At 42.0% G+C, this 288,358-nt stretch overlaps 7 protein-coding genes and 2 long non-coding RNA genes across 28 annotated transcripts in view; 5 read left to right on the forward strand and 4 right to left on the reverse strand.

Annotated features, from left to right (window-relative positions):
* The first annotated feature begins 11,366 nt into the window (after window positions 1-11,366).
* nadka (NAD kinase a) lies at window positions 11,367-44,622 on the forward strand. Of its 3 annotated transcripts, none has more exons than XM_055931743.1 (12): window positions 11,367-11,632; window positions 16,783-16,944; window positions 22,495-22,578; window positions 36,001-36,130; window positions 36,422-36,527; window positions 37,070-37,155; window positions 37,324-37,426; window positions 37,714-37,835; window positions 38,443-38,542; window positions 39,039-39,196; window positions 41,464-41,546; window positions 41,888-44,622. In XM_055931743.1, the coding sequence occupies exons 2-12, from the start codon at window positions 16,796-16,798 to the stop codon at window positions 42,033-42,035; spliced, it is 1,269 nt and encodes a 422-aa protein (XP_055787718.1). In that variant the 5' UTR covers window positions 11,367-11,632; window positions 16,783-16,795; the 3' UTR covers window positions 42,036-44,622. The 3 variants fall into 3 exon arrangements, with proteins under 3 accessions (XP_055787718.1, XP_055787717.1, XP_055787719.1); XM_055931742.1 differs by having other exon boundaries at window positions 11,368-11,632; window positions 36,419-36,527; XM_055931744.1 differs by lacking the exons at window positions 11,367-11,632; window positions 16,783-16,944; window positions 22,495-22,578 and adding an exon at window positions 32,350-34,041 and having other exon boundaries at window positions 36,419-36,527.
* Window positions 44,623-52,574: 7,952 nt separating this feature from the next.
* LOC129860878 (solute carrier family 35 member E2A-like) lies at window positions 52,575-90,572 on the forward strand. 3 transcript variants are annotated; one of them, XM_055931748.1, is made up of 10 exons: window positions 52,575-52,875; window positions 66,711-66,796; window positions 67,950-68,394; window positions 68,583-68,718; window positions 69,123-69,250; window positions 73,608-73,728; window positions 74,404-74,457; window positions 74,701-74,773; window positions 84,685-84,830; window positions 85,134-90,572. In XM_055931748.1, exons 3-10 carry the CDS (start codon window positions 68,115-68,117, stop codon window positions 85,369-85,371), a joined length of 1,176 nt encoding a protein of 391 aa, XP_055787723.1. In that variant the 5' UTR covers window positions 52,575-52,875; window positions 66,711-66,796; window positions 67,950-68,114; the 3' UTR covers window positions 85,372-90,572. The 3 variants fall into 3 exon arrangements, with proteins under 3 accessions (XP_055787723.1, XP_055787720.1, XP_055787721.1); XM_055931745.1 differs by lacking the exon at window positions 66,711-66,796; XM_055931746.1 differs by lacking the exons at window positions 52,575-52,875; window positions 66,711-66,796 and adding an exon at window positions 61,632-62,770.
* LOC129860879 (uncharacterized) lies at window positions 58,952-60,623 on the reverse strand. Its single transcript, XR_008760472.1, has 3 exons — window positions 60,207-60,623; window positions 59,982-60,088; window positions 58,952-59,534 (listed from the first exon to the last, which is right to left on the reverse strand). It is a non-coding gene; the product is annotated as an uncharacterized LOC129860879 (long non-coding RNA).
* A 139-nt stretch (window positions 90,573-90,711) lies between the features above and the next one.
* On the forward strand, window positions 90,712-107,895 carry cdk11b (cyclin dependent kinase 11B). 13 transcript variants are annotated; one of them, XM_055931750.1, is made up of 21 exons: window positions 90,729-90,793; window positions 91,450-91,486; window positions 91,870-92,003; window positions 92,409-92,548; window positions 92,704-92,882; window positions 93,011-93,155; window positions 93,652-93,830; window positions 94,003-94,128; window positions 94,242-94,340; window positions 94,551-94,649; window positions 94,780-94,854; window positions 95,054-95,265; window positions 95,494-95,584; window positions 97,144-97,265; window positions 97,495-97,600; window positions 97,892-98,013; window positions 98,231-98,338; window positions 99,180-99,296; window positions 102,709-102,857; window positions 106,855-107,044; window positions 107,262-107,895. In XM_055931750.1, exons 3-21 carry the CDS (start codon window positions 91,893-91,895, stop codon window positions 107,352-107,354), a joined length of 2,463 nt encoding a protein of 820 aa, XP_055787725.1. In that variant the 5' UTR covers window positions 90,729-90,793; window positions 91,450-91,486; window positions 91,870-91,892; the 3' UTR covers window positions 107,355-107,895. The 13 variants fall into 13 exon arrangements, with proteins under 13 accessions (XP_055787724.1, XP_055787736.1, XP_055787725.1 ...); XM_055931754.1 differs by having other exon boundaries at window positions 93,691-93,830; XM_055931753.1 differs by having other exon boundaries at window positions 93,014-93,155.
* A 1,587-nt stretch (window positions 107,896-109,482) lies between these two features.
* mmp23ba (matrix metallopeptidase 23ba) lies at window positions 109,483-118,493 on the reverse strand. Of its 2 annotated transcripts, none has more exons than XM_055931763.1 (8): window positions 118,142-118,493; window positions 113,614-113,753; window positions 113,267-113,406; window positions 112,655-112,822; window positions 112,029-112,193; window positions 111,538-111,648; window positions 110,400-110,526; window positions 109,483-110,304 (listed from the first exon to the last, which is right to left on the reverse strand). In XM_055931763.1, exons 1-8 carry the CDS (start codon window positions 118,265-118,267, stop codon window positions 110,130-110,132), a joined length of 1,152 nt encoding a protein of 383 aa, XP_055787738.1. In that variant the 5' UTR covers window positions 118,268-118,493; the 3' UTR covers window positions 109,483-110,129. The 2 variants fall into 2 exon arrangements, with proteins under 2 accessions (XP_055787738.1, XP_055787739.1); XM_055931764.1 differs by having other exon boundaries at window positions 113,614-113,749; window positions 118,142-118,231.
* A 910-nt stretch (window positions 118,494-119,403) lies between these two features.
* On the forward strand, window positions 119,404-123,731 carry LOC129860883 (ubiA prenyltransferase domain-containing protein 1-like). 2 transcript variants are annotated; one of them, XR_008760473.1, is made up of 4 exons: window positions 119,404-119,625; window positions 120,124-120,723; window positions 120,857-123,037; window positions 123,417-123,731. XR_008760473.1 is itself a non-coding variant. In XM_055931765.1 (3 exons), the coding sequence occupies exons 2-3, from the start codon at window positions 120,165-120,167 to the stop codon at window positions 121,342-121,344; spliced, it is 1,047 nt and encodes a 348-aa protein (XP_055787740.1). In that variant the 5' UTR covers window positions 119,404-119,625; window positions 120,124-120,164; the 3' UTR covers window positions 121,345-123,731. The 2 variants fall into 2 exon arrangements, 1 of the variants encoding a protein (XP_055787740.1); XM_055931765.1 differs by having other exon boundaries at window positions 120,857-123,731.
* Window positions 123,732-133,458: 9,727 nt separating this feature from the next.
* LOC129860884 (E3 ubiquitin-protein ligase MIB2-like) lies at window positions 133,459-197,218 on the reverse strand. The gene is given in 21 exon segments (XM_055931766.1): window positions 133,459-136,290; window positions 136,475-136,540; window positions 138,469-138,662; window positions 138,887-139,065; window positions 141,815-142,090; window positions 143,471-143,597; window positions 150,324-150,478; window positions 156,253-156,409; window positions 157,036-157,184; window positions 157,266-157,399; window positions 158,284-158,446; window positions 159,698-159,802; window positions 160,495-160,602; window positions 160,965-161,107; window positions 162,547-162,741; window positions 164,818-164,924; window positions 176,783-176,954; window positions 184,232-184,480; window positions 184,483-184,614; window positions 195,563-195,797; window positions 196,494-197,218. Coding segments are annotated over 20 exon segments (3,120 nt in total). The 5' UTR covers window positions 195,630-195,797; window positions 196,494-197,218; the 3' UTR covers window positions 133,459-136,048.
* Window positions 197,219-208,003: 10,785 nt separating this feature from the next.
* On the reverse strand, window positions 208,004-211,703 carry LOC129860885 (uncharacterized). Of its 2 annotated transcripts, XR_008760475.1 has the most exons (4): window positions 211,158-211,703; window positions 210,859-210,917; window positions 210,530-210,663; window positions 208,004-209,555 (listed from the first exon to the last, which is right to left on the reverse strand). It is a non-coding gene; the product is annotated as an uncharacterized LOC129860885 (long non-coding RNA). The 2 variants fall into 2 exon arrangements; XR_008760474.1 differs by having other exon boundaries at window positions 210,859-211,697.
* A 74,545-nt stretch (window positions 211,704-286,248) lies between these two features.
* ttll10 (tubulin tyrosine ligase-like family, member 10) overlaps window positions 286,249-288,358 on the forward strand; it is an 8,416-nt gene continuing 6,306 nt past the window's right edge. The window contains exons 1-5 of the mRNA XM_055932820.1: window positions 286,249-286,543; window positions 286,975-287,161; window positions 287,276-287,394; window positions 287,610-287,730; window positions 288,030-288,115. Of these exons, the coding sequence (XP_055788795.1) occupies window positions 286,249-286,543; window positions 286,975-287,161; window positions 287,276-287,394; window positions 287,610-287,730; window positions 288,030-288,115 (808 nt within the window). The remainder of the gene's footprint in view (window positions 286,544-286,974; window positions 287,162-287,275; window positions 287,395-287,609; window positions 287,731-288,029; window positions 288,116-288,358) is intronic.

Here is a 288,358-nt window from a genome sequence, read left to right on the forward strand (position 1 = left end):
ATCTGCTGCACAGGGCAATACAACCTAACATGACTGTGACTTCACGAATGATCAGAGGAGTGCAACTACACAGCACTACTGAGCAGCACCATCATCCTCACACAACTGCATGAACTTGAATGTATAATGCATCCACAAGGCTCATTGCTAAAAAAAATAATACCCACATAATCTATACAGTATACATCCATATAACCACAGGGAATATAAGACTAGACACTGAAATGCTAAACGTCTGAAATGAGTTGACAGAAACAACAGGGTTAGCAAGCTTAGTTGCTAGCTCGCGGTAAAAACGCTAATTAGCCTAATAAGGAAGTGCGTTCACAACACATGAATTGTAAGAAATATGACCTCACATTTCTGAAGGATGCACACTGGCCTTGGCTAAAGCAAAGAATGCTAACAAGAGGTAATCACAGGAGAGATGGCTAGATCTTATCATGACTTGTGTACTTTCTCTAGTTATTTCCTTTTCTCAGTTAGAGATCGCCCAGCATGCTCTGCTCCACATCACCGGTGGGCGGAGCTACAGCTCTCCTATGATTAACTAATATTTACTCTCAATAGTCTTTCGTACAGCCGTCCCCAAATTGCGTCGTCAATTTGCTCCTGAGAAAGGCTAACAGCTTTTGAGAGGGGTTACTGTAGGCATACTGTCATCGTCTTTTCTGTCCGGGAGAGCTGGGAGGACTACCAGCCGTACAACAGGACGGGTGTATGTTCTGTCCTTGCTCTTGACCTCGGCAGACCTCACATGACCATCTGCGCTTGGGTGAACTTGAATGATATGTCCGATAGGCCAGAGGGCTCTCAGAAGCTGGGGGTCCAACAACATAACCACCACATCCCTTTTGAGGTCGGCAGGGATGGCATGCCACTTCTGGCGGGCTTGCAGGCTGGGTAGGTAGTGCCTGATGTAGCTGGCCCAGAAGTGATCCATCAGGATCTGGCAGTGTCTCCATTGACGTCTGCTGAGGAGCTCAGTCTCCGGGTACACCACTTACGGCAGGGATTCGTCTGGCTGCACAATCAACAGGAGGTTAGTAGTCCCGGGGTACAGGTCTGCGATACTGCAGTACACGTAACCCAAGGGCTTCGAATTCAGGATACCCTTCACTTCAATGAGGACAGTTCTGAGCACTTCTTAGGTCACTGACTAGGCACCCACTGTAGTTATGAGGGCAGTGGTAACGGAGCCAATCTCTCTCTCCAAAACTCCTCCTAAGTGCAGACTGCAGGGGGGTTAAAGCGAAAGTTTTGAGAATGACACAAATATTAATTTCCACAAAGTTTGCTGCTTCAGTGTCATTAGATATTTTTGTCAGATATTACTGTGGAATACTGAAGTATAGTTACAAGCATTTCATAAGTGTCAAAGGCTTTTATTGACAATTACATGAAGTTGATGCAAAGAGTCAATATTTGCAGTGTTGACCCTTCTTTTTCAAGACCTCTGCAATCTGCCCTGGCATGCTGTCAATTAACTTCTGGGTGTGTCAATTAACTATTCATGGCTGTGTTCTTAGGCAAAATTGTGAGTGAGCCCACTCCCTTGGCTGAGAAGCAACCCCACACATGAATGGTCTCAGGATGCTTTACTGTTGGCATGACACAGGACTGATGGTAGCACTCACCTTGTCTTCTCAGGACAAGCTTTTTTCCGGATGCCCCAAACAATCGGAAAGGGGATTCATCAGAGAAAATGACTTTACCCCAGTCCTCAGCAGTCCAATCCCTGTACCTTTTGCAGAATATCAGTCTGTCCCTGATGTTTTTCCTGGAGAGAAGTGGCTTCTTTGTTGCCCTTCTTGACACCAGGCCATCCTCCAAAAGTCTTCTCCTCACTGTGCGTGCAGATGCACTCACACCTGCCTGCTGCCATTCCTGAGCAAGCTCTGTACTGGTGGTGCCCCGATCCCGCAGCTAAATCAACTTTAGGAGACGGTCCTGGCGCTTGCTGGACTTTCTTGGGCGCACTGAAGCCTTCTTCACAACAATTGAACCGCTCTCCTTGAATTTCTTGATGATCTGATGAATTATTGATTTAAGTGCAATCTTACTGGCAGCAATATCCTTGCCTGTGAAGCCCTTTTTGTGCAAAGCAATGATGACGGCATGTGTTTCCTTTCAGATAACCATGGTTGGCAGAGGAAGAACAATGATTCCAAGCACCACCCTCCTTTTGAAGCTTCCAGTCTGTTATTCGAACTCAATCAGCATGACAGTGTGATCTCCAGCCTTGTCCTTGTCAACACTCACACCTGTGTTAACGAGAGAATCACTGACATGATTCAGCTGGTCCTTTTTGTGGCAGGGCTGAAATGCAGTGGAAATGTTTTGGGGGGGATTCAGTTCATTTGCATGACAAAGAGGGACTTTGCAATTAATTGCAATTCATCTGATCACTCTTCATAACATTCTGGAGTATATGCACATTGCCATCATGCAAACTGAGGCAGCAGACTTTGTGAAAATTAATATTTGTGTCATTCTCAAAACTTTTGCCCACGACTGTACACCCCTCATGGTGAGACACTTGAAGATTATCCCCGATCTTTTCTCGACGCACGATGTGGTATACTGGCTCACATCTGGGTCTTGGGGTCCAGCAACTGCAGTGACACGACAGAAGGTGGGCTTCTGGGAGTTCAGACGTGTTCTTTTCACGATGAACGTTTGGCTTAGCTGGCCACTCGTCTGGACTTTGAATGAGAAACGGGGGTCCTTGGCTTCATCTGTTGGGCTCCGCAAGGTCTTTCATAGTCTTGCCTCTTGTGATGTCATCTGCGGGATTCCTCGCCAAATCCACATAGCACCATGCACGGAGGTCTGTAAGTTTTTGAATCTCAGCCACCTAGGTGCCTACAAAAACTTTAAAGTGGCAGGATTTCCACTGCAGCCACATCAGCAATGTTGTGGAATATGTCAACAGCGTGGTCTGGTCTATCTTCTAGGTAAGCTCTTTCTCTAGCAGTGACGGCTGCACAGAGCTCCAGTCTTGGCAAGGAATGTAGTCGCTAAGGAGAAACTCTGGACCTGGCCATCAGGAATGACAGGTAGGTCTTGTTTTGACTATCTTCTGTTCTCAGGTACGCCACAGACCCGTAGGCCTTCTCTGAAGCGTCACAGAACACATGGACCTCTCTGGTGACACTCGACTGGTAGACATCTGCAGGTACGAAGCGCCTAGGCAGGATGATGTGTGGCAGTATCTGTAGCTCTCCTTCCCAATTGTTCCAAGCTTGGAGAAGATCTTGAATGAGAAGAGGGTCATCCCAATCACGATGTTTATGCCATAGGTGCTGGACCAACACTTTGGCTCAGGTGGTGTACACCCGGAGGACCCAACCTCACTGGTTCGATGGGGGTGATCAAATGAGGATGATCTGCACCAATGAGGACTAGAGGCTTGGCTTTGATGAACAACTGTAGGGGGAGACCAACCAAGTGTTTGTACCACTTCTGAAGTTTGGTCACTGGATAGGAATGGTCTGCTAGTCCAAGGCGGGTTGTAGTGAAGGCTCTTTGATTTGGAAACTGGTCTTGGATTGCGAGGCATTAGAGTTGCGAAAGGTCACTGATGCACCACAGAGGGTCTGGATGTCCAGGCGAATGGTTCTGAGGGCTAGTTATTCTGTGTTCCCCTGTAACCCAAGCTTCTGTGCAACATCTGGAAGGAGCATGGTATGCTCGGACCCGTCGTCCAGAATAGCGTAGGTGTCTAGGGTACCGTTTCCATGGTGTAGGCGCACCCCGATCACCTTCAGTAGGACGCGATTACAATCAGCTGGTCTGTCCAAGTAGAGCACCTCTGTGACTGTGCTTACCAGGCACTCTCCGGGTGGTCTTTAGCTCCTTGAAGGATGGATGTTGCACGTTTCGCCCTTCTGACTTCTGCCCAAGTCTGTCCTTAAGCACTTTTCTTGATGACTGGCCATCATATTCTTGACACCAGGACATACTGTAACCACTCTGAGAACTCAAGTAAGGTGTATGTAGTACCTGGCTGACGAAACATGTGGAAGTCTGACCTCATCTCGGATGGTAGGCATGCCACATGAGACTCACACATCAGCTCTATGTTGACATCTGGACCCAGTGTCCGGAGCATGCCCACTGAGGATTAGACCTGTAGTTCAAACTTCTCGAAGGCAGCTGTATCTCCAAGGCGTACATCGGGATAGTCCATGACACTGGCTATCTTCTTCAGAGTGACATGGTGTGGCTGTCCAAACTTCTCGTTCACGGCTGCCATGGTGTCTGAGTAAGGCATGGGGGAGTTGAGATATGAATCTACCACTAGGCAGGCTTCTTCTAGCTTTAGGTGATCCACTAGGATCTGATACGTGAAGAGCTTGTTCCCGTCAGAGTTGATGGCCTAGGCCCTCTGTATGTCTGCACTGCTGCTGCGGCACTGGAGCCTCTAGAGGGCTGCGGATGGGGTTGAGGTTATGACCCAGCTATCCATGGAACTTGACCTGTTCAGTGACCTGGTGGGTGCTCTGGTTGCCTTTGGCTGGCATCTCTTCATGGCTCATAGGCTGCTGCATGAAGGTGAGCCCTTGGAGGAAAAAACTGCCGGGTCACTGCACCGACGTAACGCTGTGAAGGTGCAACACTGGCCTGGTGAGGAGGTTGGCTATAGTCCACATCAGGGTGGTAGCTTGACTCTGTGGGACACGGCGAAGGTGTAGCCGCTCTTGGATGGTGGCCTGGAGTCTTGACTACTGATGGTGCTCTGCTTAGCAGCAGCGGAAGTAGCCTGATCCCTCATGACTTTGAGCTCACTCATCATCTTATTCCCTCGTCTACCAGCAAGCTCCTCGTGCAGTGGCAAGGGCCGAACCTAATCGGGAGGAAGATGTGCCCGGTGACCTACGAGGTGCTCCCCCCGGACAAGGGTAAGGAGAAGCAAACCTACCATGTGAACCTCCTCAAGGCCTGGGAGGAGAGAGAGCAACTGTCCAAGGGGATGTCCTTCCTGGTCCACAGAGTAGAAGAAGAGGACGTGTCGTACGGGGTCCCAGAGGCATGGAAGGGACGAGTAGAGGTCATACACTTTAAAGCAAGATGAGCTGAAGCAGCTGTTTGGCAAGTATCCGGCCCTCTTCAGTTAGAGGCCAAGAGGAACAAAGGTTGTGGAACACATCATCCGTTTGAAGCCTGACCAGAACCCTGTGCTTCAGCATCCTTACCCTGTGCCTGAGAAGCTGGTGGTAGCCCTCAAGGAAGAGGTCCACACCATGATAGAAATAGATGTTGTCGAGCCATCGTCAAGTGAATGGAGCAGCCCCATTGTCATTGTCCCAAGGAAGGATGGCTCTTTGCGCGTCTGCGTGGACTTCTGTAAGGTGAATGCCCTCTCCCAGTTTGATGCCTACCCCATGCCCCGCATTGACGACTTACTGGAGAGAATAGGTAGAGCTCATTACATCACCACATTTGGATCTCTACAAAGGGTATTGGCAGGTGCCCCTGGACGAACACTGCCTTCCGGATGCCGATGGGCCTGTTCCAGTTTAAAGTTATGCCGTTTGGCCTTCATGTGGCCCCTGCGACTTTCCAGAGGCTGATGGACAAGATCCTCCAGGACTGTGATGATTGCTGTGCTGGCCACTTGGACAACATGGTGATCTACAGCCATTCCTGGGAGGAGCACATACAGCATCTTAGCAGAGGCCTGGGGAAGATCCATGATGCAGGCCTCACGCTTAACCTCCTGAAGTGTCAGTGGGCAAACCAGGTATTCGAAAATCAAGAAGGAGTGCCTGGCTATAAAGTGGGCACTAGATAGCCTCCGGTTCTACCTTCTTGGGATATAATTTGACCTGCACACGGACCACAGAGCCCTGACCTGGATCCAGACCATGAAGGACCCGGAATTCTCGCGTGACCAGGTGGTATCTGGAGCTCTGACCCTTCCGGTTCTGTGTCCATCACAAGGGAGGAAAATAAAATGTCACGGTTGACTATCTATCCCGGCTCCCGAACTTGGTCGCTTCAAGAGTGGAGGAAGGTAATGTGACGGAGAAGTCCGTCACTGGCCGTGAGCAGCATTTGATAAGCTAACACAGCCACACACACTCATCTCCCCGTCCTTGCTCCGTTTTCAGCTACATTAGCAATGTGGGTCGACACACAAGTTAACTTAGCGATCTTAGTTCATACATTACACACATTATTCTTACCTCCCTTCAGTAACAGTTTGGAATAGTATAAGGAATATGCAGACAAGCTTTCATTTTTAATTTAAGTGCCGTTAATTGTACTTATCAATGTTATGGATGAGCGAGCTGTTTGTTTGTATCTGTCCCTCTGTCTTTGTAGCTTCCGGGTATGTTGAAATAAGGATTTGAGCTATCGGCAATCGGGCTGGCTTTGTAGTGCCTGTCCCGAATGCCATTCATGTGAATGGGCGTATTGGAAGACACCATGTCAGTAGTGATGGGATTCTGTAAATGTGTTATTGTGCTATATTGTATTATGATAAACTGATTACAACGGTTCAATTAAGATAATTCATGATATGTTTAGCTGAGTGGAAAATGTAGGCTTGGAATCATGTGGTGGATGCATTATACACTCAAGTTCATGCAGTTGTGTGAGGATGATGGTGCTGCTCAGTAGTGCTGTGTAGTTGCACTCCTGTTCATTTATTAGTGAAGTCACGGCCATGTTGTTAGGTTGTATTGCCCTGTGCAGCAGAACCTATTGTAGCCATATTATTTATATCTTATTTATCTACAAGATTACGAGGTAGGCTATGTGAGCCATAGACGGCACTCTTCACCACACCACACCTTAGCACAGCATGGTATGATGTACAATATTACTAAGACATCAAAACTATGAAATAACACATATGGAATCATCTAGTAACCAAAAAAGTGTTAAACAAATCAAAATATATTATAGATTCTTCAAAGTAGTCACCCTTCGCCTTGACAGCTTTGCAAACTGTTGGCATTCTCTCAACCAGCATCACCTGGAATGCTTTTCCAACAGTCTTGAAGGAGTTCCCACATATGCTGAGCACTTGTTGGCTGCTTTTCCTTCACTCTGCGGTCCAACTCATCCCAAACCATCTCAATTGGGTTGAGGTCGGGTGATTGTGGAGGCCACGTAATCTGATGTAGCACTCCATCTCTTTCCTTCTTGGTCAAATAGCCCTTACACAGCCTAGAGGTGTGTTGGGTCATTGTCCTATTGAAAAACAAATTCTAGTCCCACTAAGCGCAAAACAGATGGGATGGCGTATCGCTGCAGAATGCTGTGGTAGCCATGCTAGTTAAGTGTTTCTTGAATTCTAAATAAATCACTGACAATGTCACCAGCAAAGCACCATCACACCCCCTCCTCCGTGCTTCACAGTGGGAACCACACGTGCGTGCGGAGGTCATTCGTTCACCACCTCTGTGTCTCACAAAGACATGGCGGTTGAAACCAAAAACTCAAATTTGCACTCATCAGACCAAAGGACAGATTTCCACCGGTCTAATGTTCACTGCTCATGTTTCTTGGCCCAAGCAAGTTTCTTCTTATTGGTGTCCTTTAGTAGTGGCTTCTTTGCAGCAATTCGACCATGAAGGCCTGATTCACGCAGTCTCCTCTGAACAGTTGATGTTGAGATGTGTCTGTTACTTGAACTCTGTGAAGCATTTATTTGGACTGCAATTTCTGAGGCTCGTAACACTAATGAACTTATTCTCTGCAGCAGAGGTAACTCTGAGTCTTCCTTTCCTGTGGCGGTCCTCATGAGAGCCAGTTTCATTATGGTGCTTGATGGTTTTTGCGACTGCACTTGAAGAAACTTTCAAAGTTCTTGAAATGTTCCATATGACTGACCTTCATGTCTTAAAGTAATGATGGACTGTTGATTCTCTGCTTATTTGAGCTGTTCTTGCCATAATATGGACTTGGTCTTTTGCCAAATAGGGCTGTCTTCTCTATACCACCCCTACCTTGTCACAACACAACTGATTGGCTCAATAAGAAGGAAAGAAATTCCATAAATTAACTTTTAACACGGCACCTGTTAATTGAAATACATTCCAGGTGATTAGCTCATGAAGCTGGTTGAGAGAATGGCAAGAGTGTGCAAAGCTGTCATCAAGGCAAAGGGTGGCTACTTTGAAAATGTTTAAATAATTATAGGGTATGGGAGCGGGCACCAAGGGCAACTCACAAATCAACTGCCCCAGTTGTTCACTCACCCAAATATATAATATCAATTCATGAGGTAGTCTTCCACAAAGGACGTTAGGCACAACCGTTCATAGATATGTGGGGCCAACTCATAAAAGATATGCAAAATCTGATATGGACATTGTTCTTGTATAACAGTCTAAATTTGGCTTATTGGAACATGAAATATAATAATTAATTTTAAACCATGTGGAGATACAGAATTACATTCGTATATCCACTTCTCTTTGGAGTCATTTGTTGTCATAGTCAACCCTACGTGGTGGATGAACTTTTTCAATTCTGATGCAACGCAATTCATTAATAGAAAGATTTTGTTCTATAAAGTGTCTCGCAACTTGCGAGGTGGATTTATGTTCTCCAAGGCGTACTTTCAAGGCACGGGATGTTTTTCCAATATAAATCTTATTACAAGAACACTAACATATAAATAACTAATTTCGTAGTGCAATTTACACATTACTTTATCTCATAGGTCCTAGAAGTCTTGAGTGCATACCAAGTTAGAACATTTCCTTATGGGGCTACAAGAGGTACAAGATCTACAAGGGAAGCATCCTTTTCTGAATGCCTCTTTTCTCTCTTTGCCCACATCGGATTTAACCAATATATTTGATATATTTCTTGATACTTTATAGGTGAGTAAAGGTGGATTCTGGAAGGCAGAATTTAAAGAGGAGTCTGATGATAATATGTGCCAATATTTATTGATAATAGACAATGTCATGACGGCGATCATTGAAAGTAAGTATACAGTTTATAGAAAAAAGTGTATGTTTTTGTTGGGATTTATTAAGTAACTGGCTTCTGTTCAAGCTTAAGTTGTTTTTGAGCTTTATCAAGCCAGGTATCGGGTATCCTCTCAAGCCAAAACGCTCAAGGAGAGAATTTGATTGTCTATCATATTCTTCCTCTGTGTCACAGATGCAATGCAGTCTATGAAGTTGGTTTACTAGTAAACCTATTTTTAGGGGAGAGGGTGATAAGTATCAGCTGTCAATATAGTGTTTTCTATCTGTAGGTTTTCTGTAAACTCTAGTACTTAGATATTGTCTCTTCTTTGTAACAAATCTAAGAAATGTATAGTTATTTTCCATAGTTAAGGAAATTGATTGTACTCTAGAGTTAATGTAATTAAGAAATTCATTTAATTTAGGAACCCGTCCAGATCATAAAGCAGTCGTCTATATAGCGGGTCCAATATTCAACATGATCTTTAACATCGAATAATGAAGTAAGCTTTATGTGACATCTTTTAGAGTGTGAACCCATTACACCTTTTTGTTTGTGTATATACTTCCCTGCCCCCACCTTATCACTGCATGGATCCTTTGAACCATCTGCATATAAAAACAAATAAAACCGATTATCTATACACAGTACCACTCGAAAATTTGGACACACCTCCTCATTCAAGGGTTTTCTTTATTTGACTATTTTCTACATTGTAGAATAATAGTGAAGACATCAAAACTATGAAATAACACATATGGAATCATGTAGTAACCAAACAAGCATTAAACAAATCTAAATATATTTATTTCTTTGTTACTAATTTGTCTACAGGTAGACCAGAAAAGCCATATCCCTGATTGGCAGATGAGTGGCAACAAGGATTAAAAGCACCTGCTGCTCATCTGTTTTCTACAAATACTGTTTTGAATTAAAATAAAATTTTACCTACACTGAAGAAGGCTGTAAAGCCGAAACGTCTGTGTATGCTATCCCCGATGCAGTGAAAATAATAAAAAACATTGAATAATGAAGTAAGCTTAGTGACATCTTTTTGAGTGCGAACCCAGTATGCCTTTTTGTTTGTCTGAATTTGCAGGTTTTACGTACCAGCCAAGGTTCTTGGGGAGCGCGATGGTTCTCTTTTGATTAGGCAGGGGTGTATATCCCAGATTTCAATGTTAGATTATATGTCAGTGTATGCGGCTGAGTTGATGGTTGTGATTATAGGTCTGAGATGGGTGGAGGAGGTGAAACCACTCAGTGGTGATCTTCTCTGATTCGGCTGCAGTGTTGAGTAGTGTGAAGACGGGCAGGTCGGATAGGGGAGACTTGTTTGTGGAGATGATGGTGCTGTTAATGGGATTGGAGAGGATGGTAGTGGTGGGAAGCTTTTGCTGGGTTCCCGCCCATATGGGTGTGGAGGTAAAGGAGAAGGACCATGTGGTGGCTAAGAGTGCTGTGAGGAGAGAGAGGGTAGATATTCAGGTCCCACTGGGCCGCACGGAAGTCAAGTCCTTGATCTAGGCAGAAGCGTTCGATCTTTGACCAACGGACTGGTACGTTAGTTGTAAGGCGAGGCAATTTTATCAGGTACACAGGTCAGTAAAGGATGGGATGTAGGAGAGAGGAACTGACTTGCCTAGTTAAATAAAGGTTAAAAAAATAAATGTTTTACCTTATCTGGCAAAGGTAAGTTATCCCGTGAGAGCGTTTGTTCCTAAAATACTTTGGTGTTTTAGGTGTCAGATTTATGGACATGTTGCAGCACTATGTAGGAGGGAGAATCCTTGATGTGAGAAGTGTGCAGGAGGGCATGAAACAAAGAAATGTGTAGTGTCGGTGGAGAAAGTTGTGGGGGTGCCTATGGGGCTTGAGATGGGAGGTGTCCGGTGAGAGAAAGGCAGGTTGAGGTTGCTAGGGTCAGAGTAGCAGGGAAGAGAGTGTTAAAAGAAGATGGGTACAGGGTGAGGGATCCTGAGAGGATTCCTGTGAGTAGGCAGAGAGTTATGGGAAGAATATGTTTTTCAGTAAGGTAGGTTTATTGGCATTCATAGCTATGGTTGTCAATTGCATTGCAGAAGTGGATCGAAAGTCACAGAAAATAGAGGTTGTGGTGGCCGTGGCAGAGAAATGCTTGGGATTGCGAGGTTTTACTTCAGAACAGTTGCAGGGGGTGTCGAGTGGTCTGGAGTAGGATTAGATAAGGTAAAAAGTGGAATGAGGTGTTTTTGTATATTATTTTTTAGAAAGGGCTAATAGTTGGCAGGGTAACTTTTCCTTTTCCCCAATTGTATAGTACCGTATCACAAATAATTTAATATAGGTAGGCCGTGAATGGCCTCACACTCCAGTACAGTAGGTGGCGGTGTATGCAACTTAAATTTGATGCGATCAGCCAACACTATCCCGAAGAAGAAGTCACAGGCTGCTGCGGGGATACAGCTGGAAACTATTGAACGTCAGACAGTTTTCTGCCAGGAAGCAGAAGACCGTATATGTAGCCAGGCAAGTCAAAGACCGTATAAGTGAAGAAGAGGCAGTTCGAGGGAACAGTAATGGAGAAGCTTTGATCCAACGTTTTTCATGCCACTTCGATACAAAGTGATTTTCATAGCAGGTTAAGCGAGCCTTTTCGGCAGTGTGGCCCCAATTCTTCGTGTCAAATCATAACGGCGTGTTACCTCAAACGGTGAGCTACCTTGAAGGCGTTGATGTAAAGTAGCTAGCTAGCCGAGTTTGCTTGCTAGCCATCAGACACGCTAGCTAGCGTTTAAAAGTTAGCTTGGACAGCTAGTACGGATTTCTCTGTTGAAGCTGGTTAGTTAGCTACCTTTTTAGCCTGACAGATTTGCTATCAGATAGCTCACTAGATAGTTAGCTTGATAACTAGTTAGGTAGCATGCTTAGCTAGGTACTTGTTGTGTTGCTGTTAATTGAACTAACGTTTAGGTAAATACAGTAGGTTGAAAGCCGACGCCGAAAACAGTGGTTGCTCGACCTACGTCGAGGAAGGAGAGCATTGTTTTGTAATCGACAATGAAATATTCTTATGGTTACTGTTGAATTTGTTGGCACCTTAATTCATGCACATTTTCTCAGAAAAAGTAACTGTGTCAACACTGTCTGCTCAGTCAAAAACGTGTAAACTTGGAACCAATCAGTACTCCTGTACGCACCTCTCATGATGAAGGCAGCCAATGGCCTGCTTCTACTCAACTAAAATGTAAATACAGCCTCACATTCGGATCACTATTTCATGTCTGTGTTTTGGGTCAGAGAGACTAACTAACTTTAGCTCCCAAAGACTGAATGACGTAAGATAAATATTAGTTTGGGTGCACTTGAAATATGCAGTATGCTATACGAATGGTCTTGATGTGCCTGCTTAGGATGCTAGTGTTTCATGAGCTATTTCTCAGTGAATTCAATTTAAATTAACTAGTTGCAGACTTAAACATTCAATCATAATTTTCATATAAATCCAACCAAAATAATGTAGATAGAAAGATTGTATGTTAGAATGGAGGTTTAAAAACGACAGCTGCATATGTATATTAGCCAATACATATGGCATAACATACGCGTACCTTGCAATGCGAACTAATCTAAAAACAGTTGTACAATGCGCTCTGCAATTAAATGACCAGAGTTTGATTTCTAAACCAGATTATTTCTCAAATAGAAACTGCCCAATACTAGGGCTGGGAATTGCCAAGTTAGCTCACGATATAAACTCAGCAAAAAAATAAAGAACCGTCCTCCCACTGTCAACTGCGTTTAATTTCAGCAAACTTAACATGTGTAAATATTTGTATGAACATGATTCAACAACTGAGACATAAACTGAACAAGTTCCACAGACATGTGACTAACAGAAATGGAATGTGTCCCTGAACAAAGGGGAGCGGGGGTCAAAATCAAAAGTAAGTCAGAATCTGGTGTGGCCACCAGCTGCATTAAGTACTGCAGTGCATCTCCTCCTCATGGACTGCACCTTATTTGCCAGTTCTTGCTGTGAGATGCTACCCCATTCTTCCATCAAGGCACCTGCAAGTTCCAGACATTTCTTGGGGGGAATGGCCCTAGCCCTCACCCTCCGATTGAACAGGTCCCAGAGGTGCTCAATGGGATTGAGATCCGGGCTTGTCGCTGGCCATGGCAGAACACTGACATTCCTGTCTTGCAGGAAATCACACACAGAATGAGCAGTATGGCTGGTGGCATTGTCATGCTGGAGGGTCATGTCAGGATGAGCCTGCAGGATGGGTACCACATGAGTGAGGAGGATGTCTTCCCTGTAACACACAGCGTTGAGATTATTCAGTGACACACCGCTCCAGACCATGATGGACCCTCCACTTCCAAATCGATCCCGCTACAGAGTACAGGCCTCTGTGTAATGCTAATTTCTTCAACGATAAACGCGAATCCGACCATCACCCCTGGTGAGACAAAACCGTGACTCGTCAGTGAAGAGCACTTTTTGCCAGTCCTGTCTGGTCCAGCGATGGTGGGTGTGTGCCCATAGGCGACGTTGTTGCCGGTGATGTCTGAGGACCTGCCTTACAACAGGCCTACAAGCCCTGAGTCCAGCCTATCGCGGACAGTCTGAGCACTGATTGAGGGATTGTGCATTCCTGGTCTAACTCGGGCAGTGTGATATTTGGATGTACCGATCCTGTGCAGGTGTTGTTACACGTGGTCTGCCACTGCGAGGAGGATCAGCTCTCCGTCCTGTTTCCCTGTAGCGCTGTCTTAGGCGTCTCACAGTACGGACATGGCAATTTATTGCCCTGTCCACATCTGCAGTCCTCATGCCTCCTTGCAGCATGCCTAAGGCACGTTCACGCAGATAAGCAGGGCATCTTTTTCTTTTTGGTGTTTTTCAGAGTCTGTAGAAAGGCCTCTTTAGTGTCCTAAATCTTCATAACTGTAACCTTAATTGCCTACCGTCCGTAAGCTGTTAGTGTCTTAACGACCGTTCCACAGTTGCTTGTTCATTAATTGTTTATGGTTCATTGACCAAGCATGGGAAACAGTATTTTAACCCTTTACAATGAAGATCTGTGAAGTTATTTGGAATTTTACGAATTATCTTTAAAAGACAGGGTCCTGACAAAGGTCTGTTTCCTTTTTCCTGAGTTTATTATCAAGATACTTAGTTGAAGTTGGAAGTTTACATACACCTTAGCCAAATACATTTAATCTCAGTTTTTCACAATTCCTGACATTTAATCTGACAAAAATTCCCTGTTTTAGGTCAGTTATGATCACCACTTTATTTTAAGAATGTGAAATGTCAGAATAAGAGTGATTTTATTTAAGCTTTTATTTCTTTCATCACATTCCCAGTGGGTCAGAAGTTTACATACTAATTGAGTGTATCTGGTAGCATTGCCTTTACATTGTTTAACTTGGGTCAAGGTTTTTCAGGTAGCCTTCCAGAAGCTTCCCACAATAAGTTGGGTGAATTTTGGCCCATTCCTCCTGACAGAGACATGTTTTTCATAATGTACGTTTTATGCATATACATTCGAACAAAGAACACAACCACAAATAGTGTTTCACCATTTATTTAATATGTAGACATAGCAAAGGTGTCTCAGGCAGCATTTGAAATATCTAAATATAGTGTAATATACCAATCAATGTATATCAAGTGCGGTGGAGGGCACAATCTTAGATGGTAATGCTCTCATTTCTGGATTGCAACACTATGTCAAAAGCCTGGGTCTCTGATGGAGGCTGTAGAACTGTCATCAATGCGTGCTTCAGTATTACCCACTTATCTCTAGGAGAATTTGTGTGCCCAGGCCCCATAGGCATATTGAAATGATCCCAACCTGGTCACTGATGTAGAGAGAGACAAGTGCCTTAGCAGAATGCAATCTAAAGCTTGTGTGGTCCAAAGACGACAACTCTACCATCTATGGCAAAAGCCTGGAGGGACAATAGAATTCTTACCACTGCATGTAACAATAGTAGAATCTGTTTGTCACGTGTCAGACTGATTCTATATTGAATTTGAGGTGCTCAAAAACAAGCTTGTGTATCTTTAGTTGGTGTTCTTCAACTTCAAAATGCACTATGCTGTGTAAGACAAAACCCACAAAGAAAGACAACAGGAAAATACATACGTGGTCCCAATATCTAAAGAGGGAGGGCAGTGCTAGTTCAAACTGCAGTAGGATGGTTCTCCTCACAGGTGAATGAATCAGCCCATGCTTGGTGAATAGCACTTGGTTGATCTCTGGGAGCAGGACACAGGACACAGGAGAGCTGGATAGATCATGTGAGACAAGAATAATTCAAATAAATCACCACAGCAAAGGAATGTAGTTAGTGAGCTTAAATGTACATCCTGACAGTCTGAGGCAGGGTGCTCTGCAATCATCCTCCAACTATTGACTGGGATCATGTGGCATATCTTGTCATTATGAATTTAATTAGTGTGTCCTGACTTGATGACTGTATTAGCTTTACAATACTTGTCCTATAGATTTTTGTAGTCTTAAATTATTACTTGGAATAAACTGATAGCTAAAATGCTCCTTGTCCCGGAATGACATACTAGCTAGTGATAAAGCTATTTTCTCCTGCTAGTTAGCAACAGATCTACTTGTTGTAATTAGCTAGCTAACTAGCAAGATAGCTACTTTACTAAGGTTGTTTGGAGTCATTTTACAGCTTGCATTGATGGTATAATGATTCTGTTACTACAACTAAATAAAATACTTTACCTGATAGAGCAGTTTGTCGAACGGAGATCTCGAGCTGTCACCAACTGTCTACTGCCTTTGGTATGGATCATATCATTGGCAGACGTATTTAGCAACAATAGTACCATGGATAGTACAGGTGTTGTGATTGGTTTACAGTGTAGTACTCGGCAGTGTTTGCCTGTCCAGCTAGCAAACATAAAATGTAGGTATTTAGGAAAAATTTGGAAGAATTGACATTGCCAACCAACAAATGTGTTCAGAAGAAATAAATATACACTATGTATAAACCAGCTCCATCGACAGTGATCATCTCAAAAACTAAAGCCAATGGCTTGTACGGCCCACCACCTAAACATTGGCTAGATTAATTGCCATACAAGCGGGGTTTAATAACCTTGCCGTAGTAGGCTCCATGACAAGAGATGCACTAGTACTAACCACGTTACTTGTCATACCAGCAGTGGTTAGACTATTTTGGAAAAGCAAGCTAGCTAACTTAGCTGTAACAGGTAGCTAGCAAGGTAGCTATATCTCGCTATTAGTACTGCAGTAGCTAGCTAGCAAGAAAACAATGTGTTGACTGGCTTGCAATCACATTTCACTTTATATGTAACTAGCTAGCTATTTAGCTAACGTAATGCTGAAAGAATGATCAACGCAATATGATATGTAGCTAGTAATACTTCATGGGTAATGTAATCTGCACAGTCGGTGTTCCTATGCAATTTCTTGAGCCTCCATACATACATACATACAGATACAAGTCCAAGGTGTTTTCAAAGTTTGTCATATCCCACTGACTAGCTAGATACTTTGTATGCTAAATGTTGCACATACATGCTATAACGTTACCAAAAAGACAACATGCTTAAGTTTATCTTGCATGAGTACTAGGTACGCTGACCTTGCGTTCTAAGCTAGCGCCTGTATCATTTGGCGTTTGTCAACAGTAGCCCAAAGCTGAAGCTTAGACTCATATCATATAAGGTTAAACTCTGGGCTATGTAAACCGTAAAAGAGTCACACTTTTGAAGGCAACCTGTTACCCTGCCTTGTTGACTGTGTAGACCTGACGCCTCCATTTTTGTCCCCTCTTGGCCTGTGTGTTTCCTATCAGACTGTGATTTGAGATGGAAACTGGAGAGCAGGTTGGAGTGGAGGCTGTCCCCTACTGCTGTTCTGACTTCGATAGTGGGGAGACCCCCGCCCGTGGCCTGGCCATCCGCACCAGAAAGACCCGCAGCTTGAGCACCTCATCTGCCACTGCTTGCGACTACAGGTACCGTATTATCACCCCGTTTTCACTTCACCGTGTGGAATACTGAAATAAACGATGGAACAATCAAATTTAAAGTCACTCTTGGTTTTCTCACTACCCTATTTTTTTGTTATTCACATTGCCTTTTTCATTTTCAATGTGTATGCGCAAATTGTATATGCACACTTCTGGGATTGCCAGGTTTCTCCCCAAAGAATGTAACTGTGGCACTGCGCCACCCTGTGGATTGGCTGCGCCACTATGTAATTAAGAAAATATATATATATAAAAATGCAACATGTAAATTGTTGGTCCCGTGTTTAATAAGATGAAATTAATGACCCCAGAAGTGTTCCATACGCACAAAAAGCTTATTTCTCCAAATTTGTGCACATTTGTTTACATCCCTGTTAGTAAAAATGTTTCCTTTGCCAAGGTAATCCATCCACCTGGCAGGTGAAGAAGCTGATTAAACAGCATGGTCATTACACAGGTGCACCTTGTGCTGGGGACAATAAAAGGCCATTCTAAAATGTGCAGTTATGTTACACAACACGATGCCACAGATATTTCAACTTGAGGGAGCGTGTAATTGGCATTCTGACAGCAGGAACGTCCACCAGAGCTGTTGCCAGAGAATTTGTTACTTTCTCTACCCTAAGCTGCCTCGAACGTTGTTTTAAAGAATTTGACAGTACGTCCAACCGGCCTCACAACCGTAGACCACGCCACCCCAGGACCTCCACATCCGGCTGCTTCACCTGTGGGATCGTCTGAGACCAGCCACTCGGACAGCTGATGAAACTGAGGAGTGTTTCTGTCTGTTGTAAAGCCCTTTTGTGGGGGAAAAACTCATTCGGATTGGCTGGGCCTTGCTCCCCAGTGGGTGGGCCTATGCCCACCCATGGCTGCACTGCTGCCTAGTCATGTGATATCCATATATTAGGGCCTAATGAATTTTAAATTGACTGATTTCCTTATATAAACTGTAACTCTGTGAAATTGTTGCGTTTAAATTTTTGGGGTTTTGTGCACAATTTTGTACTTTTCATTTTAGGCCAGGCACCACATCCAAATAGGGTAAAAAATAAATGCTCTAGAATGCACAAAATAGCAGATACAGGCAGTTAATAACTTTTAGCCCCCCCCTGTGCCGTACTCAGCAGCATCACTATCTTGTTGGAGAATCCTGCATGCTACAACCATGATTATGAACATCTGGTGTTGGCAAAACTGTGTTTTAGCAACTGAGAATGAGGCATCTGTCATATGGTAGTGAGTATGACAGTTGAATCAACATAAGAGATTTTCTGGTGCGCAATGCTTTTCAGATAACACACAGACTCATAAATTGTCACTTTCACACTTAATTTATTCCGTCTTGGTAGGCCTAAATGTGCTAGCCTCTCTTTTGCAGTGTGGTTTGAGGTTGACAGAGAGCACATATACGCAGCCCATTACGACATGTCCGTGGTTTGAAATTGCACCATCTCAAATGTGAAATACTGTACAGTCCCTCAGATAACCAGAGCAGAGGTTTCCAGGAAACGACACATCAAGTGTATTTCCCCACGGTGGACGATGCAGGGAGTGGAGGGAGTGTGTGTGATGGCAACTACCAGCTGAGCCCTCCGTGAATTATCATCGTCTTAAGCATCACACACACAAACACCGTGTGTTTGTCTGCAGCCTGTAGTGTAGTAACAGATAGCGAACCTTCAGAACCAGACAGCTAATAGGATTTGCTAACCTGAGTCACGTGACCTGACTGACCAGAGGGCCTTCAGAGGGGAAGAGAGGCAGTCCTCTTATCCAGCGCCATCAGAGCAGGTGAACTCATTTAGCCCAATTGGAAATGGCCATTCACCCCTAATACAATTTAAGTACTGGCATTTTAATGAATTTGAGAAAATATGAGTTCAGGATTTTTCCACTGCTGCACTCTTGAGGCTGGCTTACTATCTATATTTGAGAACTTAGAAGATAAAAGGTCACTGTGTGTGAAACGGAATGTTTCTTTGGTTGCAGCCTAATGTATTATGTTCCTGTTTCATTATTCGCTGTTGCAGTATTTCCAAAGCTGAGGTTGGACATTAAAGTTTTAATCAGTGTTTGAGATGAATAGTATTTCTCAATTGGTTAAGCTTAGACATTTCAGATGGGTGATGAGGGTGTTGCATAATATCATATTTAATTTGACTTCCTTCCAAAATAATGTGTATTACCAGTCCTAGAAATTAATCATACCTGTATCTGAAGACATGTTCCAACGTCTCCAGAAAATTGCCCCCCCTTTAACAACACAACATGGCAGTAGAATTGTCAAAATACAATAGAGCGGCAATTATTTTGCAACCTCTCATTGTAAATGAGAGGATGTTGGAAATGTAGGCATAGCCTATGCAGCATGGGTACATTATTGTTTCATAACAAACTAACAGACCCAGGTCTTAGTATGCATTCTTCTCATGGTTTGAGGTTTCATAAATTATTTTGAAAGGGTATCCTGAGGTGTCTCGACACATTTACACTACCGTTCAAAAGTTAACACCTACTCATTCAAGAGTTTTTCTTTTCTACATTGCAGAATAATAGTGAGGACATCAAAACTTTGACGTAACACACGGAATCATGTAGTAACCAAAAAAGTGTTCAACAAATCAAAATATATTTGAGGTTCTTCAAATAGCCACCCTTTGTCTAAATGACAGCTTTGCTCACTCTTGGCATTCTCTCAACCAGCTTCATGGGGTAGTCACCTGGAATGCTTTTCAATTGACAGGTGTGCCTTAAGTTAATTTGTGGAATGCCTTAATGCGTTTGATCCAGTCAGTTGTTGTGACAAGGTAAGGTGGGGGGGGGGGGTATTTGGTAAAAGAACAAGTCCATATTATGGCAAGAACAGTTCAAATAAGCAAAGAGAAACGACAGTCCATCATTACTTTAAGACAAGAAGGTCAGTCATACGGAACATTTCAAGAACTTTGAAAGTTTCAAGTGCTGTTGCAAAAACCATGAAGCGCTATGATGAAACTGGATTTCATGAGGACCGCCATAGGAAAGGAAGACCCAGAGTTAACTCTGCTGCAGAGGATAAGTTAGTTACCAACCTCAGAAATTTCAGCCCAAATAAATGCTTCAGAGTTCAAGTAACGGACACATCTCAACATCAACTGTTCAGAGGAGACTGCATGAATCAGGCCTTCATGGTCGAATTGATGCGATGAAACCACTACAAAAGGACACTAAAAAGAAGACTTTGCTTTGGCCAAGAAACACAAGCAATGGACATTAGACCGGAATAAATTTTTCAAAATTTTAGATTTTTGTTTTCAACCGCTATGTCTTTGTGAGACGCGAGAGGTGTTTGTGTCTGAACGGATGATCTCCTCATGTGTATTTCCCACCGTAAAGCATGGAGGAGGTGTTATGGTGTGGGGGTGCTTTGCTGGTGACACTGATTTATCTGTGATTTATTTAGAATTCAAGGCACGCAACCAGCATGGCTACCACAGCATTCTGCAGCGATACGCCATCCCGTCTGGTTTGCGCTTAATGGGACTATCATTTATTTTCCAGGCTTTGTAAGGGCTATTTGACCAAGAAGGAGAGTGATGAGTGCTGCATCATATGACCTGGCCTCCACAATCACCAGACCTCAACCCAATTTAGATGTTTTGGGATGAGTTGGACCACAGAGTGAAGGAAAAGCAGCCAAGAAGTGCTCAGCGTATGTGGGAACTCCTTCAAGAATTTTTAAATATAAAAGCTTCACATATTCAAAAGTTTTACTTGAACCCTAAATGGTTCTCAAGTAGATTACTAAGAAAAGCTCATCCATTGTTTAAAAATTGCCTTTTTGCCTTTGTACAGATTACCATGTCTCATTTTCGATTAATTGAAAATTATATACTTTGAAAAAAGTCTCTTTTTCAAACAAGCTTTGCAGACCTGGCTATAATTTCAATTTCATCCCCCTGAAAAGATAGAACAAACCCAGCAAAAAAAGAAACGTTCCTTTGTCAGGACCCTGTCTTTCAAAGATAATTCGTAAAAATCCAAATAACTTCACAGATCTTCATTGTAAAGGGTTTAAACACTGTTTCCCATGCTTGTTCAATGAACCATAAACAATTAATTAACATGCACCTGTCGAACTAACATGCACCTGTCGAACAGCTTACAGACGGTAGGCAATTAAGGTTAGTTATGAAAACTTAGGACACTAAAGAGGTCTTTCTACGGACTCTGGAAAAACACCAAGAAAGATGCCCAGGGTCCCTGCTGATCTGCGTGAACGTGCCTTAGGCATCCTGCATGGAGGCGTGAGGAGATGTGGCCTGTGCAATAAATTGCAATGTCCGTACTGTGAGACGCCTAAGACAGCGCTACAGGGAGACAGGACGGACAGCTGATCGTCCTCGCAGTGGCAGACCACGTGTACCAACACCTGCACAGGATCGGTACATCCAAATATCACACCTGCGGTACAGGATGGCAACAACTGCCGAGTTACACCAGGAATGCACAATCCCTCCATCAGTGCTCTGACTGTCGGCAATAGACTGAGAGAGGCTGGACTGAGGGCTTGTAGGCCTGTTGTAAGGCAGGTCCTCAGACATCACCGACAACAACGTTCTCTATGGGCACACATCCACCATTGCTGGACCAGACAGGACTGGAAAAAAGTGCTCTTCAACTGTCAAGTTGTCCTTGATGTCCTTTGTTTTAAATGTATTATATATAAATTTTCTTTGCATTGTTTGCTGTTTTCTTCTGTCTCTTCCTATTTTCTCTGTAGTTAATTCTCTTGGTTGTTGGTGCATTGGGGGGTTCTTGTGGGTGGGGAAGGTATTTTTTTAATTCTTCTTCTTGGTGGGGGGGCTGTGGGAGGGGTCTTGAATGGTTGAGGGACAGCTATTGGGGAACTGTGGGGGGATCTTGGAGGGTTAGGGTTCAAGTTTTTTGGCCTGGTGGGAGATCTGTCAACGTGCCCTTGAGCAGGGCATTGACCCTGGATGCTTCTGTGTATCGCTCTGAATGGGAGTCTGTTGGATGACTGGTATGGTGTAGTTGTTGAGCAGCTTCACTGTAAGTATATTGTATGTTTCGGATAATCATTATATACAAAAAAAATTTAACTCCCAAGACTGTTGGAAACGCATTCCAGGTGAAGCTGGTTTAGAGAATGCCACGAGTGTGCAAAGCTGTCATCAAGGCAAAGGGTGGTTATTTTGAAGAATATATTTTTGTTTGGCACTTTTTTGGGACTACATGATTCCATATGTGCTATTTCATAGTTTTGATGGATTCACTATTCTACAATGTAAAAAATAAAGACAACCTTGAATGGGTAGGTGTTCTAAAACTTTTGACTGGTAGTGTATAGCTATTACTTTCTGACATTTAAAAAAAAAAAAAAAAAAAAAATTGCTATTTTCACCTAAACACAGGGGAGGAACCAGAAGGGTTTGATTTGAGAAAGACCAGACTACTGGAATTATTTTCATTTTGGTTATCAGTATAAGAATAATCACTTGCCTGTTTCTCTTTGTCATTCAAATGTTTCAGGAGAAATCAGTCTCTACATGGACCAAGTCCCGTGACCACTTTTGGACCGAAAGCATGTATGCTGCAGAATCCACACGCAGTCATGTAAGTCCCTAACAACAACTGAAGTTTTTAAATTACACATGGTGCTTGTGATTCTTACCAACTGTGGGGTGGGAAGAGTCACTTATTTTCCACACAGTTAATTAGAATGTATTGAGTATGTATAACATAATTGAATCCAAACCATAACTCAATATACATTTCCTGAGGTAAGAAACTTGGATCACTTTCACTGAGGGCCAAAATAGTGTGAATCTCCCCATTGTAGGGAATGACTCCTAAATGATATTTGGACTCAAGTGGAAACCTTTTTCATTTGTAATTACACTGAACCAGTCAGTCAACATGGACTGTTCACCTGCATCCAATAAGTAAAGTCTTCTCCATTCCATTGGGGTCAAGCTAGGCTTTGTTTGCCTGGTTAAGGTTATACTCTGCCGCTTTCCCATGCTGAAGATGGATCTATGACAGAACAGAGAGCCGGTGAAGTGATTAGCCCGCTTCTGTATACACCTGGCCCTTCTTTGGACACTGTTAACAAACCTCCAAACGAGCTTCAATGCCATGCAACACTCCTTCCGTGGTCTCCAACTGCTCTTAAATGCTAGTAAAACTAAATGCATGCTCTTCAAAAGATCGCTGCCCGCACCTGCTCGCCCGACTAGTATCACTACCCTGGACGGTTCTGACCTAGAATATGTGTACAACTATAAATACCTAGGTGTCTGGCTAGACTGTAACTCTCCTTCCAGACTCACATTAAGCATCTGCAATCCAAAATTAAATCTAGAATCGGCTTCCTACTTCGCAACAAAGCTTCCTTAATTCATGCTGCCAAACATACCCTCGTAAAACTGACTATCCTACCGATCCTTGACTTCGGCGATGTCATTTACAAAATAGCCTCTAACACTCTACTCAGCATATTGGATGTAGTCTATCACGGTGCCATCTGTTCTGTCACCAAAGCCCCATATACTACCCACCACTGTGACCTGTATGCTCTCGTTGGCTGGTCTTCGCTACATATTCGTCGCCAAACCCACTGGCTCCAGGTCATCTAAGTCTTTGCTAGGTAAAGCTCCGCCTTATCTCAGCTCACTGGTCACCATAGCAACACCCACCCATGCACATGCTCCAGCAGGTATATTGAACTGGTCATCCTCAAAGCCAACATGTCCTTTGGCTGCCTTTCCTTCCAGTTCTCTGCTGCCAATGATTGGAACGAGTTGCAAAATCACTGCAGTTGGAGACTTATATCTCCCTCTCTAACTTTAAGCATCAGCTGTCAGAGCAGCTTACCGATCACTGTACCTGTACACAGCCTATCTGTAAATAGCCCATCCAACCAACTACCTACCTCATCCCCATATTTGTTTTTCTGCTCTTTTGCACACCAGTATTTCTACTTGCACATCCTCATCTGCACATATCACTCCAGTGTAATTCGCTAAATTGTAATTACTTCGCCACTATTGGCCTATTTATTGCCTTACCTCCTTACTTCATTTGCACACACTGTATACAGATTTTTCTATTGGGTTATTGACTGTACGTTTGTTTACCCCATGTGTAACTCTGTTTTTGTCGCACTGCTTTGCTTTATCTTGGCTAGGTCACAGTTGTAAATGAGAACTTGTTCTCAACTGGCCTACCTGTTTAAATAAAGGTGAAATAAAAAAAAATCTGCGGCCGTATCCATTAAGCGTCTCAAAAGCTCCTATGAATCCTGCTAAAACCTGTTAGAAGACAAAAAAACTGCGAGCTCAGTCGGTTTTAGGATGATGTTAAAGGTTCAATGCAGCTGTTTTTATTTCAATATTACATATTTTCTGGGTAACAATTAAGTACCTTACTGTGATTAATTGAAAACAATGTTCAAAAGAAGCAAAAATAGCTTCTTAGGAAAGAGCAATTTCTCAAGCAAGGATTTGTCTAGGACTGTTTGGGAGTGGTCTGAGTGGGGAGGGCAAACTGAAAACTAGGTCTTACTGGCAGAGATGTGTAGAAGTCTCTTATTGGTCTATTACCTAATTTATCGCCTGGTGATGTCACCAGACAGGAAAACTCCTTCCCACCACAACAGGCTGAAATGTGTTATTTTTTTATTTATTTTATTTAACCAGGTAGGCTAGTTGAGAACAAGTTCTCATTTACAACTGCGACCTGGCCAAGAATAAAGCAAAGCAGTGCGACAAACAACAACACAGAGTTGCACATGGAATAGACAAGCGTACAGTCAACACAGAGAGAAAAAAAGACTATATACAGTGTGTGCAAATGGCGTTAGGAGGTAGGCAATAAATGGCCATAGTAGCGAAGTAATTACATTTTAGCAGATTAATACGAGTGATAAATGAGCAGATGATGATGTGCAAGTAGAGATACTGGTGTGCAAAAGAGCAGAAAAGTAAATAAAAACAATATGGGGATGAGGTAGGTAGATTGGGTGGGCTATTTACAGATGCACTATGTACAGCTGCAGCGATTGGTTAGCTGCCCAGATAGCTGATGTTTAAAGTTAGTGAGGGAAATGTACGTCTCCAGCTTCAGCAATTTTTGCAATTCGTTCCAGTCACTGGCAGCAGTGAACTGAAAGGAAAGGCAGCCAAAGGAGGTGTTGGTTTTGGGGATGACCAGTGAGATATACCTGCTGGAGCGCGTGCTACGGGTGGGTGTTATCGTGACCAGTGAGCTGAGATGAGGCGGAGCTTTACCTAGGAAAGGCTTTTTGATGACCTGGAGCCAGTGGGTCTGGTGACGAATATGTAGCGAGGGCAAGCCGACTAGAGCATACAGGTCGCAGTGGTGGGTGGTATAAGGGGTTTGGTAACAAAACAGATGGCACTGTGATAGACTACATCCAGTTTGCTGAGTAGAGTATTGGAGGCTATTTTGTAGATGACATCGCCGAAGTCGAGGATCCGTAGGATAGTCAGTTTTACGAGGGTAAGTTTGGCGGCGTGAGTGAAGGAGGCTTCGTTGTGAAGTAGAAAGCCGATTCTAGATTTTAATTTTGGATTTGAGATGTTTAATATGAGTCTGGAAGGAGAGTTTACAGTCTAGCCAGACACCTAGGTATTTGCGGTTGTCCACATACTCTAGGTCAGAACCGTCCAGGGTAGTGATGCTAGTCGGGCGGGCGGGTGCCGGCAGCGAACGGTTGAAAAGCATGCATTTGGTTTTACTAGCGTTTAAGAACAGTTGGAGGCCACGGAAGGAGTGTTGTATGGCATTGAAGCTCTTTTGGAGGTTAGGGCCAGATGTATATTCAAACAGCTCTTAAACAAAGGGCATATATCATTGTTTTCACAGTATTATTTCAACCTCATAGTGTGGAAATATACACTGAACAAAAAATATAAACACAACATTTAAAGTGTCGGTCCCATGTTTCATGAGCTGAAATAAAACAACCCAGAAATGTTCCATACGCACAAAGCCTTTTTCTCTCCAATTTTGTGCACAAATTTGTTTGCATCCCTGTTAGTGAGCTTTCCTCCTTTGCCAAGAGATTCCATCCACCTGACAGGTGTGGCTTATCAATAAGCTGATTAAACGGCATGATCATTACACTGGTGCAATGATCAGGACACAATAAAAGGCCACTAAAATGTACTGTTTTTTTTCACACAACACAATGCCACAGGTGTCTCAAGCTTTGAGGGAGCGTGCAGTTGGCATACTGACTGTTGGATTGTCCACCAAAACTGTTGCCGGATTGAATGTTAATTTCTCTACCATTAGCTGCCACCAATGTTTTAGAGAATTTGGCAGTATCTTCAACAGGCCTCACACAGACCACGTGTATGGTGTCGTCTGAGCCAATGGTTTGCTCATGTCAACATTGTGAACAGAGTGCCTCATGGTGGGGTTATGGGCAGGCATAAGCTACGGACACAATTGCATTTTATTGATGGCAATTTGAATGCACAGAGATATACTGTGACGAGGTCCTGATACCCTTTTTTAAAATTTAGTTTTCTGTTACCAAAAGACATGTGTTCCAAGTCATGTGAAATCCATAGATTAGGGCCTAATGAATTTATTTAAATTGACTGATTTCCCGGTAAGAACTTTAACTCAGTAAAATCTTTAAAACGGTTGTTTATTTTTGGTGTGTGTGTGTACAGTTGAAGTCGGAAGTTGACATGCACTTAGATTGGAGTCATTAAAAATCATTTTTCAACCACTCCACAAATTTCTTGTTAACTATAGTTCTGGCAAGTCGGTTAGGACATCTACTTTGCATGACACAAGTCATTATTCCAACAATTGTTTACAGACAGATTATTTAACTTATAATTCACTGTATCACAATTCCAGTGGGTCAGAAGTTCACATACACTAAGTTGACTGTGCCTTTAAACAACTTGGAAAATTCCAGCAAATGATGTTATTGCTTTAGAACAGGGGTGTCAAACTCATTCCACGGAGGGCCTAGTGTCTGCAGGTTTTTGGTTTTTCCTTTCAATAAAGCCCTAGACAACCAGGTGTGGGGAGTTCCTAACTAATTAGTGATGTTAATTCATCAATCAAGTACAAGGGTGGAGCGAAAACCCGCAGACACTCGGCCCTCCGTGGAATGAGTTTGACACCTGTGCTTTAGAAGCTTCTGATTGGCTAATTTACATAATTTGAGTCAATTGGAGGTGAAACTGTGGATGTATTTCAAGGCCTACCTTCAAACTCAGTGCCTCTTTGCTTGATATCATGGGAAAATCAAAAATCAGCCAAGACATCAGAAAAAACAATTGTAGACCTCCACAAGTCTGGTTCATCCTTGGGAACAATTTCCAAACACCTGAAGGTACCACGTTCATCTGTACAAACAATAGCCGTCATACCGCTCAGGAAGGAGACGCGTTCTGTCTCCTGGTGCGAAAAGTGCAAATCAATCCCAGAACAACAGCAAAGGACCTTGTGAAGATGCTGGAGGAAATGGGTACAAAAGTATCTATATCCACAGTAAAACAAGTCCTATATCGACATAACCTGAAAGGCCGCTCAGCAAGGAAGAAGCCACTGCTCAAAAAAAAAAGCCAGACTACGGTTTGAAACTGCACATGGGGACAAAGATTGTACTTTTTGCACAATGGTCTGATGAAACTTAAACAGAACCGTTTGTCCATAATGACCGTCGTTCTGTTTGGAGGAAAAAGAGGGAAGTTAAAGCTTGGTCGCAAATGGGTCTTCCAAATGGACAATGACCCCAAACATACTTCCAAAATTGTGGCAAAATGGCTTAAGGAGAACAAAGTCAAGGTATTGGAGTGGCCATCACAAAGCCCTGACCTCAATCCTATAGAAAGTTTGTGGGCAGAACTGAAAAAGCTTGTGCGAGCAAAGAGGCCTACAAACCTGACTCAATTACACCAGCTCTTGTCAGGAGGAATGGGCCAAAATTCACCCAACTTATTGTTGGAGGCTTGTGGAAGGCTACCCAAAACGTTTGACCCAAGTTAAACAATTTAAAGGCATTGCTACCAAATAATAATGGAGTTTATGTAAACTTCTGACCCACTGGGAATGTGATGAAATAAATATATAAAAGCTGAAATCAGTCTCTATTATTCTGACATTTCACGTTCTTAAAATTAAGTGGTGATCCTAACTGACTTAATACAGGACATTTTTACTTGGATTAAATGTGAGGAATTGTGAAACTGAGTTTAACAGTGCCTTCATAAAGTATTCAGACCCCTTGACTTTTCCCACATTTTGTTAGGTTACAGCCTTATTCTAAAATGGATGAAATTATTTTTTCCCTTAAGCGACACACAATACCACATAATGACAAAGCAAAAGGTTTTTTGAAATGTTTGCTATTTTTTACAAAATAGTAAACTGAAATTACGTTTACATAGGTATTCAGATCCCTTACTCAGTACTTTGTTGAAGCGTATTTGGCAGTGATTACACCCTCGACTCTTCCTTGGTTATAACACCACAAGCTTGGCACTCCTGTATTTGGGGAGTTTCTCCCGTTCTTCACTGCAGATCCTCTCAAGCTCTGTCAGGTTGGATGGGGAGCGTCGCTATTCAGCTATTTTCTGGTCTCAGATGTTCGATCGGGTTCAAGTCCGTCCCCTGGCTGGGTCACTCAAGGATATTCAGAGACTTGTCCCGAAGCCACTCCTGCGTTGTCTTGGCTGTGTGCTTAGGGTTGTTCTCTTGTTGGAAGGTGAACCTTCGCCCCAGTCTGAGGTCCTGAGAGCTCTGTAGTAGGTTTTCAACAAGGATCTCTCTGTACTTTGTTCCGTTCATCTTTCCCTCGATCCTGACCAGTCTCCTAGTCCCTGCCGCTGAAAAACATCCCCACAGCATGATTCTGCCACCACCATGCTTCACCATAGGGATGGTTTAAGGTTCCCTCCAGACGTGACGCTTGGCATTCAAGCCAAAGAGTTCAATCTTGGTTTCATCAGACCAGAGAATCTTGTTTCTCATGGTAAGTCTTTAGGTGCCTTTTGGCAAACTCTAAGCGGGCTGTCATGTGTTTTTTTTTTTTACTGAGGAGTGGCTTCCGTCTAGCCACTACCATAAAGGCCTGATTGTGCTGCAGAGTGTGTCAAGAGCTGCAGAGATGGCTGTCATTCTGGAAGGTTCTCCCATCTCCACAGAGGAGCTCTGTCGGTGTGACCATCGGGTTCTTTGTCACCTCCCTGACCAAGGCCCTTCTCCCACAATTGCTAAGTTTGGCCGGGCGGCCAGCTCTAGGAAGAGTCTTGGTGGTTCAAAACGTATTCCATTTAAGAATGATGGAGGCCACTGTGTTCTTGGGGACCTTCAATGCTGCGGAAACGTTTTGAATACCCTTCCCCAGATCTATGCCTCGACACAATCCTGTCTCGGCGCTCTACGGACAGTTCCTTCGACCTCATGGCTTGGTTTTTGCTCTGACATGCACTGTCAACTGATCTTATATAGACAGGTGTGTGTGTGCCTTTCCAAATCATGTCCAATCAGTTGAATTTACCACAAGTGGACTCCTATCAAGTTGTAATAACATCTCAAGGATGATCAATGGAAACAGGATACACTTGAGCTTAATTTCGAGTCTCATAGCAAAGGGTCAGTTTTTTTTTTTTTACATTTGCAAAAATTTCTAAACCTGTTTTTGCTTTGTCATTATTGGGTATTGTGTGTAGATTGCTGAGGATTAAAAAAACAAAACAAACATTTTAGAATAATGCTGTAACGTAGCAATGTGGAAAAAGTCAAGGGGTCGGAATACTTTCCGAAGGCACTGTATACCGAAGTATGTGGAAAACCCTTCAAATTAGCGGATTCGGCCACACCCGTTGCTGACAAGTTTTTAGAATCGATTACACAGCCATAAAATCTCCATTGGCAGTAGAATAGCCTTACTGAAGAGCTCAGTGACTTTCAACGTGGCATCCTATACCATTCCAACAAGTCAGTTCATCAAATTTCTGCCCTGTTAGAGCTTCCCCGTTCAACTGTAAGTGCTGTTATTGTGAATTGGAAATGTTGTTGCCCCTAGACATCTCAGCTGCAACGTGGCTGGCCACACAGGCTCGAAGAATGGGACCACAGTGCTGAAGCAGTGCTAAAAATCCTCTGTCCTCGGTTGCAACACTCACTACCAAGTTCCATGCAAGGTTCATACAGAAATGTTTTGTCAAGATCGGTGTAGAAGATCTTGACTGGCCTGCACAGAGCCCTGACCTCAACAGAGCCCTGACCTCAACTCCATCGAACACATTTGGGATGAACTGGAAGGTCGACTGCAAGCCAGGCTGAATCGTCCCGACCTCACTAATGCTCTTGTGGCTGCTGTGGGGACTTGCCTCCATTCAGTGTTCCAACATCTAGTGGGAAAGCCTTATCAGAGGAGTGGAGGCTGTTATAGCAGCAAAGGGGGGTGTAACTCCATATTAATGTCTGTGATTTTGTAATGAAATGTTCGACGAGCAAGTGTCCACTTACTTTTGGTTATGTAGTGTAAAACACAGGACAATAACTTTTTTTTGACTACACTGGGGCCTTTAAGACACTGGTCAGACACTCTGAGCCAGGAGTAAAAATCTATTCATAAAAGTTTCTCAGCTGGTGAACAAGACAGTTTGAGATTGTGGAAAATGTGATTATGCTCTGACATTGTTGCAAATTATGGGGAATAACCAATCGCGGGGAGGCATCGCCGACTGTAGATTTTTTTGTTTGTGATTTTGCATTCCAAAGGGACAACTTGAAATAGTGATACATGGTGTAGTTTAATTAAATTGAAACAAGTGTGATGTGACGGTATATCATGTGAAATAGGCCTTCAAATCATTGTCAAATGTGCAGGATATTATGTTGCATGTACACTACCGTTAAAAAGTTTGGGGTCACAGAAATTTCCTTTATGGGTTGATCATACAGAAATATAAAAATATTATTCCAAATCAACTGCCTGTATGGCGTGGGAAACGCTCTTACTGCCTTATCGATAATTAAGAATTCTGCTGGTAACTCTTAATGGACAGCTCATGAGGTCTCCTCAATATCTGCCGAATAGGCTTCAGGTTTAGTTTTTATTTTTACCCATAAGAGTATAAGTAAAATATCTCTATTTTCAGCACTTATGACTGGTTTTCTACCCTGAGGCGCTTTGTGGATACAGTCCGAGATCACACATTGTGGGATAGCCTGCGTACAGCGCATGAAAGACTCTTACCAAAGCAGTTTGGCTGGCCCTTAGATTGGCCAGAGCTTTCCTTGACTCGGGCCATCATGTAACTTGGTTATTATACTGTCTGCTTTCAGCAGCAATAATGGATGAATTGTGACTACGTACGTTCACACACACACACATGCATATTGACTCCACACACTTATATACACTTTCACACTCTTTACATACCATGCTGCTGCTCTGTTTATATAGCCTGATTGCCTAGTCACTTTTACCCCTACCTACATCTACATATTACCTCAACTACCTCGTACCACTTCACATTGACTAGGTACCGGTACTCTTTGTATTTCGTCTCATTGTTATTTTATTGTTACTATTTGTCTAAATGTTCTTAACTCTGTATTGTTTGGAGAAGGCTCGTAAGTAAGCGTTTCAAGATAAAGTCTACACCTGTTGTATTTGTCGCATGTGACAAATAGAATTAGATTGGATCAGCATCCTTGGGTGCAAAGCCTCTGGGCTGGCTATAAGTAGCAGAGAGAGCCTATAAAACTTATACAGCCTGCCTATCAGCAATGTTGGAAAAAGTACTCAATTGTCATACTTGAGTAAAAGTATACTTTTACTTGAGTAACTTTCTATTAAAAAGGTGTCACCCAGTAAAATACTACCTGAGTAAAAGTCTAAAAGGATTTGGTTTTAAATTTACTTAAGTATCAAAAGTATACATTATATACTATATATACAGTATATATATACATATTATATAGACAGTATACACAAGTATACATTTCAAATTCCATATATTAAGCGAACCAGACTTCATCATTTTCTTATTTTTACTTATAGCCAGGGGCACACTCCAACACTCAGACATTATTTACAAAAGATGCATTTGTGTTTAGTTTGTCTGCCAGACCAGAGGCAGTAGGGATGACCACGTGTTCTCTTGAATAGTGCATCAATTTCAGTTTTCCTGTCCTGCTAAGCATTCAAGATGTAACTAGTACTTTGAGTTGTCATGGAAAATGTATGGAGTAAAAAGTACAATATTTTCTTTAGGAATGTAGTGAAGTAAAAGTAGTAAAACATATAAATGAAGTGCAGATACCCCCCCCCCCCCCCCCCAAAAAAAACTACTTAAGTAGTAGTTTTACTTAAGTACTTTACACCACTGCCTACCAGTACTCCTTGATAAATACATAAGTGAGTATCAGTGTAGGTTGATGGTGTGCTTTAGAGGGAAGACATACAAACATGAACATCAACCGTGCACGGGTGGTCATCCTTTCTCCTCTGACCACAGGACATCGGCTTGCATTTTCTATTCATTTCCCGGCGATTCTACATGTTGATTAAACTCAAAATATTCTGTTCTTTTGAAATGGATTATATTAGCATAATAATGTTTCTTACTTTATGATGGTGTAGGCCTATATTTAAATTGAATGATAAGATGCTCCTAGGGTGTGGCTATTAAACTCATTTAGGCCTGGCTATTCTAGTGTTAATTGGTTCTTTAGCCATGACTGGGAATGAAGGGGGAATTTCTCTTGGAGAGGTGAAACACGTGTGTGTGGTCTCTTCATTCACTATTTGACAATTGATTATATTGTCACCCCTCAGACTATTATAAAGGTAATATTGTCTTTAGATAACATCTGTTATTAAATGTGTGAAATTTGTTTAGGTTTAGTTTCTATGGGCCATTATTAGCTGGGCAGGCAACTGACGTCCTCCTAAAAATGCTTAACACATTCTGTTTGTTATCGAAATTTTTTACAATGTCAGTGTGTTAAATATACTTATTTAGGAAAAGTCAAGGACTGGGGGGAGATATGGCTTAAAAAATGGCAGAGATATTACATTTTTAAAATGGCATGAAGTTCAGAAGACGTTGACGGGTCTAGGATGAATTAGTCTGTTCATGACTCAATGCTGTAAGCAATAACACCTTTATAACTTTTTCCTGGTAAGCCATTTCCTTGTCTGGGTTGGTGTGTCCTTTTAAAACTACCCAACCCTAATAGGGAGGGCATTTTTCTTTGTGTGTGTAAGAGAGACCGACAGAGACACTGGGGACTGTGTAGTGATGGACTATAGAGAGAATCCACGCCCAGAGAGATCCACACCCTTAATATATCTGGTATGACAAAGAGCAGTCTTTGACAGGCACTTGTTTTAGGATGGCCCTTTTTTCTTTTTTACAAAATATTTGTTTACAATTTAACTCTTCTAAAATGTGTATTTGAATACAATGCTTAAATTGAGTTTGTTTTCTTCAACATAGCAGTATGTGGTAGTTGAAAGTATTTTGCTCTTACTGTATATGCCCTAGGAAACCTTTTAGGTTGGCCTACCTGGGGAAAATCCACTTGAACATTGTTCTATATCATAACACAGCTAGCCAATGAGAGGGTAGTCTTCCCTTAAAGGGGCAGGTCTGTAGTGGTTGTGGGAGTTACTTGTGGTGATGTCATCTTTCAGGTCTGTCTTTAGATGAGTGAGCGGTTTGGGTGACTGGCAGAATAGAGATTTAACTTTTAGACGTTGTTGTGTGGACAAATATAGACACAGCAATTCAAGAAGAATTAGTGACTAGTGTGGTGTTCCTGGTGTTTTGATGCGGGTGAGAGATTCAAGACAGCTCATGGGAAGACTGTACAGAGCAGAATGAATTGTTTTGCTTTAGATAGTGGAATCGGTAGACTGAAGAGCAAGGCAAAACCTGGCAGTACTATAGTGCCCTCCACTCATCTCTGCTAGAAGAAGCCTCATCACATGCAGGCAGACATGAAATACAACCAGTGTGTGCAACAGCAAGCTCTGGAGAACAGCGACAACAAAGTGTGGAAATGGTAAGAATATTCTCGTTCCTCTCTCTCGGTCTGCTGACAGCGTTTCTCAACAGGAACATGGTGGTGCCAGTAATGTTTGAATACATTTTTAACCTGCATTGTCTTCTATTGCTAGCAGTAAGTTTTGTTTTAACAGATTTTCTGTGAAACATCTATCTCAAAAGAACACTTTGATCTTGCACAAGGTCTACAGACCGCCTAACCACAGAACAATGAGACAGATATTTCACTGGCTGTGTAAATGTGAAGCATCCGCTTGGTGTTTTTTTTCTCGACCAAATATGGTAGTGAGAGGAAGCCCAGTGGCCGGCAGTGGTAGAAGATGGAAGGAGATGGATTTTGGCCGACATTCTGCACGTTTTCCCAGCGACTTAAACATTTGATCTTAATCCAGTTTTCTGTTCCCAAAGCTAGAGTGGACAAAGTTTTGTAGACTTTACCCTTTGCCAAATTTTTCAAATAATTTGTATCTTTTGGAGTGCTAGCTGTTGTATCACACGTGTACATCAGAGTAGTCATTCCCTAACAGAAATATGAAGTTGCATGCTAGAACGGGCCAATAGGATCTCGCTAGCTCGTCCACCTCCTTGTTTGTTCTGCACACGGACTAATTTGTTCCCATAGACCACAGCCTGTCCTTTTCAATCTCGGCTTAGTTATAAAAACATCTTTGGCCTAACTATGGTTCTCCCTAAATTAGGCTACTTTGTGGATTAGTTTGGGTTTTTGTTTGAATTGGTCATTTGAGTTTTCAGTTAAGGTAATGTCTAACCAGCTCAGTCTACAATGACTGTTAAAGCCAATCACAGGGAAGCGTAATGATAAATTACAAGTAGCCTTACTTTGAATTAATGGCAAGTGCAAGTTCTACCGCTTAACAATTGATGAAGTATTTGAGTATCTGTAAACCTTCAAAAATGTCCATGACATTGGAAATGTGAAACAAATACAACAGTGGAAGTTGACAAGAAAAATACTTCCTTATTATGGGGTATTTTGATGGGGGGGAACTCTAATGATGATGGGGGAATCATTTTTGACTATCGCAATATAGGTTTTTAGCTTGTTGGCTGTACCTGCACCAAAACTCCAGTATTTTTCCTTCATAGCTTGTTCTCCAGCTTATTTTTAAATAGGGAGCCAATTTGTTTTCAGCACTTATTTCCATGACTGATCAAAACTCGTTCTCATGGCTCTCTTGTCCCTCTGCAGCAGACATATGGTGAGCAATATGTTTGGACCATCGTATAGCAATACATATTGTATCAGCACCTTAGTATTGTGATAATATTGTATCGTGAGGGCCCTGGCAATTCCCGGCCCTAGTATTATGACACCAAAGCATTTAAAATCTGTACCCTTAATCAGGGTGTTATTCCTGCACCTTGGTTGGAACTCGAGGTCCCTGTGAGTATGTAAATGTACTGGTCCCTGTCTTGCCCCTTTTGAACTCTGATGTTGCTAGACTAAGCCCTGGCCAATAATAGGATAGGTGTTAAGCAGCCCTGCCTCTTATCCAACTGGGCAAACACAAATCGTATGAAGTAACACTGAGCCAACAAGAGCTCAAGCATGGCTATTGAGAGCTCACTGTGCCCAAACCAGAAATGTTCCACAGCCGCAACGCTTACAGGTTACAGTAGTGAGCAACCATGATATAATTACAAATGGTAACTATTTATTTACATACTGTACCTCAAGATGTCAAGGTGAGCAATGACTCGTCAAACTATTTTTCTTAGCTGTATGTTTACAAATGGTGCTCCACCAAAATGGTATAATTTTGGAAAGCCCGATTGGGTCAATGAGTCATGCATGTCTCCATATTAAGGAACAACATTTCAATGTTTCTCTTTATTGCTGCAATCCCTTTGATCAAATGATGAGTGATCAAATTGTCCAGTCAATTATTACCATTTGAAAAGGTATTGATTAAATGTGGTGGTTCTTGCCATCCAGGCACATTCAGGACCCAGCCAGTCAGAGGCTGACGTGGAACAAGCCTCCCAAAAGTGTCCTTGTCATCAAGAAGATCCAGGATGCCAGTCTACTGCAGCCTTTCAAAGAGCTGTGTGTGTTTCTCACAGAGGTAGGACATTTGCACCTTTTTTTGCTGAGTCATCATCTAGTCTCATATTATAGCTTCCTGCACCTTAGCGGCCTGTGTGGTATATGACTTCCGTTTCATGAAAGTCTGCAATGAAGTCCCTGAAAACAGAAGTATTAGTGACTGAGAATTTGTACACTTTTTTTTTACCCCACTAGAAAGGAAAGCTGCTTGTAAAGTCGGAATATTCTTTCGCCCCATTCGTCTTCTAAAGGGTGATTACATGTGCATGTTGCTAATGCATATGTTTATACTTGTGCGTTGTTCTAGCAGAAAAACATGATTGTTTATGTGGAGAGCAAGGTTCTGGCGGACACAGCCATTGCGGGCGATGAGAGCTTTGGGGCCGTCATCCAGAAGTTCTGTACCTTCAGAGAAGGTGAGGAGACCACTAGCCATCAGAGGACTGGGTTGTATTGATTAGTGCACACCGTAGCACTTTTATTTACATCAGAAAACGAGTATGCATTATCTTATGGGAGAGGTTTAGGGGCGGCAAGTAGCCTAGCAGTTAAGAGTGGGCCAGTAACCAAAAGGTCGCTGGTTCGAATCCCTAAGCTGGCAAGGTGGGAAAATCTGCAAGGCTGTTAACCCCCAACAACTGTTCCCTGGGTGCCGAAGACGTGGATGTTGATTTAAGGCAGCCCCCCACCTCTCTGATTCAGAGGGGTTAAATGCGGAAGACACATTTCAGTTGAATGCATTCAGTTGTGCAACTGATTAGGTATCCCCCTTTCCCTAGATCCTCCCTATTTTAGTTAGTTTTCTTCCATTTGGTGCCTAGTGAATACAATCCTGATTGATGATAGATTGATCTGTGTGACTCTAGCTAGTGATTTAGTGTCAGGATTGTCTATGGAACTTTAAGTAGTATAGCTTTCTCTTACGGACATGATCCTAATGTTTGTATGCACTGTTCAGATCTCGATGACATTTCCAATCGAGTGGATTTCATCATCTGTCTTGGTGGAGATGGTACCTTACTTTACGCATCGTCACTCTTCCAGGTATACATTTACAATATTAACATCTTGTGGTATAGTAAACACATTCATTTATACATTTTTGAGTGTACTCTGTGTGAATTGTACTAAAATAATTCAGCAACTTGGTTGTGTATTGATTTGTATCAATTTAGCTTATTCCAATGCGTGCGTATGCTCCTGTGTTTTCAGGAGAGCGTTCCACCTGTTATGGCCTTCCACCTGGGTTCTCTGGGCTTCCTCACACCTTTCAAATTTGACACCTACCAGTCTCAGGTCACCCAAATCATTGAGGGTACGTAGTTTTTTTCTCTTTAGCCTCTGCCTTATCTAATTTCAATAACAGGAGCTGTGCTCTCATTTCTAGCAGCTAGGTTAACCTCTGTTCTACTTTTGGTTTAACGTGTGTGTGTTTCTCTTTTGGGGTGTGTGTGTGTGTGTGTTTCTCTTTTGGGGTGTGTGTGTGTGTGTGTTTCTCTTTTGGGGTGTGTGTGTGTGTTTCTCTTTTGGGGTGTGTGTTTCTCTTTTGGGGTGTGTGTGTGTGTTTCTCTTTCGGGGGGTGTGTGTGTTTCTGCTGAGCAGGTAACACCGCCATCATCCTGCGCAGTCGCCTGCGGGTGAGAGTGGTGAAGGAGAGCCGAGAGAAGGGCATCATCATGACGAACGGTGACAGTGAGGGCAGCCGCAAATCCATGCAGTACCAGGTGAGCTCTACACCTGGCTGGTTATGTCATCCTAGTATTATGGTTCATACCACAATAGGTTCCTAGCATCATGATGACTTGGCACATCTCATGCTTGTCTTTACTGTGTGGTCACTGGGTGTTCACCTATTGTTGCGACGTGTTGAACAAACATGCAGTCATCGGGTGCATGTAGCGGACATGAGGCGTTTCCACTGTAATGTTCCCACTGCCACAGGCCTGACCACAGATCCCAGTGGGATGATAAAACACCAGGAAGGTTGAAATGTACCACCTTTTCTGGGGTGTGTAGGGTGGCAGCAATCCTTCAGGTCTTGTTTCACTTCCTCCTTATTTGTTTGATGTAATCTGTCACAAGGATTGGTTTCCCTATTTTTCTGAAGGTTCTAACAATCCACGCAATTTGCTTCCATTTTGGCCTATGGTGCTATCACATCATGGGGTTGATGTACGTGGGATGTTTGAGTTGTGTCATCGTACTTCCTACTGAGTGGACTTTGACAAGTCATAACATATGACGTGTTCAAATAGGGTTCCCAAAGTGACCAACAACTTGGCTAGTGCAGTATCTCTGGTTAACATGGCTCTGGGTGTCTTGGTCCAACAGGTGCTAAATGAGGTGGTGGTGGACAGAGGCCCGTCGTCCTACCTTTCCAACGTGGACCTCTTCCTAGACGGACACCTCATCACCACGGTACAGGGAGACGGTGAGTAGTAAACTCCTCAACCTGCTGCTACTGGTTTAAAGGATTACACCCCATCTGTTTTGGCTGCTTCACTTTTATTTCCCACTTAGATGTTTCACTAATATAATACACTTTTATTGTTAATGCAGCTCTGATTTTAAGTTGTACTAGAGTTTAGATGCTGTAACTGGTCGTCATACTGTTGTTTGTGCTACTGCTTACTGCCTGTGTACAAGCCCAGAGTGCAAACACGCACCAGTGGTACTGATGGTCTATTTGTGCTGCAGACTTTTGGACTGCAGCTCGCCTTGTTAGTAGAGCATAGGCCAAACTCTACCATCTGTCCTTCACTACTGCCTAGTAACTCCCTCTCTGGGTCTGAAGTCAGAAGTATTTCCCTTGTCTTCGGGAACGGTTTACTGAGTTTTGGAACTGCTTTCAGCTTGTTGGTGTTTTTAGGCATGTGTCACTTTGTTTTTGGGTGTGTGCTCAAAGTAGTGTCTGTGTGTTGTCTCAGGTGTGATAGTGTCCACTCCCACGGGCAGCACAGCGTACGCGGTGGCGGCCGGAGCCTCCATGATCCACCCCAATGTGCCGGCCATCATGATCACCCCCATCTGCCCCCACTCATTGTCCTTCAGACCCATCGTAGTGCCTGCTGGGGTGGAACTCAAGGTAAACACACACGCATACAGAACCAGTCAAAAGTTTATTTTTACTGTTTTCTTTATTGTAAAAAAATTTGTGAAGACATCAACTATTAAATAACACTTATGAAATCATGTAGTGACAGTGTTAAATCAAAATATATTTGAGATTCTTCAAAGTAGCCACCCTTTGCCTTGTTGACAGCTTTGCACACGCTTGGCATTCTCTCAACCAGCTTCACCTGGAATGCTTTTCCAACAGTCTTGAAGGAGTTCTCACATATGCTGAGCACTTGTTGGCTGCTTTTCCTTCACTCTGTGGTCCAACTCATCTCAAACCATCTCAATTGGGTTGAGGTCGGGTAATTTTGGAGGCCAGGTCATCTGATGCAACATTCATCACTCTCCTTCTTGGTCAAATAGCCCTTACACAGCTTGGAGGTGTGTTGGGTCATTGTCCTGTTGAAAATAAATGATAGTCGGGATGGCATATCGCTACAGAATGCTGTGGTAGCCGTGCTGGTTATGTGTGCCTTGAATTTTAAATAGATCAGACTGTCACCAGCAAAGCACCATCACACCACCGCCTCAATGCTTCACAGTGGTAACCACACATGCAGAGATCATCCGTTCACCTACTCTGCATCTCACAAAGACACCACGTTTAGAACCAAAAATCTCAGATTTGGACTCATCAGACCAAAGGACAGATTTCCACCGGTCTAATGTCTGTTGCTCATGCCAAGAAACAAGTCTCCTCCTTATTGGTGTCCTTTAGTTGTGGTTTCTTTGCAGCAATTCGACCATGAAGCCCGTATTCATACAGTCTCCTCTGAACAGTTGATGTTGTTGTGTCTGTTACTTGAACTCTGTGAAGCATTTATTTGGCCTGCAATTTCTGAGGCTGGTAACTCCAATGAAATTATCTTCTGCAGAGGTAACTCTGGGGCTTCCTTTCCTGTGGAGGTCCACATGAGCTGTTTTCATAGCGCTTGATGGTTTTTGCGACTGCACTTGAATAAACTTTTAAAGTTCTTGAAATTTTCTGGATTGACTGACGTTCATTTCTTAAAGTAATGATGGACTGTCGTTTTTCTTTGCTTATTTGAGCTGTTCTTGCCATAATATGGACTTGGTCTTTTTACCAAATAGGGCTGTCTTCTGTATACCACCCCTACCTTGTCACAACAGAACTGATTGGCTCAAATGCATTAAGAAGGAAAGGAATTCCACAAATGAACTTTTAATTGAAATGCATTCCAGGTGACTAGCTCATGAAGCTGGTTGAGAGAATGCCAAGTGTACGACACTGTCATCAAGGCAAAGGGCTACTTTTGAAGAATCTCAAATATAAATCAAATATATATTTTCATTTGTTTAACAATTTTTCGATTACTACATGTGTTATTTAATAGTTTTGATGTCTTCACAATTTTTTATTTTTAAAATGTTACCCCCTTTTCTCCCCAATTTCGTGGTATCCAATTGTTAGTAATTACTATCTTGTCTCATTGCTACAACTCCCGTACGGGCTCGGGAGAGACGAAGGTCGAAAGCCATACGTCCTCCGAAACACAACCCAACCAAGCCGCACTGCTTAACACAGCGCGCCTCCAACCCGGAAGCCAGCCGCACCAATGTGTCGGAGGAAACACCATGGACCTGGCTACCTTGGTTAGCGCGCACTGCGCCCGGCCTGCCACAGGAGTCGCTGGTGAGACAAGGATATCCCTACCGGCCAAACCCTCCCTAACCCGGACGATGCTAGGCCAATTGTGCGTCGCCCCACAGACCTCCCGGTCGCGGCCGGCTGCAACAGAGCCTGGGCGCGAACCCAGAGTCTCTGGTGGCGCAGCTAGCGCTGCGATGCAGTGCCCTAGACCACTGCGCCACCCGGGAGACCGATGTCTTCACTACTATTCTACAATGTAGAAAATGGTAAAAATAAAAACCCTTGAATGAGTAGGTGTCCAAACTTTTGACTGGTACTGTATATTCACAAACTCATATACGCACACATTCAACGTAGACATTATCTTTTTACCGCTCCTCGCTACAAGCCATTAGCATTTACTGCTCCTCTCCAGAACACATTTGCGTAAGACAACACAGGCGATGACCGGTAAGAAATTACCAGTCTGACACACAGCTAGCACAATGCGTACCCTTCAGTTGTCACAGGTGATGGGAATGAGGGAATTGCTTGTAATATACACACACACTTTAATAGAGCATTTTCTGCTGAATACTTTTTGTCTTTGACTGGTCGTTCTTCTGCATCGTTGTCACGCTCAGATCATGCTGTCACGTGACGCCAGAAATACGGCCTGGGTGTCGTTTGACGGGAGGAAGAGACAAGAGATCTGCCATGGAGACAGGTGGGCAACCTTTTGACCCCTCAATCACTGCAACCTCCCCTTTATTAAATCACACTTCCGCAAGTCGCATGAATACACAGTTATGTAATTATATTGACCCGTTTCATGGACTCAAGCCAAGAAGGTCACGTCACACGATGTTCAGTACATGTTTTCCTTTATGTAGGCAGACAATTATTCCTTGTTGCTGAAATTCTCGCAGCCCGTGTCATTGATTTACCAGTAACAGCGTCAGTCTGTCATTTTCAAGTAATTCTTTGGATGATTGTGAATACCTGGCATGCCTCCCACTCAATACTTGACTGTCTTTGCTTTTTATCTCCCTATTGTCTCATCTCCAGCATTACCATCACTACTTCCTGCTTCCCTGTTCCCTCCATCTGTTTCCGGGACCCCGTGAATGACTGGTTTGAGAGCCTGAGCCAATGTTTACACTGGAATGTGAGGAAGAAGCAGAACTACCTCAGCTCAGAGGAGGAAGAGTTCTGAGGCCAATAAACTCGCCTCCCGGTGACGCTATGTTGACCTTTTGGGTGCGTTCCAGATATACAGATTCTGCACAGTTCTTCACGGATGAAATCCGATCTTTATAATACCTGGACAAGTGTTTTAACATACTAGTATACGACATCAAAATATTTTGATATCCTATATCTGGAATGCACCCATTGATTTCAGTTGGATTCCATCAGGTAAATTTGCAACTAATATCCTCCGGAGATGATTTGCATTATTTTGTTTTGGTTCTAGAATGAATCATCCCTTACTGTTAAGAATTTCACGCCCTTTGAAAAAGATTGTCGAAATTGCCTTTTGATGCCAACAACCAGATAGTCTCACGGGTTAACTTAAACCTGGATTGTTTTCAGTCAGACATGAGACAAAGTAATACTGAGCTAGGGATCAAAACCATGATATCAGTCCTCCTGATAATGATTGTTAAAGTTGGCCCATGAGATATAATGTGGTCTGTTTTAGCACTTTGTCTATTGTTTCGTGGCGTCTACAGGCTATCAGGGACAAACCTCGGCTCCTCTTAAACCATGGACGTTGTTTTGTTTAGCTTGAGCGACGTGAATGTTAAGGGGCTGCCAAGCTCCTCAACATATAAAACAGATATCGTGACTGTTGTCAGTGGGGTTGTTCATCAAGAACCAATGTTCTTGGGGACAATGGGGATAAGGAATTAAATGTATTTGTTTTTTATACAATCCCTAACAGAAAAGGAGTTATCATTACTACTTCAGGAATAGCAGAATAATTGCGTCTACTCTGCAATAATGAACTAAATGTGTAGATTGTGCCTTCAACTCGTAACTATTACATAGATAATTGCTTATTAAGGTTTACATAACTTTAATTTTCTTAATCGTATTTACAGCTTCGTGCAAGTGTAGCATAACCATATCTTCAGTATTCCTCTCTGCAGTTTGTCTGCAGTGCAAGCCATTTGAGAAGCTTCAGTACATGTTCATCTTACATTAACTACTGTCTACAACGTTGTAGTGTCTGACCATGTAAAATGCCAGAACAGTATGGAACAAACATTAAGAACTAAAGTCCATTCCAGGTGAGATGAGACCACAACTTGATTGTATTCATTGCCTTTCACTGTAAAGCCATAGATCTACTATGTCATTCATTTCAAGGTAATTCCGTTCACAATGAAGGCAATTGTGATTCTACAGGGTTTTACCACCCAAGGCAGGGGTATGGCAACCTTGTCCCGGAGTGCCGTGGATACCTCAGGTTTTTATAGTTTACGTATTTATTTTTGCTTTAGACTTGGGAGGACAGGTAGATGGAATTTAGCCCATCAATGATATTGAATAATTAGCTCAGTTGGCGAGGTGATGAGTCTGGTGTGGTGCCTGGATGGACCTAAACCCTGCTGTGCCTGTGGCACTCCAGGACCAGGGTTGTCTGCCCCTGACCTATGGTGTCAGACTTATTGCAGTATGATGAGAGATTGAAGGCATTCATATACCAGTTGTAGGTGTTGGCCTACCTTACCAAATGAGACTAATTCTCACCCCCTTTGACTGACCAGCTCTGAAATATCGACTTGATAATATAATAAAATATAAAATGATGGTTTGAGGGTTTTTCTTCTATCCTAATTGACTTTTCGGGGGGTGGTAAAAGATACGATGTGATAAAATTGACATGTTTTTCATATAACATTTTATCAAGGAGTTATAATATCTTTAAATATCAGATGTTCATTTTAGAGAACTAATTATAGTTTATATGAATTTATTACTTTATGAATTTGCGTGTTAAATGTACTTGTTCGATGGGCAAGTGACATTTCCCCCAATGGAAAAAGTGCTTTAAGCCCTGGATACCAGCGCACCACACTCTGCAAGAGGACCAGCTCACTCTAACTAGTCAATCAATCATTCCTTTATTTTCTCATTTATGATGCTTCAATAAGATGTTTTTTTTATATAGCCTTTTTGTTTATTAACCAGTTTGCACTGTATCATTGCTGAAATATAAATCTCTTTGGTACTTTTTCTATATTGATATTATTGTTTTAAGGCTTCAGTGCAGGTTAGTTTCACAATCTATTCTCTTAAAGTAGAAAAATATTGATTTCCTCTAACAATTGAATTTGGGGTGGAGTCTGTTCATCAAGATTGAATAACAGTCCCTTCAGTTAGGGGATATCGTTTTATAAGAGCAAACATTTGAAAGAAATGTGTTGGTCTTTATTTGCTACTATACTTTGTTTTTCAGTGAGTACAGTGTATCCTCTACTGAAGTAATGGCAGTCGTGGACTTTGCCTTACAAACCAGCCGATAGATAACGAAAGAACCAAGATTTTTACACTGAAATCATTTAAGCTTCCCCAATGTGGTACCTTTATGGTTCCTTTTGGATGAAGGACCTTATTCCGATGATGCTTTCTATGTCAAGTCTGATCTTCAAGTGCTTCTCACTTTGTTTTGTAGACTTCTTCATCTCTGTGGTCCTATAACTCTTTTTTTAATGGTACGTTTTGTAAATATTGTTTCTGAAATGAATTATGCTATTTTTCCAGAGCACTTTAATAAACAGAGAGCCAATGAATTGTCCGTAGGTGTGAATTTATTTGTTCGGTATTATTGGTGTGCCTTGTTGAGACATTAGTTTGCTGCATGTTGGTTTCATCCGATGAATTTGAACCCTTTTGTAGGTGTCCAGGAACAAGGAAATAGACAACACAACCTACGATTTATTACCCATTGAATATTTGAGGAAGTAATCTCTTTCCCAACAGTGCACTCCTCTTCCTGTATTTCATTTAAAAATTAAGCAACAAAGGAGTTTACTGCAACGATTTTGTTTTGTAATTTTGAGGACCTGTAGTTTACAAAAACACAATGGGTGGTCAACCAAATTATTATCATAGTGCAGCAAAAAACCTAAATGGATGATCACGTCAACTGGCTATCAACAATGTGAGCAACATTTAATTGATATAAGGATTAATAAACTTCAATTAAGATATTTCCTTTAAGTGTGTAGAAAATTGAAATGTCAAATAGTTAATACATTAATGTATATAAAATAATAGATCTTATTCACAAATGGATACATCTCAAATGCTAATAGAAAGTTGCCAGTATAAAACTTATCAGTCAATTACATAGATGGAGCTGTATTACAATACCACTCTGAATACTTTTGGGATTTATATTACTACAAGCACACTAAGGTAAGTGATCATTTGCTTAAATGATTATGGTAAAAGCAGCAGACCCTAAAAATTTAAGTAATTGTGCTGAATAACTGCATTGATTTAGTATTTCTGTAATTCTTTCAGTGATCAGAAGTTGGATTGTGCATGCTGTGGCCAAGCATCTCACTATGTGTTGTAGGCACACTGAAGGGTAAGCATCAACCACAATCCTCCAGAAGTAGGCAAAATGTGATGAAAAAGTAACTGTGTAGTACACTAGACTCGCGTAATAAATTATAACCAGTGGTGATTCTCATCAGCTATTATAAAATAATCAGTTTATAATGTTTTGCATGACAGATTCTTATGTCTGTCACAGGCAGTGGAATCATCGAGTAAAAACAGACCAGTCAGGTGGCCATTTGAGTGCATTTCTCTCCAGTTCCAACCTTTAAACATTGGTTAGAACCAGAGTTGTTACAAAATGATTGAGAAATTGTTACAAACAGCTAATCCGTCCTGTGTAACCGTAGCCATTTCCTTCCCACAAAAGCAATTTACTGCTTGTCCGTTAACACTGGAGAGAGAGAGAGAGAAACATAAGTACCCTGATTAGTTAGTCACACAAACCATGTTTCAATCCAGTTTTCACCCCCCCCCCCCCCCCCCCCCCCCCCAAAAAAAATAATCACCACAGCTGTGAAGGAAACAGGAAGTGTCGGTACAATTTTCTAAATGTTGACAGAATTTGTTTGTTTGAAATGGTGGCATTTTTGTGTCGGTAAAATGTAATTATACAACAAACTGCGGTGGAAACGATTTATTGCGCAATTGTTCATAGAATAACCATGTCGAGGTCAATTTGCAGTCACGATGCTATGTTGTGGTCCTCCAACTACGACTTGAAAAAGCATACACAGATTATTAGATTAAATAAATTATGAACTTCACCGGGTGATGAAAGTGCAAGGGGATGTGCTTGATGCTACTTTCCAATAAATATTAATACAATTTATAGTTTGAGGTTAATACATAAAAATGTGGAGATATTTACTTTTTTAAATATTGTCCCATGAACATTGTGTAATTTACTGATGGTAACTAGCCCCATAGGGATATCGAATGTCAAACCAAATTGACCATGGCAATTACAATCGGATTGCGTGCAGCTGCACTCCGATTTGATTATTACTTGGGTGCTGTGGGCATGTGGAAAGGTTTGAAAGAAACCCAACCCAAGGAAAACTTACTTTACCCTTCATTCCGTGACCATTGTTTTTCCTATCTCTGTTTTGGACAAGACTGACTTTATGATCCAAATTATCTTATTTACAGTTTGTGGTCAATTTTGACACTTAAATGTTAATGACTCCAATTGATGCCATACAGACCGTTTTCAAAAAGAACTTGCTTTTTAGGGGCAGTCGCTCTAAGCCAGAAGTGTTTATGTGCACTATGTCATCACACACAGCCTTTTATCCACAACAAGTCAGTTTGATGGAAATAAACCTCTAGTGGGAAAATTCACTTTTTTAATGCAGATTTGATACCATGAAATTCTGTCGCAAATTGGATGGAAACCTTCCAACAAAAACAAGTAGTTGGTCTATTTTTCGATTTCAGTGAGAGGTTCTTGGAATGACTGTTTTACTGTGCCCATAACAAAAATGTGTTTCTACAAATGATCCTTAAATGTGTCAAAACATTGTTTGAAGTCATGTTTGTGTGTCATCTATGAGCCTTGTTCTTGTCTAGCCTGAACTTCCAGTGACTCCTCATAAACAAGAAATGGAACAGGTGAAGGAAAAATAAGCTATACTCTACTCACTCCTCTCCAGGCCCTGGCCAGAGCTGCGCGCCAATCGGAAGAGAGCCCAGAAGAGCACGCCCTTGATCAGCACTGAGATCACTGCTCCTGTCACAGCAGCAGTCTCCAGTGTGTACGTCTTGTCCTGCCCCCAATGTGTACTGATCTGAAATCAGAAGACTGGTCATTTGAGGTGGATCTCTGAGCCAACCACCCACCACACTTCCTCCAAAGACCTGATTCGGGATCAGTTCAAACATTGGCTTTCACAGCTCACCATGTACATCAGGTACAGGAAGTAGGCTACCTCTGGCACATTCTGAAGGACGAAGACCCAAACCAACTGCTTGGGTTCTTTTAAAACCTGGAACAAAGGATGGATAAACCTGTTATTGCACCAAACCTGTTTTACATGAAGTATGTGCCTCAAGTGGAACTCCAGTCTCCTTTTAACCTCTTAACACCTGATTTACTTAACAAAAGGCACATCTTAATAGGTGGTCCGGGTAAGTCATGACATTGCACAAGTGTTTGAGGCGGATCTTTCCTCTCTTGTTCTCTATAGTCCTTCTATTGTTCCTCAAGCAAGGGGGGAGGCCGATGACATCACGGATTCCCATCAGACCAACGCCTTGAATGCCCTACTCCTTGAAGTTGTCTAAAAAACACTTGCTCAAAATGTTGTTTTTTTACTCTTTAGTGAGTGTACTTTACTGTATTTATACTTGGAATATCACTGGAGGACATCTTTAAAGGTTAACATTCTTTCCACCACCCTTCTATTGAGTGCACATGCTTTATGCATAGTATTGTGTAATCTTGTATTGTGAGTTATTTCTGAACTATTCTTTACATACTCACTGTTTATGCACTTGTAGCTACTCATAATATTATGTTCAGTGCACACCAATGATTACATTTTTTAAATGTTTATTCTCTTAATACTTGTTACTCACTGCGATAGCCCCCACGACTGCGGTAAGGCAGGCCCAGACCACTCCAAAGCCTAGGATGATGTGGTTTGTGAGGGACATGGTTGTGCCTGACATCATGATCAGGATGCAAAGGCACAGCTGACAGAGAAATGTCAAAACCAGCCAAAGGTTAGACCAACTACCGATCCAGTACACCTCCATCCCAAATACCCTGGTACCCTGAAGTCAATCATATATGTCTGCACCACAGATCAAGGCCACACCTCGTTAGAATGACACCATCTGTCGGAAGACAACAGCTATCGTGTGCCAGACGTGTTATGATTCATGTGGAATGCGGCAGTACCTGAGCCTGTAGTTTAAATGTAACCATGGAGGAGCACAGGATGAGCAGGAATTACTGCTCCTGGATGGTCTCCAGAGCTCCGCCCACCCGGAAGACCATCATGTTTGGCCTCTGGATGAGCAGCATGGCGCACAGGACATGGGCCACCACGACCACACACAGGATGCATACAAACCGCACCTTCCACAAAAGCGCACACAGGCCTTTTCTTAATTGCGTACTCCTTGAGTCATCACTCCTCGTCTCCTCAAAACCTATTGGAGGAGAAGGTAAGAGGGGCGGTACCTCTGGCTTTCTCATCCAATGGGTTTTTCAGAAGGAGATGAGAGGCCATCGAGTCACTACTGCTGCTACCAAAACAGTACCTGTGGCATAAAGACATGCACAGTCAAATATCTGGTTGTAATTGAGCCGTGTTCAGTAGGGAGAAACGTTTTGAAACAAGGAGTTACTACCTGAACTTGTCCAATGAGAGCTCAGATTGTTATTTTACGTTACAAAACGTTTTGCTATGGTGTACTGTACTGAACATGACCCTTTAAAAGAGGTTGGTTTCATTTTGTACGTCCACATGCAACATACCACAACCAAGTTCTTTCTATCCTGGACTGGAAGCACCATGAAGTTGACCAAAGAGCGCATCATGACTGCCTGTTCTCTTGCAGGATGCACCTGGTGATGTAGTATATGCAGAACACTGGAGGAACGGAAAGAAGACTATCACAAAGTCTTTGGTGTAGGCGGCATAATCAGGATTTCACCATAGCACACAATGTTGACATGGGGGATGATCTGAGTCGGGGGTTGCATTTATTTTCTCTGGACTTTTCATCATGTGTTCATGTCTGGACACTTCTCCTTTCAGGAGGGGTGGAGGTGGCTGTTGATTAGGTCATAAGTTTCCAATCTGTTGCTATTGCCACTAATGTAAGTTGCGCCACTTACAAATTCCAACCAGTTGGATGAGGGATACAGTGAAGTCGTCCTCATAGCTGTACTTTTCCTGTAGATGTTTGTCAGTGTGAGGGCCGGAGTGCCATCAAAGAGGCGATGAGGAAGCAGAAGTAAAACTTTGAGCATGAGAGCTCTGACCAAGGCTTTATCTCTAGGGTCAAGAGAAAGCAAAGCATATTGTCTTTGGTCACTAACATGGGCTTGCTCCTACCTATCTTTCCGAGTTGGTCCTGCCGTACATACCTACACGTACGCTACGGTCACAAGACGCAGGCCTCCTAATTGTCCCTAGAATTTCTAAGCAAACAGCTGGAGGCAGGGCTTTCTCCTATAGATCTCAATTTTTATGGAATGGTCTGCCTACCCATGTGAGAGACGCAGACTCGGTCTCAACTTTTAAGTCTTTACTGAAGACTCATTTCTTCAGTGGGTCATATGATTGAGTGTAGTCTGGCCCAGGAGTGTGAAGGTGAACGGAAAGGCTCTGGAGCAATGAACCACCCTTGCTGTCTCTGCCTGGCCGGTTCCCCTCTCTCCACTGGGATTCTCTGCCTCTAACCCTATTACAGGGGCTGAGTCACTGGCTTACTGGTGCTCTTTCATGCCGTCCCTAGGAGGGGTGCGTCACTTGAGTGGGTTGAGTCACTGACGTGATCTTCCTCTCTGGGTTGGCGCCCCCCCTTGGGTTGTGCCGTGGCGGAGATCTTTGTGGGCTATACTCGGCCTTGTCTCAGGATGGTAAATTGGTGGTTGAAGGTATCCCTCTAGTGGTGTGGGGGCTGTGCTTTGGAAAAGTGGGTGGGGTTATATCCTGCCTGTTTGGCCCTGTCCGGTGGTATCATCGGATGGGGCCACAGTGTCTCCTGACCCCTCCTGTCTCAGCCTCCAGTATTTATGCTGCAGTAGTTTGTGTCGGGGGGCTAGGGTCAGTTTGTTATATCTGGAGTACTTCTCCTGTCGTATCCGGTGTCCTGTGTGAATTTAAGTATGCTCTCTCTAATTCTCTTTTTCTCTTTCTTTCTCTCTCTCGGAGGACCTGAGCCCTAGGACCATGCCTCAGGACGACCTGGCATGATGACTCCTTGCTGTCCACCTGGCCGTGCTGCTGCTCCAGTTTCAACTGTTCTGCCTGCGGCTATGGAACCCTGACCTGTTCACCGGACGTGCTACCTGTCCCAGACCTGTTGTTTTCAACTCTCTAGAGACCGCAGGAGCGGTAGAGATACTCTTAATGATCGGCTATGAAAAGCCAACTGACATTTACTCCTGAGGTGCTGACTTGCTGCACCCTCGACAACTACTGTGATTATTATTATTTGACCAAGCTGGTCATTTATGAACATTTGAACATCTTGGCTATATTCTGTTATAATCTCCACCCGGCACAGCCAGAAGAGGACTGGCCACCCCTCATAGCCTGGTTCCTCTCTAGGTTTCTTCCTAGGTTTTGGCCTTTCTAGGGAGTTTTTCCTAGCCACCGTGCTTCTACACCTGCATTGCTAAGTACATAATCAATCATTAGGATGTTTTTAACATATAGCTTCAATAAAGTTCCAACCGGAGTATTCTTTCTTGTCTTCGTGAGCAATGGAACGCAAATGACTACCATGAGGAATAAGCATGATCAGAAAATGGCTGACTGCCAGACACCTGACTGATTCTGCTATCATTAACTCCCACAACACCATAGAAGTCTCATTATAATTTCTATTGATGGTTGACATCTAGTGGAACCCTAGGCAGTGCACAATCATTCATATCTCAAGGGGATTTCATTGGGGACTCTGGTGAATACATACTAGCTCAGATTTCTGACTTCCTGTTTTGATTTCAACTCAGGATTTTGCCTGCCAAGACGAGTTCTGTTAATCTCACAGACATAATTCAAACAGTTTTAGAAACTTTAGAGTGTTTTCTATCCAATACTAATAATAATATGCAAATATTAGCAACTATGACTGAGGAGCAGGCCGTTTGATATGGGCACCTTTCATCCAAGCTACTCAATACTGCCCCTGCAGCCATAAGAAGTTAAATAAAGGTAATAAATAAATAAATCCATTTTAGAATAAAATGTGGAAAAAGTCAAGGAGTCTGAATACTTTCTGAATACACTGTATATATTTGTTGACAGAATGTAACATATCATACGAAATGAATGATGTTGTACCATAGAGAATGATAGAAGCCAAACGGTGGTATTAGTATGGGAGCGCCATTGATGGCTTCCACCACTTTAATGCAGTCAACTGGGTGGGACTTCCAACTTCATTGGCTGATCCCTCCTGGTGACCCTGTTGGAGTCATGTCCAACCTGGTCATCAGGAGGGATCAGACAATTTTGAAGAAGAAAATTGATTACTTAAAAAATGGTTATCGCCATAATGGCGCTGCCTGTGCTGTCACAGACACAAAGATTTGTGTCTGTGACTCTTTGTGTCTCTATCTCTATGTGTTACACACTTTTTGGGGACCAGTTTTGAGTGCTAATTTCAAAACTACTGGCTGAAATTATACAAAACCTTTGTATTGTCTTTGTTTACATTGTCCAACGCACTGATCAGTGGATTGGGGGAGTCATTATGCCCCCTTGTGGTCAAACATTTCCAGTGGAACCTCATCAGAGTTGTGTTCAAGATTAAACCAAAGCTTTATAACTAAACCAAGATAGACCACCGCCGGTGGTTTCTAATGGGCAGAACAAGTCTGTGTTTGCATATTTCATTAGGGAACGTCTACTCTGTGAAGTGCGCGTGTGCAATAACTCAATTCGCCTTTGCACTCCTTCTACACAGCGCATTTTTTTTTACAACTTTTGCAAAGGGTAAAGTCTACAAAACTTAGTCCACTATGTTCATAGTAGATTCGAGTTTTGGGAACAGAGAGCAAATTGAGAGCAAATGTTTCATCGATGAGAAAATGTGCAGAATTTCGGCCAAAATCCATCTCCTTCCATCTTCTCCCACTGCTCGCCAGTGGGCTTCTTTTCACTACCATATTTGGTAGTGAGTGGAAACGCCAAGCGGATGCTTCATATTTATACGTCCAGTGAATTATCTGTCTAATTGTTCGATCTGTGATTAAACGTTTCGAAAGTTGAGATGAATGCAGAGTTAGCAAATGCACGTTATAAACAGACAACTTCCACTATTAACATGCAATTTCGCTCTGGTCCTTGTATTCAAAACGATATTTTAGGGACACCTTTGTTATTTTTAAGGTTGGAAATGCTGCAGCGGAGTTGTGGTCTAGACAGTCGACTCAAACCACCGCTAAACTCCGTGAAAGTAATTGGAAGTCCAACAAGCCGGGGGTGGTGTCGGTTTCCACTAGATACCAGAGCCACAAGTTAGATTCCACAACCAAAAAGTCAAAATTGGCTACAAAAAGTAGTCTTTTAGTCTTCATTTAATGTTAGGAATAAGGTTAGCACTGTGGTTAAGATTGGGGTTAGGTTAAAAGATTAAGAAGATAAATTGTAGAAATGGGCTGGGTTTAGCCATAATTATGACTTTGTCGCTGTGTTAACTAGTGACGACTGGCGGTGTCCTCATGCTAGCGATTGTTTTGAACTTACAGTATCAACTGGAAATCGGAGTTGCATAGGTGTGACCACTTGGTAAGTAATTCCTAATTCCCATATTTACTGCATCTACAAGCTGATTTTTATTTTTAATTATTATTTTACCAATGAAGAGCGCGTTCATTTAATGAATGAGTATGTTCTCGAGCTGGCTATTTGACAGGCACAAGCGCATTCACATTTAAGCTAACGTTAGCTAGCATTAGCCAACTGGTTAATTTTGCTTGTCAACTATACTGAACAAAAATATAAACGCAACAATTATAACGATTTTGCTGAGTGACAGTTCATTTAAGGAAATCAGTCAATTGAAATAAGTAAATTAGGCCTAATCTATAGATTTCACATGACCGGGCAGGGGCGCAGCCATGTGTGCGTGCGTCTACAGTGGCTTGCGAAAGTATTCACCCCCATGGCATTTTTCCTATTTCATTGCCTTTACAACCTGTAATTAAAATTATATATATTTTTTTTTAGGGGGGGGTTGTATAATTTGATTTACACAACATGTCTACAACTTTAAAGATGCAAAATATTTTTAATTGTAATACAAACAAGAAATAAGACAAAAAAAATGAACTTGAGTGTGCATAACTATTCACACCCCCCCAAAGTCAATACTTTGTTAGAGCCACCTTTTGAAAGAATTATAGCTGCAAGTCTCTTGGGGTATGTCTATAAGCTTGGCAGATGCAGCCACTGGGGTTTTTGCCCGTTCTTTAAGGCAAAACTGCTCCAGCTCCTTCAAGTTGGATGGGTTCCACTGGTGTACATCAATCTTTAAGTCATACCACAGATTCTCAATTGGATTGAGGTCTGGGCTTTGACTAGGCTATTCCAATACATTTAAATGTTTCCCCTTAAACCACTCAAGTGTTGCTTTAGCAGTATGCTTAGGGTCATTGTCCTGCTGGAAGGTGAACCTCCGTCCCAGTTTCAAATCTCTGGAAGACTGAAAAAGGTTTTCCTCAAGAATTTCCCTGTATTTAGCGCCATCCATTCTTTAAATTCTGACCAGTTTCCCTGTCCCTGCCGATGGAAAAACACCCCCACAGCATGATGCTGCCACTACCATGCTACACTGTGGGGATGTTGTTCTCGGGGTGATGAGAGGTGTTAGGTTTGCGCCAGATATTCCATTTTCCTTGATGACCAAAAAGCTCAATTTTAGTCTCATCTGACCAGAGTACCTTCTTCCACATGCCTTATGTTTGCTTATTTTTTTCTTTAAGCAATGGCTTTTTTTCTGGCCACTCTTCAGTAAAGCCCAGCCCTGTGGAGTGTACGGCTTAAAGTGGTTCTATGGACAGATACTCCAATCTCTCATGGATTTGATGATGCTCCGTTGGATGTTCAAAGTTTCTGATATTTTTTTTATAACCAAACCCTTATCTGTACTTCTCCACAACTTTGTCCTTGACCTGTTTGGAGAGCTCCTTGGTCTTCATGGTGCTGCTGGCTTGGTGGTGCACCTTGCTTAGTGGTGTTGCAGACTATGGGGCCTTTCAGAACAGGTGTATATATACTGAGATCATGTGACAGATCATTTGACATTTAGATTGCACACAGGTGGACTTTATTTAACTAATTCTGTGACTTCTGAAGGTAATTGGTTGCACCAGATCTTATGTAGGGGCTTCATAGCAAAGTGGGTGAATACATATGCACGCACCACTTAACTTAACTTTTTTTTTTTTTTTTACAAATTTATTTTATTTCACTTCACCAATTTGGACTATTTTGTGTGTGTCCATTACATGAAATCCAAATAGAAATCCATTTAAATTACAAGTTGTAATGCAACAAAATAGGAAAAATGCCAAGGGGGGTGAATACTTTTGCAAGGCACTGTGGGTTTGTGTTGCTTCACAGTCCCCGCTGTTCCTTAATAAGGTGTGTTTTTATCAGGGTTTTTAAAAATCTAATTTTACTGCTTGCATCAGTTACTTGATGTGGAATAGAGTTTGGCTCTATGTAGTACTGTGCACCTCACATAGTCTGTTCTGGATTTGGGGACTGTGAAGAGACCTCTGGTGGCATGTCTTGTGGGGTATGCATGGGTGTCCAAGCTGTGCGGCAGTAGTTCAAACAGACAGCTCGGTCCATTCAACATGTCAATATCTCTCATAAATAGAAATAGTTAAGAAGTCGATCTCTCCTCCACTTTGAGCCAGGAGAGATTGACATGCATATTATTGATGTTAGCTGTCTGTGTACATCAAAGGGCCTGTTGTGCTGCCCTGTTCTGAGCCAATTGCAATTTTCTTAAGTCCCTTTTTGTGGCACCCGACCACACGACTGAACAGTAGTCCAGGTGCGACAAAACTAGGGCCTGTAGGACCTGCCTTGTTGATAGTGCTGTAAAGAAGGTAGAGCAATGCTTTATTATGGACAGACCTCCCCATTTTAGCTATTGTTGTATCAATATGTTTTGACCATGACATTTTACAATCCAGGGTTACTCCCAGAAGTTTAGTCACCTCAACTTGCTCAATTTCCACATTATTTATTACAAGATTCAGTTGAGGTTTGGGGTTTAAGTGAAAGATTTGTCCCAAATACAATGCTTTGAGTTTTAGAAATATTTAGGACCAACTTATTCCTTGCCACCCACTCTGAAACTAACTGCAGCTCTTTGTTAAGTGTTGCAGTCATTTCAGTAACTGTAGTAGCTGACGTGTATTGTGTTTAGTCATTCGCATACATAGACACACTGGCTTTACTCAAAGACAGTGGCATGTCGTCAGTAAAGATTGAAAGAAAAGTAAGGGGCCGAGACAGCTGCCCTGAGGAATTCCTGATTCTACCTGGATTATCTTTGAGTGGCTTCCATTAAAGAACACCTTATGTGTTCAGTTAGACAGGTTATGATCGATAATGGCAAAAGCCGCAATTAAGTCAAACCCCACAATCCTTTTTATAATCAATTTCTCTCTGCCAATCATCAGTCATTTGTGTAAGTGCTTGTTGAATGTCCTTCCCTATAAGCGTGCTGAAAGTCTTTTGTCAATTTGTTTACTGTAAAATAGCATTGTAACTGGTCAAACACAATGTTTTCCAAACGTTTACTATGGGTTGGTAACAGGCTGATTGGTCGACTATTTGAGCCAGTAAAGGGTGCTTTACTATTCTTAGGTAGCGGAAGGACTTTTGCTTCCCTCCAGGCCTGGGGGCACACACTTTCTAGTACAGTGGTTTCTCCTTTAAACGTTGCGAGCTTACATCGCGGGATTTAGAGGTACCCAGCGTCATGACTTCATTGCTCCAGACGACCACAAGGGGGAGTTAGAGCACTCATTATGCACTCACCCCACCTCTTTAAGGAATACCTAGGATAGGATAAAGTAATCCTTCTAACCCCCCCCCCCCCCCCCCCCCCCCTTAAAAGATTTAGATGCACTATTGTAAAGTGGCTGTTCCACTGGATATAAGGTGAATGCACCAATTTGTAAGTCGCTCTGGATAAGAGCGTCTGCTAAATGACTTAAATGTAAATGTAAATTATGCATTTGGGTCCCAAGGTTTTTATATGACCAATCATATCGAGTGGTTCCAATGACGAATTTTGACACGAGCCACCCGTCCCTGGGTGAAGATGGCTGACAAAATGTACAATTGAGAGGAATATGTTAGTTAATGTAGAGACAAACGTTTGTGCATATTTTTTTGTCATAATGTTAATTTACAAAAATCGCTACTTAGCAAGTTCTCTGACTAGCTAACATTAGCCAGCTAGCTAGTGTTGGGAGAATGAATTTGCAATTCATGTTGTTTAATGTTTTCGGGACTCCTGAGAACCAGCAAACCAGGCTGTTGTCTTGTGAATCAGTGGATGTAAAGAATCTAGCTAGCTAAAGCATTTACTGCAAAATGAATGTACAATTGTGTAAGCTTGCCTTGCAATGCAGCTGAAGTAACATAGCTAACTATTTATTTGCTTATTGTGTAGTGGAGGATAAAATAACTGTATGCCTATGGATGTGTAGCTAGCTACAACATGTAGCCGATCTGTGTATGGACTAGAGATCGACCGATTATGATTTTTCAACACCGTTACCGATTATTGGAGGACCAAAAAAAGCCGATAACGATAAATTGGCCGATATAAAATAATAATATATTTGTATTAATAACAATTACAACAATACTGAATGAACACTTTTATTTTAACTTAATATAATACATAAATAAAATCAATTTAGTTTCAAATAAATAATGAAACATGTTCAATTTGGTTTAAATAATGCAAAAACACAGTGTTGGAGAAGAACGTAAAAGTGCAAATGTGCCATGTAAAAAAGCTAACATTTAAGTTCCTTGCTCAGAACATGAGAACATATGAAAGCTGGTGGTTCCTTTTAACATGAGTCTTATTCTCAGTTAAGAAGTTTTAGGTTGTAGTTATTATAGGACTATTTCTCTATATACGATTTGTATTTAATTTACCTTTGACTATTGGATGTTCTTATAGGCACTATAGTATTGCCAGCCTTATCTCGGGAGTTGATAGCCTTGAAGTCATAAACAGCGCTGTGCTTCAAGCATTGCGAAGAGCTGCTGGCAAACGCAGGAAAGTGCTGTTTGAAGGAATGCTTACGAGCCTGCTGCTGCCTACAACTGCTTAGTCAGACTGCTCTATTAAATATCAAATCATAGACTTAATTATAATATAATAAACACACAGAAATACGAGCCTTAGGTCATTAATATGGTCACTTATGTCATAATTATGTAAAATTCAGGCAAATTAATTAGTCTTTGTTAGGAAGAAATGGTCTTCACACAGTTCACAAAGAGCCAGGCGGCCCAAACTGCTGCATATACCCTGACTCTGCTTGCACAGAACACAAGAGAAGTGACACAATTTCCCTAGTTAATATTGCCTGCTAACATGAATTTCTTTTAACTAAATTTGCAGGTTTAAAAAATATATACTTGTGTATTGATTTTAAGAAAGGCATTGATGTTTATGGTTAGGTACATTGGTGCAACGACAGGGCTTTTTTCACGAATGTGCTTGTTAAATCATAACACGTTTGGCGAAGTAGGCTGTGATTCGATGATAAATTAACAGGCACCGCATTGATTATATGCAACGCAGGACAAGCTAGTTAAACTAGTAATATCATCAACCATGTGTAGTTAACTAGTGATTATTTAAGATTGTTTTTTATAAGCTAAGTTTGATGCTAGCTAGCAACTTACCTTGGCTCCTTTCTGCACTCGCCTAACAGGTAGTCACAGCCTGCCACGCAGTCTCCTCGTGGAGTGCAATGAAATCGTCCATAATCGGCGTCCAAAAAGGCCGATTACCGATTGTTATGAAAACTTGAAATCGGCCCTAATTAATCGGCTGACTTCTAGTATGGACACTAAAACGTTAGGTTCTGAACTAATATTCATACCAATCTATGAACCTCAGCTATCATAGTTGTTGTATCAACTTCAAGTCTGAATGGCATTAATGAAACCTATGTGTAACCGGTGTGAAATGGCTAGCTAGTTAGCAGGGTGCGCGCTAATAGCGTTTCAACCGAGGACGTCACTCACTCTGAGTCCTTGAAGTAGTTGTTCACCTTGTTCTGCAAAAGCCGCGGCTTTTGTGGAGTGATGGGTAACGATGCTTCGAGGGTAGCTGTTGTCGATGTGTGCAGAGGGTCCCTGGTTCGATCCCAGGTAGGGGCGAGGAGATGGATTGAGTAGAATATAATAACTTTGTTGTGCCAAGGATGCAAGTCCTATATACATCTACTGTGGTTATTACCACACATGAGATTCCCACATTGTTGCCTGTACAATGAGGCTACAATGATCATGTACTCTTCCTTGGCAAATAAAGGTGCAGTTCAGGTATGAATCTCTGAGACATTATTTTTCAGTCATATCAAACTCCATTATTTGAATGATGCTGTGTCTGCATGTATGTATTACAATTATACACTTCAACAGTGTTTACCGCTCCTGGGATGTCAATGATTACACATTGTAACTATGCAATAGACTAGAAAAATGATTGATTTGTAATTCATATATACAGAAAAAGAACTATGCATATCGAACTCCATCTGCATTAATCTGAGGACACCGGATAGTATTTCAATAAGATACTTAATTTCAACCAGTGGAGACTGTGAAACGCTTTATTGAAAGAAGTTAATTATTCAGGTGTTATAAATACATAATAAATGCATTATAATGATAATTGTAATATTATAAATACAAGTTCTATCTGTACTTCAATGCACATATGGTGTGCATTATAAAACGAGGAAGAAAGACAAGGTGGGGAGAGAGGTGTAGAAGACAGAAAGTAAAAGAGGTAAGAACAGCGGCAGACTACCCTAATGCTACCCTAATATTCTCTGTTCATCACAATTGCGGTGTCTCCTAACCAGCCTTGGGCCCCCAGTTGGCCCGAAGGTTATCTTAAGAGCGGATGAGGTGGCGATGATGGGACTGGCTTTCTCTCTCACATCAAAACATGCCTGCAGACGAGTGACAGATGGATAGAGAGAGAGCATGATTAAGCTTTGTTTTTATATTCTAACACGGTCAGTCACTCTGGGACTACTACATCTCTGTCTGTATTTCAATGTAAAGCATCTCTTTAATAATATTCCTGTTGACCCGACCAAGTGCCCTCTCTGTCAGCCAGTTCAGATGCGGGAGGGGTTCACCAATACAGCTGATATAACCTAGAGGATTTAGGGAGGAGGGGGAGAGGGATGAAGTGAAGAAGAGAGACTGTTATTGTGTGTGTGATCTCACCTGGTGTCCACACTGAGTGGCTACAGAGTACTTTATGCTGAAAAACAGACACATGAGGACAAACAATAGAAGATAATGTCAATAGAAGATACTGTATGTGACGCAGACACCTATCGGCGTGTACCTGAAACATTTAAATATAGAGGGTTATGTGTCTCACCACTTGGTTATTGCAAGCCTAACCCCCAGGGAAATCATGACCTGGCAACAACAGATAGCAACAGATGGTCCAGTGAAAATGGTTGTGTTTATGTGGTGTAAATCTGAAAATTAGCAGCTAACAAGCGGGTTTTTTAATTAATGTATGTGAGACAGGTTACATGTACAACAAGACAGGCAGAGATGGAGAAAAAAACACAGAACAGTTTAATTACCTCTGGTTATGGACACTTTTGCCAGCGATAAAGCTTCCACGCCCTGTTCCTCAGACAGTGAACATCTGGCAATATCTACATTTTCCACCTCTTGATCAGCTCGCTCTCTGAAAGTAAAGAAAACAGCTTATTTTTTATAGATATGAAAACAATATCTGAGATATGACTGTTCAATCTAAAGCAGCAGATTTTTAGAATACGTCAATACAGCCCAGTGCTGCTTACCTGAGATGCCATCTTTGTAGGTGTCCGCTTTGACTTCCTTTGTGTCGGAAAAAAGTTGCTTTCATAACACTTATTTTTGATACAAAAAATATTTTTTTTAAAAAGAGGTTTTGCTCTTGACAAAAATACCCAAATGTACCCATAGCATATAACAATTTGCCTGTGAATAACCACACCTTCATACAAACGTGCTACTGTATGTAGAATTCTTGACGCACAACCGAAAATGCTGCCATATCCTGCCAGCACGCCCACAAGCGAGCCACTCAGGAGCAGAATGATGACGCGTAGAAGAGGGAAAGGAATGAGATGGGAACAACAATTTGTTGCAAATTGGGGAGGGGGGGCTAATAACTGAACAACCTTTACTGAATAATACTCTAATAGCCGAGCTAGGTGTGAACCCCCCCCCCCCCCCCTCTCCCTCCCTATCACAGACCAGATTTGCCCTAACGACCAAGGGGTAGCTTGCAACTCAATGTAATAAAGTAATGACTTTTCAAATAAGTTACCTTACACTTTATGTTGGCTGACAATTTGTTAGCTACGCTGTCCTTACGAACCACATAGCATATCATTACAGCAGTATGTACCAGTATGTTAGCTAGCTACCTAACGTTAGTAGTTATACATCAAACTTGCCACTATATTAACTATAGGCTAACTACCCAACGTTTATTGACTTGATTACGCTCATCATTCTTAGCTAAATGGTATAGTCGTTGTGCTTTTCTCAATGGACATTTGGGTGCTTTCGTAAATTCGCTCTGGCTATCTATAGGCTGGATAATAGAACGAGTCAAAATTCGCCCAAGGCTGAAAAACGGCTTAACCTGTTTGGCGTGCAAGCCCGACCTCGGACCGAAAATGACACCCCTGCAGAGCGCGAAATTCAAAATCTATTTTTTAAAAATATTTAACTTTTACACATTAACAAGTCCAATACAGCATTTGAAAGATAAACATCTTGTCAATCCAGCCAACATGTCCGATTTTTTTAAATGTTTTACAGAGAAAACACCACATATATTTATGTTAGCTCACCACCAAATACAAAAGTGGACAGACACGTATGAATTATGATTATGAAGTATGAATTATGATTGAAGTAGCATGCACAACCAACCGAAATAAACTAAAACCAACCTAAAGAGCCCAGAAAAAACGACCTCAGATGACAGTCATATAACATGTTACACAATAAATCTATGTTTTGTTCATAAAAAGTGCATATTTTAGCTATAAATCTGTTTTACATTGATGCTACCCAAAAATGCTAATACATAGCTACAGTCTGAATCCAGCCGGGAGTAGCCAGAGAAAATACATACACCAACGTCGGCTACTAATTACACCTCATAAAACATTTCAGAAAAACATATGGTGGATAACTAATGAAAGACAGATATCTTGTGAATACAGACAACATTTCCGATTTTTGAAGTGTTTTACAGCGAAAACACAATATATCGTTATATTAGCTAACATCATAAGCTAGCATAAGGCAGCATTGATTCTAGTCAAGCGCTAGCCTAGCATAGTTAGCAGAGTTAGCATTCAACAGTTCGACATATATATGAAAAAGCATCCCAAATTGGGTCTTATCTTTCTTGGTACTCCATCAGAATGTTGTAACGGGGTCCAATGTCCAGTAGAGTCTTTAGTTGGGTTCCAGAACGAATGATTTCCCTCTTTGGTTAGCTAGCACGGTAGCATTGCTGCGCCAGAAAGCGTTTCTTCAAAAAATTCTTCCGTCGTTTCACATCTAAAGTCCAGAATAAATTGCAATAATATAATTAAAGTATATTGAAAAAACCTACTTTAGGATGATTTTGTGACATGTAGCAAATAATATCGTAGTCAGGCATCATATTCAACGTTATCTACCTTGTTCCAGAAGCCGAGATCAAATTATCCTTCGCGCCCGGATTTTTATTTTAACTGCGCAGGTCTCACAAGAAGTTCTGTTATTCAGTCCAGGGACGAGATATTCGACTCCTTTCAATTCTCACTTCCGCATTACAGTCTGACGAACGCCTCTGACGTGTTAATATGGTCCCAAGTCAAATGGCCTTTTATAGAGAAGGTCTTAAAGAGACACATCGCATTTTGGGAAACTCAATTCGGCTGGGAAAATAGCTGTAAAAATATTTCTGTTCGACTTAGAGAAACAATTCAAACCTTTTTAGAAACTACAGACTGTTATCTATCCAACAGTAGTAAATATATGCATATTGGAAAATAAAAAGTTTCTTAGGAGGCCGTTTGAAAATGTGCACACATTTTCCAGTTTTTTCAATATTCAGCGTGCAGCCATAACAGGTTTTAAGAACGTTGGCTAAACTGGAACACTAGCGTGAGCCCATAGCGAATTAATGGGGTCGAACGTTTGCAGAGCCTGTTTTGACTGGAGTGATGCTTAGAATTCTATGAAAAATGTATCCCTTTTTATTTTACCACTACAATCTGTTCGTCGGACGAAACTGGAAGAAAACAACTTGTGTAGAAAGTAAACATCCGCACCTCGATGGTGTCAACTGTGCTTATGTCTGCGTAATGAAAAGGTAGGGAAAAAATAAAAACTTATATTTCTCGTCTAGCGCTCGATGACAAACGAGCTCGCTGCCCAGACTTACATAATTACAAAGAGGAGATTCACCTGATTTTAAAATGGTGCCCGTGTAACAGTTTTGCGTCCGTCCCTCTCCTTGCCCCTACCTGGGTTCGAACCAGGGACCCTCTGTACACATCGACAACAGCCACCCTCGAAGCATCGTTACCCAGGACTCCACAAAAGCTGCAGCCCTTGCAGAGCAAGGGGAACAACTACTTCAAGGTCTCAGTGCGAGTGACGTCACCGATTGAAACGCTATTAGCATGCACCCCGCTAACTAGCTAGCCATTTCACACCGGTTACACCCGACTTGAAGAAAACAAAATATACACAGTGAGATATTTGGGAAAATAGACCGGCATGTCTCTCCATAGGAAAACAATGGGGGAAGCTCAGCATTCCAAGGGCGAAAAGTATTTTGGGGCTAGCATTTGATGACAACCGAGCTAGCTGCACAGGCTTACATAATTAGAAAGACGAGATTCTCATGATTAAAATGGCATCCGACTTGAAAAAAATCTAAATATACACATTGCGAGATATTTGGCAAAATAGACAGACATGCCTATATTTCCCCAATATTTTTGTTGTTTACATTTTAACTATAAAACAACGTGAGCAGGTCTCATTGCCAACAATAGCGAAGCAGGCATTGTGACGTTGAACAATAAGCTGGGAATAGGACGTTCGGAAGGCGAGTTGGTGCCACGGTGCTCAATTGAACTAATAGGAGCTGGCAGGGTGAAAAATGCACTAAAATAAGGCCTGTTTTTTCACGATTACTTCAAAACGACGGCAAGCAGCTGGGAAATATGGTCATATTATGAAACTGGGCTCCACGGTGGATGCAATTAACTCGTTTTTATCAGAAAATAATTTTGTTAAATTTCATGTGTCTAGCCTACTATCTACACGGATTTCAGAGCAATCTTGTCTGAGTGTACCAGAGCAAAGTAGCCTAATAAACAAATAACCACATTTCGTTAATAAAATAAAGATAACAAATACTCTTTCAAAATGCAGATGTTGATTTAGTTATGGATCCATAACAAATTACTATGGGAAATAAAAATCACTGATTTACAGAAATATTGGAACAAAGTTGTCTAATGAAGGCAAACAGTTTAGAATCCTGTAGCCTACTCCCGACCGTCATATTGTACTTCGCCATATTTTCCATTCCATCCTAATGGAAACCCTTAGGGTTCATACTTTGGTCAGATATACTTTGATTTGTAATGTCAGTGTTTGTTGCTGGCATGTCATGCCTATGTTTGCTAATCTTGCCAATGAAAAAATCATTAAAGTAGTTGGCAATATCAGCCGATTTTGTGATGAATGAGCCATCTGATTCAATGAATGATGGAGCTGAGTTTGCTTTTTTCCCCAGAATTTCATTTAAGGTGCTCCGAAGCTTTTTACTATCATTCTTTGTCGTTTATCTTTGTTTCATAGTGTAGTTTCTTCTTTTTATTCAGTTTATTTACATGATTTCTCAATTTGCAATATGTTTGCCAAATGGTTGTGCAGCCAGGCTTATTTGCCATTCCTACTGCCTCATCCCTCTCAACCACACCATTTTTCAATTTCTCATTAATCCACATGGATTTAACAGTCATTTTCTTAATGGTTGCATGCTTATTGCATGCTTATCAGTTTTTCACAATTCCTGACATTTAATCCTAGTAAAAATTCCTTGTCTTAGGTCAGTTAGGATCACCACTTTATTTTAAGAATGTGAAATGTCAGAATAATAGTACAGTGATTTATTTCAGCTTTTATTTCTTTCATCACATTCCCAGTGGGTCAGAAGTGGGTTACATACACTCAATTTGTATTTGGTAGCATTGCCTTTAAAATGTTTAACTTAGGTCAAATGTTTCAGGTAGCCTTCCACTAGCTTCCCACAATATGTTGGGTGATTTTGGCCCATTCCTCCTGACAGAGCTGGTGTAACTGAGTCAGGTTTGTAGGCCTCCTTTTTCTATAGGATGAGGTCAGGGCTTTGTGATGGCCACTCCAATACCTTGACTTTGTTGTCCTTAAGCCATTTTCCACAACTTTGGAAGTATGCTTGGGGTCATTGTCCATTGGGGTCATTGTCCATTTGAAAGAACCATTTGCGACCAAGCTTTAACTTCCTGACTGATGTCTTGAGATGTTGCTTCAATATATCCATATACTTTCCTCCTCATGATGCCATCTATTTTGTGAAGTGCACCAGTCCCTCCTGCAGCAAAGCACCCCCACAACATGATGCTGCCACCCACGTGCTTCACGGTTGGGATGGTGTTCTTCGGCTTGCAAGTCTCCCCATTTTTCCTCCAAACATAACGATGGTCATTATTGCCAAACAGTTCTATTTTTGTATCATCAGACCAGAGGACATTTCTCCAAAAAGTACGATCTTTGTCCCCATGTGCAGTTGCACACCGTAGTCTGGCTTTTTCATGGCGGTTTTTGAGCAGTGCACTTCCTTGCTGAGCGGCCTTTCAGGTTATGTCGATATAGGACTCGTTTTACTGTGGATATAGATACTTTTGTACCTGTTTTCTCCAACATCTTCACAAGGTCCTTTGCTGTTGTTCTGGGATTGATTTGCATTTTTCGCACCAAAGTACGTTCATCTCCAGGAGACAGAATGCATCTCCTTCCTGAGCGGTATGATGGCTGCATGGTCCCATGGTGTTTATACACTGCTCAAAAAAATAAAGGGAACACTTAAACAACACAATGTAACTCCAAGTCAATCACACTTCTATGAAATCAAACTGTCCACTTAGGAAGAAACACTGATTGACAATAAATTTCACATGCTGTTGTGCAAATGGAATAGACAAAAGGTGGAAATTATAGGCAATTAGCAAGACACCCCCAATGAAGGAGTGATTCTGCAGGTGGTGACCACAGACCACTTCTCAGTTCCTATGCTTCCTGGCTGATGTTTTGGTCACTTTTGAATGCTGGCGGTGCTTTCACTCTAGTGGTAGCGTGAGACGGAGTCTACAACCCACACAAGTGGCTCAGGTAGTGCAGCTCATCCAGGATGGCACATCAATGCGAGCTGTGGCAAGAAGGTTTGCTGTGTCTGTCAGCGTAGTGTCCAGAGCATGGAGGCGCTATCAGGAGACAGGCCAGTACATCAGGAGACGTGGAGGAGGCCGTAGGAGGGAAACAACCCAGCAGCAGGACCGCTACCTCAGCCTTTGTGCAAGGAGGAGCACTGCCAGAGCCCTGCAAAATGACCTCCAGCAGGCCACAAATGTGCATACTATTGTTTGTACAGATGAACATGGTACCTTCAGGTGTTTGGAAATTGCTCCCAAGGATGAACCAGACTTGTGGAGGTCTACAATGTCTTTTCTGAGGTCTTGGCTGATTTCTTTTGATTTTCCCATGATGTCAAGCAAAGAGGCAATGAGTTGGAAGGTAGGCCTTGAAATACATCCACAGGTACACCTCCAATTGACTCAAATTATGTCAATTAGCCAATCAGAAGCTTCTAAAGCCATAACGTCATTTTCTGGAATTTTCCAAGCTGTTTAAAGGTTCAGTCAACTTAGTGTATGTAAGCGTCTGACCCACTGGAATTGTGATACAGTGAATGATAAGTGAAATAATCTGTCTGTAATCAATTGTTGGAAAAATTACTTGTCATGCACAAAGTAGATGTCTTAACCGTCTTGCCAAAACTATAGTTTGTTAACAAGACATTTGTGGAGTTGTTGAAAAACGAGTTTTAATGACTTCTACCTAAGTGTATGGGTGGTATGTTGCTGGGCAGCTTCAATGTGGTGCTCTTATTCTTCTCACTTTGCTTGGTAAGGTAGATTGCTGCTATAACTTGATGACCGTTCACATACCTAACCATTTCCTTGGCTCTCTTGTAGAGTGTATCCATTGTTTTCAGTGCCATGATGTCCTTGAGGAGCAGATTCGATGCATGAGCAGCACAGCCAATGGGTGTGATGTGAGGGTAGGACTCCTCCACTTTAGACCAAGCAGCCTTCATGTTCACAGCATTGTCTGTCAACAGTGCAAATACCTTTTGATTCCAGGAGGACCATGAACTGTTGCTATCGATAAGGTGTCTGATTCATAATTTTCACCTCGAATAGATGTAGAGGGACTTTTGTCAGAGGTTGCTTGTTGTGAGCGCTGAGGGAACTTTATGCACTTGGCCTGATGATTCCACGTCTTTGTTGCATTCTTCACATATGATTTGGCCCAGTATCTGCAAATATACACAGCTTTTCCTTCTACATTAGTTGCAGTGAAATGTCACCATACATCAGATAGAGACCCGTGGCGTTTTCCTATGAAGATTGGAAAAGTTAGATTAAACAACTCCTTTGTAAGATAAATGTTTTACAATGAAACATGTATGGAAACAGGTGAATTAACACTCCTCAGTTAGCAGGCTCCAGCATGCTAAAACGCACATGGTAGCAAAAACTAACTAGCAGAAATTGTTAACAAATTAGAAATTATTTAAACACACTTTGCTGTAGGCTACTATTTACTAGTAAACAAAAGATCATGTATGTCATATAAAATATATTCACCCCAGCCAGTATTGTAATCAAAACTAACCAGAAAGCATGTAGTCCTTGTCTCAGACAGTGTAGTAGTGTGGGCTCAATAGCATCTCATTAGTGTGCAAGATCTTGAGAGTGCACTGTACATGTGATTGAAGAGTGCACTGCACATGCAGAGGGTTGCAATTCCACTGAATTGGGGATAGTTTAACCACAATATGCTACAAGACCTAGAATTGCCTTATGTGTATCCCACAAAAAAAGGTTCACTGTTATAAGCTAACGTTTTGATGAATTTAAGTAAAAATTCCCCGGCTTAACTTCCCATGGAAAATTTCCCGGAAAGTTTCCGACCCTTTGCAACCCTACTCACCACTCATGGCTTTTAATAGCCATGTCTTGTGGATCTGACTCTTGGTTTGCGCTGTTAGAAGCTTGTGCCCGGCAGTATTGCCTTTAATGTCTAGTGTATCATTTAGAAAACCAATAAAGACTGCATATGGTTGAAGTAACTTTGATCCCTTTTAGGATGATTTATAAAATGGCATAATGCTATAAGACTGTCAACTATATTCATTCCTTGTGTTTTAGCTGTGTTGCAGAGACCACCAGTTCTACAGTCATGCTGAACACACTGTTGGATAGACACACAGACTGACGATGGACTGACCGGTCCTCTCCACCAGTCCCCTCCCCCTCCTCTCTGTATTTGTGCCTGCTGGATCCTGGTCAGTGGATCCTCGTGCGCTGTGCGTCATGGCGTCCAACGGTTGGGCTGGAAGACATTCCCTGTGGCGGTTCCTTTCGCCGTTTCGAAGCAGGCAGGAGCGTGTGGTGCTGGCACGCAGCGAGAGCATGCCGGGGGAACACGTGCTGAAGATCACCATCACAGAGACCACGATAATCGAGGCAGATTCAGGGGTATGGAACTCCAAGTCGCTGGTCTACCTGGGCCTGTGGTACTTCTTCAGCTTCTGCACACTTTTCCTCAACAAGTACATCCTATCTCTGCTAGAGGGGGAGCCAAGCATGCTGGGTAAGGAACAGGCATACACACACACACACACACACACACACACACACACACAATTTCAAATTGTCAATACTCCAATCAATAGATGATAGTTGGTTGATTCTAATCAGTGTACTAAGGGCCTCAAGGGTAGACGACTCAATTCCTACATGTTGTACCATGGTTTATTGTTTTTGTTTTGTTTTTTGTAGGCGCTGTTCAAATGGTCTCCACCACCATCATAGGCTTTCTGAAGATGTATGTGCCTTGCTGCCTATACCAGCACAAGTCCAGGACTGAGTACCCCCCCAACTTCCTCATGATCATGCTGTTTGTGGGGCTCATGAGGTGGGTCTGCACTCTAATGACTCTACTTTTAGCTGCATTGTTGAAGTTATTTGGTTGGTTTGTTTCCTTTTGTTAAGTTGGACTAATACATAACTAGCTTTTATTTCCGTAATGGCTTATGTTAATTGATCAATGTTTATCTTGTGATCATTTGAGTGTTGTTTCCATAGTAGAAGTATCAGTGCTACCAAAATGGTTGTTGAACTTAAATGGCCACTAAATGGGTATATTTTAGGGAAGTGAGATGCTGCACCTCAATATCAGCTCCTCTATCATTACAGGTAAACAGTTTGACAATCTGGAAAATTGAAACAGACTTTGTGTAGCAGGGGTTCAGGTTCAGAGTGGATGTAGTGTGGGATTGTCTTCTGGTCTGAATGCCACTGACCTGTTCCGTTCTGTAGGTTCACCAGTGTGGTGCTGGGTCTGGTGAGCCTGAAGAATGTGGCCGTTTCCTTTGCAGAGACGGTGAAGAGCTCTGCGCCCATCTTCACTGTCATCATGTCAAGGCTGATCTTGGGGGAATACACAGGTAAAGGACATACACACAGTGAAGTGCCTGGCTGAGTTACAATCCTGAAAACCCTTCACTATCCCCTTATATGCACCCTTCATTATGTTCTTAGGATTCTGTCAGGGTTTCATTCTGTAAACATTCCCGTCTCTAGTATCAAATTGTATTTGTCACATGTTTCGTAAACAATTGGTGTAGACTAACAGTGAAATGCTTACTTACGGGCCCTTCCCAACAATACAGAGAGAAAAATTGAAAAAGACAATAACACAAGGAATAAATACACAATGAGTAACGATAACTTGGCTATATACACGAGGTACCAGTACCGAGTTGATGTTCAGGGGTACGAGGTAATGGAGGTAGATGCAGTGCATTTTACTTTTTCCACATTTTGTTACATTACAGCCTTATTGTAAAATGGATCAAATAAAAAAAAGCCTCATCAATTTACACACAATACCCCATAATGACACAGCAAAAACAGGTTTTTAGAAATGTTAGCAAATGTATTAAAAATAATAAACAGAACCTTATTTGCACAAGTCTTCAGACCCTTTGCTACGAGACTTGAAATTGAGCTCAGGTGCATCCTGTTTCCATTGATCATCTTTGACTTGTTTCTACATCTTGATTGGAGTCCACTTGTGGTAAATTCAATTGATTGGACATGATTTGGAAAGGCACACACCTGTCTATATAAGGTCCCACAGTTGACAGTGCATGTCAGAGGAAAAACCAAGCCATGAGGTCGAAGGAATTATTCGTAGAGATCGGGACATGATTGTGTTGAGGCACAGATCTGGGGAAGGGTACTAAAAAATGCAGCATTGAAGGTGCCCAAGAACACAGTGGCCTCCATCATTCTTAAATGGAAGAAGTTTGGAACCACCAAGACTCTTCCTAGAGCTGGCCACCCAGCCAAACTGAGCAATTGTGGGAGAAGGGCCTAGGTCAGGGAGGTGACCAAGAACCGGATGGTCACTCTGACAGTGCTCCAGAGTTCCTCGGGGGAGATAGGAAAACCTTCTAGAAGGACAACCATCTCTGCAGCACTCCACCAATCAGGCCTTTATGGTAGAGTTGCCAGACAGAAACCACTCCTCAGTAAAAGGCACACGACAGCCCACTTGGAGTTTGCCAAAAGGCACCTAAAGACTCTCAGACCATGAGAAACAAGATTCTCTGGTATGATGAAACCAAGATTGAACTCTTTGGCCTGAATGCCAAGCATTACATCTGTAGGAAACCTGGCACCATCCCTTTGGTGAAACATGGTGGTGGCAGCATCATGCTGTGGGGATGTTTTTCAGCGGCAGGGACTGAGAGACTAGTCAGGATCGAGGGAAAGATGAACGGGGCAACGCACAGAGGTATCCTTGATGAAAACCTGCTCCAGAGCGCTCAGGACCTCAGACTGAGGCAAAGGTTCACCTTCTAACAGGACAATGACCCTAAGAACACAGCCAAGACAACGCAGGAGTGGCTTTGGGTCAAGTCTCTGAAAGTCCTTGAGTGGCCCAGCCAGAGCCTGGACTTGAACCCGATCTAACAATTCTGGAGAGACCTGAAAATAGCTGTGCAGCAACGCTCCCCATCCAACCTGACAGCGCTTGAGAAGATCTGCAAAGAATGGAAGAAACTCCCCAAATACAGGTGTGTCAAGCTTGTAGCGTCATACCCAAGAAGACTCAAGGCTGTAATCGCTGCCAAAGGTCCTTCAACAAAGTACTGAGTAAAGGGTCTGAATACTTATGTAAATGTACTTTTTCTGGCTTTTATTTGTAATAAATTAGCTAATTGTTTAAAAAAGACTTTTTGCTTTGTCATTATGGGTTATTGTGTGTAGATTGAGGAAGGGAAAAATCAATTTAATACATTTTAGAATAAGGCTGTAACGAAACAAATGTGGAAAAAGTCAAGGGGTCTGAATACTTTCCGACACACACACACACACACTACCGTTCAAAGGTTTGGAGTCACTTAGAAATGTCCTTGTTTTTGAAAGAAAAGCAAAAAAATGTGTCCATTTTTAAAATAACATCAAATTGATCAGAAATACAGTGTAGACATTGTTAATGTTGTAAATGACTATTGTAGCTGAAAACGTATGATTTATAATGGAATATCTACATAGGCGTTATCAGGTTCTTATTTTTAGAGTAAATAACTTGACGGACACTAGAAAAGCTTAACCAAGTTTAATTCTTCCCAAAGGGTCGATACAGCTGCATTCAGACATCACGTTTCCACCACTCCAATTTAGACACTCCTTCTCTCCAATCCTTATGTTTTATGGTCTGACAGGAAGACAAAGTAATAGAGTAATAAACCGTTCTGTCTCCCTTATGGTGACCTGACCTCAACCCCCTTGATGTCTAATCCAAAACTCTCCACCCGTATCACCTATAGCACTCCTTCTTCCCGTCCACCCAGCACATTCCTAAGCCATCTGTCTCCTACAGATAACCATTAACTTCTGATGTAACAACCATGTTCTATCACCCCGCAGATACTATAGTATTACTTCTGATCTATCATGTCTCTAGTGTAGTAATGTTCAAAGTTTACCCAGAATCCAACAGCGTACAGAGGCCCATTATCAGCAACCATCACTCCTGTGTTCCAATGGCACGTTGTTAGCTAATCCAAGTTTATCATTTTAAAAGGCTAATTAATCATTAGAAAACCCTTTTGCAATAATGTTAGCACAGCTGAAAACTGCTGTTCTGATTTAAAGAAACAATAAAACTGGCCTTTAGACTATTTGAGTATCTGGAGCGTCAGCATTTGTGGGTTCAATTACAGGCTCAAAATGGCCAGAAACAAAGAACTTTCTTCTGAACCTCGTCAGTCTATTCTTGTTCTGAGAAATTAAGGCTATTCCATGCGAGAAATTGCCAAGCGAGCCATTTAGCTCGTCTGGTCGGCTGCTGGGTTTCCCTTTGTATTCCTTGATAGTTTGCTAGCCCTGCCACATCCGACGAGCGTAAGACTAGCATCACTACTCTGGATGGTTCTGACCTAGAATACGTGGACAACTACAAATACCTAGGTGTCTGGCTAGGCTGTAAACTCTCCTTCCAGACTCATATCAAACATCTCCAATCAAATCTAGAATCGCCTTTCTATTTTGCAACAAAGCCTCCTTCACTCACGCCGCCAAACTTACCCTAGTAAAACTGACTATCCTACCAATCCTCAACTTTGGCGATGTCATCTACAAAATAGCTTCCAATACTCTACTCAGCAAACTAGATGCAGTCTATCACAGTACCATCCGTTTTGTTACCAAATCCCTTATACCACCCACCACTGCGACCTGTATGCTCTAGTCGGCTGGCCCTCGCTACAGGTCATCTACATGTCTATGCTAGATAAAGCTCCGCCTTATCTCGGCTCACTGGTTACGATAACAAAACCCACCCGTAGCACGCGCTCCAGCAGGTATATCTCACTGGTCATCTCCAAAGCCAACAGCTCCTTTGGCCACCTTTCCTTCCAGTTTTCTGCTGCCAGTGACTGGAACGAATTGCAAAAATCGCTGAAGCTGGAGACTTACATTTCCCTCACTAACTTTAAGCATCAGCTATCTGAGCAGCTAACCGATCGCTGCAGCTGTACATAGTCCATCTGTAAATAGCCCACCCAATCTACCTACCTCATCCCCATATTGTTTTTATTTACTTTGCTGCTCTTTTGCACACCAATATCACTACTTACACACCATCATCTGCTCATCTATCACTCCAGTGTTAATCTGCTAAATTGTAATCACTTTGCTACTATGGCCTATTTATTGCCATACCACCTCATGCCATTTGCACACACTGTATATAGACTTTCTTTTTTTCTATTGTGTTATTGACTGTATGCTTGTTTATTCCATGTAACTCTGTTGTTGTTTCTGTCGCACTGCTTTGCTCTATCTTGGCCAGGTTTCAGTTGTAAATGAGAACTTGTTCTCAACTAGCTTACCTGGTTAAATAAAGGTTAAATAAATAAAAAACTTTGTAGCATTCGATCTTAGTCCGTTACTGATACTTTGCCTGTTTGATGGCTCGTCGGAGGTCGTAGCGGGATTTCTTAAAAGCGTCCAGTTTAGTGTCCCACTCCTTGAAAGCGGCAGCTCTAGCCTTTAGTTCAGTGTGAATGCTGCCTGTAATCCATGGCTTCTGATTGGGATATGTATGTTCGGTTAATGTGGGGACGACATCATCGATGCACTTATTAATGAAGTATGACTATGTCCTTAAGTGCTGTGTGTGTGTGTGTGTGTGTGTGTGTGTGTGTGTGTGTGTGTGTGTGTGTGTGTGTGTGTGTGTGTGTGTGTGTGTGTGTGTGTGTGTGTGTACACGTACGTAAACTACTGTAGGTATGTGGGTGAACCTGTCCCTCTTTCCTGTCATGGCTGGTCTGGCCCTCTGCACGGCAACAGAGATCAGTTTCAACATGCTGGGCTTCTCCGCAGCCCTCTCCACCAACATCATGGACTGGTACACACACAGTAACACACACACACACACACACACACACAGGAACACAATAGTACCCGTGTGCAGCCCTCTCCACCAACATCATGGACTGGTACACACACAGTAACACACACACACAGTAGTACCCGCGTGCAGCCCTCCACCAATATTATGGACTGGTAGACACACACACACAGTAACACAGTAACACAGTAGTACCCGCGTGCAGCCCTCCACCAATATTATGGACTGGTAGACACACACACACAGTAACACAGTAGTACCCGCGTGCAGCCCTCCACCAATATTATGGACTGGTAGACACACACACAGTAACACAGTAGTACCCGCGTGCAGCCCTCCACCAATATTGTGGACTGGTAGACACACACACAGTAACACAGTAGTACCCGCGTGCAGCCCTCCACCAATATTATGGACTGGTAGACACACACACACAGTAACACAGTAGTACCCGCGTGCAGCCCTCCACCAATATTGTGGACTGGTAGACACACACACAGTAACACAGTAGTACCCGCGTGCAGCCCTCCACCAATATTGTGGACTGGTAGACACACACACAGTAACACAGTAGTACCAGCGTTGATAACTTTTCTCACATTTCACAGTTTTGTCTTTTCAAGGTAATGTAACACCACATGTTTTCATTGTTCTCTTCGTATTCCCTTTCAGTTTACAGAATGTTTTTTCAAAGAAGCTACTAAGTGGAGACACCTACAAATTCAGGTAAGTTGTTTTTAGTTCTTCCATATTTTAGTAAATGAATGTAGGCCTATTATGCCCAGTTTTATATCCTGTACTAGATTATAATACCTGTTTAATTGTATCATAGGAATACAAAAGCACAATACATCAGTGTATTAACAGATGTGTAAAGAATGTGAGGTGTTGAGGAATTTCATGTTGACTGTAGATTATAGTATGTGAAATCGGTACTGAATAAAATACTTGTTCCTGTGTCCTGTTTAGCCCTCCAGATCTGCAGTTCTACACCAGTGCAGCTGCAGTCATTATGCTCATACCTGCCTGGGTCCTCCTCATGGTCAGTCACATATACAGTACAGTGCCTTCAGAAAGTATTCACATCCCTTGACTTTTGGTTGTTACAGCCGGAATTTAAAATGGATTACATTGAGATGTTGTGTCACTGCCCTACACACAATTACCCCATAATGTCAAAGTGGAATTTTGTTTTTAGAATTGTTTACAAATTAAATGAAAAGCTGAAATGTCTAGAGTGAATAAGCATTCAACCCCTTTGTGATGGCAAGCCTAAATAAATTCAGGAGTAAAAATGTGCTTAACAAGTCACATAAAAAGTTGCATGCATGCACTCTGTGTTGCAATAAGTGTTTAACATGATTTTTGAATGATTACCTCATCTCTGTATGCCACACATACAATTATCTGTAAACGCAGATTCAATCACAAAGACCAAGGAGGTTTTCCAATCCCTCGCAAAGAAAGGCACCTAATTTGTAGATGGGTACAAACATTTTAAAGCAGACATTGAATATCCCTTTGATCATGGTGAAGTTGTTAATTACACTTTTGATGGTGTATAAATACACCCTGTCACTACAAAGACACAAGCGTACTTCCTAACTCAGTTGCCAGAGAGGAAGGAAACCGCTCAGGGATTTCACGATGAGACCAATGGTGACTTTAAAACAGTTACAGAGTTTAATGGCTGTGATAGGAGAACAGTGAGGATAGATCAACAACATTGTAGTTACTCCACAATACTAACCTAAATGACAAAGTGAAAAGGAAGCTTGTACAGAATAAAAATATTACAAAACATGCATCCTGTTTGCAAATAAAGCACTAAAGTAAAACTGAAAAAAAAATTGGCAAAGAAATTAACTTTGTGTAATCGCTGCCAAAGGTGACTCTAACATGTATTGACTCAGGGGTGTGAATACTTCAGTAAATTAGATATTTCATTTTCAATAAATCTGCTAAAATGTGTAAAAACATGTTTTCACTTTGTCATTATGGGTACTGTGTGTAGATGGGTGAGGAAAAATATATTTAATCCATTTTGATTTCAGGCTGTAACACAACAAAATGTAGAATAGGGGGTATGAATTCTTTCTGAAGGCACTGTACTATTGAGTATAGTACATTTGTAAATGGCCTAATACAGAAGCTTGTCTGTTCTACGAAATATATTCCCAAATGTATTCCCAAATATTTTATTTTCTCTGTTACGCTGTGTGCTCTGAACTGATATGCATGATTGTTGCTGACACTCCAATGTTCAGAAGAATAATTAGTCTATAATGCGGATCACTGCGCGGCGCTCAACTCAACAGTGGTGTGTAGCTGCTGGTAAAGCAATTCAAAGCCTTTACTTCATCACTCAGAATACAACTTTCCAGTGCTACTATTTTTCCCATGTAGCCTGTTGTTATTTAAACTAAATCAGACAACTCCATAGTAGAATAGTTGACCTATTTACCTGGTCAGCCTGTGTGTTCTATGTGAGAGAAATACTCCTCAAGGCGCATTCAATTTGTGAGAGCCATACGGAGGAAAACATGTATTTTGACAAGCAATGCACAACAATTCTTAATGCAATCGTGGGAAAACACTTTTGAAGACAGTTTTGGCCATTGTTAAGTTAAGAGCGGATCCCGGTTTTCCATTGCTACTACATTTATTTCTAAACTCCTTCAATTGCACAAGTGGCATTGTTTTTACAAATGCAGTTGCAACCAGTGTTTCAAGCATTGTTAGGTGTAGCTTGTGGTAGAAATTCTATTGGAAGAGAGACTGCAGATTCTTACAAACAACAAATTTATTATAAGATTTGCAAAAAATGAAGCAATCAACCATTACTAAGAATAGTTCAGAGTTGAATACTCAACGATCTGAGTTGTCTCTCTCCTCTTATAGAAATTACATTCTTTAATCTTTATGACAGTTAGCAGATATGCAGAAACAGGCCCTGGGAACAGAGTTTTAAAAAGTAATTTAGCTCTTCTGTGTAGATCAAGATAGCTAATATGGCCACCATTCTCTGTTCCTTCTGCCGATCATAAACACAGGACGTTACATACTGCGGTCGCGTCCAAGTGGCTCATAAATCTTAGATTTATGACTACAGTACCAGTCAAAAGTTTGGACACACCTACTCATTCCAGGGTTTTTCTTTATTTTGAATATGATGTCTGGCAAGTTTCTTCGTCTTTTTACACCAATAACAAATTAACTATATACTGTACAACACAAAACCCTCAACACAGTTTTAGCGATTGCTTCATGATACAAAGTTGTACTATTTGTAAACATAAAACACAATATACTAACAATTTTAATATGTTACCTATTAGAATACACTGTCTTTGAATCTCGCAATGATTATCCAACCCCAATATCAGCTCCAATTCTGTTGCCATGTAACATTATCCGGGTATTGTTACTGGTCCTATGGGTAGTAGTCTTATTGCTTTCGATTCTGTCCGTTTCCTCACTAAATATAATACTTTTCCTGTCGTAAATTTAGCCAATTTCAACTCTATTGCCTCTACACTCACTTTTCCAATGACCAACGGCCCCACACCTAAAACAGGGTGACTTTCACTGTGACTGTATCAACCACACACACGGCTGCCAAGTGAGCGGAATTGGATTCTACTCAAAACCTCCTTTACTATTTCATTCCAATGAAAAATGTTTCAAACCTCCTGTCAAAGCATACGTACACATTTTATTAACATACTCACATACCGAAGCTGTGTTCGAATACAATTACATACCGGCCATGTTCAACGGGTGTTGAGCATTAGTAAATTCAACAGTTAATCTGTGCTCTGGCACATTCAGACTAGAATGCTCTGAAATCGGAGCAGATAGCCAGAGCGAATTTACATAGCAACCGATTTTACAATGTTCATTGAGAACGCACAATGACTATACCATTTAGCTAAGCTAAGAATTACATAAATAATAAACGTTGGGTAGTTAGCATATAGGTAATATATCAATTTAACACTCAGAGTGCAAAATTGGGGCCCACTATACATGTTACTGCACAGTAGGCTGTCTTTGGGTATGGTCCCTGTCAGCCAATTCTGTTCATAATATAAATCTCTTGTCAATGGTGAGAAATTTGCAGTGCAATGTAAGCCAGTCTGTGACATAACTGCCTTTCTGTTTCCAACAACTGCCAGCAGTTGAGAACATTTTGTCAATAGGGTCATAATGTGACCACTCAATATCCTGTATGTCCCATGCATCGTACCAATCACATGTTGAGACCGTGTCGAACAGCATCATGAGATGACATGGTCTCATGAGGCTGTACAACACTGAGGCCTTTTCCTTTACAAAGAATATTAATCCCCAATTTACAGAAAGGGCTCTTCCTGCCAAATTTATAGGACAACATGCAGAGTAAATTAATTTAAGTATGTGTTATCAACTTTAACAGGTAGAGGCATCGTGAGCAACTCTTTCATAGTCACTCCTGAGGCTCCCACAGTGCTGACTGATTCATTTGACATGGGACGTTCGGACATAGATTTAGAATTTATGACGGACATTGCAGTGCCAGTATCTACTAGAAAATTGATTAACTCACCATTGATGAAAAAACAAACCATCAGCTCCTCACAGGGTTTTAAAAAATCTTGAAATGCTGTCCAAGGGTGTCAACCTTGTCTCTACCTTGTGTCAGTCCATATGTGGGTTGTAAAGGGTTGTTATCGGTGGAGGTCCGGTTTTCCAACATTCCCCTGCTGCCCCCTGTTTGTTTCAACATGTTCTGGCGAAATGTGCCTCCTTTCCACAGTTGTAACAAGCAAAGTTCCTACCCAGTAGTGGTTGTCGTCCAGCCCGTCTGTCAGCACTGTCTCCCCTTTCCTCTACCCCTTCCTCTTCCCTTCTGTCCATCGTCCAAGCCAGAGTCGATGTGTACGGAACGGATTTCCACTGCTCATGGGCCACCTCCTAGGGGTTTGCGGGTCCCGCAGTTGTATCAGGTCTTGTTGGGGGTAGAGCTGCGGCTGGGGTGACAGCTTAGCGAGCTGCTGTCGGACAACCAGGGCTGGTGCACTGGATACGGGTATAATAGGGGGGTGGAAAGTCATTATCATCAACATCCCTGTTTCTTCTTCTTACTTTCTTTCACCAATATTCCAATATTCCTGTCTGTGTTTCGGCTTCCCTCTCCCACTTTCTAAACTTGCCCTAATCTATTTGACATTTCTTGCCTTTCTTGGTTTCCTCAAACTTCTCTAACTTCTTTCTACATTCTGCTAATAAAACTTCACTCAATGTGCCTTTTAATGGAAAATATGCTACTTTGTGCCAGAGCGGTACCTGTGTCCCTGCCCCATTTAGCTGCCAGTACCTTCACCGGTCAAATCAACGGATCGGGCAGACAAGGTTCTCCCTTACTGCTTTTGGCTTCCATTGTGTCCAAACAAAACCCTGTCCAAACACACACACTCAGACACACACACACACACAAAGCGATAGTGTTTAATTAGGAACGCCTCCCTTTCTTATAATTCAAATGATATACTACCGTTCAACAGTATGGGGTCACTTAGAAATGTCCTTGTTTCCCATTGAAACACACATGAAATGAGTTGCAAAATGAATAGGAAATATAGGCAAGAAGTTGACAAGGTTATAAATAATAATTTAATTAAAATAATAATTGTGTCCTTCAAACTTTGCTTTCGTCAAAGAATCCTCCATTTGCAGCAATTACAGCCTTGCAGACCTTTGGCATTCTAGTTGTAAATTTGTTGAGGTAATCTGAAGGGATTTCACCCCATTCTTCCTGAAGCACTTCCCACAAATTGGATTGGCTTGATGGCACTTCTTACGTACCATACGCTCAAGCTGCTCCCACAACAGCTCAATAGGGTTGAGATCCGATGACTGTGCTGGCCACTCCATTATAGACAGAATACCAGCTGACTGCTTCTTCCCTAAATAGTTATTGCATAGTTTGGAGTTGTGCTTTGGGTCATTGTTCTGTTGTAGGAGGGAATTGGCTCCAATTAAGCGCCGTCCACAGGGTATGGCATGGCGTTGCAAAATGGAGTGATAGCCTTCCTTCAAGATTCCTTATACCCTGTACGAATCTCCCACTTTACCACCACCAAAGCACGCCCAGTCCATCACATTGCCTCCACCATGCTTGACAGATGGCGTCAAGCACTCCTACAGCATTGTTTTAAGAAGGTAATACCAAGGATAATTTAGCTATTTGATTTAGAATTTTAAGACCCCTTGAAGTATTAAAAAAAAAATGAAAAGGTGATTTGAGGATAAATACATTTAGGCTTTACTGCTATTAGCCCATACACACGCTTTGAATAACAGATGGACCCCCCCAACAATCTAAAGAAAGTTTGTTCTGAAGTGTCTGTCCTATATCTGAGAGATGTAAAGAAGATCAGGATACATTTTTTATTTAACCCCTTATTTTTGGCACGAAAGAGTATACTTCCATTAAAGAAAAATCAACTGGTGCTGGGGTACCTTCAGATGAGTCTTGTGAGGCCCGTGGGCATCCTAGAGCAAAACAAGTGATATGTTCTTGAGAGTCTCACAATCATATTAGTGTGTAGCCCAAACTGTTCGTACGCTAGATAGATCGGCTGTACCCACTTTAGAGCAAAACTGAGAACAACCATTGTGTTTGAGAGAGTCTAATTTTCCCATAGAGGGGTCATAATAGTTTGTAGGCCAAACCGATCGGATGCTACAGACGATTTTGTGAGGAGGCCGATTTTTGGGAAGTCTCATCTAGCTCTTGTCACCTTTCACCGCAGATGCTGAAGTGCAAAAAAACATATCTCTATCTTAAACTGACAGATTTTATGGTTCTTTTTTTCATTTGTATTATTATGCTAATTCATTTTTAGCGGGAGCGTGGACATCGACTAGGGGTTAAATGGGCAATGGTGTCTTAAATGGCCAATGACAGGCCTACTTTATAATAAAAACCAAACAAATATAGTGAATAATTAATTCAGAATTATATTATAACAATTATTAATAATAACAATCAGGATATCCAATTTTATTGGTCACATACACATGTTCAGCAGATGTTATTGCGGGTGTAGCGAAATGCTTGCGTTTCTAGTTCCAACAGTGCAGTAATATCTAACAATTTCACAACAATACACACAAATCTAAAGTAAAGGAATGGAATTAAGAATATATAAATATTTGAATGAGCAATGTCAGAGCAGCATAGACTAAGATACAGTAGAATATAATACAGTGTATAAACGTGTGAGTTGAGTAATGCAAAATATGTAACCATTATTAAAGTGACTAGTGTTCCATTATAAAAGTGGCCAGTGACTTCAAGTCTATGTATATAGGGCAGCAGCCTCTAAGGTGCTAGTGATGGCTATTTAACAGTCTGATGGCCTTGAGATAGAAGCTGTTTCTCAAAAAACAAAATACTGCATATTTGCCTAGAAGCACGGCTGCCCTACATTTTCATGTGAACTTGTGTCCAATGGAGTAAATGCAGATGGACAAACCCCATGCTTCAGCCTATGTACATGTTTTATAGCCACTATGCTGCATCAGTTGGGCTACAGGTGATAATTGGTGACGGGGGGGAAAAATGGATAGTTACATATTGCAATATTTTAAGTGTGCTGTACCTGCGCCATCTTCTTTTGAAATGGTGAACCAACATGTTTTCAGCGCTTTTACTTCCCTGACTATTGCTCTCATTTATCTCTCTGCAGCAGACATATATTGAGCAATATGTTTGGAACATCAAATCATAATAAAATTGCAGTATCGAACCGCAATACATATAGAATCGTGAGAATCGCAATATATATAGTGCCTTGCAAAAAAATTCAAACCCCTTGTTTTTTTTCACACTTTGTGTTACAAAGTAGTATTAAATGGATTTTGTAATTTTTAGTCAACAATATTCACAATACTCTGTCAAACAAAACATAAATACAAAAATGCATAACTAAAATATATATATATATATATTGCAAAAGTATTCAGCCCCTTTGTTTAAGCAAGCCGAAATTAGTTCAGGAGTAAAAAGTTACATGGACTCACTCTTAGGGTTTGACATGATTTTTAAATGACTAACCCTTCCTCTGTCCACAATACATTTCAAGCATAGATTCAACTACAAAGACCAGGGAGCTTTTCGAAAGCTTCAAAGAAGAACAGTGATGGGTAACAATAACACAATTGAATATCGCTTTAAGCATGGTCAAGGTAATAATCATGCTGTGAATTATGTATTAAACTACCCAGACGGAGTGAAAAGAACACATGTACAGAATAAAAATTATCCAAAACATGCATCTTGCGACAAGGCAATACTGTAATACTGGAGGGGGAAAAAATGACAAAGGAATACACTTTGGTCTAAATGCACTAGCACTATGTTTGAGGCAAATCCAACATATTGATGAGTAACTGCCTCATTAATTTCAGCATGATGTTGGCTACATCATGGTATGGGTATGCTTGACATTGGTAAATACTGGGGAGTTTTTCAGGATAAAAAGAAACAGGATAGGGCTAAGTACAAGCAAAATCCTATAGCAAATCTGCTTCAGCCTGCTTTACACTAGGCACTGGGAGAAGAATTCACCTTTCAGCAGGACAATATCCTACAACACACGGCCAAATCTACATCTACCAAGAAGACGGTAAATGTTCCTAAGTGGCCAAGTTAGTATTTCAAGCAGATTTTAGTAAAAACTATGGCAATACTTTTATGTCTAGCCATGATCATCTTGACACAGCTTGAAAAATGTTGAAAAGAATAATAGGCAAATCTTGCACAATCCAGAATTCGTTCTTAACTGACTTGCCTAGTTAAATATTTTTTTGCGGTGATTGAGAACACACATATAGGCACACTTGATCTCGCATGCCCAACAAAAGATAAGGTAGGCTACTGAACATAAATCAGCAAAAAGTAGGTTATTAGCATTTGTGACTTCCGTTTAATACAATAGATAAGGAATAGCCTACAAAACAAAGAAACGTTTTGAAATAATCTGGCATAAATTTGATAGAAGCGGGACAATTTGCAGGCAGACGTGTTATCAATATTTATTTTCCAGTCAATCCTGGAGTCTAAATTATAGCCTATTATGTTTAGGAAGTTCAGGTCCATGGGAAAACTACTGTGCAGGGCCCACAATGCAGCTCTCTACCCTGGAGTATATTGTGTAGCCTAGTGTGTACCGGACTCCATTTGTTTTGAATATACACTGAACAAAAATATAAACGCAACATACAACAGTTTCAAAGATTTTACTGAGTAGGAAATCAGTCAATTTAAATAAATTCATTAGGCCCTAATCTATGGATTTCACATGACTGGAAATACAGATATGCATCTGTTGGTCACAGATACCTTAAAAAAAGTAAGGGTGTGGATCAGAAAACCAGTCAGTTATCTGGTGTGACCACCATTTGCCTCATGCAGCGCGACACATCTCATTTGCATAGATTTGATCAGCCTGTTGATTGTGGCCTGTGGAATGTGGTTTCACTCTTCTTCAATAGCTGTGAGAAGTTGCTGGATATCGGCGGGAACTGGAACACACAGTCGTACACATCAATCCAAAGCATCCCAAACATGCTCAATAGGTGACATGTCTGGTGAACATGCAGGCCATGGAAGAACTGGGACATTTTCAGCTTCTAGGAATTGTGTACAGATCCTTCTGACATGGGGCCATGCATTATCATGCTGAAACATGAGGTGATGGCGGCGGATGAATGGCACGACAATGGGCCTCAGGATCTCGTCACGGTATCTTTGTGCATTCAAATTTCCATTGATAAAATGTAAATGTGTTTGTTGTCCTTAGCTTATGCCTGTCCATACAATAACCCCACCGCCACCATGGGGCACTGTTCACAACGTTGACATAACGTTGACATCAGCAAACCTCTCTCCCACACAACGCCATACTGCCATCTGCCATCTGCCCGGTACAGTTGAAACTGGGATTCATCCGTGAAGAGCACACTTCTCCAGCGTGCCAGTGGCCATCTGCATTGCTTGCTGTTTGGGGCTTTTGGCTGGGTTTCTGTATAGCACTTTGTGACATCGGCTGATGTAAAAAGGGCTTTATCAATACATTTGATTGATTGATCGAAGGTGAGCATTTTCCCATTGAAGTCAGTAACCAAGCCGAACTGCAGTTAAGTCAAGACACTGGTGAGGACAATGAGCACGCTTCCCTGAGATGGTTTCTGACAGTTTATGCAGAAATACTTTAGTTGTGCAAATCCAGTTTCATCAGCTGTCCAGGTGGCTGGTCTCAGACTATCCCTCAGGTGAAGAAGCTGGATGTGGAGGTCCTGGGCTGGCGTGGTTACATGTAGTCAGCATGCCAATTGCAAGCTCCCTCAACTTGAGACATCTGTGGCATTGTTTTGCACATTTTAAAGGGGCCTTTTCTAGTCCCCAGCACAAGGTGCACCTAATGATCATACTGTTTAATCAGTTTTTTTATATGCCACACCTGTCAGATGGATGGATTATCTTGGCAAAGGAGAAATGCTCATTAACAGGGATGTAAATTAATTTGTGCACAACATTTTAGAGAAATAAGCTTTTTGTGCGTATGGCACATTTCTGTGATCTTTTATTTCAGCTCATGAAACATGGGACCAACACTTTACAAATTGCGGTTTATATTTTTGTTCAGTGTAGTACTGTGTTGTGCAGCTAAAGCTACTGATGGCAGATACAAATTTTTAAATACTATTACTATCATAATGATGGCCAAAACACTGGTATTATGTTGACAAATGTTGCTTTAAAAACAAGCAATGAAAATTGCACTGAGTGTGCCAGCCTTTTTAAGTTGGAATGAAAGTGGTAAGTTAGCAACTTACCTGATATTTGGTTTTGGGGAGTCCCAACAAATGAAGATGTTCTCCCATGCTCCTTTGTGTTTCCAGGACATCTCAGTGATTGGGAAGAGTGGGCGTTCGTTCAGCTGGAGTCCAGACATCGTTCTGCTGCTGCTGTTTGATGGGGCCCTGTTCCACCTGCAGAGTGTCACCGCCTACGCCCTCATGGGACGCATCTCTCCCGTCACCTTTAGGTAGGAGTCTGATACGCACAGGCAGGGGGCATCTCAATACAGTTAACCATCATTCCCATCAGTTATTTTAGCTCAGTACAGATGAAGGAAAGTAGATACGGATAGAGAGACACGTGAATTTATTGAGATGCCCCCCCACCCACTCACTTTCAGGTGGGACTATTGCACTTTCAGGTAGCACTATTATCCTTGACAGTCATTGCATTTAGACAGGCAGGCAGTCTGTCACAGACAGAAGCCACATTCAATAAATATTTAGTGCGGCCTGCAGCATCGTCTAACACCCTCCCTTTGCCTCCACAGTGTAGCCAGCACGGTGAAGCATGCCCTGTCTGTCTGGCTGAGCATCATCTTGTTCAGTAACCACATCACGGTGCTCAGCGCTGCCGGCACGGCCCTGGTGTTTGTGGGCGTGCTGCTGTACAACAAGGCTAAGCAGTTTCAGAGACACACCTTAAAGGCCCTGGCCCACGCCCAGGCTCAGGGCCACAACTACAAACCACTACTGCAGGATCACAAGCTCAAAGCATCGGACCGATAGACTTCTCAGGAGACCAAGGGGGGAGAGACCAAAGAGGTCTCTTCTCTCTAACTTTGATCATGTAGAACCTGATACGCAGACGATTTGACTAGACCATGTTTTGACTCGCGCCAGCATTATGACGAATGAGGGAAGTCAGCGGTCATCATAGCACGGTAGAAGGATCTGTCACCCAAGTGATGTTTCGTTCAGTAGGAATTGTCCATTTGAGAGGCTAGTTTCTCTTGAGGTTTCATTCGGCCTCACTGATGCATTCTCTGATACCTGTGTGAACTTGTCTTAGTGTGTGGTCTGACCGCGGCCCACTGTTTGACTGTGGACTGGTGCAGGTGTGAGCAAACTTTTTGGCTTGAGGGCCACATCCGGATTTCTAAATTGAACGGGGGACACACAAAATCTATTTTTGGGCCAGAAACATTCCAGTTGTTTTTAAATATATGGGTCCATTTATATTTCGACATACTTTCTATCTAGTTTTAGACGTTCAAGTGTGGCCTGGAGTGTTAAAAAAAAAATTAAACCCAAAACAATTTCCCCCCTCCCCAAAAAACGACTTATTTTAATTTGTTTATTTTTACCTCCAATGGGTCGGATTGAATGGGCTCATGGGCCGGATCCGGCCAGGCCGTAGTTTGCCCACCCCTGGGGCCTCATTTATCAAAGTTGCATGCGCACAAAAAAAGACTAAACTTTCCTGCGCCAGTTAGGCCTCAAAGTTTGGTGTTTATCCATTTTGAACTTGACGGTAAAGTGTGAGTATCTCCACGCAAATCTCAGGCCAAGCGTACACACTACTTCTAGTGGTTGATCAACTATATTGCAAGCAAATATTGTTATTTCTGTCTCGTCTGAGGGTGCCAGAGCGCAAAATAACTGATGAATTTACGAACGCTCAACACCCGTTGAATATGGCCGGTGTGAGTAAACGTCGGCAAAAAAACGTAATTAACTTGTTGCCAGCAGTACAGTTACAGTCACCAACCCTCTGGATAACATAAAAAGAGCCTAACCAGCTCTGCTAGGACCAGTAAAATGGTCAGAGTGAGGTGTTCTATCATTTGTGTCTGGAAGTAGCTAGCAAGCTAGCCAACTTTAGCCAGTTAGCTTGGGTGCTTGACTGCCATTGTGTGGTCAGAACGCTCGGATCAACCCTACTGCTTGGCCAGAACATCCAGTGTGCACTCTGAGAGCGAAACACTCTGAATTTACGAATGGACAATCTGACAACTCTCTGAATTTACGATCACCCTCTGAGCGCCCCCTCTGAGCTCCCCCTCTGACACTCTAGATTGAATTTTTGAACACACCCTTAATCCCCGAGCATACACCAAGGCAGGAGATAGAAACACAAACATGTATTTATAAACAAAATATTGAACAACAATTTGTATTTTTCGTGGAAGCGTGGGCTATAGTAAGCATTTAATTTTAAATTGTTCAATAGACAATAAATCTTGCAGAATGTGCGACTAGTGTTTGGCACTCGCTATAGGCGGTATGCATTTTTTGTAAAGAAATGTCACTACAAAAGATTAAAACATTCTGCCCACACATCTACAGAAATGTGATCACATTTGCCATTGCACTTTCTTTTGCAACTTTTGCAACTAACTATGGCCCAGTTCCAACATCTCCAAATCAAACAGCAAATGAAGGCGTTGTTGTTACCATAAGTGAATCAATAAGTTTTACAGGCAGGGTTGATCACGAACGCACAAATATAGTGTATTAATGAAAACATGATTATGTTCCATGCCACATTTTGATAAATCGCAATAATTTTGTTGCACAGGCAAATCAGGGCTGGACTACCTCATTTGGGCCCCCATAATTGTTTTAAATAGTAATAATTCTGTTTAATAATGCTAAACAATTTTTAAAGCTAATTTCCTGCAATTCTACACTATTTGACATGGGTCAGTGATAAATGTGCTATTTTATAGCTCATCTCATGCTATTGGTCACATTTTCTCCATGAGGTTGAGAGAAAATGTTGCAGTTTAGAGCTTATTTCCTGCAATTGGACAGATTTATTCTATCATATGCTGTCTGGGGGGCCCCTGACCTCCAGGGGACCCACAACCCAAAAAAGGTTATGGGCACCTGGGCATGTGCCCTGTTTGACTGTTTGGTAATCCGGCACTGACGTAAATTCTAGAATCTCCCAAGTATGCCAGAATTGAGTAAGAAATGTATGCATAGTTGATAAATGAGGCCCCTGGTCTGGTGTGCTTAAACAAGCACTCGGCCAGATGGCCAGACCTTCAGACTTCACTGTCAATTCCTTTTGTTGTTCCATTCCTTCGCCTGTTTTCAAACAATGTGAAAACTCAGGATTTCTCTCAATGTTCATTGGTGGAAGTGGTTCATTACTAGTCTATTTTTTATGCATACTTGCCTTTATGATTTTATTTTTTTCCATTGGTCTTAAAAAAAAAAGTCATGGGCACATATTCTCGTTGACAAAACAGCTTTATTCTCCCGATTCATTAGCCACCATCCATCATAATGTAGAACAGCTAAGGCATTTATTAATTCCAATAGGGCATTAGCTCAGCTGTTTACCAACTAGTCACAAGTGAAAAGCAAATATTTGAGGCATTTAGCCTGACTACAAAGGTGTGTCTTACCCTCAGGGGAGAAGAGGTAGAGAGAGTAATGTTTATTTGTTTTCCCAAAGCTCACATTTGACACTGAACTTCTCACAGCAATGTGAAATATTTGAAAGCCTTGCATGCAGTCAGCAGAGATCATATCATCTGCAGTTCTTACAAATTCACCTATAAAAAAAAAAATATTCTCAAAGCTTTCTCTGATAGTATTGTTGTTTGTTCTTTTTCTTGCACGAAACCTGAAAGGTTCCTTCAGTTTATTTATAGATGATTGATTTGGGATGTTGTGGCATTGTGTAGCCTTCCAAACCCATGTCTTACTTTATGTGCCACATTGAATCCTGTTATTTGCTATGAGTCAGTTGAATATTTGGCTTTAAAAGGGACTTCACTGTAAGGTGCCAATGACTTGATGTACTTTATTTGAAGTGTTGTCCTTCAAGTAGTGCTGTATTTCAAGTACTGTACACAAAACTGTTATTTGTCTTGAGTACATTCCTTTGTCTTTGCATTCTTTTTTAACAGCGCATTTAATTTTTGTCATTCGGGTTGTGAAATGTCCAAGGTCTCAACCATTTTAACCATTTCCTCTGTCATTTCTATATATTACCATTTGGGTGATGTATTCTAATATTTGCATTAAACAAGCTCAATTATATCAATTCTGTTGAGGAATCTACAAGTACTGGTTTACTCCACTGCCTGCCTGTAGACAGAGAATAAGCGAGCAGACAGTGGGTGTACATCTCCTGCATTCTATCCTGGTTCTCGTCCTTGCCTTGTAACTGAATAATACCGGCATAACCAGGTGTGTGACTTTCCTGGCTATTTGAGCAATTAAACACCAGGGAGAAACAAAAACCAGCAGTAAATTGGCCCCCAAGGACGGGCATATTCATTACAGAAACCGTTTAAGAACTACCGTTTATAGAACTATTGTTTCTATTGGACAAATTGAGGTAGGTCCCTCCGTTCTGTTTGCTTCCGTTTAAAAACATTTTTTCAACAAAATCGGCATAATGAATACGCCCTTGGAGTTGTGCACCCCTGGCATGGCAGGAATTAAACTCTTGCAGATTTTTTGGGTGTGTTTGATTTACACCCCAGAGTATTCTGGATTGATGGATTTGCCAAACTGGTTAATTAGAAAATGTCAGTCCTGTGGATTGAATGAGCTAGGTGCAAGGGTTGAATTCCAACCTAATCTTATTCAACCTCTCTATTGAGCTTAGGTTTAGTGAAACTGGATCTCATTTTTGTCCTTTGTCTATAGTGAAAGTGTGGTCAGTTGGATAGGATAAAGCGAAACTACAGAACTGACTACATTTTGTAAGGGGAAGCTGACATAAAAAGGAAATGTGTTTGTTTGCGTGAGTGAATGGCACTGGCATTTCCTTGGTTTTGTTATGGTGTGGTGCTTTTCTCACACTAACAACAAGTTCAGCAAAGGAAAGTTCCCAATATGTGGATGTCTCAAGTTTGGACAGATAATTTATGTGAATTTGACTAGAATGTAATCTTGTGTTCCCTGACTATTGTGATCAATCAATGTGTATAGCTACAAGTTGCGAGTTCTTTCTGACTCCTGTTGACTGATTTTGTTTTCTCAATTATTTTACAAGTGCCACTTTACTTGCACATGAATTGTGCCTTTAGGGCTGTTTCTCTGAATTCATGTTCTTGCCTAAATGTGATTTTCACTGATGGTCCAGTGTTGATATGATTACTGTAATTAAGATATTTACTGTAGACTTCAAAATGTTTAACCGATGGGGTATATCAAAGGCTACATAATTTCTACTGTTAAGTGAAATTCTCACCAGGTGACCTTTTTCATCTCATTCTCTGAGAATTTGCTCAGAACATGTTTTTTTGGTTGTATTTTCTAAGTACTGCATCACTCATAAAAGAGAGGCCTCTGTCGTTTTTTAAAGAAACATGTGGACTAAGATTTCATGTTGATGCATTCCCCAAAATGATTGTGTTGGTTGTCATATGAACCAGACATAGTTTTACACTGATTTATCACCACTTTTCTAATTTAATAGCAATATGTCACAATTCACAATATTATACCTCTCAAAATCTGTGAGTCACAAGGATAAAAGGGGAAAGTATTGTGTAGGAGTAAGCGGAGATTGACATTCAAGTCTGAAAGGCATTTACCCATCTGGCAAGACAGGAGTTTTGGCTGCCTGAAGGTTATGATCACTTGCTGAAAATGTAAATGAGCTATTTACTTGCAGAAATGCCGTATATTGTCTGCCTGGCATGTAAACATAGGGTATCAATCAACAACAAAAAATCACCTACTCAATGGGGCAACCTCAGGGCAGGCTTGCACGACTACTCAATTCACTTGCCCCAGGCAATAGGGCAACCCTTAATTTCAATCCCTGGTAAGGGATAAAAATATATCCAAATAGACCAACTGCTAATATAACAAAAAATGTATTGTGAAAAGGGGAAATGTTCATTAAAATTGTATATTTTGGGGAGCTGTTCATGTGAATTTTATCTGAGATGTAATGATGTTTAATAATCGATAATGTTATGCACGTGATTAATAAAATATATTTTTCTTCTGCATTATATTGTTATTTGTTTGCTTGTACTGTATCTGTCGTTTTGCACCTAGAAACCGTTGCAACTCCTGTCCAGGTGATGGCAGTAAGGTGTAATCTTAGCTTCAAAAACCAGCGAAGAAATTTTAACTGGAAGTAATTGTATGACCTTTAGAAGAAGAAGAAGAAGAAGAAGGAAGCGTTTGAGTCTTCCGGTTGTCCAAGATTGCGCGGAGTATATTTCAGGTTTGTTTAATCATTTGTAATGCAAAGGATTAAAAAGTCTTCAGTTAACCCACTTCAGATTTATTGAGAGGAGACGAATTATAATTTTCTCCTGGAAAAAAAACTAAAACCTATTGTCACTAGCGCCTTCATTTCTCGCCAATGCTAATGTTAGCTTATTAGCATATGTTAGCACCTAACCAGAACTCTCTCTATATATATGTGGCTCTGACTGCACCTGACTAGCTTACTAGTTACAAGACGCATGCAGCTAGGTACACTTTCAGATGTTAATTAACGACCGCCACGGGTTAGTATATAGTAGCTAACTTAGTAGTAATTGAGCATTTTTCTTACGCTACCGTTAGCTGTAAGCTATAGTACGTTAATTGGTATCGCGTAACGTTTAGAGTTGGTTTATTTATGACAACGGGCCTAGCTAGCTAACTAGTGAATTAAAGCTAGTTATGCAGTATACTTATAATGTAACGTAGTGACGTAAGGAGTGTCGGCGAGTAATATTTCATAGATTCATTTCACATTTAGCATTACACAGTGCGGTTTCACGCAACGTGTGTGTAGATCACTCTATTTGACTTGGACGTATGACTTCTCTCCCCCTTCTATCACACCGACGTTTTCCTTCCATTTTTGGATGTATTTTTATTTTGTACCAGTGAAACTGCTATGGATATGATACGAGGCGCTACTCAGGTAACAACAGAAATTATAGGCTACAAACTTGAGCCTCTCCCATACAACCCTTATACGATGGGAAAAAAATTCTATATCCTGGGCAAGACCCATCTTGACTATCACCCATCAAATTCTTATTCGTACAACCCTCTTGTCCCGAGGTGTGAAATAGTGTGTGTGTGTGTAGCTATGTACACCTTTGCGCAAATCATGAAACGCATGCATTGAACTGTGGAATGTACTGTCCAAAGGCAACATGCAGGCCTACATCACATACCTAATGAACAGAAATTAAATCTTTGCACATAAATACCACTGTTGCCACTAACATGATTCCAGTGCACACTGCTCTTCCATTGCCCTCCATGTTAGTCTGAAGCAGGGGGTCTCTGTCTCTGTAGCAGGTGGCGGCGAGCGGGTGCTGATGGGGGACGAAAAGGACACCTGGAAAGTGAAAACACTCGACGAAATTCTCCAAGAGAAGAAACGCAGACGGGAGCTGGAGGAGAGTACGGAGCCCAAACGTCTGAAAAATGTAAACGGAAGAGAAATGCTGTGGTGCCCCAAACTGACCCTAGTACACCCTATACACTTGGGGAGATATGAAAAGAGTTTGGGATAAGGAATGTGGAAATGGCTCCACCTTGCCCCCTGATAAACTAGGTGAAATGTTTGCCATATTGCTTACACACATTCGATAGCTCAGATCTCCACCTGACGATGGTCTAGGGGTTGATTTGGGGCACATTGTTTCTCTTCCCCATCAGAGGATGCTGGTTCCCATTTTGATTTGATCATGTTTATCGAAACTTTATCGTAATCTTACCATATTTGCAATCAATCATTGTTATGGTTACCATACTCTTTTTTTTTTTTTTTTTTTTACATGTTCTTGGGGGGGAATGGGTATAATGTCCCCTCTTTCTCGTGTCTTGTCCAGTGCGTTCCGTGCCCTGTTCCACAGACGGATGATCGGGAAGCCAAACGGGACACTCCGGAAGAAGGAGAACTACGGGATAAAAAAATGGAAATAACAATCCGGAATTCCCCGTACATACGGGAAGATTCCACAGAGGACAGGTAAAGGGGATACGAAAAAAGAGCCGTGGGAATTGGGGTCACGTTCAGGCGGGCCAGATAATGGAAAAGAAATGTGTTTCAAAACTGAACTTATTCCTTTTGAATACATTTTCTCCCATTTTTGTCCCAACTGAACGCCACCCTGCTATGCACAGGGGCAGCCTGTTTGTTGAGTCGTTGGCACTAGACAGTCTTCCCAATTCCAGGGGAGAAGAGGATGAATCGCTGGCAATAAAGCCTCCCCAGCAAATTACCAGAAAAGACAAATCTCACCACAGAAAGGAGGAGAAAAGAAAGGACAAGAGACGCCGCCGCAGTCACTCTGCTGAAGGAGGTACGTTGCCATCCTGGGACGTGTATCGCTGTAGAATGCTGCATAGTGCCTGGATCAGGTAGTGTTAAACTGTATTTATGCATATGTAGCACTTATTAGCACTCTATCACATTTTGTATTTATCACAGCAGCAGGGAAACGCGTTCGGCCCAAAGACAAGGACAGGGAGAGTGAGCGCAGAAAGCGGCAGTGGGAGGAGCAAGACAAGGCCCGGCGAGACTGGGAGAGGCAGAAACGCAGGGAACAGGCCAGAGCACAATCCCGCAGAGAGAGGTGACCACCGACTACTGTGACCATACACACACACACACACACACACACACACACACACACACACACACACACACACACACACACACACACACAGTTGGGTGTATTAGCGTGGATTGTATTAGCAAATGTGTACAACAGAACAAATCACTTGTGTTCAAAAATATGAAGTTCTCAACATGTCTGTTAATCAGTGGCAGCTCATACTGTACACCTCTATCAGAATATGACCTTTAAGAGTGGGGCAAGTTGGAACAAAAGTTTCAAGAGCAAAGACTACCAAAAAACAACATCCGCATTTTTTTATTAATGCGTATCGCCCCACTGTCTTGTGATGTCATATTGCTTAGTCTACTTTTAAACTTGCAGATCCTCAAACAATCACTGCTCAGTCATCACGTTTACTGTGCAGTTACCTGTCACACTGTATACTGTACTCTTCCCCTTCCCTGAAGCAGACATTAACGGTGTGGGGTGGGTGGCTTTTGGGTTTCTGGAGAGCTCCTGACAGGATTCCCCCGTCTTCCCCGGACTACAGGGACAGGTTGGAGCAGGTGGAGCGCCAGCGCGAGAGGGACCGCAAGCTCCGCGAGCAGCAGCAGAAGGAGCAGCGTGAGCAGAAGGAGAGGGAGAGAAGGGCAGAGGAGCGCCGGAAAGAGCGCGAGGTGCGCCGAGAAGGTCAGGCTTCACACATGCGTATTCGCACACACACACACACACACACACACACACACACACACACGGCTAAAGTTTATAGCTTTAGAGTGTGCGTGAATGATGTACGTCTTTTGATGTATGTAAAGGCACTCTGTTGGTGAGGGAAGCTAAATGTGTTGTCCCCCTCTGACAGTTCCGTCCCACCACCGTGCGCTGCCCGATGAGTACGGTGACAAGCCCAAACAGAGCCACCGCAGTCGCAGCCCTAACCAGGCTCCCCGGGATAGACTGGAGCAAAACAGCGAGCCACACAGAACTGGTGATGAGACTAACCAATCAAGTTGGTTTTAGAAAATATTGCTTTGGTGGTAGTTAGCCTCAAAATAAATTAAATCCATGACTTATAATGGGGTGCTTGTGTTTGTTGTCCAGCGGCAAAGGATGAGAAGCCTGAGGACAAGGACCTTCTCTCTGACCTCCAGGACATCAGTGACAGCGAGAGGAAGACCAGTACAGGAGAGTCCTCCTTAGGTAGACGCACTCATTTACAGTCGCAACATACCCCACTGTCACTTTACACCAGATTGGCATCACAAGAAAGGAATGAAAACAAAGCACACTCCTACTGATGTTTAATCAGTTACAGAGTTCTGTTATAGATACTCAGTCAAGACACATCTCCTTGTGTTATGTCAATGTGGGTAGTTTGGCTGTGACACGGAGTCGATTTCTCTTTCCTAGGTTCAGGGTCAGGCTCGGATGATGAGGAGAATGATGATGGATCTAGCAGCGAGGAAGAGGAATCGGGTTCGGGCTCAGGAGAATCTGACCAGACTGCAGGTCTGCTGAATTTATGTCTGTCTCTGTTATTGTGATTGTGTGTGTGATCGTTTGCATGTCTTATCCCTGACTATCATTACGGTGTTGTCACGGTGACGTGGCTCTGACCCACCCATTGTCTGTGTTTCAGGTGACGTGAGTGAAGACGAGCGGTCTGAGGAAGAGTTTGAGGAAGAAAGAGAGAACAGCAACCATATTGCTCCAGGTAGGCATTTCGCACTCCATTTGTCTGTTGGCAGTCATTTGAACAGGTATTATTATGTCATGTCTAAGAGTGAAGTTTGTTTTGACTGGTCTTCAAGCTTGTTTATCTAAAAAGGTTAGGAGGTATTCTCAACCAGCTGCTAGATGCTATTTTGTCCTGTTTCTATAAGTTGTAACTGCCCCCTCATTAACCATCCCAGTGCCTGAGTCACGATTTGACCATGACACTGAGGAAAGTGGAGAGGAGGAGGAGGAGGAGGAGGAAGCAGGGGAGGGAGACGTCACCCCCCAGTCGGTGTCCCACTCCCACTCAGCCACCCCTGAACCTGAGGAGAACTACATCCCTGACTCTCCTCCTATCTCCCCGGTGGAGCTAAAGAAGGAGCTGCCCAAGTACCTGCCAGCTCTACAGGTCTGTGTTTGGCAGCACACCACACCTGGGTTAAATACATGTTTGTTTTATTTCAAATACCTGAGGTGCACTAGACCTAGCTTACCATGTATATTGGGGCTCATTAGAATATTCCAAGAAATGCTCAAGTATTTGCCAGAAAACGAAAACATATTTGACCCAGACCTGTACACACATGCAAATCGTATAGAGACGTATTGATTGAGATTGGTTTCCTGTCTTTTCCAGGGGTGTCGCAGTGTGGAGGAGTTCCAGTGTCTTAATCGCATCGAGGAAGGGACCTACGGTGTGGTGTACAGGGCCAAGGACAAAAAAACAGGTACAGAGCATTCGGAAAGTATTCAGACCCCTTCACTTTTTCCACATCCTGGTTCTTTACAGCCTTATTCTAAAATTGATTAAATTAGTTTTCCTCATCATTCTACACCCCCAAAAAATTGTGCAAATTCAATACAAATTGAAGAACAGGTACCTTATTTACATAAGTATTCAGACTCTGCTATGAGACTTGAAATTGAGCTCAGGTGCATCCTGTTTCCATTGATCATCCTTGAGATGTTTCTACATCTTGATTGGAGTCCACCTGTGGTAAATTCAGTTGATTGGATATGATTTGGAAAGGCACATACCTGTCTATATATGGTCCCACAGTTGGCAGTGCATGACAGAGCAAAAAGGAATTGTCTGTAGAGTTCCTAGAGAGAATTGTGGAGGCACAGATCTGGGGAAGGGTACCAAAAAATGTCTGCAGCATTGAAGGTCCCCAGGAACACAGTGGCCTCCATCATTCTTAAATGAAAGAACTTCGGAACCACCAAGACTTTTCCTAGAGCTGGCCGCCCGGCCAAACTGAGCAATCAGGGAGAGGGGCTTTGGTCAAGGAGGTGACCAAGAACCCGATGGTCATCTGAAAGCACTCCAGAGTTCCTCTGTGGAGATGGATGAACCTTCCAGAAGGACAACATCTCTGCAGTATTACACCAATCAGGTCTTTATGCTAGTGCACGGAAGCCACTCCTCAGTAAAAGGCACGTGACAGCCCGCTTGGAATTGACCAAATGGCACCTAAAGGACTCTCAGACCAGGAGAAACAAGATTCTCTGGTCTGATGAAACAAACATTGATCTCTTTGGTCTGAATGCCAAGTATCACATCTGGAGGAAACCTGGCACCAACCCAATGGTGAAGCAGGGTGGTGGCAGCATCATGCTGTTGGGATGTTTTTCAGCGGCAGGGACTGAGACAAGTCGGGATCGAGGGAAAGATGAACAGAGCAAAGTACAGCGAGATCCTTGATGAAAACCTGCTCAGGACCTCAGACTGGGGCAAAGGTTCACCTTCCAGCAAGACAACGACCCTAAGCACAGCCAAGACAACGCAGGAGTGGCTTCGGGACAAGAATCTTATTGTCCTTGAGTGGCCCAGCCAGAGCCCGGACTTGAACCCGATCAAACATATCTGGAGAGACCTGAAAATAGGTGTGCAGCAACGCTCCCCATTCAACCTGACAGAGCTTGAGAGGATCTGCAGAGAATGGGAGAAACTCCCCAAATACAGATGTGCCAAGCTTGTAATCGCTGCCAAAGGTGCTTCAACAAATTACTGAGTAAATGGTCTGAATATTTACGTGATATTTATTTTTATTACATTTGCAAACATTCCTAAAAACCTGTTTTTGCTTTGTCATTATGGGGTATTGTGTGTCAATTGATGAGGGGGAAAACGAATCCGTTTTAGAATAAGGCTGTAACGTAATAACATTTTGAAAAAGTCAAGGGGAATGAGTACTTTCCCGAAGTCACTGTGGGCTACCTTGCAATCGATTTCCAATCCATCCCTGGACTCGGACACACACTAAAACACACCTTTCCCTTTCAGATGAGATTGTAGCCTTGAAGCGTTTGAAGATGGAGAAGGAGAAAGAAGGTTTCCCCATCACGTCTCTGAGAGAGATCAACACCATTCTGAAGGCCCAGCACCCCAACATCGTCACTGTCAGGGTGAGGAGCATAGAAATACATATTGGTAATACATATTAGTATTCTATTTCTATGGTGAGCGTCACACACCTGATTTAGAGGGAGCCCCCCTCCAATATTTAGAAATTAGTTTTGTTTAGCTCCTTTCATCTGAAAGTGTAGCACAAATTCAAGTAATAAAATGGATAAAAGAGCAATGTATACTAGTGATAGCTGAACTTGTACTTAATCCCGTTTTCTCCCATGTTAGGAAATCGTTGTTGGAAGCAACATGGACAAGATCTACATTGTTATGAACTACGTGGAGCACGACCTGAAGAGCTTGATGGAGACCATGAAACAGCCTTTCCTGCCAGGTAACTTTGTGGGGTACAGTTTGAGTTGGACTAAATGCGGTATACAAATGTCCACCAGCCATTTTCCCATATCATGTGGCTCGGTAAGTGGTGCTCTGTTTGGAATAGAAATGAAACGTGTGCTCTGGTGGGTTCCCTTTGTTTACCTAGCAAATGTTGTCATTCTTCTGTGGTGACCATGCTACCACAAGGGTTAGTCCTTCTTCCCAGACGATGCGGTCTGGGGTTTAAAGGATTGTTTTAATGTTTATGAACTCATGTCTCTTGTTTCCTCTTTTTCGTTGGCCTCAGGCGAAGTGAAGACCCTGATGATCCAACTGCTGCGAGGCGTCCGCCATCTCCACGACAACTGGATCCTCCACCGCGACCTGAAGACCTCCAACCTGCTGCTCAGCCACAAGGGGATCCTTAAGGTGCCATAGATGTCTTATTGTATTGTATTATGCTATGTCCCATTTATATTAACATTAAAACCACTGTGGGTTGGGAACTTCAGATGAGGATTAGGTCATCCATGGCTCGGATGAAGAAATTCTAGGCTTTTGATGACAAAGAATAATGATGTTAATGTGCGTGAGAGGGTGTGCTTGCTTCATAGTCATCTTTGAAATGTTTGTTGCACTCTTCTAGGTGGGGGACTTTGGTCTGGCCCGTGAGTATGGTTCTCCCCTGAAGCCCTACACGCCTGTGGTGGTGACACTGTGGTACCGTTCTCCAGAGCTGCTGCTGGGAGCCAAAGTGAGTCGAACTTGATCTGGAATCAGTTTACCCTCCCCAAATCCTAATGATTTGTTGGATGACATGCAAAACCGACCTTTTGATCAGTGTCTCTGGCAACATAGCCACACAGTAACTAACCTCGTTCCCAGGCTATTGAGCACATCGCATATACACCTGGTACTTCAACGATTCAAATTTGGCCTTGGTGGGAATGACCATAGAATAATATGGGAGTGACATTACTGAGTAAAGTATTTATCATAATAACATTTTTGCCAATCACATGACTGCGAGATGTAGATAGCTCTGTGCTTGTGGTGTACTAGCTTATGGGGAGGTTTAGGGGGAAGGTGTTGTGGTAGACGATTGGTTGATAGATGAAGCCTATGCACCGGGAGCTTCTGATGGTCTTTCTGTATTGGCTAACGAAGGCCAAGTTTGGCGTGTTGGTCTACCAGACTCTTCACATTTGGGCAGAAGTGGCTGGGAACGAGATTACACACCTGTATTCGGAGACACAAGAATACTGTCAAAATACCTCTGGTCTACAAAGACGCAGAACAACTGAGTCAAAATGTCTCAAACATCAAAGACCCTCTACAGTCAAAATGGTGCCTTTCTAAACCCTAAACCAGTCCCTGCCTGACTGTGAACCTTACCACACCCAGACAACGCAACACATACTTCTACAATATTTGAAGGTGTACGAAGTATGGTTCTGAACAAATCCCAAGACTACATACACACAGCACCAAGTCAAAGCTTGTCCTTGCCCAGACTAAACACTCTAACCCAGACTCATGTAGTGCTGTCTGTTCCTTGGAATACTGTGGTTTTAGCGTGTGTTTTTTCTCCACAGGAGTACTCCACAGCTGTGGACATGTGGTCTGTGGGCTGCATATTTGGAGAGCTCCTTACCCAGAAACCTCTCTTCCCTGGAAAATCTGAAATCGACCAAATTAACAAGATATTTAAGGTTAGCTAATTCAAGAAGTCCCATTTTACTTTATACTGTCTGGAACGTAATAGCACTATACCCCACTCCTACAGTACCAGTCAAAAGTTTGGACACCGCTACTCATGCCAGGGTTTTTCCTTATTTTTACAATTTTCTACATTGTAGAATAATAGTGAAGACATCAAAACTATGAAATAACACATGGAATCATGTAGTAACCAAAAAAGTGTTAAACAAATCAAAATATATTTAAGATTCTTGAAAGTAGCCACCGTTTGCCTTTGACAGCTTGCACGCTCTTGGCATTCTCTCAACCAGCTTCATGAGGTAGTCACCTGGAATGCATTTCAATAAACAGGTGTGCCTTGTTCAAAGTTAATTTCTGGAATTTCTTTCCTTATTGTTTGAGCCAATTGGTTGTGTTGTGACAAGGTATGGGGGTGGTATATAGAATAGGGCCATATTTGGTAAAAGACCAAGTCCATATTATGGCAAGAACAGCTCAAATAAGCAAAGAGAAACGACAGTCCATCATTACTTTAAGACATGAAGGTCAGTAAATCTGGAACATTTCAAGAACTTTGACATTTTCTTCAAGCGCAGTCGCAAAAACCATAAAGCGATATGATGAAAATGGCTCTCTTGAGGATCGCCACAGGAATGGAAGACCCAGAGTTAGGGTCTGCTGCAGAGACCCTCTGCTGCAGACCCTCTGCTGCAGAGGATAAGTTCATTAGAGTTACCAGCCTCAGATTGCAGTCCAATTAAATGCTTCAGAGTTAAAGTAACAGACACATCTCAACATTAACTGTTCAGAGGAGACTGCTTGAATCAGGCCTTTATGGTAAAATTGCTGCAAAGAAACCACTACTAAAGGAAGAAGAGACTTACTTGGGCCAAGAAACACGAACAATGGACATTAGACCAATGGAAATCTGTCCTTTGGTCTCCACATTTGAGATTTATTTTGTGTGACTGGATGTCTGCAAATGTGGTTCCCACCATGAAGCATGGAGGAGGTGTGGGGGTGCTTTGCTGGTGATACTGTCTGATTTATTTAGAATTCAAGGCACACTTAACCAGCATGGCTACCACAGCATTCAGCGATATGCTCTCCTTGTTTTTCAACAGCACAATGACCCAACACACCTCCAGGCTGTGTAAGGGCTATTTGACCAAGAAAGATAGTGATGGAGTGCTGCATCAGATGACCTGGCCTCCACAATCACCCAACTTTAAACCAATTGAGATAGTTTGTGATGAGTTGGACCACAGAGTGAAGGTAAACTAGCCATCAAAATCAAGTCATTGTATTTGTCACATGCGCCGAATCACCTTACAGTGAAATGCTTACTTACAAGCCCTTAACCAACAACAGTTTTAAGAAAATTAAGTGTTAAATTATTTACTAAGAAACTTAAGTAAACATTTTTACTAAGGAGCAACAATAAAATAACAGTAGCGAGGCTATATACAGCAACGGTTAGTCGAGGTAATATATATGCATGTAGGTAGAGGTTAAGTGACTATGCATGGATAATAAACAGAGTAGCAGCAGTTTCAAAAATGTTCAAATGGGGGGAGGGGACAAGGCAAATAGTCCGGGTAGCCATTTGATTAGCTGTTCAGTCTTATGGCTTGTTAAGAAGCCTTTTGGACTTAGACTAGCAGAGGGAAAGTCTTGGACTATGGTTGCTGGGGTCTTTGGCAATTTTTTGGGACTTTCTCTGACACCTGCTGGGTATGGAGGTACTGGATGGCAGGAAGCTTGGCCCCGGTGATGTACTGGGCATACGCACTACCCTCCTGTAGTGCCTTGCGGTTGGAGGCCGAGCAGTTGCCGTACCAGGCGGTGATGCAACCAGTCATGATTCGATATTGCAGTTGCCATACCAGGCGGTGATGCAACCAGTCATGATTCGTTGGTGCAGCTGTATAACTTTTTGAGGATCTGAGGACCCATGCCAAATCTTTTCAGTCTCTTGAGGGGGAATAGGCATTGTCGTGCCCTCTTCATGACTGTCTTGGTGTGTTTGGACCAATGTAGTTTGTTGGTGATGTGGACACCAAGGAACTTGAAGCTCTCAACCTGCTCCACTACAGCTCTGTCGATGAGAATGGGGGCGTGCTCAGTCCTCCTTTTCTGTAGTCCACAATCATCTCTTTTTTTCTTGATCACGTTGAGGGAGAGATTGTTGTTGTGCCAGGTCTCTGACCACCTCTCTATAGGCTGTCTCATTATTGTCGGTGATCAGTCCTACTACTGTTGTGTTGTCGGCAAACTTAATGATGGTGTTGGAGTTGTGCTTGGCCATGCAGTCATGGGTGAACAGGGAGTACAAGAGGGGACTGAGCACGCACCCCTGAGGGGCCTCTGTGTTGAGGATCAGCGTGTTGTTACTTACCCTTATTACCTGGGGGAGGCCCATCAGGAATTGCAGCATCCTGTTGCACAGGGAGGTGTTTAGTCCCAGGGTCCTTAGCTTAGTTATGAGCTTTGAGGGCACTATGGTGTTGAACGCTGAGCTGTAGTCAGTCAATGAATAGCATTCTCACATAGGTGTTCCTTTTATTCAGGTGTGAAAGGGCAGTGTGGAGTGCAATAGAGATGGCATCTTCTGTGGATCTGTTGGGGCAGTATGCAAATTGGTGTTGCTTGACTCGAAGCTAGCATTTAAGTTATTTAGCTCATCTGATAGGCTTGTGTCACTGGGCAGCTCGCGGCTGTGCTTCCCTTTGTAGTCCGTAATAGTTTGCAAGCCCTGCCACATCCGACGAGCGTCGGAGCTGGTGTGCTCAGCATATGTGGGAACTCCTTCGAGACTGTTGGAAAAGGATTCCAGGTGAAGCTGGTTGAGAGAATGCCAATGTGTGCAAAGCTGTCAAGGCAAAGGGTTACTACTTTGAAGATTATCAAATATATGTTGATTTAACTTTTTTGGTGTCTTCATGATTCCATGTGTTCATAGTTCTGATGTCTTCACTATTATTCTACAATGTAAACATTTTTTTAAAATAAAGAAACTCTTGAATGAGTAGGTGTGTCCAAACCTTTGACTGGTACTGTACATCTGCATACATTCTTGATAGCCACCACGTTTTTGTGAGTTTTGCAGTTTTATGATCTCCCCACAGTGTTGCAGAGTTAGGAATATAATATAGTCAGATTAAATGGATTTAATTTGACGGCACAATCTATTTTTCACTGCGGTTCAATGACCCAGTCTCTTTTAGACAGTGTGACGTAACGGTCTTGTCTGTGGCGCTTGTCTGGCTGGGCTAACCGTAAAACTCAGATTAAAAGATGTGGTCTTGACTGTGCTCCAGTACTCCTCACTTAGCAGTTCTGAACATACCAGACAAAATGGGGACCACCCCTCATATACACATAATAACTCTGTGTCGGTGTGTTGATGCGTGTTCTTACTAGGACTTAGGGTCGCCCAGCGAGAAGATTTGGCCGGGCTACAACGAGCTCCCTGCTGTGAAGAAGATGACTTTCACAGAGTACCCCTACAACAACATGCGCAAGCGCTTCGGAGCCCTGCTTTCAGACCAGGGCTTCGACCTCATGAACAAGTACGTCTACTCAACTTCAAACTTGCACTTACCCCAAACAATTTCAACCACATGGTTAGTTTCAACACCATTCATCTAACTCACCTACACCAAACCTCAGACTTACTTGAAATTCAACCTCAACTGAGCAGTGTATCTAAAGTGAGAATGCTTTTTTTTTGGTACCTAATTCTTAATTGTCCATCAACCTGAAAGACTATTGTGTGTCTGTGCCAATGTGGTCTTTACTCTTTCAGCGGGAGGTTTAACATCAGCATTGCTATGCCTTGATCTAATGTGTGTCTGCTGTCAGGTCTGCCCTGTGATATGCTCTCCATGTCTTCTGCTTCAGTCACTGCACTATTGGCAAGCTGACTATAAACAGGATGGAGAAGTAGCGTTTTGGCGTTGCATCAAAGTACCTCAGCCCTCCTCCAGACCTGTATTGCATTTCACAGCTTTGGTTTTTATATCTTTGCTTGCGTGTGTCTCACAACTGCATTAAAGTAGGGCCTATCATAAATGAATATGCTAGGATATTTTCAACGCAACTGACCGAAGACTGAACACACTCGAATCATCGGCGAAGAAAAGTAGCAGGCAAGCCAGCAAGATGGAGAGAGGATGAGGGAGGCAGAACCGTGCGCATATGTCTTGGTAATCTGTATCTCGCATATTTACCAAAGTATCCTTAAGTTCACCTTTATTTAAATACACAACTTTCCCTAGGCCTTTATAGCGTATCATCTAGTTAGGCTATAACACGGCAAAGAGTCTTAGTTTGTGAGAAATTGTTTTTCAGTCAGGTTTTTTTCTAAACGCCAACGATCTCAATTTAGTTTAAACATTCATACCCCTATTATTTGCGTCACACACATGTAATGGGTGGCCATGTATGGCCACGGGAGGGGTTGGGGTCAGCTTTTGGGTGAAGTTTGACACCAGTCCAACTGAGTGGAATGCCGCAACAGTCACATGACCCAGGAAGTGTAATGACCCCTGGCCAGTGGCTGCTAGCTGTCTCATTAGACCCTGACCCCCTGTGGTCTATGTTTGGACTGGAGTCTGGACCTCCTTCAGCCGCAGAACTGGACTGGCGTAAGTCTATTCATTGAGTGTGTAGGCTTTCTGGATGGACATGGCAGTCCTGTTTCAGTTTGGAACATCACACTCCTCCATGGCACCAGGCTGTAGGGGGGAGTTTAGAGCTGTGACCTGAATAATGACCTTGCAGACGAAGTATGCATCTCAATTAGGGATGTTCCTGACAAAAAAAAGTTATGTTCTTTCGACCAGTCGATTGGTATTTTTTCATATATTGACACATCCTATGTGTTTTAATCAAATCAACTATATTAACTGAGCGTGTCTGATGCTTAAATAATTAAGACGCACAAATGACTAGAGGGAGTCCGACCAGCAATTGATTTGATTGTGCCGGGCTGGGCTCAGACTTGCTGCGCTGTGTAAAAATAAATAAGACCGTGACTGACCAGCACCCGTTGTCTTTCTCCTCCCTGTTGCAGCGACCACCATAGAACATCAGTGTTTATCGCGCTGTCCGTGTTACTGAAGCTGCAACATAATTACAGACATTTCTGACAGAAAAATTATTTTACCGAAATCTCTAATTGGTTTAGGAAAAACATTCCTTATTCCTTTAACCCCTGTTCTCTTTACGTTACATATGTATGCATCGCGTGCACGTGACGGAATAGCTATTTGCACAGGATTAGTATTATTAGAGAACGTTTTATGTAATTATTACTCCAGAATGTCCGTTATTCCAGAGGAGAATTCGGACGTGATTTAGTTTTTTCCAAATTGCCCCCTGTGATTTTTTTTCCATATATTGACAGTTATGACGGAAGCCTGGAGGTTTTTATTCTAGCTGTGAATATACCGTATTTTAACATGTCCAGGTGATGACTCAAGCTTGGTATGGTTTAGAAACCATCTTTCGTGTAGTGTCGTGATAATATTTAAATTGAGGAAGTGTGATCATAATCTTTAGCGATCCGCAGTACGTCCTAAATGCCTCCCAGCCTTCAGATGTGAGCTGAACAGTGCAATTGCGCTTGCGATGCATTTTAAGTCTATGGATGAGAAAGTCTAACGCTTAGATCACACCGACAGTCATTGCTCAAAATAAGATGCAGCATCATATGGATGTGTGCAACAAAAGTTCAACATTCACCTTCTGCTACCAGTTCTGTCAAGCCGTATATGCATACAGTTTGACGTATACGTTCGATAAATCCAACGTATGCACTGCAACTGCGTCTGCAACGCAATGCTGCAAGGAAAACGCAGCGTTTAATTGGGAATGAATGTACTTCTGATGTACCAAAATGTAATGACTTTGACAGTGTGATTTTAAGCGTAAATATTAACAGCAAGGGTTGCATTAAATAGGCGCAATTTTGATGCATTTGGCAATATTCTATTAATACGCACAAAACATGTAAACAAAAGCATTCACTGTAAACATTGATAGGCTACATGTAGGCCATTTCATATATAGTTTGTGAACTACTTAGTTAATTTATCGACTCAGTTACTGTTTTCATGCGCAAACCGCAAGCAACACCTGTCAAACTTTCTCACCTGTCAGACATTTCTCTCAAAACACAAGGATGTAGATTAGCACAGGTCTAGTATTATCAGAGGACCTTGGAGTAGCCCAGGACATCCAGTAGACTATTCTGGCTGGAATTGTTACTCTCCTGCCATGTAAAAATTACTGACGGTGATTCAAACGGGACTAAAATTACAGATGTGGGTTTTTTGCTAGTGCACATAATTTGTTACCTGACCTCCCCGTTAAAACTAATCCAGTCCAAATAGGGCACAATGGGGCCTGACCTATAGCATATCATAAAGCCTACTACTAATGATCCTAATAATACTAGTAATAACAAGGAGATTAAGAAAGAGGAGAGATATTATTTTGGAACAGTCTAAACACTAAATGATAAATAATACCAGAGAGGCTGTTCTAAGGAATAGTATAAATCCTTTATTACAGCAAAGATTGTTTTTTTTAAAGCTGAATTTGTGAAATTGTTTACTTGACATGTCGTTGCATGAGGGTTGGCGCTCACGGAATCAGTAGGCTATTAAACAAACAGGCAACAGAAGCAGGACCTGTCTTATTTCTTTAGATATATTGATGATGTATAAAGCCAGGCATATTTAACAGATAGGTCTATAATCAATAACCTCCATTAAGTTCGGGTTTCCTCTAATTCTTCATCGACAATAAGGCAAGGGCTGTTTTCTCGTCTCCTCATTCTGCTGCTGCCTCCGCCGCATTGTTCTCAATAACAATATGCTGGTTAACTTTGCTATTAGGCACATGGCAACATGGCCTAGGGAAAGGCGCCAATTCAACAGCGCACAGATGTGCTTCTGAAACAAGGACAGCGACCACTATCCAACGCGGGAGAAGGCACATTTTGTTATAAAATAATTGTATTTGTGTTAGTGTTGCACCATTGTTCTTATGTAATATAACTGTATACAGTTTCAGTAGCATATGTTGTAGACTGATGGACTGTGCCATCCCCACGGCCTCCACAATAGATCAGTCCACTCACAGGCGCAAATCAGACAGGTGTGTTGTACACAATGCTTTATTTAAAAAAAAAATCTACTGCTTAGCTAAATAAATCTTGATCGATCAAACAATCGACCAGTCGACTAAATATGGTCAGCCCTAATCTCAATAGTTTAAAGGGGACTTCTTCTCATCGGCTTTCTCCAACTTCTCTGATGTAAAATAACTCTTGGAAGGCGTACCCTTCAAAACAATTTTATTAATCCCGGAAGGTCAAAATGTAATTGTCAGGCTTGTTGCTTTCACTTACCCTGTGTGATGAGATGAGGGAAAGGACGCCGCTTTAGACTATGGAGAGGGACCCCATGTGCTCTGAAAGCTTTAATACAGATGACAGAAGTGCTGCCGTTTTGAGTGATTTCTGCCACCCCTGACCTCGACTTTTTCCCTTTCCCCAAGGTTCCTCACCTATTGCCCCAGCAAGAGGATCCTGTCGGATGAGGCACTGAAGCACGAGTATTTCCGGGAGACGCCGCAGCCCATCGACCCGTCCATGTTCCCCACCTGGCCCGCCAAGAGCGAGCAACAAAGGGTGAAGAGGGGCACCAGCCCGCGCCCCCCCGAGGGAGGCCTGGGCTACAGTCAGCTGGTGAGGCTGGGTTGAACTCTACATCCCTATGTCGACCAGGGTTTAACATCTGAGCTCAGTTTCTGTCCTACACAGATTATAGACCAACAGCACTCTACTATGTGTTGTCTAGACATCCTCCCACTGCTTACTACTTATGTTTCTAGAATACATTATTTCCGTGGCATAACAGCAATGTACCTCATCAGCTAACGTGTGTGGCTTGTCGTCTCTCCAGGGTGACGATGACCTGAAAGACACCGGCTTCCATCTGACCACCAGCAACCAAGGGGCTTCTGCTGTGGGCCCAGGGTTCAGCCTCAAGTTCTGAGCTGCACATGGAGGACAGGACACCCTGTGTATGCAAAAAGAGAGACTAGCATGGTCACCTGACCAGACAATGAGTCATGGGACATGTAGGTTTTAATGTGGCTGGGCTTATTGTGAGAATGGCCTCCGGTGTCAGGGGTCAGCTTACTGCCCTCACTGTGACCCTGTGATGGTACAGACTGGTCATTACATGACATGAACCACGGACAAATACGCTTATTGTCTCTTTCCGTATGGATGAATCCCAACAGTTAAACCGTCACTTCTTTTAACATTCTCGACTCTGACAAGTGCATCGAAACCAAACTACAATTTGTAAGTAGCTTAGCTCATATTGGCTTTATGTTTTGTTTTCCGCCTTTTTTTTACACTGCGGAAAAGGACCAGATTTTAAGTGGTTGGTATTTGAGTACTGGAGCTACTGTATAATAATGAAGCAGCGTTAGATCCATGTCAATCCATCATATTGTAAGGACTTAACTGTTTGACTGACGGCTGACATACCAGGACATGTTTTTGCTAGAAATAAAATGTAAAACTCTTTTGCTGGCATTTATAAATGCTGTCTGAGCTAAGCAAACAGCACCACACACTGCCTGCCAAAGAAAAAAAGAAAGGACGTCGAGTCCAACACAAATTCCAGCCTTGAACTCGGCTCTATAGTAATCGTCCAAGAGTGATGTCCTCCTTTGCACTGCACACTTTGTCTCAGGACATTTCAGGGGAATGAGCCCCTGATTGTCTTTGTTGTTGAAGTGGCTCATGATTTTTAGGACTAAACCATCAAGTTATTTGATTTCTAGCTAGAGGAAAATAAACCATACATTCTCAATCTTGGGATACGGCTGGCTGCTCGGACTTGAACAGTTGAAAAACTTTCCCTCATATGGGGTACTCCTTAGAATCAGCAGAAATTGACATGCATTAATCAGTTTATCTGCGAGTCCCCTCTAAGCCCTTCTGTGGAGTATTACACCTGATTTGTCAAATGAGTAGGCAAAGCATTGGGGCCACCTAAAGGATAACTAAACTAGCTGGATGTCTTAGGTGTTTCATATCTAAATAAAGGTTTAAACAGTTCATATGACTGCAAACAATGTTTTTGGTTTACGCATTTTCGATCCAGAGCATCCCAAATATGGTTACATGTCTGGCGAGTATGCAGACCATGGAAATGTTCAACTTCCAGGAATTGTTTACAGACCCTTGTGACATGGGGCCGTGCATTATCATGCTGAAACATGAGGTGATGGCGGCGGATGAATGGCACGACAATGGGCCTCAGGATCTTGTCACGGTATCTTTGTGCATTCAAATTGCCATCGATAAAATGTAATTGTGTTGTCTGTAGCTTATGCCTGTCCATACAATAACCCCACCTCCACCATGGGGTACTCTGTTCACAACGTTGACATCAGCAAACCGCTCTCCCACACAACGCCATACATGCTGTTTGCATCTGCCCGGTACAGTTGAAATTGGGATTCATCTGTAAAAAGCACACATCTCCAGTGTGCCAATGGCTATCGAAGGTGAGCATTTACCCAATGAAGTCGGTTACGGCGCCGAATTGCAGTCAGGTTAAGACCATGGTGAGGATGACGAGCACGCAGATGATCTTCCCTGAGATGGTTTCTGACAGTTTGTGCTGAAAGTTTCTGGTTGTGCAAACCCCCAGTTTCATAAGCTGTCCGGGTGACTGGTCTGACGATCCCCAGGTGAAGAAGCCGGATGTGGATGTCCTGGGCTGGCATGGTTATGAGTGGTCTGCGGTTGTGAGGCCGGTTAAACGTACTACCAAATTCGAATAAATGACATTGAAGGCGGATTATGGTAGAGAAATTAACAGTTCTGGTGGACATTCCTGCAGTCGGCATGCCAATTGTACGCTCCCTCAACTTGAGACATCTGTGGCAGTGTGTGTGAGACAAACTGCTCATTTTAGTGCCCTTTTATTGTCCCTAGCACAAGGTGCGTCTGTTTTAATGATCATGCTGTTTAATCAGCTTCTTGATATTCCACACCCGTCAGGTGGATAGATTGTTTTAGCAAAGGAGAAATGCTCAGTAACAGGGATGTAAATAAATGTGTGCACAACATTTGAGAGAAATTTGCTTTTTGTGCATATGGAACTTTTCTGTGATCTTTTATTTCAGCTCATGAAACATGGAACCAATATGTTGTTTATACTGTAGGTGTCATGCATTGATGCAGTAGCTTTTAGAATGCATTACCCATGGCATAAAGTAGCCAGGCTAGTTACATTTATTTGAAATTCCTGGACAATATTTAGGAAAGTTTGAGGCTACTAGCTACCCTGTAAGTGTCAGTGAGCTCTAACTTCAATGAACAGTCTATTGTTCACATAATACATAACAGAAACAATGCCAGCAGTGTATCTAATACTCACTTGGACACAATGTAGTTTTACATCTAGATTCTATATACTACTTACCACAGAACAAAAGGGTTTATTGTGCACATACGAAAATGCATTACAAAAAAACCTGAAACATGATTGTTTTGAGGGTATTGTTTAGACAATGTACATACATTAAAATATGTGCCCAAGTGAGTGAGGTCCCCGTTTTGAACAAGCAATGTTTGAGTGAAGGTGTGCTTTAAATATAATTCCTAGAACGGACATCCAATTCAAGTCAATGTGTGAAAATGCAGTTGTCTAAGGGCTTTTCTTCTTCTGGTAATTTTGTTTCTACGGTTGTGTGTTCTCTGTGCTAATACCCAGTGCTTCTATGTGCGGATGGGGGCATCACCCTCAGAAGCGCACTCGTACCCTCCAAGAGTAGTTGGTGAGGACCTTGTTCTTTTTCCTCACGATGCAGGTGTATGTGCCCTCATTGATGGCGTTGGCCACGATACTGATGTGATCGTCTTTTAGGGAGATGTAGCCAGGGTGGGAGTACTCCAGAATCTCTCCGTCCTTGTACCAGCTACAGAAACAGTAAAAATACATTTAAATTCAGTCCATTGTTGGTATGATATCATGATTTATTAGAAGTGATATTGGGCTAAATAAGACACTCACTATACTTTGCCTGACTTTGCTGCAATTTTCTTTCCACATCGGAACGTGAGCTTCTTCCCCTCAGCCACCAGCTTGTGTTTGGTCCGTTGGGGGGTGGGGGTGGGGGCCACGGTGGGGAAGGGGAACTCTGAGGAAAGTTAGGGAACACAAGGTTAAAGGCTGGGGTATCCACTTCTGTATAGTCTTAGTCTTAACCAGACATGACTCAGTGTGGTATGGCTTTAATTTCACAAAATGATGTTAGTCTTTTCATGAAATGTTTACTCCAAGAAGTAAACAAAGAAGTGCCAAGAAAATGTCTTCTTAGTTATTGTTTAATCTGATCTGAGTTGGAATTTAGGATCATACTTAAAATTATCCCCCAAGACATACACACTCAAACTAAGCATAAAAGCACCTATCTGCCTACATGTGCATCAAAAAACTTAATGGCAACTCCATTGTAGATGTTTTAGGACATTCTCTATCTAGTTAATTTACCCAAGTGCTATGGCCATTCGATGAGTGTAAACACGATGTTTTGCCTCATGATCAGTTGGAAGTTTGTTTAAAAGGCAGCCACTAGTTTGGGCCGCAGAAATCCCAAATTGACCTTCCGCGTCTCTAACACTCAAGCCACAGTCTGAAATTCCAGTGGTTTGGAGTCATACTGGAATTTTCCACAGCCGTACAACGTCTCCCAATCAAAATGAGGAACAGATTAGGAGCCAGGAATGGTATCCTTTCTCCTCTCCACATTCTCCCTTGTTACACATATAAATCGGACAAACCCACAATCTATGGCTGCCGTGGCAAGGAGGAGTCATATCCTGTTGTGCAACCGGAGGCCTCGGCCGTGGTGAGACTGGTAGCGGAGGTTATGGGAATTTAAGCTGTCGAGGTGCTTCACTAAGACGCTCTGCTCGCTTACTATAAAGCAGACCAAAATACATCCAGAGGTAATTATTTCTGAATGAGTCTCATCCAGTGGCAAGTATCTAATCTGACTTTAAATCAGAAGGGCTGCAAACCCTCATCATGGTTCTGCATGGCTGGACTTTGTTGGCTGCGTTACGATGCATTGGCAAATGGTACAGATGCGATTCCTGCACCAGTAGATTGGGAGTAATCTTTTTTTCCTTTGCAGTGCTGCTCTTACCGTAACAGAAATCACAGCTCGAGGGGCAGTGCTTCTGCATGAGCTTTCGCTTGCTGTCGCAATAGCCTTTCCGCGCCCAGGCTGGACAGATAAATAATCTATCCAAACATCCTACAGGGGAGGAGGAAAGAGGGATGAGAGTGCTAATTTCAGTCTACAGAAAGGAATTTGGGATGACAATCTGTCTTCACATTTATAATGACTCACTCACTGTATTAAAGGTTCAACAATACTCATTAAGGCCACGTTTACTTGCAGCAGGTAGTAAATAAATTATTTGTGAAGCATCTATATAGTGCTTAGGAAGAAATCATGAATAGTCTATAAAGCCTGTATAAATTGGTTGTTTAAAGTGGGACCATTATTTTAAATGAGGATTTATTTCATTTGAAAGATATGCTTCCGGTGATTGTTTTGTGCTACAAAACAATATGACACTGTTTATTCTGTCTGTTTTACAGGGCTCTTTGCTTGTGGGTGCTTGGCTTTACCATGGAGTCGGTGCAGGCCCCACACCTCGTCCTGTGTGATGAGCTTGCGCCCCGTTAGAGTTGCGTTCAGGTGCATGATGGCCTTGGGGTTCAGGGAGTGCATGAGGCCCAGGACGTGGCCAATCTCGTGAGCCGCTACATGGACCAAGTCTGTCAGCCACACCCCTGCACAAACCAACAACACAAAACTGTTCATTCTGTCTCAGTAATTGGGGTGCATCTCAATAGTAGCTACTTTCGAAAGTCCTTTCCCTCATCCACTGAACTATACACATGAAAGCTAGTTCTGAGTGGCATAACAACATATGGCTTTCACCTATACCTGTCTTTTCAGATCAGTGTCGATGAAGCAGATGGCTACTGAGACACAGTTGATCTAACAACGGCAAAATCTAACTACGCTTCTAAGTTCACAGTATCTTCCAACCATTACACATTTAGGCACAGTATTACACTGTGGACTATTCCAGCTTCAAGACATAATTGCCAACTACAGTGTCCACGATTTTCACTTTTCAACCCTGTGCATCTGACTAATTCAACTGGACATCCAGCAAGTAGCTTTTGTGCTAAGTGCACAACAGCAGCTTACAAAAATCAGGAAAGAGATCACCCAAGGTGCCTGCCTTTTTTCCAGCTGAAGCGCATGTTTCCCAGAATCCAATACTCATGGTCGTCAAAGTGGATCTCGCCCGTCGGAGGGAAGAAAGCATGTGCCAGTTCGCCGGTGATGCCGTCGAAACAGTGGTGCAAGTAGGACTGCAGACAGTCTGTGTGGTTGATGGGGTAAAAGCCTGCCAAAAAGAGACAGACCTGTGCCTCAGACAGCGCAACCAAGAGGGGAAACTCTCCAGCCTCTCATACTACATACAATAGAGTCTAGAAGATGTTGGATTTTAAACTTCTTAACCCCACTGAGGATGACTGTCATTTTTCACACTTGCATCAAGTATTTATGCTGGAACAAGGATCCCAGATCATGGTGCTCCCACTCTGATTGCTTCGGCATTATTTAGATCATTTTAAAATGATTACACATGCTTGGAAGGTGTACAGGACTCTTTTTCATACAAATAAAGCCATGAATCATGCTGAACATTAGATAACTAGACAGTAGAGGGAGATTTGTTCATTTCAAATGCTGAGGGCATTTCAAACATGTCACTGTATAGTCCTACTAGATTATATGCCAGTCATCATGCCTGATATACTTTAGGTGGGGGCACAACAACATATACCTATCTTGATGTCTGCCTCCTGGTCAGCGGGCACCTCTCTAAAGCTGAAGGGCGAGACATCACTCCACATAGTGAAGGCTTTGGCAATGCCCCGGCGCGTGTCACTGGCATTCATCAGGTTCTTTGGAAAAGAGAGCAGCCTGCACAGACACAATGCCATTATCTGGGGAAACCACTTGGCATATTACAACAGCAGAAATCAGTAAAAGCAATTGGAGCTACCATAAAGCTCTAAGACAGCTGTCCCTTGTAAATATGTCTGAAGTCAATTCAAACAGCATTTCCTTTTGTTTTTAGACAGTAAATGTTTGGTAAGAAAGGAGGGTGAAATAAAATAATCTCCAAACTTGTAAGTGAGCTTGAACTTGTCCCATTTGAGTTTCTCAGGGGTGAGGGTGTAGCGCTTGTTCCTGGAGAGGTGTAGAACCTGCGTGCGGGCATCTTTGCGAATCCCAATCATTAACACACCAGAGGTGTGAACTTCTTCCTTGGACAAAAAAATTGTAGATTAACCACCAGAGATTTGGCGCTACCAGTTAGGGGCGAGGAGAGGAGTTTCAACCTACTGGACACATGTCACCTCAACATCCAGATGTAATTTATATCTATGATTGGGATCTGGATTCCCAGCAAACAAATGTTGGTTTCCAGAACTTAGTGTGAAAGTTATTTGTCAAAGGATAACCTTTAGGAAACGTTACAGATAAATTCTGTGTTCGCTGGGTTGGTCTTAACTTTATTTTTTATACTGAACAAAAATATAAACGCAACATGTAAATTATTATTCCCATGTTTCATGAGCTGAAATAAAAGATCCCAGAAATGTTCCACACACACAAAGCTTATTTCTCTAAAATGTTGTGCATAAATTTGTTTACATCCCTGTTAGTGAGCATTTCTCCTTTGCCAAGATAATCCATCCACTTGACAGGTGTGACATATCAAGAAGCTGATTAAACAGCATGATCATTACACAGGTGCACCTTGTGCAGGGGACAATAAAAGGCCACTCTAAAGTGTGAAGTTTGTCACACAACACAATGCCACACATGTTGCCAGAAAAATGTATGTTAATTTCTCTTCCTCCAACATCGTTTTAGAGAATTTGGCAGAAAGTCCAACTGGCCTCACAACCGCAGACCAAGTGTATGGCGTCGTGTGGGTGAGCAGTTTGCTGGTGTTAACGTTGTGAACTGAGTGCCATGGCGGCAGCGGAGTTATGGTATGGGCAGGCATAAGCTACAGACAACGAATACAATTGCATTTTATCTATGTCAATTTGAATGCATAAAGATACCGTGACAAGATCCTGAGGCCCATTGTCGTGCCATTCATCCGCCGCCATCACCTCATGTTTCAGCATGATAATGCACGGCCCCATGTCACAAGGGTCTGTAAACAATTCCTGGAAGTTGAACATTTCCATGGTCTGCATACTCGCCAGACATGTCACTCATTGAGCATGTTTGGGATGCTCTTGATCAACGTGTACAACAGCGTTTTCCAGATCAACTTGTACGACAATGTTTTCCAGTTTCCACCAATATCCAGAAACTTCGCACAGTCATTGAAGAAGAATGGGACAACAGGCCACAATCAACAGCCTGATCAACTCTATGTGAAGGAGATATGTCTCGCTGCATGAGGCAAATGGTGGTCACATCAGATACTGACTGGTTTTCTGATCCACACCCCTACTTTCTTTTAAAAGGTATCTGTGACCAACAGATGCATATCTGTATTCCCAGTCATGTGAACTCCATAGATTAGGACCAAATTAATTTATTGCAATTGACTGATTTCCTTATTTGAACTGTAACTAAGTCAAATCTTTGAAATTGTTGCATGTTGCGTTTAGATTTTTGTTCAGTAGGTAATTAACCTAGAATAAAATTGTGTTTATAAACTACACATAGCTAGTGCTTAGTATTTTATCACTGTTAGTGTTCCTGTCTTCGTGGCTGACTGACAGATTATTATGAAATGACTGACTTGATCCATTGTCTGAACCAGACCAAAGAACCAAGCACCAAGGACCAGGAGAATATTGCTAACAACATGAGATGGAAGAACAGAAGTATTCATGGAAGGAACTTGAGAAACTGGACAAAAACAGTGGAGATCCCCGAGAAGTAAAAAGTAAAAGTTGTAACACTTTACTTGAAGGGGGTATACATAATGCATGCATAATACCTTTATGATACTAGTCATTACACCTTTATTCATGTGTCTGCAGTATCATTCATTAAAAATGTATAACACATTTATTCAACGTCATTTGTCTTTTTACTGCCACAGTACCCAACCCTGTGACACACTTCAAGTAGCAGGCGGAGAGCAGCACAGCGTTAACGTTGTACTGTAATCTACTTACACTGTTAGTTGAACTGACAGTTGTGATTCATGGTGTTCATTTATACAGTATTTATAGTTATAATGTTCAAAATCTAAACAATCAACAGTTCCATGCTGCAAGGGTTCTGGTTTGACGAGACCAGCTGAGAATACTCAACTCTAATTCTGCAGTTTCTAGAGGCTATTATCCCAATGCATTGCATGTGAATGTTACACGTTACATTTTCATGCAAGGGCATTCCATTTTGTAGAAAAAGGAAGTGGTCAGCAGTAAAACTGCTTTCCAAACTTTAAGTATGATACATTTTGCAGATACAATATGTCTGATGTTCCTTTGGGGAGGGGCAAATGAGACTCTCCAAATAATAACACCAGTATTCTATTCTTGTTTTACAGCTGTGAAAGGCCAGCTATAGGTGCTCACTGTTTAAGAGTGTTTAGAAATATGTTGTGACTTTGTTTTTAAATAATACTAATAGAATGTAAAATATACAGTTACAGTATACACTACCGTTCAAAAGTTTGGGGTCACTTAGAAATGTCCTTATTTTTTAAAGAAAAGCTAATTTTTTGTCCATTTAAAATAACATCAAATTGATCAGAAATACAGTGTTAATGTTGTAAATGACTATTGTAGCTGGAAACGGCAGATTTTTAATGGAATATCTACATAGGTGTACAGAGGCCCATTATCAGCAACAATCCCTCCTGTGTTCCAATGGCACGTTGTATTAGCTAACATAAGTTTATCATTTTAAAAGGCTAATTGATCATTAGAAAACCCGTTTGCAATTATGTTAGCACAGTTGAAAACTGTTGTTCTGATTAAAGAAGCAATAAAACTGTCCTTCTTTAGACTAGTTGAGTATCTGGAGCATTAGCATTTGAGGGTTCGATTACAGGCTCAAAATGGCCAGAAACAAATAACTTTCTTCTGAAACTCGTCTAAGCTAATTTAGCCTATCCACAGATCTACTCCACAGTCCTTATCATCAACGATAAGGGATTGGACCAACACGACCTGACCAAGTTCAACATTTACATACAAATACAGTGGAAATACAACCCCCCAAAATTGCTATTTCTAAACATATGAATTTATACTATTTAAATATCTATATGAAAATGTTATATTTTTTCGCAGAGAAATAATGTAGACACTATATGTAAAGGACGTCACGCTGCTTGCCACGCTGCTCATTCAGCCCATACCTGGCGCTAAGTCGGGACCTCTGCCATGCTAGCACACGTGACCGCCCTCCTGAAGTGTCTTACCAGTCGGAAAAAGCTAGCTATTCGCTGGCACAAGTGGGGACCCTTCAGGCTGAGGAGTAAGTTTCACACATCCCCATGTGCTACATATGCATTCCTTTTTTAATGTTCCTCAATCCTCAGGAAAACAAGGGCTTTGCCAAGAGCTGAGGCCTAGACACCCAGACGAACACCAGAGGAGCCCTGCAGAAGACTGAAGTCTTCCTGCCACACTGATAACAGAGTCAAGGAAACATACACTACAAAAGAAGAGGACATAGCCTAGAAGTTGGAGCAGGCATTCCACTTAAATTGGAGCAATGTGAGAACAGTCCATGATTTCTTGAAGCTACATGTTGTTCTAAGCTGTACCATTTGCTACACCATTTCTTCCTATGGAAAACAACTGAAAATGTTCCAAAACAAGCGCACTGGAGATAACTTTTAGAACCTGATCATTCAGTGCTCAACCAACATGCTAAGCTCCTCTTACTGTGATCTCCTTTGAAGATTCCCAAACTGTTTGCCCCTGGTTTATTAATCAAGGATTCGGAGAAGTCTGCATTTGACTTAGTGTGAATTAAGGAACAATATAAGATACTTTTAGAATAGCTAACTTGGTATAAGTGAGGGTTAAGACTTCATCCAGCCAGATCAAAACATTTTTATTGTGGCTACAATGCAATAAGAATAGTGTTTTTTTCCTCAACTGGGACAAAGAAAAGGGGAAAACCAACCAAATTCTTAATTATTCTACAGAGATTGCATATCATACAAGCAAGTCTGGCTCCTGTGATGATATGTCTCTTTCAAAGAAAATGTCAGAATGGATTTTTGTCCCTTATTCTATACTAACTGTAGGCTATTGGAAAGGCGTACAATTATATTCCTTGCATGCACCATCAAAACTAAAGAATTCCTCCAATTATATAATATAAATAGGCTACATTATAAATTATATGTATAATTACTGATTATATAAAGGAATTTCTGTCTGATGAAGTTTATCCAAAAATGTGATTCATATTACAATTACATTTGATTTATTTATCATTTGCTCATTTGTCACCAAGCAGATGTCTTGGTAGACACTGAAAAAAACAAGTTAAAATAAAATGAAAATATTGTTGCCCTAAATGGGTTTAATCATCTAAAATCTTGATCATAATTTATTCCAGCATAACCTGTCCAGTATAGAAACTGAATGAAGTATTCAGCAGTGCAATTAAAGGAGGTATCAAGTTAGAAAGTTGAATTCTCACACCATACCTCTATTCTCCAGGTGGGAAATGCCGTGGTTTCTTGCATCCCTTCAAACAGAACCCCAAGCACCGCCACAGCCAGCAGAGCACTGAAGTCGCCTCTTTGTAAACTTCTGAACGTCTGACACACCATCGTTGCGATATCACCTTCCAGAAAAAATCCCTAAACAAAGACAGACTAGTCAATTTCACCACCATCTATCCGCATGGATATCAATGGCCATCCAATGCATCCTTTTATTTGACAAATTATTTTTAAATTGAGAATAACGGTGTTAAGGCTGGAATCCTTGGTCACCCGCCGCCAGCTCCAGGCTGCATCAAACTTTGCAGCTTTCTATACAACCTTCAGCCGCAGCGCTATTCCGCAGTCTGCCAAATGGTTTCACATTACTTTAAATGGAGGTCAGAGTTTGACAAGTTTAAATGGAAAGGAAACCAGCTGCACGTAGTCGACAATCTTAAAACTATTTTGATTTAACTATTATTTTTGCATGCTTATTAATCTAGAAGTGCATAACAGAGATTTGATCATGGATTTAAAAAATGTAGGCCTGCTCAAATACCCATGTGTGGGTCTCTCATTTTAGCTGAGGAATACGCATAGGGAAATGTGTTGACTTTGATTTATATTGAACCTTATTTAAATATGTTCTGACTCTTAATTAAAAATTCAATATTTTTTTGTTCTAATTGCATAGGAAAATAGTATATCTGTGACAGGCTATTGCCTGATGCAAGCAACAAATATTTCTCAAATTATATTTTAATTGGAGTAAATTACCTACATCAAATTAATTGTGAAAATGTATGTCAGTAGGCCTATGCTGATAGGCATATATTCTGCAGATCTGTGTAAAACCAGTGCGTTTGTGAAGGCCCAAAACACGCAATTTGAGTCTGGGCTGCATTCGTATTCAGCTACGTTCGAAAATAATTGGAAACAAATTGCTTCACAAGTGTTTTTATTAAGAGAGTATGGGTTTTGCCCTGAGATGATGGTCTGAATTTAGTTGAACGGTTTCCCCCATTTACGAATCTGGGTGGGATAGTGAGAGATCGCACTGAACCACCACCAGAGGATCAATAACTCCCTGGCATGCCTTAGTATTTCTAATACATCCGTTGGTGCGAGTGTACAAAATAAGCGATATTTTAAATCCTAAATTTTTCCAGATATTTTTATATTTTATTTAAATGTTCTTATTGAGGAAAGGCTTCTTCTTGCACATGTCATCTACAACACCCGGAACGCAGATCACATTGAAGTGTGTTTCTAACGGCGCCTATTTACGTCTGCACTCACTCAAGAGGGTTGGACGAAATGTCGTCCGTCAGGGTTAACTGTGATCAACCAGTGAAATATTCTCGAAATTGACACGTAGCAAGTTTATCAAGGAGTAGGGTCAGCCCTGTGGTTAGGTAGCAGTCACATATATCTGTTGTTACATGGCGTGAAATAGTTTATCAGATAACGGATACATAAAACAGGTAAAGTCTGGTTTCGGACATTTAATTTGGCCCTGGCTTTTGGCTTGCTAATAGCACACTGGATAGTTAGCTTTAATCTATGTAGTTGACTATCCAGCAGTGCAATGCTCTAAATGCCAATTTTGCGAGGTTGTAGGGAGCAAGCAATGTGGCCTTCCAACAAGTGTGTTGTACAATTCACAACATGGTGCATTGAAATTCAGGTTGTCCAACTAGCATATTTCTAGCTACTCAGGAAATACTGTAAATTAACAGACTCGTTTGCTACCTACGTTTTAGCATGTAGTAGCACGCTTTAATCCTGCTCAACAACAACAAAACATTCTGGTCTCACGCTCTTGCAACCCTTCAATTATGACGGACAGACAATACAAAAACTACTCCATACTGGTTTTCAATAACTTAAAGAGCCTGTATTCTGATGCTCTTGTTCATTAAATGAGATGTTCATTGTACATAAATTACATTCTATGTGTGACCTCTGTAATTCTGTTACAGGTTTACCTTCTGTTTCTTTGTTTGTGGAACCTGGCAGAGGTATGGCTGTGGGGCAGAAACCAAGCAGTGCAGAGACATTTGTTTTGGCTGGATTGAATGGACATAGTGAGACAAGGCACACCGGTTTGAATGACACTGTGCAGAATCACACCGCTGACCAACGAAGTTCGGGGAGGGCCAGAGTCGCGTCTGACATGAGGTACAAGTGTGCTGCTTATGTGCTGGCCCTGCGGCCGTGGAGTTTCAGCGCCTCCCTCACACCGGTGGCTCTGGGCAGTGCCCTGGCCTACAAGCTGGAGGGCTCTGTGGACTTGGTCATCCTCATGGTGTGTGCTGTGGCAGTGCTGGTGGTGCACGGGGCAGGGAATCTGGTTAACACTTACTATGACTTCTCCAAAGGGATCGACCACAAGAAGAGCGACGATAGGACTCTGGTGGATGAGATCCTGGCGCCGCAGGACGTGGTCATGTTCGGAGCGCTGCTCTACTCTCTGGGCTGCTTGTGTGCCACCCTGCTCTACTTTCTCTCCACGTTGAGGATGGAGCATCTGGCCCTTATTTATTTTGGAGGGCTCTCCAGCTCTTTTCTGTACACGGGAGGTGAGCTTGGCATTAACTTGTTTCAAAATGTACTGACATTATTTCCCTCACTTTATTTACAAGTACACACACACACACACACACACACACTAATATCCAGATTTTTACGATACCTTCCTTGTCCTGTTTCCAGGCATTGGTCTTAAGTACGTGGCCCTGGGGGACGTGGTGATCCTGATCACTTTTGGCCCCCTGGCGGTCATGTTTGCCCACGCCGTGCAGGTGGGCTACCTGTCTGTCCTGCCTCTGGTCTACGCCGTTCCCCTGGCCCTCAACACAGAGGCTATCCTACACAGCAACAATACCAGGGACATGGACTCTGACAAACAGGCGGGCATCGTCACTCTGGCCATTCTCATCGGGCCCACGCTGTCCTACATCCTCTTCAACCTCCTGCTGTTTGTCCCTTATGTGCTCTTCTGCATCCTGGCCACCCACTACACCATCAGCATGGCCCTGCCCCTGCTCACGCTGCCCATGGCCTTCCCCCTGGAGAGGCAGTTCCGCAGCCAGTGCTATTCCAAGATCCCCCAAAAGACAGCCAAGCTCAACCTCCTGATGGGACTTTTCTATGTCTTTGGGATCATTCTGGCACCTCAAGGCAGCTTACCGCTACTGTGATTGAATTGTAGCTTCTTTTATAGCTTTTTTGTTGTTGTTGAAATGCAGACTAGTTTATGTACATCTTTGTATTTGTAATTATTTACTTGAGTTCAAAGGCTTTAATGGATTGTCTAATTTATACATCCAGAGAAACAGTTTAGTTACTCTTCTTTAATACTGACAGATATAACCAGATGCGTAACTGGTCCATTATTTTGCGTAGTTCTGTGTATCGATTGAAGTCTGAGGTGTGTTCAGACTCATTTGGTATAAGACTACAGTACAGAGGACATTTCAAGTCCTGATGCCTCAAAATGAGGACAGACATTGAAGAAACGGTTGCCATGGGTTGCGGCGGGCCCTCATACTTGCTACCGGTGATGCAATTCTTCAAAATGTCAATAAACCAAATCTAAACCATTTAATCTCTGTAAATTGAAATTAAATGTCAGTTTTTTTTGGTTATGTTAGGACAATAGCCTGAGTTATTAGTCAGGGTTTGAGGTTAAAATTATGAATTGCAATAGTGTTTTTATTTATAGGGGTATGAGATGGTAGCCTTGTAATTATCAGGTTTTGCAGTCAAGGTTTGGGAATTTCCATTTTATTTTGTTAGACAGAGGAGTGCAACCAATAATCGATCCAGTCTATAAACAAATACAAATTAATGTACATGGAAATGCACCCAAATGTTCCAAATCTCAGCCTAATTTGCATCGGACCAGTTAGGGATCTTTTACATTTAATAGTAAAATTCTATGTTTTGGAAAGTTATGTATTCATTAAGAAATGACATCTATTGTCTTTGTCTTTCTTGTTCCTCACATAATGACATTTCAAATTGGGTTGTCATAAGAGAAAAGAAATAGACTGCAAAAAATGTAATGTTTTTATTTATTTACTTCAGGTTCTTGCTGTTAGAATTTGATATTGAAATAATTTGGACTATTTCAGAGAAGACTATAGTTTTACATTTTTTAAAAAGGTTTTGAAATATGCATTGTAAATGGGTCCAGTGCCCATACTCTGCCACAGCTTTCTGTTGAGCTCTAAACTTCAGGTTTGAATAAGACCTCAATTCACCAATTGGAGCCAGTGCTTATCATTAGATATGCAAGCCCACAGTATTAATCCTCTGGAAGCCAGGAGGTTTTGTTCCCCCTCGGGCTTATGCATTGGAGATCTTCATGGGCTATACTCAGCCTTGTCTCAGGGTAGTAAGTTGGTGGTCTGTTGTTATCCCTCTAGTGGTGTGGGGACTGTGCTTTGGCAAAGTGGGTGGGAGTATTGTCGGATGGAGCCACAGTGTCCCCTGAGCCACCCCTGTCTAAGCCTCCAGTATCTATACTGCAATAGTTTATGTGCCAGGGGGCTAGGTCAGTCTGTTATATCTGGTGTAATTCTCCTGTCTTATCTGGTGTCCTGTGTGAATTTAAGTATGCTGCCTCTAATTCTCTCTCCGTCTCGGAGGACCGGAGCCCTACGATCATGCCTCAGGACTATCTGGCCCGATGACTCCTGGCAGTCCCCAGTCCACCTGGTCGTGCTGCTGCACCAGTTTCAACTGTTCTGCCTGCGGCTATGGAACCCTGACCTGTTCACCAGACGTGCTACCTTGTCCCGGACATGCTGTTTTCGACTCTCTACTGCACCTGCTGTCTCGACCTCTGAATGCTCGGCTATGAAAAGCCAAGTGACATTTCCTCCTGAGGTACTGACCTGTTGCACCCTCTAAAACCACTGTAATTATTATTTGACCCTGCTGGTCATCTATGAATGTTTGAATATCTTGAAGAACAATCTGGTCTTAATGGCCATGTACTCTAAATCTCCACTCAGCACAGCCAGAACAGGACTGGCCAGCCATCAGAGCCTGGTTCCTCTAGGGTTCTTCCTATGTTCCTGCCTTTCTAGGGAGTTTTTCCTAGCCAGTGTGCTTCTACATCTGCATTGCTTGCTGTTAGGGGGTTTTAGGCTGGGTTTCTGTATAACACTTTGTGACATCTGTTGATGTAAAAAGGGTTTTATAAATACATTTGATTGATTGACTTGTATCTATTTGTAAATAACTTGTGTTTTATATGGAACAGGACTGGGACATGACCATTGGACTTGTCAGCCAAACTACTCAGTCTGATGGTAAGAATTTGCATCATGTTAACTTACTAAATGTAGAAATGCCTTTGTAGACGGTGTTGTAAAAAGCCATACCGGTATAACTTAAAAGAGCAATCTGTAGTTGCTACATAAATGTTTTAAAACTAATAATTAATAATATTGTACCCTTTGATTCTTGAAGAATATAACTTAGAAATGCCTCATGAGCTTATTTAAATTGTTGTACCCCATCAGAAGCCAACATAAACAAATGTTTGTAAATAAAGTCAATGTAAACCAACACTATACACTTGAGTGTACAAAACATGAATGCCAGCTCTTTCCATGACAGACTCCCTTATTGATGACGCTTGTTAAATTCACTTTAATCAGTGTAGATGAAGGGGAGGGGACAGGTTAAAGAAGGATTTTAAAGCCTTGAGACAATTGAGACATTAATTGTGTGTGTGCCATTCATAGGGTGAATGGGAAAGAAAAAATATTTAAGTGCCTTTGAACGGGGTATGGTAGTAGGTGCCGGGCGCACCGGTTTGTGTCAATAACTGCAATGCTGCTGGTTTTTTCACGCTCAACTGTTTCCCGTGCAACTCGATATTAGGAAGGTGTTCTTAATGTTTTGTACACTGTGTATAGCCTCTCTACATGGGTAAAACTAATGTTGAAAACATGGATGGTCAGTCCTTGCATCCATAGCTCTGTCTATTAATTTGAGAGTGGTTACATTTCTCCAACTCCATCCCTCAACCTTTTACCAAAACTGGGGTGGGGATGAGCTTTGTTATTGTTTCAACTGCAGATTGCCTCTTTAAACGGCTGTTTATCGCCCCACCCTACCATTTAGTATAGAACTACCATTTAGTATAGAACCCCCTCTACTTATCGCCTATCTGAATAAAAGGTACAAAGAGATACAAGGTACAACGTGTTCACCGCTTCGGACAGAGAGGGCAGAGGTACGAACGCCCAATCGTTGCAAAATTTGCTTCATTTAAAGATAAAATAATGGTTAAAAGCCTAGGTAAAAGACTTGCTGGGACCAAAATTGGCATGAATGATCAGTTTCCGAAAGAAATTGCAGAACGGCGCAAAGTTCTGTATCCAATTTTCAAAGAAAACAGATTAAAAGCGAAACGAGTAGCTCTCGTCGTTGATAAACTATATATTGATAACCAGTTGTTCAGAGACACAAAGACTACTCCATGGTTATTTTAAAATTTACAAAATTCTCATAGACGAGGAAAATAAACACAATTCAAGCCCGGTTACTGATTGTAACAATACAACAAAAAATATAGCTTTTTTATAAATCTTCACATATAACTAATTGAACACACAAGCACTATTTTTACACAGTGAAGATAAAAACTAAGTAAACAGAAGGCACAGTATGTGTGGATGGTATGGTTTGTGTTTATTTTATTTTTTATCTTATTTGTTATGTTTGGAAAGTTGAGTGAGTGAGTAATGAAATGGTTGCATATCGCAGAGCCAATGTATTGCTGTGAGCCGGGTATGAGAGGGCTTTCAATGTTGTTCAGATGATGGATATACTTTTATAATGAATTATACGTCTTATTTATTTATTGTCCTATCATGGAAAACTACATTTTTTTTATCTTAATAAATTATATCTAATTATTATCCTATTTTAATGGTACTGTCTATGGCCCTATACCCTAGACACCCACCTGAATGACCCAGATATTAAGGAGAAGTCCCTAACTGTTTTATGTGCTCGCTGTAAGCGGTCTATATGCAGCTAAAATGAGGTCAGAGACCAAGAGCAGCACTGCCCCCTCAAGATTCTGAGCCTGCTTGGCAGGGTTGGTCCTGCAAAGCCAAAGCCCCCTAAAGGGAGAGGAAAATATACAAGGAATTTCTCAAAGCTGCTAATGAGAACCTTGACGACCTTGTACCTAGCCGGTGGGGATTCCGGTGGGGTACCCCCACCCAGGTAGTGGCAGTGCTGGCAACACTAGCTGCAGTAACCCATGGGGAGGGGGTCACACTCGGACATTCAGAGAGGGGGTATATTATTGTGGCCCTGGTGGCACAGAATCAAGGTCGGACTGCATGGAGATGCGTGGGGACATGGTCATGACTGGTGGCCGTATTGTGGGTGTTTTTTTCAGGAATAGGGTGTACATTTGACGGCCATTATCTAGGATATGACAATGGTAAATAAATTTCAATTTTTGCTTATTTTTTGGCGCGGTCTTGCAGGCCTTCTCATGCAGCTGCAACTGCAATGGCATTTGGAAATCATGACCCATCTTGAGTTGGGCTCTGGGATGGTGCAACTGTTGAGAAAGTGAGCTTATGGTTGTGTGGGGGTAAGGGCTGAGTGTGTATGTGTGTATCCCACAACTGTTGCGAAAGAAGAAGTAAAAGATGTAAGGTACAATAGAGGATGATCCACAGCTATATATAATACAAATCGAGGTGACGGCAATGGAAATGCATATGGCAATTGATTTACTTCAATTCGGTAAATGGAACTGTATGCTCTTTTCAAAGAATGGATCCCAGTCGGTTCAGGGCTATGGGATACAGGGGGTCGAGGGTGGTCTGCCGGGCATTGGGATGACAAGCCATCTCGAGATGAGGCCTTTTAGCGGGTGGAATAGTAGGGACCAATTGGAGGTTTACTTAGTAGAAATGCAAATATCATGGTACAACTATATAGACACTCAATCATTATGTTACTTTTTAATAGTATGTTTACAAAAATATATTCTGATTAAAAGAATGAAAGGTGTGTCTCATGGTAAGTGGTGAAATAAGTATAGCCAGTTACAATTGTAATGGCTTAGCAGATAATAAGAAAAGACGATCAGTATTTACCTGGCTAAAAGAGAAGGACTATAATATCTACTGTTTACAGGAAACCCATTCGACAGTTTTAGATGAAGTTTTGTGGAAAAAGAACTGGGTGGGCAAAATATATTTCTCCCATGGGCAAAGAAATTCAAAAGGGGTGATGATCTTAATTAACAATAATTTTGATCCAAATGTGCAAATTGTCCAAACAGATCCTCAAGGTAGATGGATTATTTTAAATATGTTATTGGACAATAAACAAATATGGCTTGTTAACCTATACGGTCCGAATAATGATGATCCAAGCTTCTTTGAAAATATATATAAGAACTTATCAACTCTACAAGCAACACTAGACTCTATTATTATAATGGGAGATTTTAATACGGTCTTAAATAGCTCTATAGACCGGAAAGGAAATCACACTACAAATTATCACCCTCAGGCACTTAAGGAAATCATGAATGTCATGGATATATTGGAATTAGTGGATATATGGAGACTTAAATACCCTGATTTAGTGAGATATACATGGCGGAGGCTGAATCAAGCTAGTCGTCTTGACTACTTTCTTATTCCATTCTCTCTGGCACCAAAAGTTAAAAAAGTGTTGATAGGGGATAGAATGCGGTCGGATCATCACATAATTGGCATATATATTTCTCTTACAGAATTTCCACGTGGGCGAGGATATTGGAAATTTAATCAAAGTCTACTAGATGATAAATTGTTTAGAACTAGGACAGAAGATTTTATAACTGACTTTTTCAGACATAACATAGGTACAGCAGATCCCCTTATTGTATGGGACACTTTTAAGTGTGCCTTTAGAGGCCATGCAATTCAGTACTCATCTATAAAACAAAAGCAATTTAGATCAAAAGAGTCCATATTAACAAAGGAAATTGAAGGACTAACAGTACAGTTAGATAGCAATAAAAACGGTACCATAGAGGCACAGAATAATTTAGAGGAAAAACAAAAAGAAATGGAGGAACTTATTCAAGAAAGATCCAGTGTAATATATTATAAAAATAAAGCGAACTGGATGGAATATGGGGAAAAATGCACCAAATTCTTTTTCAATCTTCAATATAGAAATGCTACCAAAAAAAATGTATTAAAACTTGTGACAAATGATGGAGTCATGCATGATTCACCAAATGATATTTTGAAAGAGGAAGTAAAGTACTTTAAGAATATGTTTTCGTTTCAGGCTCCTCCATCTCCACTAACTGAAACTAATTGTATGGATTTTTTTCCTATTAATAATGTAAAATTAACATCTGAACAGAAAGACTCATGTGAAGGCCAAATTACAGAGGAGGAACTGCTTGTTGCAATTGGGGCCTTTAAAGATGGGAAAACTCCAGGGCTGGATGGCATACCAGTGGAAGTATACAAAACGTTTTTTGATATACTCAAAGGACCATTATTAACTTGTTTTAACCACTCCTATATAAATGGTAGATTATCAGACACACAACAAGAAGGTCTGATATCGTTATTACTGAAACAGGACCCAAGTGGTATATATAAAGATCCAGTCCAATTAAAAAATTGGAGACCTCTTACACTTCAGTGTTGTGATGCAAAAATCCTAGCAAAATGCTTGGCGCATAGAATAAAAAAAGTTTTGTCAGATATTATTCATCCTAATCAGACAGGTTTTTTACATGGACGATACATTGGAGATAATATAAGGCAAGTACTGGAAACAATAGAACACTATGAGATATCGGGGACACCAGGCCTGGTTTTCATAGCTGATTTTGAAAAGGCTTTTGATAAAGTACGACTGGAGTTTATATATAAATGCCTAGAATATTTCAATTTTGGGGAATCTCTTATAAAATGGGTTAAAATTATGTATAGTAACCCTAGGTGTAAAATAGTAAATAATGGCTACATCTCAGAAAGTTTTAAACTATCTAGAGGAGTAAAACAAGGTTGTCCACTATCGGCATATCTATTTATTATTGCCATCGAAATATTAGCTGTTAAAATTAGATCAAACATTAATATTAAAGGATTAGAAATCCATGGCTTAAAAACTAAGGTGTCATTGTACGCTGATGATTCATGTTTTCTTTTAAAACCACAACTAGAGTCTCTCCAGGGCCTCATAGAGGATCTAGATACCTTTGCTATCCTCTCTGGATTAAAACCAAATTATGATAAATGTACCATATTACGTATTGGATCACTAAAAAATACACATTTTATATTGCCATGTAGTTTACCAATTAAATGGTCTGACGGAGATGTGGACATACTCGGTATAAAAATCCCAAAAGAAAGAAATGATCTCACTCCAATAAATTTTTATAGAAAGTTAGCAAAAATAGATAAGATCTTGCTACCATGGAAAGGAAAATACCTGTCTATTTGTGGAAAAATCACCCTAATTAACTCTTTAGTCATATCACAGTTTACCTATTTGCTTATGGTTTTGCCTACACCTAGTGACCTGTTTTTTAAATTATATGAACAAAAAATATTCAATTTTATTTGGAACGGCAAGCCAGATAAAATTAAAAGGGCCTATTTATATAACGAATATGAATTCGGAGGGCAGAAATTATTAAATATTAAAGCATTAGACCTCTCACTAAAGGCATCGGTCATACAAAAGTTATACTTAAATCCAAACTGGTTCTCTAGTAAACTGGTACGAATGTCTCATCCTATGTTCAAGAAGGGCCTTTTTCCCTTTATTCAGATTACATCTGCTCATTTTCGGTTGTTTGAAAAGGAAATGATCTCCAAAATATCCTTATTCTTTAAACAAGCCTTAGAAAGTTGGTTGCAATTTCAGTTTAATCCACCTGAAAGGACGGAACAAATAGTACAACAAATATTGTGGTTAAATTCAAATATAATAATTGATGAAACTGTATTTATTGAAGAAATGTTTAAAAAAGGTATAATTTTTGTGAATGATATCATAAATAGGACTGGTGGAGTTATGTCACACATGCAGCTAACACAGACATATGGAAAAGTCTGCTCTACCCAAAATTACAACCAATTAATTGCAGCATTACCACAAAAATGGAAGAGGCAAGTAGAAGGGGAAAAAAGTAAGGAACTTGTATGTCGGCCCTGTATTAAAGAACAAAAATGGTTAAAGAAAAGTGTGATAAATAAAAACATATACCAATTTCATTTAAGGACCAAAAAACTAACAGCTGTGCCATACAAATTGCAAAATAGTTGGGAAGAGATTTTCGATGTACCCATTCCATGGCACATGGTTTATGAATTGATACGTAAAACAACGCCGGATTCAAAACTTCGAATTTTTCAATATAAATTACTGTACAAAATTCTTGCAACTAATAGAATGTTATATATATGGGGTATACAATCTTCCCAGCTCTGCAGATTCTGTTGTGAGGAGGCAGAGTCATTAGATCATTTATTTTGGTATTGTCCATATGTAGCTCGTTTTTGGTCACAGGTCCAGGAATGGCTGAAGAATTGCAACATTTGCCTAAAACTAACGCTACAGATAGCAATACTGGGGGATTTGAAAAGCCATAGTCAATCAATCAATAATATAATAATTATTTTGGCAAAGATGTTTATTTTTAATTTACAATCTGTAGAAGCTATGAGAATAGGAAGGTTCAGGTCTTTTGTGAAGCATCACAGCACAGTTGAGAAATGTATGGCAAATAGAAATCCGAAATGGATGATGTTGGAAGATAGATGGGAGGGGTTGGGTGGACCTGAAGGGTGGGACTAATAACAAGATAAACAATATAGGGCATACGGGATCTGTGAAATGTGTATAGGTGCGGAGCTTTTGTGAAATAGCACAGTTACAAGTGGAAATAAAATTGGATGGACATTAGAAATAGAGGAAGGACTAAGAACAAATAAGAGAGAACTATTGTAAAGTGGACTGTGTCTGTAAGATAGGTATAAGATGTAGAAATTGAAGGTAAAAGCAGAAGTGTTTATAAGTTTACTCCAATTGGGGGATTGGTGGTAGGGTCGCGGGGAATAATAATAAAGGCATATTCTTTAAAAAAGTATGTATGTCTATATAGGTATGTGTATGTATATATGTGTATATGTATGCATACGTGTATGGATATATATATTTACCCAAAAAAATATGGGGGAATGGAAATGATGCAGACAATTACATTGGAAGCAACATTCTTTCCGCAATACTAAGCTGATCCACCCCTAAAAAAAAAAAAAAAAAAAGGAAAAAAAAAAAAAAAAAAAAAGGTACAAAGAGATAAAAAAAGTTATTTGGTCAACCAAACCACAGACAACCTTTTGCAGTTCTAACGCTTCAGCGTCACCAGGTGCATAACAGCCATCCACCATTTCAATGTTTTACAACTGAAGTTGTATTTAATAATAAATCACAACTTTACAAATACATTAATATGCCACTCAGCAGATGCTTGTATCCAAAGCAAAGTTTAATGAGTGCATACCAGTATGTGATCCCTGCAGGAATTGAACCCTCCACTTTGTCATTGCTAGCGCCAAACTCTTATAAACTGAGCCACACTGGACCAAATGCTCTTTCCTCCCTCTTTGAGAAAATGATTCATCTGGTTAGGCTGGGGCCTGTTCAGGAATATCTAGTCCATCTCAATAAAATAATTATACTCTCCTTGAAAAAAATGATCTAAACTCCATGATAAGAGAATCATCATGTCTCTATTTCATTACATTTCTATCTGCACCGCTCAAAATGCTTCCACCACCTGAGTTAAGCCCCTGCTCTCATGTGGCTCTGTCATCATCCACTCATGAGCAGTTTGTCATATGCAAGTCAATTTGTGTGCAAGTACCATATGTGTTCCTGATGAAGGCATGAGGTTGTTATGTTCGGGCTAAGGACAGAGATGGTTTATGATACAGGCCTTGCTAAGAACAGGCTGTCTAGCCTCATCAATGTGCTCTGCAGCAGAGCGAGATAATTGACCCATTAAAAGCACAGATGCTTAGATGGGAATAGTGAGGCGCTCGCGCAATGTTTTATCTGGATTTCTACCGTTGCTTATTACACCATTATCCAACTCTACTGTCTCTAATTATCATTTCATTACACCGCTCTCTGAAATTATTAATAAGCAGATGTCTAAAGTAACAAATTACAACTACTCTTATTACTGTTATTGAGTAGCTTTTCTTGTACTTTTTTTAGTAATTCTACTTGAGTAAAATGTCATTTAAGGAGCAGTACTTCTACTTGAGTAGGATATTTCAGTACTCTTTCCACCCTTGTTGACAAGTGACACCATTGACTCAAGACATCAATATTTGTCTTAACATCAAATAAAAATTATAATTTTGAAACAGTCTCTCAAATAATTTTCATACATATAGGTAGGGACCAGGAAATATTGGCCCAATGTGGAGACATTACCATGTGTCGACATGGATAAACCTAAACAGATAGGCTGCGTTTACACTAATGTGGTCTCAGAGCATTTCGTCTTATTCTGTATGTAAATCTGGGACACTCCATTTAGTATGATATATTAGGTTACATTAAGAAAGGAATAGCGGTCGTACATATCATACATCTTACCTGGACGTAAAATAGCATACGAATTGGATGAGGTAACTTACCATACATCTTGGCAGACGAGACCCGGTTTCTTGTTGTGCTTTAACAACAAAGAATTACGGGGAGAATTTACGTTGGTGGTTAGGGGAACTAACGACAAATGTTAGGATTATTTGAAAAGGTTAGAACAAATCACAAAGGTTAGGTGAATTTACGTAGCTGATTAGGTGAATTGACCTACGCTTAGAATAAGGGAAAAGGTTAGCTAAAGTTGTCCCCGATGGGCCTCGAATATGCAACCTTTAGATTGCTAGAAGATCACCGATTATGCCCACCCACCCTCTTTAACTTCTGTCTATAGTAACTAAACCATTAGTAGGTATCAAGTCTTGGAGGTGCGCAGAAATACATAAAGTGTTTCATATTGTAGGCTGTTTAAACAGGCAGCTCAATTGTGATCGATTGCCCAATTATTGGCAAAAGATTTGATCTGATTAGTCAAAAGATTAGGCTGCCTGTGTAAATGTAGTTGTAGAAGATCTGATCTTGACCACATGAACAAATTTTTTGTTTGTTGAAAAGACACTATATGGATGGAATTCTGGCCTGAATGAGGAAAACTCATTTGGGCAGAATTCCAGGGATCTTTCTCAATTATTCTTCCTCAATTACTTACGGAGGTGATAAGGAAGGCCTAAATTCAATCGGATCAAGCAATAACCAGCGACAGCTGACACCCACATAGCTGATGTTTTGGCGGTGTTGGAGCGGTCAAATCTGTGAGCAGCTGCTCTTGTGATCATTGTCACAAATCTACACCCCTCCAACTCACAGAAGTTCCGAATTAGAAAGTCTAGGCTATATAGAAATAATGACGCTCAAATTGAAAATCATTAAATTGAGGATTATATCAGTTTAATTGAGGTGTAGATTACATCTCACATTCCATCGTTCAAACTTGTAAACAAGGCTACAAGGGATTTCCGTTCAGCCAATGGCAATGTCCGCTTTAGGTATGCCGGGAGCCGCTTGTGGATTTGAACATTAGAAAAAGTTACAATTTAACATGGACCTCAGTCTCAAAATACGCATCAGCCAATTAAAATAGTTGATTTACTCGCATGTGATAGAACGCTACATTGTAGCTGGTTCCATCACATAACCTGGCACACGTTAGCCCTATGCTAACCTCACCAGGTGGAAGTGTAGACAATTAGGCCTAAGAACTGGCACACAGCAGCATTTAGCTGAACACTGATGTGTTCAAGGGAAACGCTTTAAATGTGGTCATTCAATGAGCATGAAACTTCAGTCACAAACCGTGGTTAAATTGAGCCAGAGTAACCCGAGGCGGGGCTCCTGCACCTTGGGCCCAAGGGAGAGCCAGGTGGATCCGAGCTCCAGCACATAACATATCCAAATATTAAAGTATGATAAACCATCACGTCAATCAATCAGTTTATCCAACTCAAAATAATACCTTTACCCAACTCAAATTACCCCAATTTACACTTATTGTGAGTAAACTAAATTTGAGTTAGAAAACATGAATATACTATTTGAGTTGGATAAACATATTTCAAGTTAGATGGGTGACATGCCAATTACATGTTGGGAGGAGACAGTGACTTAAGCACAGAACACAATCCTTATAAAACAGTTCCATATTTATTGCAAAATATTTTTGTACAGAGTACAACTGAAAAAAAAACATGAACATAAGAATGGACAGTAAGGCCAACAAGAACTCCAAGTGCTGTACACACACCAATAGTAACATTTGTTGCTTAAATATTATGTATGTACTTCTCATCGCAAACCTCTAGTGGTATATTTCAAAACCTCCTGGCTCTTCTAAAGTAGTATTACCTTTACCTGTGCACAGAGACTACTCACATGACCCCAGATGACAATATTTGATTCTAATTCATTCAATCAGAAATGCTCGCTATATTCATGACTAAAAAAAATGTATGTTTGGGCTCCACATTTTTTTTGATTGATATACTTTGGATCAGAATTCTTTAATATCAGTTGTTAATCAGAAGCACCGTCTCAAATGACATCCTATTCCCTATGTAGTGCACCACCTTTTACCAGAGCCACGCACATCCTTTTGAAGATTTGGCACTGGTGTAACGTTAGTAGTACTTTGAGTAAACCTTACTTTCCTCTCTCCCATGCAGCTTTACAAGGCAGAGTATGCAGGTTACATTTTTCTGACATTCAAATGTACATCTTAATTGGCTCTCCCAAAGTTGGGATCTAATGTTACAAAACTCCTGTCACTGGAAGTTTACAATAGAAAAATGAAATAGAAGATTAAAATAGATAATTTTTTTTAATGCATAAGCCCTTCGGAAAACAAACCAAACATTACAAAGGATGATTAACGATAAAGTACAATCCAAAATGCTTTGCCAAACACAGATTGGGGAGGGTTTCTTCCAGGTAGGATGACTATGATGTGAAACAGGTGCACAATTAACAATTATTAAATGTTTACAAAGACATCTGTTTGAGAGAAAAAAATATACATGACAAGAAAACAGAGTGCAAAGGCTGCCAAAATTCCACATTGTGACGAAATAAGAAAGAAAAAGCAAATACATGCTAATTATTTTTCTGGCTCAGCTTTGGTAGAAGTTCACACACCTCGCTTGATCAATAATCCTTCCTGTTCTGTATTGGGAGGATTGATTCATCATCATGTACAGTATCAGTGTTCTTCCTCTATTTAGAGGACACAAAGGCCTCCAGAAGTCAAAAGTCATTCTGTCCAAAAAGAGTCCAAAGTAGACCTAAACATAATGACAAACATCTCTGCACCACCAAATGGGCTGAGCCTGAGTGTGATGATGCTAGCAAGCGGGTCTGTGGGCGGCTAATGCACTCGCTGTGTAGTACAACACTACACACTGAGGAGTAGGACAGACGCTCAGGTTCAGATGAACAACAGACACAGGCTTCGATTATGGTTTTGATACATATCTATAAAGAACAAAGCCAATGGGTATCTGGGTGATGGTATAATGAAAATTAGTTGCACTGCGTCATCTGACAAAGTCTTTCCTTTAAAGCAGCACGCAAACCACTCTCTACGATGGTGTAATTTAAACATGAATTTTATACCTAAAGCAGGAAAGGTATGTTGGACCAAAGTGAACTTATCCACAGGTCTATTCTGCTATAAAAGCTCTAGCTGTTGTGTTATGAGACATCAACTACAAGTCCCTTAATGAACACACATCAAATTGTCAGATGGCTCCAACGTAAAAAGGGTTGACAAAAAAAAACATTCCGTAACCTTTTTGATACTAGAAGTATTTCAATGAATCAGGACCCTGAGTAGAGAAGGACATAGGCTTGGGTGAAATTTCAGCAGAAATCCTTTTTTTACTGAGCAAACACCAAAAATAATATGACTTTAGCTAAATAGAAACACATTTAGACATAAATACCTCAGTACTAATTACTGGTACTTTTAAAACCACACATCTAACCAAACCCACAACACAGTCTTCAGCTTAGAATATGCATATACTCATGCATATATAAAGTGTGTATTTTCCCCTTGCGTACGTACGGCAAGCGGGAGGGGCTATACAGAGGAGCCTTTAGTTATACCATCACCCTCAGGAGACTAACACTGATAACAAAGAGTTTCATACGAAGGAGAGCAAACATAATACACCGGATTCAAGACAGGGAGACATCAGCCAGTTCTCTGCAGCCTTGTAAACAGGGTAGGCAAGACAGGCAAATAGGGGGAACAGGGTGGGATGCAATCTAACAGGGAGTAACAGACATCCTCTTAGAGCAGCACAGGTGAGGGACTATTCAGAGGGACTTCCTCCCTGGTTCGTAGGGATGTCCTCCATGTGGACCAATGGGAATGGAGCTTGCAGCACTACTGCCTCCTCCTGACGCAACCCGCTGCGGCCGCTACACACTGGGAGCCACGGACAAAGCATTGACGAGCATTTCAGGGGCCATGACTGGATTTTTTCCATGAAAAAACAGGCAACAACAAAACAAAAAAATCAAGTCAGTACAACCACATCCAGCTCATTGACACTGCTGGGAACCCTGGTGCACGTCACGTAATGGAACACAACAAAGCACAGCAGCTGAGCCAGGATGGACGATCGAGTGGCTAATCCCAAAGGACTGAGGAGCAGACTGACTGGGCAACTCCGAGGGGGAGGGGAAGAGAGGAAGAAAGGAGGAGGGTCTGGTTCAGACGAAGAGCTGGATGCGCTCCCGGATGGTCTGCCTGCAGATGGGGCAGGTCTTGAGGGCGGCGCTGCAGTCGATGCAGGAGGCGTGGCCGCACTGGAAAACCAGCTTGATATGGTTGTCGATGCAGATGGGGCAGGTGATGCGCTCCTCCATTTGGCGGTAGCGTGACTGCAGCTGCTCCAGCAGGTTGTGCTGCTCGGAGTTCTCCGAGCCCGGGCTGCAGTCCACCTCTGTCTGGTCTGGAGGGAGAGGAAGGGGATGCACATCATTCACTTCAACATCACACGGTATTGTGATCTGTACTAGTATTAGTATGACCCGGACATCTTCTATTTATCCATTTCTACCAATGCTCCTCCCCGACACACATCAATAAAAATCTGAAAACAAGACAGGCCTTCTACTCATCTGTGGTATCATTACCTTGTCTTATTTTCTTGGTGATCGTGACCTGGCATTTGATGCATTTCTTCATTCGATGAGCACACTCTGTGGAGAGATTAGGGAGAAGCACAAGGAGTTACCTCAGATCCCAAACATCAAGACCTCAAACCTAAAATAAGGTACCGAGTACAATTGTGGGAACATCAAAGGCCAGTTTCTCCAGACACAGACTAAACCTAGTCCTGGACTAAAACCACTTTCAATGGATCCATTTTAGTCCAGGACTATCCTTAATGCTCCAGATGCCGCCCCCCCCCCCCACCACACACACCATCACAGGGCACCCACACCAGGGCTTGACATTATTTTTTTTGCCACTTACCCTTCTGACAAGTAGGACTGATATTTTTACTTGTCCGAAAGCTGAAGTCACTTGTCCCAACAAAAAAAGGTCCCTAACACCATCGGCCAAAATGGTGACTGAAAATGAGTAAAGTACATAGGAGGAATCTGAAATAATTTTCTAAGCTTGCCCATAGACTACATGTCAAAGTCGTTCCATGGAGGTCCGAGTGTCTTCGGGTTTTTGCTTCTCCTTTGTAATTAATTGATTGAATAAAAGTCACTGATTAGTAAGGAACTCCTCTCACCTGGTTGTCTAGGTCTTAATTGAAAGATAAAACCAAAAACTAGCAGACACTTGGCTCTCCATGGAATGAGTTTGACACCCCTGCCATAGACAATATTATTGTCCCCTAGCGACCATCCAAAATAATCTACAAAAAAATAGATAAAAAGAAAGATGACCGCTACACATTTGGCTGGCATGCTACGGGAGGGACAAGAGCAATCATGACATTGACCAAATATATTTAGTGGAGACAAATCTTTTCGAATAGCCTATTCCACTCTGGTGTAGCTGTGGCACGAAGGAGACGTGTAGTAGCCTAGGCCTATCTGTCTATCCGTGTGTACTGAAGCGTGCAGATGGAGCGAGTGACACGGGCAACGAGCCTCGCTGGCTGTGCGTCTTGAGATGGGTTGTAAATCATCATGGGCTGCAGAGCAACTCTGCTGTCCTCAGAACTGGATAATTATAAACGGATTTGCATTTTTGCCTCCTCCTTTCTTATTAGGCCTAGGCTACTCTGTGTTGTAGGTAGGTTGCACATTGCTAGAATAATATGGCAATAGGCCTGGGCCAACTGGGAATTTCTTTCATAAGCTTTCCTCAGCTGTAGCCTATTTCTTTTGATTCCTCATTAGATTTTTCTATTTTGGTATCGTTTGCTCAATTTCACTTCTTGTGGCCTAAAATATTTGTAATTTAAAATAAATCTGTGAATGAGAATAGCATAGACTCCGACGTTCATAATTATTCCCATTTAAAAGCTGCAACTTTAGGACATTAAACACTTTATTGGAATAGTTTGGAAAATACTCTTCATAACTTTAATTTGTCTTAATGCTTTTATGATATTTCAGTTATTAGGATTAGGCTTTTGGTCATTGGGTTGCAATGGCAAGGAAGGATTTTTTTTCTGACCTCGCAACTAAAGTTTTTTCAAATTTCTAATTTGATCTTTATATCTTGCTATTGATTCTTCTAGCTCTCATTATTACCTTAGGCCTCATCTTAAACAATGTAAAACTTTCTGAGATGACTAATTTATTCTTTGATCATGAAATTGCAGGGCAAGACAGATCTAGCATGCATTAAACTGAAAGAGTGACTTAATAGGCCAAGTCATATTCATGTCAAATGGAGAGAAAATAGAACATTTGGGATCCTACAACAATAAGACACTGGAGTGTTGGATATAGGCAATTTACTGAGAATGTCAACCATGTACGCCCTGCTGTGCACTGCAGCATCGCCGCTGCCTTATCCAATTCTGATTCGACTAATTGTTTGATATTGTAATTTTTTACTTGTCCATTTAGACAACTGAAATCTATATTCTGGTTGTCCGACTATTTTTTTATTGCCCCGGACAAGCCTTAATGTCGAGCTCTGTACACTATCCATCTACCTTCGCAGGCAACAATGTGCTGGCAGGGGCAGAAGAGGACGAGCAGGGCCAGCTCGGAGCAGATGAGGCACTCGCTGGGCCCCGGCAGGGCAGGCATGGCCAGGTTGGTCATGGTGTTGGGCGTTGTGTGGACCCGCCGTAGGCTGGTGCTGCTCAGTGACGTGCCACACGTGATGGCCTGCAGCCGCTGCAACCTAAAAGGAACGGATGGATGGAAGACTGATTTGGTACACATACTGTATGATTAGAGGACAAATCCTATCTTCTTTCTTTTGGTTAGTTATTTGTTCTGGTCTTTTCTTTATCACTTATTTTAAAGCCCATTTATGTCTGATTGGGGCATTAATCTCCAGGCTGAGCCATCGGAGTGAGGAGTGTGAGAGGTGTTGTTATAATAGTCACTGGCTGCTGTATGTACCGGTACTTCTCGGAGAAGCTCTTGATGAGCTGCAGCACGGCTGTATCCGCCACCAAGTCCAGGGGGCTCTTGCCCTTGTGGTTCGCATAGTTGATGTCGGCGCCCTCCTGTGCCAGGAAACAGGCGATGGCCGCACCCACGCTCAGCTCCGTGTTACCCATCAGCCCCGAGCTGCTCAGCTACACAGGAGACATGAAGAGGGAGGGGAAGAAGAAAGAGAATTGAGTTCTGATGAGCCTTTAATCTGGTAAATTAAAGGAATCACATAAGTGAGCTTGAAAGCCGCACACATAAGATATAGCAGAGAGAGACAGACAGTACAGTGCACAACAACCACACCAAGATTACTGGGGACATAAGATTACACTAAAGCTAGTAATTGATCATTAGTATAAATTCATCAATAATCTTCTATTAATTATAGTAATCAGTGGCATGTCAGAGATGCAAGCTGCACACCTGTTTACTAAATTCAAAGGGCATGTCTGGTCCTCATACACAGACTAGAGTACCACAAGGGTGTGTTGTCACTAAACCCAATGCACCCCAGCTGAACAAATCCAGAACCCCCCCCTCCTTTGCTGACAATGTGAATACAGGGTACTAAGACTGGCCACCTTGAGATGTGCATGTGTGTTTGTGTTTGTTTACCCCATCCATCCACCAAGCCCCAAAAAAGGCTTGGCGGTTGGCCAGCATTGTTTGAGCGCTGCAGTGTTTGAGGTCGTGCCGATATGAGAGGATGCCCTTCGGCAGTGGCAGCTAGAACACAATGCTGATGATTTTCATTTACATAAAGCTCTTCTCAAAATAACAGTGCTTTATGTTGTAATTGTGCAGTTATTGGGGGGTAACTAATTCCTTCCACCAACAATCTGTTGCACCTACCTGGGGGTGCAGTCATACAAGGCTCTGTTGTTACCTTGTCCATATTGTAAAAGAGAATTAATTCCCAATAACCTACCTAGCTAATAGAAGGAACACATTTTTTGAATAGAGGTGAGGAGTGATTGTGCCTACAGTGGGAAGAACAAGTATTGGATACACTGCCGATTTTGCAGGTTTTCCTACTTACAAAGCATGTAGAGGTCTGTCATTTTTATCATAGGTACACTTCAACTGTGAGAGACGGAATCTAAAACAAAAATCGAGAATCACATTGTATGATTTTGAAGTAATTAATTTGCATTTAAATTGCATGACATAAGTATTTGATACATCAGAAAAGCAGAACTTAATATTTGGTACAGAAACCTTTGTTTGCTATTACAGAGATCATACATTTCCTGTAGTTCTTGATCAGGTTTGCACACACTGCAGCAGGGATTTTGGCCCACTCCTCCTCCGAGGCAGTCGCTGGGCAATACGGACTTTCAGCACCCTCCAAAGATTTTCTATTGGGTTCAGGTCTGGAGACTGGCTAGGCCACTCCAGGACCTTGAGATGCTTCTTACGGAGCCACTCCTTAGTTGCCCTGGCTGTGTGTTTCGGGTCGTTGTCATGCTGGAAGACCCAGCCATGACCCATCTTCAATGCTCTTACTGAGGGAAGGAGGTTGTTGGCCAAGATCTTGCGATACATGGCCCCATCCATCCTCCCCTCAATACGGTGCAGTCGTCCTGTCCCCTTTGCAGAAAAGCATCCCCAAAGAATGATGTTTCCACCTCCATGCTTCACGGTTGGGATGGTGTTCTTGGGGTTGTACTCATCCTTCTTCTTCCTCCAAACACAGCGAGTGGAGTTTAGACCAAAAAGCTCTATTTTTGTCTCATCAGACCACATGACCTTCTCCCATTCCTCCTCTGGATCATCCAGATGGTCATTGGCAAACTTCAGACGGGCCTGGACATGCGCTGGCTTGAGCAGGGGGACCTTGCGTGCGCTGCAGGATTTTAATCCATGACGGCGTAGTGTGTTACTAATGGTTTTCTTTGAGACTGTGGTCCCAGCTCTCTTCAGGTCATTGACCAGGTCCTGCCGTGTTGTTCTGGGTTGATCCCTCACCTTCCTCATGATCATTGATGCCCCACGAGGTGAGATCTTGCATGGAGCCCCAGACCGAGGGTGGTTGACCGTCATCTTGAACTTCTTCCATTTTCTAATAATTGCGCCAACAGTTGTTGCCTTCTCACCAAGCTGCTTGCCTATTGTCCTGTAGCCCATCCCAGCCTTGTGCAGGTCTACAATTTTATCCCTGATGTCCTTACACAGCTTTCTGGTCTTGGCCATTGTGGAGAGGTTGGAGTCTGTTTGATTGAGTGTGTGGACAGGTGTCTTTTATACAGGTAACGAGTTCAAACAGGTGCAGTTAATACAGGTAATGAGTGGAGAACAGGAGGGCCTCTTAAAGAAAAACTAACAGGTCTGTGAGAGCCGGAATCCTTACTGGTTGGTAGGTGATCAAATACTTATGTCATGCAATAAAATGCAAATTAATTACTTAAAAATCATACAATGTGATTTTCTGGATTTTTGTTTTAGATTCCGTCTCTCACAGTTGAAGTGTACCTATGATAAAAAATTACAGACCTCTACATGCTTTGTAAGTAGGAAAACCTGCAAAATCGGCAGTGTATCAAATACTTGTTCTCCCCACTGTATATGAAGAAGGGGGAGAAGATCTCACACCATCCTTCTCCTGGCCTGGTCTCCATCTTTATGTGCTTTAGCCAACGCCATTGGCTACCATTGTGAACAAAAGTCAGAGGAGTTTGGCTAAAGCACATCTGGGACCAGGCTACCCGGTTAAGGATGTGATCAGGACAACATAGAAGAACTAGTCTGATCGCTGTGTTCACCATTCTAGGAAAAGCAGGATTTTGGCTAGGGGATAGGTCAGTTTCAAATGTATATGAATGGAGGACAATGCTAGAAATGCAGGAATTCCTGACTAATCAAGAAGGATCACACCTCTCCTCACAGTCCTACCTGACAGTAGAGCGAGGACGATGATGAGCCCGGGCCCCCCTCTCCTCTCTCCTGCGTGGTGGTTGTGGTGCTGGAGGTGGCCGGGATGAGCTTGGCATTGGTCAGCTGCGGGCGGCTGAGGGCCACGTGCATGGCCGTGTCCCCGTCCTCGTCCTCCACGTTGACGTCGGCACCCTCGGCCACTAGCAGCTGCACCAAGTCCCCGTGGCCCTGCGTCACCGCCAGCTGCAACGGCGTCTGGTTGCGGTTGTTGCGGATGTTGATGTCGCAGCGGCCCTGAGAGAGGGTGGGTGAGGGGTGAGGGAAAGTTAGTTGGTGTGCTCGTTTTGAAGCGTAAAGTTACACGTTGATTTAATATAACTTTGTGATCATCTTTAGGTATTGCTGTCATTTAAACAATGAAGGTAGGTACAGATGAAGAAGGTACAGATGTTAGATTGTATGCGTTTGCTTTTTATGTTACTGTCCTGTGACTGCCTGGTATCTGTAAGTATTTTACTGTGCTGTTGTGTTCCTATTATGCTGTACTGTACTAAGATTGTGCACGGAGGGGTCAATTGGCTGGAAGAATACAATATTAAGGACAAATGGCTGAGTTCACTTTTCTGGGGCAGAAAAAAGTTAATATGCTTGTGTTTCTTGTCAGAAACATTTAGGTCTTTAGGCCTAAGACATGGTAAAAACAACTAGACCTAATGGTTCCTCATAGAACTTTTTTATATAATTTTAAATGTAGCCTAAATTCAAATCCAGATGCATCTTATTCGAAAGACATAGCCTATAGGATAGGCTAAAATATATTATTTTGTTTAGGCTACTTTATTTATTTTGTTACTTGTAGTTCTTATTTTAAGATTTGTACAGTTAGATAGGAGAAAGGCATATCCTAATAGGCCTATTTTTATTTTTTTGGGATAAGCCAATGTTCATTCGTTTTTAAGTGTTATAAAGAAAGTTCCAAATAATATTTTTTTTTTATCTGATTGTATATCTAGTATTTTTACAGTTCGATAGGCAAAAGGCATAGCCCTTTTGGGCTATAAATGGGCCTATTCGTTTTTAGCCCAATGTTCATTTAAGTGTTATAAAGAATGTTATAAGCAAAATATTAATTTGTTTTATCCGATTGTTGTTGACTTTTATATAAATGCCAAATTTCTAAGCTATTGAAAATACAGACTCATCATTCATTTATTTTTTGTTCCTGATTATTGTAAGTGCTGCTGCGGGAGCACTTAAACTAATATTTATAATATTGTCGAAGTTTAACTTGAAGTAACGTTTATGCAACTTTAATTGACAGTAGGCCTAGCCTATGTGTAGACCTATATTATTGGCTGTTTGGTTTGCAAGGAGGGATTTTTTCCAACAGCACAATTGTTCTAGTACTTGTAATGTTTAGTATGGCATTTCTGTCCCAGTTTCAAAGGATGCTGTCAATGGAGAATTAAGGAAAGTTTCTTGGAAAGTTATTTTAAGCGTTGAAAGTGTTGCATGGAAACAACAACTCTTCTAGCTGCTCCACAACCAAACATGTCATATCTGTTAACAGCCACCAGGAGGAGGTCTCCTTCATAACTCTGGGGAGAAGAGAGCGAAGGGGAGACAGAAAGATATACAGGCTGGGGGAAACCTCTTTTTAGCCCCGTTCCTTACTTCTTTTACAAGGATCTCGGCCACGTCTCGGTGGTTGTTGAGGGCGGCCAGGTGCAGAGCTGAGAAACCGTCCTCCTTCTTGACGTCCACCAGCTGACGCGCCCGAGCCAAGATCTTCTCCGTGGCCCTGTGGAAACAAATAGCCTTGGGTTCAGATGGGTTATATAGTGCACTACTCATATAATGTACATGTTTCGTGCCTTGGGGACAGAAGAGTGCTTTATGGATTATAATCACACACACACACACACACACACACACACACACACACACACACACACACACACACACACACACACACACACACACACACACACATACGGAAACCCTGGAATCAGAGAGACTGTGTTGTGACGTAGGTCAATGTGTCACATCGGTAGCTTAAGGGGCATTTGGATGATGGCACAGACAGCTGTTTCAGGAGCTAGAACTAAGCCGTCATAAGAAGGAAAGGAAATGACACAGCCAGCGAGCCCCAACATGGGTCAGGGATTTCCATTAGGCAGTGCTAAGCGTTTTACTAAGGAGTAGCAGCTCTGAACAGCATTGACCTTCAGCTCTCGGCTGAACTTGCATTAAAGGATTGCCGTTGCTCATTCCTAACACCCACCTCCTCCCCCGTCATACATCTCACTCTACCATCAGTCACTTCCTCCACCATTCCCACACTCAGATAAATCTTCCTCAAGCACTCATCATAATTCACTCTAATCCACACCACATATTCGTGCCACAAAATGTTTTCTATAACTACTTCCCCTTACTTTCGCCAATCTCCATAGTGTGCAAAGTGAGAGGTGGTGGTGGAGAGACTGAGCTGGGGCTTTGAGGACGAATAGGACGGGTGTATTGAATAATCCTGCTTTGTTATTCAAGCACTGGGTTCTGATATTGCAGTCCGTCGAGGGGCTGGCTGGCTGTAAAGCAGGGCTGTCCGTGTCCATCCTCTGCGCCGGCTGCTTTATGGCGTGTGAAATTGAACTCAACAGACCTTAGTCAGTGCCCCAGTCCCTTAGCCCTGGCCTGTACAGTATTATTCAGTTCTCGGGCCACTGCAGACAGGCAGGCTCTTTCCCATTAGTCAGTTGTTTTTAACTTGCATCTCATTTTTAATAATCTAATGTCAACATGAAGCGTTTGCATCTCCAAGTTACTGTTAAATAATTTTAAATGTCATGAGGCATCTATAAATTATATTCTTCAAGAAAAATTGAAATGACCACTACTAAACAGCAGATTAGACATTTGAGTGTCGACTCTTGACTGGGTAACCGTTTAGTGTAAGTAATTACAGTAGTGTACAGTAAAAGCACGGTCAGAGGATGCATAGTTAAATTATTTCTGCTGCGGAGTGCAATAAGGGGGTTTAATGCAGCATTATTTATGATAGCAACAAAGTGGTGCTAATTGCAGCCCTCATTAACACACTCATCTGTTTCAGACGCATTACTGTACACGACCAGCAGAGCTGGCTGGGACTAAACAAAAGGGCTGGGAATTGCCAGGGACCTCACGAAAAGATATTATCATGATGCTTAGGTGCCGATACGATATGTATTGCGATTCTCAAGATACTTAGGTGCCGACACGATATGTAATGTGATTATCATGACTCTACATGTATTGCGATTCGAATCCGAGATTTCCTTGCGATTTGATGTTCCATACATATTTCCCATTATGTCTGGTGCATAGAGACAAGAGAGCATGATAAAAGTTTGATCAGTCATGGAAATAAAAGTGCTGAAAACATGATGGCTCACTATTTTTTTTAAAGATGGAGAACAAGATATACGATGAAAAATACCTGAGTTTTGGTGCAGGTACAGCATTTATATTTTTTATATTTACAAATCAATATAATATCGTCCAAAATAATGTTGCGATATGTAACTGTATAGATCCCCCCCCGTCCCTAGTAAACAACCAGCAGATGGGCATGGTCAGCCAGCCTTGCTAGAAGCAGCTCACCACATACTGTACTACTGGTAGGGGGGACATCCAGGTCATTTGTACCTGCAGTGCGGATCACATAGGAAGGAGGGGAGGCAGGATGGAGGGTGGATAGGGAGGTTGTCACGGCTGCCTCCCTCGCTCCTCCATCAAAAACGCATTTCTCAGATCCCCCCTACCCACTTCACAAGCTCATAGTCCCGCCCCCTCCCCTTGCAGCCCTTGGAAAGTGTTTCTGATTGGATTTTTGCCCAATCACATCTTACCTCGCCTCCCCTCGGTTTAGATTTCTGCATCATTTCCATAATAACCCCTGCACATTCATTAATATTTCCATATCTACGAGGCATTACTGTCTTAACATGAGCTCATACAACACGACTTGAGGGCATTCCAACGCTATGATAATGACTTCACTAGAGAGCAAATGTATTTTTGGGTTCTCATCGTTTGGTATTAATCGTGGACTCATTGGGGAAATAAACATTGCTTCTAAGTGACATTGATTTGAGGAGGTGGAAAGAAATGTAAGTGTGTTCATTTGCTGAGGAATTATGTGACGTAGTTAGAGGGACAGAGGAAGTCATCTCTGATGTTTAATGTTGCTGTGGTTCGACTGTGTGTGAGGGATAAGGCCTAGCTGGGGTGCGTACGGACAGATGGACTGGCCATTGGTTGGGAGCCTGGCTGGGGACTCGGGAAGGAGCACTGAGAGCCCAGGTCACCAGATAGAGAGATTGAGGAAGATTGGAGAGAGGGAAAGAGGGTTAGAAGAGACCGCGGCGAGCGAGAAAGAGGGAAAGAGAGAGAAAGGGCCTCTATGAAGCTCTCTGTCTCATTGTCTGCCTGTGTCTGGGGAGCTCCAGTACTCCTCTGGCTGCCTGCCTCTGCCTTCCGAGGATCCTTTTAGAACTAGGCTCTTTTTCCATTTCCTCAGATAAACTAAATAAATACCTTCACTCAAATAAACAAACGTACATTTCTATTGACAAAAACACCGAAATAAAAACCCAAATAACTAAACAATAAAAGAAAGACACTTGGGCATCTTTCAGCAAAAAACCCGAAAGACCAAAAGCCGAAACGAGTTGGTTCTACTTTTAGCAATAAATACACTTTAAATAAAAATTGAATTCCGTTGTTCCCCACTATACATGCATACAAAACGTTTGTTCATCCACCTCTGGCCTGCTCGCCTCCCTACCTCTGAGGAATTACAGTTCCCGCTCAGCCCAGTCAAAACTGTTCGCTGCTCTGGCACCCCAATGGTGGAACAAACTCCCTCACGACGCCAGGTCAGCGGAGTCAATCACCACCTTCCGGAGACACCTGAAACCCCACCTCTTTAAGGAATACCTAGGATAGGATAAAGTAATCCTTCTACCCCCCCCCCCCCCCCCTTAAAAGAGTTAGATGCACTATTGTAAAGTGGTTGTTCCACTGGATATCATAAGGTGAATGCACCAATTTGTAAGTCGCTCTGGATAAGAGCGTCTGCTAAATGACTTAAATGTAAATGTAAATGAATACCACTGCTGTAATACATGTATGTGTATATTTATGGAATAGAGATACAAGCAGTATAGGGCAGATGTGTGTGTGTGTTTACTGTGGAGTTCAGGCTCGGGGGTGTAGTTGTCATTTAGTCCCCCCAGAGCTGTGGGAGTGAGCTGTGCCAATGTGATGAGAGAATCTGGGCCATAACACGTACTAGTGGCAATAACATCTGCTAAATATGTGTATGTGACCAATAACATTTGATTTGGGGAGGAGGGTCCTGGCTGGTGGCACAAATCCCATACTGATAATATAATTTTTCGTGCTTCAGGTTTAAATCATCTATATGTGACTTTGTTGAGCTTCACAATCAACTGTATAAACTTTTGGATGCTTTGGACATGATTGCTGCCAAACCTTGTCCATAGACTGCTTACAGGGTAAGGAAACCAATATGTAATTTGGGCGAACTATCCCTTTAACAGTAACACAAGTGTCTTGCTATATGGTGTTGGGTTAAGCAAAGCCAGTTACTCTAGACCAGTGGTTCCCAACTCCAGTCCTCCAGTACCCCCAACAGCACACATTTTTGTTGTAGCCCCAGACAAACTCACCTGATTGAACTCATTGAGGGCCTGATGAATAGTTGACAACTTGAATCAGGTGTGCTTGTCTGGGGCTACAATAGAAATGTGTACTGTTGGGGGTACTGGAGGACTGGAGTTCGAAACCACTGGTTACGCCATAACTAACAGACTGTTCTGATGCCAATAGAATGTCTAACAGTTGCGTTCAGATGTACTTCAATCACTTGTTGGGTCTATAAGCATTTGTCTGTCCTCTATTTCAGTCCTATCACCCTGAATAAGGCGCCGTGATGCCCATACGTTGGTGGTTTACCCAATAAATTACTGGGAGCTTGTATAGAGTGTGCAACTCTTTATTATTTTTATAGCCTACAGTTTTCACTGTTTGTCAGCACCTTTACTAACTTTTTTGGGGTGTGCGCCAGCTCAAGCGTTTCACTAGACTCTGGGGTTTAAAGGCCTGACGAAGAACGAAACTGAAAGCAATGTTACAACTTTAAATACTGTTGGGCTGGGTATTCTAGTCATTGCCGAAACAAATGTATTTCACCCTGGCTTTGGTAACTAAACTGATTTCAGATCAAAATCATTGTGGACTCTTTGCCTAGGGTTTTTGTATCTGAAGTGAGAGCTGCGCCTTCTGTCTGTATCTAGTATGTACTTACTCAATGCAACACCGCTACCCTGATTGTTTGAGCACAAACTACCAGTTCATCATCACAAACTGGATGGACAAAGAATGTAGCCTAGCCATGAATGTGTGTGGGACGTCTTGAGTGTCTTCTCTCTCTGTGTTAATAGTGCTGGTGGGAAGGGGAGGGCGAGAGACAGGAGAGCCTGGCTGTTCTCAGTGCTGAGGCTCATGGGAACAGATGCTGTGTGGGAGCTTCCCATCTCAGCCTGGTGTGTGTGTGTGTGTGTTAGGGCTGGACGGTATACGGTATTTTATAATATACTGGTATTGATGCAGGGACCGGTTTGGGTTTTTACTTTATCTTCTATACCGGTATTTTAATGTTTCGTTCACTCTCGGCCCTTTCTCTCCGTGCCAAAATTCCACAGACCTAGCCACGCCCCCTGTCACTCAAGGAGCGCATTTGATGTTCCTCAACCACGAGACACTTGTGTTCAGTCTGCATGGTCAATGCAGCACATGCAATAATGTTGATGACAATAATGCTGTTTTCACTTTGCTTCTTAATATAAATCCACTAGCATTCTATAATGACACTATTAGTTTGTGTTTCTTACATCAGCAAACAGCTATTTTTTCTTTCCTTAGCAAGTTGCCCTAAATCTTGTGAGACGCTAATTGTTGGGAATTGCCAGGGACCTCACGAAAAGATCATGCTAATAATAATGCCGCTAATGCTAATAGCTAATTACCTAGCAAATAAATGTACCGAGTAAGAGCAACCGTAGCTAGCAATACAGCGTGATATTACCATTGATGGTGTAGACCTCAATCAGTATGTCGTTTGTGCAACAGTATCTTCCCAATCAAAGAGGAATATGCAAAGCAATAATATGTTAGCTACATGAAGTACGTAGGAGAAAATTGCAATGTAGTCAAAGTTTATAGGGTCCCCTAAGAAACACATCAGCAATTTAGTTCCTACCCTGTCAAAAAAACTCCTCCCTGGCATTTTAATTCGTTAGAAGTCATTCTATTTCCATGATTCCAACAGTTTTGCACTAATTCGCAAGTCAAATCGCAATTGCAACATTTGGTTAAAGATAAATCCTAAATTATTTGCCCATATTGTGCAGCCCTACGTGGCAGTGTGTAAATTCTCTCAATTGAGCAGTGGTGTAAAGTACTTAAGTAAAAATACTTTCAAGTACTACTTAAGTCATTTTTTTGGTATCTTTACTTTACTATTTTTGACAGCTTTTACTTCACGACATTCCTAAAGTGAATACTGCACTTTTTACTCCATACATTTTCCCTGACACCTAAAAGTACTGTTTACATTTTGAATGCTTAGCAGGACAGGAAAATGGTCCAATTCACACACTTGTCAAGAGAACATCCCTGGTCATCTACTGCCACTGATCTGGAGGACTCACTAAACACAAATGCTTTGTTTGTAAATTATGTCTGACTGTTGGAGTGTGCCCCTGGCTATACGTAAATAAAAAATAACAAGAAAATGGTTTGATTAATATAAGGAATTTGAAATGATTTATACTTTTACTTTTGATACTTAATTACATTTACTTTTGATACTTAAGTATATTTAAACCAAATACTTTTAGACTTTTACTAAAGTTAGATTTTACTGGGTGACTTTCACTTTAATCATTTTCTATTAACACTATCTTTACTTTTACTCAAGTATGATAATTGGGTACTTTTTCGACCACTGCAATTGAGTGCAGGAAATGCATAAATGATAAAAGTGCTGAAATTTGTTTTGGTTGAAGTTGAATTGAACAGTATAAAACCATCAGAATGGAGAAAGACTCATTGATATCACTTAGAATGTATGTGTTGCCATCCTCGGATCACTCACTACTCATAAAGCAAATGTAGAACTTGTGTTATTCAAAAACTAAAAATACAGTCAAATACCGTCATACCGTCCAACTTTAAAAAAAATACTGTGATATAATATTTTGTCCATATCGCCCAGCCCTAGTTTGTGTGTGTGCGAAGAGTATGAGGGTTGTAGTGAGATGTAGCTAGTATGTGTGTGTATTGTCTAGTAGTAGTAGTGTTGATTGTACTCACAGCTTGTCGCCTTTAAGGGTGGCTTGGTGTGTGTAGTTTGTATGAGGTAGTGTGTAGTGTACAGCAGCAGTGTGGTACTCACAGCTTGTTGCCTTTGAGGGCTGCATGGTGCAAGAGGTTGAAGCCGCGGTTGTTCTGCTGGGTGAAGTCGATGTTGGGCACCACCGCCAGGATCTCAATGATGTTCCGGAAGTCTTTGGCGATGGCGTCGTGCAGTGGCGTGTCTCCATACGAGTCCTGGTGGGGTAGGAGGAGAAAGAAGTTAGCCCTATAATAAATTATATGGGGTCAGTTTAGAGGATGGTAGCCCCTAAAGGAGAGGGTTATAACTTGGGCAGGGAGAGCTGATCCTAAATCTGTAAAGCATCTTGTCCTAATAGCAGTCCTGGAGGGAAGTGAGATATGGGATATGGCCGTAATGGTACACATATTCGTACAAAACCATTCGGTACAGAGACCTCAGTTCAGTCAGCACTGTGAACCCAAATTCATAAATAAAAAAATATATAACAAATAAAAACACTAGGCTTATAGGCTATGCATACACTGCGTTGTAAGCCTCAAGTAAATCTGAGCTGAATTTTTTTTTCTGGCTTATTCGGTTAAAAGAACTAGAGCCTATGCGCAAGTTGTAATCTAAATTAAAATCTTAACTGGCGCATTTCAAATTGTCTTTTGTGAGGCGCAGTCCAGAACTCGTTCTGTACAATGGCGAGTGGTGGGGTCGATAAACCAGGAGGATTCTCCATCATCGTTTAAATCTCCAGTTGGGAACATTCTGGCTTCCCAGTAGATTACAACGGCGATGGAAAGAGAGAGTACGTCACCACTGCTCCACGAGAATAGCCAATGCAGCTGCCAACACCTCAAACATGTTGCACATTTACGCCGACATAACCCAGTATCCGACTACCCGAGCAAGACATAACACACACAACTCCAGGCAGCCATTCCACTCCAACTGAGCACGCACACTGCACAAGCGGAAAAATGAAATATCCCGAGCCGTACACAAAACCAGAGACTTGTTGTGAGGCGTAAGGAGCTGTTTTGAGGTGTGGCCATTTGAGGAAAGCCCAGACAGAGAGCTGGAGAGACGTCTAAATGGCTTTAATGAGCTCAACAACTGGACCAAAGTGAGCAGAAAAATCACACAGCCCTTATAGAAAAATGAATCAGGCTGGTGGTGAATGTATCCATTTTAGATAACATAGTACTTTATTAATCACACAAAAAAGGAATACATTTAATTATACCGGCCAATAGATATACCAACGATAAATACACAGTAAAAACACAACAAATGACAAAGACACTAAAAGCAGCACATAATTCGGAAAGTGTTCAGAACCCTCGACTTCTTCCACTTTTTGTTACATTACAGCCTTATTCTATAATGTATTAAAATAATAAAAATTCTCATCAATCTACACAAAATACCCCATAATGACAAAGCAACAACAGGTTTTTAGAATTTTTTGCAAATGTATTAAAAATAAAAACAGAAACACCTTATTTACATAAGTATTCAGACCCTTTGCTATGAGACTCGAAATTGAGCTCTGGTGCATCCTGTTTCAATTGATCATCCTTGGCGTTTCTACAACTTGATTGGAGTCCACCTGTGGTAAATTCAATTGATTGGACATGATTTGGAAAGGCACACACCTGTCTATAGAAGGTCCCACAGTTGACAGTGCATGTCAGAGCAAAAACCAAGCCATGAGGTCGAAGGAATTGTCCATAGAGCTCCGAGACAGGTTTGTGTCGAGGCACAGATCTGGGGAAGGGTACAAACATTTCTGCAGCATTGAAGTTCCCCAAGAACACAGTGGTCTCCATCCTTCTTAAATGGAAAAAGTTTGGAATCACCAAGACTCTTCCTAGAGATGGCTGCCCGGCCAAACTGAGCAACTGGGGGAGAAAGTCCTTGGTAATGGAGGTGACCAAGAACACAATGGTCACTCTGACAGAGCTCCAGAGTTCCTCTGCAGAGATGGGAGAACCTCTGCAGCACTCCACCAATCAGGCCTTTATGGTAGAGTGGCCAGACGGAAGCCACTGCTCAGTAAAAGGCACACGACAGCCCGCTTGGAGTTGCCAAAAACAAAAAGGCACCTAAAGGGCTCTGACCATGAGAAACAAGATTCTCTGGTCTGACAAAACCAAGATTGAACTCTTCGGCCTGAATGCCAAGCGTCACGTCTGGAGGAAACCTGGCACCATCCCTATGGTGAAGCATGGGAGAAAGGGAAAGGGTTGCACAACTGAATGCATTCAACTGAAATGTGTCTTCGGCATTTAATCCAACCACTCTGAATCAGAGAGGTGCGGGGGATGCCTTAATTGACATCTATGTCATCGGCGCCCGGGGAACAGTGGGTTAACTGCCTTGCTCAGGGCCAGAACGACAGATTTTTACCTTGTCAGCACGAGGATTCGATCCAGCAACTTTTCGGTTACTGGCCCAACGCTCCTACCCGCCAGACTACATGCCGTCCCGCATGGTGTTGGCAGTGTCATGCTGTGGGGATGTTTTTCAGCGGCAGGGACTGGGAGACTAGTCAGGATCGAGGGAAAGATGAACGGAGCAAAGTACAGAGAGATCCTTGATGAAAACCTGTTCCAGAGCGCTCAGGACCTCAGACTGGGGCAAAGGTTCACCTTCTAACAGGACAATGACCCTAAGAACACAGCCAAGACAACGCAGGAGTGGCTTTGGGACAAGTCTCTGAATGTCCTTGAGTGGCCCAGCTAGAGCCTTGACTTGAACCCGATCTAACAACTCTGGATAAACCTGAAAATAGATGTGAAGCAATGCTTCCCATCCAACCTGACAGCGCTTGAGAAGATCTGCAGAGAAGAATGGGAGAAACTCCCCAAATACAGGTGTGTCAAGTAGAGGTCGACCGATTATTCGGAATGGCCAATTAATTAGGGCCGATTTCAAGTTTTCATAACAATCGGAAATCTGTAATTTTGGACACCGATTTGGCCGATTAAAAAAAATATATATACTTTTTTTTAAACACCTTTATTTCATCTTTATTTAACTAGGCAAGTTGGTTAAGAACACATTCTTATTTTCAATGATGGTGGAACGGTGGGTTAACTGCCTCGTTCAGGGGCAGAATGACAGATTTTTACCTTGTCAGCTCGGGGGATTCAATCTTGCAACCTTACAGCTACCTAGTCCAACGCTCTAACCACCTGATTACATTGCACTCCACGAGGAGCCTGCCTGTTACGCGAATGCAGTAGAAGCCAAGGTAAGTTGCTAGCTAGCATTAAACTTATCGTATAAAAAACAAAATCAATCAATCAATCATAATCACTAGATAACTACACATGGTTGATGATATTACTAGTTTATCTAGCGTGTCCTGCATTGAATATAATTGATGCGGTGCGTATCGTTGCTCCAATGTGTACCTAACCATAAACATCAATGCCTTTCTTAAAATCAATACACAGAAGTATATATTTTTAAACCTGCATATTTAGCTAAAAGAAATCCAGGTTAGCAGGCAATATTAACCAGGTGAAAATGTGTCACTTCTCTTGCGTTGATTGCACGCAGAGTCAGTGTATATGCAACAGTTTGGGCCGCCTAATTTGCCAGAATTTTACGTAATTATGACATAACATTGAAGGTTGTGCAATGTAACAGGAATATTTAGACTTATGGATGCCACCCGTTAGATAAAATACGGAACGGTTCCGTATTTCACTGAAAGAATAAACGTCTTGTTTTCGAGATTATAGTTTCCGGATTTGACCATATTAATGACATAATACTCGTATTTCTGTGTGTTAATATGTTATAACTAAGTCTATGATTTGATAGAGCAGTCTGACTGAGCGGTGGTAGACAGCAGCAGGCTCATAAGCATTCATTCAAACAGCACTTTCCTGCGTTTTGCCAGAAGCTCTTCGCTGTGCTTCAAGCCTATCAAATCCAGAGATTAGGCTGGTGTAACCGATGTGAAATGGCTAGCTAGTTAGCGGGGTGCGCTCTAATAGCGTTTCAAACGTCACTCGCTTTGAGACTTGGAGTAGTTATTCCCCTTGCTCTGCATGGGTAACGCTGCTTCGAAGGTGGCTGTTGTTGTTGTGTTCCTGGTTCGAGCCCAGGTAGGAGCGAGGAGAGGGATGGAAGCTATACTGTTACACTGGCCATACTAAAGTGCCTATAAGAACATCCAATAGTCAGTCAAAGGTTAATGAAATAAAAATGTCAGAGAAAGAAATAGTCCTATAATTCCTATAATAACTACAACCTAAAACTTCTACCTGGGAATATTGAAGACTCATGTTAAAAGGAACCACCAGCTTTCATATGTTCTCATGTTCTGAGCAAGGAACTTAAACGTTAGCTTTCTTACATGGCACATATTGCACTTTTACTTTCTTCTCCAACACTTTGTTTTTGCATTATTTAAACCAAATTGAACATGTTTCATTATTTATTTGAGGCTAAATTGATTTTATTGATGTATTATATTAAGTTAAAATAAGTGTTCATTCAGTATTGTTGTAATTGTCATTATTACAAATAGAAAAATTAAATTAAATAAAAAATAAAAACGGCAGATTAATCGGTTTCGGCTTTTTTTTGTCCTCCAATAATCAGTATCGGCGTTGAAAAATCATAATCAGTCGACCTCTAGTGTCAAGCTTATACATATTTATACATACATACATACATACATACATACATATGTGTATATATGTATATACGGTTGTGTGTGTGTGTGTGTTTATTTATATATATATAGCACATTTTTTATCCATTAAAATAACATCAAATTGATCTGAAATACAGTGTAGATATTGTTAATGTTGTAAATGACTATTGTAGCTGGAAACTGCAGATTTTTTATGGAATATCTACATAGGCGTTATCAGGTTCTTATTTTTAGTGTAAATAACTCGACGGACACTAGAAAAGCTTAACCAAGTTTAATTCTTCCCAAAGGGTCGATACAGCTGCATTCAGACATCACGTTTCCACCACTCCAATTTAGACACTCCTCCTCTCCAATCCTTATGTTTTATGGTCTGACAGGAAGACGAAGTAATAGAGTAATAAACCGTTCTGTCTCCCTTATGGTGACCTGACCTCAACCCCATTGATGTCTAATCCAAAACTCTCCACCCGTATCACCTATAGCACTCCCGTGAGCACACCTATAGCACTCCTTCTTCCCGTCCACCCAGCACATTCCAAAGCCATCTGTCTCCTACAGATAACCATTAACTTCTGATGTAACAACCATGTTCTATCACCCCGCAGATACTATAGTATTACTTCTGATCTATCATGTCTCTAGTGTAGTAATGTTCAAAGTTTACCCAGAATCCAACAGCGTACAGAGGCCCATTATCAGCAACCATCACTACCATCACTAACAACAGTTTTCAGCTGTGCTAACATAATTGCAAAAGGGTTTTCTAATGATCAATTCGCCTTTTAAAGTGATCAACTTGGATTAGCTAACACAACGTGCCACTGGAATAGAGGAGTGATGGTTGCTGATAATGGGCCTCTGTACGCCTATGTAGATATTCCATTAAAAATCCGCCGTTTCCAGCTACAATAGTCATTAACAACATTAACAATGTCTACACTGTATTTCTGATCAATTTGATGTTATTTTAATGGACAATTTTTTTTGCCTTTCTTTAAAAAACAAGGACATTTCTAAGTGACCCAAAACTATTGAACAGTAGTGTAAAGTGTTTGTTAAAAAGCTCCATAGCAGAAGGTAAAAAGGATCTGCGGTAAAATTCTGTTTTTGCCTAGGTAAAATAAATCTGTCTGCCATTGCACTCTCGATGCTGTTTATCTCAAGAGACTTGTGAGAGTGTGTTTGTGCGTGAATGTGTGTGTGTGTATGTATGGGCAGTGAGCATGACAGGTGAAAGCACGAACAAAAGTAGTGAATTATATCGGGAAAAGGATGCCATTTCAGGCACAGGTAATGTAAATCTTATTAGTCGGTACTGACCTGCAGGTTGATGTCGGCTGAGTGTTCTGACAGCACGCGCACCACGTCGGTGAAGCCCTTGTTGACGGCTATGTGCAGCGCCGTGCACATGGAGTTGTTCAGGAGGTTCACATTGGCCCCTTTGCTCAGCAGCAGCCGCGCAATCTCCGCCTGATTCCTGCACACACACACAAACACTTAGGCCTAAGCATAATCATTTTTCATATCTAGTTAGCATATTAATTTCAATATGCATTACTCGATGCATTTTCATATAATTGTTGTGTTTTTATTTTTTATTTACTCATTCTGATAACAAATTTCAGCTTTGGCAATATTTACCAATGAGTTCCACAACAATAAAGCCTCACTGGATTGGACTGAATTGAAAATGGAGAGTGAACCACTAAAACACGCAGGCCTGAATAACAAACCCACAGCACGAGGCTCATAACAGATCCATCCCAAAGCTGATGCTTGTTTACATGCCATGTAACCACTGAGCAACCCAAGGGATACTTGTAAATCCCATCGATGGCTCATCTTCTCATAGATGGAATCTAAAGCTGTCTATCTAATCCCTGTTCTCTGTCGTGTGGAGGATTAGGCACAAAAGTAATGCCTGTCTGTGTGTGTGTGGAGTGCTTTTACTGAACCCAATGCACCCCAGCTGGAGAAATGGACAAGTCCAAATCCAATTAAATCCAGATAACCCCTCCCCATAACTTGTTTGCTTACAATGTGAATACAGGGTTAAGACGGCCACCTTCAGATGGCCCGTGTGTCTGTGTGTGCTCCTCTCACCCAAAGGCTGTGTAGTGCAGGGCGGTGTCTCCGTCCTCATCCTTCACCTTGATGGAGCTGTTGGCCTGCAGCAGAGCCAGGACCACCTCCATGTGGCCCTGGTGGGCTGCCACCTGCAGCGCCGTCTTGCCCTGGTTCTTTATATCCACCTGGAGAGATGTAACACACACAATCACATTAAGAGATGTAACACACACACACACACAGTCTGCGGTGGGGAGTGAGCGCACCTTGTCAGGGTATTTCTGCACTAGCTCTCTGACTTTGCTGGCACTGCCATGCGCTGCCTCGATGACCAGCCGGCTGGGGTTGTCCTGCTCTGTAGACTGAGACAGCAGCTTTTCCAGGACTGAAATGACTGTGTCTGGAGATGAGAGAGAGGGAGAAAGAAAGAAAGAAAGAAATAAAGAAAGGAGAGAGAGATGGAGAGAAGATCGGGAATAGAGGCCAAAGAAAAAAAGGGGAGAGGGACAGTGAAAGAAGACAATGTAGAGGAGCAAAGGAAGGAGAAAGAAGAGAGTGTGTGTGACATGTTAGTGATGGATTCGAGAGCGTGGGAAACAGTTTGTGCTGCGTTGCCCTCCAGGCCCCTCTAAACCCAGAGAGCACATACATACACACAGAGTTACCAAGACGGTTTGTAAAGTCAAGTCAAAGTACAATCATTGGAATGGGTCAAAATGTCCTCGTGCACCCTAACCCAGCATTATGAGCCTCTCGTCCCATCATTATGAATATGACAGACATAGAAAGAGGGGGGATTGAGTCAATGCACTCAAGACTGGTAGGAGAAGCACACATTCATATACACACATGAGGAGCAGTAGAGGCACATATGCTGATGAGGCCTGTGGAGCTTCCCTCCAACATTTGTTTTATTTTTATTTGACCTTTATTTAACTAGGAAAGTCAGTTAAGAACAAATTCTTATTTACTACATGCATGGACATGATACGGAGAGAGAAACCAGACATTTCAGAGACATGCAAATGAAACCCGTTGGCCATGCATGCGGAGACAGTGACCAGGAGAAACAGAGTTATGATTGGCTGTCTATGCAACAGACAGCCACTGTCACAGTCCTTGGCCAGTAGTGCATGCATGGCTTGCAGCAAGAGTGCTGGAAGAAGAGGGAGGGGTGGAGAGGTCGGGAATAAGGCGAAGGAAGGACAAAAAGCAGAGGTCGCTGGAAGACTGTTGGATAAGAGGCCCACTTCCTCCTTTTTGCGAGGTCTAAGTAGTCCTTACTTCCGGATTCATTGGGGTTTTCAGCAGTCATGAGGTTGGCATCCACCTCCGTGGTTTGGGCTGAGAGGCACGCCGGGTTAAAGGTCCACGTCTGGCCGCCGAAGGCCACGCGCAGGTCCCCGTCTGCGTACACCTTCAGCACCTTGCCCATCTGCCCCAGGGCCTGATCGGAGGAGAAAGGAGGGGGTGTAAAAAAACAGGAGGAGGAAGAAGGGTGGGAGGGCAGAGGAGAGAAGGAGGAGAGTGAAAGAGGACAGTGGTAGAGGACAGTGGTATTGACAGTGTTAGGACACCAGATAGGTAAGCAGGCCTATGGATTCTTTCCCTTTACACTTTCCTCACTTTGTCTCCTTTCCATCACGACCATTGATATGACAAGATTTTAGGTATAAACACTTATCACTGGCCATGAATGAGAGAAGGAGCGTTTCAAAGAACCTCCATCAAACCATGATTCATCTTGCCATCTCAAATGCACTCTTTTCAGTTACCCATGCCACTCAGGGAAGTTCTCAGGGCTTTTATTTATAGGGTAAATAAGATGCTTTGTTTTCGCAGAAGCCTTAAAGGCCCAGTGAAGTGAAAAATTAGCTTTTCCTGTGTTTTATACTATATATCTCCACACTATGAGGTTGGAAAAATACTGTGAAATTGTGAAAATGATAATGCCCTTTTAGTGTAAGAGCTGTTTGAAAAGACCGGCTGAAATGTTAGCCTGTTTTGTTGGGATGATAAGATACACCAGGCGGTAAATTAGTTAGACTAAAGGCATCTGCATGCTTCCCAGCCGAAACAGTTCGGTAGAGTTTGTGCATATATTATGACGACATTTTGTGACGTTTTTGTTCGTTCTGGACTTCGGTGAGGGTTATTACAATTTTTTCTGGAGGCAAGCCTAAGTTCGAAGCCTATGCCCCAAGTCAACAGTAAAGATTCTTCAATAAAGTCTTTGTCGTCATTCAACAAGAGATAATTCATTTTCATGCACATTTCTTCCTAAAGAAATACTGCCCCAAACATCTTAGATGTAAAATTGCTAAGATTGACTAAGATCTCTTCGGCAAAAACGTCAACATTTATGAGATTTCTTGAGTTATCTTAGATTAATTCTGACTATTTTGAGGAAGTGTATTCTGGCTATGGCATCTCAAAATGGACAAACAGTAACTATTGCCGCTTTTTTCAAGTGAAGAGGTCTTTTAAGGGAGTATGCGAGCACACTCGTTCGGTTCGGCTAGCCGAGTTCGGCTAGGTACCTGCTTAACTGAAGCATGCTGATGCCTTAATAAGAAAGGGAGTTCGAAACTTCTCTGCCAATAACAGCTAGTTTTCAGTTTCCCTCTCCCCACTCAGTTAGGCTACAGGAAGTTAGCGTCAGGCTACAGATAGTTAGCCTCAGCTTATGTCAACGTACTGGTGTCATGCTGTCTGTCCATTCTCCGTGGCCAGCCTGAAGCCTCTTTACACTGTCTATGTCTTCCAGTACTCGCACCAGCTCGCCCACACCAAACGTGTTGACCTACGACAAGAAAGGGGAAGAAGACACCAAATTGTTAGCGATGTGATGCTAATGCTAATCTGTCAGCATCCAGGACACCTACAGCACCTGATGTCAGAGGAAGGCCAAAAAGATCATCAAGGACATCAACCACCCGAGCCACGGCCTGTTCACCCCGCTGCCATCCAGAAGGTGAGGTCAGTACAGGTGCATCAAAGCTGGGGCCGACAGACTAAAAAACAGCTTCTATCTCAAGGCCATCAGACTGTTAAATAGCCATCACTAGCCGGCTAACACCCGGTTACTCAACCCTGCACCTTAGACATGGAATCACTGGCCACTTTAATAATGGAACACTAGTCACTTTAATAATGTTTACATACTGATTTACTAATTTCATATGTACATAATGTATTCTATGATTGTATTTTAGTCAATGCCACTCCGACATAGCTCGTCCTAATATTTATATATTTCTTAATTCATACTTTTACTTTTAGATGTGTGTATTGTTGTAAATTGTTAGATACTACTGCACTGTTGGAGCTAGAAACACAAGCATTTTGCTACACCCACTATAACATCTGCTAAATATGTGTGTGTGACCAATACAATTTGATTTGATTAGCATCACATCGCTAGCTAATGCTAACCTACAGTATAAGACCATGCTGTGAGCCTGTATTCATTTCTCACTGGTAGAGCTAAAGTACCTTGGTCAGGGCACCTGGGTGGAAAGTCCAGCGGATGTTGTTGCTGTACTGGACTCTGACATCTCCCCGGTCAGTGATTCTGTGTACCGTCCCGATTTTGCAGATGTACTGTAAACACACAAATCAGATTTGATTTGCAGTTGCCGATTGTGGCCGGCCTTGGCATTGTCATTTCGCTGGCTCCATTGATTTGAAAGTAATACGTGCTTGTTGATTTTGTTCTATTGCACACCAGAGACCATTCACGCCGGCAACGTTACATAAACCTGGGTTCAAAGGTTCAAAATGGGGGATACGGTACTCAGAATTTGAACCAGTACTTGCCTAACATAGCACATGCAGTGACAACGTGGCATACACTTCAAAGTAGTTCTACGACTGGAGAAAGCTTGGAATGAGGTAAGACTCTTTTGATAAGATTATGTCAGAGAAATTCCACCAATTGACTTGGAGGGAGTTTAGTTTAGTACCTCTGCCATTTTGGGGTTCCACCCTCCGTGGCCCTCTTGCATCTGTCTGAGGATGTCTACTTCCAGGAGACACTTCACCTTGTCCCCCTGGTTGAAGGTGTGGCCTTCTGCACTCTCCTGCCTCTGCAGTTCTGCGTGCTCACCTGTGTACACACAAACCATAGATAAAAACACACACGTGACAACATACTCTACTGCAGTGCTTTCATATTGATCTGTAGGATACATACACTACCGGTCAAAAGTTTTAGAACACGTACTCATTCAAGTGTTTTTCTTTATTTTTACTATTTTCTACATTGTAGAATAATAGTGAAGACATCAAAACTATGAAATAACACACATGGAATCATGTAGTAACCAAAACAAGTGTAAAACAAATCTAAATGTATTTTAGATTCTTCAAATTGCTACTCTTTTCCTTGATGACAACTTTGCACACTCTTGGCATTCTCTCAATCAGCTTCACCTGGAATGCTTTTCCAACAGTCTTGAAGGAGTTCCCACATGCTGAGCACTTGTTGGCTGCTTTTCCTGAAGGCCAGGTCATCTAATGCAGCACTCCATCACTCTCCTTCTTGGTAAAATAGCCCTTACACAGCCTGGGGGTGTGTTGGGTCATTGTCGTGTTGAAAAACATATGATAATCCCACTAAGCCCAAACCAGATGGGATGGCGTATCGCTGCAGAATGCTGTGGTAGCCATGCTGGTTAAGTGTGCCTTGAATTCTAAATAAATCACAGACAGTGTCACCAGCAAAGCACCCCCACACCATAACACCTCCTCCTCCATGCTTTACGGTGGGAAATACACATGCGGAGATCATCCGTTCACCCACACCGCATCTCACAAAGACATGGCGGTTGGAATCAAAAATCTTGTGTTTCTTGGCCCAAGCAAGTCTCTTCTTCTTATTGGTGTCATTTAGTAGTAGTTTCTTTACAGCAATTTGACCATGAAGGCCTGATTCACCCAGTCTCCTCTGAACAGTTGATGTTGAGATGTGTCTGTTACTTGAACTCTGTGGAGCATTTATTTGGGCTCCAATTTCTTAGGCTGGTAACTCTAATGAACGTATCCTCTGCAGCAGAGGTAACTCTGGGTCTTCCATCCCTGTGGCAGTCCTCATGAGAGCCAGTTTCATCATAGAGCTTGATGATTTTTGCAACTGCACTTGAAAATGTTCAAAGTTCTAGAAATTTTCCGTATTGACTGACCTTCATGTCTTAAAGTAATGATGGACTGTCATTTCTCTTTGCTTATTTGAGCTGTTCTTGCCATAATATGGACTTGGTATTTTACCAGATAGTATAACTGTAGTCTTCTGTATAACCCCCCTACCTTGTCACAACAGATTGTCTCAAACACATTAAGAAGGAAAGAAATGTAAAAAAAAATGTACTTTTAAGAAGGCACACCTGTTCAACAATGTAGAAAAAAAAATTAAATAAAGAAAAACCCTTGAATGAGTAGGTGTTCTAACTTTTGATCGGTAGTGTATACAATTTGATGAATTACGAAAACAAGCATGTTTCCTTAACAACTGGTAGAAACTTAAAATCTATCCCCCTTGGTTCATACCAAGCTTTGGAAGGTGGTCTTTGTAGTAGAAGCCTCCCTGGACTTCCGACACGTATTTGAGGTCTACCTTGCCCTTGTGACCCAATCGGTAGACGTTGGTGGTGCCATTGGACCAGGTGACACTGGCCACACTGCGACCAGACTCTGTGTCCCAGCCACGGATGTCCACCACCTTTCCAACCTTACCCTCTCCTCCTGCACACGCACGGTGTAGGAGTATGAGAGAAGAGAAAAACCGAAGAGAGCAAGTAAAATAGGCTTATTGGGGAAAAATTAGGAATAATGAGAAGATAGTTAGGGTGAATATATCAAGCATAATGGAAACAATTATGTTTTATGTAGTTTGATTCTGTGCACAGGCAGGACATTACCCCTTCAAAGACACAATAGGTATGTTCGTAAATGCATTTTGGATTGCCAGACTGCGATCAGAGTGCACTTTGGGTGTTTGTAAATTCAGAGGGTTGCAGCCCGTTAGTAAATTCAGAGTGTTTCGCTCTCTGAGCATTCAGAGCACACACTGGACACTCTGGCAGAGGAGTAGGGTTGATCCGAGCATTTTGACCTCAACGGCAGTAAAGCACTCAAGCTAACTGGTTAAAGTTGGCTAGCTTGCTAACTATTTCCCGACACAAATGAGAGAACAGCTCACTCTGACCATTTTACTGGTCCTAGCAGAGCTGGTTAGGCTGTTTTTATGTTAGAGCGTTGGTAAATGTAACTGTGCTGAAGGCAACAATTTAGTTATATTTTTTGCTGACATTTACTGACACCGGTCATATTCAATGGGTGTTGCGAGTTAATAAATTAATCAGTTATTCTGTGCTCACTGACGAGAGTGCTCTGAAATCGGAGTAGATAGCCAGGGTGAACTTACAAACACACCCAATGTTAAAACAGGAGATGGTACCCATCAGTGTTTCACATCCACATGTTCAACCTTATTGTGGGAACGCACAGCACAAAGACCATACTCTGGTACAGGAATCTTGTCAATTATAAACTTGGCTAATTCAACATCATATACTGAAAGTAAGAAACAACAAGTAGGATCATGACTCCAATCTGTGCTCTGGATGCTAAAAAAGGTTTTCAAAGACCAATCGAAATGGATAATCTAAACAAGGTTTCTCCAATCATCCCTTTGACTCTGGTTAGAAGTGAGAGATCAAACAAAGAAGAACACAAAACAAAGCACACTTAGAGGCTGGGGCTAGCACCCCTCACATTCTCAACTACTGTACCGGACACAAGATACAATACAATAAAATACATTGATTTACTACCATGGCGTTACGCATCTACTTTATTACATACTGACTTGCATCAAGGTCAAATGATATCAAATACTACATTCAGTTTCCACCACAAACTTAGAGAACCTGACATTGTATAGCCTAGTTTATGCAGGTTAACAGTTATATCAAGGATTACACAGACTCTCAGTACAGGACAGGACTCGGGTAAGGGACAGCCTCTCTTCTAAGCATAACCAGAATGTCCCTATGCACTTACCGCATGCTGCTTAAAGACTGATAATGACTTAGACCCCAGTTCACCTTCGAAGACACCATAGGACATTGACTCATTCGCCAGTGCTTTAGCACAGAGAGGACCCAATGCCATTCCGGGTGCTGACCCCACATGAGGTAATACAAAGAGCTAATGACAGCTTTCTCCAGCCCTAGAGGCAATGATATTCAAGGGTTTTGAAATTGAAAGGAACAATTATCAAACTTTCAGAGATCCTGCAAAGAGTTAATTTAGTACTTGTATGGAAAATCTGTTTCTTTCCTAATAATTTGCAATTGAGAGACAAATTCTCTTGACTCTTGATTCGAAATGTTATGCGAACCCACAGAAACCCAACAGCACAGTAGCCACAAAACCCATGTCCCAAAATGAACTTAATAACCCTAAAGACATTTTTTTCCTCCCCGGAGTTGCAGCACATTCTATAATTAGAACTCATGTGACTTCTTGGTATATTCCACTACACTAGAGGGGAAACGGTACGAAAGGAAAAATAAACCTGATCGTTAAGAAACATTTGTTAAACAGACTCAATGAGACACTTTTGGGTTGGGAAAGAATCTTGAAGCACAAACACATCAGTTCACACTGTCACTTTGCAGGGTAATTAGAGAACATTAGAGTATAATGGAATGAGGTTAAGGGGTCATGGTGAAACAGTTGAAACAACAACATTGCCACACTGGTAAACAAGAGGCCCTGGTCGGTATGGATGGATTGCTCCGCTCACTCCCTCACCGTCTTGGTTTCCCCAGTCCCAGTCAGGTCCGCGTACCACTTTCACCCCTTGAAAGATTCCTTTGAGGATGATCCGTGGGAGATTCTGCCTCGGGGCCAAGCACACTCTGTGAAAGGCAAAAAGTACAAACCACATTCTCAATGAAACACTATGGCAAGAAGATAGCATTATGACTTGTGATACAACATCATGGAGTGTATCCAGAATGTTCTGTCCAAATGACATTGTGCAGTTTCAGAAACATAACCACTGACTGACAGAAGCTTGTTCGAAATGCTTCTCTTATCGGCCACCAGAAAAACCCAAGCTAAAACCCTTTAAAACGTACAGCTATCTCGAATAAGTAAGCCAACCGTCTGGCCTACATTATAGTCCAACTAAGTGGCACAGGCAAACAGCCCAGATGTAACAGCTCTCTGGCTTAGAGACACGCTATGTCACAGACACAAGCCTAAAAGTCAGAGAGGGTTATAAGATACAACAATGTTGGGGAAACAATGTTACTGAGACACTGATTCAAGTGTCTTCTGAGTGTAAGGGAGGTGGGGAGACAAAGGGGAGTCTATTCTGTGGTGGATGCTTGCCAAGGGGAGATGGCATACATGCGCTCGATTGCTCATCCAAATTAAGGAGAGGTCTTTATTTTTGATGGGTCGTTCAGCTTCGCTGAGGGCTGAGAGGCGTCCTAAACTGAAAAAACATGCTGCAAAACCCTTAAATTACTCAACAGGGGACATCAACGTCATCACAACCACAAGACTAAGCAGAATATGGCTGCCAAAAACCCAGACCTGTTTGACAGGTTCAAGCAGGCAGTTATACTAAATTCCTCAGAAATCAGAAGGGGGGAGGGGTCTAGGAGGAGCCGTACCTTATGGTAAAGATTTGGTCAGATCTCAAAGGGGCAAATTAACTGCCTATTCCCATTTGCCATACTTTCTCTGCGAGGTCAGCATTGAGGTTTCATTCTGCCATGAAGCTTGGGGAAAGACTGGAAACTTGACTTGAATTTCTCTCAATCCACTATAATCAAAATAAAACAATCCTCCCGTGGGTGGTCTTCCTCTGGGATGAAGAGAGGCTTTGCTACACCAACGCGTCACTCTCCCTTCGGCCTCGAGTGGTGTCCATCAACGCAAACGTGGGGGAAAAAACGAAGCTAGCCCTGGTTATCTTCCAAACTAATCAGGTCAGATTGTGAGGCACGTTGGCCTTAGAAGAAGAAGCCGGTGGCACCTTTGCTTCTTGGAGGCTTACTGTAGACTGACAGTAAATCCTGGTGTGGGCTGTGTGGCCACGGACAATGGGGAGGTGAGGTGGCATGTGCCTAAAATCAGAGATTTGAGGACTAATCCCTAGACAGCAGCGCAATCAGGAAGCACAATGTCAGACAGCACAGCTAAGAGAGTGCGTGTTACAAAAATACATCTGCGTCACCACGGAGATAACATATGGCCCTTATTAAGCTTTCTGTGCCAAATGGTCCTGTGAGCATACGGATGTACATTTATACAGTTGAAGTCTGAAGTTTACATACACTTAGGTTGGAGTCATTAAAACTCGTTTTTCAACCACTCCACAAATTTCTTGTTAACAAACTATAGTTTTGGCAATCTACTTTTTGCATGACACAAGTAATTTTTCTAACAATTGTTTACAGACAGATTATTTCACTTATATTCACTGTATCACAATTCCAATGGGTTAGAAGTGTACATACACTAAGTTGACTGTGCCTTTAAACAGCTTGGAAAATTCCAGAAAATGATGTCTTTAGACACTTCTGAAAGGCTAATTGACATCATTTGAGTCAATTGGAGGTTTACCTGTGGATGTATTTCAAGGCCTACCTTCAAACTCAGTGTCTCTTTGCTTGACATCATGGGAAAATCAAAAGAAATCAGCCAAGACCTCAGAAAAAAAATTGCAGACCTCCACAAGTCTGGTCATCCTTGGGAGCAATTTCCAAACGCCTGAAGGTACCACGTTCATCTGTACAAACAATAGTACGCAAGTATAAACACCATGGGACCACGCAGCTGTCATACTGCTCAAGAAGAAGACGCATTCTGTCTCCTAGAGATGAACGTACTTTGGTGCAAAAAGTGCAAATCAATTCCAGAACAACAGCAAAGGACCTTGTGAAGATGCTGGAGGAAACAAGTACAAAAGTATCTATTTCCACAGTAAAACGAGTCCTATTTCGACATAACCTGAAAGGCCGCTCAGCAAGGAAGAAGCCACTGCTTCAAAACCGCCATAAAAATGCCAGACTACAGTTTGCAACTGCACATGGGGACAAAGATCATACTTTTTGGACAAATGTCCTCTGGTCTGATGAAACAAAAATAAAACTGTTTGGCAATAATGACCATCGTAATGTTTGGAGGAAAAAGGGGGAGGCTTGCAAGTCGAAGAACACCATCCCAACCGTGAACCACGGGGGTGGCAGCATCATGTTGTGGGGGTGCTTTGCTGCAGGAGGGACTGGTGCACTTCACAAAATAGATGGCATCATGGGGGGGGGGGGGAATCATGTGGATATATTGAAGCAACATCTCAAGACATCAGTCAGGAAGTTAAAGCTTGGTTGCAAATGGGTCTTCCAAATGGACAATGACCCCAAGCATACTTCCAAAGTTGTGGCAAAATGGCTTAAGGACTACAAGTCAAGGTATTGGAGTGGCCATCACAAAGCCCTTACCTTAATCATATAGGAAATTTGTGGGCAGAACTGAAAAAGCGTGTGCGAGCAAGGAGGCCTACAAACCTGACTCAGTTTCACCAGCTCTGTCAGGGGGAAAGGGCCAAAATTCACCCAACCTATTGTGGGAGCTTGTGAAAGGCAACCCGAAATGTTTGACCCAAGTTAAACAATTTAAAGGCAATTCTACCAAATACTAATTGAGTGTATGTAAACTTCTGACCCACTGGGAATGTGATGAAAGAAATAAAAGCTGAAATAAATCACTCTATTATTCTGACGTTTCACATTCTTAAAATAAAGTGGTGATCTTAACTGACCTAAGACAGGGAATTTTTACTAGGATTAAATGTCAGGAATTGTGAAAAACTGAGTTTAAATGTATTTGGCTAAGGTGTATGTAAACTTCCGACTTCAACTGTAGGCCTTTGCTGTAGACACTGTGTTTACTGTGTACGGCCACAGGCGGTGAAAGGGTTGGTACGCAACATGATTTTCAGAAAATTCCATGCAAAGATGATGCGGTGGGGATAAGACCTGAATAAAACAATGCTGCCTTATACAGCAGGATTTCCTGAGTTGGTAGATTAGGGTGGAGGTTGTTAATTTCAACAATAGATTTTAGCAAGATTAAAAACACCACTTTAAGGAATTTATGGGTCCAGATACCATTGGGCAAAATATGTAAAGGGTGGGAACTATCCAAAACAGATCTAGTAGAGATTAAATATAATGATGCATGAATGGTACAGATGGCATTAGTGAAGACAGCAACTATTTTGACATAATACTGTTGTTGGTGTTGTCGCTGTTAAACACTTATACTTTGAGAGAGAGAGCGAGCAGCTCTTTAAAAGGACCTGGACGTCTAATCCTGCCTGACCAACGGTCTCTCTGAGATAGAGGATGTGGTGAGCTGAAACATGACCAGTAGGAGGTAGAGAGGTGCTGAATTGCCAGATATGCAGGATAAGGATTAAACTGAGCCTACTTGACAGGGCCTCTGCATCTGTGTGTGTGTGTGTGTGTGTGTGCGGAAGACGATTAGCCAACCGCAAAGTTGTTGTTGCGTTTCCACCCCCCCCCCCCCTCAGTAAACATATGGACACCCATATGCTGCACAGGGCACCGTCAACACGCCATAACCTACACAAACACGACAAGACGATACACACCACTTACCATGAACAACGGTGACCAAACATGTCATTGTGAACACTTGGTTATTATACACACACACACGTGACAAAACACTCTGCAAAACACATTCACATGTGACTACATTATTAGAGAGTATCCAGATGACCCAGTCTCTATCCAGATGATCACAGACTGGGCACACATACTTGGTAATGAACATCCTGTATTAAGGAAAATCACAGCACATCCACTGGCACCTCACTTCCCCAAATCTGTATTCACACTCAGCCACTATTAATTACCTTATAACACACTTCAATGAGGAGGAACGTGAGACTTGTGAGGGAAAAAACATGTATTTGCAGGATCTATTAAATGTACCTATATAATTATCTGTAGCTTCATAATAGGAGCTTAGTGATCGTAAAGAGCTCTCTGCTTAAAGGAATAAAGGCGGCATATTGCTGTGCACATATGGAGGGTTGAAACTACAAGATAGTTTCACCACTTCCCCCGCCTCAGGGATGGTTCCTCTCTTCCACGTTCACTCACCGCAGCTGGTCTGGGCGTGTAGTTAAGGACATGGGATAGAGATAAACTTGAGGAACAGAATAGACCTGTATTGTTTCCAATCATCTTTGCTTCTGAGTAACTTGGTCACAAGGCATAAGACAAAGAAGAAACCACAGTAGCTTATGATGCCCCGATCTGCTGGGGAGGGGTGGAACCAACCATGACTAAGCAGTTTTGGGGTTTCTATATAAACCTGCGTTTTCTGTATTATTGGGCTCTCAATGATCACCTATGGGTGGTCGTTGACCAGATCCATTATTGCAATAATTAAATCGGTATTAAAGGTTGATTGTTTGAAGAAATTGAAAGTCTTTTCTCCCTTGCTTGATTAGAATTTACATGACATTCTGCTAACATGCTAATCCCATTATTAAGTGGGTTAATTACAATACAGCAAAACTCTGGCACTGCAAGGCCTGTACTACTCGATAAGAACCCCCCGACCCCATGGCAGTGTGTGCCTAACAGTGGCTCTCTCTCTGCTTTAAGCCCTCAGCTGAGCCACCTGCTCGGCTACTCTCTCGGTCTCTGACATTAAATGAATCCCATTAGCTGTGCTGCTGAGCCAGATCCAATCCCTCCATCACAAATGATCAGTAAAATAAAGCAGGGCCTCTCATCATGGAAGCCAGCCAACTTCTTGGCTCCCCCAATATCAGTTTGGGACAGATTGAATGCCTGCATTTTTCTTAAGACGGACCAGGTCTTATGAGACGCGAGACAGATTGTAGCGCTTTGGATGACATCACTGAGGACTCACTCACTCGCTCAAGAAAGTATTCATACCCCTTGACATATTCCACATTTTAATGTGTTTCAGCCTGAATTCAAAATGGATTCTACCTACATGTACATATTACCTCGACACCAATGCCCCCTCACATTGACTCTGTACGGGTACCCCCTGTATATAGCCCCGCTATTGTTATTCATTGCTGCTCTTTAATTATTTGTTATTCTTATCTCTTACTTTGTTTTTGTATATTCTTAAAACTGTATTGTTGGTTAAGGGCTTGTAAGTAAGTATTTCACTGTAAGGTCTACACCTGTTGTATTCGGCGCATGTGACAAATACAATTTGACTTTACTTGATTAAATACTCCATAATGAAAAAGGGAAAACATGTTTTTTGAAATCTTGGCAAATTTATTGAAAATTAAATACAGAAATATCTAATTTACCTAAGTATTCACACCCCTGAGTCAATACTTTGTAGAATCACCTTTGGCAGCGATTATAGCTGTGAGTCTTTCTGGTTAAATCTCTAAAAGCTTTCCACACCTGGATTGCACAACATTTGCCCATTTATCTTTTCAAAATTCTTCAAGCTCTGTCAAATTGGTTGTTGATCATTGCTAGACAACCATTTTCAGGTCTTGCTATAGATGTTCATGTAGATTTAAGTCAAAACTGTTAGGCCACTCAGGAACATTCACTGTATACTCACTGGTCTTTGTGGTTGAATCAGTGTTTGAAATTCACAGCTCGACTGAGGGACCTTACGTGTGGGGTACAGAGATGAGGTAGTCATTCAAAAATCATTTTAAACACTATTATTGCACACAGAGTGAGTCCATGCAACTTATTATGTGACTTGTTAGGCAAACTTTCACTCCTGAACTTATTTAGGCTTGCCATAACAAAGGGGTTGAATACTTATTGACTCAAGACATTTCAGCTTTTAATTAATTTGTAAAAACAATTTAAAACATAATTCCACTTTGACATTATGGGGTATTACGTGTAGGCCAGTGACAAGAAATCTCAATTGAATTCATTTTAAATTCAGGCTGTAACACAACAAAATGTGGAAAAAGTCAAGGGTGTGAGTACTTTCTGAAGGCTCTGTATAGAGGGGCTCTGTTGTGTTTTGCCCCATGCACAACAAGCATGAAGAAGAACGAGGGGTTGCGGGCGTTACTTTCATATGATGTTTTTCCCCTTTGCTTTAGAGCTGGGTCTTGGAGCAGCAACAGTCAATGTTCTGTTGAATGTATCTTCACTGTGTGTAATGAATGACATCAAAAGTACATCTAAACCAGAATTGTGATCAAATGGTTGGATATAAACTTTGACTAATTTATTCACCATTTCCCTACCTTGATCTACTCCTGTATTTCCTAGAATAAGGCTGTAACGTAACAAAATGTGGAAAAACTGAAGGGGTCTGAATACTTTCTGAATGCACTGCATTACAAACTTGCACAACTTACAATATGTTACGAATTTGCAAAACGTATGATATGTTATGAATTCCAATATGTTGTGGCTAACGTTAGCTATGTGGCTAGGTTGCTAACGTTAACTAGCTGGCTAACGTTAGCTAGGGGTTAGGAGTTAGGTTAAAGGGTTAAAGTTAGGGGAAGGGTTAGCTAAAATTGTTGCTATACGTTCGCGTTATACATACACCCCGACCAACCACCCTCCTTTTGTTTTTGCCTTAATTAACCTTCGGTCTTTTATAACCATACCAAACTTGACATATCAAAACGAACTTGAGTGTCCCGATTTACTATGAGACCAGGCTGATCAATAAACTGTTGGATTCATAATGAAACCTTATACGCATATGCTTATTGCAACGGACGAGTGCAATGTTTCGTAATCTTGTACAGTAAAGATGGAATGTTGTGTGTGTAAGTATGTCTAAAATGCTAATGGCGTGATCTAACGAAGTATGGATGAGTTTTGGTATGATGAGGTGTAGAAATATAAATGACTGGCTATATTTCGTGCATATGGCATATTTGGTCAAAGGAGAACTGAAACCGACTCAGCCTCCTGCTTGACACCAATCTAGCGAATTCAAAACAACGCCAATGGGATTCATAGTTCAAATAAACTAATTACGACTCAGTGGGTTTCTCTAAAGACGTCTGCTCTAGCACATGAGCTGTGTGACTACAAAAGGCATAAGTGTCTGAATTAGGCTAAGTAGCGAGGCCTAAACAGAACTGAGAAAGACCATCAATGGCTCTTTGTATCATCCATTTCTCCTAATCTCAGTTACCAAGAAGTAAAACTGTCCACGTGAGATTAGTTTCTCCAAATCCTCAGTCGTAATGGCGGGAACACATTAGTAGATTCATCTTAATGAATGTTCTGTCGGGATGAGGGTTGCGTAAGAGCCCGTCTGTTCACTCAGTGGTTTTCCTCGTCACGTCTGCCCTCCATTCATCACGTTACTGTATGTCCTCTCTAGCCAAGGCCAGAGATGTCTAAAGGGTCCATCACATCACTGCAGGCCAACTGACTTCAGCTGAGTCACATTCTTTCATTCCACTTAAGACTAAATACTCCATTACTTAAAGATGTCTCAGAGAGATGGCTCAGAGAGATGGCTCAGAGAGATGGCTCAGAGAGATGGCTCAGAGAGATGGCCTAGAGAGATGGCTCAGAGAGATGGCTCAGAGAGATGGCTCAGAGAGATGGCTCAGAGAGATGGCTCAGAGAGATGGCTCAGAGAGATGGCCTAGAGAGATGGCCTAGAGAGATGGCCTAGAGAGATGGCTCAGAGAGATGGCTCAGAGAGATGGCTCAGAGAGATGGCTCAGAGAGATGGCTCAGAGAGATGGCTCAGAGAGATGGCTCAGAGAGATGGGTCAGATTAATAACGTGTTAGTATAGGAGTGACAGAGATCCCTCCAAAAGAACCACTTCATATTCAAACAATTCCCTGCATGAACCACACACACTAAACGTGTGTTGACCATCAGCCATTTTGGGCCAAATCCCCCCATTTCAAAACCTCCATTATCATTCATGTACAGGACTCAACTACTGAGATATCTAATCCTGCATTTGCCTTTACCTGTCTGTACTGTTTGTTGATATAGAGAAGTTAATGTGTGAGTGTGGGAGTAATTTCAACAATAGTGAACTAACTAAATAATAGGCTTTTATTTCCCTCACCACAAAGTGGCAGCGTGGTGGTCTGTGTGTTTACCACTATCCCATCACCACTCAGCATATGTATCAATCTCCTTACTTGTAATAAGTAGAGGACATATATATTTTAAAAAGGTAGTTTTGCAGTCTCATCAGGTAGCTAGCGTAAGTCCTACTCTGGGGTTGAGTAGTTTGTAAACAACCTGCAAATAACAAGACCAATAAGACGATTGGATCTTATAGTGGTCTTATGGGACACACTGCTGTCCACTAGTGTTTTCAAAGGCCAGAAATAAAACATTTGGCCTTGTGTTTACTCTCTGGACAGCTTTCAGGCCTTCAAGTCCAGACTTAACTACTTTGTTTCAAATAAAGAGTTAAGTATAAATCCGACCTTATAACTTTTTCACTCCAGACGTAGCCCATCTCTTTATGTGATAACGCAAAGTAATTACCTTTAAGTTTAAATCAAACAACCTTGAACATTTTAAAAACCAAACAACCTTAATCAAATCACATTTACCACAATAAGAGAAATGAGTAAATGGCAAGCATCCTGTCACTGAATCTACTAAATGTATCTTTACTCGATCAAGTGAGTGGGATGAATCCCTGCATTCCACTAAGAAAGCACTGGCCACTGTTCTTGGCCTGAAGTCTCCAAGAACAGCAGAGCCATCCATCCTGAGGACTGTCTGAAGGGCTCTCTTCTAATCAAGGACGTTGCTGAGCCAAACAGCATACATGCCCAATGTTTAATCAATACCGTAGAGAAACTGAGGTGGGAGTCGAAGTGAGAGGGGGAAGGAGTCTCTGTCAGACTGTATTGTACTGCAGTAGTTCCCAAAATTTGTGGTTATTGTACCACCAACTGAATTTTGCTCTGCCCCCAGAAGTACCCCCTCATGTGCATTTTACCAGTAGGCCTATGGTCTCATGAGTCTTCTCAAGTACTCCCTGTGGATAGAGGTCCTAGTACCCCTGGTTGGGAACCACTGTTGTACTGTACACACAAGGTTCTACACTAACCTTTTACACTGGTGGCACCTACTATTTTTGCCATCTTTTAAATGAGCATGTCCTTGTGTTCTTACATTGATTTTGATATATTTACTGTGACAGCAAAGAAAAGAGACTGTTAAAATAAAGTGCAAAATGTATTTATTGCCAATTTCAAAGTGCCATCCTGCGAAATCCTGCAGAGGGCAGAATTGGAAAAACGATACTTGATACCAAAACAATAACACAAAAATATATATATTTCCCCCAGTTTTTACAGGTTTTCACTCTCAAAATGGGATGTTCGAAGTCCATAACAATGCTTAAACCATATTCTTTGTTGTTTTGTAGTTACCCTTTAATTCAGGTGTGCACCAGCCAGACAGTTGTGTTTGGCCAGCAGTGTTTCTATAGCACACACAATTTTCAAAAGAAAATGGTCACTGGATTGATGCAAATAATTATGATTATGCCAGGTAGACATAGGCTACTTTGTATTTACCTTTAAATTGCCTTTAAATCTGCCTGAAAACTGTTATCATTAGCATCGCTAACAGCTACACAAAGTGGTAGCCATATAGGCCCTACGCGCACTGCACACATCAGGGCTCGACATTCAGGTAAATTTGCCGGTGTCACACCGGTCCAGTGCCAACTGAAAGCTACTGGCTCGAATGAAAAAAATACTGGCCCGGGTCAAGAGCTGACAGGAAAGCAAATTATGCTTTCATAGTTTTAAGAATATATTACCTTTCATTTACAGGCTGAGCAAGTAGCCTTTACAGGGTCAAATTCAAGGACATTTTCAAGCACTTAATTGTATTTTCCAAGGACCAAGATTGTATATTTGTTGTAATAGCCTACAGAAAAAACACCCTTCAATTGAAACGGCGTGAAACAAATGAAAGTGCCTTCATCTCTCATTAAAACGGATCAGAAATGAAAACATGAATAATTTTATTGGAGCAGTAGAACTTCTAAATCAGCTACCATAACTTCAATGACTTTTCAAAAGATCAAATAACCAAGAGGAAATGTATGATTTTCAAAAGTACGCCATTCCATGATGACTGAATTGTACATCGAAAATATTCAACCAAGACTTTTTAAATACCTGGTTTGCATACCCATTCTTGCCTCATAACTTGGAACATCTTTCCTACCGCTGTCGTTCTTCATTGAGTTGCTCAATTATATAGCCTAGGTTAAAAATAGCATTATTGCAATATTTCTTTCACTGGCCCACTGATGGGGATGATCGACCTCCCCTGTAAGTCGATCTTTGACGCTTCATATAGTTGAGTTAATTTTTGGTCAATTGCACATTACTGTTTGAATAAAACATGATAAAGAGAGCAAATTGTGATCCAAAAACGAACATGACCAGGTAAAAAAAACGTTTGCTGGCACCCTTGCGACCAAATAAAAATGTGTGTTGCACTGCCAAGGCAAACAGTTGCAAATGCGACTGTTTTAGTTGCAGTACTGAACCCTGGTACAGAATATGAGAGCTGGCCATCAGTGTCAAATACATTTGATCTATTCTCTCGTTATGAGAGAAAAATGTAAACCGGGGGTCCTACTATCCAAACTGCTTATTGTTTCTACTTTTCAGTAGTTCAGGCTACTCTAACCCTAAGAACAGAACAACCAGTTTTAATTGAATAGCCCTAAACATAAGCAGCAGGGGCATACAGCCATTGAAGGGTTGGTAAGCTTGTTCTCTGACACAGTTCCTCTATCTTCACCAAATGTCTTTCGCAATGTCTATGATCTCCAAAAGGCTTCACTCATTTGAGGAAACTAATTATGCGATGAAATGTGTGCCGATCACAGATAAGAGGGAATCGGTTCCACATAAGGAATTACTGTACTATTGGCCAACAGTATTCTGCTTGGCATCATGGAACATATTTGCTTAAGTGTCGTTCTACCATTTTGAGTTTTAGCTCCTGGCCAGATGATCAGCCCGTGTATTATACTACATGAATGGAGAATTCTTGAGAAATTCAGTCTCAAGCTTCAAAAAGCCCAGAAACACACTCACCAGCGAGCACACAAAGGAATACAGGGGTTTGAGCTGGCTCTTCACTGGTGGACTAGTAGAAGAATTCTGTGCCCCATTTTAAATTCAGTGTGCCATGAGTATCACCCAATATTATAAAGGGAACTGTCCACCCAGCTGACATTCAGACAGTGCCTGTATCGTTTCCACATCGCTTTACTGTGAACTGATACAGAAGACTGGATGAGGAGAAAGGAGGGGATAATTCACGTACTTGTATAAAAGTGATAATGCCCTCGAAGCCATTGTTTGGACGATATATTGGCACTTTTTTCCGGCCCTCGACGACAGCCATGCCAATATATCCTCCAAAGATCGGCAAATCTCTGGCATGATCACTTAATTAGAGAAGGCGGGCAGAGCAGACAATGGGAATCAACTTAGGGGAGTCGGGGACAATTAGAACGGTCCCTTTCAAATTAATCTGGCACAAGTTATTATTTGAAAAGTAAAACAAATTGTAATCAAATTCAGCAAATCACACACTGTATTTTGAAGCTAATTTTAATACAAATCAACCCAAGTGAATCTGGAGATAGGGTTTCGAAGGAATGGAGAGTTTGTGTGTGGGGGGGGGGGGGGGCATGGTACTCACGGTTGGGAATGGGCTGTCTCATAGCGCTCAAATGCGTGGCCCAGGTCGTGTTTGTTGTTCATGTAGCACTGCGTGCACAAGTCGTAGTCAAAGCACACCTTGCACTTCCAGCGCATCCCCATGATGCCATGCTTCTTGCAGCTGTCGCAGATGATGTTGGAGTGGCGCACACCTGAGACAGAGAAAAGGGGAAAGAGAGAGAGCGAGAAAGTCAGAGCGAGGTTGAAGGAGGTTAAGACAAGCCAGTCCAGAATTAGTTCAAAGTACAGCAAATGAGAAGAGTTGACTGATGACAGATGACGAGAAATGCTGATCTTCCTCCCCCTTCTCACTCTCCTTCTCCTTCTCTTTGCTTTCGCTACATTAATTGAAGCCTTACTGACTTCTGAGGTAGAACAATTCTGTTTTAATGGAGCAAAATGCAGATGAATCCTGCATTAGCACTTGGCATTAAATTCTAATACAGCCGATTATAAAACAGGGCTGTATTGCCTGTCTCCTGCTTGAGTCAAGAGAAATGGAGATGGAGAGAGATGCCCTTTGCTCTGCGATGGTAAGTAAACATGAGCTTGAGGAACCTTTCTTGAGTCACAAAGATGAGACCAATACCTAAAATTAACAAATGATATACAAACAATACATTAGATACAGTGCATTTGGAAAGTATTCAGACCCCTTCCCCTTTTCCACATTTTGTTACGTTACAGCCTTTTTCTAAAAATTATTAAATTCGTTTTTTCATTCATCAATCTACATACAATAGCCCATAATGACAAAGAGAAAACAGGTTTAGACATTTTTGCACATTTATAAAAAAACAAAAACAGAAATACCCTATTTACGTAAGTATTCAGACATTTCCTATGACACTCCAAATTGAGCTCAGGTGCATCCTGTTTTTATATGTTGCTGTATTATGTTCCCCTAACCCTACCACCCTTCCCCTAATTGGAGTAAACCAATGGACAACAACACTTAGGCTTCTACTTCCAGCTTAGTCATACTATATACATTTTACGGACACAATGCATTTGACAATATTTCCTTTTTTTCCCCATTTTGATCCCCTCTGTCAGCTACCCTCAACCCCTCCCATCTATGTCTGAAGACCATCCAGTTTTGTTTTCTATTTGCAATATACTTTTTAACTGTGCTGTTTCACAAAAGTTCTGAACCTATAAACATTTTACGGACCAGTATATTTTACATTAGTTATCTTGTTGTTTTTAGTCCCCCCTTTCAGCTCCACTCAACCCTTCCCATCTATCTCTTAACACCATCCAGTTTTGATTCCCATGTTTCACACAAGTTCTGATCCTTTCTATTCTCATAGTTTCTACAGATTGTAAATTAAAGATTTTTTTCTTCTAAAAGTATTGTATTATAATACTTATTATTATCTACTTTGTGCACGACACCAGTAATTTTTCCAACAATTGTTTACAGACAGATTATTTCACTTACAGTGAGGGGGAAAAGTATTTGATCCCCTGCTGATTTTGTATGTTTGTGCACTGACAAAGAAATGATCAGTCTATAATTTTAATGGTAGGTTTAATTGAACAGTGAGAGACCGAATAACAACAAAAAAATCCAGAAAAATGCATGTCAACAATGTTATGAATTGATTAGCATTTTAATGAGGGAAATAAGTATTTGACCCCTCTGCAAAACATGGCTTAGTACTTGGTGGCAAAACCCTTGTTGGCAATCACAGAGGTCAGACGTTTCTTGTAGTTGGCCACCAGGTTTGACCCAATTTCAGTGGGTCAAAAGTTTACATACACTAAGTTGACTGTGCCTTTAATCAGCTTGGAAAATTCCAGAAAATTATGCCATGGCTTTAAGAAGCTTCTGATAGGCTAATTGACATAATTTGAATCAATTGGAGGAATACCTGTGGATGTATTTCAAGGCCTACCTTCAAATTCAGTGCCTATTTTCTTGACATCATGGGGAAATCAAAAGAAATCAGCCAAGACCTCAGAACAAAAATTGCAGACCTCCACAAGTCTGGTTCATTCTTGGGAACAATTTCCAAACGCCTGAATGTACCATGTTCATCTGTACAAAGAGTAGTATGCAAGTATAAACACCATGGGACCAGGGAGCCGTCATACTGCTCAGAAAGGAGATGCATTCTCCTAGAGATCAACGTATTTTGGTGCAAAATGTGCAATCAATCCCAGAAAAATAGCAAAGGACTTTGTGAAGAATACTGGAGGAAACAAGTACAAAAGTATCTATATCCACAGTAAAACGAGTCCTATATCGACATAACCTGAAAGGCTGCTCAGCAAGGAAGAAGCCACTGCTCCAAAACCGCCATAAAAAAGCCAGACCACGGTTTGCAACTGCACATAGGGACAAATATCATACTTTTTGGACAAATGTACTCTGGTCGGATTAAACAAAAATAGAACTGTTTGACCATAATGAACATCGTTGTTTGGAGGAAAAAGGGGGAGGCTTGCAAGCCGAAGAACACCATCCCAACCGTGAAGCACGGGGTCGGCAGCATCATGTTGTGGGGGTGCTTTGCTGCAGGAGGGACTGGTGCACTTCACAAAATAGATGGCATCATGAGGCGGGAAAATTATGTGGATATATTGAAGCAACATCTCAAGATATCAGTCAGGAAGTTAAAGCTTGGTCGCAAATGGGTCTTCCAAATGGACAATGACCCCAAGCATACTTCCAAAGTTGTGGCAAAATGGCTTAAGGACAACAAAGTCAAGGTATTGGAAAGCCCTGACCAAAGCCTGACCTCAATCCTATAGAAAATTTGTGGGCAGAACTGAAAAAGCGTGTGCGAGCAAGAAGGCCTACAAACCTGACTCAGTTACACCAGCTCTGTCAGGAGGAATGGGCCAAAATTCACCCAACTTATTGTGGGAAGCTTGTGGAAGGCTACTCAAAACATTTGACCCAAGTTAACAATTTTAGGCAAAGCTACCAAATACTAATTGAGTGTATGTAAACTTCTGACCCATCGGGAATGTGATGAAAGAAATAAAAGCTGAAATAAATCATTCTCTCTACTATTATTCTGGCATTTCACATTCTTAAAATAAAGTGGTGATCCTAACTGACCTAAAACAGGGATTTTTTACTAGTATTAAATGTCAGGAATGAAAAACTGAGTTTAAATGCATTTGGCTAAGGTGTATGTAAATGTCCGACTTCAACTGTATACAGTATATATATATATATATATATATATATATATATATATATATATATATATATATATATATATAACATTCTATTAGTTGCAAGAATCTGGTAAAATTCTGGTATCAATTAAATTGGAAAATTTGAAATTTTCAATCCGGCATCGTTTTGTGTATCAGCTTATAAACCATGTGCCATGAATTCGGTAAATCGAAAATTTATTCCCAACTATTTTGCAATCTATATGGCACAGCTGTCAATGTTTTGGTCCTTAAATTAAACTCGTATACATTTTTATTTATCTCTATTTTCTTTAACCAATTTTGGTCTTTAATGCAGGGTCGACAGACAAGTTCCTTACTTTTTCCCCCCTTCCAATTGCCTCTTCCATTTTTGCGGTAATGCTGCAATTAGGACGCCTGTATCTTTGTAGGGACTGTGTAATTAAGTGTAATTAATAACTTAACCATTCTCAAAAGGGATATTCAATGGTCTGTTTTTTTATACTGAACAAAAATATAAACGCAACATGTAAAGTGTTGGTCCCATGTTTCATGAGCTGAAAAAAAAGATTCCAGAAATGATCCATACACACAAAAAGCGTATTTCTCTCAAATGTTATACACAAATGTGTTTATACCTGTTAGCGAGCATTTCTCCTTTGCCAAGATAATCCAGCCACTGGACAGGTGTGGCATATCAAGCAGCTGATTAAACAGCATGATCATTAAACAGGTTTTGGAGAATTTGGCAGTACGTCCAACCGGCCTCAGAACCGCAGACCACGTGTAACCACGCCAGCCCAGGACCTCCACATCCGGCTTCTTCACCTGCGGGATCGTCTGAGACCAGCCACCAGGACAACTGATGAAACTGTGGGTTTGCACAATCGAAAAATTTCTGCAAAAACTGTCAAAAACCCTCTCAGGGAAGCTCATCTGCATGCTCATCGTCCTCACCAGGGTCTTGACCTGACTGCAGATTGGCGTCATAACTGACTTCAGTGAGCAAATGCTCACCTTCGATGGCCACTGGCACGCTGGAGAAGTGTGCTCTTCATGGATGAATCCCAGTTTCAACTGTACCGGGCAGATGGCGTGTATGGTGTCGTCAATGCTGTGAACAGAGTGCCCCATGGTGGCGGTGGGGTTATGATATGGACATGCATAAGCTACGGACAATGAACAAAATTGCATTTTATCAATGGCAATTTGAATACCTTGATGATACCTTGATGAGATCCTGTGGCCTATTGTTGTGCTATTCATCTGCTGCCATCACCTTATGTTTCAGCATGATAATGCACAGCCCCATATCGCAAAAGAATATGTACACAATTCCGGGAAGCAGAAAATGTCCCAGTTTTTCCATGGCCTGCATACTCACCAGACATGTCACCCATTGAGCATGTTCGGGATGCTCTGGATCGATGTGTAAGACAGCATGTTCCAGTTCACACCAATATCCAGCAACATAGCACAACCATTGACGAGGAGTGGGACAACATTCCACAGGCCATAAATCAACAGATCAACTCTATGCAAAGGAGATGTCGCGCTGCCTGAGGCAAATGGTGGTCACACCAAAAACTGACAGTTTTTTATATCCATGCCCCAACATTTAAAAAAAAAGTTATCTGTGACCAATGGATGCATCTGTATTCCCAGTCATGTGAAATCCATAAATTAGGCCTAATTAATTTAAACAGACTCCATGAGGGTGGTAAACAGACAGAAACAGACTCCATGAGGGTGGTATGAGGGCCCGACGTCCACAGGTGGGGGTTGTGCTTACAGTCCAACACCGTGCAGGACATTTGGCATTTGCCAGAGAACACCAAGATTGGCAAATTCGCCACTGGCGCCCTGGGCTCTTCACAGATGAAAGCAGGTTCACACTGAGCACATGAGCACATGTGACAGACGTGACAGAGTCTGGAGACGCCGCGGAGAACGTTCTGCTGCCTGCAACATCCTCCAGCATGACCGGTTTGGCGGTGGGTCAGTCATGGTGTGGGGTGGCATTTCTTTGTGGGGCCGCACAGCCCTCCATGTGCTCGCCAGAGGTAGCCTGACTGCCATTAGGTACCGAGATGAGATCCTCAGACCCCTTGTGAGACATATGCTGACACATGCACATTTGTGGCCTGCTGGAGGTCATTTTGCAGGGCTCTGGCAGTGCTCCTCCTTGCACAAAGGTGGAGGTAGCGGTCCTGCTGCTGGGTTGTTGCCCTCCTACGGCCTCCTCCACGTCTCCTGATGTACTGGCCTGTCTCCTGGTAGCGCCTCCATGCTCTGGACACTACGCTGACAGACACAGCAAACCTTCTTGCCACAGCTCGCATTGATGTGCCATCCTGGATGAGCTGCACTACCTGAGCCACTTGGTGTGGGTTGTAGACTCCGTCTCATGCTACCACTAGAGTGAAAGCACCGCCAGCATTCAAAAGTGACCAAAACATCAGCCAGGAAGCATAGGAACTGAGAAGTGGTCTGTGGTCACCACCTGCAGAACCACTCCTTTATTGGGGGTGTCTTGCTAATTGCCTATAATTTCCACCTTTTGTCTATTCCATTTGCACAACAGCATGTGAAATTTATTGTCAATCAGTGTTGCTTCCTAAGTGGACAGTTTGATTTGACAGAAGTGTGATTGACTTGGAGTTACATTGTGTTGTTTAAGTGTTCCCTTTATTTTTTTGAGCAGTGTACATTGCATTCAGAAAGTATTCAGACCCCTTGACTTTTTCCACATTTTGCTATGTTACAGCCATTTAAAAAAAATAATGTATTAACCCATTTTCCCCCCTCATCGTTTTTAGACATTTCTGCAAATGTATAAAAAAATTCAAAAAAACTGAAATATCACATTTACATAAGTATTCAGACCTTTTACTCCGTATGTTGTTGAAGCCCCTTTTGCAGCGATTACAGCCTCAAGTCTTGGGTATAACGCTACAAGCTTGGCACACCTGTATTTGGGGAGTTTCTCCCAATCTCTTCTGCAGATCCTCTCAAGCTCTGTCAGGTTGGATGGGGAGCGCTGCTGCACAGCTATTTTCAGGTGTTCCATCAGGTTCAAGTGCAGGCTCTGGCTGGGCCCCTCAAGGACATTCAGAGACTTGTCCCAAAGCCACTCCTGCATTGTCTTGGCTTTTGCTTAGGGTCGTTGTCCTGTTGGAAGGTGAAGCTTTGCCCCCAGTCTGAGGTCCTGAGCGCTCTGGAGCAGGTTTTCATCAAGGATCTCTCTGTACTTTGCTTAGCTAATCTTTCCCTCGATCCTGACTAGTCTGCCAGTTCCTAGCGCTGAAAAACATCCCCACAGCACGATGCTGCCACCACCATGCTTCACCGTAGGGATGGTGCCAGGTTTCCTCCAGGCATGACGCTTCGCATTCAGGCCAAAGAGTTCAATGTTGGTTTCATCAGACCAGAGAATCTTGTTTCTCATGGTCAGAGCCCTTTAGGGGCCTTTTGACAAACTCCAAGCGGGCTGTCATGCCTTTTACCGAGGAGTACCTTTCGTCAGGCAAAGGCCTGTTTGGTGGTGTGCTCCAGAGATGGTTGTCCTTCTGGAAGGTTCTCCCATCTCCACAGAAGAAACTCTGGAGCTCTGTCAGAGTGACCATCGGGTTCTTGGTCACCTCTATGACAAAGACCCTTCTCCCCAGATTTCTCAAATTGGCCGGGCGGCCAGCTCTAGAAAGAGTCTTGGTGGTTCCAAACTTCTCCCATTTAAGAATGGAGGCCACTCTGTTCTTGGGAACCTTCAATGCTGCAGACAATTTTTGGTACCCTTCCCCAGATCTGTACCTCGACACAATCCTGGCTCGGAGCTCTACAGACAATTCCTTTGACTTCCTAGCTTGGTTTTTGCTCTGACATGCACTGTCAATGTGGGAACTTATATAGACAGGTGTGTGCCTTTCCAAATCATGTCCAATCAATTGAATTTACCACAGGTGGACTCCAATCAAGGATGATCAATGGAAACAGGATGCACCTGAGCTCAATTTCGATTCTCATAGCAAAGCGTCTGAATACTTATGTAAATGTATTTATGTTTTTTATTTTAATTACATTTGCAAATATTTCTAAAAACCCATTTTCACTTTGTCATTATGGGGTATTGTGTGTAGATTGATGAACAATTTAATCATTTTTAGAGTAAGGCTGTAATGTAACAAAATGTGAAGAGGTCTGAATACTTTCCGAGTTCACTGTAAGTACATAGCCTATATGTGTGTAAACAGCTGAGGTGGGGTGTTATGCTCACCGATCTGGGCATTGTCGTAGAGCAGCAGGTCGTAGGAGCCTTGGTATCCTGTGCGGTAGTTGGTGCGCGTGCCGCTGTCCCACTGCACCACCACCGTCTTATCAGGCGTGGTGGTGCTGCCTTGCCGCCCGATCTCCACCACTGTGCCCACGTGACCCTCACTGTCGTCCTGGTTCCCCCACTTCCAATCCAGGCCGCGCACCACGCGCATGCCCACCTCCATGCTGCCTCTCGGGCCAGCTGGGCCCGAGGCCTGGTGAGGTCGCTTCCGCTGCTGCTGTTGTTGCGCCTCCGGGGCCTGTGAAGGGCAGGCCGGACCCGCACAGAGGGCAGGGAGGGCACCACGGGTAGCACCAGGGGCTCCGGGACCAAATCAGGGGTGACTGACGGGAGAAGGAGAGAGAAAGAAAAAGATGTCTAATCAATTGGGGCGCCGTCGACTAGCAGAGATGTGAATGAGAACTGGCAATTGAGTTTTCATTTTGAAATAGTTATTGCAGCCAAGCATATTTTTCCGTAAATAGGCTAGCTCAGATTAGCCATTCACCGCCACTTCTTCATTGGTAAACAATTTCATGATCTTGACAATTTTTTAAAAAGAAGTCAGCCTAAGCCCTAAAACAATAGTCTCAACCATAGAATTAGGAATTAGAACACTAGAATGGACATGGACCGTCTTATGATGGGATAAATGTCAGCCATGTTTGTCAGGGAATTGGTAAACCATGGTTTGCCAGTGCTGTGACAAGATCATAGAAATAGAATGGGCTTGGAACCTCTAACCCTGGCAATTTGACTGGTAAACTCATGGGTACACTCGCAATGGCTGCCTGGTATTGTGATGCAACAATTTCCATGGTAATGTCGAATGTTCATTCAAATGATGCTAACTGATGTGGCTCATTGCAATGGAATGTATTTTTTTGTAATGTCAGTTGAGTTGATTCAACGAATCACATTCCAGATTGATGGATACACTTCCTGCTTTTACATCCGGCTTTTCTTCCAGGTAAAAAACCCCCAAAAGGTTAAGACAATGTAATAATTCCATGCGAAAGCGTTCTAAATAAACAAATTAATGGGGCCAGTGCCATTGATAACTATTAGCGCTGTTGCTAACTAGCAACGCTGGTCCCATGAATTGCAAAGAGTTATGGGAAATTATAACCACGTTGTCATAACCTTGTAATCTTTAACCTAGATGTTGTTGTCTACGGGTACACTAGCAATGGGCTCCAGTCCACCTATTATGCCATCTTTTTTTGTTGATAGTTTTTACCCCTTTTTCTTCCCAATTTCATGGTATCCAATTGGTAGTTACAGTCTGTCCCATCGCTGCAACTCCCGTACGGACTCGTGAGAGGCGAAGGTCGAGAGCCATGCATCCTCTGAAAAACGACCCCGTACTGCTTCCCGGCCCGCCACAAGAAGTCGCTAAAGCGCAATGGGACAAGGACATCTCGGCCGGCCAAACCCTCCCCTAACCCGGACGACGCTGGGCCAATTGTGCGCCGCCTCATGGGTCCCCCGGGTCTGTACTGATGCAGTGCCTTAGACCGCTGCGCCACTCAGGAGGCCATCCATTATGCCATCCATTATGCCATCATTGACTTGAATTCCATTCTATTTCTATTGATAAGATAGTGTAAAATAATGAATTAAGAATATGGTTGTGTTAGTAAATTCATTTTAGTGCCAGAGTGCTCTCAGAGTGCGCTCTGGGAGTTCGTAAATTCAGAGCATTGTCAGATTGTCTGTTCTTAAATTCAGAGCGCACACTGGGCGCTCTCGGAGGAGTAGGGTTGATCCAAGCGTTCTGACCTCAAAACGGCAGTCCAGCACCTGAGCTAACTGGCTAATGTTGGCTAGCTTCTTCCAGACACAAATGAAAAAACAACTCACTGACCATTTTACTCGCCCTTGCAGAGCTGGTTAGGCTGTTTTCATGTTATTCAGAGCATTGGTGACTGTAACTGTGCTGCTGGCAACAATTTAATTATGTTTTTTTGCTGACGTTTACCGACATATTCAACAGGTGTTGAACGTTCGTAAATTCATCAGTTATTCTGTGCTCTGGCACACTCAGATGAGAGCGCTCTGAAATTGGAGTAGATGGCCGGAGTGAATTTACGAATTGCACCTTTAATCTGCCCTCTGTTTGTTAGCTAGCTAGCCAGACAGTTTTAGAGTTAAGATTCCATCATTTTTTCTAATTAACTGCCAATATGCTAACACTCCATTCAAATAATGCAGTCAATCCAGAGCCATTCATTGGCTGAAATCAGTTGATTGGACTTTGACAAGTTGTAAATGCAACAAGTACTGATATTGTATCATATAATAGCTTTAAGAAAACAAAAAACTATTTTTACATATATTTTAGAGGCTATATATACACAGTACCAGTCAAAGGTTTGGGCACACCTAGTCATTCAAGGGTTTTTCTTAATTTTGACTATTTTCTACATTGTAGAATAGTAGTGAAGACATCTAAACTATGAAATAACACATATGGAATCATGTAGTAACCAAAAATGTGTTAAACAAATCAAAATATATTTGATATGAGATTCTTCAAAGTAGACAGCTTTGCACACTCTTGGCATTCTCTCAACCAGCTTCACCTGGAATGCTTTTCCAACCGTCTTGAGGGAGTTCCCACATATGCTGAGCACTTGTTGGCTGCTTTTCCTTCACTCTGCAGTCCAACACATATTGCCGACCCACACACATTGTTGTGACTAAGACGAAGATCAGATCAAATTTTATGACAAATTTATGCAGAAATCCAGGTAAGTCCAAAGGGCTTACATACTTTTTCTTGCCACTATATATATATATATATATATATATCACAGAACATTTGTTTAAAACCCATATAAACCGTATTTATAATTATATGACTTTATTATTGAGTAACAATAATTCTATTACACATTTTCTGATAGATCACATGCCTTACTTAAATTTTCCTGCGTAAATAAAATCCGGATTATGCCTCTACTGCCATTCATTCCAATAAAATTTGGGGGATTTCTCCCTGACCAATATGGCTGCCATTTTCACCACATTCGGGGACATGACTGTTTATGACATAGCCAGGATCTCTACGGTCTCAATACTCAGAGAGCTTTACACCACTCCCAGAGATACTGTCAGTGACACTGCAGCAGCATGCCTTTTGTCTCATTAACCAATGTACTGAAGCCCTGTGAGTTTATCCTGTCCCTTCTTCAACATTCACTGAGCCCCATGCTATGTGACATGGGCTGACTCAGAGAGGAGCAGCTGGACATTAGACTCCCCTAACATGCTCACTGCTTTCCTCTGTACCCCTGACATGACACAGCAGTCACAGTCTGCCACACAGTCCTGGCCTCATCATGACACTATGGCATGTAGCATTAGCGCCCGGCAGCCACCTGTAACCCAAAAAACGCAGGAAGGAAGTGCTTATTCATGTGGAGGACTGAGTCGGCAGAATGGCAGGAACCTTCACAAATAAGAGAGGTATGCCAATCAGACAGCCCACCAGTCAGACAGACAGCCGGTCAGACTGCATACATGGCCTACTTTATCCCCTTTCCCTATGCAAGACTGGGCTATCTAAACTATATATACAAAAGAATGTGGACACCCCTTCAAATTTGTGGATTTCGGCTATTTCAGCCACACCCATTGCTGACAGGTGTATAAAATCGAGTACACAGCCATGCAATCTACATAGACAAACATTGTCAGTAGAATGGACTTACTGAAGAGCTCAGTTACTTTCAAAGTGGCACCGTCATAGAATGACACCTTTCCAACAAGTCAGTTCATCAAATTTCTGACCTGCTAGAGCTTCCCCAGTCAACTGTAAGTGCTGTTATTGTGAAGTGGCAACATCAAGGAGCAACAACAGATCATCCACGCAGTGGTGCGCCACACAATCTCACAGTAGGGGACCACAGAGTGCTAAAGCGCGTAAAAAACGTCTCTCCTCAGTTGCAACACTCACTACCGAGTTCCAAACTGCCTCTGGAAGCAACGTCAGCACAAGAACTGTTCGTCGGGAGCTTCATGAAATGGGTTTCCATGGCCGAGCAGGCGCATACAAGCCTAAGATCACCACGCGCAATGCCAAGCATCTAAGATCACAGCGTGCAATGCCAAGCGTCAGCTGGAGTGGTGTAAAGCTCACCGCCATTGGACTCCGGAGCAGTGGAAACGTGTTCTCTGGAGTGATGTATCACGCTTTACCATCTGGCTGTCCGATGGACGAATCTGGGTTTGGCGGATGCCAGGGTAACACTACCTGCCCGAATGCATAGTGCCAACTGTAAAGTTTGGTGGAGGAGGGGTGGTCTGGGGGTGTTTTTCATGGTTCGGGCTAGGCCCCTTAGTTCCAGTGAAGGGGTATCTTTTTTTTTTTTTTTTATATTTATCCCATTTTCTCCCCAATTTTTCATGGTATCCAATCGCTAGTAATTACTACCTTGTATCATCGCTACAACTCCCGTACGGGCACGGGAGAGACGAAGGTCGAAAGCCATGCGTCCTCCGAAGCACAACCCAACCAGCCGTACTGCTTCTTAACACAGCGTGCCTCCAACCCGGAAGCCAGCCGCACCAATGTGTCGGAGGAAACACCGTGTACCTGGCCCCCTTGGTTGGCGCGCACTGCGCCCGGCCCGCCACAGGAGTCGCTGGAGCGCGATGAGACAAGGATATCCCTACCGGCCAAACCCTCCCTACCCCGGACGACGCTATGCCAATTGTGCGTCGCCCCACGGACCTCCCGGTCGCGGCCGGCTGCGACAGAGCCTGGGCGCGAACCCAGAGACTCTGGTGGCGCAGTTAGCACTGCGATGCAGTGCCCTAGACCACTGCGCCACCCGGGAGGCCGTGAAGGGGTATCTTAACGCTACAGAATACAATGACATTCTAGATGATTCTGTGCTTCCAACTTTGTGGCAACAGTTTGGGCAAGGCCCTTTCCTGTTTCTGCCTGACAATGCCCCCGTGCACAAAGTGAGGTCCATACAGAAATGGTTTTTTGAGATTGGTGTGGAAGAACTCTACTGGCCTGCACAGAGCCCTGACCTTAAACCCTTCGAACATCTTTGGGATGAATTGGAACGCCGACAGAGACAGGCCTAATCGCACAACATCAGTGCCCGACCTAACTAATGCTCTTGTGGCTGAATGGAAGCAAGTTCCCGCAGCAATGCTCCAACATCTAGTGGAAAGGCTTCCCAGAAGAGTGGAGGCTGTTATAGCAGCAAAGGGAGGATCAAGTCTATATTAATGCCCATGATTTTGGAAAGAGATGTTCGACGAGTATGTCCACATACTTTTGGTCATGTAGTGTAGTCAGGTGAATCCATTCATAACGGAATGGATTCAACCAAAATGTGTCTTCCGCTTTTAACTCAACCCCTCTGAATTAGAGAGGTCCGGGGGGCTGCCTTAATCGACGTCATCGGCACCCGGGGAGCAGTTGTTGTTGGGGGTTAACTGCCTTGCTAAAGGACAGAACGGCAGAATTTTCCACCTTGGAGATTCAAACCAGCGACCTTTTGGTTACTGGCTCAATGCTCTTAACCACTAGGAGGAATGTCTCAGTTGACCGGTTGTTGAAACACTGTCTGTCTACACAGCCACAACAAGAGGCTAAAGCACAGTCACCTTTTTTAAACCACTGAGTTAACCACGGTCAATGAATTTACAATGCTATTTAGCAATGGTATTGAACCAGTTTCCCTACCGTTGTTGAGGCGGTGGAGCCCTACCTCAGTTGCCCCTCGGCCAACAAATGCTTGGCTTTGGTTGATTTACGTTGATCATGTTGGTGATGGCATTCCTGGATGCTGCTTCGGTCTGTGTCTACAGTACACAGGGGAATCGAGGTTGGAGCTACTGCATAAATAGAGGCAGGCAGTCCAGCCGCCTGTAGTTGTGGAGCACACTAGATCAGCCTGTCTCTCTGCATCCTCCTCATCTGCCTGCCTGGGCTGCGTACTACGGGCTTGCAGCCTTTACGTAACGACCTACAGAATTTTGTTTGTGCATTTGTGTGAGGACAAGAAAAAAGCAGAGACAAATCCAATAAAAACAGTCAAAAATAGATTGGAAAGTGAAACACTCAAATTTGACATGTTCCCTTGTTAAAACCAAGCATGTAGGCTAATCTACAGAAGTTCTGAACTTTTGACAGCTCTCTCTTTAATTGTCACTTCTCACTGAAAATACTATTTCACACTCACTGGTTCCAATAACAGAGAGAACCTGCAACTATTATCTACTTATGAAGCTTTATGCTTACAAACAACATTTATTCACCCTGGGTGATACAACTGACAATGTAGACCAAATGCATTTTTTGTTGGTGCCTATTCAGTCTTAATCACATGATAAGTATTCAGATACTTGGTTTAGTATAGGCCTAAATCCATCTTAATCCAGCAGCAATAGGACGAACAAAATTATTATACTACGTTTGAGATTATATTTGTATGTTTACAGAGATTACTGTGTCATTTGTGTATTAAAAGTATCTGCTTAAGCGTGAAAACATATGGAGTGAGGGGGGGGGGGGGAATCAGAGAGAGAACAAGCAGGCTGCTCATACTCTCTTTCTCCAGCCCTAAAATCACAGTTAGCCTGCCTTCACTGGATTAATAGCTCTGGCCAGTCATCTGACACTGTGTTAAAGTGGAGCCTCAGGGTGAGTATCGATAGTCTAAAGTAGCTTCCTGTCCTTGGCTCCTCTTCTCCTTTTGCTCTGATCTACCGGTGATGTGAAAGCAATAAGTTAGAAATCCTAGCAGTTCTTTCAGATCACCCTTGATACAGGAAAATAAACTAGGAGAAAGAGATCATCTAGGCCAGTTGTTTTCTACTGCAGGTGGTCCGAATGTTTTTAACATATGTTTCGTCCAAAAAGAATAGGCCTCACAGTTGGGACATGGGAGTATTAGGCTAATAGAATTATAAGCAATTTTACATTACTTTTCACAATGCAAATTGTTTATAATAATAATAAAACCTTTAATCTGTTATATTTGCTGATAAAATTGACTGGTTGTCCTAAAGAGATTGACAGTGATTTGTTGGTCCCTGGAAGCGAAAAGGTTGGGATAATTGAATGACTGAGATGCACCCTTTGGATGGAGAGATCTATGGAGATTAGGGAAAGGAGACATTTGCCTACCAATCTCCCTCCATGCTTGTGCATCTTGATCAGGCAGGGATTTCACCAGCCTGCCGGTGTATACTGATATCTAATCAGAATTAAAATTGGACTAGGACTGACTGTGCCAAGTACACTCCCAGCATGGATGAATCTGGGGGTGACTACCTACACAACAAGCCCTTATCCTGGCTTTAAAAGAACACTGTTCCACAGTGGGAGCTTAGCTCAACCCAGTAGGATACAGTGGCTAGTTGGCTGACATCGGACCAAAGAAGAAAAACTGGGAATCGATATTCACAATCAATGGGTTACATTTGTGGCATGCTAAACGGATCTTCCCACAAAGGTGTGCAGCAGACTTCTGGGTGGACCATGTTTAGGACCTAATCAATAAATCAACATGAAAAAGAAGTAAGAAGTAGGGCTGCCATAAAGGACAACCAGGTTATTCAAAAGGATTCTCAGCCACCAAATTGTACCCTAGTATAATTACTGTAAACAAGCAAGCAAGCAAGAGTGCAAACAAGCCAGCAAGAGCGCAAGCAAGCCAAAACCCAACAACACCAACACAGCAGAGGTCCATATTATTTTGTGGGCCCTACAGGGGCCTAGGGTTGGGTGATTCGCATGAAATCAGTTTTATCCATGGCAGTAACAAATCGTTAGAAAACCATGATGCGTCTGCCACAATCAACTATCATCCTGAAGACTAAGATGCTTAGTTTATGGCAGTCTAAAAAGAAGTCCCTAGAATTTTGTACATTTTCACCCCAAAATTGTCATTACCGAAATGCGCCCAGTTTAAATTCTTGGGTCACTTATAAAATGATACTTTAGAAAAATCTAAATTATTTGAATAAAACAAAATATGTTGCTGTAATTTGGCCATAAATCATACTACTTGAAGTCTACATTAAACTATAATATTTATTACGTAAAAACACTATCTGTGGCCATGTTTCTCATTACCGCAACACTTTAAGTTGCTGTACAAAACGCCAATATTTTAATTCTAAATATTGTTATTCAACCATGATGCATCATCTAGAGGAGTAGTCCTTAGATGAGCACAAGTTAATTTAATTACTTCACTTATATGCCTTCAGAATGAAGATCTTATTCTTAAACACCCCCTTTACGACACCTGACCTTCTCATTACCGAAATTACTAAAAAGCTCAAATTGGGAAATCTTAGAGAACCATTACCTTACCAACATGGAAGGATGAATAGGGTTTATTGATGTGGTCAATTGTTTGCTGACTCATAATGGCTGTCTGCTATTACTTGCAGCTCAGGGTCTTTCATTACCGAAACACACATTTTTCACAACCACATAATTTTTGGGGTCCATTTCGGTAATGACAACCTTAATTTCAGTAAGGATAATAAGCTAATTTTAATGTATAGTCAATGGGTGTGCTGTGCTGGTAACTTGTATGATTTACTAGGACCACTACTTATACCTATAGTATATATTTTTTTGTGAAACATCAGTTATTTGATTAAGTAGGGGTTGTCAGGAAATATGGGTATAAACCCCATTTTAAATTTACTTAAAGCCACAATCTGGAGTTTGCGTTTTAGCACTAAAAGGAGGATATCCTTCATTTTGACATGTGTACCTGTTTTTGGTCCATACCCCACATACAGTACCAGTCAAAGGTTTGGACACACCTACTCAATCAAGGGTTTTTCTTTATTTTTAATATTTTCTACCTTGTAAAATAATAGTGAAGACATCAAAACTATTAAATAACATGTAGTAGTAACCAAAAAAAGTGTTAAACAAATATATATAAATATTTTATATTCTTCGAAGTAGCCACCCTTTGCCTTGATGACAGCTTTGCACAATCTTGGCATTCTCTCAACCAGCTTCATGAGGTAGTCACCTGTAATGGATTTCAATTAACAGGTGTGTCTTGTTAAAAGTTAATTTGTGGAATTTCTTTCATTCATAATGCGTTTGAGCCGATCAATTGTGTTGTGACAAGGTAGGGGTGGTATACAGAAGATAGGGCTATTTGATAAAAGACCAAGTTCATATTATGGCAAGAACAGCTCAAATAAGCAACGAGAAATTACAGATTGTGTTGCGGTAATAAGAAATATACACTACCGTTCAAAATTTGGGGTCACTTACAAATGTCCTCGTTTTTGAAAGAAAAGCAAATTTTTTGTCCATTAAAATAACATCAAATTGATCAGAAATACAGTGTAGACAATGTTAATGTTGTAAATGACTATTGTAGCTGGAAATGGCAAATTTTTTATGGAATATCTACATAGGCGTACAGAGGCCCATTATCAGCAACCATCACTCCTGTGTTCCAATGGCATGTTGTGTTAGCTAATCCAAGTTGATCACTTTAAAAGGCTAATTGATCATTAGAAAACCCTTTTGCAATTATGTTAGCACAGCTGAAAACTGTTGTTCTGATTAAAGAAGAAATAAAACTGGCCTTCTTTAGACTAGTTGAGTATCTGGAGCATCAGCATTTGTGGGTTCGATTACAGGCTCAAAATGGCCAGAAACAAATAACTTTCTTCTGAAACTTGTCAGTCTATTCTTGTTTTGAGAAATGAAGGCTATTCCATGCGAGAAATTGCCAAGAAACTGAAGATCTCGTACAACGCTGTGTACTACTCCCTTCACAGAAGAGCACAAACGGTGTCTAACCAGAATAGAAATGTGAGAGGCCCCGGTGCATAAATGAGCAAGAGGTCAAGTACATTAGAGTGTCTAGTTTGAGAAACAGACGCCTCACAAGTTCTCAACTGGCAGCTTCATTAAATAGTACCCGCAAAACACCAGTCTCAACATCAAACGTGAAGAGGCGTCTCCGGGATGTTGGCCTTGTGAAGCTGACGTCACCAACACACACACAGACACACGCGTACACACAGACGCTCGGACAGAGACAGAAATAGCATACCTCCAAGGTAATACTCTCTAGGTGCATAATAAGAGTGTAAATTAAAGGGCACTTTCTGATAACAGTGCACAAGACACATATCCTACCCTAGTCTCCAACCCTGTATAGGTGGATTAATCATAAACATTACTAATGAAATCACTAATTTCAAAGAGAGTGGCCCTTCCCCACAATTCTAAGCATTATATATGAGGCAAGGTGCATGGGCTGAATGCAAGTTGACACAGATTTATCAATAGCGAAATATTCAAAAAGTTACCCAAGCCTAAATTACATTTTTCTGATTCTTTGCCCGTCTATAACAACAAATATCGGAAGAAAAATGCTATATCTGTCCAATACCTTACTGTGAACATTTTATTGACTTGACTAAATTTCAACAGTGTGATAATGTGAAGCACTGGTAAAGGTAGGATTGAGTGCCCACACGGCCATGTTATCATATTCTATCACACTAACATCTGATGCCCATCTACATCTAGACCGCTGTAATAATGTGGTTTATTTACATTATGCTATGCTAGGGCTAGGCATACACAACTTTTTTGAAGTAGGTAGGCCTTTGTATATAGGCTGTGTGTATTGCTAGAATTAGGCTAGGTACTTGGTGGAATCTTGATGGAACTGACGCATGTCAGAAACATCTGGTGCCGCAGGGTTTTCTGAAAATTAATATGGATACTGGATAAACAACCCATCTGGCAAGATTGCATCACCTAGCACACCCTGGCTAAAACACTGGACCAACTTAATTTGCCGTTTTCCATTTCAGGCTCGTGACTTCCCTGGTTTTGATTTGATGTAGCTTGCTGTACAATGTAATTATTGACTGTTTACATTGTATCACTATATTCCAACTGGAGTAAAGCAGTGTTCCTCGTATATATATATTATAAATATATATATATATTTTTTTTTTTTGTACAATTTGGTGTGTAATTAGACCTAAGTCATATTGAAAATTGCCAGAATGTGGCAAAAACTCTATGTACTCTCACTGGACACCCTGTGACTGAGAAAGAAGCAATTGTCGCATCCCATAGCCTCTGAACCATTATCACAAACCACATAACAATCCTAAACACAATATCTGAACAGAAGCCTGAACAGTACCCAATCCTACTGAGTATTCTATTTCTGTATTATATAAGCTCCAAATAATGCAACATTGAGTCAGTATATCCACTAGTTGGTAAAAAGAGAGAAGTAAACTCACTCCCCATGATCTTCATCCCACTCCTGAACATCTCAAAGAGCTCTATTCCAGAGTCGCAGGACACCATGAGCAGCTTTGTGCTGTGTCACTGCCTTGTCAATGTGACTGTCTTAGCACTATGGACCAGTCATCCTGCTATCAGAGGAATAAACATGTTCAAGTAGTTTCTGTCCGACAGTATTTGCTTTGGGGTGAAGTTTGCTCTTTGTTTTTGGAACGGAACATGCTGGACTCACTGTGACAAAAAAACAAGGTAAAGAAAGTCTGTCAAAGGGTTGTAGCAATAGCCCCGTGGTAGTCCTGTATCACTAACTGCATTCATATCACTGATGAGTTACAGAAGTAGGCCTACTGATGAGAGCTCTTAGATCAACCCACATTTTGAGGGAATTAAATTACATGTGTAAAATTATTCTCATAGCTGGGCACATGTATGATCAAATAGCATACCTTTCACGTGAGAAATTTGTCTAACTCAAAATTTCTAAACAGTTTTCAAAGATTTGCTATCTCAATCAATAAAATATTATTATTAATAATATATAATATTAAAATATTTCACTGGTTCACCTTTCATTGTGCCCTACTGGAAAAGAGACAGACAGTCCTGTCCTATTTATCAATAAAGAAAAAAACTCAAATAAGATGGTCACCATGCTCCATTTCAGAGTAAAAAACACAAACGTTTCCAGGATACAGCTATGTTTTCAAAAGACACTCCCCTAATTTGAGTGATCCTTCAAACCAAAACAATTAAATAGCTATAGCAACATTAAAAGCAATACATGCACTGCATTACCAGAAATGTGATAAGGCACAATATTGCTGTCAGAATTTCCAAATATCATTCTCATATCGCCCTGAAACTAGCGCCAATTTTGTGAAATATTGTGTCACGGCTACAAATTTGTGGCGCGGTTCGTAGGTTTACCTGTTGGAATAGACGCGTGCGGCACAGTCAGCGATAGACAAAAAAAAACGGGGGAGGAGGAGAGGAGGCCTCCTCAGATCAGCGCAAGATGGTGAGAAGAAAGAGACCATGCAGCAGTTCCACCAGCAGCCTAGGAACACCTCCAGTGAGAGGAATTGAGAGGGGGAAGGATCCTGGGGCTAGAGCGCTGTGCTGTGGTGGAGGGGGACTGGACCAGCAGAATGGACCAGCAGAGGAGAAGGTGAAGGAGGAGGTAGCAGCCAAGTAACAAGAGGTGATGTAGCAGCAGGCATACAGCGTTACGGCAGCAGCATCCTCCCTGTAGCCAGCCTGGGTGTGGGTAATCGGAACGAGACAGGCAGAGAAGCAGAGTGAAGAGGGTCTTTCTGGAGGATGCGGCCAGCGTTCAGTCCTTTGTGTGGAGTGTCAGCAGGGATTATCAGAGGAGGAGGGCAGTGAGGAAATTGGCTGCCCAGGCAGGCCATTCGGGTTGGCGTGCATGCATGCACACGTACACACCCACTCACACACAGGCGGATGGGATTCTCTTCAGCTGCTAAATCCGTTGTTACTGTCGAACACCGGTGACACACACGGGTATGCTATGCGTTGTCTCCCTCATCAACACACTATGCCTGTGTGCGTATTTTACACACTGCGCTGCACAGCTTCCTTTCCATACCCAGGGACACCTCTCTCGCTCTTTCTGCTGCCAGTGAACAGACGGCCAGAGAACCGAGATGAGGGGGAGGGGCAGCGAGAGCAGGGGGAAGGGAGGGGAAGTGTGTTTGGAGAAAGGCTGCGCTTTTCTGTGTTAGAAAAGGGGCAGGACGGATGGGGACTTGAAGAATGAGCACCTGGCATTGGTTCCAATTTTCAATCACGGACTGTGTGTAGACCTGAGTGTGTTTGTGTGTGTGCGTGTGTGTTGAGGTATAGCAAGGGAAGTGGAAGAGAAATGGGGATAGTGTGTGTTCTCACAGCCTTGACAGCACAGTAATACAGTAATGGGCATGGACCGGACAGGACAGTGCATTTTGCAGCCAGCCATTCTACTAACAGTCACTGGCTCTTGAACAAGCTAACTAATATGCAGCTGACATTCCTACTGCCAACTAGCCAATGAAAAGGAGGAACGGGGGGGTTGTGGTGCGCCACACAGCAGATTGAGATTGACGGGGCCACAGTGGAGAGGGTCAAAAGCTTCATGTCCCTCAGTGTGTATATCACTGACGAACTGAAATGGTCCCTTCACACAGACAGTGCGGTGAAGAAAACGCAACAGTGCCTCTTCAAATTCAGGAGACTGAAGAAATTTGGCTTGGCCCCTAAGACCATCACAAACTTCTACAGATGCACCATTGAGTGCATCTTGTCTGGCTGTATCACCGCTTGTTATGGCAATTGAACCTTCCGCAAACCGCAGGGCTCTCCAGAGGGTGGTGCAGTCAGCTGAATGCATGAGGACACACTGCCTGCCCTCCAGAACTTAAAACAGTCTCCTGTGTCACATGTAGGCAAAGAAGATAATCAAGGACCCCAGCCACCCCGCTACCATCTAGAAGGAGACAGTAAAGGTGCTTCAAAGCTGGGACCGAGAGACTGATTGAAGCTGTTTATCTCCAGGCCACCAGAGTGTTAAATAGTCACCACTAGCCGGCCTCCGCCCAGTGCCCTGCCCTGAACCTTAGTCACTGTTACTAGCCGGATACCTCCCGATACTGGTCCCTTCAAACAGACACACCCCAGGGGTCTCGTTAATGCAGAATTCTGTGTTTTTCACACAGAAAAAAAAGAGATCAAAATATACCTTTTCCCTCAGAACAGCCTCAACTCTATAAGGTGTTGAAAGTGTTCCACAGGGATGCTGGCCCATATTGACGCCAATGCTCCCCGCAGATTTTTTCAAGTTGGCTGGATGTCCTTTCGGTGGTGGACTATTCTTGATACACACGGGAAACTACTGAGTGTGAAAAACCCAGCAATGTTGCAGTTCTTGGCACACTCAAACTGGTGCGCCTGCCACCTACTACCATACCCCGATCAAAGGCACTGAGATCTTTTGTCTTGCCCAGTCACCCTCTGAATGGCACATATACACAATCCATGTCTAAATTGTTCCCCAGGCTTAAAAATACTTCTTTAACCGGTTCCCTCCCCTTAATCTACACTGATTGAAGTGGATTTAACAAGTGACATCAATAAGGGATCTTTTGACAGAACTTGAATAATTTTTTCAAGAATAATGGGCAAAATGTTGCACAATCCAGGTGTGGAAAGCTCTTAGAGACTTACCCAGAAAGACACACAGTTGCAATAACTGCCAAAGGTGATTCTACAAAATATTGACTAAATGGTGTTAATAGTTATGTAAACGAGATAAATATATTTCCTTTGGAATACATTTGCAAACATTTCTAAAAACCTGTTTTCACTTTGTCATTATGGGGTATTGTGTGGAGATTGGTGAGATATTTTTTTTTTTCATTCATTTTGAATTCAGGCTGTAACATCAAAATGTGGAACAAGTCAAAGGAGTATGAATAGTTTCTGAAGGCACTGTATGTATGTATGTATGTATGTATGTATGTATGTATGTATGTATGTATGTATGTATGTATGTATGTATGCATGAATGTACAGTTGAAGTCGTAAGTATACATACACTTAGGTTGGAGTCATTAAAACTCGTCTTTCAACCACTCCACAAATGTCCTGTTAACAAACTATAGTTTTGGCAAGTCGGGTTAGGACACCTACTTTGTGCATGACACAAGTAATTTTTCCAACAATTGCTTACAGACAGATAATTTCACTGCATAACAATTCCAGTGGGTCAGAAGTTCACATACACTAAGTTGACTGTGCCTAACAGCTTGTAAAATTCCAGAAAATATTGTCATGGCTTTAAGAAGCTTCTGATAAATTATGTCAATTAGCCTGAGTCAATTGGACGTGTACCTGTGGATGTATTTCAAGGCCTACCTTCAAACTCAGCGCCTCTTTGCTTGACATCATGGGAAAATCAAAATAAATCAGCCAAGACTTCAGAAAAACAATTGTAGACCTCCACAAGTCATCCTTGGGAGCAATTTCCAAACGCCTGAAGGTACCACGTTCATCTGAACAAACAATAGTACGCAAATATAAACACCATGGGACCACGCAGCTGTCATACCGCTCAGGAAGGAGACGCGTTCTGTCTCCTAGAGATGAACGTACTTTGGTGTGAAAAGTGCAAATCAATCCCAGAACAGCACCAGGACATTGTGAAGATGCTGGAGGAAACCGGTACAAAAGTATCTATATCCACAGTAAAAATGAGTCCTATAATCGACATAACCTGAAAGGCCGCTCAGCAAGAAAGAAGCCACTGCTCCAAAACCGCCATAAAAAAGCCAGACTACGGTGTGCAACTGGACATGGGGACAAAGATCGTAATTTTGGAGAAATGTCCTCTGGTCTGATGAAACAAAAATAGAACTGTTTGGCCATAATGACCATCGTTATGTTTAGAGGAAAAAGGGGGAGGCTTGCAAGCCGAAGAACACCATCCCAACCGTGAAGCACGGGGGTGGCAGCATCATGTTGTCGGGGTGCTTTGCTGCAGGAGGGACTGGTGCACTTCATAAAATAGATGGCATCATGAGAAGGGAAAATGATGTGGATATATTGAAGTAACATCTCAAGACATCAGTCAGGAAGTTAAAGCTTGGAAGTTAAAGCTTGACCCACAAATGGGTCTTCCAAATGGACAATGACCCCAAGCATGCTTCCAAAGTTGTGGCAAAATGGCTTAAGGACAACAAAGTCAAGGTATTGGAGTGGTCATCACAAAGCACTGACCTCAATCCTATAGAAAATGTGTGGGCAGAACTGAAAAAGCGTAGGCGAGCAAGGAGGCCTACAAACCTGACTAAGTTACACCAGCTGTCAGAAGGAATGGGCCAAATTTCACCCAACTTATTGTGCGAAGCTTATGGAAGGCTACCTGAAATGTTTGACCCAAGTTAAACAATTGAAAGGCAATGCTACCAAATACTAATTGAGCGTATGTAAACTTCTGACCCACTGGGAATGTGATGAAAGAAATAAAAGCTGAAATAAATCATTCTCTCTACTATTATTCTGATATTTCACATTCTTAAAAAAAAGTTGTGATCCTAACTGACATAAGACAGGGAATTTTTACTAGGATTAAATGTCAGGAATTGTGAAAAACTGAGTTTAAATGTATTTGGTTAAGGTGTATGTAAACTTCCAACTTCAACTGTACATGATTCCATATGTGTTATTTCATAGTTTTGATGTCTTCACTATTATTATACAATGTAAAAAATAGTAAAAATAAAGAAAAACCATTGAATGAGTAGGTGTGTCCGAACTTTTGACTGGTAGTGTGCATTTTGGGGGATTTGTGTGCCCATGAAAACTGTTTTCACCCCATCACATAAGGAGACACGAAATGTAGTTACACTTCATTTCTGAGATCTCTATACAAAAAAACTGTCCAACCTCTAGAGCCAGGATTCTTAGTGTTAAAGTTCAGTGTCTAATTTAACTGATTAATGCTTAATATATGTTATAACGACAACTTACACTGTCATAAATGCTAGGACAGAAAAGTAATGTTTAATGTCACACGATTTTGGACAAATCCGTCAAGACACCAACCATGAGAAAGGGTTAAACATAGGTTTTAAATCAACTGGTGAATTTGATTGAATATCGCTTTTAATGTAATGACATGAGAGAAGAAAATCTGATTATTATAAATGACATATCAGCAGCTGTAACAAGTTGTCCAGTGTAGGAAATCCTCACTGGTACCCTAGTTTATAGAAAGACCACAAGTCATATTCTGCACTTCCAAGTTTCAGACAACATTCAGCAGCAGCATCTAGGCAATACACATACACTGGATAGGCATAGTGCCTGTGATTTTTCAACAATCAGAGATGTCTGATCAATGTCAATAAATGAAAAAACAGCTTAAATGTATACTAGACAAGAAGGAACACTCAAACAAACCCATGAGGCATAGCTCAAGCATAGGGGCACATAGGATTCATTTTTGAGTAATACAGAGCAAATGATCACATATCCTGTATGGTAGGATAGACAATGATCACCTAATTTTCCCAAAATAGCCAAGCTATTAGCCAAGCTAATATCAAACAATGGTGACAAACTAGACAGAAACAGCAACACAGTCCAGTCAAACACCACTCAAAAACTATTGATTCTAAGACCTCTGTTTAGAGAGAATGTGTGCTAATAACAGCACCTGAACCACCACACCTCAAGGCTAGAATAGTCTACTCAAAATTAAATCTTATTGGTCACATACACGTGTTTAGCAGATGTTATTGCGGATGTAGCGAAATGCTTGTGTTTCTAGCTCTAACAGTGCAGTAATATCTAACAAGTAATATCTAACAATTTCACAAATTATACCAACACAAATCTAAGTAAAGGAATTAAGAATATATAAATATATGGACGAGCGGCACTTAGCAAGTATTTCTTCTGCCTGAGGAGTGTGCAAATATCTGTATTTGAAACACATTTTTTGCAAAGTTTCACAATAAAACATACATTTAGCAAAACTAGACATCATTTTTCCCTATGATTTTTTTCAGCAGTGGTGGCAATGGGGGGTGTATCACCTGCATCTTTGCAGTGGACTGAGCAAATACTTATTCTGGCTGAGGAGTATGCAAATCAATGGGTCACCCCAGAGAGGGGTCATTGCAAATCAGGGGCATTGGGCAGCAATGAGGAAATGTTATCATCAAAATCTGGAGTTTATCTTTAACAGTTATCACACTTCTGATACCAGTGAAGAAAGCAGGCTCACACCTGCTATTGAAACCAAACATAGTGTGTACGGTAATTGTCCTTATGGTGCGATGTTAGGCTAAACAGAGATTTTCATGTATATTTTTTTGAACCTTTATTTGACTAGGCAAGTCAGTTAAGAACAAATTCTTATTTTCAATGGCGGCCTAGGAACAGTGGGTTAACTGCCTTGTTCAGGGGAAGAACGACAGATTTTTACCTTGTCAGCTCGGGGATTCAATCTTCCAACCTTTCGGTTACTTGTCCAAAGCTCTAACCATTAGGCTACCTGCCACTCCTGATAAAGGCTTTGGGCTAACTAAAGGCATAGGCCTACTTATTATGTAGCCGACTTCATTTATGCAATACAACCATATTGAGGCTTTGAGGCTATTCTTTGGCAGCAGGTCTAATGTTGCTAGTTTAGCCAATCAGCCTACAAAAATTTAATGAATGTGGCACCAAATAAACATAAACTACTTGACTGACACACAATGTAAACACTTTGGCTACTCCTGAATTTCAGCAGGTATAGGTGTAACGTTAGACCTACGTGGGTTTAAATGTGTGAAAGTAAGTGGATATACATTCAAGTGCAATCCACATAGCTGCTTAAAATTTCCGGAATTCTATCCTTTTCAATGGCCATAATGACATTAGGTGACAACAGCTGCCATGCATGGACTGAGGTTTATTGATTATGTCGTGAAAATGTTTACCGTTTAAGATCCAAACCAACCTGAACGAAACGGGGAGGGACCTACCTGCATTTATCCAATTGAAACGTTTTCCGTTTGGAGTAAACGGTTTCTGTTGCAAAACGTTTACGAACAGACGAAACGTTTTGCAACAGAATCGCCTTAATGGATCATTTACACCCCTGATATGCATTACGTTAGCTACATTCATTGGTACAGCTGGTAGTCCTGATAAGCTAACGTTAGCTAGCTAGCACACATTTAGCTAGCTAACTCTAAAAACTTCTAGCTAACATTTTAGCTATGCTACTAGTTCGAAAACATTGTTTTCTCGTGCTTTCCTTACCCGACTTCAAATATTTAATCGGTGTTAACGTGTAACTCCATATGGGTGTCTATGATCATGGTTGACGTCTGCTGTGCTCAGGACGGAAGTTGATTGGCTAACTAGCAAGTAGAAACCTAGCCAGTCAGCCACACGCCCATACCAAAGATTTCTTATAACTAACCCAAGATAGCCCACAGCCTGTCGTTTCCAATGGGGACAAATGAACCATAGTGGGCAGAACAAGCAAGGAGGTGGGCCGAGCCAGGCACTAGCTAGCGTGATCCTATTGGCGCGTTCTTGCATCTATTTGCATATTTTGGTTAGGGAACTCTGAAGTGCATTAACTCAATTTGCCCTTGAACTCCTTCTAAAACAAATAATTTTAAAAACTTTGGCAAAGGGTAATGTCTACTAAACGTAGTCCACTGTCCGTAACAGAGTCTAGTTTGGGGAACAGAAAACTGTACTGAGACCAAATGTTTCATAGATGAGAAAATAAGCAGAACATCGGCCAAAATCGTCTCCTTTTAAATGTTTTTTAAAACATGATCAACTTTAAAGCTTTAAAACCAGAGCTCACTGATACTTTCCGCTTTCAAGAGATACATACATGTGTTTGCATTCTCTTGTTTTCTTGCATTTATGATTTTTTTTTCTTCAAAAATATATTTATTTAAATATTCAATGGACTAAACATGGACACGTTTCGTTTAGATTGTTCTTCTCCTTTTCAGTTCTGTTTTAATTTGTTTAAAAGCTGTCTCAGTGGAAAACAAAATATTTTCAAATGTCACTTGGTACCGGGTTTTCTATATTTGTGCTCCATCTTCTCCCACCGCCAGCCACTGGGCTTCCTCTCATCACCATATTTGGTGGTGGGTGAAAAAGCAACTGGATGATTCAGATTTATCCATCCGGTGAAACATCTGGCTTATTGTTCTATCTGTGCCTGTAAAATGAATTGTAAAGGAAATACAGTGCGTCACTTCTTGTTTTCTCATGCACAGGAATAGCTGGGTGGCTAACCCCTGCATAAAATGTATCTATTCATGTATTACATGTATTTATGTTTCCTGTAAACATTAAATAACAATGGCCTGCTCAGAGGACATAGTTTGTCACCTATCCAGTAACGTAACTAGCAGATTGACTCCTTGATCAGACGGACAGCATCATTGATTCAATGCTGGGTAATAAATTCTGCAGTCAAATTTTTTCAACATTAGTGCTGAATGATTAACCGAAATGTCTGTTATTTTTGGGGTTTTAAATAACTAATTGACCTACATTGGTGAAATTATTTGAATTCCATTTCGTAGGGTTTTTTCTGTGAGCTTGATGCTCAGTTTCTGTAAAGATAAATCAGATCAACCCCAAACCATGCGATGTAGTAGGGAGTTGAAGTTTCAAACAGACCAATATTCTACATAGTTTAGCACAGAAAACGTGGTAATCCACCACAATGGCCAAAATCCATGGCGTGCTCACTTACTGTCAGGTCTGTGTGGAGCAGACAGAGAAGAGAGAAAGCGTGAGGGACAGAAAGCAGTTGCTTTGCATGGTATCACTCAGTGGTGGAAAAGGTACATCATTGTCATACTTGAGTAAAAGTAAAAATACCTTAGTAAAAAATGAGTCACCCAATAAAATACTAATTTAGTAAAAGTCAAAGTATTCGGTTTTAAATACTTACGTATCAAAAGTAAATGTAATTGCTAAAATATACTTAAGTATCAAAAGTAAAAGTATAATTTTACATTACTTATATTAAGCAAACCAGACGATCACAATTTTCTAGTTTTTATTTATTTACAGATAGCCAGGGGCACTCAAACACTCAGACATAATTTACAAATGAAGCATTTGTGTTTAGTGAGTCTGCCAGATAAGAGGCAGTAGGGATGACCAGGGATGTTCTCTTGATGTGTGAATTGGACCATTTTCCTGTCCTGCTAAGCATTCGAAATGTAACGAGTACTTTTGGGTGTCAGGGAAAATGTATGGAGTAAAAAGTACATTATTTTATTTACAGTGGCTTGCAAAAGTATTCACCCCCTTGGTATTTTTCCTATTTTGTTGCCTTACAACCTGGAATTAAAATAGATTTTTTTTTTGGGGGGGGGGTATGTTGATTTACACAACATGCCTACCACTTTGAAGATGCAAAATATTTTTCATTGTGAAACAAACAAGAAATAAGACAAAAAAAAACTGAAAACTTGAGTGTGCATAACTATTCACCCCCCCCAAAGTCAATACTTTGTAGAGGCACCTTTTGCAGCAACTACACCTGCAAGTCTCTTGGGGTATGGCTCTATAAGCTGGGCACATCTAGCCACTTGGATTTTGCCCATTCTTCAAGGCAAAACTGCTCCAGCTCCTTCAAGTTGGATGGGTTCCGCTGGTGTACAGCAATCTTTAAGTCATACCACAGATTCTCAATTGGATTGGGGTCTGGACTTTGACTAGGCCATTCCAAGACTTTTAAACTGTTTCCCCTTAAACCGCTTGAGTGTTGCTTTAGCAGTATGCTTAGGGTCATTGTCCTGCTGGAAGGTGAACCTCCGTCCCAGTCTCAAATCCCTGGAAGACGTAAATAGCTTTCCCTCAAGAATTTCTCTGTATTTAGCGCCATCCATCATTCATTCAATTCTGACCAGTTTCCCTGTCCCTGTCGATGAAAAACACCCCCACAGCATGATGCTGCCTCCTCCACAGTGAAGCATTGCAATGGTAGGCTCGGGTGATGAGAGGTGTTGGGTTTGCCCCAGACATAGCGTTTTCCTTGATGGCCAAAAAACTAAATTTTAGTCTCATCTGACCAGAGTACCTTCTTTCATATGTTTGGGGAGTCTCCCACCCTTTGGAGTTCACTAAACGTATTTGTTTATTTTTTTTCTTTAAGCAATGGCTTTTTTTCTGGCCACTCTTCCGTAAAGTGTACGGCTTAAAGTGGTCCTATGGACAGATACTCCAATCTCAGCAATGGAGCTTTGCAACTCCTTCAGGGTTATCTTTGTTGCTTCTCTGATTAATGCCCTCCTTGCCTGGACAGTGAGTTTTGGTGGGTGGCCCTCTTTTGGCAGGTTTGTTGTGGTGCCATATCATTTCCATTCTTTAATAATGGATTTAATGGTGCTCAGTGGGATGTTCAACGTTTCAGATATTTTTTTATAACCCAACCCTGATCTGTACTTCTCCACAACTTTATCCCTGACCTGTCTTGGTCTTCATGGTCCCCCTTGCTTAGTGGTGTTGCAGACTCTGGGGCTTTTCAGAACAGGTTTATTTTTACTGAGATCATGTGACAGATCATGTGACACTTAGATTGCACACAGGTGGACTTTATTTAACTAATTATGTGACTTCTGAAGGTAATTGGTTGCACCAGATCTTATTTAGGGGCTTCATAGCAAAGGGGGTGAATACACGTGCACGCACCACTTTTTCTTTATAATTTTTGTAAACAAGACATTTGTTTTATTTCACTTCACCAGTTTGGTGTATTTTGTGTATGTCCATTACACAAAATCCAAAATCCATTTAAGTTACAGGTTGTAATGCAACAAAATAGGAAAAACGCCAAGGGGGTGAATACCTTTGCAAGGCACTGTAGGAATGTAGTGGAGTTAAAGCTGTCAAAAATATAAATAGTAAAGTACAGATACCCCAAAAAAACTACTTGAGTAGTACTTTTTACTTAAGTACTTTACACCACTGGTATCATTTCCCGAAAATACATTATTTAAGTGTTTGATACTTTGGCATTCATCAGTCATATAAAAGCATGCCTTTTTTACTTTGAAGAACTACTAAAATAGTGAATTTGTCAGACAGCATAGGCAGCAGCTCTATAGAGATGAGATGACTTGGAATGAAAAAATAAATTTATCAAATAAAACAAATTTCATGTGAATAAATGATGGTTAATAAGTGATAAGCAGTAATGGGCAGTCACTGCTTTTGTTTTATTTTGTTATAGCATTCAACGCACATAATGCATAGTGCATTTACTGTCTACAAAATTATCGAAATTGAAAACAGTGATTATTTTAATAATTGAACATAAATGACCTCAAAAATAACTAATTGTTCAGCACTATTCATTATGTAATCCAAAATTTTTACTGGATGTGTGCCCTCCAAGGACCGTTCATAGCTGCACCCCTGCCGAGTCATGCGAAATCCATAGATTAAGGCCCAATTTATTTATTTAAATTGACTGCTTTCCTTATAAAAACTTTGAAATTGTTGCATGATGCGTTTTGATTTTTGTTCAGTATACTTCTGGTGTACCAAACAAAACTCAATGACTCTGTCGGTGTGATTAAGGGAAGCTTGAAGCAGCAACTAAGCAAGTCACCTAGCTAGTCAACCTCGGTAGGTAGCTAGCTAAACGCTGCATCAACCTTTCGCTTGACTTTTCTCTTCAAAACAAAAGTGTCATTGAAGCGTCGTCCTCACAACTAACAAAATAAACACATCAAATTGCGAACAGAGTGGCGGTCCAGGCTAGTTGAGGTTAAAGTGGAAATAGCGCTCTCTGATGGTGGCAGAAAAACAGACCATGTGTTCTGGATATTTAAAAAATCATTCGTTTTTTGTGTTATCAAATGACTCGATAGAAGTTGTACTCCATTCCATTGTCATGTTACACCAAATCTGTTTATTTAAAAAGGCGCATCCAGATCACTATACTATTCATTACCACTTTGTTGAATCAGTCTGTCTATAGTTAATCTACAGGTACTTTACAACTGAGAGAATTAGTCGTTTTCAACGTTATTACGAACAATGCAATGATGTTCAAACAATGTTTTTTCAGCAACAGTAACTGAGTGATGCAAGTGCTTTATCATAGGAGTCCAACAGAGGGAGTATGTGTTGCTTGTGGCCACGGTCCCCAAAGGGGTGCCACAACTTCTGAGTCTTTATTCTCATCCATGCTTTCCCACTTTACTGCACATATTATTATGCATATATTTTTTTAAATAAATTATGTAAAATATAACATCTCATCTTGTACAATGAGTTCCAAATATTTGCGCAGCTTTGGCATCATTGCTTTATAGCATATTTTATATATATACAACAGGACACCAAAAATGCATAGTATTTAAAAAATACACTAAAAACAAGAGCAGAACTACAGCCCAATACAGTAATTTACAGATAAGTTTAGGTGGGATGCACACCCAGTACATAGCACTTATGCTAATCTCCATATAGCCCAAGCCCACTCATGTGGTTTTGGAATTGTGTGCTAAGCTGAAGCCCACCCCTCATTGTGAGGGACCTGCTGTTGGGTTGGCCCAGTCAGTCCCTGACGCTCTGAGGCTTGGTTAAGGAGGTTACTATGGTGAATAAGTCCCATCTGTAGAGTCTACAGAGGATATCTGAATGTCTAGCATCTATTTAAAGCTACAGAGCCCTGTACAGTTTTAATATAAATGTCTTCTGTGAATTCATAAGGGCAGACAAATTTAAAAGACTAATATAAAATATCTATATTTATTTGATGGTGGTTCTAAATCAGGGCTCTCCAACCCTGTTCCTGGAGAGCTACCACCCTGTAGGTTCACTCCAACCCTAACCTAGCACACCTGATTCTAATAATTAGCTGGTTGATAAACTGAACTAGGTTAGTTATGACTAGGGTAGGAGCATAAAGGGTAGTTCTCCAGAAACAGGGTTGGAGGCACCTTAATTGGGGATGACGGGCTCGTGGTAATGGCAAGAGTGGAACAATATCAAATACATCAAACACATAGTTTCAATGTGTTTGATACCATTCCATTTGCTCTGTCCTGGCCATTATTATGAGCCATTCTCCCCTCAGTATCCTCCAGTGTGTTCTACATGATCTTATGCTGAGCCACACTGTCTGCGTTTACTCAGACAGCCCAATTCTGATATTTTTTCACAACAGAGCTGATTGATCAAAAGACCCATTAGTGAAAAAATATCAGAATTGGGCTGCCTGTGTAAATGCAGCCATAGTCCTTTATCTGGCTTCGGTACACTGGCAATTGTGTTTGGCATGGTGCACTGGGGAAGCGGAGACTCTTTGTGCTATGGCGATGGGCTTGTCCTGTCTGCGGTGAATGGCCAGCTGGATAAGGCTCTGCCGAAAGTGGTGTAGGGCCACCAACTGTTTGGTCCTCTTGCAGAATATTTCCTGGTACTGCACATCTCCTGGAAAATACATGGTTGTGGTGTTAGCATTTTACACTTTGTGGAAGGGATGTAGGGCAACACGCCTTTGGTGGAAAAAGTATCAACCGAATGGGACCAGCTAGCGTATTGTTTAGGGAACATTGGGAGCTGCTTTTGAGAGGAAAGTGAATGGGCTGGGGCGGGCTCAAGGAAGTGTGAAAAGTCTTTGAAAGGCAGTCCTTACACAGTATGAATTGTTGTGTATGGGAGATTGAGGAGAAATGGTACCTCAATCACTCTCATACACAGTGGTGTAAAGTACTTAAGTAGTTTTTGGGGGTATCTGTACTTTACTATTTAGATTTGACAGCTTTTACTCCACTATATTTCTAAAGAAAGTAATGTACTTTTTACTCCAAAAATGTTCCCTCACACCCAAAAGTATTTTTTACATTTCGAATGCTTAGCAGAACAGGAAAATGGTCCAATTCACACACATCAAGAGAACATCCCTGGTCATCCCTACTGCCTCTGATCTGGCAGACTCAAACAAATGCTTCATTTGTAAATGTTGTCTGAGTGTTGGAGCGTGCCCCTGGCTAACCGTAAATAAAAATGGTGCCATCTGGTTTGCTTAATATAAGGAATTTGAAATTATTTATACTTTAACTTTTGATACTTAAGTGTATCTAAAACCAAAACACTTTTAGACTTTTACTCAGGTAGTATTGTACTGGGTGACTTTCACTTTTGAGTCATTTTCTATTAAGGTATATTTACCTTTACTCAAGTATGACAATTGGGTAATTTTTCCACCACTAACAATATATTAACTGTCTAAGCACAACATAAACCCCCTTCCTCATCTCAAAGTACTGTCTGTAAACATCCCCCAGCCCATTGACTTTGACAAATCATTATTGTCAATAGTAGCCCTTTGCATGGGAATTTTGTAAACATGTCTTTGTATTGTGTTTTCTGCAGAGAGAAGAATGAGGTGGTTGTGTCATTACTGTTGTAGTTTCAGTGTCCCTTGCTGGTTTCTGTCCCACAAGCTTGTTGTCCTCCATAACCGCAAGGTGTGTCCACTCCCTCATGCTTGTGTAGCCAAAATACCCCTGCTTTGGGGTATTTTAACAGCAGGACACTGTGGAATGAGTCCAGATAACCAGAGTTTTACAAAAAGAAAAAGGTAAAAAAAGAGGAGGGTTAGACTATGGTCTGGAAGGTACTCTGTGGTCCTCAGGCTACCTCTAACCACCTGTAACCCCATAACACAAACACTGCCCAATTCATGTTAATACCATACTTACTGTAAATTGAGCTATCTTAGCCAACTTACCTTCACCTTGTGCTGAGCCAGGGGTTGGAAGCGCATCATGGTGGGAGATTCTATACCACCTGCAACAAAATATAGAATACACAACTTAACCACCCCACCAATTGTATTGATCTCTATTAGACTGGCTAACTAAGCATACCTAACATGGACATTTCAATATTGTCAGTTTGCTGTTAGCTAACTAGCGTCACTAAATTGGCACCACGATTGTTAGCCAACTATAGACGTTTAATACACATCCAACACAAAGCGTGAGTTTGTTATTAAAAATAGAATTGTCGATATAGCTTAGTGTTTACCACACAAGGGTGAATGGGTCGCTACCAAATTAAAACACCAAATAAGAGTAACATTAGCTAGCATCAGAACGAACAAACAAACATGTTCACCCTGCTGAAGGTAACTTAGCTAGCTACCAGTCTAGCAGTGATTACCATGGCAGCCATAAGCGTAACGTTAATTGATTGACAGTGTATACCAAAAGATAACTTAGCGATATGATTTAACGTTAGCTGATGGCTTTCAGAGTTCAATAGGACTGTAACGTTAGCTAGCTAATTTACCCAGCTAGTCCAACTAAGCTAGCTAACGTTAGGTTACTTCTAATTGAGAATCTTCCATTTTGTTGTGAAGGAAAGTATATCGATGGTATCGCATCACTTCTCAGCTGTCGTCGAAATGCATCACCCATCAGTTCATCTCAAAGGACATGTGATAATGTACTCTGTGTTACTCAAAAATTATGTCCAAAATCGTGTGACGTAAAACATTACTTTTCTGTCCTAGCATTTATGACAGTGTAAGTTGTCGTTATATATTATTAATATATTAAGCATTAAGCAGTTAAATTAGACACTGAACTTTAACACTGTAAGAATCCTGGCTCTAGAGATTGGACAGTTTTTTTGTATAGAGATCTCAGAAATGAAGTGTAACTAATGAGATAAGATAAGGCGGGGCTTTACCTAGAAAAGACTTATAGATGACCTGGAGCCAGTGGGTTTGGCTACGGATATGTAGCGAGGGCCAGCCAACGAGAGCATACAGGTTGCAGTGGTGGGTAGTATATGGGGCTTTAGTGACAAAACAGATGGCACTGTGATAGACTACATCCAATATGCTGAGTAGAGTGTTGGAGGCTATTTTGTACATGACCGCCTAAGTCAAGGATCGGTAGGATAGTCAGTTTTACAAGGGTATGTTTGGCAGCGTGAGTGAAGGAGGTTTTGTTGCGAAATGGGAAGCTGATTCTAGATTTAATTTTGGATTGGAGATGCTTAATGTGAGTCTGGAAGGAGCGTTTACAGTCTAACCAGACACCTAGGTATTTGTAGTTGTCCACATATTCTAAGTCGGAACCGTCCAGAGTAGTGATGCTAGTCGGGAGTGCGGGTGCAGGCAGCGATCGGTTGAAGAGCATGCATTTAGTTTTACAAGCATTTAAGAGCAGTTGGAGGCCACGGAAGGAGTGTTGTATGGCATTGAAGCTCGTTTGGAGGTTTGTTAACACAGTGTCCTCAGAAGGGCCAGATGTATACAGAATGGTGTTGTCTGCGTAGAGGTGGATCAGAGAATCACCAGCAGCAAGAGCGACATCATTGATATATACAGAGAAAAGAGTCGGCCCGAGAATTGAACCCTGTGGCACCCCCATAGAGACTGCCAGAGGTCCGGATAACAGGCCCTCCGATTTGACACACTGAACTCTATCTGAGAAGTAATTGGTGAACCAGGCGAGGCAGTCATTTGAGAAACCAAGGTAATGTAGTCTGCCGATAAGAATGAGGTGATTGACAGAGTCGAAAGCCTTGGCCAGGTTGATGAAGACGGCAGCACAGTACTGTCTTTTATCGATGGCGGTTATGATATCGTTTAGGACCTTGAGCGTTTCTGAGGTGCACCCAGGACCAGCTCGGAAACCAGATTGCATAGCAGAGAAGGTATGGTGGGATTCTAAATGGTCTTTGATCTGTTTGTTAACTTGGCTTTCGAAGACTTTGGAAAGGCAGGGAAGGATGGATATAGGTCTGTAACAGTTTGGGTCTAGAGTGTCTCCCCCTTTGAAGTGGGGGATGACCGCGGCAGCTTTCCAATCTTTAGGGATCTCAGACGATACGAAAGAAAGGTTGAACAAGCTAGTAATAGGGGTTGCAACAATTGCAGCGGATAATTTTAGAAAGAGGGTCCAGATTTTGTAGCTCTTTCAGAACATCAGCTATCTGCATTTGGGTGAAGGAGAAGCGGGGGAGCTTGGGCAGGTTGCTGCGGGGGGTGCAGAGCTGTTGGCCGGGGTAGGGGTAGCCAGGTGGAAAGCATGGCCGGCCGTAGAAAAATTCTTATTGAAATCCGCAATTATCGTAGATTTATTGGTGGTGACAGTGTTTCCTAGCCTCAGTGCAGTGGGCAGCTGGGAGGAGGTGATCTTATTCTCCATGGACGTTACAGTGTCCCAAAACTTTTTGGAATTAGTGCTACAGGATGCAAATTTCTGTTTGAAAAAGCTAGTCTTTGCTTTCCTAACTGACTATGTAAATTGGTTCCTGACTTCCCTGAAAAGTTGCATATTCGATGCTAATGCAGTATGTTACAGGATGTTTTGTGCTGGTCAAGGGCAGTCAAGTCAGGAGTGTACCAGGGGCTATATCTGTTCTTAGTTCTACATTTTTTGAATGGGGCATGCTTATTTAAGATGGTGAGGAAATCACTTTTAAAGAACAACCAGGCATCCTCTACTGACGGGATGAGGTCAATATCCTTCCAGTATACCGGGCTAGGTCGATTAGAAAGGCCTGCTCGCTGAAGTATTTTAAGGAGCGTTTGACAGTGATGAGGGGTGGTCGTTTGACTGCGGACCCATTACGGACGCAGGCAATGAGGCAGTGATCGCTGAGATCCTGGTTGAAGACAGCAGAGGTGTATTTGGAGGGCAAGTTGGTTAGGATGATATCTATGAGGGTGCCCATGTTTACTGATTTAGGGTTGTACCTGGTAGGTTCCTTGATAATTTGTGTGAGATTGAGGGCATCTAGCTTAGATTGTAGGACAGCCGGGGTGTTAAGCATATTCCAGTTTAGGTCACCTAACAGTACTAACTCTGAAGATGGATGGCGGGCAATCAATTCACATATGGTGTCCAGGGCACAGCTGGGGGCTGAGAGGGGTCTATAACAAGCAGCAACAGTGAGAGACTTATTTCTGGAAAGGTGGATTTTTAAAAGTAGAACCTCAAACTGTTTGGGGATAGTAAGACCTGGATAGTAAGACAGAACTCTGCAGGCTAACTTCGCCCCCTTTGGCAGTTCTATCTTGACAGAAAAATTTCTGAATTTTTGGCGGCCTTCCTAAGCCAGGATTCAGACAAGGCTAGCACATCAGGGTTGGCGGAGTGTGCTAAAGCAGTGAATAAAACAAACTTAGGGAGGAGGCTTCTGATGTTAACATGCATGAAACCAAGGCTTTTACGGTTACAGAAGTCAACAAATGAGAGCGCCTGGGGAATAGGTGTAGGACTGGGGGCTACAGGGCCTGGGTTAACCTCTACATCACCAGAAGAACAGAGGAGGATAAGGGTACGGCTAAAGGCTATAAGAACTGGTCTTCTAGTGCGTTGGGAACAGAAAATAAAAGGAGCAGATTTCTGGGCATGGTAGAATAGATTCAGGGCATAATGTACAGACAAGGGTAGGATGTGGGTACAGTGGAGGTAAACCTAGGCATTGAGTGACGATGAGACAGGTTGCGTCTCTGGAGGCACCAGTTAAGCCAGGTGAGGTCTCCGCATGCGTGAGGGGTGGGACAAAAGAGCTATCTAAGGCATGTTGATCAGGACTGGGGGCTCTACAGTGAAATAAAACAATAATAACTAACTGAAACAGCAGTAGACAAGGCATATTGACATTAGAGATAGGCATAAAGCAATCACGGGTGATGATCAGGAGAGCTAAGACAACAACGGGTAAATGGCAATGAATGGTTATAGAGGGTCAGTTAGGTACACACAGGACCTGAGTTCGAGGCTGGGACTGACAGATAAACAAAATGAGGTACAGTGTTAATGAACAGACCAGCAGGCATCAGCTGTGTAGCCGAGTGATCATAGGGTCCAATGAGCAGCAATAGGTGAGTCAGGGAGCCGTTCAGTAGTCGCTTCTACGCTAGGCGAATGGGAGACACTGTGTTCAGAAAGCTAGCGGGCCGGGGATAGCAGATGGGTCTTTGGCGACATCGCAACGGAAAAGCCTGTTGAAATCACATCGGATGATTACGTCGGCAGACCAGTCGTGATGGATCGGCGGGGCTCCGTGTCGACAATAAAGGGTCCAGGCCAATTGGTAAAAGAGGTATTGTGGCCCAAGAATTAGCTGGTATACTCCGTCAGCTGGCCGGGAGATTGGCCTAGCTCGAGGCTAGCTCAAGGCTAACTGGTGCTTGCTTCGGGACAGAGGCGTTAGCCAACAGTAGCCACTCGGTTGCAGCTAGCTAGCTGCGATGATCCGGTGTAATGGTCCAGAGCTTGCGACAGGAATCCGGTGATATGGTGGAGAAAAGCAGTCCGATATGCTCTGGGTTGATATCGCGCTGTGCAGACTGGCAGGTAATTGTCTGAGCTAAAGCTGGCTAGTGTCCGAGCTAAAAGGTGAAGACCGCTAGCAGGGGCAAACAATGACTAGTAGCTAATAGCTAGTTTGCTGGCTAGCTTCTGATGGAGGTTCCAGTTAGAAGGTATGAAAAAATAGCAGATACGTGCCACATTGGGTGAGGCGGGTTGCAGGAAAGTATATTTCGTTTGGAGATGGAAAGTGAGATTAAAATATATACGAAAAAAACGAAAAACACACTATTTACAGACTAATTAACACGGGACAAGACAAACACACGTCCGACTGCTACGCCATCTTGGATACGATAATGATATCCAGCTTCTTTGATTTCTTAGACACTTATGCTGTACAATTAATCACTGTGGCAATAAATGCCACAAAATCCACCTTCTTCACAATGAGTGCATACAGATCACTCATTGACTTAAAACACTAGCAACTGGTTGCAATGCATCCACTGCCATTATTTTCAACACTGTTACCTCTTGCCCCTTCGACTTTCTTCACCGCCTCCACATAGGAGATCCGCTGCGCAGCCCTGATCCTTGACACCTCGACCTCCTTCACCCGAATCTACTACAACTTTTGCTCATTTTTTTTCCATTCTTTGATTTCACTATTTTCCATTCTTTATCACACATTTCACCTCTGCGCGGGGCGTTGGCAGGTATGCGCACCTATGTGGTGGTCGTTCGAAGTAAACAACGCCATCATTCAAGTTTGTGAGCACGTCCCCTCTACCTAGCGGGCAGTATCAGCATTCGCTATGAATGCCGGACCTTGTGGTTCACTGTGCAGACGAATACACAGGGAGTCGAAACTTCCAGATTCTACCAGTGAAATGAAAATGTGAGAGTTCTAGCTTGTGGTTTGGATCATTGTGATTTTTATGATAAAAACGTAATGTTGTGAATATAGTAACGACTATATGCCGTGGCAGAGCCAGGGTGAAATTCCTGTAATCAGTTATTTTCCAACCCTGGTGTCAGTGCAAGACCCATGGCACAGAAACTGACCTAGAGTTTGTCGTTATCTGTTGATATCCTATGTTTGAGCCCTAATGGAGGGTGAGTGTTGACTAAGGGCCCTGTGGAAGGTTGCTTTGCATCTTGGTTTGGTTTTTACTGGGGCAGGGACAGGGTGGTACAGAGCACCCTTGTCTCCTAACCCAGCACAGCATCCGCTCAACTAATGCAAAGCTATTTGCATAGGAAAATGTAAGTGTAGTCTTTGAAGGCTGGAAAGTTAGGCATATATTACTTTTGGATCTATTCGACATTGAAGTAAACATAACTATTTAGTACTAACCGAACCTGGATCTCTTGGCTTGCGAGACTAATACTAACCTATTCTACAAGAAAGAGTTGAAAATGTGTCTGTGCACGAAATCATTATCTGATCGATGTATTTATTGATAAGTAAATCTTAGATTATGAGTTATACACCCTCCAAGCCATATTATTATAGAACTGTCCAACCTCATTTACAGTCAACATTAATTACTACTCAAAAGATTAAATATAAATTCTGCTCATTGTATCATGTTCAGATAATTGTATGTCTATTCAGTCATCCCTCTGTCGGCCTATATGTGAAGCCCTATACACTATCCACAGTTCCACACCCCTAATTGCACAGGAAGTATACCAGACTTTCTCTGTGGACAGAGACAGATTTGCCTCGGATGCAAATGTCAACTATTGTGCTTGGCATGGAGGCTCAAGCTGCAGGCAGCACGATACAGAAGACTGGGACACATTTTAATCTCAACCATGGAAATGGCTTTTCATATTCTATGGGCCTATCCTTGGTTGTTTTTCAAACATTTGGATTCACACTATTCTTGAACCATGAGGGGATGCATGATGTCATTGTTAAATACGTGGTTATTTTAGCCACAGTACTAGACTCAATATTCTGGCTGTGGTGTATGATACATTAAATTACATTCCTTACAATCCTTAGAATTGTCTGATTTTGAAAGTCCTGAATCTGCCGCACACACACACGCACGCACGCAAGTATACACACACACACACACACACACCTCTCTCTTCCTTTAAAGTGTCTGTGCCCCACCACCACATGAATAGGCCCAGGCTCTGTGCAGTAGGCAGCTGCTTCCTTTGAACGACCAAAGACAAAAAGCCTTAAATCTACAGGCCACCTTTCATCTGTACATTTGATTGCCACTTTACTCACCCCATTGTCACTGCAAAAAAAGGTATATGTCCCTGGGCTCAAAGTTACTACTACACTGCATCCTGTAAACTCAAATTTTAATATGCAGTTGGCCACAAATAATTCATGTTGCTGGTGTTACTTGCTATCACACACCATCCAAGGCAAGAACATACCTAAATAATGTTGCATGAAGATAGATATGAAGATTTGATGGCAAAGAAATATAAAACCGGTTTGTGTAAAATCTGTATATACAGTTGTGACAACCCTCCCACTCTGTCTGCCGAATTCTTTCTCTTTGTTCTTGTTTTCCTTAATAGGATGTCAGTGGGCGGAGCCCAGAGGGTCATCAGCTAACTGCGACACACCTGGGTTCGGATGTGTCCTGGGGACAAATACACATTTTCCCCCATTCATTGGAGAGACTCTCCACGCAGACAAACGGTTGGATTTTGGTTGTGGCTGTTTTGTGGCTGTTTTGTTTGGCACCTTTCAACACCCCACATTATCACATCTATACACGCAACCAATAATTTACACTACTGACTACACACACACACACCCCATTGTTACTTGTTTATAATTTACTTTAGTTAATAAATATATATTTGTTATTCCTTGACCTCCACATTGTCTCCCTTTTTGTTACGGGCTATGCGCCGGTTCATGATTCAGGGCATTCGGAAAGTATTCAGACTCCATGACTTTATCCACATTTTATGTTACAGCCTTGTTCTAAAATGGATTCAATTTTTAAAAATCCTCATCAATCTACACACAATACCCCATAATGACAAAGCAAAAACAGTTTAGGAAAATGTTGCTAATTTATTTAAATAAAAAACTGAAATACTGAATAAAGTATTCAGACTCTTTGCTATGAGACTTGAAATTGAGCTCACGTGCATCCTGTTTCCATTGATCATCCTTGAGATGTTTCTACAACTTGATTGGAGTCCACCTGCGGTAAATTAAATTGATTGGACATGATTTGGAGAGGCACACACCTGTCCGTATAAGGTCCCACAGTTGACAGTGCATGTCAGAGCAAGGCTGTAACCTAACAAAATGTGGAAAAAGTGAAGGGGTCTGAATACATTCCAAATGCCAAAAAAATAAGTGTTTGAAAGTATCAGTCAGGATTTCTGCTGGGCTCCCCAGAGGAGGAAGGGGAAGACTATCCTCCTCAGTGAATTTCAGAAGAAAAAAAGTGAAACATTAAAAAAGTTATCCTTTTTATACTGAACATAAATATAAATGCAACATGTAAAGTGTTGGCCCCATTTTTCATGAGCTGAAATGAAAGATCCCACATAAAAGTTAGTGAACATTTATCCTTTGCCAAGATAATCCATCCACCTGACAGATGTGGCATATCAATAAGCTGATTAAACAGCATGATCATTACACAGGCAAGGGGACAATAAAAGGCCACTCTAAAATGTGCAGTACAACCAACCAGACGTGGCAGTACGTCCAACCCGCCTCACAACCGCAGACCACGTGTTTGGCGTTGTGTGTGCGAGCGGTTTGCTGATGCCAACATTGTGAACAGAGTGCCCGGTGGTGGACGTGGGGTTATGGTATGGGCATGCATAAGCTACAACCAACGAACACAATTACATTTTATCGATGTCAATTTGATTGCACAGAGATACCTTGATGAGATCCTGAGGCCCGTTGTTGTGCCATTTATCCACCGCCATCACCTCATGTTTCAGCATGATAATGCACGGCCCCATGCCGCAAGGATCTGTTCCAGTTCCCGCCAATATCCAGCAACTTCGCACAGCCATTGAAGGGGAATGGGACAACATTCCACAGGCCACAAACAACAGCCTAATCAACTCTATGCGAAAGAGATGAGTCGCGCTGTATGAAGCAAATAGTGGTCACTCCAGATACTGACTGGTTTTCTGATCCACGCTCCTCTTTTTTTAAAGGTATCTGTGACCAACAGATGCACATTTTTATTCCTAGTCAAGTGAAATCTATAGATTAGGGCCTAATTTATTTATTTCAGTTGACTGTTTTCTTATATGAACCGTAACTCAGTAAAATCTTTTAAATTGTTGCAAGTTGCATTTATTTGTGTTCAGTATAGATAAAACTATACTAAATATATTCACAAGTCACCAAATAATTTATTAAAACACTGTTTTACAATGAAGGTGTACAGTAGCCTCAGCAGCACTCTGTAGCGTAGCACCAATGTGTAGTTGGAGGACAGCTATTTTCTGTTCTCCTTTGAGTACATTGACTTCAATACAAAACCTAGGAGGCTCATCCTTCTCACCCCCTTCCATAAACTTCCACAGTAACTATGACTAAGACTAATTAACATAAACATGTTTAGCGTCTACAGGCTCCACTCATACAAGCAGCATTACAAGCCTCTGATGCACGCGTTTGGAACATCTACATTTAAATAACTATAATAAATCAATTGAATATACACCATCACATGTCTAAAGGAACAGTATTATATTAAGAAAATGTATTTCAGAAGAACAGAATATGAGTTGGCCTACTGTATGTTATCTGGCTATGCATCATGCAATAGGCTGTAGACTCGTACACAAGATATGCTTATACGTCCCGTGCCATTATTTTATGACGTTATCGTAAGAATAATATATTTGAATTTAGCTTAATAAAATATAATGGATATTTTTCCCATTCCCGAGCGAGGGTGCGCGCATATGAAGTGGCTACGTTGAAACAGGTCATATATGCTAGATTTAGAGTTATTTGGCAACTTTAGTTGTGAATGATACAAACCTTAGAATGTCTTAGAAATCACAAGATATATGGGCTGCATGATGCGACAATAGGCTCTTGATTTGTGAATGTTCCAACAAAAAAAATTGCGCTCTGTTCCTTGCCTCAGGCTGCACACGGAGTTCTCTCATCAAGCGATCATATTTCCACCGGTCAGACTATTCTCAATTTAATCTTGTTTTTACTAACATGCGAAATAAGTTTCGATTTAGAATGGCCCATTATCAAATGGGCAAGAACAGGTGAAAGACAAAAAAGACATGTCATCCGTTTGCGCTGGAATAGCGAATGGAGCCCCCTTTTCCGCTAGTAATTTTTTTCATTTAACCTTTATTTAGTAGGTTAAGAACAAATTCTTACAATGACGGCCTACCCCGGTCAAACCCTCCCCTAACCCGGGCGACGCTAGGCCAATTGTGCGCTGCCCTATGGGACTCCCGATCACGGTCGGTTGTGATACAGCCCGGGATCGAACCAAGGTCTGTAGTAAATTGGTAATTTCGCTGTGCCACAGGTGATATTCCGCCCAAAATCTGTATGCCATGGGCTCTCCAACCCTGTTCCTGTAGCTACTCCAGTGCTTAATTTGGGAAACCAAGTGAAATCTGTTCGGGAACATCGATAGTAACATGTTTTCACAAGGAACGTAATTTGATTAAACTGTTGACAGCCACTCTCTGCGCGCTGGAGAAAGGAATGAAGGAGAGAGGGAAGGATATGGAAACTCACAGTGGTGAGATATTCTGTAGCTATAGGTAATGTGTCAGTCTATAATTAATTATGAGGGGGGAAATGCCGTTGTACTAGACTATTGAATGTTATTATGGCATGTGTAATATGCGGCACAATCATTGTTTTTATTCTGTATTTTTTGTCGGGCTTGGACTCATATATGCTTATGCGTAAACTAATATGCATAAGCATAGTGTTTTGAATGAATCATCGCCTTAGAAAGCGCTGTCCATTTCGTTGTGTTAGGCTTTGAAACAACATCCACAACGACCATGTTTACCATTCAGTTTCAACCTATATTGTTGAACTTCTTTCTTCAAATTGATCAATCACAATGAGATGAGTTTTAAAAGCACATACTGTTTTGGTGTTTGATGTGATTTTCGAATGTTTTTGCATTGATGTTAGAGTGGTTAGAGGGACAATAGAGCCCTGAGTCCCAGGCCATTAGCGACCTGATGATGGTTACATGCTGACCAGACCGGATACGTCGCGTGCGCGAGCGTCGCAAAATAAATGTAGAAATCCATGTTATTCAATTATTGCACCCACACTGCTCCGCCGCCAACGAGCGTCTGCGACGCCAAGGGCTAAAATATAACAAGGAGCCCAAACCGGCTGTGCCCGTGCGCCATCTGCATAAATGTATTTTGCCCCCCCACACCAAACGCGATCAGGACACCAGGTTAAAATATCAAAACAAACTCTGAACCAATGACATTAATTTGGGGTCAGGTCGAAAAGCATTAAACATGTATGTGTAACAGGGTTGGTTATGTTTCCACTTGCCTCTAAAGAAATGTGTATTTAATGTTCAAGCATTCTTATTGGTTAGTTCAACTCTGATGACAATAAGGTGTGTTGTGATTGGCCCCGCTTGCAGATAGGGGGAGATCGCGAACGTCAGGTCTTCCCAGTAGGAAAATGTGATGCAAGGGGTAGGTCACGTTCTGAATACTGTTTTCTATTTTCTATTTTACAATGTGTACAAGTTTGCTGTACGTTACTGATTTATACATGTGTGGGTATATGGTATCTGTTAGGGATTGAGGGGCTTTCTGGGATGTGCTTTGGCATATGATTGCTATAAATAAGTGTGTAAGCTAGCATACACCGATGTCATGGTCACATAAGCCACTGCTAACACAGTTGTCTTCATGCTACAGATTTTGCCATCGACAGCCATCAATACTGTTAAGCCCTGCACAACTAATGTGCTGTTTCCCATTTAACCACAGGTATTTACACATGTTATATTTTGTATTGTATTTTTGTGTTTTGTTCGCCCAGTAGGAAAATGTGATGCAAGGGATTTTGCCATCGACAGCCATCAATACTGTTAAGCCCTGCACAACTAACGTGCTGTTTCCCATTTAACAACATAAATAAATTATGCTCAACTGGGACCACTGGCCGAAGTGATTTATTTTGATAAAACACAACGCATGGAGAGTACATTATACATCTGTTACATATGGCAATTTAGCTAGTTAGCTTGCACCTGCTAGCTAACGTTAATTTGTCCTATTTAGCTAGCTTGCTGTGGCTAGGTAATTTGTCCTGGGATATAAACATTGAGTTGTTATTTTACCTGAAATGCACAAGGACCTCTACTCCGACAATTAATCCACACATAAAACAGCCAACCGAATCGTTTCTAGTCATCTCTCCTCCTTCCAGGCTTTTTCATCGTTTAACTTATATGGTGATTGCATCTAAACTTTCATTGTATTACCACGACTACCGGCAAAACAGTTCGTCTTTCATTCACCAACGTGGGTATAACCAATGAGGAGATGGCACGTGGGTACCTGTTTCTATAAACCAATGAGGAGATAGGAGAGGCGGGACTTGCAGAGCGATGTGCGTCAGAAATAGGAATGAGTTCTATTTTAGCCCTTGGCGTTGCAGACGCTCGTTGGCGCGCGCGAGCAGTGTGGGTACAATAATTGAATAACAATGATTTCTACATTTATTTTGCGACGCTCGCGCACGCGACGTGTCCGGTCTGGTCAGCATGTAACTCATTCCTATTTCTGACGTAGATCGCGCTGCAAGTCCTGCCTCTCCCATCTCCTCATTGGTTTATAGAAGCAGGTACCCACGTGCCATCTCCTCGTTGGTTATACCCACGTGGGTGATTGAAAGACGAACTGTTTTGCTGGTAGTCGTGGTAATGCAATGAAAGTTTAGATGCGATCGCCTTATAAGTTAAACGATGAAAAAGCCTGGAAGGAGGAGAGATGACGAGAAATGATTCGGTTGACCGTTTTATGTGTGGATTAATTGTCGGAGTAGAGGTCTTTGTGCAGCAAGCTAGCTAAATAGGACAAATTAACGTTAGCTAGCAAGTGCAAGCTAACTAGCTAAAATGCCATACATGTTTAATGCTTTTTGACCTGTCCCCAAATTAATGTAATTGGTTCAGAGTTTGTTTTGATATTTTAACCTGCGTGTCGTGATCGCGTTTGGTGTGGGGGAGCAAAGTAAATGTATGCACGATAGCGCACGATGGCGCACGCGTGCAGCCGGTTTGGGTTCCGTGTTAGAGTTGGGTAGGCTACTTATAATGCATGCCCAGAGTGCATAAAAGGAGATTACCATGACTCAACGGTCATGTAGAATTTTGCTGCGGTCATGACTCATGACTGCCGGTGTTACATTCTCCAGCAACCCCCCCCAAAAAATGGCTCTCAAACAGAAGGGGAGACTAACAAAGAGTCACTGACCAACAACCAAAACAAAACAGGTGGGGTTCTGAGTGACACTCATGGGGGTGTCCACTGAAAGTTGACTAGCAACAACAACTGGATTTTAAAGACAGCAATCATGAGTAGCCACTAAATTTGCCAAAGAGGAAAACAAAATAAACACCCACACCAAACTTAAAGACAGGAAGCAAATCAAAAAGGTAGAGCAAAATCAAATAAAGGATTTAAAAAAAAAACTCAAATAGGGAGCGCCAACTAAAGGTGTTGACCCTCCACATCTCTCAAGACAACTTGAGCACTGGGCCAGCCGCTCTTAAATAACACCTGAGCCAGGACAGGTAAAACACCTTCCCACTAACGAGACGGCAACTAGCACAGGTGTAACACATACTGACTAACGAGGTGACACCAATCGGTGTGCCCTACTCACTAACGAGCTATACATGCTAAAGTCCAACCTCAAACATAAATGGAAAAATCTAAACCTGTAACAGGTGGTAATACGGTCACCGCAACAGCCTTAATTATGACAACTTTCGGAGGACGTCCTCCAACCTATCAGAGCTCTTGCAGCATGAACTGGCATGTTGTCCACCCAATCAAAGGATCAGAGAATGAATCTAGTACTGAACGCATAAGCTACAGCTAGCTAGCACTGCAGTGCTGTGCATGAAATGTGGTGAGTAGTTGCCTCAAAGAGAGAGAAAGACAATAGATTTGAACAAATTAATTTCTTCCAAAATTAAGTAGAAGCAAGAGAGAGAGATTGCTATATTTCATAGTATTTACACTATTGTTCAAAAGTCACTTAGAAATGTCCTTGTTTTTGAAAGTAAAGCAAACATTTTATTCCATTAAATTATAATAAAATAGATCATAAATACAGTGTAGACATTGTTAATGTTGTAAATTACTTTTGTTGCACCCCTAGAAACGGCAGATTAAAAAAAAAAAAAATGGAATATCTACATAGAAGTACAGAGGCCCATTATCAGCAACCATCACTCCTGTGTTCCAATGGCACGTTGTGCTAGCTAATCCAAGTTGATCATTTTAAAAGTCTAATTGATCATTAGGAAACCCTTTTGCAATTATGTTAGCACAGCTGAAAACTGTTGTCCTGATTTAAAGAAGCAATAAAACTGGCCTTCTTTAGACTAGTTCAATATCTGGAGCATCAGCATTTGTGGGTTTGATTACAGGCTCAAAATGGCCAGAAACAAAGAACTTTATTCTGAAACTCGTCAGTCTATTCTTGTTCTGAGAAAGGAAGGCTATTCCATGCGAGAAATTGCCAAGAAACTGAAGATCTCGTACAACGCTATGTACTACTCCCTTCCCCACAACAGCGCCAACTGTCTCTAACCAGAATAAAAAGAGGAGTGGGAGGCCCCGGTGCATAACTGAGCAAGAGGACAAGTACATTAGTGTCTAGTTTGAGAAACAGATGCCTCACAAGTCCTCACCTGGCAGCTTCATTAAATAGTACCCGCAAAACACCAGCCTCAACGTCAACAGTGAAGAGGCGACTCCGGGATGCTGATCATCTAGGCAGAGTTCCTCTGTGTTCTTTTGCCCATCTTAATCTTTTCTTTTTATTGGCCAGTCTGAGATATGGCTTTTTCTTTGCAACTCTGCCTAGAAGAACAGCAATCCAGTAGTAGCCAGTAGTAGCCTCTTCACTGTTGATGTTGAGACTGGTGTTTGTGGGTACTATTTAATGAAGTTGCCAGTTGAGGACTTGTGAGGCGTCTGTTTATCAAACTAGACACTCTATTGTACTTGTCCTCTTGATCAGTTGGCTACTGGGGCCTCCCACTCCTCTTTCTATTCTTGTTAGAGCCAGTTTGTGCTGTTCTGTGAAGGGAGTAGTAGCTCCCTTCCGTAGCTCCGCAATGAGAGAGGGTGCAGGCCAGGCAGCAGGCTGTTAGCCAGCTTGCCAGCTTAGTGGAGTCTGCCACTAGCACAGTCAGTGTAGTCAGCTCAGCTATCCCCATTGAGACTGTGTCTGTGCCTCGACCTAGGTTGGGCAGAACTAAACATGGCGGTGCTCGCCTTAGCAATCTCACTGGAATAAAGACCTCCTCCATTCCTGCCATTATTGAAAGAGATTGTGATACCTCACATCTCAAAATAGGGCTACTTAATGTTAGATCCCTCACTTCCAAGGCAGTTATAGTCAATGAACGAATCACTAATCATAATCTTGACGTGATTGGCCTGACTGTAACATGGCTTAAGCCTGATGAATTTACTGTGTTAAATGAGGCCTCATCTCCTGGTTACACTAGTGACCATATCCCCCGTGCATCCCGCAAAGGCGGAGGTGTTGCTAACATTCACGATAGCAAATTTCAATTTACAAAAAAAAAACTTTTCGTCTGTTGAGCTTCTAGTCATGAAATCTATCCAGCCTACTCAAACACTTTTTATAGCTACTGTTTACAGGCCTCCTGGGCCGTATACAGCGTTCCTCACTGAGTTCCCTGAATTCCTATCGGACCTTGTAGTCATGGCAGATAATATTCAATTTTTTGGTGACTTTAATATTCACATGGAAAGTCCACAGACCCACTCCAAAAGGCTTTCGGAGCCATCATCGACTCAGTGGGTTTTGTGCAACATGTCTCCGGACCTACTCACTGCCACAGTCATACTCTGAACCTAGTTTTGTCCTGTGGAATAAATGATGTGGATCTTAATGTTTTTCCTCATAATCCTGGACTATCGGACCACCATTTTATTACGTTTGCAATCGCAACAAATAATCTGCTCAGACCCCAGCCAAGGATCATCAAAAGTCATGCTATAAATTCTCAGACAACCCAAAGATTCCTAGATGCCCTTCCAGACTCCCTCCACCTACCCAAGTACGTCAGAGTACAAAAATCAGTTAACCACCTAACTGAGGAACTCAATTTAACCTTGCACAATACCCTAGATGCAGTCGCACCCCTAAAAACAAGAATAATTTGTCATAAGAAACTAGCTCCCTGGTATACGGAAAATACCCGAGCTCTGAAGCAAGCTTCCAGAAAATTGGAACGGATATGGCGCTACACCAAACTGGAAGTCTTCCGAATAGCTTGGAAAGACAGTACCGTGTAGTGTCGAAGAGCCCTGACTGCTGCTCGATCATCCTATTTTTCCAACTTAATTGAGGAAAATAAGAACAATCCAAGATTTATTTTTGATACTGTCGCAAAGTTAACTAAAAAGCAGCATTCCCCAAGAGAGGCTTTCACTTCAGCAGTGAAAAATTCATTAACTTATTTGAGGAAAAGATCATGATCATTAGAAAGCAAATTACAGACTCCTCTTTAAACCTGCGTATTCCCCCAAAGCTCAGTAGTCCTGAATCTGCACAACTCTGCCAGGACCTAGGATCAAGGGAGACACTCAAGTTTTTTAATATGATATCTCTCAACATATTGATGAAAATAATCATGGCCTCTAAACCTTCAAGCTGCATACTAGACCCTATTCCAACTAAACTACTGAAAGAGCTGCTTCCTGTGCTTGGCCCTCCTATGTTGAACATAATAAACGGCTCTCTATCCACCGGATGTGTACCAAACTCACTAAAAGTGGCAATAATAAAGCCTCTTGAAAAAGCCAAACCTTGACCCAGAAAATATAAAAAAACTATTGGACTATATCGATTCCCCCATTCCTCTCATACATTTTTGAAAAATCTGTTGCGCAGCAACTCACTGCCTTCCCGAAGACAAACAACGTATACAAAATGCTTCAGTCTGGTTTTAGACCCCATCATAGCACTGAGACTGCACTTGTGAAGGTGGTAAATTAGCTTTTAATGGCGTCAGACCGAGGCTCTGCATCTGTCCTCGTGCTCCTAGACCTTAGTGCTGCTTTTGATACCATCGATCACCACATTCTTTTGGAGAGATTGGAAACCCAAATTGGTCTACACGGACAAGTTCTGGCCTGGTTTAGATCTTATCTTTTGTAAAGATATTAGTTTGTCTCTGTGGATGGTTTGTCCTCTGATAAATCAACTGTAAATTTCGGTGTTCCTCAAGGTTCCGTTTTAGGACCACTATTGCTTTCACTATATATTTTACTTCTTGGTGATGTCATTCAGAAACATAATGTTAACTTTCACTGCTATGCGGATGACACACAGCTGTACATGGTGAAGCCCCAAAATTGCCCCCCCTGAAAGCCTGTGTTTCAGACATAAGGAAGTGGATGGCGACAAATGTTCTACTTTTAAACTCGGACAAAACAGAGAGGCTTGTTCTAGGTTACAAGAAACAAAGAGATCTTCTGTTGAATCTGACAATTAATCTTGATGGTTGTACAGTCGTCTCAAATAAAACTGTGAAGGACCTCGGCGTTACTCTGGACCCTGATCTCTCTTTTGACAAACATATCAAGACTATTTGAAGGACTGCCTTTTTCCATCTATGTAACATTGCAAAAATCTGAAACTTTCTGTCCAAAAATGATGCGGAAAAATCAATCCATGCTTTTGTTACTTCTAGGTTAGACTACTGCAATGCTCTACTTTCCAAATACCCGGATAAAGCACTAAATACATTTTTGTTAGTGCTAAACACGGCTGCTAGAATCTTGACTAGAACCAAAAAAATTTATCATATTACTCCAGTGCTAGCCTCTCTGCACTGGCTTCCTGTTAAGACAAGGGCTGATTTCAAGGTTTTACTGCTAACCTACAAAGCATTACATGGGCTTGCTCCTACCTATCTTTCCGATTTGGTCCTGCCGTACATACCTACACGTACGCTACGGTCACAAGACGCAGGCCTCCTAACTGTCCCTAGAATTTCTAAGCAAACAGCTGGAGGCAGGGCTTTCTCCTATAGAGCTCCATTGTTATGGAATGGTCTGCCTATCAATGTGAGCGACGCAGACTCGGTCTCAACCTTTAAGTCTTTATTGAAGACTCATCTCTTCAGTAGGTCCTATGATTGAGGGTAGTCTGGCCCAGGAGTGTGAAGGTGAACGGAAAGGCACTGGAGCAACGAACCGCCCTTGCTGTCTCTGCCTGGCCGGTTCCCCTCTCTCCACTGGGATTCTCTGCCTCTAACCCTATTACAGGGGCTGAGTCACTGGCTTACTGGTGCTCTTCCATGCCGTCCCTAGGAGGGGTGCGTCACTTGAGTAGTTTAAGTCACTAACGTGAGCTTCCTGTCTGGGTTGGCGCCCCCCCTTGGGTTGTGCCGTGGGGGAGATCTTCGTGGGCTATACCCGGCCTTGTCTCAGGATGGTAAGTTGGTGGTTGAAGATATCCCTCTAGTGGTGTGGGGGCTGTGCTTTGGCAAAGTGGGTGGGGTTATATCCTGCCTGTTTGGCCCTGTCTGGGGGAATTGTCGGACGGGGCCACAGTGTCTCCCGACCCCTCCTGTCTCAGCCTCCAGTATTTATGCTGCAGATGTTTATGTGTCGGGGGGCTAGGGTCAGTCTGTTATATCTGGAGTATTTCTCCTGTCTTATCCGGTGTCCTCTGTGAATTTAACTATGCTCTCTCTAATTCTCTTTTTTTCTCTCTCTCTTTTTTCTTTCTCTCTCTCGGAGGACCTGAGCCCTAGGACCATGCCTCAGCACTACCTGGTCTGATGACTCCTTGCTGTCCCCAGTCCACCTGGTCATGCTGCTGCTCCCGTTTCAACTGTTCTGCTCTGACCTGTTCATCGGATGTGCTACCTGTCCCAGACCAGCTGTTTTCAATTCTCCAGAGACAGCAGGAGCGGTAGAGATACTCTGAATGATCGGCTATGAAAAGCCAACTGACATTTACTCCTGAGATGCTGACCTGTTGCATCCTCGACAACCACTGTGATTATTATTATTTGACCCTGCTGGTCATCTATGAACATTTGAACATCTTGACCATTTGCTGTTATAATCTCCACCCGGCACAGCCAGAAGAGGACTGGCCAACCCTCGTAGCCTGTTTCCTCTCTAGGTTTCTTCCTAGGTTTTGGCCTTTCTAGGGAGTTTTTCCTAGACATCGTGCTTCTACACCTGCATTGCTTGCTGTCTGGGGTTTTAGGCTGGGTTTCTGTACAGCACTTTGTGACATCAGCTAATGTAAGAAGGTCTTTATAAATACATTTGATTGAGTAGTACACAGCGTTGTACGAGATCTTCAGTTTCTTGGCAGTTTCTCGCATGGAATAGCCTTCATTTCTCAGAACAAGAATAGACTGAGTTTCAGAAGAAAGTTCTTTGTTTCTGGCCATTTTGAGCCTGTAATCGAACCCACAAATGTTGATGCTCCAGATACTCAACTAGTCTAAAGAAGGCCAGTTTTATTGCTTTTTTAATCAGGATATCAGCTTTCATCTGTGTTAACATAATTGCAAATTGATTTTCTAATTATCAATTAGCCTTTTAAAATGATCAACTTGGATTAGCTAGCACAACATGCCATTGGAACACAGGAGTGATGGTTGCTGATAATGGGCCTCTGTACGTCTATGTAGATATTCAATTAAAAATCAGCAGTTTCCAGCTACATTAGTCATTAACAACATTAACAATGTCTACACTGTATTTCTTATCAATTTGATGTTATTTTAATGAACAAAAAATGTGCTTTTCTTTCAAAACAAGTTTCTAAGTGACCCCAAACTTTTGAACGCTAGTGTACATATTTTTTTACTTTCACTTACTTACTAGTGAATGCAGCTAGCTAGTTTAGCTTGCTCAAACAAAGGGATGCTATGTTAGCTAGCTGGCTATGACTATCCAACACGGGAACTCTTCCAAGTCAAAGTAAGCTTTCGATTTTAGAAATGTATTGGCACCGGGGCCTGCCGGTGTAACTGCTAAACTGCTTGCTGTACACTGTACTGCATGATTTACTAACGTGTTAGTTCTAGTAGCTATGTTGACTATGACATTAATATGGTGAAAATAGATGTAGACTGTGTGTAGCGTTTGGCTTGGAAAGGTTTTTTCATCTGGTCACAGACAGCTGTTGTATTGTGCACTGAAGTCCACACAAGAAGGGAAAAGGTGAGAGGAGGAGAGAGTGTAGATGCGAGAAGGAATTATATATACAACGAAAGTGATCATGCGGTTTATATTATATTAAATGGCAATGCACTGCAGTTCAGGGGGAGGGAAAGTCCCTATCTAACTGTAAATGCTTTTAAGGGTTTTTGGCTCATGCTATACAGTACAATGATGGAGTCCATCCTCTTGCCTCCCATACACCTAATGCTCGCAGTTGTCAAAAATAAAGCCTTAAACATGAAATCTAAAAATAGTAACGTTGGGAAAAAATGGAGGCCCGTGGAGCATGTGTGATAACCCAGGCAGAAGACCCTGGGTGAGTCCGACTTCTCTGACAGCCTCCCGTTCAGGAAGGGCAATTAGGAATTCTTCAGGGCAGGATTCCTTGGCCACGTGGAGGCTGGGACCCAGCGCTGTACCAGGCAAAGGTTTCCACCAAGCTGTTCTTGCATAACCCACAGTGATAACGCTGGTGCATTCTTCTCAACACCCATCACAGCTGCCAACATCTCTCTTCCCCCCCAAGCCTTCTTTCTTTAGCTCTTGCTTAGATCCAAGTAGGCTAAGTAAATGTATGCAGTCTTTGGAGTTTTTGGAGAGTTTGAAATTGGCATATGAGGTTGGATATCAGAAGTAGTTGTTTCAGGGTGGAGCATGGTGGTGTTGTCTTTGTTTTCCTGGGGAACAGGAGACGGCTGGATTTGTTTCTCTTCCAGGGTACAGGTCATGTTCATCAAGAGGTAGGTCACCAGGAGTTAAGGCAGAAGGTGGTCTCACACCTACCGAGTGTCTACCTGTCACTATGAAAGGAAACAGGCATGTCTTGGAATAATAGAATATAATCATTACCATGCATTTTACTGTCATATAATTATTAGTGAGTATAATGGAATGACTTGTTGAAACCATTTTCTGTCAAAATAAGTTGTTTGAAAATAATGTAGGAGTCTTTCCACGAATATAGTACATTTTGGGTAGTTAACTTGGTTACAAAACAACCATTAATTTGACCTAGTTTTATAGGCCCAGTGCATTCAAAATTCAGGTTTCCTGTGTTTTACATCATACTGTACAACAGCTGACAAAACTAATGTTCAAACATATTTGATCAGTGTTATTTCCTGATTTTAATATATATTTGCTTTAACCTTTACTCATCCAGGTTAGTCTCATTGAAATAAAAATCTCTTTTTCAAGAGAGACCTGGTCCAAACAAGACAGCAGCAGGGGGAAACAATGTTTGAGACATATCAGACATACTGTAACAACTTACAGACATGTAGTTGCTAGTTGAAAATATAATCGACACAGGACTTTCTAATCAGCAGGTTTACATAGTTTCGACTTTCAATGGTGACATCAACATGCGGTAAATTGGTTAATAGACCAATAACAAAGAGTTCCAAACCTCTCTGCCTTTAACAGCTAGTTTCACCCCCCCCCCCCCCCCCCCCCCCCCACCACCCACACTCAGACCAGTCCCAGACAGTCCTAGCTCAATTCTTGCTTGAACAATTTATTTTTGCCCCAATTCCCCCCCCCCCCCATTTTAATGGAAAGTAAGGTACTTAATTGTTACCCAAAAATGATTTTATATTTACACTACTGTTCAAAATTTTGCAGTCACTTGGAAATGTTCTAGTTTTGAAAGAAAAGCTGTTTTTTTGTCCATGAAATGGACAAATGAAATTGATCAGAAATACAGTGTAGACATTGTTAATGATGCAAATTACTATTGTAGCTGGAAATGGCTTATTTTTAATGGAATATTTACATAGGCGTACAGAGACCCATTTATCAGCAACCATCACTCCTGTGTTCCAATGGCACGTTGTGTTAGCTAATCCAAATTTATAATTGTAAAAGTCTAATTGATCATTAGAAAACCCATTTGCAATTATGTTAGCACAGCTGAAAACTGTTGTCCTGATTAAAGAAGCAATAAAACTGGCCTTCTTTAGACTAGTTCAATATCTGGAGCATCAGCATTTGTGGGTTCGATTACAGGCTCAAAATGGCCAGAAACAGAAACAAAACTTTCTTCTGAAACTCGTCAGTCTGTTCTTGTTCTGAGAAATGAAGGCTATTCCATGTGAGAAATTGCCAAGAAACTGAATATCTCGTACAATGCTGTGTACTACTCTCTTCACAGAACAGCACAAACTGTCTCTAACCAGAATAGAAAGAGGTGTGGGAGGCCCCGGTGCACAACTGAGCAAGAGGACAAGTACATTAGAGTGTCTAGTTTGAGAAACAGACGCTTCACAAGTCCTCACCTGGCAGCTTCATTAAATAGTACCCGCAAAACACCAGTCTTAACGTCAATAGTGAAGAAGTGACTCCGGGATGTTGGCCTTCTAGGCAGAGTTCCTCTGTTCAGTGTCTGTTTTCTTTTGCCCATGTTAGTCTTTTATTTTTATTGGCCAGTCTGAGATATGGCTTTTTCTTTGCAACTCTGCCTAGAAGGCCAGCAAGTGTTAAACAAATCAAACATATATTTTGATTTAACACTTTTTTGCTTATTATTTCATATGTTATTTCATAGTGTTGATGTCTTCACTATTATTAGTATACAATGTAGAAAATAGTCCAAATAAAGAAAAACCCTTGAATAAGTAGGTGTCCAAACTTTTGACTGGTACTGTATACTATACTAAGTGCCATTAAAGTAACAGGTTGACCATAAAAGTTGAGGTTTTTATCTCAAAGGGCAGCTTAATGCAGGCTTCCCAATTAAAAAACAACATTTAGAGCCTATCTATCTTTGGGTAACAGGGTTGACGTGTTACACTTGATGCGCTAAATTTTCCACCACAAAACACCAGAAAATGGCCAAAGAGTAGAACCAGCTGACCTGCTTTTACACTATAATTTGAATATGTAAAAAAATAAATGTTTGGGGGGGAGGGAAATCATTTAAAAAGGAATAGTTTCACCATAATAAAACGGGAGTTCAGTTCACGTAACAGGGTTGACTTTAAATTGAGGGGCCGACGTTAATTAATCACATGACATAAATAATCATCTTCAGAAATCACTTTCAAAGTAAAAACATAACTAGGGCTTTACAATGATTGTGAAACTTTGGGTACAGTTTGTGGTTAAGTCGGTTAAAATCATGATGAGGGTCATGTCAAAATGCTGATTATTGGCACTTAAATCCGGTTTACAATATGAATAGAGACTTATTTAATTTTCCATGTGGTCTATACTAAAGGGCACTTTAATATAATAGGCTTGTAAAATTCTATATTGGTGTACAATTTCCACTTATAAGAGGGACGCAAAATGTACTCTATTCGTATCTAGATGCATAGTTGTGCCATTTCAAATTTCTGTTAAATGTACTTGCAACACCAGTACCAAATATTGTATTTTAGATAAATAAGCATTTTTCACAATGTTTTGTAAAGTTGAGTTAGCTCTTCCTTTCCAGCTCTCATAGCTCTAAATATAATAAAATACAAACAAATATTTGTTTTGCTTGCATATAACAGAGTTTTTGATGTTTGTATTATATAAGGCAAACCTTTCCTATGAGAGGAAATTCTTAGGTTAAACCAGAGTACTGATGCATAGCTACATAAAAGGAAAACCACCCAAAAATGACATTTTAGTATTTGTTTCATTAGTTCATTGTTGATATAGTCCCAAAATGTTTTGCGTGTCAGCAATCAAGTTTTCAAGATACATAATTTTTGAGAATACAGCCAGTTTTATGTATTTTGCATCATATGATTCTGCATTTTGCATCATCATTGCAATATTTATGTATTTTGAAAGTGATATCTTAGACTTGATTGCTGACATGCAAAACATTTTGGGACTATATCAACAATTGACTAATGAAACAAACACCAAAAGATAATTTTTTCCCTAAAAGACATGCTTATCAGATAGATACCTCTTAACTCACTTGACCAGGCTACATGCCCAACCCAAATACTATGCCGTCTGTGCCATACATGTACTGTAGTACCATGTAGCATCATTAGAGTGAATTACCAGCTGCTGGTCACCTTAGCTCCCATTCCCTGAAAGGCCCTTCTGGGACTGTGTTACGGCTATCTGGGTTTGGATTGGGCAAAGGTGTGCATGAAGACCTCTTTATTGACAGAGTGGCGCCCAAACCGAAGGGTGTGTTTGAAGCCGTAAAACCCCCTGCCAGGGTTGAGCAACAGTCCCTGTTCTATTAACACACACTGCAAAATGTGTTAATGTATAGCCCTTTCGCAGGCTACAACGTGTTTTATGATGGTTAGATAATACGTAGGCAGGTCTGTGGACTTTGATACCTAATTTCTTTCTGAATCATAAAAAAATATTTACTCGGCCTGAAAGCCTGTGTGGACAATGTTAAACTTGAAAGAAAGAGTCTAGATGATCATATTTCTTGTTATAATAGGTGATCAAAGACAACACATATATTTATCATTGTGTTTATCCGTGCATGCTCCTCAAATGTATTTGTTCATGAGGGACACTCCCTCATGAATATCTTGGTTTCCCCCTACTCACTATAGTGCTTAGGTCCAATGTATTTTTTGGCGAGGGCTCTCAGTATTTCTCAGTAAATCACTTTTAATTGGGACCTTTAACGCTGTGCTCAAGTAAATCATGTTAGTCACTGAACATGAAGAGGAACCAGTTGTTTTACACCACTCATTGGAGAACAAAGAGTCCCGTGCAGCCAGCAACAAACACGTCCATCATTTCAATTCAGAAATGTACTAAGGTATTAAGGCAGTCAGTTTTATTCAGCTGTACCCTTCTGGCTAATGGCTTTTATTGAGGACCCGTGGGGTTATAGTCAAGAGGAGGTTATAGTCCGTGGAGTTATAGTCAAGAGAACATTGGACTGCTTTAAAATTTCCACATATCTGACACCCATGTCCATTGTGTATTTGTATTTTATGATAACATGAGTTGTACTTATTATTTTACCTATACAACATTTGTTTGGATAGTATTAGTTGGATTTATGATCATTTTTACCCCAATATTCATATTTCATATCTCTGTAATGCTGTTAAAAGATGTACTGAGGATTTCTTTCAATTGATCTTGGTATCATCTTTGTTTCTCTTAAATGACATATAGTTTTTTAGAATGTTCCTGGGGGCTTCTTAGTACAGGGGAAGTGAAAGTAATGGAAGGGCGTTAGATGTACCATGTTGTTTGGATCCCCTCCTTGGCAACCAATCCCTGTGGGCTCAGCGATGACTGTATCTTCACATGAGCCCAGCTCCTCAAGGGCCCTCATCACAAACACATCTTACATCATTATCTAGACCTGCTGTTACCCTTCACAAAAAAAATAAAAGTCCAGATGATACATTCTATGGGAGAGATTTATTTGCACTATCATATTCCGTTGTACAGGAGATCTCATAATGCATATCAAATACCACACATCCAATGCCCAGCCAGTGAGTGAAGTAAATCAAATTATACTCCAAAATCACATTTTTTCCACAGTGATTGGTTGCCAAGTAGGGGACTCAACCTCCATGGTACAACTAACGCCCTTCCATTACCTCCACTTCCATTGTACTAAGAAGCCCCCCTTTCCACATTTTGTCAAACAAAAATGTTTGATGTTTATTTACTGCATTTCTATGCAACTAAAAAACTTTACGATGCTATTTGGAGAACAGCAAAACCAAGCAAAAAAGACCCCATCCATTATCACCATGGATGCTGTAGGTTCATTCACCTCAGTTAATCTACAAACACATAGCCTATTAGCTATACAATTGTAATGTTATACCCCTGAATAGGGGGAAATATGATAAATTATTCACACGGACACTTAGCATCAGCAACTGTTCACTCAGTTTTAATGATGAATTGCATAACATCATCAACTCTCTTTTCTCAAATTACATAGCGTTCACATTTTGTATTCCTAGGCATTACTAATCAACTTCTGCACAAACAGACATCAATGGAGCACACAGACGATCGTATTGTCACATTCACATTAATTATTATAATGTTGCTTATGATTCTGTTATCAGTGATGTAGTGGTAAAAACAAGTTGGGTATGGGTAAACTCTAAACTCCAGTGGGCGATTGAGATAAGACAAACAACCACCGATATAAATGCATTTTAATGTAGGCCTAAAGGGAAGATGGGCCATGTGGAGATGTTCATATTGAAATATTCTTTTTTACAGTTCCTAATATGTTTGATAAGATTAGTAAAGATTTTCTCAGGGGATTTGTTTGGGAACCACTGTACTAACCTCTCGCTCGCTTGCTCCTCTGCTCTGCTTACTCCTGTATGCATGTCTGTCTCACCACTAATCGCTACATCACTGTCTGTCTGAGTAGCCCACTCTCTGTACAGCAAAGATATTATGATCACTTAAGAAGCCTGTTTTTTGCTCATGCTGAGGTAGTCTCTGTTTAACGTTAGATTCTAACTTCATCCTTCTAGCTGGCTAATACTATCCAGAGCCCTTCAAGGTTACTGCAATAGAAGTCTCTGCTGGCAGCTAGCCACCTGACTAACTGACATATATATCAGCGCCTATTTACCAGTTGTGCACTCATTCTCCAAGAGTCGTTTGTTTGTTTGGGGGATGTCTCTTGACACTGACATTTAAAAAAAATGTTTTTGGCCCAGCATCTCGCAAACACACCATAGGCAGCGTCTCAAGTTGCTTACTTGAGCTGGGCAGTGGAAGCTGCTGGGAGGAGAATAGCTCATAAAACGCGCAAATGGAATGGCTTCAAACTATGTGTATTTGATACCATTCCATCTATACCGCTCCAGCCATTACCACGAGCCCGTCTTCCCCAATTAAGGTGCCACCAACCTCCTGTGGAGCTGGGGTAGTTCGTTTTACGTCTCAGGCTAAGAGCTAATCCAGGAGGCTCATCCGGGGGGCGCAGGCAACCATAACAAACAAACCGCTGTTGATGACTCCACTAATTCGCAAAGAAGCAGGCGTGATTAGAACTGTTTCCTCCAGCATCTTCACAAGGTCCTTTGCTGTTGTTCTGGGATTGATTTGCACTTTTCGCACCAAAGTACGTTCATCTCTAGGAGACAGAACGCGTCTCCTTCCTGAGCGGTATGATGGCTGTGTGGTCCCACGGTGTTTATACTTGCGTACTATTGTTTGTACAGATGAACGTGGTACCTTCAGACGTTTGGAAATTGCTCCTAAGGATGAACCAGACTTGCTGAGGTCTACAATTGTTTTTCTGGCTGATTTCTTTTGATTTTCCCATGATGTCAAGCAACGAGACACTGAGTTTGAAGGTAGGCCTTGAAATACATCCACAGGTACACCTCCAATTGACTCAAATTATGTTAATTAGCCTATCAGAAGCTTCTAAAGCCATTACATCATTTTCGGGAATTTTCCAAGCTGTTTAAAGGCACACTCAACTTAGTGTATGCAAACTTCTGGCCTACTGGAATTGTGATAAGGTGAATTATAAGTGAAATTATCTGTTTGGAAACAATTGTTTGAACAAAGACTTGTCATGCACAAAGTAGATGTCCTAACCAACTTGCCAATACTATAGGTTAAGAAGAAATTGGTGGTGGTTGAAAAACGAGTTTTAATGACTCCATCCTAAGTGGACTTCCGGCGCCGACAGAGATGGCCGCCTCGCTTCGCGTTCCTAGGAAACTATGCAGTATTTTCTTTTTTTATGTGTTATTTCTTACATTGGTACCCCAGGTAATCTTAGGTTTCATTACATACAGTTGGGAGGAACTACTGAATATAAGAGCAACGTCAACTCACCATCATTACAACCAGGAATATGACTCTCCTGAAGCGGATCCTGTGTTTTGCCTTCCACCCAGTACAATGGATCTGATCCCAGCCGGCGACCCTAAACAACGACGCCGTAAAAGGGGCAAACGAAGCGGTCTTCTGGTCAGGCTTCGGAGACGGGCACATCGCGCTCCACTCCCTAGCATACTACTCGCCAATGTCCAGTCTCTTGACAACAAGGTTGATGAAATCCGAGCAAGGGTAACATTCCAGAGAGACATCAGAGACTGTAACGTTCTTTGCTTCACGGAAACATGGCTCACTCGAGAGACGCTAATGGAGTCGGTGCAGCCAGCTGGTTTCTTCACGCATCGCGCCGACAGAAACAAACATCTTTCTTGTAAGAAGAGGGGCGGGGGTGTATGCCTTATGATTAATGAGACGTGGTGTGATCATAACAACATACAGGAACTCAAGTCATTCTGTTCACCTGATTTAGAATTCCTCACAATCAAATGTCGACCGCATTATCTACCAAGGGAATTCTCTTAGATTATAATCACAGCCGTATATATTCCCCCCCAAGCAGACACATCGATGGCCCTGAACAAACTTTATCTGACTTTATGTAAACTGGAAACCACACACCCTGAGGCTGCATTCATCGTAGCTCGGGATTTTAGGCTAATCTGAAAACAAAACTCCCTAAATTCTATCAGCATATCGATTGTGCTACCAGGGCTGGTAAAACCTTGGATCATTGTTAAACTAACTTCCGCGACGCATATAAGGCCCTCCCCCGCCCTCCTTTCGGAAAAGCTGACCACGAGTCAATTTGGTTGCTTCCAGCCTACAAACAGAAACTAAAACAGCAAGCTCCCGTGCTCAGGTCTGTTCAACGCTGGTCCGACCAATCTGATTCCACGCTTCAAGACTGCTTCGATCACGTGGATTGGGATATGTTCCGCATTCGCGTGAAACTGAAAGCGCGAACCACTGCTTTTAACCAGGGCAAGGTGACCGGAAATATGACCGAATACAAACAGTGTAGCTATTCCCTCCGCAAGGCAATCAAACAAGCTAAGTGCCAGTATAGAGACAAAGTAGAGTCGCAATTCAACAGCTCAGACACAAGAGGTATGTGGCAGGGTCTACAGTCAATCACGGATTACAAAAAGAAAACCAGCCCCGTCGCGGACCAGGATGTCTTGCTCCCAGACAGACTAAATAACTTTTTTGCTCGCTTTGAGGACAATACAGTGCCACTGACACGGCCCGCTACCAAAACCTGCGGGCTCTCCTTCACTGCAGCCGAGGTGAGTAAAACATTTAAACGTGTTAACCCTCGCAAGGCTGCAGGCCCAGACGGCATTCCCAGCCGCGTCCTCAGAGTATGCGCAGACCAGCTGGCTGGTGTGTTTAAGGACATATTCAATCAATCCTTATCCCAGTCTGCTGTTCCCACATGCTTCAAGAGGGCCACCATTCCGTCATGAAGTGCTTTGAGAGACTAGTCAAGGACCATATCACCTCCACCCTACTTGACACCCTAGACCCACTCCAATTTGCTTACCGACCCAATAGGTCCACAGACGACGCAATCGCAACCACACTGCACACTGCCCTAACCCATCTGGACAAGAGGAATACCTATGTGAGAATGCTGTTCATCGACTACAGCTCAGCATTTAACACCATAGTACCCTCCAAACTCGTCATCAAGCTAGAGACCCTGGGTCTCGACCCCGCCCTGTGCAACTGGGTCCTGGACTTCCTGACGGGCCGCCCCCAGGTGGTGATGGTAGGTAACAACATCTCCACCCCGCTGATCCTCAACACTGGGGCCCCACAAGGGTGCGTTCTGAGTCCTCTCCTGTACTCCCTGTTCACCCACGACTGCGTGGCCATGCACGCCTCCAACTCAATCATCAAGTTTTCGGACGACACTACAGTGGTAGGCTTGATTACCAACAACGACGAGACGGCCTACAGGGAGGAGGTGAGGGCCCTCGGAGTGTGGTGTCAGGAACATAGCCTCACACTCAACGTCAACAAAACAAAGGAGATGATTGTGGACTTCAGGAAACAGCAGAGGGAGCACACCCCTATCCACATCGACGGGACAGTAGTGGAGAAGGTTGAAAGTTTTAAGTTCCTCGGTGTACACATCACGAACAAACTGAATTGGTCCACCCACACAGACAGCGTTGTGAAGAAGGCGCAGCAGCGCCTCTTCAACCTCAGGAGGCTGAAGAAATTCGGCTTGTCACCAAAAGCACTCACAAACTTCTACAGATGCACAATCGAGAGCATCCTGTCGGGCTGTATCACCGCCTGGTACGGCAACTGCTCCGCCCACAACCGTAAGGCTCTCCAGAGGGTAGTGAGGTCTGCACAACGCATCACCGGGGGCAAACTACCTGCCCCCCAGGACACCTACACCACCGATGTCACAGGAAGGCCATAAAGATCATCAAGGACAACAACCACCCGAGCCACTGCCTGTTCACCCCGCTATCATCCAGAAGGCGAGGTCAGTACAGGTGCATCAAAGCAAGGACCGAGAGACTGAAAAACAGCTTCTATCTCAAGGCCATCAGACTGTTAAACAGCCACCACTAACATTTAGTGGCCGCTGCCAACATACTGACTCAACTCCAGCCACGTTGATAATGGGAATTGATGGAAATTATGTAAAAATGTATCACTAGCCACTTTAAACAATGCCACTTAATATAATGTTTACATACCCTACATTACGCATCTCAAATGTATATGTATATACTGTACTCTATATCATCTACTGCTTCTTGCCATCTTTATGTAATACATGTATCAATAGCCACTTTAAACTATGCCATTTTATGTTTATATACCCTACATTACTCATCTCATATGTATAGACTGTACTCTATACCATCTACTGCATCTTGCCTATGCCGTTTTCTACCATCACTCATTCATATATCTTTATGTACATATTCTTTATCCCTTTACACTTGTGTGTATAAGGTAGTAGTTGTGGAATTGTTAGGTTAGATTACTCGTTGGTTATTACTGCGTTGTCAGAACTAGAAGCACAAGCATTTCGCTACACTCGCATTAACATCTGCTAACCATGTGTATGTGACAAATAAAATTTGATTTGATTTTGATTTGATTAAGTGTAAACTTCAGACTTCAACTGTAGTACCAGTCAAGAGTTTGGACACACCTGCTCATTCAAGGGTTTTACTTAATTTTGATTATTTTCTACACTGTAGACTAATAGTGAAGACATCAAAATGATGAAATAACACATGGAATCATGTAGTAATCCCAAAAAGTGTTAAATAAATCAAAATATATTTGAGATTATTCAAAGTAGCCACCGTTGGTCTTGATGACAGCTTTGCACACTTTTGGCATTCTCTCAACCAGCTTCATGAGGAATGCTTTTCCAACAGTCTTGAAGGAGTTCCCACATATGCTGAGCACTTGTTGGCTGCCTTTCCTTCACTCTCCGCTGAGGTCAGGTGTGGAGGCCAGGTCTTCTGATGCAGCACTCCATCACTCTCCTTCTTGGTCAAATAGCCCTTACACAGCCTAGAGTTGAGTTGGGTCATTGTCCTGTTGAAAAACAAATCATAGTCCCACTAAGCGCAAACCCTATGGGATGGTGTATCGCTGCAGAATGCTGTGGTAGCCATGCTGGTTAAGTATGCCTTGAATTCTAAATAAATCACTGACAGTGTCACCAGCAAAGCACCATCACACGTCCTCCGTGCTTCTCGGTGGGAACCACACATGCGGAGATCATCCATTCACCTACTCTGTGTCTCACAAAGACACGGTGGTTGGAACCGAAAATCTCAAATTTGGATTCATCTGACCAAAGGACATTTTTCCACCAGTCTAATGTACATTGTTCGTGTTTCTTAGCCCAAGCAAGTCTCTTATACATATTGTTGTCCTTTAGTAGTGGTTTATTTGCAGCAATTCAACCATTAAGGCCTGATTCCCCCAGTCTCCTCTGAACAGTTGATGTTGAGATGTGTCTGTTACTTGAACTCTGTGAAGCATTTATTTGGGCTGCAATTTCTAAGGCTGGTAACTCTAATTATCATTTTCTCTGCAGCAGAGGTAACTCTGGGTCTTCCTTTCCTGTGGCGGTCCTCATGAGAGCCAGTTTTATCATAGCGCTTGATGGTTTTTGTGACTGTACTTAAAGAAACTTTCAAAGTTCCTTAAATTTTTCGCATTGACTGACCTTCATGTCTTAAAGTAACGATGGAATTTCGTTTCTGTTTGCTTATTTGAGCTGTTCTTGCCATAATATGGTATTTTACCAAATAGGCTATCTTCTGTATACCACCCATACCTTGTTACAACACAACTGATTGGCTCAAACGCATTAAGAAGGAAAGAAATTCCACAAATGAACTTTTAACAAGGCATTCTACAAACAGAGGTCGATAGAACCTACACCCTACCTGACCTGACTGCATGGTTACAAGTCAAGTCTCGGGCCAAGCGGATTTCCAGTTGGGCCATCAAGTTGTACCATAAAGAGGAAAAGGGAGTTAAAGAACAGCGCCCGCCTTCCCACAAGAAGAACAAGACGGCCACCTACCTCTACAACACAGACCAGACTACTTAGCATTCAGAATCTTCACCAAAGTCCAAGAAGTCCTCAGCACTGCAGGATAGAAAAGCCCTTTCTGCAAGAACCAAGAACTCTACCTCAGTTCTTGTGAGGAGTTTAAGAAGCTAGGTGCTGGCGGTGTGGGCGTGTACACCAGCAAGATTCCTGTACCCTAACGAAGCCGTGCAATGTCTGCAAAGAGCAACACCTGCCTGTCCTTCATGACCTCGCTGAAGAATATGAGAAGACTGTTCTGATTGTCAGCACATCTCCGACTACAGTCTACATGGACTGACCAAATCACTCTGGTCGTGTGATGCTAAAGGTGGTGAAAGTCCGGTTCCACAATGGTAGCAGATCGCTCGAAACCTATGCAGTCCTAGGCTCAGAGCGTACCATTGTCCTTCCCTCTGCTGTTTAGCAGCTGGTGATGCCGAAGAAAGCAAAGTCTCTGATGCTTAGGACCGTACATCAGGAGGTGGTGCAGTTAAAAGAACAACCTGTTCAAGTAGTTCAGTATCACCAAGGCCTTCACTGCTGATGACCTACTCCTCACAGAGCACTCCTACCCAGTGGAGGCTTTGCAGAAGCGTTACTAACACCTCCGAGGTCCTCCCCTCAAGACTTTCACCAAGGCCAGTCCCCTGGTCCTGATCGGTTCAGATCACCCTCACTTGCTGACACAAATGGGACCGATGCGCATGGGCGCAAGGTGTACCTGTTGTAGTCAACACAAGATTTGATTTGGCACTCAAAGGGCCTTCCAACTTCCCCTCCAATTTCAATAAAGAACAACAGTGCCTGTTCACCTCCACCATCCCCCGTTCAGATGACCTCTTCCGCCATGTGAAGAAGCTGTGGCAGATTGATCTGTCAGCATTTTCATTTAGAGATTCCAGTAAACTTTTTGCTGTTTTCTTTCATGTGTCCTACCAATTATTATTATTCACCATGGCAACCACTTGTTCATTTAAAAACAAAACGTATTTATCAGTTCGGTTGGCTTTCATGGAGATCAGACCGTTTAATTTGCAGGGATATTTGTGCGTTTTTGTATACTCTGTTTCATCATTAAACTCCTAGACTGGGCATCTGTATCTGTCATCACTCTTTGACCAGAGTGCAGTCCTGTATCCGTTTATTTCCAGTGGCCTATCCACATATTAGAGAGCACCAGACTACGTTTTCATACCCCATAATGACAAAGCAAAAACAGGTGTTTATACATTTTTGCAAAAAAAAAAGAAAGAAATATCACATTTGCATAAGTATTCAGACCCTTTACTTCAGACCCTTTGATGCACCTTTGGCAACGAATACAGCATCAAATCAAATTGTATTTGTCACATGCACCGAATACAACAGGTGTAGGCCTTACTTACAAGCCCTTAACCAGCAATGCAGTTTTAAGAAAAATACCTAAAGAAAAATAAGAAATAAAAGTAACAAATAACTAAAGCGCAGCTGTAAAATTACAATAGCGAGGCTATATACAGGGGGTAACGGTACAGAGTCAGCGTGCAAGGGCATCGGTTAGTCGAGGTAATTGGTTATATGTTTATGTGTAGGTGGAGTTATTAAAGTGACTTATGCATAGATAATAACAGAGCAGCAGTAGCGTAAAAGGGGGGAGGGCAATACAATTAGTCTGGGTAGCCATTTGATTAGAGGTTCAGTAGTCTTATGGCTTGGGGGTAGAAGCTGTTTAGATGCCTCTTGGACCTAGACTTGGCGCTCTGGTACCGCTTGCCGTGTGGTAGCAGAGAGAACAGTCTATGACTAGGGTGGCTGGAGTCTTGGACAATATTTAGGGCCTTCCTCTGACACCGCCTGGTATAGAGGTCCTGGATGGCAGGCAGCTTGGCCCCAGTGATGTACAGGGCCGTACGCACTACCCTCTGTAGTGCCTTGCGGTCGGAGGCGAGCAGTTGCCTTACCAGGCAGTGAAGCAACCAGTCAGGATGCTCTCGATGGTGCAGCTGTAGATCCTTTTGAGCATCAGTGGACCCATGCCAAATCTGTTCAGTCTCCTGAGGGGGAATAGGCTTTGTCGTGCCTTCTTCACAACTGTCTTGGTGTGCTTGGACCATGTTAGTTTGTTGGTGATATGGACACCAAGGAACTTGAAGCTCTCAACCTGCTCCACTACAGCCCTGTCAATGAGAATGGGGGCGTGCTCGGTGCTCCTTTTCCTGTAGTCCACAATCATCTCCTTTGTCTTGATTACGGTCTCTGACCTCCTCCCTATATGCTGTCTCGTCATTGTTGGGGATCAGGCCTACCACTGTTGTGTCATTGGCAAACTTAATGATTGTGTTGGAGTTGTGCCTGGCTGTGCAGTCATGAGTGAACAGGGAGTACAAGAGGAGACTGAGCACGCACCCCCGAGGGGCCCCCATGTTGAGGATCAGCGTGGCGGATGTGTTGTTTTTATTTATTTATTTATTATTTCACCTTTACTTAACCAAAATCAAATCAAATCAAACCAACCAATCAACCAGGTAGGCAAGTTGAGAACAAGTTGTCATTTACAACTGTGACCTGGCCAAGATAAAGCAAAGCAGTTCGACAATATATAACATACACTGCTCAAAATAAAGGGAACACTTAAACAACACAATGTAACTCCAAGTCAATCACACTTCTATGAAATCAAACTGTCCACTTAGGAAGCAACACTGATTGACAATAAATTTCACATGCTGTTGTGCAAATGGAATAGACAAAAGGTGGAAATTATAGGCAATTAGCAAGACACCCCCAAAAAAGGAGTGATTCTGCAAGTGGTGACCACAGACCACTTCTCAGTTCCTATGCTTCCTGGCTGATGTTTTTGGTCACTTTTGAATGCTGGCGGTGCTCTCACTCTAGTGGTAGCATGAGACGGAGTCTACAACCCACACAAGTGGCTCAGGTAGTGCAGTTCATCCAGGATGGCACATCAATGCGAGCTGTGGCAAAAAGGTTTGCTGTGTCTGTCAGCGTAGTGTCCAGAGCATGGAGGCGCTACCAGGAGACAGGCCAGTACATCAGGAGACGTGGAGGAGGCCGTAGGATGGCAACAACCCAGCAGCAGGACCGCTACCTCCACCTTGGTGCAAGGAGGTGCACTGCCAGAGCCCTGCAAAATGACCTCCAGCAGGCCACAAATGTGCAGAATCACTCCTTTTTTGGGGGTGTCTTGCTAATTGCCTATAATTTCCACCTTTTGTCTATTCCATTTGCACAACAGCATGTGAAATTTATTGTCAATCAGTGTTGCTTCCTAATTGGACAGTTTGATTTCACAGAAGTGTGATTGACTTGGAGTTACATTGTGTTGTTTAAGTGTTCCCTTTATTTTAATTTGAGCAGTGTATAACAACACAGAGTTACACATGGAGTAAAACAAACATACAGTCAATAATACAGTAGAATAATAAGTCTATATATAATGTGAGCAAATGAGGTGAGATAAGGGAGGTAAAGGCAATAAATAGGCCATGGTGGCAAAGTAAATACAATATAGCAATTAAAACACTGGAATGGTAGATTTGACAGTAGATGAGTGTGCAAAGTAGAAATACTGGGGTGCAAAGGAGCAAAATAAATAAATACAGTAGGGGAAGTGGTAGTTGTTTAGGCTATTTATAGATGGGCTATGTACAGGTGCAGTGATCTGTGAGCTTCTCTGACAGCTGGTGCTTAAAGCTAGTGAGGGAGATAAGTGTTTCCAGTTTCAGATATTTTTGTAGTTCGTTCCAATCAATGGCAGCAGAGAACTGGAAGGAGAGGCGGCCAAAGGAGAAATTGGCTTTGGGGGTGACGAGTGAGATATACCTGCTGGAACGCGTGCTATGGGTGGGTGCTGCTATGGTGACCAGCGAGCAGAGATAAGGCGGGACTTTACATAGCAGGGTCTTGTAGATGACCTGGAGCCAGTGGGTTTGGCGACGAGTATGAAGCGAGGGCCAGCCAACGAGAGCATACAGGTCGCAGTGGTGGGTAGTATATGGGGCTTTGGTGACAAAACAGATGGCACTGTGATAGACTGCATCCAATTTGTGGAGTAGGGTGTTGGAGGCTATTTTGTAAATGACATCGCCGAAGTCGAGGATCGGTAAGATGGTCAATTTTACGAGGGTATGTTAGGCAGCATGGGTGAAGGATGCTTTGTTGCGAAATAGGAAGCCAATTCTAGATTTAATTTTGGATTGGAGATGTTTTATGTGAGTCTGGAAGGAGAGTTTACAGTCTAACCAGACACCTAGGTATTTGTAGTTGTCCACATATTCTAAGTCAGAACTGTCCAGAGTAGTGATGCTGGACGGGCAGGCAGGTGCAGGCAGCGGTCGGTTGAAGAGCATGCATTTAGTTTTACTTGTATTTAAGAGCAGTTGGAGGCCACGGAAGGAGAGTTGTATGGCATTGAAGCTCATCTGGAGGGTTGTTAACACAGTGTCCAGAGAAGGGCCAGAAGTATACTGAATGGTGTCGTCTGCGTAGAGGTGGATCAGAGAATCACCAGCAGCAAGAGCGACATCATTGATGTATACAGAGAAGAGAGTCGGCCCAATAATTGAACCCTGTGGCACCCCCATAGAGACTGCTAGAGGCCCGGACAACAGGCCCTCAGAACTCTGTCGGAGTAGTAGTTGGTGAACCAGATGAGGCAATCATTTGAGAAACCATGGCTGTTGAGTCTGCCGATGAGGCTGTGGTGATTGACAGAGTCGAAAGCCTTGGCCAGGTCAATGAATACGGCTGCACAGTATTGTTTCTTATCGATGGGGGTTAAGATATCGTTTAGGACCTTGAGCGTGGCTGAGGTGCACCCATGACCAGCTCTGAAACCAGATTGCATAGCGGAGAAGGTACAGTGGGATTCGAAATGGTCGGTGATCTGTTTATTAACTTGGCTTTCGAAGACCTTAGAAAGGCAGGGTAGGATAGATATAGGTCTGCAGCAGTTTGGGTCAAGAGTGACCGCAGCTGCTTTCCAATCTTTGGGAATCTCAGACGACACGAAAGAGAGGTTGAACAGGCTAGTAATAGGGGTTGCAACAATTTCGGCAGATCATTTTAGAAAGAAAGGGTCCAGATTGTCTAGCCCGGCTGATTTGTGGGGGTCCAGATTTTGCAGCTCTTTTAGATAATCAGCTGACTGGATTTGAGAGGAGAAATGGGGAAGGCTTGGGCGAGTTGCTGTGGGGGGTGCAGTGCTGTTGACCGGGGTAGGGGTAGCCAGGTGGAAAGCATGGCCAGCCGTAGAAAAATGCTTATTGAAATTCTCAATTATAGTGGATTTATCAGTGGTGACAGAGTTTCCTATCCTCAGTGCAGTGGGCAGCTGGGAGGAGGTGATCTTATTCTCCATGGACTTTACAATGTCCCAGAACTTTTTTGAGTTTGTGTTGCAGGAAGCAAATTTCTGCTTGAAAAAGCTAGCCTTGGCTTTTCTAACTGCCTGTGTATATTGGTTTCTAACTTCCCTGAAAAGTTGCATTTCACGGGGGCTGTTCGATCCTAATGCAGAACGCCACAGTATGTTTTTGTGTTGGTTAAGGGCAGTCGGGTCTGGAGAGAACCAAGGGCTATATCTGTTCCTGGTTCTAAATTTCTTGAATGGGCATGCTTATATAAGATGGTGAGGAAGGCATTTTTAAAGAATAACCAGGCATCCTCTACTGACGGGATGAGGCCAATATCCTTCCAGGATACCCGGGCTAGGTCGATTAGAAAGGCCTGCTCGCTGAAGTATTTTAAGGAGCGTTTGACAGTGATGAGGGGTGGTCGTTTGACCGCGGACCCATTACGGACGCAAGCAATGAGGCAGTGATCGCTGAGATCTTGGTTGAAAACAGCAGAGGTGAATTTAGAGGGCAAGTTGGTTAGGATGATATCTATGAGGGTGCCCGTGTTTACGGCTTTGGGGTTGTACCTGGTTGGTTCCTTGATAATTTGTGTGAGATTGAGGGCATCAAGCTTAGATTGTAGGATGGCCGGGGTGTTAAGCATGTCACATTTTAGGTCACCTAGCAGCACAAACTCTGAAGATAGATGGGGGGGAAATCAGTTCACATATGGTATCTAGAGCACAGCTGGGGTCAGAGGGTGGTCTTTAGCAGGCGGCAACGGTGAGAGACTTGTTTTTTTTAAAGTAGAAGTTGAAATTGTTTGGGTACAGACCTGGATAGTAGGACAGAACTCTGCAGGCTGCAGTAGATTGCAACACCGCCCACTTTGGCCGTTCTATCTTGTCTGAAAATGTTGTAGTTGGGGATGGAGATTTCAGAGTTGTTGGTGGTCTTCCTAAGCCAGGATTCAGACACGGCTAAGACATCCGGGTTGGCAGAATGTGCTAAAGCAGTGAATAAAACAAACTTAGGGAGGAAGCTTCTAATGTTAACATGCATGAAACCAAGGCTTTTACGGTTACAGAAGTCATCAAAAGAGAGCGCCTGGGGAATAGGAGTGGAGATAGGCACTGCAGGGCCTGGATTCACATCTACATCGCCAGAGGAACAGAGGAGGAGTTAGGATAAGGGTACGGCTAAAAGCTATGAGAATTGGACGTCTAGGATGTCCGGAACAGAGAGTAAAAGGAGCAGGTTTCTGGGGGCGATAAAATAGATTCAAGGTATAGTGTACAGACAAAGGTATGGCAGGATGTGGAGGTTAACCTACGCATTGAGTGATGATGAAAGAGATATTGTCTCTAGAAACATCATTGAAACCAGGTGATGTTATCACATGTGTGGATGGTGGAACTGAAGGGTTGGATAAGGTATAATGAGCAGGGCTAGAGGCTCTACAGTGAAATAGGCCAATAAACTCTAACCAGAACAGCAATGGACGAGGCATATTGACATTAAGGAGAGGCATTCTTAGCCAAGTGATCATAAGGGTCCAGTGAGTAGTGAGGTTGGCGATTCTGACAGCTAGCTGAGCGTTGGGTAGCAAGCTAGCAGAAGATGGAGGTCTGTTTTAAGCTACCCCATGCGTTTCCGTCGATAGATTAGTGGGGTTCCGTGTGGTAGAGGGGACCAATCCAATTGTCAAAATAGTTATAGTTATAGTGGCCCAAGAAGATTGTTCGATAGACCTGTTCAGATAGTAACCGATATGCTCAAGACAGCTAACGATTAGCGGGCCGCAGTTAGCAGATGGTCGAATTACTGCAAAGAAATCACTACTAAAGGACACCAATAATAAGAAGAGACTTGCTTGGGCCAAGAAACACGAGCAACGTACATTAGACTGATGGAAATCTGTGCTTTGGTCAGATGAATCCAAATTTGAGATTTTTGGTTCCAATCGCCATATCTTTGTGAGAAGCAGAGTAGGTGAACGGATGATCTCTGCATGTGTGGTTTCCTACCGAGAAGCAAGGAGCAGGAGGTGTGATGGTGTGGGGGTGCTTTGCTGGTGACACTGTCAGTGATTTATTTAGAATTCAAGGCACACTTAACCAGCATGGCTACCACAGCATTCTGCAGCGATACGCCATCCCATCTGGTTTGCGCTTAGTGGGACTGTCATTTTGTTTTTCAACAGGACAATGACCCAACACACCTCCAGGCTGGTTAACGCCCCCCTTCTTTCAATTTTCACCTGAAGACATACCCAAATCTAACTGCCTCTAGCTCAGGCCCAGAAGCAAGGATATGCATATTCTTGGTACCATTTGAAAGATAACACTCTGAAGGTTGTGTAAATGTGAATTGAATGTAGGAGAATATAACACAATAGATCTGGTTTAGATAATACAATGAAAAAAACATACGTTTTTTCTTTTTAATTGTTGTATCCTCATCTTTAAAATGAACAAGATAAACAAACATTCAGATATGAATGTGGGGACAATTTCAGTGAAAAACATATGAGGGCAACAGTACTTGTGCAAAGTTTCAGAATGATAACTTCCAAAATGAGTGTGCTACATGACATTTATCATGAAGTCACCCAGGTGTCCCACACAAGTAGCCCAAATGTACCCAAGTTGTCAAATTGGCGAAGGTATACATTTTGAAACAAATAACTATATACAAAATACCAAAATGGTATTCTAACACACCCCCCCAAAAAATATGGGAAAAAAATATTGAAGAAAAAATATGAAGAAAAAAAAAATATACATTTACAAAATAACATGGGTAACTATTTACACACTTTCAATATTTGGAAGGCCCTTCGTACATCAGCTAATATCTCAAAGTGCTGTACAGAAACCCAGCCTAAAACCCCAAACAGCAAGCAATGCAGGTGTAGAAGCACGATGGCTAGGAAAAACTCCCTAGAAAGGCCAAAACCTAGGAAGAAACCTAGAGAGAAACCAGGCTATGAGGGGTGGCCAGTCCTCTTCTGGCTGTGCCGGGTGGAAATTATAACAGAACAGATTTTCAAACGTTCATAGATGACCAGCAGGGTCAGACACTAATAATCACAGTGGTTGTAGAGGGTGCAACAGGACAGCACCTCAAGAGTAAATATGAACAGTTTACCTCTAGATGGCCCGGGAGGTGTGGAGCCAGAGACAGCAGGGGTCCAGCTGGATGAACCAGCTTCAGAAGGGGATGGACACGTTGGCACTGGGGGCTCCCATTCGGAGTCAGTGTCACTGTGAAAGAAAATGTTCAGTTAGAATAGTTTCACATATGAGCCCTGTATCAACAGGTATAATAAACAGATATATAGAGTACAGGGAACATAAAGTGCTGTTCCATTTCACTTTGGCCATTGTTGTGGGCCTGCCTCAAATAGGCTATTTCATGTGGGGGTGGGGTGGAGCCGTAAAGACGGTCTTTCGCCACTGAAGATTCATACTGGAAGGAGCTAAGTTTCATTACATTTTTATATATTGCAAATAAAATGCAAAAACAATCACAAATAATATTTTATATTATTAATTTCAAACAACGGCATTAGCATGAAAATAACTTACCAGTCCAAAACAATGTCCTCTCCGTTCAAAAAATATGGTTCCATTTGAGTCATGGTCGCTAACTGAGTCGTTTTCCAAAAGCATATGTTTCACTTTCACGATCAATTTCCTCTATAATTTTGTCTACATTCGTATATCTAGTCTTAGATTTAGCTTTCCCTGACTTATTCGCCATGATGTTCGGTACATAAACAGCTGAAGATGCGCGTTACCGAAATAGTGCAGTGCGTAAAAAACTTAGCTGGCGAAAGACCGTCTTTACGCCAGAGTTTACTACATGGGCTGGTCTTCCAACACAGAACCATTGCATATTGCCGTTTACCTCTGCTCATTGGCTATCTACCCAGCTAGATTTCAAGACGATCAGTGGTCATTGGGTTAAAATACAGTCAATCAACGAAACAGCGGTCATATAATTGGTGCACAATGAGGTCGTTACTTGTTGTCTTCCAATCGGTTTCTTTGGCTCAATACGTCCCGCGAAATTACCCATCAAGTTTGGTTGTGTTACAAACAAACAGTTGATTGCAATGAAACCAAACATGACTGGATAAAGTCAGGTTTAGTCTGTGTATTTACGTTGAATGTTTCGTCGAAAATTGAATGACACGAAATTCAACGAGATAAGTGTTCACAAAGTGTTTCGTGGTAGGCTATAAAAATGGATTTAACCGAACAAAAGACCATTAATTGTGTAACAATGAGCCTTGGGATTGCAAACAGAGCAAGATCTTCAAAGGTAAATGATTTATTTCATTGCAATCTGTGATTTTGTTACGCCTGTGCTGGTTGAAATACTATTTTGGTATGGGGCTCTGTGCTCAGATAATCGCATCGTATTCTTTCGCAGTAAATCCTTTTTTAAATCTGACAACCAGTTGGATTAGCAAGATTCTAGGCTTTTGAAGCATGTAAGAAACTTGTATTTTCAGGAATGTTTAATATGACTTTATGTGGCGATCACCGTATGTTGTCGAATTTAAACCCGGTACTGGTTAAGTTAAGGACTATTTGACCAAGAAGGAGAGTGATGGAGTGCTGCATCAGATGACCTGGCCTCAACAATCACCTGACCCAATTGAGATGGTTTAGGATGACTTGGACTGCAGAGTGAAGGACAAGCAGCCAGCAAGTGCTCAGCATATGTGGGAACTCCTTCAAGACTGTTGGAAATGCATTCCAGGTGAACCTGTTTGAGAGAATGCCAAGAGTGTGCAAGGCTGTCATCAAGGCAAAGGGGGGCTACTTTGAAAAATATCAAATATCTAATATATTTTGATTTGTTTAACACATATTTTAATTTGTTTAACACATATGGAATCACTACATGATTCCATATGTGTTATTTCATAATGTTGATGTCTTCACTATTATTCTACAATGTAGAAAATAGTAAAAATAAAGAAAAACCCTTGAATGAGTATGTGTGTCCAAACTTTTGACTGGTACTGTATAAATTATAAAAAAATAACTGAGGCCCAAACCTCGTATGTAGGTACAGCCTTGATTGCATTTAGATAAGTCCACATCTCAGGCCATCTAATTTATAGATCCAGCTACTTTTGAGGTCTGAAATGTTTTGACCAACTTTTGGAGTGTATCGTCCCTTTAAGATTATTTGTTCATGTATATGGATGCATTGTTCTAGTGTAAACAATTCATAACTGGCTTTGGTATTCTGTGAGGAACAATGGAGAGGATTCTCTAGTGAGGGAGACAGACAGGTGTGTTTGAAGACTGTGTGTTCTAGTAGTCCATAATGTTGTTTCCAGAGCACACAAACCACTTCACAACTAGACAAGATCCAATGTGCCTGAGAGGCATCCAATGCAAGCAAACATGCTCTTTAGCAAAGCAGACAAAGCTTTCCCTCGCCCTCCATTTGGTAAATCCGACCACAACTCATTCCTCCTGATTCCTGCTTACAAGCAAAAATTAAAGCAGGAAGCACCAGTGACTCGGTCTATAAAAAAAATGGTCAGATGAAGCAGATGCTAAACTACAGGACTGCTTTGCTATAACAGACTGGAACATGTTCCGGGATTCTTCCGATGACATTGAGGAATACACCACACCAGTCACTGGCTTTATCAATAAGTGCATTGAGGACGTCGTCCCCACAGTGACTGTACGTGCATATCCCAACCAGAAGCCATGGATTACAGGCAACATTCGCACTGAGCTAAAGGGTAGAGCTGCCGCTTTCAAGGTGCGGGACTCTAACCCAGAAGCTTACAAGACATCCCGCTATGCCCTGCGACGAACCATCAAACAGGCAAAGCGTCAATACAGGGCTAAGATTGAATCATACTACACCGGCTCCGACGCTCGTCGGATTTGGCAGGGCTCGCAAACTATTACAGACTACAAAGGGAAGCACAGCCGCGAGCTGCCCAGTGACACGAGCCTACCAGACGAGCTAAATCACTTCTATGCTCGCTTCGAGGCAAGCAACACTGAGGCATGCATGAGAGCATCAGCTGTTCCGGATGATTGTGTGATCACGCTCTCCGTAGCCGACGTGAGTAAGTCCTTTAAACAGGTCAACATACACAAGGCTGCGGGCCAGACGGATTACCAGGACGTGTGCTCCGGGCATGTGCTGACCAACTGGCAGGTGTCTTCACTGACATTTTCAACATTGAGTCTGTAATACCAACATGTTTCAAGCAGACCACCATAGTCCCTGTGCCCAAGAACACAAAGGCAACCTGCCTAAATGACTACAGACCCGTAGCACTCACGTCCGTAGCCATGAAGTGCTTTGAAAGGCTGGTAATGGCTCACATCAACACCATTATCCCAGAAACCCTAGACCCACTCCAATTTGCATACCGCCCAAACAGATCCACAGATGATGCAATCTCTATTGCACTCCACACTGCCCTTTCCCACCTGGACAAAAGGAACACCTATGTGAGAATGTGATTCATTGACTACAGCTCAGCGTTCAACACCATAGTACCCTCAAAGCTCATCACCAAGCTAAGGATCCTGGGACTAAACACCTCCTTCTGCAACTGGATCCTGGACTTCCTGACAGGCCGCCCCCAGGTGGTGAGGGTAGGTAGCAACACATCTGCCACGCTGATCCTCAACACTGGAGCTCCCCAGGGGTGCATGCTCAGTCCCCTCCTGTACTCCCTGTTCACCCACGACTGCATGGCCAGGCACGACTCCAACACCATTATTAAGTTTGCTGACGACATAACAGTGGTAGGCCTGATCACCGACAACGATGAGACAGCCTATAGGGAGGAGGTCAGAGACCTGGCCGGGTGGTGCCAGAATAACAACCTATCCCTCAACGTAACTAAGACTAAGGAGATGATTGTGGACTACAGGAAAAGGAGCACCGAGCACATACCCATTCTCATCGACAGGGCTGTAGTGGAGCAGGTTGAGAGCTTCAAATTCCTTGGTGTCCACATCAACAACAAACTAGATTGGTCCAAACACACCAAGACAGTCGTGAAGAGGGCACGACAAAGCCTATTAACCCTCAGGAAACTAAAAAGATTTGGCATGGGTCCTGAGATCCTCAAAAGGTTCTACAGCTGCAATATCGAGAGCATCCTGACTGGTTGCACCACTGCCTGGTACGGCAATTGCTCGGCCTCCGACCGCAAGGCACTTCAGAGGGTAGTGCGTACGGCCCAATACATCACTGGGGCAAAGCTGCCTGCCATCCAGGACCTCTACACCAGGTGGTGTCAGAGGAAGGCCCTAAAAATTGTCCAAGACCCCAGCCACCCTAGTCATAGACTGTTCTCTCTGCTACCGCATGGCAAGCGGTGCCGGAGTGCCAAGTCTAGGACAAAAAGGCTTCTCAACAGTTTTTACCCCCAAGCCATAAGACTCCTGAACAGGTAACCAAATGGTTACCCGGACTATTTGCATTGTGTTCCCCCCCCAACCCATCTTTTACGCTGCTGCTACTCTCTGTTAATCTTATATGCATAGTCACTTTAACTATACATTCATGTACATACTACCTAAATTGGCCCGACCAACCAGTGCTCCCGCACATTGACTAACCGGGCTATCTGCATTGTGTCCCACCACCCGCCAACCCCTCTTCTTACACTTCTGCTACTCTCTGTTCATCATATATGCATAGTCACTTTAACGATACCTACATGTACATACTACCTCAATAAGCCTGTCTAACAGGTGTCTGTATATTGCCTTGCTACTCTTTTTTCAAATGTCTTTTTACTGTTGTTTTATTTCTTTACTTACCTACACACACACACACACACACACACACACACACACACACACACACACACACACACACACACACACACACAAACACACACCTTTTTTCCCCCCGCACCATTGGTTAGAGCCTGTAAGTAAGCATTTCACTGTAAGGTCTACACCTGTTGTATTCGGCGCACGTGACAAATAAACTTTGATTTGATTTAGCAGGAGTACAGTGAAAGAGGAGACCTGGAGTTCAACATTTAGCCTCATCTCCTAAACAAACTCCTCAGGGCCGAGCGTGGCTTTCCCCTCAATAATTAAACTTGACCCTGAGCAGCCGATGGCCAGGAGCGTTTGATAGGCTATGGGGGTCAGGCCCTCTGGGGGTCAGGCCTTTCATGGGTTAATGTGTGCAGATGAGAAAGTGATGAATAATGATAATGAGCAATGGGATATTAAGCATATTAAGCATTTTTCTCAATGTTGAAAATGCTTTAAATTGGGGGAACTCAAAATTAGATATTAGATATTAAGATAGAAAATGTAGTGTTTTTTTTAATTTGATCTTTATGATCAAATTAGAGAGATTACAATCTGCATAAGTAAAGTATGAATAAAAATAATCACATCAAATAATTATATGTTAGTGTTCATGTTTTTGAATGCACTGTTAACTAATATTTTTATTATTATAATCATTTTGTTACCTTTGTTTAACTTGGTAAGTCAGTCAAGAATAAATTCTTATTTACAACGACGGCCTACCCCGGTTAAACCCGGACGACGCTGTGCCAATTGTGCGCCGCCCTATGGGACTCCCAATCACGGTTGGATGTGATACAGCCTGGAATCGAACCTCTTGCACTGAGATGCAGTGCCTTAGACCGCTGCGCCATATAATCCATTTCCACTAACATCTCTGCCTTCTCTTTTTCCAGAAGATTCTGGATGTTGCCAAATATCCAGCTAACGAATTTAATATGGTTTGGAGGAAAGAACAACACCTTACGGAGGTCGAAAAATACCCCCCAAAAATGGACGGCGGGAGTTAGAGCGTTGAGCCAGTAACCGGAAGGTTGCTGGTTTGATTAACCGAGTCGACAAGGTCAAAAAATCTGTCGGTGTGCCCTTCAGAAAGGCACTTAACCCAAATTTACTCCAGGGGCACCATACTACTATGGCTGACCCTGTAAAAACAACAGATTTTACTGCACCTATCCGTTGTACGTGACAAAACATATTTTTTTTCTAAAAAGTTTATTTTTTATTTTTACTATCACTAAGGCTCTAAATTTGAGACTATTGCCCAGTAAGTGAATTCCGCATTTTATGCTATTCTTTTTGAGAGCGAATATCATAGCCTACCTACTCTATGTGGATTTTGTGCTTATAAAACAACATAAAACGTCTCAAATTTAGGCCTTGAAGATCACCTAAAAGTGCTTTTTCTTGACTGGTGAGTACTATTGAATGTAATAAATAAAGTAAAGCACTGGGCTGGGCTGGGTTAACAGATGTTTTGTGGAATGAAGGTGCTTTAATAATGGATATGCCTGACTCCCCTTCCCCATGTCACTATGGCAACAACCCCATTGGGGCTTATGGAATGTCTCTCCTTCACACACACACACACACACACATGCACACTCACACACACACATGCACACTCACACACACACACACCCTGCCCCCACACAATCATTGGGGCCCAATTACCTGGTGGTGGTAGAAGGTGGCAAGTTGGAGCAAGGCTGTGGTTGCTAGACCGCTTGTGTGTGGCGGTCCCCAGGTGAATGCTCCACACACACAGAACTCCTCTCATATCACTTCTAAACCTCCTTCGTATAGGAACTCATCACAAAATGGAGTTATGCGGCTCGCAGTACTCTGTCACATAAAATGTGTCTGTCTATATCTGTGTCTAGGCCTAGTCATTCATTCCCATTTCATAGCTCATCTCTGGTCAACTTAGGGGTAGCTAAACTCTTACCTTGAGTAGTGGGAAGACAGGGAGGTAATTGGTGAGAGACTTCCTAGAAATCTATGGTTCAGCACTGGTCATGATAATGAGAGCCCTTTTAGCATCACACCTGTGCTAAGTCCTCCAATTTCCTGTAAGACATGTCAATCTCTGTAATTATCCCACAGTCAGCTGAGCGGAAGGACAAAAGGGAGACAGGTGGATGAAACAACAGAACAGAGAACAAACAGATGCAACATATTGGCCTAAAGAAGGACAAGTACTGACGAGCATTGACAGAACTGGAGTGATATCTCATTGTAAAGTATTTGTTCATTTGTGAGTTGCTTGCTTGATAATAGCAATGTGATAGGGCTTGGCTTACGTTGTAAGAGTGGGAAAATCATATAGCTAGGTGAAATTGTAAAAAAATTGATAAATGAAATGTCATCATAACACACTGACTATCTTCATGACCTCACAAAATCAACAACGAATAGTCACAGAATAAGGCGTGGATAAAATTGGACAAACACAATGGGAAAGTCAGTACAACAGGGTGTAAATGCAAAGGAATACAAAAAAACCCACGCTATGATGACGTGAGCACTAACCCTTTGAGTAGTATCATGATGCAGCTGCTGACTTTGCTGTGTCTTTGGTGTGTGCATGTTTTGTGTGCGTGCATGCATGTGTGTGTGTGCATGCATGTGTGTGTGAAGTCGTCGTTTACACTGTCTTTACATCCTCCATGCGTGACAGGCCAGCCTGATACCCATCAATACCCAAATGAGCTCAGGTTGTGCCCCAGCTCAACACTCTAGACCTCATTTGGAATGCAAATGAAAAGACTAAACAAAGCAAACCTTTCAGACCATTCAGGCAATTCACTCACCAATCCCTTTGAGGAAGGCTAACTTCACTCAGGGGCTACTTAAGACAGAAGTAAAAATCTTAAAAGGCCGTATTTATTTCATTTTTTTCAACACTTCTGTGCTTTGAGGACCTAGTTACCCATACCATAGTAGCATGTCTGCTAAATGCAGAAAAAGAAACATATATCAAATTTATTGGTCACATACTTGTGTTTAGCAGATGTTATTGCGGGTGTAGCGAAATGCTTGTTCTTCTAGCTCCGAAAGTGCAGTATTATCTAACAAGTAATATCTAACAGTTTCACAATATATCCCCAAAAATACACGTAAATCTAAGTAAGGAATGGATTTAGAATATATATACATATATGTCAGAGTGGCATTGGACTAAGATACAGTGGTATAGAATACAGTATATACATATGAGATGGGTGATGCAATATTTACACACAATTAAAGTGACTAAGATACCGTAGAATAGTATAGAGTACGCCCTCCGGCCCGGAGCCTCCAGCGACGCCCTCCATCCCGGAGCCTCCAGCGACGCCCTCCAGTCCGGAGCCTCCAGCGAGGGTGCCCAGTCCGGGGCCCGCAGCGAGGGTGCCCAGTCCGGGGGCCCGCAGCGAGGGTGCCCAGTCCGGGGGCCCGCTACGAGGGTGCCCAGTCCGGGGCCCGCTACGAGGGTCCCCGCACTAGAGGCGCCACCTAAGTGGGCCAAGCCAGAGGTGGAGCGGGGCCTACGTCCGCCACCGCGGAGAAATTTCCACCCAGACCCTCCCCTATAGGTTCAGGTTTTGCGGCCGGAGTCCACACCTTTGGGGGGGGGGGGGGGGGGGGGGGGGGATACTGTCACGCCCGACCTTAGAGCTTTTTATGTCTCTATTTTGGTTTGGTCAGGGTGTGATTTGGGTGGGCATTCTATGTTCATGATTCTATGTGTTGTATTTCTTTGTTTTGGCCGGGTATGGTTCTCAATCAGGGACAGCTGTCTATCGTTGTCTCTGATTGGGAACCATACTTAGGTAGCATTTTCCCACCTGTGTTTTGTGGGTAGTTATTTTCTGTTTAGTGTTTTCTGCACCTGACAGGACTGTTTCGGTTTCGTTTTGTACTTTGTTATTTTTGTTCTAGTGTTTAGTTTAAATAAAAGTCATGAACACTTACCACGCTGCGCTTTGGTCCGATTCTTCCTCTTCAGATGACGACACTCGTAACAAGTGCAGTTTATACATATGAGATGATTAATGCTAGATACGGAAACATTATTAAAGTGGCTAGTGATCCATTTCTAAAAGTGGACAGTGATTCCTAATCAATGTCTATAGGCAGCCGCCTCTGATGTGCTAGTGATGGCTGTTTAGCAGTCTGATGGCCTTGAGATAGAAGCTGTTTTACAGTCTCTTGGTCCCAGCTTTGATGCACCTGTACTGACCTCGCCTTCTAGATGATAGCGGGGCGAACAGGCAGTGGCTCGGGTGGTTGATGTCCTTGAGAATCTTTTTGGCCTTCCTATGGCATATCATATTATTCCCTGAGTAGTCATGCCACTCTCACAACCCCTGTGTTGTGTTATTTATATATATATTGTTTACCTTAGTTGAATGCACTGACTGTAAGTCGTTCTGGGTAAGAGCGTCTGGTAAATTACAAAGGTCATGTAAAATGTAAAGCCACTGACTACTCTACCATGGGTTGAATTTACAGTTGATATCATGTTCAAATTAGATGGACTAGATGGATTCTGCATAATTCAACTCAAACCAGTGTATATCTGTGGCATGCTGCTTGGAACAATCCCTTTTCTTCTCACCTGCTTCACAGCAATCTCTGCCATGCCCCCTCCCCTGAAACAAGATCTGGATATGGCATTGCCTGCCTCGTTGAAGATAATCAAGTAAATTACACCAGGCCCAAGGTGGCTGCCTTTCTCAGCCAGCTAGCCAGCCTTGGCCAGGGATTAGGGCTCAGCCTCACCCCCATCAGCCACAGTGATTGATAGACCAACATACCCTGCTCTAGGCCCGACCTGGCCTAATTTGGCTCACCTCAAACCGTCTGTGTCTTTGTCTGTTTCACCTACCTGTACTTTGTTCACTTGTCATCTGGCTTTAAACCAGTAGGGCTTTGTTAGCCACTGAGGCTGGAATGGCTTTTGTGACCAGAAAATAGAGAGACTGAAAGAGACAAGGGCAAAGGGTATTTCAGGTTACGGCTTTTTCATATATACACTGACAAGTATGCCAGAGGTCATGTGGGTTTTTTTCACAAAGGATTTTTGGTAGGCTCTATAAGATTTGCAATCTATATGTTTCCCTCTCAATATGGTTTTGGTTTGTTTCTGGGCGTGGACTGGGGCTCATGGATGATGTTGGTGTAGTTTGTGTTGTGATAGGAACTGAGGCCGTTTCCACAGGAGCTCAGGCTAACGTCATAAACACATACAATGTACCTGGGGTGGGAGCGGCGGCGGGCTTGGGTGGGGGCAGGTGAACCGGTGAGGTGGGACAGGGGGGGTTGGACTGGGCTTAGTCTCAGACCTGATTGGCCACTGCAGCACAGGGGACACACCTGTGAGCGCCAGAGGCTAAGGAGATTGGCTGCCACCTGAAAATTACACCTGTGGGGGAGGGAGGCCAGGCTACATGTAAACCTATCCCCTTTACAAATGCAGTCTACTCGTCTTGAGGAGTTTAACCAGGTAGTGTCGCAGTGAGCTCCGGGAAGCTTGAGCCGAGTCTTCACGACTTAAACCTGTTGAGTTGATTTTTGGGTTTTTTCGCCTCCTCTTTGGGTGTCTAGTCAAGCCGAGCTAATTCTCCTGCCTGAGAGCGGCAACTTTTTCCAAGCAAACATCGAAGAGTTGGTCTCTCTGTGAGAGGAGGGAAGAGGAAGACATATCTATGAGGCAGCAGCCAGCAGCCACAGCCAGGCAACATGATGCCTCTTTCTGGCTCACTTGACCACACCTGGGAAGGACAGGGTAACCCACCAACATGAAACCTCCTTATTTGTTTTCATTTTGGTCCATGTACGATTTCCTCTGACATTATTTGTGATACATTTACTTTGTCATCGCACCAGCTTGCAGGTAGACTGAAGTCCAGTTGTATTTATACTTATGTAATAGTCAGGAAATGGATGGCAAGCAAACAACGTCATTGTATAAAACCGTTGGTGCTTGTATGCTGTTACAGGAAGAGCATGAGTTTAGGGGGAAGCATATTATAAACGGTATCAGATTCCAGTCCATTTAAACAGAAACAAAAGAGCCGAACGTTAATTCCTAAACTGGAAAGACCAGTTGGGGCAGGTAGAGGCAAACAAACAGACTTATCAAAGGATATAAAGACAGCAGCTTTTTCCCTCCATTGTCACACTGGAAATGCACATTTGGAAGAACATTAAAGCAGTTATGGTAACATTTTGATAATTGTACCACCTCAAAAGCTGATGATAACCAATTGACGTGAAATATTTTCATTATTTTACAAAATAAACATTTATGTATTTTAAATATTTTAAAACATTTATTCTGATTTGAAAAAAGATAATGAAGGCATGGGAGCGTTTTTGACAACTTATCTCTGCTACCTGTTAAATAAGTCTCAATGCAGCCTTTTCTTAGGATGTTGCATGTCTAGAAAAGGAGACTAAAATACCAAGGCTAGGCCTGTTCCTACTTATTTCCTTTGGCATGTATAGATAGAGATTTCAAGTAATAATCTGTTTTTCCTAACCTTTTGATGTGAGAAATACAAGGTTTACCTAGTGGATATATGCTGAACGTAAAATGTCTGCTCATCCATTTTAATCTTCTGTAGGTTTTTGTTGTATTTTGTTCGACTTCTGGGAGTAGAAAATAACCATTAGGATGGTTATGTTTTTGGAATGTTGCAAGAAGATTGATTTAATCTTTTTCATAAAGTTTAAAAGGTGTTGTTGATAAATGGAGGGAAAATGTTGACCAAAAAGTGCAGTGAATAAGGAGTGAGGTGAAAGATTTTGATTGGCGGAAAGACAGACATTCGTTCAATTCTTTGAATGAGTAATTCGTAATTGTTTATAGCTTTTTAAAGATTGACTATGGGTTGGGCATTACAGATATCATAACTGGTCTGTAGGGAATTTCCATAGAATGTGACTCACTAGATTGGTAAGCCATACAAAATGGAGGTTGAAATGTGAAAATAGTTTTTTTTACCGTTTTTTTTTTTACAGCTTAGAAAACAGACATGTGAAGCTAAGAACAAGCTAACTATGTTAACCATAATGCCAATCACGGAATAAAGTGAGAGGTCAGGGAATAAAACATTGAGTTTGTGAACTGAAGAACAGGCAGTTTAAATAGGTATGACTATGACTAACCAGCTTTTGCCATAACTGTTTTAAACCATTAACATTATGGTTGATGTTGGTGGAATGCTGTTTCTTTGTACCTAGATAAATCAATGGCAATAGCTAAGGAGTTAAGGAAGTTAAGTTAAGGAAGAAAGCATTTTCAGACAAATCATGGAAATACATTAATATTGAAGCTAGGAATAGACAATAGTAATGTGGAAATAAAAATGTATATTTGTGATACTTAAATCAAGCCAAACGGACAAATAGATTACTTAATTAAGGTGCCATGCATGAGGGAGGCTAGAAACCTTTTTTGCTTAACAAATTTCACTCATTCATTGGAAATACTCAAACCGAAAGGGAAAGTAAGTGAACTATGAAAAGTGATAGTTCTCAACTGAATTAATGAACCATGAAATATAGTAGAACAGTAAATATATCATTTCATTTAGTCAAATAGCAGAGGGAACTGAACACTATAGTAAATATATAAATAAAACAATGAAACAACCAAAGAGAAATAGCTGAAAAGCGACGAATCAAGCCACTAAGCTTTATCTCCAGTAGTCTGGAGGGCCAATTAGTGGTGTTGATAAGGTCCAGCCTTAAGTGAGGTTTTGGATTTCACCAACATTCTTCTCCACAAAGACGACAACTATTGATTAAGGGCCAGGCTGGTTTACCTATCAGGTTCATTTCACAGTGGAGTCCCATTCCAACGCAGAGGGCAGGGTTACCTGATCACGCCTCACTCACTCAGTAAGGCTACAGCGTGGGCAGCCGTATACACCACACCGAATGAACAACCTCTCCAACAATGGAATCATTTCACTCAAGAGCCAAAACAGGGACGAGTTTCAGGGACAAAACTTAAGCAAACCTTAAAGAAGGAAAGATAACTGAGGAAATGCATAGCAAGCACGTGGGAAGAAAATACTTGAAACTATAGGGTCTATTTGACTTTAAATACGTTTTATTTCCATTGTCCTCTTCTTCATTCTACAAGCTTTAATACTCATTCTTTCTCCCTAATCTTTTTTTTCTCTTTCTCTCTCTCTTTCTCTTTAGGCCTGCAGCCCTGGTGTATAATGCTGATGATTAACTAAATAGAGGCTGCAGCAGTCTGTGAGAGCAGGTCAGCTTGGCTTTCTCATTTCATGGGCCCTGACTGACTGACCGGGAAGAAGCTGAAGTGTTCGCAGGCGCTGGCTGCTAAAAATTCAAGATCTTTTCCTTTTTACCCCCCACCCCCCTTTACTCACTTTGTTTTGTTGCATTCTTTCCTTTTGGGTTCCTTTTCACGACGGTAAGGTTACAGGTACATTCTTCACCTCTTTTCACTGCCTGTTCTTTTCCCTCCCTTATGCTCTCTCTCTCTCTACCTTTCTCATTCACTCACACTTCCATTTAGCTCATTTGCAGGATGACTGGAAACCTATTCTTTCGCTCTGAACACAGGATTGTCTTGATTCTAGTTTAGTTTCAGGTTTAGAGCAAAAAAGAGCAAAAAAATTGTTAACATTAATAGATATCAATATTAGTATAACTATTGCTGACTTACTGTACCAAGTCTCAATAAAATTAGAACAAGTTATAGCAGTTATTTGACAATGCACGATGCAAATCATTTGTTGCCACTTTGATTGTTGAGTTAATGTACATATTTGAATGGCTGATCAGTCTTGTGTCACTATTTTAAGTGGCAATGTAAATAGAATGACTAACTAAGGAATACTGGTATATATTTTATATGAGTCTTTATCTTACATAAATATAAATAATTAGCATGCAGCATTGTGCCACTTCTAATGAGTGTGATGCTTTCACACTGTGTACCTGTGAATAGCCCACGTTATTCAGTAAACAAAAGCTGTCTCAATGACCTTCTGCACACACTGCATAGGCACAGGCTAGGTCAGTCCAGCATTCCTCCAGGCTTTCAACACACTACAAACACAAAGAAAGGAGGTACAGGAAAAAGGAAGGCATTAATTTCCCCTTTGTTTTCAACATTTCATCAAATGACTGTTGAAATGAATATGACATGACATACATTGTGCTAACTGTGCTACCATCTTCAGGGACATGAAATGTGAATACAGAACAGCAACCCCAAGGCCTTGTTGCTTTAGTTTTCAGTATGAAAAATGCAGTGGGTTTTGTTGAGAATGGATGTTAATAAATCAGTGGTCAAAAAAATACCCAATTGTCATACTTGAGTAAAAGTAAAAATACATTAATAGAAAATGACTCAAGTGAATGTCAACCAGCAAAATACTACTTGAGTAAAAGTATAAAAGTATTTGGTTTTAAATATACTTAAGTATATTTATTTAAGGATAGCCAGGGGCACAATCCAACACTCAGACATTATTTACAAACAAAGCATTTGTGTTGAGTGAGGCCGATAGATCAGAGGCAGTAGGGATGACCAGGGATAATATATGTAGATGTATATCATTTTCAGAATGAGGGGAAAAAGCAGCCTTACCGTTTCGTGGAACCAGATCCGTCAGAACAGGTTTGGGCAATCATTAATATCCACTGTGGTCCACTCTCCTGTGGCAGAACCTAACCTACAGTCCCTACCGTACAACAAGTTGTATTTTTTTGTTTTCGAGGCGAGTTTCAAATACGTGGTTTCCCCCCACTTCATCTCTTGTTTAAGACCTGGGGGTTAGGTGATATATTGAACTTGCTATTGTTAGTTTGAGTTTGACATAGTAGAGTCCACCCAAGGCCACAATTTGTTGAGTTAACTGAAGTGGAGTTCTAATGGATATTGATGATGAGTTGCATGTGTGCCTGGGGAGGGGGTATACTTGATTTTATATTATTATAGTTTCTCCTTCTTTCTGTGGTAAATACAGATGTAGCTACAGAGATGTGAAAGACAGGCCTTCTAATGATAATTTGCATTACCAGTCGGGGTTGCCTACTGTTTAGTACACCTCTTTCTTTTCATAGTGGAATGTTCCTGATGTCTCAGTTATGCACATAGGTGGCTTATCCCCACACAAACTTACCCAAAGCAAGGTTAGCCTTTTCCAAGTTTTTGTCAGTCAAAACCAGGAGATAACACAACACATTAAACAAAATTAACCTGTATTGTAAAATGCTTAGACGAAAATATTATTACTGCGATCCGTACACTTATTGTGATCTGTAAAATAATCACTTTTTTGACCCATTGTTTGTCTCCTATGCATGTATTGGATGGTCATCCCCATCTTACAAGGCAGCATTGGATATCATCAATCTCTCTAATACTGCCTGGTAATGATGATGCTAGCCATCCGCTAACTACAGTGATACACCACACAACTTACAACGTAAGCACACTTTACCTCAGCTTGGCGACCATTTTTTCCCTCAATGAAATGCTCTGGTTTACGCTGAAATGGCTTTCAGGATCCATCTTACCTGACAGTGCTGGATTGTACAAAAATGTTCTAACACTGTCTGGTAACGATGTTTCCTGGGTGACACACCTACCTCCAGAGATACACCTCAGCTAAGGATGTGCTTAAAGGGTCAGGTGGGACCACTTGATGAAAGCATACCATAGACAATACCTGATCAGATTATCTGTAGTGTTAGAACTTGACTCCAGTTTGAACTCTGTATCTTTCTTCAAGGATTTGATGTCTGATATTGTCACTGATAAGAAGACTTGGTTTAGGGTTGCATCTATCTGTAAAAGATTGTCTTAAATCTTCTTCTATTGACACGCCTTTATTCCGCTAGCTAAAACTATACATCTGGAAGAAGCTCCATTTTACCTCGTCATTTATTTGTAGAAAAGATAGGCCTATGAAGTGCTTATTTTTTGAATTGTATTGGGAAAATATTTGGCAATCCAAGTAATTGAAATATCTCAGTGTTCCTCATTTAAGAATCAATTCAAACAAATGGAGAAGATTAGAGGCACGACTGGCAATTGCCTTTCCCTGGGGGACGAGTAGAGGAGATCATTAGGGGCCCTAGCTCACCCAGCCTTTGTATTCCACTTCCCTATCCTGTTCTAGGGTGGCCCCACCCAACCTGTTTTAAATAATACAAGTTGGTTGACGGTTCAACCGGTCGCACCGCCACTCATTTTCGTATCCCCTCCCCTCTGTAGCGTGTGGCTTGTGTCACCGTGATTGGTCCAGCACCGCTTATCTACATGGCACATCCTGAAACTGACACGAGCTCACCTGAGCACTTATGACAAAAATAGACTCAACAACATCCTCCTTGACTCCTTACCACTCCCCTTCAGCCTCACCCCTCTCTCATCCCTTCATATGAATGATTACTCTTTTTTTATCGCAGCTAAATATATCCCACAGCTCTATCTGTAGTGCCTTTTGTTGTTTTACAAGGCTTCATTGGAGAACTTTTGTTCCAATTCAAATTTTAGAATTGAATTTGAATTTGTTGAATGATAAATAGCCATAGACTTAAATGAGTTGATCCCTTATGGCAAACTACTACCCCGTTCCATGTCGTCTTCCAGGAAGAAAAATACATCCCAATTTAATAGGTAAAGCCTTCAAACAGACAGCACAGACATTGGCAAATAATAAAAGGAGCTGGCAGAGCCTAAATGTTTGTTTAAGGAGGGAGAATTACCTCGCAAATATTGAACCATCCTTTATTGGCTCACCTCCCTTTGTTTGCCTTTATTTATGACATAGACACACAGAATGGTTCAATGTTTTTTCCCTTTTCACCCCCTCTCCTTTCCAAACGGTTAAAAAGACAATTTGATGTTGTACTGAACCCAAATGTGGCATATGGATTTAATTTGCGGTGAGAGGGCACCACATTTTGCTGTGAACTTTCAACCAACAGGATCTAGTTTGTCTTTATTCATGGCAAATCATTGTAAATGTACTCCATATAACATAGTCTTTGAGAATATGATAAAGACAGAGTAGTATCCATGTCTGTGTGTGAAACAGACAAACAGACAGACAGACAGACATACTGTATCTTTTCAGTCTGTCTTTTCCTGTATCTCATCCTGTCTCTTTCAGCTGTCTCCCTCTGCGTACAGTGGACGGTTGGTTCAGAGGGTGTCCTTCAGTCCTAGCTCCCTAGCCTGTTGATTGGCGTCTTACCAGACATGGTTAGATCTAATTATCCCAGTCTAATACTGTCTGGTAATGCCGTCCATTGAATGGCGTTAACTTCTCTTTTTCCTCTCTCCTTCTTGTACAGAAGTTTGAGCATGGCCGTCAGTTTTCTTGGTGTGTCTGACCTCTTAGGCTTCCTCTATGTTAATGTATGTATACAGTGTGTTTGTGTGTGTATATGACCAGTGCATAGACACATTGGTTGAAGAGACAGATGGATTGGGATGTGGTCACTATGGTCATGAAGATAATGACTATACAGGAACTATGAACCTTGCACTTGAAGATTGATTCAGTTGTCAGTGCTCTTCCATGTGCCATGTGTCAGAGTTTATTCCTTAAGCAACGACCCAGGATGGTCAAAGAAATACAGCATTTTTGGATATACACATGTGTGATGCCATAAGTAGTTAAAATGCTTTAAGGTGCTTTTAAATCTCGCTCTGTCTCTCTCTCTGTGTGTGTGTCCATAAATATACTGTATCAAATATTTTATATTTAAACGGATGTAATATTATCTTCATGTAATACACATTTTTTCGACTTTTAAAAGAAAGATTTGTGTGTTCGTCACGGTGTCATGGTTACTAAATTCCAAATAGGAACCTTGTCCGGAATTTGACATTTCTCCAGGTACAGTAAATAAAAAACTATAAATTAATCCATTATTGATCTAATTTATCTATAAATAGTGTCTATACTACAACCAAGCGATAGATACACATATATATTTTCGCCAATGTTATGTAATATGACATGACAATATCAAATAAACTTGAATTAAAACAATATTTGACTTTGCCCTGTCCTTTTTGACTGTGATTAATAGTGTCGTCTGAATGCATTTAATGATCTTTCTAGTCACATAGTTTTGTATGAAGGAATGTAAATGTGATCGATGTGTGCTCTGGTCATTGTGTTCAGGGGGACTCTTCACCGAGCGGAATGCCTGGCCCCAGTCAGGTGGAGATCAGGTTACATCTGAACAGAGCACCTTTTTAAATCCCTCAGTTTACTCATGAAGTCACCTATCAGCCAAGCCCTCATTGTCCCGACTCCTGCTCTAAAGCAGCTCATAACAGGCTGCCCAGTGTGTCTCGTTGCTAGGCTGAGAAACATAGGGCCACTTTTTACCGATTTTAAGGTCTTTTACACACACACACAAATAATACAGCCCCATCGCTGTTTAATTAAAGCTGTTAGAGCTCTGAGGGGTTCACTGGAGCTCTGATTGTATCAGGAGGAACACAAACACAGAGTTCATTTAAACATTTACTGAAACAAGCCCTGGACCTGATCTCCCATGCAGAACATGTAATGAGCAAGTTAAAGGGTTCAAAGGAAATTGTCTTCATCCCTCACTACTATGAAAGGGTTTTCCAATGGTAATGAATATATATTTTGTTAACAATTAGACAAATGACTGTATTACTGACATGCTATGCAATGAATTAACTGTGTTTTTATTTCCCTTGATGCTTTGACTGAACACCCACTTTTCATGTGATTTTGGTAAGTCGCTCTGGATAAGAGCGTCTGCTAAATGACTTAAATGTAAATGTAAATGTAATTTTGGAGTATATGGGTCACAAACCAATACATACAAAATATACAAAAATGATCTACATAAAACGTGTAAAAACACTATTTAATGATTAAACTTCAGGTCACATTTCTTGAACCTGAATGGCCTTCACGGGGGTGGGGGGGGGGTAGTCAACTAGTTGGACATCTTGACTTTGCATGACATCACAGGAGAACTCCAGTTCCAGGCTGTCCATACAGTAGTTGGCGGAGTGAGGATTCCAGCGCCGGTCTGTACATGCTTTGGTGCCGTCCAACCAGATTCCTGCAAGTCACCGCAGAGGGTGAGGTTCACCTGGGTTCACCACTGAGGTGGAACGGCCCCACAACAGAAGCACGGGGGCTGTGTTTAAACGGCTATGACATGCCGACAGACTGCTGACGTACTGTATAACTGTCACGCAAACACACGTACGAGTGTAAACACACATAAACCTGCACGCAACCACATGCAAGCACACACAAGCACAAATCATTTCTCTGTTTGACCGCAAGGTTTTATGGGTATTATGACTCATACTCTGGTACTCTATACAGTCTATTGCTGTGTGCAGGACATTAATCTGCATTGAGTTGAGTCCAGCCACATTGCCTGGTTTACAGAAGGGGTGGGAAGAGTACTGAAATAGCCTACTCAGGTAGAAGTAAAATTGCTGAAAAAAAAGGACAAGTATTTGGAAAAGCTACTCATTTACAGTAACGACAGTATTTGTAATTAGTTACTTCTTACCTCTGGTTTACAGTATTACATATTAAAAAGTATTCAATATTCCACATGTATACTTAAGCTACATTATAAGAGAAAGGGGGATACCTAGTCAGTTGTACAACTGAATGCCTTCAACTGACATGTGTCTTCTGCATTTATCCCTACCCCTCTGAATGCTTTAATCGACATCCACGTCTTTAGCGCCGGGGAATAGTGGGTTAACTGCCTTGCTCAGGGGAAGAAAGACAGATTTTTTTCCTTGTCAGCTCTGGGATTTAATCCAGCATCCTTTCAGTTACTGGCCCAACACTAACCACTAGGCTACCTTTCAGATCTCATCCATGCTTGGGTGGGCAGACTTCTTTCTAACTCGCTACACTGGTGGTGGGAAAAATGCTCTCAGAATCATGTCATCTTTAATATCGGGGACAAAGACATAACAAGCTTTTAGGGGACAGCCAAAATGGATAAATGTGGATGAACATTTGAGACACTATTTTCATTTCAATATGTAGCTACCTGCACTTGGTACACTGGTGGTGGGAGAAGCACTCTCAGGACCATGTTGTCTTTAGTATCTGGGGGACAATGGCTAAGTTTTAGGGGACAGTCAAAATGGATAAACTGGTGGTGGGATAACGCTCAGGGCCATACAGCCTCTAGTATCTTGGCAGTGGGGACAAAAACATAACGTTAACAAAGATTCGGACTGAACGATGGCGCCGGAGGGGAGGGCTCTTAACGGCTCTTAACCAATCGCGCTATTTTGTTTGTTTTTTGCGTTGTTAGTAACTTGTTTTGTACATAATGTTGCTGCTACAGTCTCTTATGACCGAAAAGATCTCCTGGACATTAGAACTGCGATTGCTCACCTCAAACTGGACGAAGTGTTCTTTTTCAATGACGGGAGTGATATACTACTACAGACACTCGACCAGGCCCAGATCCCCGTGATTCGAGAAGGAAACGGAAAAAGACCAGCGTGCCTTGCGAGGATTAGCTGACAAGTGGCTAATCTGCCATTGCCTTCCGTCTTGCTTGCTAATGTTTAATAGCTGGAACATAAAGGGGACAAGCTGAACGCACGTATATCCCTATATTCTATATCCTCATGACTGAACGAAGACATTAAGAACATAATCTCCATCGGCAGGCCAGAACAGCAACCTCTGGTAAGACACGGGGTGGGGGCCTATGCATATATGTGAACAACAGCTGGTGCATGATATCTAAGGAAGTCTCGAGGTTTTGCTCGCCTGCGGTAGATATAGCTGTAGATCACAATCACAATCATAAACTGTAGATCACACTATCTGCAGTTTTTTATTTTATTTTATTTCACCTTTATTTAACCAGGTAGGCTAGTTGAGAACAAGTTCTCATTTGCAACTGCGACCTGGCCAAGATAAAGCATAGCAGTGTGAACAGACAACAACACAGAGTTACACATGGAGTAAACAATAGACAAGTCAATAACATGGTAGAAAAAAGAGAATCTATATACAATGTGTGCAAAAGGCATGAGGTAGGCAATAAATCGAATAATTACAATTTAGCAGATTAACACTGGAGTGATAAATCATCAGATGATCATGTGCAAGAAGAGATACTGGTGTGCAAAAGAGCAGAAAAGTAAATAAATAAAAGCAGTATGGGGGTGAGGTAGGTAAATTGGGTGGGTAGTTTACAGATGGACTATGTACAGCTGCAGCGATCGGTTAGCTGCTCGGATAGCAGATTTTTAAAGTTGTTGAGGGAGATAAAAGTCTCCAACTTCAGAGATTTTTGCAATTCGTTCCAGTCGCAGGCAGCAGAGAACTGGAAGGAAAGGCGTCCAAATGAGGTTTTGGCTTTAGGGATGATCAGTGAGATACACCTGCTGGAGCGCGTGCTACGGGTGGGTGTAGCCATCGTGACCAGTGAACTGAGATAAGGCGTCACTTTACCTAGCATAGCCTTGTAGATGACCTGGAGCCAGTGGGTCTGACAACGAACATGTAGCGAGGGCCAGCCGACTAGGGCATACAGGTCGCAGTGGTGGGTCGTATAAGGTGCTTTAGTAACAAAACGGATGGCACTGTGATAAACTGCATCCAGTTTGCTGAGTAGAGTATTGGAAGCTATTTTGTAGATGACATCGCCGAAGTCGAGGATCGGTAGGATAGTCAGTTTTACTAGGGTAAGTTTGGCGGCGTGAGTGAAGGAGGCTTTGTTCCGGAATAGAAAGCCAACTCTAGATTTGATTTTGGATTGGAGATGTTTGATATGAGTCTGGAAGGAGAGTTTGCAGTCTAGCCACACACCTAGGTACTTATAGATGTCCACATATTCTAGATCGGAACCGTCCAGGGTGGTGATGCTAGTCGGGCGTGCGGGTGCAGGCAGCGAGCGGTTGAAAAGCATGCATTTGGTTTTACTAGCGTTTAAGAGCAGTTGGAGGCCACGGAAGGAGTGTTGTATGGCATTGAAGCTCGTTTGGAGGTTAGATAGCACAGTGTCCAGGGAAGGGACGGAAGTATACAGAATGGTGTCGAAGTTGAAGTCGGAAGTTTACATACACCTTAGCCAAATACATTTAAACTCAGTTTTTCACAATTCCTGACATTTCATCCTAGTAAAAATTCCCTGTCTTAGGTCAGTTAGGATCACCACTTTATTTTAAGAATGTTAAATGTCAGAATAATAGTAGAGAATTATTTCTTTCAGCTTTTATTTCTTTCACCACATTCCCAGTGCGTCAGAAGTTTACATACACTCAATTAATAATTGGTAGCATTGCCTTAAAATTGTTTAACTTGGGTCAACCATTTCTGGTAGCCTTTCACAAGCTTCCCACAATAAGTTGGGTGAATTTTGGCCCATTCCTCCTGACAGAGCTGGTGTAACTGAGTCAGGTGTGTAGGCCTCCTTGCTCGCACACGCTTTTTCAGTTCTGCCCACAAATTTGCTATAGGATTGAGGCCAGGGTTTTGCGATGGCCACTCCAATACCTTGACTTTGTTGTTCTTAAGCCATTTTGCCACAACTTTAGAAGTATGCTTGGGGTCATTGTCTATTTGGAAGACTCATTTGCGACCAAGCTTTAACTTCCTGACTGATGTCTTGAGATGTAGCTTCAATAAATCCACATCATTTTCCCTTCTCATGATGCCATCTATTTTGTGAAGTGCACCAGTCCCTCCTGCAGCAATGCACCCTCACAACATGATGCTGCCACCCCTTTGCTTCACGATTTGGATGGTGTTCTTCAGCTTGCAAGCCACCCCCTTTCTCCTCCAAACATTACGATGGTCATTATGGCCAAACAGTTCTATTTTTGTTTCATCAGACCAGAGGACATTTCTCCAAAAAGTATGATCTTTGTCCCCATGTGCAGTTGCAAACCGTAGTCTGGCTTTTTTATGGCGGTTTTGGAGCAGTGGCTTCTTCCTTCCTGAGCGGCCTTTCAGGTTATGTCGATATAGGACTTGTTTAACTGTGGATATAGATACTTTTGTACCTGTTTCCTCCAGCATCTTCACAAGGTCTTTTGCTGTTGTTCTGGGATTGATTTGCACTTTTCGCACCAAAGTACATTCATCTCTAGTAGACAGAATGCGTCTCCTTCCTGAGCGGTATGACGGCTAAGTGATCCCATGGTGTTTATACTTGCGTACTATTGTTTGTAAAGATGAGCGTGGTACCTTCAGGCGTTTGGAAATTGTTTCCAAGGATGAACCAGACTTGTGGAGGTCTACAATTTTTTTTCTTGGCTGATTTCTTTTGATTTTCCCATGATGTCAAGCAAAGAGGCACGGAGTTTGAAGGTAGGCATTGAAATACATTCACAGGTACACCTCCAATTGACTCAAATGATGTCAATTAGCCTATCAGAAGCTTCTAAAGCCATGACATCATTTTCAGGAATTTTCCAAGCTGTTTAAAGGCACAGTCAACTTAGTGTATGTAAACTTCTGACCCACTGGAATTGTGATGCAGTGAATTATAAGTGATGCAATGAATTATTATCTGTCTGAAAATAATTGTTGGAAAAATTACTTAAAGTAATAGATGTCCTAACCGACTTGCCAAAACTATAGTTTGTTAACAAGAAATTTGTGGAGTGGTTGAAAAAATAGTTTTAATGACTCCAACCTAAGTGTATGTAAACTTCCGACTTCTACTGTATCTAGAGAGTTATCTGTATTCTCGTAGCTGTCTACATACCACCACAGACCGATGCTGGCACTAAAACGGCGCTCAATGAGCTGTATACCACCATAAGGAAACAGGAAAATGCTCATCCAGTGGCGGAGCTCCTAGTTGCCGGGGACATTAATGCAGGGAAACTTAAATCAGTCTTACCTCATTTCTATCAGCATGTTAAATGTGCAACCAGAGGAAGAAAAAAATCAAGACCACCTTTACTCCACACACAGAGACACGTACAAAGTTCTCCCTCGCCCTCCATTTGGCAATTCTGACCATAATTCTATCCTCCCGATTCCTGCTTACAAGCTAAAATTAAAACAGGAAACACTAATGACTCAGTCTATAAAAAAGTGGTTAGATGAAGCAGATGCTAAACTACAGGACTGCTTTGCTAGCACAGACTGGAATATGTTCCGGGATTCTTCCGATGGCATTGAGGAGTACACCACATCCGTCAGCGGCTTTATCAGTAAGTGCATCGAGGACGTCATCCCCACAGTGACTGTATGTACATACCCCAACCAGAAGCCATGGATAACAGGCAAAATTCGCACTGAGCTAAAGGGTAGAGCTGCCGCTTTCAAGGAGCAGGACTCTAACCCGGACGCTTATAAGAAATCCTGCTATGCCCTCCGACGAACCATCAAACAGGCAAAGCGTCAATATAGGACTAAGATTGAATCATACTACACCGGCTCCGACGCTCGTCGGATGTGGCAGGGCTTGCAAAGTATTACAGACTACAAAGGGAAGCACAGCCGAGAGTTGCCCAGTGACACAAGCCTACCAGACGAGCTAAATATGCTTGCTTCGAGGCAAGTAACACTGAAACATGCATGAGAGCATCAACTGCTCCGGATGACTGTGTGATCACGCTCTCCGCATCCGATGTGAGTAGGACCTTCAAACAGGTCAACATTCACAAGGCCACAGGGCCAGACGGATTACCAGGACGTGTACAGCGTGCGCTGACCAACTGGAAAGTGTCTTCATTGACATTTTCAACATCTCCCTGTCTGAGTCTGTAATTCCAACATGTTTAAAGCAGACCACCATAGCCCCTGTTCCCAAGAACACTAAGGTAACCTGCCTAAATAACTACCGACCCATAGCACTCACGTCTGTAACCATGAAATGCTTTGAAAGGCTGGTCATGGCTCACATCAACACCATCATCCCAGAAACCCTAGACCCACTGCAATTTGCATACCACACCAACAGATCCACAGATGATGGAATCTCTATTGCACTCCACACTGCCCTTTCACACCTGGACAAAAGGAACACCTATGCGAGAATGCTATTAATTGACTACAGCTCAGCGTATACCGCCGCTATTGCTATTTACTGCTGCTCTTTAATTATTTGTTATTCTTAGCTCTTATTTTTTGGGGGGCGGGGTATTTTCTTAAAACGGCATTGTTGGTGAAGGGCTTGTAAGTAAGCTCTTCACTGTAAGGTCTACAGCTGTTGTACTCGGCGCATGTGACAAATAAAATTTGATTTGATTAAGTGGAGAGTCAAAATGGATTGTCTAAACTTGAATGAACAACTGAGACACTCCTTTAATTTCAATGTAATGTTAAAGTAACAGCTAGGTAGCTAAAACAATTAGGCAAAAAACATACAGTATCTGAACCACCATAAAAGCATGAGTTATACGTTTGCCAACTAGCTACAGCTGTAACGGCAGCCTTCCCTCTCTTCACTAGAAGAGTGGGTGAAACAGGGATTGGACCAACACGCAGCGTAGCCAGTGCTCAACATGTTTAATTAAACAAAAACAGTGAACACTTACAACGAACAAAATAACAAAATGTGGCAAACCGAAACAGTCCTATCTGGTGCAGACCACAAACACAGAGACAGGAAACAACCACCCACAATCCCCAACACAAAACAAGCCACCTATATATGATTCTCAATCAGGGACAACGATTGACAGCTGCCTCTGATTGAGAACCATATTAGGCTGGACACAGAAACAGACGAACTAGACACACAACATAGAATTCCCACCCAGCTCACGTCCTGACCAACACTAAACAAGCAAAACACATAAGAACTCTGGTCAGGACGTTACAACAGCCATGTTAAATTAACAGAGACAAGGAATAGGCCTAGCTAGCTTAGTAAAATCTATAGCTAGCTAGCTGGTCTAGTTAGCATAATAAGGTGAGAAACCTAGTTTTAGCAAGCTAGCTAAGCCAAGTTATCTACCCGATGTGAAACAATTCACCACACAGTAATGTTAATGTTAGGCTTACAGAAGACAAGCTTTCTACAGGCACTGACATAGCTAGCTAGCTCGCAAAACTTCAACAAAAATCTAAAATGTTTGCTATCACACACAGCACAGGACAATAGCTAGCTAGCTAGCTAGCTAGCGAGCTAAGTTAGCAAATGTTAGCTAAGTAGCTACCTAATGCTCAAGCTAGCATGCACAGGGTTGTTTGCTAGCTAGCTTGCTAGCTAAGATTATCTAAAATTGCCAAAGACTGAGATAATATTTAATTATGATAGCTAGGACATTTATTCCTGAATGAATAATTAGTAATGTTAGCTAGCTAGCTTTTTACTCACTTGCTACACAGCTACAAAAATCCTAATTCAGGAGCTTGCCGGATCACTTTGATCTTCTGGATTTGGCGGGAGAATTAACACACCCACTCGGTCATTTAATCTCAATAACTCTACATCAATAACCCAGCATTAACAACCCAACCTTGCTCTTTTTAAAGAAAACAACTCAACTAAGTGACCCAATGCCTGCAACCCAGTAGTTGGGTCATCCAAACAACCCAGCATTTTTTTGAGTGTACAAGTATGTCAATGGAATTACAAGAAGGGGCTAAATTTGGTGGGAGCATATGCTGGATTTGGGACATGCCAATTTTAGTTTATTAAACAGCTTTACGATGATTTTGAATGATCCTCAATGAGCCAACACCTATTGGAGGTAGTTCTATCACCCTCAGAATCCCATGATGATCTTGTGTAATAGACACACTAACAAAAGCACAATTCAAGACATGTTGCTTTTCTATCTCAGAATACAGCATTATTCTCATACAATATATTCACAACATATTGGCCTTTACTGCTCTTGCTATTTTCCCCCAAAAAGAAAGATGTTTTACAGGAAATCATGATACACACTTCTTGCCTAGTTCTCACATGTCGCCAGCTAGGGCTGGCGAAACCTGTCTCATGTAACTGGGTGTTAAACGGTTCCCCATCTTGTATGTCTCCCCCCTGGTGGAATGGATCTGACCTTAATACCGAGTGCAGGTAGCCTAGTGGTTAGAGTGTTGGGGCAGTAAACGAAAGGTTGCTAGATTGAATCCCCGAGCTGCCAATGTAAAAATCTATTGTTCTGACCCTGAACAAGGTAGTTAACCCACTGTTCCTAGGCCGTCATTGTAAATAAGAATTTGTTTTTAACTGACTTGCCTAGTTAAATTTAAAAAATGAAAAGCATGAGAACACACTTACTCCCAGAGCCCCCCTTGCCACTGTAATTCTGTAAGGATATCATGAATGGTTTGAGACTGCAATTGAAAACAGCCTTTCTTTACAACTTAACTCCTTACCTTCCACTATAACACTTCAACAAGGAGAATCCCTCCAAATAATGGGTTGTGTAGAGACACCATGACTAAAGGTTGCACTACAATTGCCTGTTGCAGGAAGCAGTTGAGATAATATGGAAATGGGCAAATATCCACATACACACACCTTCCACTGTCTCCAGCCAGTGACATGCATGCGCACACACACACTCACTCACTATTGGCAGATGGCGAGCCAAGGGATCGACAAGGCTGTATTTCAAACCTGTTCTCTTTGTCCACCCATGCAGCACTTTGCACAGACTGTCTATCAGATGGCGGTTCTTTTTCAAGGTGTGGCTGATATTGGCTGAACACTAACGAAGCAGAAAGCACTTTTACACAAGTATTTGGGAGGGTTCCATGTAAGAATTAGTGCTTAGAGTGTCTTCAATGTTCCACCAAGCACTGACAAAAGACACTACACTGTCTTATTAAAGAGATTTGTGGTCTTCTAAACTTAAATGAGTACTTGCATACAGTTGAAGTCGGAAGTTTACATACACTTAGGTTGGAGTCATTAAAACTCGTTTTTCAACCACTCCACAAATTACTTGTTTACAAACTATAGTTTTGGCAAGTCGGTTAGGACATCTACTTTTTGCATGACACAAGTAATCTTTCCAACAATTGATTACAGAAAGATTATTTCCCTTATAATTCACTGTATCACAATTCCAGTAGGTCAGACGTTTACATACACTAAGTTGACTGTGCCTTTAAACAGCTTGGAAAATTCCCGAAAATGATGTCATGGCTTTAGAAGCTTCTGATAGGCTAATTGACATAATTTGAGTCAATTGGAGGTGTACCTGTGGATGTATTTCAAGGCCTACCTTTAAACTCTGTGTCTCTTTGCTTGACATCATGGGAAAATCAAAAGAAATCAAACCCCAAAAAATGGTAGACCCCCACAAGTCTGGTTCATCCTTGGGAGCAATTTCCAAACGCCTGAAGGTACCACGTTCATCTGTACAAACAATAGTACGCAAGTATAAACACCATGGGACCACGCAACCGTCATGCCGCTCAGGAAGGAGACGCGTTCTGTCTCCTGGTGCGAAAAGTGCAGATCAATCCCAGAACAAAAGCAAAGGACCTTGTGAAGATGCTGGAGGAAACGGGTACAAAAGTGTCTATGTCCACAGTAAAACGAGTCCTATATCGACATAACCTGAAAGGCCGCTCAGAAAGAAAGAAGCCACTGCTCCAAAACCGCCATAAAAAAGCCAGACTACGGTTTGCAACTGCACATGGGGACAAAGATCATACTTTTTGGAGAAATGTCCTCTGGTCTGATGAAACAAAAATAGAACTGTTTGGCCATAATGAACATCGTTATGTTTGGAGGAAAAAGGGGGATGCTTGCAAGCCGAATAACACCATCCCAACCATGAAGCATGGGGGTGGCAGCATCATGTTGTCGGGGTGCTTTGCTGCAGGAGGGACTGGTGCACATGAGGTAAGAACATTATGTGGATATATTGAAGCAACATCTCAAGATGTCAGGAAGTTAAAGCTTGGTCGCAAATGGGTCTTCCAAATGAACAATGACCCCAAGCATACTTCCAATGTTATGGCAAAATGGCTTAAGGACAAAGTCAAGGTATTGGAGTGGCCCTGGCCTCAATCCTATAGAAAATATGTGGGTAGAACTGAAAAAGTGTATGCGAGCAAAGAGGCCTACACACCTGACTCTGTCAGGAGGATTGGGCCAAAATTCACCAAATTTATTGTGGGAAGCTTGTGGAAGGCTACCAGAAACGTTTGACCCAAGTTCAACAATTGAAAGGCAATGCTACCAAATACTAATTGAGTGTATGTAAACTTCTGATGCACTGGGAATGTGATGAAACAAATAAAAGCTGAAATAAATAATTCTCTCTACTATTATTCTGACATTTAACATTCTTAAAATAAGGTGGTGATCCTAACTGACCTAAGACAGGGAATTTTTACTAGGATGAAATGTCAGGAATTGTGAAAAACTGAGTTTAAATGTATTTGGCTAAGGTGTATGTAAACTTCCTACTTCAACTGCAGATAGTGTGATCTTCACTTTATGTTTGTTATTGTGATCTACATCTGTATCTACCTCAGGCGAACAAAACCTCGAGACTTCCTTAGATATCATGCACCAGCTGTTGTTCACATATATGCATAGGCCCCCACCCCGTGTCTTACCAGAGGTTGCTGTTCTGGCCTGCCGATGGAGATTATGTTCTTAATGTCTTCGTTCAGTCATGAGGATATAGAATATAGGGATATACGTGCATTCAGCTCGTCCCATTTATGTTCCAGCTATTAAACATTAGCAAGCAAGACGGAAGGCAATGGCAGATTAGCCACTTGTCAGCTAATCCTCGCAATGATTTTAAGGCAATGCTACCAATTATTAATTGAGTGTATGTAAACTTCTGACGCACTGGGAATGTGGTGAAAGAAATAAAAGCTGAAAGAAATAATTCTCTCTACTATTATTCTGACATTTCACATTCTTAAAATAAAGTGGTGATCCTAACTGACCTAAAACAGAGAATTTTTACTTGGATTAAATGTCAGGAATTGTGAAACTGAGTTTAAATGTATTTGGCTAAGGTGTACGTAAACTTCCGACTTTAACTGTATATATGGAAAATGTATTAGTGTATTTTTGGCCATTACTTTCTTTGGCCATTATTTGCCAACATTTATATTCGCAATTGTAAAAATGTTTAATTCATGGATCGTTCCACCAATTCAGTACGTTTGATTGCGCCTTATTTTAACATTCTGTTAAAAAGAGCACATGTTTAACTTAATAAAAAACAAGTTTTCCCATTTCAAGAAGTTACTACAGTAAGTGCCTATTAAGTGCCAAATAAAGTAACAGCAACAGGGTTGACCGTAAGAGGGTTGATGATTTCATCATAAATCAGCCATAAATCCCCTTGTGACAGAGGGACTAGAAGCTTGTGTGCTGTCAACCCCAAGGCACTTTTATCTCAAATACTGTTAGTAAGTTGTACTCATAGTAAGCTGTTAGTAAGTTGTACTCATGTCATTATTACTTAAAATGTTTGTGGCACTGACTCAAAACTAATTGAGAAGTCACACAAACTATTTTTTTTAAAGATATAACAAATCAACTTTTTTCCCAGCATGCTATAATGCAGGTAGATTTTTTGGCAGTGCGCGTGTATTCATGGTTGCCAAGGGAAGCCAGGATTCCCCCCAAAATTGACCAATAATTTTTAGTTTTTTTTGTTGTTGTATTCTTTCGCCTCTCAGTGTTTGTCTAGATCGGTGTGGAAGAACTTGATAGCCCTGCACAGAGCCTTGACGTCAACCCCATCAAACACCTTTGGGATGAATTGGAATGCCAACTGCAAACCAGGCCTAATCGCCCCAATGCTCTTGTGGCTGAATGGAGGCAGGTCCCCACAGCAATGTTCCAACATCTAGTGGAAAGCCTTCCCAGAATAGTGGAGGCTTTTAAAACAGCAAAGCGGGGACCAACTCCATATTAATGCCCATGATTTTGGAATGAGATGTTTGACGAGCAGGTGTCCACATACTTTTGGTCATGTAATGTATATAAACAAAATCAAACAAGATCCTATAAGATACTAGGAGTATCTTAAGAAACAAAAATAAAGATAACGCAAGAGAAAATAAAGTGGTGAACTGAAATCCATCTCACAACTTTCGCAGCAACAAAAAAAGAAACAGAAGATCAACTATCCAGAAAATAGTGGTTATGGAGTCATACCTGTAAAGGAACACACCACCACACTCACCTGAAGTCTTACAGCTACAGAATGATGACCTAACTGCCCCTCAAATGACTCCACATCTACTGTATGTGATTGTTTTGGCCCATGCTCAAACCGTGATAATTCAACATATAGAGGCAGCCAAAGCACAACCTTCCACCTGCACAGCACCACAGCCATCTCCTAGCGCAATACAGCACATTTCAGACATACATGATGACTGATTGGATGTGGTGTTGTGAAATAAGACCCTTACCCTGGTATTATACATAATGTTGATGCAGAGAGATGTGCTCTAGTCAAGACGATGAGTTATGTGGGAGCCAACCAATTATTTTGGCCAATGAAAGAGGACATTATATGGTACCAACCAGAGAATGTGCTTGGGCTTGTCCCTGAGCCAGATCCAGCTACAAAACGACATATGATGCGTGATGGCACAGTCTGGGAGGAAATTTACTCTCTCGTTAAGAAATAGAGTGCATTAAGGGAAAAACCGAATCTTGAGTGAGCACACACCTGTCTCATGAGTCTGTATCAATAGACTGCAGCCAGTGAACAATCATTTGTTAAAACTTCTTCAGGCTAGGGTCCTTTTTTTCTGAATTTCCGCCTGACTGACGTGCCCAAAGCAAACTGCCTGTTACTCAGGCTCAGAAGCCAGGATATGCATATAATTGGTACCATTGGATAGAAAACTTTGAAGTTTGTAGAAATGTTTAAATAATGTATGAGACTATAAAACAATAGATATGGTAGGAGAAAATCCAAACAAAAACCAACCAGAATATTTTGGGGGGAGAGCCCATGCTTTCACAATGGCCAGTATAAGGGCATATCCAGCTCCCAGATTTCAATTCCTATGGCTTCCACTAGATATGAACTGTCTTTGTTCAAGGTTTCAAGGTTGTTTCTTCCAAAACGAGGAAGAATTATGAGTTTTAGTACTGGGACTCAGTTGGAAATCAGTCTGTGCGCGCACCTGCTAATATCATTTTCCTATTGAACATACTTCTTTCCGTATTAAATATTATAGTTTAATTACATTTTAGGATACCTGAGGATTAAATAGAAACGTATTTTGACTTGTTTTAACAAAGTGTTGCGGCAGCTTTTTGAATTGCTTTCTCTGCATGTTGAACGAGTGGATTACTCAAATCGATGGCGCCAATTTATTTGAATTGCGCGCCCTCCAATTCCCCGGAAGTTGTCAACGGGTGTCCCGCTGGCAGGACGCCTAGCCCTAAGAAACCAGTGTTTCCAACCCTGTACATGTGTTTCTGCCTAATGCATTGAATCCCAAAATTGTTTCAAAAGATGTTTAAGTTATTGAGGCATGTTTCTTTGTTTTTTTAGGTTTTGAATTGTGTGTTCTATATCTTCAATAAAATGAAAGATGTACACCTGTGACATTAAAATGTTTAATGGGATTTTCATTAGTTGTTTTATATGAAATGAGGTTTCATTTTCAATAACATTCAACATCCAAAAGTGCCCATATTTGTATTTTAGGTAATCAGTTTCCTCAAAATGTTTGAGTAGCCAGAACTTATCCTGTTTTACAGTTTGTGCATTTGAATGCAAGCTTTAAAAAAAAGGAATAGTTCAAATATTTCTAGCCTGTCTATCTAATGAACGCATAACAGGGTTTACATGTTGTGCTCGACCCACTCAATTTTCCACCACAAAACACCAGCAAATGGCCCAAAAGAGTAGAACCAGCTCACTTGCTTTTACACTATGATTTGACTTTAAAATGTACACTTTTTCTTATGAAAAAAATATGCAAAAATAGTTTCAGCATATCTTTATTCCTATAAAAATCAGATTGATTGAATTCTCCATGTGGTCAAGGTATATTATATTCAAGGAAACTTCATTTAATATTTGTATATATTTATTTAACTAGGCAAGTCAGTTAAGAACAAATTTTTATTTACAATGACAGCCTAGGAACAGTGGGTTAACTGCCTTGTTCAGGGGCAGGACAACAGATTTTTACCTTGTCAGCTCTGGGATTTGATCTAGCAATCTTTTGGTTACTGGCCCAATGCTCTAACCACTAGGCTACCTGCCACCCCAGGTATAACAGGCTTTTAAAATTAAATATTGGTATACAATTCCTACTTAAAATATCAAAGGCACTCATTTTGTGGAAAGACCCTCATAACTGTCAAATCCACAATCAGACAACAGTATATTGTAGGTTTGCATGGCTGTTAGATGCAGCGGCACCACTCCCAGTAAATTATCATGGTGTTCGGAGGGTAGGGGGAGGATTAGTGGTAATTGCCAACTGTGACTGGGTGGGTCCTCTGTAGTCAAATGGTGAGATGGGGAGTGATTACTGGATTTTAAAAAGGGGCAGGCAAATTTTATGGGGGAGAGAAAAAAGGAAAATGTTTCCTTAACCACCTACCAGTATTTGCCAGTACCCCCCCCCCCCCCCCCCCACACACACACTCATTGATAAAATGAATACAAATTAAACATATTGATTTTTAGATCACTACCAATTAAATTGAGTCTGGAAAGAAGGGGACATTTATGGAACAAAGGCCCCAAGACAAGGTGTGATGATTATTACAACAAAAAAAGGAAAGACATGCCCCCTGGATATTTTGATGTGTGGACCCTCCAGAAAATATTATTTTACACTTTTGCTAGATAAAATGCATTGGAAAACTGGCAAATCCATTTTGATTGACACTCTGTTCTCATATTACTATAGAAGCCACACCACAGGCTTACTTGCAATTAATATTGAATGACACTAAACTTGGAGGTGGGGTGCATGTGGGATTCATATCCTTGACTAGTATATCTTGTGGTGGTATTGTTGCAAGATTCAATCTAGAATTAGCAACTGTTGCCAAGGCACCCATTTCCCAGGCAACCAGTGGCTGTTTACACACTTTCCTAATCAGTTTGTCCTGCATTGGCTAAGCTGGCTTCAAGTGTGCCAGTAGTATTTTATATAGACCAAAACCTACATGGACTAACACTGAATTACAGCATATTGACTTACACTATTTCATTTGTGCATGGGCAATTTTTTCTCCTTTTCAGGGCCTTTTGTGGACTATTGGAGGAAATGCATACAAAGAAAAAGCTTTTGTTCTGGACCTAAATAGCTGCATGCATAGCTGAAATCTAAAGGCATCAGTGCGCAACAAGACCAGCTCAAGATAAGGTCAGAGGTCATCACTTACTGCCTACCTACTTCTGCTAAACACTTGATTCTGCAAATTGCTCAATAGGACTACATTTAATGCATTTTGCGATATATTAATTAATCTAATTACTTGTTCTTAACATTTTTATTAGCTATAAAGCATAAAAGAATAAAACAATTTGGCAAATGTACTAGGCTATGAATACAGTAAAATACAATTTGCTTGAAATTGAGATTAAATTGCATTTTGTGAGTACATTTAAAAAATAAAAAATCTCAATAAAAAATCGAACAGACATGCAAGAAACTACAGTTAAACAGCCATACTTTTGAATCTTATCCATAGCTTTAGTTTCACACTCCAGTTAGTACTGAGTGCATGCTGAAGTGCCGCATGAGTCAGCTAACTCCTGTCTCCAATCTTGAACAGGGAGGGTGTCACAGACTGCGAGAAGGAGAGGGGTGGTCCGGTCCGGGTGCCATTCCCAATGGAAAAACTCCTGTTACAGTACTCCACTACTCCCACGATCTGGGTCAGCATCAGTGGTAAGTGATGTCATCTGAGAACTTGGTTGAGCCCTGCCCTCAGGGCGAGACAGGGGTGAGAGGGCTCCCGGAAGCCCAACTGGCCTGTGGAGACAACACGCCCTGGGTGAGCCAGAGCCAGGGAAGGACACAGGAGGAGGAGGTGGGAGACAGCGGGTCCCTGGCCGACAATAACAAGATACAGGAAGTGACATCAGAACCCAGTGAAGGGGTAGGCAAACTGCAGGAGGACCCACAGACAGGTCTCAGAGGTAACCAGGGGACGTCTGCAGCACGGAGGAGCGGGGAGGATGGAGGGCCAGGTGTGTGTGGAGAATGGTGGTATTCTGGTGGTTCAATTCAGGTTTTTTTTCTCATCAGGTTCTAAAAATCTAATTTGTCTGTTAAAGTTTTCTGATAATAAGTAACAGGAGAGGCATATAAACGACCAGTTAGTCATACAGTGGTGAACAGTTCTTATATGCTTTAGTGAACAAAGATAAAAGAAAAGCTAGAATACTGAAATGAAAAGGAATGTTCAAAATCAGCACTCAGGAACTACAAAGCTGATAAAAGCAATATTATTTCTTATGGTTTAGTAAACAAGACTTTCTTATCTAGAGTTGCCACCATTTTAGTTACAGTACATATTGACACTTTTTGAATAGAATTTGTCACTCGGCAGTTCAAGTGTGTAAGCTTGCATGTTCTGTACGAGTGTGTGTTTACTTGTGTGTATTTGAGGGTGTGTTTTAATCCATATCTCTGGGTGCGGCAGGTGTGTGTCTGGAAGAGCAGTGCTTCAGTGGGAGTAGGAGGAGGTCTTCCCCCAGGGGGGTGGTGTTACTACCGTATCCAGAAAGGGAGAGGGACAGGCGGACAGAGGAGCCCAGGGGCCCAGGGTCTTTCTTCTTCTTTGGAGGAGGTAACGGAGCGTCCATGTAAGTCACTCCCCTATTCCGATGAAGTGAAATGATAAGACAATTCAACTTAGGCCTTAATTCAATCTGTTGAGTGTAGCCATTTTTTGTATTGACTACTTTTATTCAATGTAGAGTAACCTCCTATTGTGAGAGCAGAGGATGGCAACGAATCTACGACAAGACTAGAGAGGACTTTAAACTCAAGTGGTGCGAGATCAAATCCCCAGTCACCTATTACAACTTCAAAGAAGGTAAGTGTACTATACAAGCTCATATGGTTCACTCCACAGAGGAATCAATACAGTTACAGTTACATAAAATGTTAATTCAGTCTTGAATATTTCATAATAAGAGGGAAATATATATCTGGGTTCAGTGTTTGAAATCTTGTTTCTTTTGTAGAAGACAACAGATGTAAAATGACTATATGAAGGAGAATGGTTTTGAATATGTCATCATGTCGTAGGTGAACAGCTCCTTTACCAGATCCCCAACAACAAGGTGCTGACCACTAAGATAGGCCTCCTTAGCAGCCTAAGGGAGTATGACCGCTTCAGCAGCAAGGTCAACCACGGTCGGGGACTGAGGTGAGGCATCTGAGACAAAGAATGTGCATAGGCCTCTCACATTATAGTCCTGTAAAATACTCTATCTCTATAGAGTAGTTACTAATGTCTACTTCCAATGGTTACTTCATCTAATGGCTACTTCTCTAATAACTTATGTTAGTTCCCTTTATTTATTTTTTACTTCACTAGGGTATTGACTTTCCTGGATCCGTTTTAAATCCAGTATTGAAAATAAGATAACACTTTAAAAAAGTGGACTATCCCTTTAAGTAATACAGTGACCTTTCATCTAATGGCAATACTTCTCTGCCTTGTAGGAGGTTGAAAATTGAGGATTTTTTCCCCACCACCTTCCGCATGGACATGAGAGATGAGAGAGAGGCTTTCTTTGCCCAGCAGGAAGGTAAAAATTGGCCTAAGTCAAATACAACGCCTCCAGTAACATGATAACATGTCAATAGTAGCACACTACAATACAGGTTCAACAAGATTCTGTAGGGGGCTACAGTTGAAAAAGTAACTTGTGCTTCATGGAAAAGACAATGAAGGCAAAAACAATGAAAAGAAATCATGCGTAACTGACAGATTTGTGTGACACAATAGTTGTCCTGGCGATTCGAATGTATTATTATTTATTTATTTTTAT

Source organism: Salvelinus fontinalis, chromosome 8, assembly GCF_029448725.1.
Source record: "Salvelinus fontinalis isolate EN_2023a chromosome 8, ASM2944872v1, whole genome shotgun sequence".
Taxonomy (NCBI): Eukaryota; Metazoa; Chordata; class Actinopteri; order Salmoniformes; family Salmonidae; genus Salvelinus; species Salvelinus fontinalis.

Excerpts from the sequence above, each read along its gene's own strand:
- cdk11b (XM_055931749.1), top strand. The coding sequence starts at position 90,712 with ATGACCTTTAGAAGAAGAAGAAGAAGAAGAAGGAAGCGTTTGAGTCTT. Across the intron at positions 93,156-93,651 it reads GCACAATCCCGCAGAGAGAG|AGCTCCTGACAGGATTCCCC; the intron begins GTGACCACCGAC and ends GGGTTTCTGGAG. Across the intron at positions 95,585-97,143 it reads GGCCAAGGACAAAAAAACAG|ATGAGATTGTAGCCTTGAAG; the intron begins GTACAGAGCATT and ends TTTCCCTTTCAG.
- nadka (XM_055931742.1), top strand. The coding sequence starts at position 16,796 with ATGGAAACTGGAGAGCAGGTTGGAGTGGAGGCTGTCCCCTACTGCTGT. Across the intron at positions 16,945-22,494 it reads GCCACTGCTTGCGACTACAG|GAGAAATCAGTCTCTACATG; the intron begins GTACCGTATTAT and ends CAAATGTTTCAG. Across the intron at positions 41,547-41,887 it reads GAGATCTGCCATGGAGACAG|CATTACCATCACTACTTCCT; the intron begins GTGGGCAACCTT and ends TCTCATCTCCAG.
- mmp23ba (XM_055931763.1), bottom strand. The coding sequence starts at position 118,267 with ATGGTGTGTCAGACGTTCAGAAGTTTACAAAGAGGCGACTTCAGTGCT. Across the intron at positions 113,754-118,141 it reads TTCCCACCTGGAGAATAGAG|GAAGAAGTTCACACCTCTGG; the intron begins GTATGGTGTGAG and ends TTTTTGTCCAAG. Across the intron at positions 112,823-113,266 it reads GGAGGCAGACATCAAGATAG|GCTTTTACCCCATCAACCAC; the intron begins GTATATGTTGTT and ends TCTTTTTGGCAG.
- LOC129860878 (XM_055931748.1), top strand. The coding sequence starts at position 68,115 with ATGGCGTCCAACGGTTGGGCTGGAAGACATTCCCTGTGGCGGTTCCTT. Across the intron at positions 74,458-74,700 it reads GGAGACACCTACAAATTCAG|CCCTCCAGATCTGCAGTTCT; the intron begins GTAAGTTGTTTT and ends TGTCCTGTTTAG. Across the intron at positions 84,831-85,133 it reads ATCTCTCCCGTCACCTTTAG|TGTAGCCAGCACGGTGAAGC; the intron begins GTAGGAGTCTGA and ends TTGCCTCCACAG.
- LOC129860883 (XM_055931765.1), top strand. The coding sequence starts at position 120,165 with ATGGCTGTGGGGCAGAAACCAAGCAGTGCAGAGACATTTGTTTTGGCT. Across the intron at positions 120,724-120,856 it reads CTCTTTTCTGTACACGGGAG|GCATTGGTCTTAAGTACGTG; the intron begins GTGAGCTTGGCA and ends TCCTGTTTCCAG.